The sequence below is a fragment of the Platalea leucorodia genome (assembly GCF_965183815.1).
Source record: "Platalea leucorodia genome assembly, chromosome: 1".
Lineage (NCBI taxonomy): Eukaryota > Metazoa > Chordata > Aves > Pelecaniformes > Threskiornithidae > Platalea > Platalea leucorodia.
Genome location: NC_138823.1, coordinates 121,247,471 through 121,452,805, shown reverse-complemented (window position 1 = coordinate 121,452,805; position 205,335 = coordinate 121,247,471). Strand labels below are relative to the sequence as shown.

At 38.6% G+C, this 205,335-nt stretch overlaps 3 protein-coding genes across 9 annotated transcripts; 2 read left to right on the top strand and 1 right to left on the bottom strand.

The window, feature by feature from the left end:
• Positions 1 to 45,450: 45,450 nt before the first annotated feature.
• ATP2C1 (ATPase secretory pathway Ca2+ transporting 1) lies at positions 45,451 to 98,195 on the top strand. 7 transcript variants are annotated; one of them, XR_014228941.1, is made up of 29 exons: positions 45,451 to 45,647; positions 46,120 to 46,270; positions 62,075 to 62,185; positions 63,114 to 63,230; positions 64,805 to 64,894; positions 67,730 to 67,765; positions 68,678 to 68,739; positions 69,097 to 69,205; positions 72,136 to 72,291; positions 72,946 to 73,014; positions 74,816 to 74,891; positions 75,413 to 75,479; positions 76,584 to 76,708; positions 77,979 to 78,076; positions 79,609 to 79,704; positions 79,811 to 79,900; positions 81,385 to 81,489; positions 83,175 to 83,331; positions 84,765 to 84,935; positions 85,869 to 85,966; positions 87,627 to 87,677; positions 88,497 to 88,663; positions 90,465 to 90,533; positions 92,231 to 92,347; positions 93,021 to 93,168; positions 93,790 to 93,885; positions 94,744 to 94,885; positions 95,749 to 96,560; positions 97,475 to 98,195. XR_014228941.1 is itself a non-coding variant. In XM_082319205.1 (28 exons), exons 2-28 carry the CDS (start codon positions 46,265 to 46,267, stop codon positions 95,883 to 95,885), a joined length of 2,766 nt encoding a protein of 921 aa, XP_082175331.1. In that variant the 5' UTR covers positions 45,451 to 45,647; positions 46,196 to 46,264; the 3' UTR covers positions 95,886 to 96,660. The 7 variants fall into 7 exon arrangements, 6 of the variants coding, with proteins under 6 accessions (XP_082175331.1, XP_082175329.1, XP_082175332.1 ...); XM_082319205.1 differs by lacking the exon at positions 97,475 to 98,195 and having other exon boundaries at positions 46,196 to 46,270; positions 95,749 to 96,660; XM_082319203.1 differs by lacking the exon at positions 97,475 to 98,195 and having other exon boundaries at positions 95,749 to 96,660.
• A 509-nt stretch (positions 98,196 to 98,704) lies between these two features.
• Positions 98,705 to 105,964, bottom strand: ASTE1 (asteroid homolog 1). The gene is made up of 4 exons (XM_082319266.1): positions 104,619 to 105,964; positions 102,413 to 102,623; positions 101,307 to 101,502; positions 98,705 to 101,011 (listed from the first exon to the last, which is right to left on the bottom strand). Exons 1-4 carry the CDS (start codon positions 105,930 to 105,932, stop codon positions 100,717 to 100,719), a joined length of 2,016 nt encoding a protein of 671 aa, XP_082175392.1. The 5' UTR covers positions 105,933 to 105,964; the 3' UTR covers positions 98,705 to 100,716.
• A 4,293-nt stretch (positions 105,965 to 110,257) lies between these two features.
• NEK11 (NIMA related kinase 11) lies at positions 110,258 to 205,059 on the top strand (the record flags this gene model as incomplete). Its single annotated transcript, XM_082309479.1, has 15 exons — positions 110,258 to 110,427; positions 128,637 to 128,802; positions 134,127 to 134,245; positions 140,333 to 140,397; positions 140,904 to 141,030; positions 150,362 to 150,511; positions 150,594 to 150,672; positions 151,189 to 151,274; positions 155,173 to 155,292; positions 157,384 to 157,477; positions 158,341 to 158,479; positions 176,375 to 176,499; positions 182,259 to 182,319; positions 188,016 to 188,112; positions 204,855 to 205,059. 15 exons carry the CDS (start codon positions 110,258 to 110,260, stop codon positions 205,057 to 205,059), a joined length of 1,803 nt encoding a protein of 600 aa, XP_082165605.1.
• Positions 205,060 to 205,335: the final 276 nt, after the last annotated feature.

Sequence of the window (205,335 nt, the reverse complement as noted above, 5' to 3'; positions counted from 1 at the left end):
CCTCTCTGAAATGTTAAGTATTTCTAAGCAAGCAGGTCTGCTGGAATCATATTTTGTATGATGAATAGAATTTGGGAAGGACTAACAGAGCAGCCGGCACATTTTGGAAGTCTGTATAGGCAGATTTTATGGAAAGTGGAGACCTTCCTAAAGCAATTGTAACTCACCATTTCCAGGGCTTTGCCTTCTCATGCCCCACTTTTTCCTGTCTCAGCAGGAAATAATTTTACCAAGAGACAGAGGGGACTGTTCAAGCATCTAGTGACAAAAGGCTGAGTATTATGTTGTAAATGCATGTGCTTGTTAAACTATCCTTTGCTGGACTTTTAGAGGCAAAAAATAGCACGTAACTGGGGTTGAACATAAAATTTCCAAGCAAAGAACAGCAAGCAGGTCCTGGTTGCTGTGAAATCTGGATCAAATTAAAAGTGGTTCCAAATTAAAAGTGGTTCCTTCCTTGCAAGGGAGGTGACGGTACGAGTGTGAGCTCTTTGAGAACAGGTACAGTTTGGAGAAAGCCTACTGAGATAACTCGGTTGTAAGCAGAGTCAGCTCGCCTGGCACACAACTGGCAGGAGAATTGAAATGGCAACATCTGTGGAGGTGACGCAGGGCTGGGAACATCTGGTTGGCCCATGGTGTGAGTTATAGGAATGTCAGGGAAGAGGGCAGTGAAATAGTTATCGCCAGTCCCATAACTGAGTATGACAATTGCCCTCCAGACCCATGTGTGACAGCAACCACTGTGATACTGGGTTTGTCCCCATGAGAGAAGAGCAAGAACAGGCTCGCTGCTCTTCGTGATCTCCTCATGTGGACATACAGTATTAAAAACAGCTGCATCTTGTTCTTCCAATGACAACTTACTGGCAGAGACAGAAGCAGTGATGTTTATACTGTGATACCAAATGGTGCCCTTTCTCCTCCACTCTTACCCTTCCTCACTGAAACACTAAAATATCAAGGAAATCCACTCCTGGAGTCTTCTGTCTTGCTGGAGTCAGCGATTATGTTTAGCTCTAAATCCCAGTCTGAATACAACATCTAATATTGTCAAAGATTTTGGTTATTCAAATTCGGTAGGAAAATGCTTGATTCAGGCCTGTCGTTAGTGAATGATCTATTATCAGATGCCTGGGATAGTTAGACATATCAGATGCATAATTGCGTACATCAGTGCAATATTAGGTTGTTAGTCATTCTTGCTTTATGGCAAAATACAAGGCAGTTTCTGTTTTTGATTAGCATCTCCATTACCTGCTCTCAGTAAACAGATGTCGGCTTTTTTTTTTAATAGAAATTTGCACGCATCTTCACCTTCCACACAGTTTAGTTACCCGGCCTGCTTTAATGTATGCTGCAACTAATAAATGAGCAGCTGCCATGGCTACTGTAGCCATACAAATACAAAGAAAAGCCCTTCAGCTTTTAGGGAGTGGCTGGAGGCAGGTAATTAACCACGGTTTCACTCCGTGCACACAAAGCGTGTGGAAAGAAATGCACCGGGCTTCCCGGTGGGTTTTGCTTTTATGAGCACATACTTCAAGGATTGCAACATCGCTGCCATTTCTGGGTACAGCAAGAGAGTAAGAAAAAGCAAGGCTGAGTGCTACAACGCTCAACAGAATCCTCTCTAGCAAATCCAGTTATAATTAAGCTGGCGATAACAACGGGGTCTTAAAAGTAATAGCAGATACATCTTCGCAGAACTTCCTTCTCCTTCTTCCTTTCACCCATTTTCAGGCTTTTCTCCTTCGCTCTGTTCTCTCCACTGCTTCAAGAAAAGGACCTCTAATGCATCCAGGAGTGGGAGGGTGTTCACCAAAAGATTTTTCAACTTTTCTGAGGTCTTGGCTTTTTTCATATCGATGCATTGTCATTTATACATCTTAATACACTGGTCCTATATTTTTAAAGAATCCCTGATATTACAGAGCTATTAAAAAGTCATTTTTTTAACATGCAGGGTAAATCACATTCTCCTGTGTAGCAGATTATTATTTGTCTGTAAGCTCACAGTAAGAGGTCTGATTTCTGCCCACTGGCTTCACTGGGAAGTTCTCAGTTGCCTATAATGAGGGTAAAATTGTGTCCAAGAGTGTTAAATTATATCTTCAGCATAGAAGAGCATACCCAGGCTTTCAGCCATATCGCTCTATTTGCAAACACCAGTGAAATTCTTTTTTGGTCTCACTGAGCCATGACAACATGATAGTCTCTTAGAGATATAGATTGGATTTCAGGACAGAAATTGCTGCTACCAGTGAGTTTGAATTCTTGTAGAGAGAGGCAAAAATTCAGCCAGAAACTTGCTGCAAACCTGTACGTCCTGGTTGAGCTGTAGGCCAAGAATTGCAGCGTCTTTGTCTCAATAACAAAAAAAACACTTACCAGGAAAGCTATTGGTATTGGTTTATTGGAGGATATTTTCTCTCTGTCTCTCTCTCACGTCCCATTCAGAGCTTACTATTCCTTACTTCACTTGTCTCTGAAATTCAAACCATTAGTGGTTGCTCCTTAAAGGACAACAATAATTTTAAGTTGCTATAAAATTAATCTGAAGCTGAAGTTGCATTTTCATTCATACTTTTACTGTTTGTCTAGTATATTTTAAAGTGTTCGGGGCTTTGGGCCAAACATTGGTATAAATCAGAATAAATACTTGGCTGACTCACTCGGGTATCTTCCTTCAGCAATCTGTTTCTAGCTCACGGGTTGGCCTTCTTTGCAGCTGGGATACCTGTTTCTTTTCCTGCCACCTTTTTTTTTTGTGTGTGTGTTTTTTTTTTTTTCTTTTACGTCTTCTGTCTGAAGCAAAAAAATATCTTGGTTCAGCAGTCTAACATCTTACTTTGTGATTCCTCAACACTCTTTCTAGTCAAGAGTTTTCAAGCTTCTTTGACTTCTGCCCCACAATCCACCCGTTTTAAAAAAATACTGCTTCTTACCTAACCTATGTAGTTCTCTATAATTCATTTTCCTGAGACAACAAATAAGCGTATGGTGATAACTGCTGGCATTGACTCACATTGCTGTTTGCGCCCAGCCTGCCTATGTGTTGTCTTCAGTAAGGCTGCTAATGTAAGGTTTGCAAGCTGCCGCAGGAAAGTATGCACAGCTCCTTCTTATAGAGGCCCTTCTTTTAAAAATCCCTGTGGGTTACAGTTCACCTCTGTTCTCTCCCCACACCTCTCTTTCTGTGGCCTCACTCCTAAGGCGTATTTGAGCCTTGCATAAAGACTAACTGGGGAGGAGGGAAATAGTGATGACGGCCAGCTCCCTCAGCCAGCTGGGGAACCGAGTGCTCGACTTAAGAGAGGGAATCAGCTTTTGTCCTTGGTCTCCACCATCCCCTTCTACGCCAGCATCGACTGTGGGAGCCAGCTCAGTAACTGGTGAGAAACTGCAGCTGACTTGGAGTGACTGGGTGCCTCCAGAGGGGTTCAATTCTAGGTGTCCTCTGGGCTTCTGCAGTCTTTAAAAAGGCTGAGTGGGATGTTTTGTGGTCCTTTTGTTGCTTTTAACTAATTTATGTCTCTTTTAAACTTGGGGACAGTGTTTGCGTAGCAAGTGAAGTGAAATATTCCTCTTAGCATCTTTGGAAAATAATACTTTGAAGAGCAGCAGAGAGCAACCTAGAGGGAAAATATTTCCCGTGGGACTTGCACGTTTTGGGGTGATTGTGTTTGCAGCCCTGGATCGTTTAGAGAATCTCTCAGCATGTGTGCTGCAGACCACCGGAAAAAAAATGCAAAATGGGAAGCTGAACAACTGGATTTTCTGCTGTAGTAGCATCCACTGGCCGACCAATACAGTCACTTTGAAAAACAGCATATCGCAACTCATCCTGGTCAAAATCTGAGTAGTGAAAGAATAGTGAGAGTGAGCTGGGGGGTAGGCATCGCGTCTCCATGGCTCAGTGCTGGCAAACTCGCTCCAGCTATGAGACTGGAAAGAGACTTCAAGCTCCTCTTGGGGCATACTTTTGCTGCGAAGCGAACTGATGGCAAAAATACAGTAGGAAGGACCACTTGGGGAGTTATGGCAGGTAATTATGAAACGTGCCTTTGTAAGGAAATGCCTCCTCTTTGCACCATGGAGCCAGGCATAATTTTTTACTTGTGCTTTCTGAACACAAGGAGAGCTTCTGCCTCGTACAAGAGCAGGGTTGGCCATCTCAAAGTATTTGCAGAGGAGCAAAGCACAGGCAGGGCCCACTCTCCTCCATGTGCTGCAGCTCAGCTGGCACAGCAGCACTGCATGAGGAAAACATAATTTCTTCCTTCAGTAAAAAGCCCATTGCATTAGAAGCAGCAGGATGAGTTCTGCTATGCTTCCATTTTAAACTAATTGTGTATTGGGGTATACACAAGATAATTTTAAAGAAAGATTTTGCATTCCCAGCCTGCAAAAGATTCCAATTTCCAGCTGCTGGAAAACATCATGAGCTGATCCTGTAATGAACTCTCTCATGTAAGAATTGCCTCATTACCATTAAATGTTGCCAGCTCTTAGATTTGTGTTCTGCTTCATAAATTCCAAAAAGCAGCTCAATGTATTTAGGAGCCATTTCCCTATTTTAAAAGGAACCAGAGTCTATTCCAGGACCCAAGCCAGATCCCTTACAGTTTAAATGAAGACAGATTGCCATGAGTTTATTTCAAAAGATGAAGAAAAAGTTTTTGCAGAGCAATTTCTTTTTTTTCTCTCTTTTTTTTTTTTTCTTTTTTTAAGGAACAAGAACCTGTGCTTTTTGTGGTTTTGAAAAACAGTGAATAAGCCCAGCAAAATTACACTATTGTATATGCCCACTAGTCAAGTATTAACTCATTTTTTTCCCTTGGCAGAAGGCAATAAAGGGCCAGAAGCCATTCTCCCTGATTCTACATACCAACTCCACAGGGTTCAATTCTCTCAAAACCAAGGTGGAGCTGCTTTGGAGGGGACTAATGATGAGGACTGGAGGATTTCTCCCTTTAGTTGTTAGTTTGAATATAATACAGGTCAACGTGGACCACTTTAGGTCAGCTCTGGGTTGCCTGACTTCTGTAAAACAATGAAAATCTCTTCTAAATCGTGATGGGTGGTTACTGCAACTTTTCACTTTTATGGGCAGCCTGAAGTACTGAATAGGAAAAAGAGGCAATTTTCTTTTCTTACCTAAAAAGGTATAGGCAGAGCAGCACAACAAATTTGTACTGTTATTCATGTTGCATATGCCCATAAGAAATAGAATGGAATTTGCTATGGGCTGCAAAAGTACTTCACAAAAATAAATTCACCAAAGAGAACACCAGTTCTGAACTGTGTACCTTCAAATATCTGGGAAATCTGCCTGGGCAACACAGTATGTTGAATCTTAGTGGACAGTGTTACCTGCATCTTGGATTTAACTTACAAATCTTTCACAAAGGAGCTGGAGAATGGAAAAAAGCTATAATGCAGTTGGGCATTTGTCATTTTCCATTAAAAACTTGCTGCTTCCAGCATGTCCAGGCAGATTTAGACAGATAAAAGGGTCAACTGAATAATGATTGTAGATGTACATAAATTAAGACTTGAGAGCTTCCAGTAATTTATTTTATCTATTAAAATGCTGCTGTGATTTTGACTTTGAGAAAGGAAGTGCCTTAGAAGGATCAGAAGACAGTATCCCATGGCAAACAACCAAAATTGGATGAGTTCAAAGATGCAAGAGGAGATGTATTGCGTCTGTTCAAGGGGGAACATGCAGCTGTGTCCTAATAAAAAGAAACAATTGAATTTATTTGATCTCCTAGGGTTGTTTCCTTCATAATCTATGCAAGAGAGCATTTTTTTAATGCTGTGACTTCTTTTTTACATAATGTCTTTGAAAACAAGGCCCAGTGTCAAGAACCCCTTCTTTTCCAGTATTAGCCCTGACATTTGGCTATTAGTGTGTTCATTACATAGACTCCCTCCTGCACTGCTCCTGGGGAACTGTAAAGCAGCCAGGACAGCAGACCAGCCTGGAAGGCCATGGCTGGACCTGGACTACAGGTTTCCCATGCGTATTGGGCAGAGGTGTACAGAGAGGGAAAGCGCCAGGTCTGACATGACAGTGCTGGGAGAAGCTTCTAGTCTAGTTAACACTTGTACCAGCAAACCTCTCTACAGGGACTTCTTTTATTATCTGAACCCAAAATGCAATTTTACTTGTCACGTCCTGACCTGAAGTAGTGTACATACAGCACGCTGAAATTCCAAGTGTGGGTATATAAAAAATTTAACCGTTGTACCCTATTCAGCCATCTCTTGGTGCTCCTCTCAGTTGAAAAAAAGTGGGTTTTCTTCCACTTTTTCCTCAGAAAACCTGTTAACAATTATCATTTCTTATTACAAGAAGGTCTGAAAAATTTGGCATCTGAACATCATCACCTTATGGCATGTGGTACCTGAGCAAAAACTTACCCACACACTTCACAAAAGCAGAGTCCATGGAAGGAACAGTTGTAGCACTTTGAAGTGCTATTTATGCTGTCAGTTCTCTTTCCCTGAATGTTTTTCAATCAGGGATTTAAATTAAGCACTCACATGAATCACTCTCAAACTAATCAGTGAATCAATTCCACATCTGACAGCCAGTCAGTGTTGATACAAGATTTGCTGCACGTATACTCCTAAATTTTGTTTGCATGGTATTTTATTGCAAATATAAAAAGGCAAATGCAGTTGTCAATTATGAATGAAATCAAACCAGAATAAACTGAAGAACAAAACTGGTGTATATACCCTCAGCAGCCTGTCAGTATGGACAAAACTACCCATGAGTTGACATCTAGTACTTATTTGCTAGATCTTCTTGTAAATAATAAATCACATTTTCTTTCTGCTAACAACATGAACTGTGTTCATCGTTTGAGATTCTTTATATTATTAACAGCTTGGCAGGGAGTTCAGAAACTCAGCTGAAGAACATATTCAGGAGATCCTATATAGTTTACATTAAGATTCCATGCTGATCTTTTGTACGTATGCCTTCCTATTTCACTAGAAAGTTTCCATAATTTTGTATTAGACACGAAAGTCATGCTTTTCTACTTCTTTGGGGCATCTCCATACTGTAACTATTCTGAAATATGATTTGAGTAATATGAATCATGGAATCACAGCATGGTTTGGGTTGGAAGGGACCTTTAAAGATCATCTGGTCCAGCCCTCCGCCATGGGTACAGACATCTTCCACTAGATCAGGTTGCTCAAAGCTCCATCGAACCTGACCTTGAGCACTTCCAAGGATGGGGCATCCACAGCTTCTCCAGGCAACCTGTTCCAGTGTCTCACCACCCTCATCATAAAAAATGTCTTCCTTATATCCAATCTAAATCTTCCCTCTTTCAGTTTAAAACCGCTGCCCCTTGACCTATCACTACAAGAAGGCTGAATTTTTTTTTTATTCAAGTAATGCATACAGTTTGCTGTGTACTTTAGAACGTAAGAAATTTCTATCAGTGCTGTTTGTTACACTTTTACAGCTTCTGGAGCTGATGTGCCAAGGTGTGAATTTCTTCTCAGGAGCGGTCTGGCTCAACATGGGTCCTAAAAGAAGCCATGGCAAAACAACGGAAGAAAAACGAAAGGCTCAGGTGCGAAGAGCATACCGCCGACTCCTAAGCAACTGGAGAGCTTGAGTACAAAATAATCCTATTCCTCCTCTGAAGACAGTAACACACAGAAATCTGTCTTTGTAGCTAAAGCTGGTTACTTTCTAGCCTTGACATGCTTCAAAAAAATATTTCTATGATGTAGGCAACAATAACAGGCCATTATCTGATGAAGGCAGTGGTACCTTAAGAGCCTTGCAGAGTGATGCAGAGCTGGGCCTGCATGTTTACTCCAACAAATGACAAAAGACAGGATGGCCCTGTGTAGGAAGGAAATTCCATATCCTCACTGGAAGAGTTTAGTGGCCAAAAAGAGGAAAACAAAAAAGGTACCATGAAAGAAGAAAAGAACTCTGAGGTTCAGGAAGCACAAAACAAAGTCTTGATGGTGTACCCCTTTCTCCCAGTCCTTTTCATTTTCTGAAATGTACCATCACAAATTAGAAACTTTGCTAGTAATGACTTTTTTCTGCATAAAAACCCTAGTAACCGGTTCTATGTTGTTACTTGTTGTCCTGGGCTGATCAAGAGTATGCAGGGCAGAGCGTGCAGCACAGCGCCCTGCTTTGAGAACGGAGAAGGGGGGAATACAGAGGATTGCTGAGGCAGGGAGAACAGTCGGCAGGAAAGGGTTTGTGTTCAGGCACAGACCTCATGCCTTTGTCTTGGAGCTGCAGTGAGCATGGGGAGGGTGGGCATGGAAGTGCGGGACAATGACACAGGCAGGGTTTTACTACACTACGTCCACTTCATCTTTGGCCATAGCAGTAGAAACCCTCGTGCCTCAAGCTTTCAGTACAAGAGCCAGGGTCCTGAGCACCCTGGGGCAGATGCAGGTGTTTCAAGAAAGATGAGGACCATCCTGTTCTTGCACACCCTAAAAATCTCCACAGGAGCAGCCAGCTTTGGCTTTAGGTCTTGAAATTACATGTGGGCTGCTGAAAGTAAAGCTATTCATTAACTGTTCATTAATTCCTTTCTAGAAGTAATCTATTCTTCTTCTTCTTTTTTTTTTTTCTTTCTCCAGTAGACATCTCTTCCTCTGTTTTTGTGGAACAAAGATAACCTGCAAGGATAAATGGAAATTGAGTTTGTGCCCTTATTTCTAGAGTGATTTGGATTGGTGGTGTATCGCTGGAAAAAACAGCCATCCTAGCTGCTAGGCAATTTTAACGATGATTTAGACACTTTTCCCTTATTTATTGTGGACTTCTTTTCTTAGTTTCTTATTTTCTTTTTCTTAATCTAAACATCCGGTTTATACATATATAATCATTTAATGTAAACAAAACATAGATTTATTCCAATAGTGATTTGTACCAGTGATATAAAATTTAAAAGGAAGAAAAGCAGTTTGGTACACTAAGGAACATGTAATATCTGCAACATATCTTCTTCATTGCTCTAACCTATACTCTTCAACATATAAGCTTTGTTTTTCTAACTGAAAGACATGCAGGAACACCACACCTGCACATTTGATTAGCTAAAGGTAAACAAATCTGAATGCTAATTCAGTAGAATCCTCTGAACTAGTAGACCACCAACTCAATTAAACAGCTATCCTGATAAGGTGAGACAAAATTGCTTCTGGAAAGGTTTGCCATGACATAAAGTATCCACCAAAGTAAAACTACAGCAACAGGGAGATTATTCACAGCATTTCATTTTTTATTTGGCATTTATTTCCTTGTAATTACTGGAATCTCTGTTTGTGATGGAAGTGAAGTTTGGCATTTCACACTGATTTAAGAGCTTGCTAATACTTAACTCCCTGTGTCACCGAATGAATATATCCCTGTTAAGCAGTTTCACTGTCATTAAGTATAATTGTGCTAAATTAGCATCCATGGAGATGTCCTGGTTAAAAGGTTTTTACTATACCAGCATTGTATACAAATAACATAATCCTGACAGAAAAAAACCTGGAGCAACAGCTAAGAGAAGGAATTTGTAGTTGCAAACAGCAGGCAGGGAAGTGTCTCCACACCAGCATCTCCGGGGCAGGGAAGATGATTGCTTCTCAGCTAAGTCAGCAAAATGGCCATTGTCCCTGGGCATTGCTATTTGATACAGGTGTTTCTCTAAAAGAGATGCATGACCATTGCAGACCGAGGTTTGGCAGAATCCTGATTTTCAGAATGCTCAGCTCTCTTGCCGAGTGGAAATCATCTGCAATGCTGGTGTTTCTCTGGCTTCGTCCGAGCACTGTGCACAAGAACAGTTTGCCGTACAAATTCTTCAAACGATCCTCTTAAGAATTAATGTTGGAAGAAGGCTTTTTCCTTTTTGAGCTGTTATGCTTAACATCTAATTAGCCCATGGTCTCAAGGCTAACATGGTAATTCTGTAGGCCAGACATTTCTCATGAGGAGTAAGGAATAATTTAAAATGGTCATTAGGAGCTGCACCGTCTTGAAAATAGAAATTCTTTTCACTTTATAATTTTAGATAATTGTGCTACAGTTTTCCTTCCAATTTAGTGCTCATTTCTGGCGTTACTAGGTAAAATAACAAGCTGACATCTGTACTGTATCATATGCTTGATTACCTGTATGCAGAAAGTGGCCGAAGTACAATTTCAGATAACGAAGTGATTTGATGCTTGAGGGAATTTTCAATATAATTAATTAGCATCTGGGGACATTAACCTGTTTGCTTAAGAAGGATTTTTGGTTAATTGAGGTTCACAAACCAAGGTTCCATAGAATGCAGAGCAACCTTTAGTTCAGCCTTGAAGCCTTGCACTGAAGGGTGTTTCAGAGGATTATTTGAAAAAATGTTTTCTAATAATTTGCTTCTTAACCATCCTTAATCACTAGCCATTTGATTATCTTTCATCTCATGTCCAGTAAGCTAAACTGACAGAAAATTATCTTCCTTTTTTATATAAAAGGAAGAGTAAGAGTTGGTCCTTACCTACATACAGAGAATCTTTGAGTAACAAATCTTTGCTTCCAGTAGTGCTGAATCATGTTAAAGTATTATTAATTCATATTCATGTGCACACAACAAACAAACATATGTTTTGAAACTATACTGATGTAATCTATCTTTCACAGCCTGCTTCAGTCAAAGCACCAGGACTGTATTAGATGGGAAGGAAGAATGAATTCCAGAAGGAGGAATCTCCCCTGATCATGCCTTTTCCCAGCCTCTAGACATTCAAACCCAGATACCTGCAACCAAAACCTTCACAGGTGATTTTGACAATGAAGCAAAAAGAGTGATGGGCTTTCTCAGGTAACCAGGCAAGATGAGCTGTATTCTCTGGAGAGTAAAGGATTTGGTTTTATAGCACAATATTGCCTCCCAGAGGTGACCATTTATGCTATTTTTACTGCATTGTTGCAGGAATAATATTACCATACAGCAAATTGCTTTTTCACCAGCAGCACCTACCTCCTATGTACCACACCTTCATTTGCACTTCTTGGCAACTCTTGCGCAGCAGCACGCAGATCCCTATGTTGGCCTGGCATACCAGATGGGACGCCTTGGCTTGGGCTTAAGACTAGAAGGCAGGTTTTGTAACATTTTGCTGCACATTTTCCTGTGCTAGTAACAGGAGCACGTGATCCCTAATTCCTGAGGTACAGCATCACTCCTACTCCCATGCCAAGCCTTTTCTGAACAGGCTCGGCCAGCTTTGCAACTGCAACAGTCATTTTTCTCTGATGCCTATAAACAGGGACTAGAATAATACTATCAAACCGCCTTTCAGATCTTGTGAGTAAAGAAGGATCTGCAAATGTGAAAAGCTAGTATCATAATGTCCTCAAATGCCATAGTATCATATAATGCTAGTTCCTGGGTATTTGATTTAACATCCTAGTACTACAACATTTCTATAGACTTTCAGGGCAGTTTTGAGTAAGGTCATTAAAATTGTCTCAGAAGCTAATGACTTTTGATATTTTGTTCTTTTATGTTTAGTTTTTAATTACTCCTTGTTTAATTCTCTCTGAAAATGAGTGCTCTTTTCCAGCAAAGAATGAAAGAACATGGGTTATACATGGGTTTTATATTCTTATTTTCATTTTCTTAAGAAATTGCTGGATGAACAAATCACAGGGGCCACATTTTGACCAACAGATTACTCAGTCAATTCAACCAACCACTAGATTGGTCCATGTGTCACTCATGGAAGCTGTGTAATTTCCATCCCTGAAAGTCTTTGGTTACAGAGCAAACAAATGCTGTGAGGAATAACATACACAAAATTTAGGACAGAGCAATAGTCTATGTCAATGTTTCTCAGCCTTTTTAAGTTGAAGAACAAGCCAAACTTTAAGCAAAGAAAGATATATCGTATTTGGGTTTGTCGTAATTATTTTCTTGTATAAGTAAACAACATGTGGGCTGAAATCATTCATGCTTTGTTTTTTTTACTGTCATTTTTATTCATTTGTTAGCTTATATTTGGCTGTATATTTTGCTAACACTATTGGGTTTTAAATTGTTTGGTAAATGTGCCATCTAAGATCTGATGAGCCAGTGGTGAAAAACCATTGAGAAGCATTCAGCTAGGTAACTTCTACAGGTCCTTTCTATCCATTTGCTTTACAACTCTTTGATACGTAGGTGTTTGCAAGTAGGTGTTCCCTGGCACCCAACTTGCACCATTCACTCCAGAGTAGTACGAGTGAGGATGTGAGATTCCCTTGCATTCCTCTGGTCCTTTTACACACAACGTTAAGCTACCAGGGCAAACAGAAATGTTTACTGCTGCTGCCTGCAGTCCATTCATCCAAATTTCATTCTTTCCATGACCTTTCTTGTAGTAGCTGTGTGTAATGTTTGTAAAAGCAGCAAATTTTGAGGCAAGGGATTTGTCTATAAATTCTCATTTACTTCTACCTGTTTTATTTCTGATGAAAGGCTCTGATTGACAAAACGAAGTGTAATCTGTTTAAAAACCAGCCTAGATAGATACTGCTTTACAGCTAATATTTTATGATGTTTTTGTGAACTCCGAGTCAGTACAAATATCAGCATGGGAAATACATTTAATCTTTCTGCACAGCTGTTTTTATCAACCTTCTCCTCAACCATTAATAAACAGCTGATAAAGCTCTCAGGGGAACGTGCCATGATGCATACTGAAATTGGTTTGTCTAGCCTGTCCCTTCTGTTGCCTAGTGGAAGGTTAATGCTTTAAATTGGTCAGAGAGTTTGAGAAGACTTGGAAAAATTCAGGAGTGATTACACAGGTGGTAAGAGGTCTGAGCTTAGCCCACCATCTCATGTGAAATGAGAAGACAACTCATTTCACTGGAAGCAACAGCACTTTTTTAATGCTGGGCTGAATTTTGTGATTTGCTAATTTATATCAATAGCTCAGCTGCTCCAGATGGAAACTCCAACTCACAACCTGGAGGGCTGCAGGTCAAGTGAGGGCAAAGCACTTCCCACCTGTCTGCAAGCTCCTAAGGGAGGCTGTAAGCTGAGTAACCTGGTAAATGCTATTCTGGACTTATGCTTTAAAAAGACTGGGCTGAAAACCTTCTCTCAGTAATATCGATAAGGGCATTTCCATTATTTTCAGTACAATCAGAATTTCATGCTGAAGAGGGAGGAATGTAATTTCAGAGTGACTTCCCTGACAGTAGAGACCATATGCCTGTGATTTACTTAGAAAGTGATTTTTCTAGTGCCTGGAAATTTCTGTTTTGCATTTCAGTCAAAATGACTCTGTGTTTGTTGACAACATTTATTTATGACACATTGTTCTATAGGATAGTCTTTGTTTGCTGTGTTTACCTGACAATGTAAATGATATTTAGGGTAAAATGTTTGAATTGTCCTTTGGCTGGAAGAGAATGTGAGCATTGCTGATTGTTGTTCATTGTGGCCATTTTAGAACTCAAAAGGTACTGAGGGAGTGCTTCAGTTCTGAAAATACATATACTTTTGAGTGAAAAAAGGATAGTATTGTAAGTGAACTTTTGTATCGGTGTTTTGTGACCTTGAAAATGATATTACAAGAGTGACAAGTGAATTTATGGCCATGTTCATAAATGGCATCCCATAGTATCCCAGTGTAAACCCTTAGAAGCCTGACATGACGTTATTGGAGGTACTCTGGATTTACATCACAGTAAATTCACTGGGAAGTGTCCTCTGATACCTCCAGTTCAAACTTTCATGTTATTTTATAGTTCAATATGGTAGTTATACAAAGGGGTTTTAATGTTGGCTGTAGAAGCTAAAGCCTTTTATTTGCAGCCAAGATGTAACATGTGCGGTGCTCTTGTAAAATGTCTGTTTTGCCTTCTAGTGTCCCTTCAGCTTTTGGTAGAGAGGATCACAGCTGAATCTAAGGATGGAAGTAAGGCTTGGTTTTCATGCTTTTTGCAGAAAATGCATGTGGTAAACACTCCTCTTACAACTGTGCTTCATCTATACTACCTGTATGTATGTGCTCATCACTGGACAAAATACATGAGGTAATTTTGCAGTGTATCCGCTCTCACAAGTGGTTGAAAGATGGAAGCAAGCACATCCTGTAATTTAATACTAGACATTTGGAATGATTTGTTTTAAATGTTTAATAACAGATGTAACTTGCAACTATTTATTAGATCCTTAGAGCACTGCAGGTTTAATATGCCAGCTAGTCAGTGTAACCATTTTGTGGTTACTGAGTGGTTATTTACCGGGAAGATGGGGAGGCAACCAGAAGAATGACAGTCCAGGTAGCAGGTCTGTCAGGCAAATATGTCTGTTCTGTCTGTGTCCTACACCATATGTTGGAAATGCTCAAATAGCTCAGTTACCAAACCTTTAACAGTTAAGAGTTAGAATCTACGCTAGTGGGCAGAAAATATTTATATATATGGCTATTCTATCATCAATATGCAATGAATCCGTGGTGGCAAAATCCACTTTATAGAATACCAATGTTCACTTCATCGTAGTGGCCACAGTGAGACTAACTGGGTACTGGGACTTAAAGAGCCTCTTACCTTTGGGTGAGATTTGGCCTGTATTTCCAGCTGCCTGAGCTTCATGTTTTGAGAGAAGAGGACTTAGAAATGCATCAGGTAAATTATGCACACATACTCTACCTGACACACAAAAATTGATATAAAGACTATTTTCCTTTTCTCCAAAAGTGCTTGTTTCTATCCCCACAGCCTTCTCCTATCTCACACAGTACATTTATTTTATTTCCATTAACGGGCACTCTGTGCACCCATTTAATCAAGGGAATGAAATAACCCCGTACTGTTGAATCAAATTCTGATATAGTAAAAATAAATGCAGATGTTTCCTATATGCAGGCTTCCCAGGTGGTTAACTGACAATTTAAGCAAATGTTATGTTCTTGCATTGTTAATAATTTTTTGTTAAGTGCATCATAATACATTTATTTACAGAATCTATCATTGTATTGACAGCAGGGAGTACAGGGCACTTTTTGTAAAGTCAGTCTGAAGATGATTGTTATTTAAAGCAGAATCAAAGACTTACGAAGAAGATAGGGACTTTGCTCCCATGAGGTGATAAGGGAAATTGCATTGAGACAACAGAGCAGGAGGTTAGCTTCCTGCGCTCTGGAATGGAGAGATATGAGAAGCAAAAGGGAACAGTAGTAAATCATGGGGTAATGGCATCATGTTATTTCATGGGATGCCCTGGAAAAACAAATGGAAGGAGAATAGTGTTATGTCTTACACATGCACTGTAGGCATCTACAGGGTGACTGAGTGCCCCGTGTGCTGCAGATGGGCTTTAAAAAGAAAAATGGGGGGAAGAGAGGGGTGAGATGCCCTGTTAACTCCAGTAGTGACACCACTAACTCCACTAGAAACCCTGTCTTGAAATGATCTCCTGAGAGCATGAAACGTAACTCTTTATTCTTGCACGCCAAAATCATAGCAGCATTCAATAAGTTGATTGTCCTGTGTACGGGAAGCCCTTGAGGTGACTCTTGCAAGGAAAACCCTGAAATGGAGGCATGAGGAAAATGGAGGCTTCCTTTTTCATCACTGTTTTAAAGCCAGCAGAGCACCACTGGCATCAGCTTTCTGCATCAGATGGGGAAGTAGGTATCTTCTCGTACAAGATAAGTTGCTGTTGGAGAGCAGCAACAGCCTGAAGTTGTTTGGAGCAACTCGAGATAGGCTGGAAGTGCACTGTATGTGACGCCTTAGGCTGGGCCCTACGGCATATACACCCAGCTAGCTTTGGCAACGAGCTCTCAAGAGCGCTGTTTGAAAACCACTCCTTCAATTGAATGCATGTAATGCCAAGAAAAAATATTCAGGGATGGAGCAAATTCTCCTGCACTTCAAAAGGCAATGCGACAAAGGTATAACAGTGCAGTATCCTAATCCCCGGTGTGCACGTTGCCATTGCAGAGACATGGGGAAAAGTCCCTGCGTTTGATGCCAGCAGTGGATTATATCATTGTGCTGATGTCCCAGATCTGTCCCAGTTCTGCAACGTTACTTCTCAAATTTTTTCTATAATCCATAGTGTTACCGTGCATTTCCCAGTTATATGCTGCACTGAATAACCCAAATACAGTATTTGCACGGTAATTTTCTTTTCTGACTGACAAATCGTGTACTGTTTCTCTATCACGAAAACTCAATTGCACCTGGAAACAGCATTTCTGCATATTCGGTGTATCACATTGATCATAACGGGGAGAAAGCCAAGAGAAGGCCTTCTCCATAGAAACGCAAGGTTACAGTGGGAACGCCAAGTCTTCTTCTGGTGATAAATGGCACTGACACTGTGATTGCTCTGCTCGTTTAGTCTCTGGAGGTATCTGTGCAATAAAATTTTTATTAACATGCCTGTTATTTTCCCTTTTAATCTGCTCAACATTTTGGTTGCCAGATTTTACAAAAACCAAACACATTGTATCATTTCTTCCCAAGAGTCCTTTTACTAGTATCTCTAAGCCTGAAATTTTATATTTGCATGTGAACACAGTAGTATCAAACCATTCAAAGCAACTGATACTTCCATAGCTATACCAGATCAAGGTCTGTTCTCAGTTACCCGTAAGAATTCAGCAGTAATTTAGCTACACATATATATAGTTTTTTGCTTTTTAGAGCGATTCATAAAGGAATTTGACAGATGGAGGAAAGCTAAGAAGGGGAGCTCATTGCTACAGGGTGCTGTGGGCTCCAGCAGTTTATATGGGCTCTTAGAGGAATTAGACAAATTCACGTGCGAAAAAATCACGTGAGCTGTTACACCTAAAGACACCACTTCTGGTGCAGCAAATCCTTGACCTGCAGATTGCTGGAAGCTGATGAAAGTACCCCAGGGAAGTGACGCTATGTGCCTGCTCTGCTTTTAGTCAGTTCTTTGTGCATCTGCTACAAGCCATCGCAGGAAGCAGGTATCAATGGACACGTACTCTGACTGGGTACGGCTGCTCTTATGAATCACTTAAGGCAAATGGTGGGACCCACAAAGAGAACCCCCAGAACTGTAACTTGTGATACAAGAACATGAGAATACTCCTTTTGTTTGGCAGAAATGGGTGAGGACAGTCTCTCCTCATGTCAGGGCCCTGAGGGCACCCCCCACCCCTTCTAGGGGCTTGGCTGCCTGGGCTCAGGGTTGGTCTGGTGCCCTGTGGTGCAGCTGGTGCTCTTAAGGAGAGAACTGGGAGGACTCAGTGAGGTCCCTCCCCACCTCCTGTTCACCCAGGATCTGGTTTTAAGCTCAGGCTCCGGCTCCTTGGGTCCTAACCAATCTACATTGCAGCCGCATCACAGCCATGCCCATGCTTGGCTGTGGACCCTGCTGATGCACACACTGACCGTGACCCATGAACTAGCTTCCCAGCCTGACCCTGGACCTGCCTTATCACCCATGAACTTGCCTGATGACCAGGGCTCCAAGCTGTGCCTGGCTGCCCCCTTCCAGCCTGCCCTGCTCCCGCCCTGAGGGCAGTGGGATAGGCCCTGGCTGGTGAGGCCATGCCTTCCCAGCCCGCAGATCCCCCATGGCTCACAGCTACCTATCTCTTAGCTTTATATCTCACTCCTTTGCTGTGACGCACCAAAATCTGTAGCCCACTCTGAGGTCTGATATGCCATGACCGGGTTGTTGACCCAATCTGTGATCCATTGACCATTGAACATGGAGTAGGTGATGAAAGGTTGGTGTTTTGTGCATCCATGTCTTTTGTGCACCTTTAGCTGTGGGGCACAGGCACGCACCCCAGCTGTCACCCCCCCATCACATTGCCTGCTTGCCTGTTTGCCATGTGAATCTAGCACATGTGGTGCCACACACTGGAAGAAAAAGTGATAGGTCTGACAGTAATATTATGCTTGATCATGCAGCACCATGGATCTTAAATTCAGTTACATCTTCACAGAGATTCTCTGACAAGAATTTATATGGTTGAAGGTTACCATGCCAAACACAAAGGTTAGGGGTATGTATGGACATGGCTGCTCAATGAACTCCAGCAACGATGGTAAAGTGACTAAGACATGTCTTGCCTGGGGTCTGTAGAAGAAGTTTGCCAGGAGGTTCTTTTGACTTCAAACAGGAGAAGATAATAAAATGACCAGGACTGAAACATGGCTTATGGCACACTTGCAGCCATAAGCTAGGATAATGAAGAAGATCATTCAAGCTACCAACAGGTTATCTATCAACATATACAGTGTTCAGAGTTCAGAGAAGTTAATAACACAGCATACTCTGCATCGGAATCTGCTCATCTAATTTGCCTCATGAAGACAGAAAATCAGCGGCAGGTTTTATCTTCCTGCCTTCCTTCCTTGAGAATTCAGTGTCAAAGGAAGCTAGTGTCAAACAGCCCTGACGAATGATCATTTCTGTGCACAAAACACATAATTCAAGTTTCATCACCCTTTCCTGTCAACAAGTTTCAGTGCTGTTGCGGAAGGATCATTTCTATGTTACCTTCCACCTCTGCTAGAATTGAACCATGTCTAGGCTCAGGATGAGAAAGTACACAGAGCAAATCATTTAGACAAATTGCTTCCCTCAGTAAAGCATCAACTTATATTAACAAAACTTTTAAATGTTTAATATTGCATCTGCTCTGTAATTTGGTTCACCGTAATTTTTGTTTTAATAAAAAATCCATTTATTCATCTCTTCAATATGCCGCAGTTCTGTTTCACCCTCTTTATAACTGTCATGCATTTTCCTCTTCCACTCAAAAATTTGGAGCACTTTTCCTGTCTGCTCATATTTCCACCTTACTGGGCCTAACCTCACAATGTCGCTCTGTTTCTCCCTGGCTGATTAACTGATGTTTCACCCCTTTCCTTTTTCTAAAGAGTAAGTTGGGGTTTTTCCTCATAAGTCATCACAGCTTGATTCATTTGTATTTTTGCTAATACTATTTCTATTTCCTTTTGTGTCTATATCCTCCCCTTGTGTTTTGGGTCAAAAGCATTATAAATAAATTAACAATTCTTTCCCTGTCTGCCAGGATAACTGCTTATAAAAGTCTGGTTTCTAATTCCTTAGAGTTGATGAGGGACTTATGCCCTGAAGCATACAGTTTGATGTCCCAGCCTGTACCCTTTCTACTGAATGTTCCCATTATATGCTTACTTGTTCAATCTCCTTTTGAATCTGAGTAACACTTGACCTCTGAGATGACCTGCAGCAAAAAAATTCCACATTTTCATCACTTCCTATTTTATTCAAAAGAAAATCTAAAAAAAAAGAAGACTTCTTTCCTGCATTTCAGATGTGCTGTGGCTTGGTTCTTCCCCTGTGTAGGGTACAAGCAAATAAGAGCTCAGCCCTTCTTTGCTGTGCCTTGTTCTTCTGTACTGTCTTTTATTTCTCTCTCTGTCTGTCTCCTGCCTGCTCTAAACAGTTTGCATCTTTTCAATCCTTCTTCATGTAAAAGCTTTTGTATGACTGTTCATGACCATTGTCTGTCTCATGTCTTTGCATTTCTGCCGCTGTTTTTTGTGAGATGATGATGTGTCTGGCTGTGGGTGCTCCCAGTTAGACACATCCCTAGTTTCTAAAATAGAAAATAATACTGCCTCATCTCATTCTCTAGGCATACTTTTTTGATCATCCGTTCATAATGTGAGCAATACCTTCTGCTTGATGTCTTTAAAGTGGCTGTATATCCTCTAAACTAGAGATCCAGGCTATCCAAAACTGACAGCTAATTCAATCCTAAAATAATTTTTAGAGTGTGTACAAAGCAGAAAGAACAGATTGACATGCAGCTACTAGGAAGACTGTCCTTTGATATATCAACAGATAAAGTCTAAACCAGACATAATTTTCCAGAATCCATTTTCTGAGTGTCTTTTTACTTTCAAATACCATTCTTCAATCAGGTGTTTGCCAATTTATTAAATGAAATTCAGAGCCTGTTGGCCAAGCTTTTATTCTAAACTATCATGCTGATTCTTCCTTTTAGTTGTATGTAGGTTTCTAACACATTCTTCTTTTTATCTGATCAATAGAGAAATGAACTGGCCTGGGAGGCAGACCTTTTAAAAATGGAGTCTCTTATAAAGTAGGGTATGTTTTTTTCAGTGGATGCTAAGCAGCTGAACTATTAATTGCACCCAGAGTCTCAGGTGCTCAGCACTTGGTCCTTACTCTCCACCAGCTTTCAAATTACATATATGCTTTCAATTAGATCCTTTATACCCTATCACTGGCAGGGTTTGCATTCTCCACTCTAGGATAAGTCACATTTCATGCACTCACAGTATCTTCTCTCCTTGCTTGCTTACTTCACCAGCCTCAAATCTGAGATCTTTGCAAAGACAAGAGGAAAAAGTCTGGAATTACCTAGCAGTACTCTCCTTAACCCATAGGCTAGGCTAGGTCTCTTTAAGTGAGAGGAAGGGGCCCCAAGGTGAGCCCTCATAAAGCCAGTATTGCAATCCCCTTCCTTTCTTCTGTAGTGTACAGCAGTCTTATCAAGGGATATGTTCCTAGGGGAACATTTGGAAGGGCTTCGGAAAAGGAAAAGAAGAATTACAGACCATGAGAAGTTGGGAAAAAAGGTTAGTCATTTTTGGTTCTCAGCTGTTGAATTATCTTGAGAATGGTAGCTATGTTTAGAAAGAAAAAAGTTTTACGTAGGTATAAAGCCATAAGGAAATATAGCAGAGTATATCGTGCAACAAGTTTGAGGAGCAAAGTTGAGTTGCTAGAAGGTGCTATTTCTACTTAATTTCAAGGAGAAAGTTGTATGTGAAATCTGGCAGAATGCATGTTGAATTTCCCTGTTATCTTTCCCTAGTCTTATGTGAGAAATATTTTGAAAAGCTAGTGCTAAGTGTTTAAGGGTGAATTGCTGGAATCAGACTCAGTTTGAGAAAGACCTTCCTCTTGTTTAGGTGTGAAGAAGAGGAAGGTATCTCGAAAGCAAGCAGCACTTCTGGCTCTTACTATAACTCTTCTGATAAGATTTAAAAAAAAAAAAAAAAAAAAAATTAGATTTCTAAAGCCTCTTACGGGGCTCCTAGCAAGAATGAATCTCTTATCCCTAAGTGCATCTGCAGATCTAGTCCTTGATGTCCAGCATGCGATTTCTTAAAGCTTGTATTTAAATAAGAGAGGGTTTTCTCGATAATCTGACCTTGTGTGTCTCTGATTATGTCTTAAATAAGTGGGACCATTAAAGACCAGGACTGTACTGTAAGTGTTCTCCACTTGAGGCAAGCCTCCTGTGAAAGTGCCTTTGCACAGGACTCTTCTGAGTAAGAGATGGAAAACATTCACATGAGTCCTCTTTGGAGCTGGGAGACTTGTGTGTCTGAGAAAAGGAAGGGTAATGAGAAAAGGCTCCCTTCATTGCAATACTTCTCCCCCCCCCAAGCATTTTCTACTGGCTAGGAGCTTAGTGGGTTTTTGGATAGGCTATCCAATTTCCCGTGTTTGAAGGCAAATCTGAGGATAGTTACTGCGTAACAACTCTATAGGAAGATTAACTGTGTTAGGCAGACAGGACTGTGGGGATCTAACATGTTGGACCTTGGATGAGAGAGAGTTAGAGATGAGAAGAAGCTCAGCTGGCTGCCAGGTTCACAAGCAGCAGGCTTCAGCCTGGCCTTTCTAGCCCTGCTGCTCTGTCAAGCACCCTAAAACTAAACCACAGTCCATCAGTACAGTGAGGAAGACGTCTTCATGCTCCTTTGAGACATACGTGAGTAATTAGTTGATCTTTTCTGTTTTGACAAAGTTAATAGTCTGCAGTGTATTATGTGTTTAGTGGACAAATAAAACACGGTGGATTTCTGTTCTCTAACTCTACCATGGCTTCTTGTTGCTATGTGTGGGAAGCTCCTTCAGGAAGAATTCGGTGGGAAAAAAGCCTTTCTCTTCATAATCCTGTAATATGAATACAGAATTGCCTGGGCTACAATGTGAGAATAATTAACAATGAAACACCAGTGGCAAGGGAGCTATCAAATGGGATATCTGTGGATCAGTATTGGGTCTAGTATTAATTAATGAAAACGCTAATTAAGGTTTCTATTAAACAATCGGGAAGATAAAATGAAGCACGCATTGATCAAATTTGTAGAGGCCAGGCTGTAGCTACAGAATGACTGATCAAGACTAAGAGGCAAATTTTAAATAGGGTGAGATTTTAATTTAGATAAATGTTAAACAATGCACTAGAGGGTGACACTTTATAAAATGGAAGGCTGCTGATTAGAGATCAGTAACGCAGAGAAGAACTTAGGAGAGTGGGTAACAAATGGGGCACAAATCCCAATACCATGGAGCTTTAAAAAGACAAATAGCTTTCCTGACTGTACAGAGAGTAAAAGGGAGGTCATTTGTAGGACAGTGGCCATAAGGATATCTGTTCTGTGTTTCTAGTGTGGCAATGCAAGTGTAAAGCTTCAGCCTGTTATCAGTGTGAAATAAACTCTTTAATTGTGACCTCAAGGTTGAATGGTAAAGGAATAAAGTTTCTGAAAGCAATGCAGAGCTGATATGCGCACACAGCCTCTGAGAGGCACGTGAGCACAGTGTGCTCCACTGACAGTCCACCTCTCAGCCATGTGGCACCTAATCAGGCACCCGGCGTATGATCCATTGATGCTAACTTCTGGTGCGTTCCTGTACTTGGCAAAATGCAATGGGAGGGAGCTGCTTTGGTCATGGAAAATGTAGCAGGATGTAAGTGTAGAAGTTTCAGCTTCTGTCTACCACCTTATCAACCTGTTCCTATCAGCTACAAAACTGAATTAACAGTATCTTCTGATCGGTGGGGAGGGCTGGTGAACATGAATAATGTAACCAAGGAAAGAAGTTTTGAGAAATGGGTGCTGCTTTTGAACCTTTTTTTAGAGCTGTGGTCTTTCTTTTCGAAGAGTGACTTCATCTAGATTGAGGCCCTGGCAAAGCAGAGGTACCATTGCAGGCAGTTGCTTCTCATGACTTGATATTCTTGGGAAATGAGATGTCTCTAGGAAGAAAAGGAGGAAGCAAACTGCTTCATACATGTGTGGGAGAGGTAGGAAAAAAAAAATCTCAAAATACTTTGGTGTCTAGGAGGAGTTATACACCAGTTATCTGGTCAAACAGTTCCAAGTAAGCTATTCATAACCAAACTTCTAATATATATAGTTATTTGTGTGTCTGTGTGAATGCCTCGACACAAGACTACTGTATTATGTTTGAGAAGCATTATGAAAACTCAGATAAATTCTTTCTTGCAGTAAAATTAAATATTATATTTTGGCACTGCACCAACAATGAATCTATACATTTGGGAATCAGTTTACCGGTGACGTTTTTTTAACTATATCTTCTTTCTTTAAAAAGCACTTATTCTTACGCAGAATCAATGATACCATTTGCATATGCTGAGGACTTTTTTTTCTAGTAATAGCTTGTAATTTCCCAGAATTGTGGAATAGCTGAGGTTGGAAGGGACTCCTGGAAATCATCTAGTACAATACCCTTGCTCAAAGCAGAGTCAGAAAGAGCAGACTGCTCAGGACTGGTTGTAACATTTTGAATATCTCCGAGGTTGAAGATTCCACAACCTTTCTGAGGAGTGGGTTCCAGTGCTTCATCACTATTACAGTGGTTTAATAAATAAATAATTATATTTAGATGGAACTTCCTGTATTTCAGTTTGTGCCTATTGCCTCCTGTCCTTTCACAGGGCACTGCTGAGAAGTCTGGCTCCTTCATTTCCCCCCCCTCAGGTATTCATGCACATTAAGAAGATCCTCTGAGCCTTCTCTTCTCCAGGCTGAACAGTCCCAGCTCTCTGTCTCTCCTCCCGTGATTGATGCTCCAGTCCCTTAATCATCTTCGTGGCTCTTTGCTGGACTTGCTCCAGTATACCCATGTCTTTCTTGCACTGGCGAGCCCGTAACTGGACATGGAACTAAAAATACGCTGTTTCATTAAAATCTTAGAAAATCTAAATCAGTGATGCATATTGAAGATAGAGTTTGCATGATTCAAAATAAAAAAGGAACTGGATCAAGTTTTAACTAGAATTGAACTAATATATCCTACTCACAAGAACAGGATTAGCTGGAAATCTTATACTAACAGCTATGCTGGAATTATTGTTATTTATCAAAGCAATAAGGTGGAGGAGGAAGAAGCAAATTCTTATTGTGACGGTACACAAACCCAAAATGCAATACTTGCTTTATGCATATAGGATATGCTTAAAGGATCCAACAGCCATGGCTTCATTGGGGTAAAGAAGTCTTGGCCCAAGGAACTTTGAAATGAAATGTTTTGGAAGATGAATGTCTCTGGCTGAGACACCAGGATGACCGGAGAAGATGACAAAACAGCTCATGATGAACAAGAGTTACACCTTGCTACCTGTCCAGCTGCTAGCAGCTTGCAGGGCGTAGTAGGACAAAGTCTGTATTTGTTGATCAGCACCTTATTATATGTGTTTTCAGGGTGGGGGTGTTGTCTATATATGTGTATATGCATCTATATAGCTATACACATATACCTATATAGATGCATATATATCACTCTATTTTTTCACTCAATGAAAAGAGAATTATTTACCTCTTTTACAACAGGATCTGGATGCTGTTTGTGGATTTTGGCTGCTAGTGATATATTTTATTGCTATAATTAAAGATTTTTATAATACGGGGCAGGGGTTGTCTGAGTACTGTGTGGGAGGTGCTAAATTCACCTTGACTGATACCACATGCATTAGTTGAACAAATAGGTTAATGCTATTCTTGTTGATACTGGTTAGTTGCCATGCCAGAGCTAGAGGTTTAGTCTCTGTTGTTTGCTGTTTTCTGAACACATAATGGATCATTACGTTAGTATAAATGGGGTTCATTCCTACGTAAAGCTAAAGTGTTTAAATTTCTTTCTTTTCCTTTTAATTATATTGTAGCATAAGAAGCCAGGGGATTTCTTTAATAAAAACACCGGGCACAACAAGAAGAATCTGTTCTTTCAGGTGTCAGAATGCCCGTTTGGAAATTTTTGTCACTCTATTTTAAACCAGAGAAAAGATAATTTTTCACTAAAACTCTTAAACTAAAACATTCTGACAGCTGATATGGTGTGTTGAAAGCTTGTCTTTGCTTTCCTTGGCTTGTTACTGCCTTTCTTAAAGGGGGGCGGAGGGGGGAGGAGAACATTAGTGATATGTACCACTGACTTACTCTTGTTAGTGCAAATTTTTCTCGTTAAGAAAGCCCATTTAATACTTGACTATTTCATCTGTTTCAATAAGGAATTTAAGGGGCTATTAAAGAAAATGTAGAATTCTGATATTGGCCAAGGCCAAGTTATGTAGCAACGAGATGATGTCCTCCTACACTTTCGAAGCTCCAGCTATCTGGATTACTGCAGATGTTTCCCTTTGTGCTCAGTAAGTACCCATATGCAGCATATAAGAGGTGGGTGTATGTGTGGCTGCTGAAGCATTGATGTTAGGCCAGCCTGAAACAAGCCTCCTGACAAGCGGTCCGTTCCTCTGGAAGAGCTTGGTCATGCACTTCAGAACTTTGCAAAGAAGCACCTTGAGCCTGGTATGATTTTTGTCAGTGAATGGCATAAACCATAACACTGTGATCTTAGATAAAAGTTAGAGGTTATACGAAACAAATAGGTCCTAGTATTTGTCTATTTTAAAGGAACCATTACAGCAATGTGGAGCTCAATGCTTTCAGCTGCTTGAATCTTCTACGTCTGTGGCTTGTGTCTTCGGTTTTAATATCCTTGTCCTTCTGCTTATGGCAATCCTGGCTTTGCAGAGTGTTTGCAATTAAAATTCTCGTGCTGTGATGTGTCACTGGTCTTCATAACATTCCCCTGGCTTCGCAGCAACAAGCGTACTTGGCAATTTGTAGTGCTGACAACTCCAGTTTTCTTCCTCTGCTGCTCAGGTGGTCGGAGCCACACAAGTGCCAACAAATTCGATAAAGCACAAAAGCAGTGTTTCTGACTCAGCAGGGCTTTGTACCAAAGCGAGGGCAGGAGAGGTATTGTGCTGAGTGCCCAAAACTGGCTGGCGTCTCTGGGTGGGAAGTGAAGTGAAACTGGAAAATCACCTTGTAAGCAGGCCTGGTGGCATCCAAACAGATGGGCTGAGGTATAAGCAGCCAAAGAGTCATTTAGGAACACAAAATGGATTTGTTGAAGGCAGGTTTCCAGGCATGAAATGTCAGAATGGTTGCCTGTGTCGAGCCTCCAAACCTGAAGGGAAGGATATGTGCGAGTAGTGTGGGATGAGCTAGCGCTGAAAACAAACATGAAAATCTGTCTTGGATCCTTTCCTGGATCCATTGAAAGATTTTTTTTTTTTTTTTTTTGTCGCTATGAGACCTAGAAGGGATGAGTGGGAGAAGAGTCCTGCAAAGCAGTATTATTTCCCTACCATATGGATCGCTTCCCCCAAACTGTGCTGACAAGGTAAAGAAATCATTCCTTTTGCCTCCCACAGATGTGGATGTGCAGGAGGCCCATAACATTGCTCTGGCTGGTTAGTCTTTGGCAGCTGTATTTAATAGCTTCAGGACAAATTCTGTAGTATTAGCCAAGCTCTAAATAATTTATTATAGACAGAAATACACCTTAGTAAAGACTTAAAAGACTTTGAGTTAATCTCCAATGGCTGTGGAGTTGTAGTGAGGATTGAATTGCCTCACTGTAATAAGAACTCAGCTCCTCTCTGGGACTTTTCTGCTTAGAAGATCAACAACAACAAAGGGAGGAGGAGGGGGGGGGAACAACCCAAACTTGTAACTCTAAAACTCAAGAATTTATGATGATAATTGATGGAAATGTGCTTTGCTGCTTTTCTATCCACTACAAAAGCCAGGCAAACACTTATTACTTGTCTGCTGATCAAAGGTGCAAAGTAGAGAAGGGCTCACAGAAAGAGAAATGTAATGACTTGAAAGGAAATGAGTTTGCAGGTAAGATTGAAGGCAAAGGCTCCAATTGCAAGCTAAGCTTTATCTGAGCTTACATTGTTATGCCCTGTAACTGGTGCCTTGCAGTTCCAGTTTAGAAAGCGGAGAATGAAAGAAAGCATTAATCTGGCTGAAATCCACATAACAAGATTGTGTGCGAAACAAAAGTGAAATCACACAGTGCAGTCGGTGAAATACAGCTTGAGGAGGAGGGGGGAATATGCTAGGAACAGCAGTTTTCTAACCTCTTTACTGCAGCTGAACATACTTTAAGAGGCATTAGGATTTAGTCTTTGTAGCGAGAGGGGTAGGAAAAATCAGGACCTAGTTACTATTATTTGATTTTTGCAGCAGAATATTCTTGCCAGAAGTAGGCCTGTTAGAGCGTGCTGTCAGGGAAATGATTTGCATTTGGTAGAACTGCCTCTCAGTTCTTTCAGCGCCTGCTGCCCTTGTGGCACTTTAACACTGCTCATTTGTTGGACGCTCTGCATTTGATGTTTTGATTTTCACCAGTTGCTCTGCAGAAAAGGATTGTGCAACAGTCGAGGACTACCGATTTTTGGGAAGAGGCAGAAAACATGCATTCAGATCTCAAACTCCATCCTCTTTAATTGTGCGGTAACAGAAATTGCTTAAATTATGGATAATCTGCTGCATAAGTCTGTCTTCTCCTATTTCATAAAGTTTCCTATCCATGCAATTTGGAAACTTGTATCAACAGTGAAAGACAAGAGGATTCAAGAAAAGGTAAAAACAAATTAAAAAAAAAAACACAACACCCTGTGGGTGACCTAGCTGTATCTTAAAGGGAGAGGATCAGAAGTTTAGCTGCACTGTTTGCTAAATATCAGTATCTGGGGGTAATGGCTATGTTTAAGTTTTTGTAAGAGCTTTGTGACTTTGAGAAAATTGGCCCTGAGAACAAATAATTTTTGACTCTGAGGAAATTACTGGACACTTAAAGCAACTGGGGTCTGAGACCAGGAAGCTTTAAGTAGTCATTACCTGTCTGTTGAAGATCACAAAAATCCATATTTCGCTGCTGTCATGCGCTGTTTTCAGTGTAATTCCAGTTCATCTTGAATCACTCATCTCCATCCTAGCTGGCTGAAGAAATTGTTAAACTTACTTCTACTTTTGATAGTCTTGAATCTCCTTGTTACACTAAGGGGAGGTATATTTGAGAAAATGAATTCCTAAATATGTATATAAATTAAACCAGACTTCCCCTCTCAACTCTGCTGTTAGCCATAAACATTATGCTCTGCTGTTCTCTGTGCTGTAAGGGCTTTGTCTTTACTAAGGGATGTTAATTAGTCTGAGATCAGGTGTAGGGACCGGTCAGTATTTGGAATTTCTTTTTTCTCTTTGTCATGTAAATCTGTGTTAAATAAAAGGTTGAATTCTTAGCAGTAGGGCTTGTAACTTAGTTTCTTAAATGTTTTGGTAGATCATGATTTCTTGACTTAAATGCAACATGAATATCCTTAGGAGAACTGAATTGTTATTTGAAGTTGTTGCTGTTTCACAAGGAAATGGAAGCTATTTCGCATGGCGGGGGAGAAGGAGTGACTCTGGAACGGGGCCATCTCCGAGTTACTGTTCTTCTTCATCCAATATGTGCTCAATATTCAGCTATGTGATGAGCGTTCAGAAGCAGCCTATAACAAGAGCTGAAATTCTGCATTCCTTTGAAACAGTTAAACTTCTTTGCTCTTTGTGCACTAAATGATGGTGAATAGCATACTTCTGTAAATGAGAGGTCAGCAGGCAAAGAAAGGCACATTCCTTTGACATGATATATTTTGGAAAAAAATGTACCAGGGCTATAACCAGTGTGGGGGGAAATCTGCTTTTCCTGTTCTGGTACAGTAATGTTCATTATTTTCTTTCTTTCTTTCTCCTAATGTTTTTACAATGGCTAACAGCTCAAGCACTACATGCTTAAAGAAACATCGTATTCATTCTCCGTGGGTTTGTCCGATGTTGGCAGGGCTGATATTCACCAAATACTAACATTGGCTTCTTTGACTCTACAAACACTTACAGGGGTGGGAAGTGCAGTTGAGCTCAGCAGGTTGCCCTGCATGGTGTTGAGAATAAGCTTTTTATTTCTGAGGATCACATTATTTTATCTAGCAGGGTAAGTCCTTGGGATTGTTTGCGTAATACTGTCTCAATGCCTTTTAATAAATATTATCAGTAGATGACTAACTGCTTTTTCTTTGAGGTTTTTTTGTTGTTGTTTTCTCAATATTCACCCATTACTGATCTGGACAGGTATTAAATTAAAGCTCAGGAGGGCTGATGGATCCATGCTAACAGTGCTATTGCTATGTTCCGTTCAGACAGTTTTTGTCTGATGCTCATAGTGCTGCTTGTACAGTCACAGAAGCAAAAATTGAAAGCAGAGGATGTATGCAGGGCTAGTTGGCTAATAACTTTGAGCTGGTCCAGGTTTGTCCTGACAGCTGAACTTCAGAGGATGCATACATCAGTTATAACTTGAACATTAATTGGTAAGATTGAATGGTTTAGAGAGCAACCTGTAACTTGATGCTAAATTAAACCATTCTGTGTGTGTAAGGATGTGAGTATCTTCAGTGCAATATACTTCTGGCACTGCTGCTCCAAACTGCTGGAAGAAATCCACTTAATCAGAACAAGCATTCATGTGGTTATTAGTATGTTAGTCCCAAGACACAAAGCTTTATCAATATAAAATGAACTGAATGCAATTATTCATTCTCTTTACATTGCCTGATACTACGCAGTGAATGTAATGACGGTTGTTGAAGAACTGCTGTTCACTGCGATGTTCCAGAAAAGATATGCATCCTAGGAGACTTGTTCACTGATCAAACATTTTAAATGAAATGCAACATTAAGTGTAATGGTTTCAATCTGACCTCAGCTTTGCATGCTCACTTTAATGAGTTGCATTTTATTCTGGAAACTAGACAACTAGAAATCTTACTTACTGGTTGCTTAGAAACTTTACAGAAACTCATCATCAGTAAAAGCATTAGACATCAAATATTTCACTAAAAACTAAAGCTGTGAAATAAATGCATATTGTTCAGAAATGATAGATTCTGCAAATTACCACAGAATCTTATGAAGGCGAAGAGATAAATAGATTATAAGAAGGACATGTGCGTAGATAAGAACATCCAGACTTATACTAAGAAGGATAAACTTACTTGCTTCAGGTATACAGCACAGTTTAGGAAGACTGTTTCCATACTGGCAGTGTATTCAATGTTTCCTTTCTTCGATCACCTTCTGAAATCATTCCTTATTGAATATACCAGGCCCAGGAGCATAGACTTCATGGAGTATCGGTATGATCCAATAATGGAATTATTTATGATCTTTGAGATTTTTATCTCCTATTTTTAACTCAATCTTGAATGTTTTAAAGCACAAAAATCTGAAAGCTTCTTGACAAGCTTTATACCAATAGTATGAAAATGTGTTTTATGGCTATATGGTAGAGTTTCTTTGAGAGTAAGTGACGTTTTAACAGCATAGTTGAGTTTAGGATGTAATTCTAGTTAAATGAGGCTTTTATGTAGACCTGTATAGCTATTTATAATGGGAATATGTGGGTTTTTTAAGAGTAATTCTTATCTAATTCTATACATTGAATTTTTCCATAAAAAGGATTATGATTAAGTTCTTAGAAGGGATGAGGCATCTAATATTAATTCAGCCTGAGTAAGGAAATGAATGAAACAATGTCCTAGGATGTGGAACTGTCATTGACAGATGAGGTAGAATTTTTTCTTATAACTTAAAAAATAAGCTCCAAATAAAAATTATGATGAAGGAACTTAGAAGATACAGAAAGGAAGACACCAGACAGAAGGTGAAAATATAATGTATGTTTTGATATGGTTACTGCTTCTTTTGGGGGACTGGAAAATCCAAAGCACTGTGAATTTTAGCCTTGGAAGTGACTGCAAGCAATCCTGAAACAGCAGCTGAGTAGCCCTGGAAATAAGTTTTCCTCGGTGACTATGCAATGGGTTTGTGGTTTTAATGACACGGCCGACTAATCTCAGTCAAACCCATTTCTGAGTATATAAATCAGAAAACTTTGCTCCTACTGATAATGCTGTAGTATAGATATAAACATGCCAGCTATTTTCTTGTCAAAGATAAGCGGCCTATTATTTCAAGGTGCTTAAGAGGCCTCTCTGCTTAGATAAAATACAACAGAAAGCATGGCTATATGTGGCTCGTTTACTGGTGTATATGCTGGGAGGGATATCTCCCTCCCTTGAAGTAATTTTTCAATTCATTTGGCAAAGCAAGAAATAAACTTTGCCTTTGTTGCTAGTTTGAGCGTACCTGAACTAGCATTTGAGGAAATGACTTTTCAAGAGTACTGTAAGGTTACCTCTTTCCAAAACATGGCCGTAAAACTTAGACTGCCTGTTGAAAATGCCAGTTGGACCCAGATGAAACTTTTTCCTGAAAGAAACCACAGGATGCTTTTTTCCTTTACAATCAGCTTCCAAAGGACATCTGAACAATGTTAAAAAAAATGAAAGAACCATCGTTTTGTGCTGAGAAACCACCAGCTTTCCTTCTGAATCCTAGCAGTAAATAGTTTCTTACAGCTTCTCCAGCCAATACTTCTTTCGAATTATTTTTGAGCTATGCACCAGCCACAAGATGAATGCTAAAATAATTTCTCTAGCTAACAGTTCATGCATAAGTGTGATACCATCAATGAGCTTCTATACATGAGCACGGTGTTTGATCTTTTACGGAAACCACCAAATGAGCTCTGGGAGTCCAGAACTGAGACAGCACAGAATGATTTGTACGTTGTGCTTGGCATTGAGAATATGTATGTCTTTAGCAAGTAACACAGCTGCTTTGGCAGAACCCTTTTTAGCCTCTTTTCTGAAGGAAGTGAGCTGTATCTGTCCATCTCCCCCAGTAACTGTGGAACTCAAAGATGTGAAACACCCACACACTTAATGAAAATATGACTGGTAAGAGGGGAGGCATCCTGTTAAATCTGCCTTTAAGAGCAGCATTTCATCAAAGAGATCATGCAGGGGAGAACAATCATGAGTACTTCATACACTGGAAAAGCTCCAGTCAGTGTTGTCACCTCTCAGGTATTAAACCCAAACCCTACCCTGGAGAACATATCTGAGAAAATCCTTGACTCAGATACCTGGTAGTGGTTGATTCCCTGCTGCAGCTTAGTCGGTTAACAAGCCAGTCAACCAGAGGACACCAGACTGCTGAAGACCAGACAGGATATTCCCCTAACTGTCATGGGAGGGCTATTCCCTGTAATGAAAACATACTTGTCTTTCTTGAGTTCACAGTTCAGTCGCTGCTTTCTAAATTAATTTGATTAGAGTTGGATAATAGCATCTAAGCTGAGTTGCATCAAGCTGTCTTTCCTTCAAATCACTATCCTAACTGTGACTGGACAGGATTTGTAAGTCACTTTAAGGTCTGAGTAGGAACAGAGTACAGTTCCTCTTGTGAGGATGTTCTCGTAACGGAGGTTATTAGATGTTCACTTGTTGTGCATTGTTCTTTTGCCTTACCTTTTGTTTTCCTCAAGAATGGCAACTCTGCCCAGTTTAACAGTCGAAGTCTTATCTCGCAGAATCCTAGAATGGTTTGGGTTGGAAGGGACCTTAAAGATGATCTGGTTCCAACCCCCCTGCCATGGGCAGAGACACCTTCCACTAGACCAGGTTGCTCAAAGCCCCATCCAACCTGGCCTTGAAAAGTAACTGAAGAAGACAGTGCTCACAAAGGATAGGTCTTTAATCAAGGAAGAAAAAGCTTGCAGGCTGCATGCAAATAGGAAATAAGATACACCCTTCCATCACTATTTAACCTTTGGAATAATTTATCTGTTGTCAGCCCATACTCTGAAATTTTAGTTAAATGTGCTTATAAAAGATTTTATATAGATGAAATAGAGGTTATAGTCTTTGTGCACAGTTTACAGACAGAAGTTCTCTGTTATATACACAGTCAGCCTGGATTACAGAAATAATTCCTCACAGCTTTAATATCTACATTAGTTGACTCAAAATGGCACTGTTGAACTTTGTCTGTAAATGCAGTTGTTATAGGCCGAGCAACATTAGTGTCACTGAATCTGACATATCTTTGACACACAGTTCCTGAAATTATAGGACTACAGGTATTTTAAAGGACACATTTCATGTCCTCAAGTGACAATCTAAGACTTTTGCAAGAATCAGCTCTTCCAAGTGGGAATGATTTCAGACATCTTACTCAGCCTGGAGATGAGATACTGAGGATGCAGCTAAAGGGTCTGAACGGGACACATTACGCAGTAAAAGATCTAGCAGCTTTTGCCAAAATAGCTGGCACTTGATCTCTGCTCTGAGGTTAACAGTACCTCCGATCACACACAAGTTAATCTCTAGCTGGAAATGATGCTGTCTCTTAGTGTGTATAGGAGAGATGAGATCTATTATTGCCAGTGTTGTAACAGTGACAATGCTTGTATTATGGCTGTGGTAGTCCAAGTGCTACTGTTGTGTTAAAAAAAAAAGAAAAAAGAGGGGGCACCTGTAGCCTGGCTTTGTTTTGCTTTTCTAAAGATTTCTGTATCTAGAGATGCATTTGGTGTAGCTGCCTCAAGTTTCCAGTATAAGTGCTCTATGAAATATGCAGGTATTACAAATTACATAGTACTTCTCTGCTAAGACAACTAAGAAATCTATATAGCTATTAATGAAAACTTCATTATAATGGCTTTAGACATGTGAAGTTAAGTTTAATAATAGTGGTATACTTTTTGGTATGTAAAAACTATGCATATGTTATATTTGAGATGCCACGTTAAAAGTGCTGCTTGCTTTGAATGACTAAGGTGCTATGATTTTTGTGGTTAAACAGAGGCTTGACTCATTTCTCTAATGAAACATTTTCCCTAATTTCTGTTCTTCATTGTTCTGAAGCATAGAAACCGCCAACTGATTGCTGTGTATCCCTGCGGTGGTATGTCCCGAATCTGAAATACTTTGTGATTCTCTGGGGCTGATGGGTGTTATGTTGTTTAATATTTTATGCTTAACACTATCATGTCAAAATGATTCTTGTGTCCTAACAGTTCCTTGCAGTTCACAAATTCATTTGGAAAACTCTCTCTTCTAATAGAGTTGGGTAGCTCAGGTATCCTCTTTGTCACATTAGCTTCTTCTAAGCTCATTGGGATCAATATTTGAGAGACTGCACCAGAAGAAGTCCACATTTGCTCTGGTTTGGCTTTATGCTAGTCTTTCTACTGTTGTCACAGAGAAATTCCTGTCAGGATTGTATGAAGTTTTCCAGGGATGTGCAGATTCTTCTTTTTCCCCCCCAAGTAGATTTTCTTCTTGAATTATGATCATTGGTATTGAACCTTGGATGTTTTGCCCCTTCAGATAAGCATCTTTGAATTACCATCTTATGGTTGAAATACAAGCTGCATCTCTACTGCTTTGTCAGACACGACTGGTCAATTTTCAAGTATACACTATGTCTATCTATATACACACATCTTAAGATGAGCAGGTTTTGGTATTGTCATAAGAAAATAGCAACTAATACAAACCACTTGAAGGAAGCACTATGCTAAACAAGGTGTTGACCTTCTGCCTTTTTGACAAAAGCGAAGAGGAGCTGTGGTCCCTTAGCATCTTGAAGAACTTATCTAGCTGCTTATGGACTGTGGCAGCTCTTGACTAATGGTTTATGCTATTCAGATTCTTATTTTAAGACGTTGAAAACTTATTAATCTAAATGGCCAATGCTTATTGATTTTTTTGGAGTCTAAGTTTATGAGATGGTCTGCTGAAGAATTTTTACATTGTTGACATTTAAAATAGGATTATATTACATTTCCTGAAATATTATTTTTCATTTAGGCACTGTTAGTGACAATGATGCCACATCAATCAGATACGGTCAGGTTCTTCACTTAGGCCAGTATCGTGACTGAATGGCTGCTGATGACAACTGTTGCTTGGGGAGGGAGAAGGAGCGGAGTGGGCTGGCTGCTACTCCGAAATCTAGTAAAATGAAAAATCTTAATAGAATAGGCAGTGCAATAGAAAGCTTAAAGGTTAAAGAGAGACTATGCTGGACTTTTACAGCGTTATTTGAATAACTGGTAGAGCAGTGCATGCAAACACAAGTATGTCAAGGACTGAAGGCCAAGAGAAAAGAGTTCAAAACTAAGATATATTCCATTACTGTAGCTTTATTTGTGTACAAATGAAACATTTTTAATTAAAAAATTCTCTCTGTCCCATCCTACTGTTTCCTCCCTTTTTAAACTGTGAATAAGTCTGCCAGATACAGATGGATTAGATTTAATTTACAGGGCCTTCATGTTAGCGTTTCTAATGCCACTGAAAGACAAGAAACCCACCAAAATTTAAGTAGCATTTAACGTTCTGGGACAGTTAAACAAAACAGATGCTTGTGATTCCTGTTTTCTTAATTGAATTTCTTCAGCTGTGCCCTGTCAAACTAGCTTATCACACCATCAGATGTACTGAACATGTGTTACAATTAAGAGGTACTGGGCTCATGTGCACTCAGTAACACATGTATATATATTCACATTCCTCCCCAGGAGATTAGATAGAAATATAACAGCCCTATTTTTTACGATATTTTTAAATGAATTGGAGCAGAAAATGCTCAAGAGGCATTAGAAAAGGCTAGTTGAAAATGCTTCTGAATGCTAGAAATTCCAGGACTGTCAATCCCAACAATTACAAAAATGACTGGGCCTTTCAAATTCTGATTTCCTTTCAGAGAAATTTCATTTGGACTTTCTATTCAAGTTTTGAGGTTCATGCTTTCAAGCTTTTCTATGCGACAGAAAGGATTAGAAACTTTTTTCAGCATAGCAAACATCTTTGATATTATTGCACAGTTCCAGGAACCAGCATGTGATATCAAAGAATATGATATTAAAGCCCAGGAACTGCAAATGCTATTAACACAGCAGTATTATAGGAATCGGGCTTTTGGTTGTAGCCTTTCTCTGATGTTCATGCCATGCCATGCCTCTTTCTTTATGGTATTTGCTTTGGATCTGCAGGAAGTTTGTCATAGGCTACCACAGCCTCAGGCTCCTCCCTTTGTCCTAAGGACTGAATTAGTGATAGCAATCTCTTAATAGTGGTTGCCTTTCATAGTAATGTGTGGTATTTTCAATGAGGGCTAACATAAAAAAAAAAAAAAAAAAAAAACAAAAAAAAAAACCAAACAAAACTTGCAACCATCCTATGTGTAGGGCTCAGAAGTGCTGGCATTGCTGTTAGAAACTTTTAAACCTGAACAAATTTCACGTAGCTGCTCCTTCAGTTACAGTGCTCCAAGAAGCACTGTGTTTGAGCAGGGCTAATTTCACACGGAAGGACAGGATGTCATGCCACAGCTATTTTAAAAGGTTGAATGGAATTACTGTCACAAACGACTAGGCTGGTTCAAAATCATGTAAACGTAACGAAAAGAGTACTGCTTAAAGATAAGTGCTTGTGAAGCTTGTATACCTGCAGTAAACTTGGAACTCATTAGAAAATATTTGCTAAAAAGTTCCTTTTGGTATCAGAAGCCATTGTGTGAAGGGCTGCAGAAATGTATGAAGTCACTTGGTTTTTTTCTTCAAAATGTCTACAAGTGGCCTAGGACTTGGGGGGGTAAAAAATGATGGTTTTCAGTTTGTCACAAACTGCACAAGAAAATGTGATTGTAAAGGTTTAGGCAAGTCTAAAAATGGTCCTCATTTTTTTTTCCTCAGTGATTTTCAGTTTCTCTGTTACAGTTTTGCATTCTTTACACTTCGATCCTAGAAGTAGGATCTTGATTAGACACCATAGGATGTAATAGCTTAATTGCTGCAAAGCTTAATTTATTCAAACCTAGCGCTCTCTTCAGATATTCCAGTGAGACTATGGCTTAGGATATAGCAGACTTTATCAACAGGAAAACCCGAAACACTAAGGTTACCCTATTTAAAATCCTTCGTAATCTGTCCCAGAAAGCGGAAAAACAGCTTCAGACTGTGTACCCATGTTGAAGATGTGAGGCTGTAAACAACTAAAGATCAACTTCTCAAAAAGGGAAAACAATTTGGAGTGAAAATTACGGGAGATATAAAAGATAAATTCTTAAAAGCACCTGGTTTACTGGAATTTATATCTACTGAAGAAAGTTCTCTAGGAGTCCTGTTCTGCAACTTCAAGAGTAGCAGAATCAAGATTTTGGTTCCTACTGCATTACACACATGAGTAACTTCTAAGTAATCCATGTTGCTCCTGCAATGTCAGAGACTTCCAATGATAGTTTTGGTTTGTTTTGGTTTTTTTTTTTCTCCCCTGGATGGATGATTTTCCACAGGTCAATGAGTGATGAATCAGAAATGTTTACAGCTTGATATCTTTCTAGTTCAGCATATTAAATAAGCCATAGATATATGGCTGGATAGATATATGATTAGATATAACCTAATGATAGATAAACTAAACATACAGATTTATGATTAAGTAAATCATGGATATGATAGAAATCATAGAAATATACAATGCAAGGTATATTTGTGAAATGATAAATATGATGTCATAACAATAATATCTTAATATGTTTTATAATCTTTTGTAATATTATAATCTTCTGACCTTAAATATATGAAGTATGTAAGATATAGGATAGAAATCACGTCTCTGATTAGATATAAACAGATTCTGGGCAGTTTTCAAATAGTAGCTAGAATCTTTAGAGTTATAATTTACTCTAAGCTGAACTTCAAATAGGAAAGAAGCTTTTCACTGATCTATCACTGCCAGTTTCCGTAGTCTATAAATAGGGTTGTATCCTCAGAACTCCTCAATGGATCTGGTTTACGTTGGAGGCCCTTAAAGATGGAATGGGAACTGCCTAATATTTTTACTAAAGGAGAAACTTCTTTTTTTCCTTCTGAATAGGCAGTTGGCATGCTGAATTTGTACAGAATGTCCCCATGAGCCAGATGGTGAGGAGGAGGGCATATGGTACAAGTTTCAAGTCTTTTTAAATTAAATCCCCCTCTGGTGCTTCTTGGCTTGTTGCAGATGCACCGAATGCAGCTGATGTTAGTCACTGATTTACTGGAAGGGAGAGAGAGGGGCACCTCAGGGCTTTTTCGATGCTCCCATTGCAACAGGCTGGTGGAATATACTCTCCCAATTCATATGATACAGCCATGGGGTTTGTCCCTCCCATATCCACTCCTGCCAATTTCAGTTGGGAGCGTATCCAACCCTTGGTGATGTATAGACTTGAGTATGCGATCTATTATTTAATGTAAGAGTTAGGCTAAAGATGGTGATGTTGCTGGAAAATATTCTAGCACCTATTTCCAAGGCAGACAGGAGCCTTTTTGTGCTGCCCTGAAATGGCTGTTTGTTTTTTTAATTCCCTTGTGCTGAAGTTTGATATTCATCAGCACTTGCTCCCACCTCCGTTTTGTCCTAGCACAAGCTTGTGTAGCTGGCTAGGGAACCAGGTCAGAATAACCTTGTTAAATTTGGGTATTTTGACTAAGTGTACTTCACTAAGTTTCTAAGTGTTACATAACCTGTGTGTACAGTTTTTAGTCCTCCCCTTGCAGCCTCATTGTTGGGGTCGATTAAAAATGCATCTGAATACAGATTTAGTCTTTCAATTCACCACGTGGGGTTACCTTAAGGTTAGGGGTCTTTTACTCTAGAGCACGTAGTTGCAATAGAAGCATGCTACGTTAATTACTTCTATCAGTAACCTCTACCAGCTTTAAAAATGTGACCTCAGACCACTTTTGTTAAGACATAAGGGAGGGAAAAAATCCTCTGAATACTTGACTTCCATTTACATACCTATAGTAGTAATTCTGAAAATAAAAAGGAAAGCGGAATGTGAGCTCTCCTGTAAAACAAAAGTGTATAATGAATTTCTCCCAACCTGAAAAGCTACCGCATGCTTTTACTTGATAAAATTTTTGGCTCTGAGTCTGAATAAAATTACACAGACCAACACATTACACCTAAGTGTTTTATCAAACAAATTATCTTATTCTTGCCAGGAGTTGAAATCTTATAACTACGTAAACATCTGTTTACTAACTGCCAGCTCCTTACTGAGTATTACCTTCACCCCATTTTACCCCCACCAGTGCCAAGAGACTTGGCAAGATTACTTGTCTATAATATATGCAGCATTCCTGAAATTCCTGGCACATTAGCCTTGAATCAATTCAAACTAAAGTACTTCACTACTGGTGTATTTTTTTTTAACTGTTTATAGTTTCTTTGTTGAAATGTCTTTATTCTCCACCACAGACATCTTACTATCATGTAACTAAAGTATTTTAAAAGTAAATGGGGTGCTCTTCTTTCCCATTTAATGAATTGCAGTAATCCTTCATCCAGACGTAAGCCTTTACTAGGAAGCAGTTTTCTGCCTTCTGCTATACTCAGGCTGTAACAGGACCGTAGCTGCAGCTGACGGTGCAGAGGAGTGGTGCCTTTGTCTGGTAGCAGGCAGCCTAAGGCGGCACGTTGCCTGCCTCAGCCAAGGCTTCCAACAGTAACTTGCTTCACAGCATATTCCAATTATAGAGCACAATCTCCCTGGATTTGTCTCTTGGCTGTCTTTTACAGGCAACGCGGAAACTAGCTCTTTACTTCACAAAATGAGTAGGATCGTCTCTGGGAATGTGAAGCCTCAGTAGATAGGACAGAGGCACTTCTTCTGAGAGCTTCCACTTTAGCAGTGAAGCTTTTACTGGAATAGTCAACTTTAAAAACAATCACTGAAGGTAAAACAGAAACAGCTGAAGAGCTCTGTACACACTAAATGAAGGGAGGGGAAACCTCTATGGAAAATATGCAGTTAGCATTTTTTAACAATTTCAAAATCATGCAGCTGAAGGAAGAGAATGGCAGGTGAGCATGGACTATGTGGGAGAGATGGAAGGTATCGAGAAGAAAGGCATAGAAGATGAAATACAGCTTTGAGACAACAGTTAAGTGCTATGGTCAGAAAAGGAATTAATCTAGTCTTTCCCTGAAGGATAGATTAAACCAGATTTTCTTGAACCCTTTGAGAGTGTCTGTTCACAACAGTTCAAGCTGATTTAAGGTTGGAGCTCCCATAGTCCTGCCACTGCCCCACACTGCCTTCCTGCACCAGTTCTGGGAGTTCAGCAGTAACGCCTTTCTTGAGGTCGGCTTTCTTCTTGGCGGGATTAGCCCCCTGAGTTGGGTCGCCAAGAGATGACAGTGCCAGCAGAGCCAGGGCAGCACAGAGGAAGTGCAGAACTGAGCATCAGCAAAAGGAGAATCACAAAAGCCTGATTTTATGTCAACTTAAACTGCTGTGGTGCTGCACGCCCTCTCTAACGTAGAACATTATTAGGGATGCTACTTAGGGATGGGATGAGAGGGTTAAATTTAATGGTGTTTTAAAAATCAGTGAAATCTAATTTAAGACTGCCATAAACCAAAGTTCCTTAATTAGCATAATTGCATGGTGTCAGGACAGGGCTGAGCTAAGGTAATTTGAAAATGTAGCTATGTTTCTTACATCTTAACATGCTCAGATTTATAAAATGAAATGAGTACTTGTTTCCTCTGGGAAAACTGTATCATTCACCTTCTTTTAAACTTGGTGAACTGATTTTGTGTGTGTGTGTGTGTGTATATATATATGTATGTATGTGTGTATATATATATATATATACATACATAAAACCATTCAAACTTTATGTAGAATTACCATGGATTTTCCTCTGGAGAATTCTATTCAGAGATGAGGTGATTGCTTCTATCAGCTATCAGTTGAACAGCATGGATGGAAAGGATGTGGGGAGGAAATATGCAATACAGGCTTTACAAATGATACGTGCCATCTAAAGTGCGTAAACGAGAAGCTCCAGTGTCATCCCTCCCCTTTCCTGACTCCAGTCATACAAGTACACTGTAGAGAACTGTAAAAGCACTGGTGAATTTTTGACATCAAGATGAAAGACAACAAATAATGAGATTAAATAGAATGAAAGTCCATCTTAGCAGACAGTAATTTTTTCTTCCAGAGAAGCTAATTTGTGCTCAATCTATTGAGGGTGGTTTGAATTATGCCTAAAGCAAAGTAAGCAAATAGTTGAGAAGCCTGTTTTGACAGAAGATCACATATTAACCTGTTCTGCCCCAAACTGAAGCGCTACAGAAAGCTCTGTCCATATTAAAATACTATTGAAGTTATGATTCAGAAAAATGTTTCTCTTATTATATTGCGTAAATAAACTTCTCATGAAATTAACAGAATTTGTAGTAGATTTCATTAGCATTACTCAACACTGACAGAATTTAAACAAATGTATCTTTAATATGATCCTTTAAAAGGATCTGGAAGCTCACTTCAGAGCAACAAGTGTAAGTGCTCTTATGGTCTGAAAAGTGACTTCAACAGAATTCTGTATAATAGATTTCCAATCTGTGAACCATGCAGTTATAGGTATCTTTGTGTGTGTGGTTTGGTTTTGTTTTTTTTATTTTTTTTTTTTTTTTTTATTACTTTGGTAGTGCTGTAGCACAAGGGAGTAGTTGAGGTGAAGTTGGATTGATTGCTATCCTGAAGACTAAACCAAACTTGAAGTTAAGCTTGCATATAAACTTGCTGCAGGTTAAGGCCTATCTGCGTAATGCCATCAGACTGGATTCTCCTTTCTTTCTTTCCATCTGATTGATGGTACTATCTGTAATGTCACGTTTATTACCTTTTAATTTTTCCAAGCCTTCCAGAGGCTCTTAAGTCTTCTGAAGATGTAGAAAGGCAACTAAAAGCAACCTTTTGGGTTGCTTTTAGAAGCTAAGGATGTTTTTTTTACAGCTGACTATTAAAAACAAACAAACAAAATGCAACCAACCAAACCATTTTGTCAAATCACTAGTTTTCAGCCCTGAAGGCTTAGGGGAGCACAGAAAGTACTGAAAGCTGCAGTACCTATTTATGCTCCCCATACCTGTTCTACCCTCTTGGCTGTGCCAGAACAACCACTTCTGATTCAGTTTGAGAAGTCTGTATTTAGCGTTCTGCTGGGTTATTCTGGATGTGAATCAGTTCCCACATAAACTTAGGTGTTGGTCAGTCTAAGGTTGTGGTTCTGAGATAATCTAGTGGTTGCCCGCTCCTGAAGGCCACCTGCAGAAGGAACAGTCCGACTTGGGCATCAACAGGAGGTAAATTAGGAGAATTCTGTGGGGAAAAGGATGGGGAGGGAATGGGGTGGGGAGTGGTGACAGGATGACAGGACCTCTTGTTTTGGTGCTACAGAACACTTAAGCGGTGCGCTGTGGCCTGTAAACCTGGCAACACAGCGAGGGAAGGAGAACGCCTGCGGCTGGGGGCTGCTTAAGTTGGCACTGAACGCTCATGAAACTCTGCTCTCCTAAATGCAAGCATCCTAACAGCAGGTTCACTTGTTTTTAGAAAGTATTTTCAGGTCTGCGAACTAGAAAGAGAAAAATAGTGATCTAACAACCACTTTTTTCCCCCAAAACCTATCAGTATTGCTTATCCTTTCAAGTATTATTTAAAAAAAAAAAAAAAAAAAAAAATGTTAACTGTGAAGTTTGGAGATTGGCCTTTCATATTTGAATTTGTAATTGTTCTTCTAATTTGTATATGTATTTTCACTGGAATTATTCAGTTGTGGCTAGACACATTTACTCATTGGACATTCAGATGAGCATTTTATTCCAAAATTTTTTTGCAAGACTAAAAAAGGTAAAACAAATTATTGTAATTTGTGAGTATGACTGGCTACAACTGGTTACTGTAAGCAAAGCCCTTTTTTAATTTCAGACTATCTCCACAGTCACATTTTAATAATGTTGCTCTGGTTTGCCAAATAATGCCTTTGCCATGTGCTTTTATGAGGCTTCCTGAAGATATTAGGGCTGTCCTAATACTCTTCTGTATCAAGCTCACATTAAGGTCAGGAATTTTTTCAGAAACAATATCCAGCAGCAGATGGAGATAAAACACTTTTGAGCATTGTTTGTTAAACAGCCACTGTCTGTAGGTGTAGAGTATGGCGGAAACAGTAACATAACTTTCAAGGATGGATATAGTCGTGGTACAAGGCAGAAGAGGCGATTCCCAGTTGCCTGGCAGCATCACGGGCATGTATGATTGGCAGATGTACATGAATGTGAAAAAGAGATTAAGCCCCGGAGATGAAGCTTTTTTTAGTTCTCACAATACAGTAGGGCTTGCTTTTGACTTTCTTCTCCTCTTTTAAGACACATGAACAAAGAATGTTTCTTAGTAGGCAGACTTTGCCACTGATGTTTAGATCTCAATAGCTCCAGTTGCGAACGAACTCAGTAATGTTCAAGAATTCCCTTTCCATCTTCTCCCCAAAACTTCTCCTGGCATAGTGTAAAGTAGTCCAAATATGTTGTGGATGTAAACAGTATCCAGACCTACAGGCTTTGGGTTTTTTCCTTCATGAAAATATTTACATAAGTTTTTCATATTTAATGCTAACATCTTATAGAAAGCCACCTGTTTCAAAAAAGTAACTAAACATTTTTCGTAATGAGTTATTGAGCATTGGTTTTGTGTTGAAATTGAGGCATCATAACTAGCGTCACAAGTAGCTCAACATGGTTCTTTGCTTGCCTTACAAACAAGTTAACAGAAGCAGTATCTTGGAGAAGAGTCACTGCTACAATGACGGTGCTACCTACTTGTAGTGGGATACTTCATGGAGTAACCACAGAGATATTCAAGTAACACGGCAACTACATGGGTCTGAAATTATGCATTAGGTATTCTCAAACAATTAACCTGCTTGTTGTCATCTTATTTTCCTGAATGCAAATATCTAGGGCCCATACTTTAAATCAGCGCTTGTAACTCTTCTTTACCTCTCACAATATATCGACAAATTTATATTTTAGCACTCAAACAAATTTATCTTCAAGAGCCTCAAAAGAGGAAAGTATGTTCTTTAACTTCACTTTGTTTAGCTGAGGAATTCAAGAGGCGTGCTATTATGGGCTCGGAGATTTAATTAAAATGTTTAAAATTTAGTTGTGTTTAAATGCTTCTTATGAACTGACAAAGACTGATTTTGGCTTCTGCTGCTCCTTAAGAAAAACAAAGCCGAGGTGACAGGTCGTTAATCATGAGATGTCAATGCAATTGTATTTCTCCGACCATGTTGTCATGCTCCTTTAGAAACGGGGTGCAAAGCCTACAATTAGCGTGTCTCCATTAGATTTTGACCTTGAAAGTCAAAAGGCATTTTGTTCTTACTAGTGCTGTGCATCATACCTTAAATATAAAATTTATTATCTTGGTGGAAATGACTTTTATTTAAAAGCTTCCCCAGCCTTGGAGCTCAGTATTGGAACGGTAGTTTCAAATAATATTCCTTTGGCATCTAGGTAAGCATAGTTGAATTGGTGAAGCATTTTATTTTTTCCACACTACTTAAGTACCAATAAGGGTTGGTGGTTACACGATTGGTAGCTAAAACCAGGTTTTAAAAGCAGTCACTGGAAGTGTTCTAAGATTTTTGTATTGAGTCTTTTTTTTTTTTTTTTTTTTTCCTTCTCTTTTTCCCCTAACATTTGAAAGAACATGATAACTTGTCTGGTGATTTGAAACTAACCGACTGCCAGCCTAGCCTGGGTATACCGTACCCCTAAAACCAGCAGCTACTCCATGTGTGTGACACTCGCTTTCATGGAAGCCCTGCTTCGGAGGCACACAGCACGGAGGGTGGCAAGGACACACTCTGAAGCGAGGGGGTGTTACGGGACTGTGTTTTCCCAGGACCAGCCCAGGGCCCGGGCCCGGAGGGCCGGGTTTGGCGCCCAGTCCTGGCACAGAGGCCGGCGGGGCCCAGGGCACGGCCCGGGCTCCTCCGCTCGGCAGCGGCGGGCCCTCCCGCAGAGCCCGGGCCAGCTCCCCGCTCCCCGGCTGCCCGCGCCGGTCGCTCTTCAGGCCGCTTAACGCTGCTCACGGCTCCATCTTCCTCATGGTAACGTCCTTTTCCTGCCCCGGCAGGGAGGTGAGGAGACCTCGCCGCGGAGGCGGGCGCCGGGGGCACCTCCAGAGCTCCCAGCAGTGGCCGGGGCGTTTAAACGCGTTTATTTCCGTGGCTCGCCGCGCTGTGGCGGGCAGCGCCCGGTGCCAGGACACAACGGCCACCCCGGCGCCCTCCCGCCCTGCGCTGTGGCGGGCAGCGCCCGGTGCCCTCCCGCCCTGCGCTGCCAGCCGGCAGCGGGCGCCCCCGTGCCGGGGCGCAGGCGCCCGTGCTGGGGGGGGGGGGGGGGGGGGTTCGCCCGCCCTTCCGCTGTCGCGCCCCGCCCCGTCCGCCGCCCGCGGAAGTGAGCGGAGCGGGGATGCGGCCGTGCCGCCGCTGCTGCTGCCCCGAGCCGCGGAGGTGAGAGGCGCGGGGAGGCGGCAGGGAGGAGGCGGCGGTGAGGGAGCTGCCGCTTGCGCCTCTCTTCCCCCCCTCCCTCCACAGCACCACCACCACCACCGCCCCCCTGCTTCCCGCGGCGGCCTGCGCTACAGGGTGAGCGGGCGGGGCCGGGGCGGCTGAGGGGGAGCCGGGGCGGGGGTCGCCGCGCGTCAGGGAGCCGCCGCTTTCCCCTCCTCGGCCGGCTCCCCCTGGCGCTGAGGGGACGGGGCGCGGGCAGGGCGGCGGCGGGGGCGGGGGGGTGCTTGGGGTGAGGGTTTATTTTTAGGTGCGGGGCGTTCATTTCGTGCGGAGCCCCTCCCCGGGCGGGACGCGGCTGTTGGCGGCGCTGGTGGCGGGGGGGAAGCGGCGGCGGCGGCGGCGCTGCTCTCTGTTGCTGTAGCTGCTGGGCAACTAATCCTGATCCTCGGTGGCCTCTGACAGCTCTGCGGGCCCCCTCTGTGCCTGTGCCTGCTCCGCGCTGGCGTGAGTGGAAAGGCGGTGGAGACCTATAGGGTTCGGCTGTGTGTGTGTTTTATTATTTTTTTTTATTTTATTTTTCCTCTTCTAGCCCTGGTTTCTCTTGCAGATGTTGCTGCAGGTGGGGGCAGAGGGAGCAGTGTGATTGCGTGGGATCTTGGGGCATCTCTCTCTTCACCTTTCAGCTCCCGCTCCAGTGCTGCTGTTGCTAAAGACTTTTGTAACTATCGACTCAAGTACAATTTCGATGGAAAATGAAGGTAAAGGTCTCATCAGAGTCACTGACTTCATTGGAGCTAAGAGGATTTTTGCATGCAATTTGGTGACAACTCCTACTGGTGCGTGTGTATGTTTTACCATTCCAGGGGTTTGCAGGGTTGCTCTCGTGTGTTAATCTTGTGGTAGGAATTTTGATCTGTATTTTGTAGTTTTAAGAATTGTAGGACCATCCTTTTTCTTTATTTGTACTGCCGCTTGTTGAACTAATCAGACAGATTTTATTCTCTCTTGACAGATACTCAAAGCCTCTATTGAGTGTTTTAGTGCTCCATGTGTTTGGAATAGAAATCTATTGTTTTATTTAGATAGAGGCTTCTGAGCATTAGTTGCTTGGTATTTGCTTAGATTATATGCTTTTGTTAAATTTTATCTTTCAGGGTGAAATTGCAAAGCATTAGTTGCATTTTGGTTGAAATATTTCTGTGCATATTCTGTGTTCTTAAAAATGACTTAATTTTGCTCTCTTGGACAGTATTTAATTAAAAAGTGGCACTGAAGTTTTGAGTTCTACCACTTGAAAGATCTGGTATAAAGTTGTAAACTCTATGTGCAAATAGAAGTTGCTCTATTATGGTTTCTCCTTCTTGTCTAGTTTGGAAATAACTTAATCCAGGGAGTTATTTCAGTTTTTCCATGCTGGGCTTCAGTTTATGCTCTGGGAACCTTGAAAGCCCCTTTGCGTCGGTGATACTGACTGTGAGCTTCACTGATTTTTTCCTATTTGACTCTGGGTGTTGAAAATCTCTGAAATGTATTATTTTTATTATTATATATTTAAGAAAAGAACTGTTGTTTTCCCCCACCCACCTCCCTTATGTCATCGATATTCTTTGAAGGTATTAGATGGATTTTTTTTTTTTTTTTTTTTAGGTGGCTACTGGATTTCCTTTGCTATAGGTTGTTATGTGGGACATAGGAGCTCCTTTTCCTCCCAGTCCATTCTGAAAAGAGAGGTGTTTTTTTAATAGTTTGACTTGAATGAAGAACTAGATTGAGTTTGTGGTGTAGACCAACTAAATTATTTTCTACGGTTGGATATTGTTGTGTTTTGAAATACGGTTGTCTTCCATGACTGGAAAGTTGTAGTAATTGTGAAGTCCAACCTGTGTTGAAAACTATGTGGGTTATTATAATCTGACATTTCAAAAGTCTTTTCTAACTTCAAAATAATGTTAGAATTTTCTTAATTCTATTGATCATGTCTTCCAACTGAATATTTGTAATAAAGAGCATGGAACTTGTCAGGTAGAAGGGATTTTGGAGTGTGGGGAACATCTCTAGAAGATTGATCTTTGTTTTGGGAGGCTAGGTAGCTGACAGAAGTAGTGTCAGTGCCTTTGCATTTCAGTCACTGTGTGGCAAATAAAAGATTTTTGAATGGGGCAGCACTGGGGGCAGGGGAAGCAAAGCAGGTGTAATGCCATTGAATAGAAATACACTGGGGGGGGCAGGAAAGTAGCTGTCTGACATTTGTGTGGCAAAACCAAAATGGCAGGAAGACTTTTAATGCCTTTTAGTTCTATTAACAAATAAATAGTGTATCATAAATGTAGTTTATAATCAAGTTGTGTATGGTAGTATGGCCTATTCTAATTCTTCTGAATGCTGGTAGCACAAAGATGGCACTTAAGTTTCTTATGGAATACATAAATTATGTTTAAAAATCAGTAATATGTGTATGACAGAAGTAACTTTAAAAAAAAAGCTTTATCTAGGGGGAAAAAATAAAAGATTGAGATGCATATTTCAAAGGCAGAAATAAATGCTATGGTTTGTTGAGGGCTTTCAAAATGGAATAGGCTTCTGGGGGTAGGAGGAAAGCTAAACTTCAGTATAAAAGACTGAGTTGGTTCTCTTAACCTTTGAATTACTTCCTCTCCATTCTTTCTACTCTTCCTCCCCCTAATTCTGTCTCCAGACAGGCACATATATTTGCAACTGTCTACTGTCTGTTTTGGTGTTTTTGGTATTCTGAGCTCTTCTTTTTCTATCCATTTGACATTTTGAGACAGCTAGACACTGGGAGCTTTCTTATTGGAACTTTTCAGCACTCTTGAGAGGATCCTTAATGTATTTTCTCCTGGAGACAGTTGAAGAATCTTTGTAATCTTGTAGAACAAAGATTACAGTTAGAATACCTTTAAACTTTTTTTTTTTTTTTTTTTTGGTTTGCAAGTTTGTGTTTGAAAGGTCTCTGGTTTGGATATTGAGTAAGAGATGGCAGATTCACCCCGCGACCCCCTGTATTTGGATGAATATTCAAATTCAAGATTGGGAAGTGATAAGATGGTTTGGAAAACTGATGTTTTCCTGTGTTAGTTCAGTTGTCATAAGCAGTATTTTATGTTTACTCAAAGCTAGTTAATGTTTTGTCCCAAGGCTCTGTGGTTCCTGTCTCTTGTGTTGGGATGACTAAACTTCCGCAAAATTCATGCGTCTCATGGTAATGGGGAAGAGGCAAATTCCCATCATAGAAAGACTTCTGCTTAGTTCAATAAAACTGTGGCTTAGAGGAATGATGTTTGTATTTCTGTTTGGAAAGATAGAATTTTGCGACTTCTTTCCATAAGTGGAACTTTTTCTTAAACTGTAGGCAGTCAAGAGAACTTGCAGCTGTTTAGACAAAACATAACTCTGAGGGCAAACTAGGTTTTGTAATTTTTGTATCTCTCCATTGATGCCTTTGGGACATTTTGAGTAATTTTCTATGATTGTAGTCTAAATTGTTTTTTCTTTCTTTTATCACCATCTTTTAGATTGTGACAGGTTCTTTGTTCTACTGAAGATTGTCTTGTAGAAGACTGCCTTTTAGTAGAAAAATGAAGAATGCAGTTTAGCTTACATCAACTTTAAGCTTGTGTGCTCTGAGGTCAGATTATGATTACAAATACAAACTGTTAAATATGAGTACTGTTTTGTTACCAAAGCCTTCTGTAACATCTGTTTTCACATCGTTAAGTGTCTAACAGAAGAAGTCAGAGTAATGTTTTTCCCACCTGTAAACAAAAAAGACTTTCCCAAAATCATGTAGAAGGTTGGTAGAAAAACTCAGACCAGACTTACTGTAAGTAATAAGAACATCATGTGGTGATTCTGAAATCCTCCTTAATCTTCATTGTTTTGAGTCCTGGTTAAGTGGAGCTAATCTTCAAAGACGACTGTTAATTTCAGTCTATAGTCTGTCAGTAGTAATTTCAGGATAATTTTGATAATTGGATGAATAGTGAGATATAACTCAAGAATTTTTTTTTTTTCTTTGAAAAAGATGCTTCAGTTCTTCACATAATCCTGAGATGACAAATGAATTGGTTTTGCTTGTCATGTGCTTGAAGTGCAGTTGAATTTCCTAATGAGTTTCATGGGTGTTTTTCTTAAATGGTGAAAATGGGCTTAGTTGCTAAACTAACAGATTGAAGACCAGTGAATAGTGTTTGGGGGGCAGTGAGTTAGGACCCTGGACTAGCTCATCATGGATTAGGCAGCTGTAAGTACTGATGAAGGGGTGGAGTGTGTGTACCTGCAACTGAAAACAGAGGGGGAAGGGATGCCTGCTGCAGCAGTGACTTGAAAACAATTTAAATTCTTCCAGAGTGGCATAATCGATTGTTTCATGGAAGTAATATCCAAAATAATAAGAATGAAATTTGTGATGGAAAATGTTAGAAATTCTGAAATGGACGTGGTGTTATCACAGCAGTTCACATTCCTTTTGACATGTAGATGATTTCTTAATAAACTAATAGGTGAAACAAGAATTTTAGTATTCATTGATTACTGTTTCTTACTATCTGCAGCTTGCAGAAAATGAGAACCCCCATACTTCACACTTCTGTTCGCAAAAAAGTCACATCTTTTGTGCTTAACTTGGAGGATAAGGTGAGAGAAGAGATTTGTTTGTTTGTTTGTTTTTTTACTTTTTTAAAAAAGACCAGTTCTAGTAGATACCTTCCTATCGTTTAACAGTGCTTTGGTAACTTGACTGCTAAGTTAACATAGCACTTGTCTTGCATTAGAAACATAGATTTCCTTTTTAATTGAACAGTCAGTGTCATCTTTTAATCTGTTGTTGACTGGTTGATGGAGCATTAGATAGTTTTAGTCTTTCCTTTCCCCTTTTTTCCCCATCCCCATTCAGAAATGTTAATCTATAATAATCTAGAAGTGGTTTAAGATGGAATCTGCTTGAGTTCAGACATTGCAGAATGTATGTTTATTATTTTGCTAGCTTTGTAATCCCTTTACATGGGGAGTCTATGGCATCTTTTCTTAGTGAGTCAGGAAAAACAGTGATGTAAGGAAAATGCAGCCAATTCTTAGGGTAGCTAATTTAACAAAAGAGGAAACAAACATTTTCGTTTGCTTTTTTGGTGAAGAGTTTGACAAGTGTGCGGTGATCTTGGGATGCTCTTCTATAGGACTGAATGAAATGGTCTCATTACTACTGAAAGAAGATCCTACTCTTAGCTGGGTTCCTGCTATATGTGTTGTGCAGGCTGTCATGGTCGCTGAGTTTGTCTGGCTTGCTAGCTTGGCAGAAGGTTAGCCCAGCCCTTCTTTCCCCTTGCCCCCTGTTGGACAGCTTTGTGTTGAACTAGTAAGTTGAATAGGCTCATGAAGTATCTAGTTAATGTCAAAACCAGTGAGGGACAAAGCAGTGGGACCTCCTCCTTTTATCATAAGCAGACTGTTAGCTTGACTCACTTCTTTATGTAGTCATAGCTTCAGTTCAATATACATTCACCCATAGGTCATGGTGGAATTTTGCATGAGTGGAATAAGTTAATAACTAGATTTTAGTTGCGAGACCTGCATTTGAATTGGTGAAAGAGTTCAGGTGATACCTAATTGACACTGGGTGATAAAATTGGCATTTACAATATGGTTTGTAGAAGCTAGAAGGAATGATAAAGTTACAATGTAGAGAAGAGAAGGAAAATAAAATAATCAAGGTATGAATTCGGGACAAGCATCTGCTTCTAGTTACTTATTTTTTAAGCATTCTACTCTAAACAATTAGAAGGGATAAAATGGATAATGGGTTAGCAGATGCAGGCTACAGAATCTTTTTCAAAGGCTTTTAAAACATTTTTAAGTCATAAATTTTCTGCAGCACTTTTTTCAGCATACATAATTCACAAAAAAAAGCGTGGTGAATACAATGTTGCTGCTTTCCTGATACTAATTATAAGAAAGCTTATTACCATAAGTAGAATAATTATGCAGTGAGTTATGTTTGCATTTAAATAGGCACTGACACTAGCTTGGTCCTGAGAACTGTTACAAACAGTAAGTTCAGGATTTTTTTAATTAGAACTTTATTTTGTCACGTTGTGACGTAACTGCATAGCTGTCAAGGATATAATCAATGATTAGGTCTTGGAGCTTCATTCATTATTTTAATTATTTTAAACAAATAAATACTGAGCAAATATTTCTATTGGTGTGTTTGCTTAATACAATTATGTGGCAACTAAAGTCTGCACATGTCATGGATACATTAGTAGTATATCACAGGGTGGTAAAATTCTTTATTAGTGGTTGCTTCATTTTGAGAATCTCAGCACTTCAAAGTGTTATGAGATGGAAGCAGACTATTGGAGACGAGCCATATGATCTTATTTCTAAGCCTAAGTGTTCTCTTCTAGAAAGTTAGCAACTTTCTGGCAAGATACATGACGGATATTTAGACCCAAAGTCTTTTGGCCTTGAACTTCTAAAATGCTTCATATGAATCAGGATTTAAGCAGGGGCGTATGCTATTTGGAGTCAAGTGAGATCTGGCCATCGGTGCTCTCTTCCTTGGGTGATGAGTTTCTGAACTGACCCAGTGCTATTATACGTGAACTTTGCTTTCATCAAGGCATTAGCATTGATTTGATCATTTTAGTGTGTGCTTAGGATTCTGTATCTTTTTGTTCTTCTGATTAATAAGTAATGAAAAATGTATGAAATGTTCAAGCAGACTTTTCCAGTGTTCAAGGAGTTTTTTTGAACAGGAAGAATCAAAGCTGAATATTTTGGCCAATAAAATACAGATTGGTCTGGTGTGTTTGTCAATGCATTCTTGGTAACTCTGATGCTACCTCAAGGCTTTCAGCAACCAGGCTTTAAAGTCATCATAGTACATCCTCTAGAGTATGCAGAAATGCTCTAAATGGTAAATCTTTTGTAGCAGTTGAATACAAAGTTTGAATGTCTGGTGTTCTTCAGTTTCAACTGTATGCTACATAAATGGGCTAAAGGAAAATAAAGTGGTTTGGACAGACATGGTGTTGGGGATTTAGTCTGAATTTTTGTTGCGATTACTCCTACAGTCTACAGCACTGCAGTCTGGTTAAGGTATCATTATTTTTGTGCAGTATTTTCTCTAGCTAGAGAATGGGCATTTGTCATTCACAAGGCTTGCAAGATAACCACATGGAATATACTACGATTACAGAAAATTGCTCAGCTTTACTGTTGTGCTGGTGGCCTCAGTTGAACTAGATGTCCTACTTTCCTTTCTACTTTTTTAAATTAAATAAGACATGGTGAAACATCCTGAAAGAGTAAGACGCATTTCAGGTTGTGGAGATGTGTTTCTCAGAGAAGTGTTTTTGAGAAGATATTTTTAGTACTTAAGTATTTTTAGTACTTGAAAATAGTTCTTGAGTTTTATAGACTACTGTAGAGTTAGTAAGTTGGATGTTAAATGGAGTATTGTAGACTTTATTACATTGCCTGAAGTAGATGGGGTTGGGGATAGGTCTCTCTTAAATATTTTACAACTTTTAAGATTGGGCAAACCTTGAGATTCAAGACGGTTGGTGTCAGTATTCAGATTTCTCTTTCTTAGTTGGTCAGAAATACAGAAGTGTTGTGTACCAAGGAGTACAGTTCTGCATTATGGCTGGTGGTTGGCCATAGTGAAAGTCTTAAGCACTGCTGAAATAGTACTCAAATACAAGGCAGTTGTTTTCAGGCTTACGGGGCAGCTTAGCAGGTTGTTCTCATAATTTGGGTATTTATATTTCTTTAGCTAATGGGTGGTGTCTCTGCCAGGTTGGCTATCGCCGCTTTTCTGTAAAGTCTTAGGAAATAATGCACAATAGCAAGGGGCTGAAACTATGTGACCTCCCAGGATAGAAATTACTCTGCAAGGAGAACTCGTTAATGCAAATTAGCGTTTCTCTTTCCTTCTGGCTTTTTTAGAGACAGAACTTTTCTGTGTGCACTTCCTTTGATGTGGGGACTCCTGGTAAAATGGTTAAACTAAAATACCGTTGAATAGGAACAAATTTCTTTGAATATTAGAATACAGGGCTGCTGCAGCTGTTTCCCCAGAAGTGAAAAATCATCACACTTTTCCAAAGGAGTCCATTCAAATGAAGACAGTAGACAGTAACTTCAAAGCTTTCAAAAAAGTATTTCTTCTCCTGAGCAAACAGTGCCTGGTAGAAAACAAGTGGCTCATTAGTCTGCAGACTTCAACTTTTTGGGGGTGGGAAGGGGCAGCTCTTTGCAGTGGCAAGTAAAATACTCTTCTTGCAAATTGATCGTGGATGTTTGTGTTGAATGAGTGTTGGCACGGTACTTGTTGATCTAAGAAAGCAGCGTTATTTCCCATAAAGGTATTTGTCAGAGTGTAATACTCTGTGACCAGGTTCTTTTGGATAATCCGTGTATGGAGGGTGTAATATTTAATATCAAGTGGGTGTATTTGCAGGTATTTGGTGTTATGTGGGATTTCTGATATAGCAGAATGATGCATTTGTACTATATTTTAAGTATGTTTTGTAAGCTGCACTTAGCAAAATATAGAAATTGCAATACACAGTTCAGTTGCCATACCAATGTGATTCCCATTACCAGTCTCTATAATATGCTCACCATCACGATGCTGGGCATCCCCGGTCGCCGGAAAGGAATGTGGGGGTTGAAACCAGCTCAAGCCTGTTGCTGTCTTTGAAATATTGTTGGTTGTTCAGTGCATGTGTTGGGCTGAGCCACATACATCCCCCCATGCTGGTTGGGCTAACGCAGATATTCACATTCTTTTGATGAAACGGGAGAGGGGAGAAGCATTTACACCACTAGTTGATCCACTCAACTGGCGTAATTATTTATCCAAAGCAAAGGCCACCCTCTGGTCCCCATTGTGTTGAGGTAAAGTTAGCCTCTCTGCAACAGATGTGGTTAGTCACACCCTACATTATTTCCTGAGCTTCACGGGTGCATTGCCCTTGCCCGCCTCCTCTGAGCCTTCTGTTATAAGGGTTTATTGGTCAGTCACGGTATTTGAGTATTTTTCATGTCTAAATTTACAGGGTTTTGAGACTCATTAGAGAAATTGCTAGTTGAGAATACAGGAAGTAATTGGTCTTGGTGATTTAATCACGTATGAGGTACAAACAACTCTGTCAGTGCAGTCTGTATAGATGAAGCCTTCCTGAATATAACTTCCAATTTTCTGCACATCATTAAAAAATTAGTTCAGAAGCCAAGAATAAGACATTAAATAATGGAGTTTACTTAATCAAAGTAAGTTTGTAGCTTGTCTGCATTTATAGCTTGTGAACTTGGTTGCACTGATTTTTATTTATTTTATTAAATCTGTATCCACCACACTCAGCTACTTCTACCTGCTTCTTTTGTTAGCATAACTGGTGAATTTCACTGGAGGTTTAATTCCTGTTAGGACCTGGCAGAATTTCATGGAGGAAGTTGCATCATAGTCACAACCAGGGTGGGTATTGCTTGTTCCAGAATGGTCTGAGTGTTCTTTGCTCTTCTCTGCCCTGCCTCCACTTCTGGAATCCTGCTGTGTATCCAGGGTTTGCTTCTGGATGTGCAGTTGGTCTAGGACTTACTGTAGCTATTGAGCGTGCCTAATGCTTCATATCTGACAGAACTGACAGAAAAGAGGATTACTTCCTTCTGGCTAGAGTATTTTCCTTAAAGGTATCTTTCACAGCCAAGAATCTTTGCCTAGCGGGAACTGTTTCCAGAGTCCACGTGCACACACATGGAGACTCAGGCCTCTATGCCTATTGACATCTAGTTGATCTCTAGCCCTGTGTACTTTCAGGTTGCAGATAGTGCAGAAGAGGTAAGTGCTTGGCATTTTGTTACCGTGTGCAATGATGTCTACAGTAGTTGATCTACCCTTCCACACCTGCCATCCCAGCTCCGAATTGTACAGAACTGGAGAAGAACATGCTTAGTAGGATCTGAGCTTTCTAAACCTTTTAGTATACATCACATATAGTTTGATCATACAGAAAATTCAGGAATTGAGAAGCTTGTAAGTTTCAAGCTGTGTTGTATTCAGTGAAACACCTTTTTATTAGGTTGTTGAACACTATAATTCTTTACAGTGCAGGGAAGATAGATTAAAAAATGGAAGCTAATTCTTGTGGTGGATGAGGAAGTGTTGATTCTTTCGGAATCCCAGTAAGAAAGGCACAAACACTTGCAAGGCAGATCACTATTAATAACTCAGAAAAGATGATAGCAAGGTATAAAATCATATGTCCTTTCTGATGCTGGGAACCCTGAGATGATAGGGCTTTGGATGGATTTCTGGTCAGGGCATGGCACACTGTAGATCTTGTCCACTCTGAGTTTGCAAGTACTCTTACGGGGTTTTGCTCACAGTACAGGTTCATCAATCACAGATAGCATTTGGGTCTGGAATGTGGGCTTTGAAGTGTCCCTTGGACAACATGCTGTAATATCCTTATTTCATTAATAAAGCTGCAGTTCCTGAGCAGGTGCATTTGATATTTCAAGTGGAAAAGACAATGTACAGTACATATACTTAAGATTAAATGCACATTTATTAATTACACATCGATTACATGTACGTTCATTAATTTTACTATTGATTAGACACAGCGTGATTCGGTAGCAGTCGCACGGTATCTGCAATACAGAGGCATCTACCTGGATGTGGGTCACTAACTGCTTGTACAATAATAGTCTTACAGATTGATCGCTACAAACGAGTCAAAAGATCTTTGTAGTACTTGAGTTGGCTTGAAAGGGATTTGGTTTTACAGGGACTGGTGGGGTAGATTCAGACTGACCAAATCAGCTGTTCAGATGGAGGGGAAGATTCAGAAGAAAGTGATAGGTATGGTTAAGAGGCAAATATTGGAAAGCATGTAGAGTCAACGCTTCCAGTCATCTTTTTACATTTCCAGTTGTGCTGCAGTGTTTCCCAAGAACTGGCTCTACTAGCCTGCAGTTTGTCAGTGAGTCTTCTTGTTGGTAGGGTTAACAGTTTTTTCTGAAAGTAGAGTACCCAAACCCAGATGCATTCTTTTCCCTTGGGTTTCTGAAGGAGCTTCTCAAAGAAAGAATCAGCATTTCTCTTTAACTACTTCAACTTCAATGTCATTGTTTTTTAAACCTCTTCCCCCCCCCCCCCCCCCCCCCCCCCCCCCCCGTAGTTTTGTTTTTACACCACCTTTGTATTTTGCACTCATAGGTCAGTTCAGTAACTGCATGTAATATTTACAGGACTTTATATTAGCTAATTAGCTAATATGTTTTGATCACGAGCTTGTCTAAAAATAGATTTTGCTATGAGAATGCTCTAAACTTTTAGACCGCTCTCAGTGAATGTAAGTCCTGCCATTTGCATTCTCTGAGGAAGGAGAGCTAAAATTTCCCCTTAAAAAAAATTGTAAAAGTATCTCAATGTCAGTGAGCCCTGCTGGTTGATAATGGACCGTTGCTGCTAAGCTGAGAAACAGAATGATAGAGGTAGGTTGTTGGTACTTGATATTGGTCACGATCGAACGAGGGTAGGCAGAATTTTGTAGTGTATGAGGAAGAAGAAACAGTAACGCATTACTGTTGACTAGATTTTTCTTTAGAGAAAACAGAAGGGAAGTCTGAATTTATGGTACTGTAAGCCTTCCAGACTAATTTGTATTAATTTTGATAAACATACTTTGGTCTCAGTTCCGTGTTCATGTGATTTATGCATGTTTCTTGGTCTAGAAATGGTGGTGTGTACGTTGGAAGTGGTCCAAGAAAAGTCCTTCCTGAGGCAGCTATTTATTTTTGTTAGTTAGCATCCTGCTTCTTTGTTCCTTGGTAGAGTTAGCTGCAAGTGGGGAATGGGAAGTTGTAGTCATAGCTCCAAAAGCTTCAGTGGTCATGTATGTGCTGCCTATCTGATACTGCAGCATAGGCCAGTATCGTTTCTTAGCCCAATTATCCATATAAAAACTTGGCCTGCAACGAAGTACTGAAGTGTTTTAAGGTATCAGCTGATAGATGCTTGAAAATGAGTTGCAGCATAGGATGGGAAGACATCTTACTATATGTGAGTTGACTCCTTTAATATAGAAAACTGTGGTTTTGGGGGTGGCTTCTGTTGGATATGCTGAAAGGTGTTGCACAAGCCCAGATTGCCAGTGTGCAGATCTGGGCGGCAGTGCAGTGGACTGTAGAGCACTGCTCACAGTATTGAATAAGTAATCTTTCCCTTGCTTTGTGGAAGTAATGCATAGTAAAGGCAAAATTATTTGCTTGAATCTAGTTATTGTGTTCCAGCAGATAGCAAGCACTTTTTCCAACTATTTTTTTGGATCTAAATCTGTTAGTGTAACCCACTTTATATTTTGGAAGGTAGCGATGAAGGGAACAGTGATCAGTTTCTCATTGGCTAAACAATTGAATTTAAATGTTGGCAAAGTGTTAGATATTTGAAACTGTTCTTTTCTGAACTACAAGTGTAGTTTAACCTACACAGATTGTAGAGGTTTTTGAGAAATTAAATGAAGATCCATCCAGAATTGTCTTACAATATGTAATTTTGCTCTAGAGAAAGGAGCTGGCTACAGAAGGACCTTCTGAGCCTTTATTTCTCTAATCCTATACCAGATTGTAGATTTTTTTTCACTGCATACAGTACAGTATTCTTCATAAAAGTGGAAGATTATATGAATGAAACACACATTCAAAATCAATGCCTTCTTGTGTCTGTCACAAAAAGGTTTTCAAAATAGACTTTGTAGCACAATTCTTCTGCGCTAATGAAGATTTATTTGGAAAAGCCTGATCTCTGAGAGTGCTTTAACATTTCTGTTTAAGGATATTTAACTTCTAATAACAAGCTTTTTAAGGTTATTTTACTTTCTGAAGCCCTAACTGATAATATTAGGGAAACGATCAGTTATGTATCCTTTTTTGGAATTGTTATTTGTCTTTAGCAGCCTTGTCAGTTGGTATAGGGAAAAAGATTTTTCTCAGCACTGAAATTTGTAATGGCTGTCAGTTTATTTCTGCCTGCTCTTACTGGGAAAGCTTGGTTGCTCAGCATTTTTGTGAGAATGTGGAGTCATCTTGGTCAAAGTTGTATATTTGTGGGTTTGTTTTGAAACAGCACTTAGGCTTAACAGTTTTCAGCCCTAAACTGGTGTTTGGTAGCTAATACCATAAATGTGGTATCTATTTTCAATAAAAATAAAAAGCTGGTACTTACAATGGGAAATGTTAAAGAAAAGAACATGAGTTAGTAATTTGGTAGGGTGTTTTATCAAAGAGGGGAGATTGTGGCAAAATTCTGGGTGAATGTTTGGTTTAGAAAAATGTATGGTCTAAGAAAACTGAAACAGAAGTCAGGTTAAAAACCAAAGAAAATTAAGTATAACCATTTCAAGTATGAAAAGTCTTCATCTCCAATGGCAATTTCCTGAGAATTGAAGTGATTTAACTTAGTATTGGTTTGTATGTGTAGGCTTAACAGCAGCTGTAACTGGGTGTGTTCTTAATTGCAGAATAGGTGAATTTGAATGAAATATTTCTTCCTAGGGACTGACTCTTGTGAGCATCAAGTGCTTCATGGATGCTGGTAAAAGTGGTGGTACACTTAACCAAAGGCTGTCTGTCTGCATGGAAGACTGAGTGGATATGATGATGCATTGCTTCCCATGATGAAGTTTTAGGGAAATGAACTTGTATATACCAAAGAGTATTTCATAAGGCTTAGGATCACAATGTCTGTATTCTTCCTTACTGAAATACCCGCCATTCTGCTGCTATTGTGGTCAGCTTAAGTTGCTTTAATAATAATTCTGTTTTGTAGAGGGAGTCTTATGATGCTGTGTTCTGCGAGAAGCCTTAAACTGTGGAGCAAATGTTTGTCCCTCTGGTCCAGAGTAGTGTATCCTTGTTGGTGTAAGGGCTTGTGGTTTTATAAAAAGACCCCTTGGTAGGAATGTAATTATACTCATGATTTTGTTTTTCTTCTGATGTTGTAAGTAATCGTTCTTTTAAAATATTTTAAATATGCATATGTTGAGAGAGAAAAAAATGTTATTTTGTTGAACCACGGATGAAATATTTTTGTACTCAATTTCTTGTCTAATTTGAAACATGTAAAGGTATTTGGAAATGATAAGTTGCTGGATAATTTTTGTAAATGTATATAGTGTATAATAATGTGTATTCACCATCATTTTTAAACAAGACTTACATCAATGTATGTACTTATGGTTTCAGTAAGTACCTAAACAATGCTAAACTGTATTTAAGTCACATGTTTTGTAATACTCTAAAAATTTGGCCACAGACTTTGCAATTCTGGTCTTGGCATAAATGCATCATTAAAAGGATAGTAAAGAACAAAACAAAGCTCTTTCAGTGGAATGAAATATGGGAACTGGAGTGGAGGTGTGGCAGAGTGTAGCTGAGCTTCCATTCTTGGCCCTTGCTGAGCTGCCCTCCGGCAGCCCAGCTGCTCAGTCCCACTGGCTTCAGGCTACAGCAAGCTGAGTGGGGTCCAGGGGGTTCCCCCTCTTTTGAGGCCAGTAAGCACATTGTTAAGGTACAGTTCTTTCGTCTGCCACCCCCCCCGTCCAAGAGCTCAAACCCATGCCCCATATCACCCTGTTTCTCATCTCTGTCTCTAGAGCTGCTTTCTTATAATTACAGTGAAGGAGCAAGTCTTGTTGGTTTACTGTTTCACTAGGAACTACATGGCAGGCGTAGAGAGTTTCCAAGGGTTTCTCTTGAAAGCAAAAGCATGTGAGTTCCAACTGTAGCACTTTCACCTTTGTTCACTGTTCCCTTGGGTCCCTGGGATGAAGTCGTTGGGGAGTCCGTTTAGGTAAGCAGCTAGAAGAACAAATATTGAGTTGGTTTATCTCAGCTATTGTATTTGAATACATGACTGTCATGGTTTAACCCCAACTGGCAACTAAGCACCACACAGCCAGTCGCTCACTCCCCCCCAGGTGGGATGGGGAGAGAATCAGAAGAGTAAAAGTGAGAAAACTCATGGGTTGAGATAAAGACAGTTTCGTAGGTAAGGCAAAAGCCGCGCGTGCAAGCAAAGCAAAACAAGGAATTCATTCATTGCTCGCCATCGGCAGGCAGGTGTTCAGCCATCTCCAGGAAAGCAGGGCTCCATCACGCGTAATGGTTACTTGGAAAGACAAGCGCCATCACTCCAAACGTCCCCACCTTCCTCCTTCTTCCCCCAGCTTTATACACTGAGCATGACATCATATGGTGTGGAACAGCCCTTTGGTCAGCTGGGGTCAGCTGTCCCAGCTGTGTCCCCTCCCACCTTCTTGTGCACCCCCAGCCTACTCACTGGTGGGGTGGGAAGCAGAAAAGGCCTTGACTCTGTGTAAGCACTGCTCAGCAGTAGTGAAAATGTCTCTATATTATTGACACTGTTCTCAGCACAAATCCAAAACATAGCCCTGTACTAGCTACTATGAAGAAAATTAGCTCTCTCCCAGCCAAAACCAGCATGATGGCAAACAGCATGCACTATAGGAAATGAAGATTGTCATAAGTTTTTTTTTGTTTTTTTTTTTTTTTAGGGCATAAAAATGTTGTAATCTTTTAATGTATTGTCATCTTGAAGTACTTTATCTTATATTTTAAGTCTCAGCATGCATAGAGGAGACTAAAAAATACTTATTGTCTTGTGTAAAAGCATAAAACTACCTATTCAAATTCTGTGGAGGTGTAATGGGAAAACCATTTCTGTGGTAAGCATGTTTGCATGTCAGGTGTCTTCCAGTTAATGGAGGGGGGATGTGTGTGTGGCAAGATGGATGGCATATTAATTGTGGGTGCAGTAAGATAGTGAGGAGAAAGAAAAGAGTATCACTCCAGCTTCTCATTTAATAAGCAAGAATTTGGAAATGCTAAAGCTTCATTAAATATCAAAGCAGCGCTGAGCTGTGCGATCAATGTTGCTATTGCTCTGTTCTGCAGATCACAAAATTTTAGCTTCCTAAAATTACAGGAAAACATTACTTTTTATAGCATTGTCTTGAAGCATTTGTACTGTAGTCAAGTTTTATGACTTCACTTGCATCTGTGCTCTTGTTTGAGGTTTTCTTAATGTTGTTTCTTCTTTCTTTGTGCACAAGAAAATGTAAATAGGCCTGCTTAGACCACCTTCATTAATGAGTAGAAAGTAGGGGCAGGGAGTGAAATTTATCTGGAGTGATTACTTTCTGACCAGGTATTGATGATAGTGAGCTAAAGGATTATGAATATATTTAACTGTTAGAATCTTTGTCATCACTTAACACATTGTTACAGAAATTAATCTTCTCGGTTGCATGCCCAGTGTTTTCTTTTATTATTCCAGATGGTACTGCATGAAAATAAGCTGAATTGTGGATTTTATTTTTTTCTTTTTAAAGTGCAAATGGTTATCAAAAACTACCTTTTAATGGTATTAATATGGCATTGCTCTGGTATATGTTGTTTGAAGTGAAATGTTAATGCTCCCCTTCACTTCAGGCTTCCGTTTTGTTTCTTAGGTTGCACGTCTTCAAAAAATCCCTGATGGTGACAATGAGACAATGATTCCTGTACTGTCTTCAAAAAAAGCAAGTGAATTGCCAGTTGATGAAGTTGCAAGCATTCTGCAAGTAGGTGATTTTGCATCTCTTAAGAATGCGCTGATGTTTCCAAACAATAAGTTTGATATTTCTTAAGGACAGATCTTGTCATTGAAAGTCTATGCATTATCATGCAATTTGATATTAACTATTGTCTACTTCTAAAAGCATGTTGATCTTTAAATTGTTACTTGAAATGCTCTGATCTCTAACGTTTTCAAAAAAATCAGGTTATTGGAGGGGGGATAAGATTCAACTTGAAAATGATCAGATTTCTGTATGCTTTGAAGATTGCTTTTTGTTAATAAAACTCCTAGATTCAATCTTCCGGTAAAATTCTGTTCTGTTTTTCATAGCTATTGCTTCCATTTCTCTAAGGAATCCCTAATGTCCTTAATTTATTTTGTAGCCTCCATTTCAAGTGGAGGAACAGGATTGAGAAAGCTACCCATTGACAGATTTATGAACCACTGAATCTGGGTTAATTTTCGTGATAGATGGTCTTTTTTCATTTTCTGTATGCTTGACTGCCTGAGGAGTACACCACAGAAAATGTTGGTCACTGACAGCTTAAGACTTTGAAGCTATTGCTGTGTCATTTAGCTGAGTAACTGAACTCCTGAAATAATCCTCAAGAGTCTGAACTATGCCCACAGTTTGGCTTGCTGAAGAGTTTTCTGCGGGGAAGATCAACAATCATTTAGAGATGTGAAACAGCATCTGCTTCTGTAGTTCTTCTGTGAATTTTTTGTTGAAGTACTCTTTAAGTACTGCCAAATTGAGTTTTAAAATAGTGGTTAGTTAGCTTTTATTGTCATACAAATATTTGTACCAAGCTTGTCTTTCTGATCTTGGCCAAATTTTTATAATGTAAGGCTATATATTTTGGTGTTGGAATTTATTTTGAAGTCTAGCTTATCGGTATAATTGCTGTGTTATTCTTTGTATATTTCTATAGGCTAATCTTCAGAATGGCTTAAAAAACTGTGAAGTTTGTCATAGACGGGCATTCCATGGATGGAATGAATTTGATATTAGTGAAGATGAACCACTGTGGAAAAAATATATTTCCCAGGTTAAGATTTTTGTCCTTTCTGCTTTTTGGTTTTAGTACTTGTCAGTAGTTTTGCTCTTTATTACATAGCTTTTGTGTGCATGAACATATTCTTATAAAAGTGGGGAAACTCTAGGAGATTAGGAAATTGCAACTTCTATAATTTATGTCTAATTTACCTATTGAAAAAGCTTTTATTTAGGTACATGCCAGTGTTCTAATTACATGATTTGTTCTTGAATGTGTGTTCATGACTAGCCAAAGGGTACCATTCATAACTAGCCTGAGGGCTGGAGAAGCAGAATAAAGTTCCCTGTAGGCAAAGACTTGAGCATGAATTGCACTAAGTTCAGACACAAATGCGTATGACTGGTAAATATTTAAATGGAACATGGAGTATGAATAACTCGATAGACAAAGGAAATTTTAAAAAGCAAAACCGCTGCCTTTGAACTGAGGACAAGGGTGGGGCCAGCCTTGATTCTGGTGTTAAGCAGAACTGGCAGAAGTCAAGCGTGAATTTTTTCCTATCAGTGCGATTTATTATGTATATATGTGAGCCTGTGCAGCTTCTTGAAGTGTCCCTACTTCCTCCTACCCTCCCCCGCTAGCCAGCTACACAAGCTATTTACAGAAACTTTTCACACCGAAGATTTTTCTAATGAATTTGTAACGTTAAACATTTTGGTCAATGTTTCCTGCACCTTGTCTGAGCAGCAGTGCAGTTAAGTTCTAGAGTAAACCCTGAAGTAATAGATGGTTAATTCTAGAGAAACTGTTTTGCTTGGGAGTGACTACAAAGATACTCAGCGCTCTGCTGATGATAGCAGTGGGAACATCATCACATGCTAGCTGTCCTCTGGCATTAATGCTTTATTTTCCTATGTGTAGTGTCAAATTATTCAGATGCATCAGAATGCTTCTAAAGCATGTTAACCAAGTCTATTTTAGGTAGGATTCATTAAGATACTTGCTTTGAATGAGCTTATGTGTGCTTTTAGAATGCTCTTCACTTTAATTGTAGGAATGTTCTTTTTTGTAACATTTCTTAAAAAAATGAACATTTTAGCGACCAGCTGTCATGTAGAAGCAAGATCCTTTATTATTTAAGCCTTAGAAATCTGAAGACAGCATATGATCTCAAAGGAAAACTTGCATCGTGTAAAACAAGAAATCAATAAATTGAAATTAGGAAATATATTGTTGCCTTGATAGTGATCAGTTGCTGGGAATAGGATCAGCCTGTTACCTCAAAGACATTTTAAATATATTTCAGGCTTCTTTTTGTGTGTTTAAACAAATACAGGAGATTATTCTTTTTGTCTTAAAAATGTGAATCAAGAAATGTAAGAAAAAGTTTTTGCCTGTTATGTATTAAATACACTTCATTCAAGGTCTCTTGATATTTAAAAAAACCCAAAACATCAAGTAAGGTCTGAACTGTAGAGAGTCAGATTTTGTTTGCACTGGTAGGTCAGAAATATTTTAATTATAGAATAATACGTTTCAAAAATAGATCAGATATGCTTTGAGGGATAGATAAAATGGTCTTTCTGTCAAGAGTGTTGCTGAATTACTGTTCTGTTTCATTTCAGTTTAAAAATCCCCTTATTATGCTTCTCCTGGCATCTGCAGTCATCAGTGTTTTAATGCATCAGTTTGATGATGCTGTCAGTATCACTGTGGTAAGGAACTAAGATTTTTATCTTCTTTGAGAGTACTTCAGAATGTGTGACCACATGTACTTTCAACATCACATGAATGCCAATGTGGGATGGGATCACTTGATTCTCATTAATGAGTTTGATTTGTATGCTGTCATAAAATCTCTTGAGTTTGTGACTGGATTTTGTGGTGTGTGTGGCTTTTTTTTTTTTTTTTTTTCCTTGACTGATAGCAGTAATACATAGCAAAATACATCAACGAATAATTATGTGGCTGCATCTTGCATCTTTATTTTTTAATTGGTTGAAATGCCTGTCTTTAGGCATTTGTTCAGAGGAGCAATATTTGATGTCTCCTATGTAATTTTTATCTTACATTATGCTTTAATTTCAAATTGTAACCAACATAAGCCTTCTGTGAATTTACTTGAAAGATGTAATCTTTTAAAACATGAAAAAGAAATGTAACCTGAACTCTCTAGAAATAGCAGAAGATAGAAGCTGAAATAATGGATTTCTGTAGAAGTTTGCAGTTAAATAGGGTGCTAAACTAGTGACCAAATACAGTACTGCTAAACATTTGTCATTGCAAATGACACAGAGGAGAAAATTATAATCCCTTTGACCTTTTTGGAGTGATAGGTGATAATAGAAAATTGGGATTTCTGTATGATCAGAGGCAAGTTCTAGCTGTTTTTTGTCTTGTCTGACCTCTGCACTCTCTATGTTGAGTTTTACTTTTGTAATTAACTCAAGGTAACTGGAGGTTTGCTCCTAACCCCTCTAATTCTGTAGAAGGAATAGCTTTCTTTGGAAGATAAACTACATGGATTCTTTAAGAAAAACCATGCAATTTTGAATTTGAGTATAGTGTTAGTTTGGAATGGTCTCTTGTGTTCATAAGTTGAGGTTAGGTAAATTATTGTATTAGGAAACGTATTTAATTGTTGTGGCTGAAAGTTGAATTATTTCATGTTTTTTTCTTTGGTTAGCGCCCTCAAGTCTATTTCTTAACCCTCTTGAGCAAGGCCATGAGAAAAGAACAGGGCAGTTAGTGTAAGGGAGTATTAATTTCTGCATTCTATGCTACAGCCTGAGAAGGTATCTTTAACAGCCTGGGGGACATTGGTAGAGGTGTCTTAAAAAATGGAGAAAAAGTGTGGTTGTGTTAAAGTTCATCAGTTGTGTTTTTTGTATAACTAACCTACCATTTAGTCTTGTTGTTAACGCCCACTTTTTCACCTAGTGAATATTCATTTTGCTTCATTTTCAGATGATAGTGCAATTTTTCTGTGACTGCATATTTGTGCTCGGAGCCTTAGCAACAAAACTAATTTGCTGCTAAAGATCAATGACATATTTCTTTTGGTGGCAATGCTGGCTTGAGCAGCTTTTGCCATCTCTTTAGCTCTGCTGATACTAACGTAAAGCCTTTTGACCTGGACTGAGAACTGATGAAGATTAAAAAAAAAATTAAAAAATTACATACCTTTTCCCATTTGGAAGATAGTGGCTTCTTGATGCAAGCCATTGCACGTAGACACAAGCTGGCACACTGACGTGAGGCTAGGAATGCAAAGCTGTGTCAGGTAGCAAGAACTGTAGAAGATAATATTGCCTCCAAAAGAAACGTGTAGCTGTGGTGGAAATATTCCGTGGAAAGATGGGGTGTGTGTATATATATATATATATGTGTATATATATATATATATGGCTCAGTTGGTGAGGCTAATGTTAGTATCACAAATAAGGCAGATTTACTGGATTTATCCTTGATTTAGTTAAGAGTTCTTCAAGAAAGTTTTTTCTCTTGCAAAAGGGGAGTATCTTGGCCATTTTTTAGTAGTTACAGTATGTACCTTAAAGGCTTAATTAATGAATGTTGTTTTATGGTTCTGTAAGAAAGTGTAACAACTCAATTTGAGTAACAAATTTACTAAAAAATTTAGTTATTGTAACAAAACTCAATCTGAGAGTGTATCGAAGGGGAAGATGATACTTATTTTACACAAAATTGATCTTTGTTACTTCCTGTAATGGATTTCATTCATTCACTCACTTTCACATCACATGCTTACAAGCCCCGTGATGTTTATGTTGAAGTGTTGTGACTAGAATTGTGTGTCATATGGGGGACTATGAGGGCTTGCTATTGAGGCCTTAGTACTTATCTTGGGTTATTCCTAATGAGCAATTTTTTTAGCTTTTTTTGTTTGTGATCTCGGATCTTGTCTGTTTGGGGTGTACTCGGTGTCCTGTCTCACTCCTTGGGAGTCTTGGGCAGGGTTCCTGAGTCTCATCCTCCTCTTGTTCTCCTTGCTGGGGTATTTTATGGCTCCAGACCTGTTCTTCAGCTTGCTACCTTATCTCTAGTCTTCAGTTTGTTTTTAGTCTTTTTGTTATCTGGTTATTTGAATGAAACTATGTCTGTGATGCTCTGTAGCAGTTAACACGTCATTCCTTCAAGCTTTGTTCTGTTCACAGAGAACACCATTCATACTTCATTCAGACCAGTTTTTCTATTTGTATCATGGATCTCTGTCCACTGCTGTCTCTTGCTCACTCTTCAGAAACACGGAGCAGAGGAAGTTTTTCTTCAAAATCGCTATCTAGTTATTAATCTTATTTTTAGTAAAATTGGGTTATTTTGTTCTTGGACATCACTAGAGCAGATGTAAATAGATAATGGCATCACTTTTATAACAGATCCAAGGGATACTGAGTGATTTTGAGCATGAGAAAGTTTGTTTCCAAATCATGTTGTTAATATGTAGTAACAACTATGGCTGAGCAAAACCAAATATCACTTACTTTCATGGCCATATGGAATTCTATCTTACTTTTGTTTTCTTGCAGGCAATACTCATTGTTGTTACAGTTGCCTTCGTTCAGGTAAGACAGCTGTTGTCCAAATAAGATTATTGCTTTTATGTAAACTCTTCTATTTATAAGACTGAAGTAGTTGTCTTGATGCATTGTGCTGTGAATGGTTAAGACCTCTGTGCTTTCATCCAAGTCTCTTGCCTTTTCTAAAGTGTGTGATTTGTCCTGCTTTATGAGATTCATGCATCTGTATGGGTATTATACTCAGCCATAAAACAGTACTTATAAAGAAGCACTCAGAATAAAAAGTGTTGAAGTACTTTTAAATATTTAACTTCATTAAAATAGATTTTGAAAATGTACCTCTGGCTTCAATTTTGTACAGAAATATTACGAAAAATAATAGTTATCTTTAATTTTCTAAGTTATGAAAAAATTTTCATTCTCTAAATACCCAGCTTTACTCGGTGTGTACCTAAACCAAAATTGCTTTGTGTTTGTCCTCTATATCTTTGTTTGCCTTAAGTCTGTAAATCTGTTTATCGAGTTAGAGATGAGTTGTGGTACTTTAGTTCTCTGGGGGCTAAGAGCACGAACACAGCATTTTTGGTACTAACTTGTTAAACTGTAGAACTTAATCATGTGTCTGATCCCTGAGTTTAGAAGTATTACTGCAAGTATTACAGAGCCCTGGAGATGCTGAAGGAAAATGCAAAGGACCCCTGCTATTCTTTCAGAAGAAATGCATGTAGACAAATTCTTAAATCTGTAAATTTTTCAATGTTTGGACCATATTTGCTTTTTAAAGTATGTAATATAGAATTGTTGAAGGGCATCTTTTATCTGATTGTTTAGAATATTACTTTAATAGAACTTTACTAATAAGATAAATTTCAGTACATGTAGATATATCTTATTGTTGTTTAACTTTTGCCTGTTTTAAAAACATTATCTGCCTTTTTTTTTTTAATTTCTCTGCAGGAGTACAGATCAGAAAAATCTCTTGAAGAGCTTAGTAAACTTGTGCCTCCAGAATGCCATTGGTATGGAGTTGTTCTAAACTAAGTTATGTTAAATCCAATCTGAAATGAGTAAAAGAAAAAGGTTTTGCTGAACTTACTGCCTTTTATACCAAGCTGTTATGCTGACACAGAATGTGCTTTGTTTTTGCTCATTTTAAAGACTGTTGTATGGGCCTAAAAAATTACTCCACGTTGTTGCCCCTTTGATGACTTCAAATGATATGACTGATGTGTAACTTCTAAGAAACAAGCAGCAAAATAGAAACAGTATTTTGCTGAAACCAGTAACACTGCAATGTGTAGTCAACAGTATGAATGCTTTTATTTGACAAAATGCCAGAAAAGATGTTCTTATGCTCTTCATGTTCTTACCTACAGTGTACGAGAAGGTAGAGTGGAACATACACTTGCAAGAGATTTAGTCCCAGGTGATACAGTCTGCCTGTCAGTTGGAGACAGAGTCCCGGCTGATCTACGATTATTTGAGGTATATACCTGATATTGCTTTAATATTTAATAACTTTTTGTTTTTGTGGAACAGAGGGGAAGAGAAGATAGCCACTGAACACTGAAGTGCAATAAGTGCTATTGTTTGGAATTCACAACTATATAGAGAGAAATTTTGAAATAATTCAGTTCCCAAATGTAATTGTGCATTCTTAACAATATATGTAGTTTCTGATTACAGGACATACAAGGAAGGAATTTTCTGATATTATGTAGTAACGCATTCTTGAAAATTTTAGTTGAGTACTTTTCTCAGAAACAAGTTGTAAAATAATTGTTTTCAATCTGAATTATAAGATATTTTGGCAGCTGGTGCAGGTGATTTCAAGTCTTTATTTGCATTAAGCTTTAGGGTATAGGTTCAGTGTTCTGTGATAATGGAATATTAAAAAGAAATGGTGAAATTGTGCCAGGGTAATCTTTTCTTTCTGACACTTTTTTTATCAGTGTGTGTCATTATATCTTCTAGGTTACTAAATATTTGATTCATGGTATTAGCACTGCTGGAAGTGCCTGAGTTGAAGCAATAGCAAAATAATGGTACTTGCAGATTCTCTAAAAATGAATTGGGGTGTATATATATATTCATCTTGCTTTTGATTGTTTTGGCTCAATAGTGTCATGGTACTTTTCTGTCAGATTGGGCATCCTCATGTTGCCCGGTATCTGGGCTATCTATCATGTTAAAGTAATTTCTGGATATGGTGAGCTGTATATCCAGTATATCCATGGTTGATACTGGATTAATCAGTGTTCATTTTATAGTCAAAGCCTGAATGAGCTAGTTTGTGAGAAAATATGTGGCGCTCTCGAGAAATTTGTCTGGATCATCTGTTGTTAGCCCCTGTAGTGTAGTTAATACTTGAGTGGGTTTGGTTTTTGTGACTCCAAACAGTTTTTCCTTCCCTCAGCAATTGTATGGTCTCTGCATCTCTGCATCTTTCTTGCTCATAAGCTTATAGCATGCTATGACCTCTTACAAAGGGAATTAGGAGTTTCTCAGCTGGCTGTAGCCCTACACCAGGTGAAAATTTGTGCCATCTTTATCTCAACTACTCTTGCAGATCATTTGAAAATAAGACCATGTAATCTTGTTTTCATTTTGTCTCTACTGGGCATTGTTACGGGGTGGCGGATTTTAAAACAAATTAAATGGAGATCATCTTTTCGGATAAAGAACTAGATCTCTTCAGCATATTCTGATTAACGCTGTCCTAGAAAATTGTAGAAATAGTAATTACGCATTGTTGACTTTCTGAAGCCTTTCATATACATGAGAAGTTTCTTCGCTGATCTAATCTTATGGGGGCAATCTCGTTTTCTGAAATGTATTTGAAGACCTTTTCTGGCCTAAGTTTTCTGTATGTCAATGAGCGGTCCATCAAGTTTTATGGTACTTTCTCTAAAGCCAGAATATTATATCAAGAACTAACGTACCTATAACAGTGTAGGCTTTGAACACAATTCCTTTTGGTAGTGATGATAAATGTTTCAGAGCTCATGGCTAAATCTGAACAGTAGCAAAGCGGCATCTTCATCCTGTTTTAGCCTGGAGTCTGAGGAACACATCACAAATACAAAATCACTATAGAACTTTCTGGAGTTAATTCTTCATGGCTTTGATTGAAAGATTCATTGCAGTTTTTGACAAGTGTCCCTTTTCCTTTATTGATACAGCATCCATCTTTTAAAAATGGGTACTGCACTGGTAACTATTTGAGAGAATAGCAGGAATTAGAGGGATTTGACTGATCAGAAAGCACTTTAGTAAAGGTACTATCCTCTTTTAACATTGACTAAATTATTTTTGATCTAGTAGCCTGTGTTCGTTTTGTTGTCCAGCTAGCACTGGAGTGCATCACAGTTATCGTGCCACTTAAAAAAACCCAAACCAAAATGCCAGAAAAACCCTAACTTGAACCTTGGAGCGATCTGCTATAGTGTGGTGGTACCACGTGCAATGTAACTGATTCTTATTTACTCTTTGTAAGTGATATCCTTTCAAAGAGTTTTGGCAGTTGAGTTTTATTATACATTCTTTAATACTGTTTTTCTTGAGAAGGTTATCTTGAAGTTTAGTGGTATGGTCACCAATAGTGGTTTTATACTTTTTAATAGTGCAAAATTATTTTACTTAAATTTAATGACTCATGCTTTGACTCTGTTCGAGACTTAAGTCAGTAGATTAATATGTAAGAATTGATGTCAGTTGAGGAAAGACATTTCTCTTCAATTTATATTTTGATGTTATTTTTTTGTTTGGATTATATTTATAGAACACAAATCTTATTTTCTTTATCTGTCAGCTGATTAATACAGAATCATTCATTTTTACCTTTTCCTTGTCTACCTGCCTCCACATGCTACCAAAAAACCACAAAAGTTAAAACCTAAAACAAAAGAAGGCATCTTCTGTTCCTCTAGTCTACTTGACTGTTACCTGAATAGCATTTTCCCTATAGAGACTTTCTGAACAAAAAACACTGTGAAATATGCTTTTTGTTAGTGAGTTCTTAATGGACCATGATAGGAGGAAGTGGACAGAAGAGGAGTCGAGAGGATAATATGTATGTACACTTGCATTCCCAGTTAATTATTGTGTTTGGTGACAGAATGCATCACAGTTGCAACCTCTTGACTGTTTTATAGAAAACCAATCATGAACATAAATTTATGAGTAAACTTTGACTCTTCAAAGTGAGAGCTTGTTGCATTGCTGCAATACTCTGTAGGAGTGCTTGTTGCTTTGTTGATCCTTAAAATATGTTTGATATTGACATGGCTTCTTACCATATGAATAAATTGGATGTATTTTTAATCGTGAAAATTGGGAAACGTCTAATAAAACTTCCAGCTACTTACAAAAGATTGTCGTGCTTTTTACCTAGTCCATGCTTTTTGTTTTCAAAGGCTGTGGACCTTTCTATTGATGAATCCAGTCTCACGGGTGAGACGGCTCCTTGCTCTAAATCTACAGCTCCTCAGCCAGCAGCAACCAATGGAGACCTTACTTCTAGGAGCAATATTGCTTTCATGGGGACATTGGTCAGATGTGGAAAAGCAAAGGTAAAATCATTGTTGATAGGGAAGAATATTTTCAATGTTTCAACTATTTGAAGGCAGCTCTTATTTTTAAAGTTCACCTATCAATTGAGAAATGTAGTTTAATGACTACATATATTTTGAGTTTTCTGAAACAATAGAAATGGAATAGAAATAGAAATTTTTACTGGAAATACGGAAGACTTTACTGTAATCCCCTGCAGAGCTTTTCTGATTGGTGCTTTTTTGAACACCGGTTTAAAAAGAAAACTAATCTAGGGCCAGGAGAGCTCAAATTTATAGGTAGCAGATGATGTGAAACTTTTCTGTCTAGGATGTGGTATTTTGCTTCTAGAACTACATTCACGCATTCGAAAAATCTGTAACTGAAAATACAGTTTTGGCTAGTGTTAGATGTTACCCTATTTGAGTTTTGTTACTGGTAGTTGCTGAATACTTTAGCAGTGCACAGAATAGCAGTTTGTTTCACAGGGGCAAAATGTTTTTTAGCAAAAATATTTCTTACTTGTGCCAAGAATTAATTTTATAAACAAAGCTAATAGAATCGTAGCAGGCTAAGTGGCATTTGCCCACTATTTGAGTCGAAGCTGTCAAGAGCAATCACTAACATTAAAATTAAACTTCAGATTTGAATTGGCTTTATTTTTGTTTTTTTAGGGGATAGTTATTGGAACAGGAGAAAACTCTGAATTTGGGGAGGTTTTCAAAATGATGCAAGCAGAAGAGGTAAGAGTGAATATTTAGAAGCAAAGACATATATTTTGTAAGTATATATTTCATTCATTAAAACTTTGAATTTATTCCATAGGAACCTTAGTTAAACTTAATTACATTGCTTTTAATATTTTTCTTTCCTCTAGTGAAACAAATCTTAGCTCTTGAATGTGAAAGTAGTAATTGAATTCAGTGCAACAAAATATCCATAGCTGACCTAAAAATGTTAACTGTGAAAATAATATTCTGAACCTGTTAAGTGGAACAAATATTGTTGCAATTTGTGGAAGTGTATTTTTTTTTTTTTTTCAAGTGGAACTATGTTTGGGCAAAAGGGATTTGTATGACAGATTTGTGTGCTGCATGGACAGGACTATGTTTTGCCTTGATTAGCAGTGTACTTCTCGGTTATGCATGTGTCTCCTGCTGCTTCACGATCTCCACCTTAGCCTTTTATAACTCCCTTTGACTCTTGTATACCAAAGTCCCACAGTGATTTTTCTTTATTGCAGTACACTGATTCACATGGGAATTCAGACTCTTGAGTGCTTTGTGCATCTAGGGCCTTCTAGCTTCTTCTCTGGCTGCCTGACCAATGTAGGATCATAAGGAGACAGTCCCTCTCCAGCTGTGAGGACATGATCAGGCATAGTATAGGCAGCACTTTTTTCCAGATATATACATTTCTGAAATCTGCCAAAACAGAGCAAGTAAGGGTATTAAATGCGTCAGCAGGAGTGCATCACCAACCTCATGTTTTTAGCTGCAGTGCCTTACTGCACCTTTCAAGGGAATACTGCTGTCCTGTCACCAAAGTGGAATCCACTTTAATACACCTGAGGAAAATACGATAATTTGTTCAATAGTACTTAGTTTGTATTGTAACAAGTGTAAGTATTAATGAAAAAACAAAACAAAACAAAAAGAAAAAACACTCTATGTGAGCATTCTACACCAACAACATTCTGAAATACCAGAGTATTGTGGGGTTATTTTTGATGTTTATATTACAGTAATCTCATTTTAAAAGTAAATTTTGAAGGTAAGAGTGAATCAAACGTGATACCAGCTTTCTGATATAGAATCTACGCACTTTTTTCATAACTTGTTGAACAAAGTTGATTTTACACTGACCCGATCTTCCTTTTTTGCCATGCTTTCTATACTGTAGTCCACCATATTTTACTATTTAAAACCCCAAATTTACTGGGATCCAATGTAAAAAGCCACTTTCCTTTTTTTTTTTTTTTTTTAATTAAAATTTTTGCTTCATGTCCCCTCCTCCTTTCTATACCTTTTTTGGTACTAGATTGTCTAAATATTTCCATAGTTTTCTATTTGGCTAAACTGAATTTTCTGCAGCTGATTAACAAATTTGTCTTGAGACATAATTGGCCTTCCAGGGCTCTAATGCCTCTGTCTTGAAAAGTCAGTTTTATTCTTACCAAGAACTTTTTGGTCTTGGAAGAAGTGCAGTGGCTTTTAGTCAGCATGATTTTTTTTTTTTTTTTTTTTTTAAATAAAATCTCTGATATGACCTTTTCTATTAGATATGCTGTGGACATCACAAAGCTCTGGAATAATATTTCTAATAAATTTTTCATTTCATTGAAGTGTTCTTGAATCTTCTTGAATTCTACCCAAGAATGGAACAGAGTAGTCTGTTTTCACAAAGTAAACATATGGAAACATAGGGTATAACTGCATCTTTCTCACTGACAGTGTCTTGAAATTTGCGTATCTGAAGTGATATGTGATACAGTTCATGCTTTTTAACCTGTGCTTAACTGCTGCTTGTTTACTGTTCATCAAGGCTCCAAAGACACCTCTGCAGAAGAGCATGGATCTCTTGGGAAAACAGCTTTCCTTGTATTCCTTTGGTATAATAGGTAAGAGAATTTATGTAAACGAATTACAGATTATTATGTAACTGAAACTAACATGTAGGCTTGGGGAAACAGAGGGGCTTTATCTCTCTCTTTTTAAATATTTTGACTCCTCATTGTATTGGTAACGTTGAGTTCATGCCACTAATCATATGAAGATTACTAACGCAACATAACTTTCATCATAAGGGTGTTTACTTGCTTCTTCCTGCAAACATACTTTTCTGACTTAGTTTTTGTCCTCTAAATGCTTCCTTTTGAATTGCAATGTCTTGTATTCTGATTCAAGGTGTGCATAAGTGAGTACCTCACTGCTGGTGTGATTAGGCAACTTGACTGGCAGAAGCTTTCTTCACCTTTACCATACTAATGGAATCACGCTTTGACAGTGAAAGAAGTAATAGATTTTTATAGGTAGCACAATGATAAGCTTGGTTTTGGCTATTTGAGTTCTTTTTCTTTTCCCCATGAGGCTACAGTGCATGTTGGTTTTATATTTATCCTGACGACTATTTTTTTTATAGGAGTTATTATGCTGGTTGGCTGGTTGCAAGGAAAGCATATACTTGATATGTTCACAATTGGCGTGAGGTAAGATTTTTGTTTTAAATAGTGTAGACTGTGCATTACATACAGACTCTGCTTTTAAGTTCACATAAGTAATTCAAAATGAAAATGGAGTTTGTGCTGTAAAAAAAGAAAATTCATACTCAATGATACAGTATGTTCTTGTCAGTCTCTTAAACTGTGCATTTGTGTGGTGATTTCTGAGTGCCTTGTAGAACATCTGCAAACAGACAATAGAGTTATACAGTTTGAATTTCTGTCACTGAGTAAATAAAGAAAATGTAATTTTATAAATGGCATCAGGTAAAACTAAGTTACTACAAGCCTTGTGTCACGTAGTTCATTAGCTCATTTTCTAGCATATTATGGAAACTTAATTCCAGGGTGTTGTCTGCTGAGAATAACACTGAATTTAGATGATCTAACTATGCACTCTTAGAAAAGTTGCTGTGTTGCTAATTATGTGGACAGTGCATAAGGCAGAAGTGTTTCTTTAAATGACAGAATCAGACTCTGGAGATTTACCCTTCTGGGAAGGCGGGGTTGGGAAGAAAAGCACCAGGACCTGCATCTTTGAGTTACTGTGATCTTGTTTACACTGTTATAAGGGGTTTTTTGGTTTGGCTTTGGTGGTTTGTTTTTGTTTTTATTTTTCCTCAAATGACCTTCTGTGCCATTCCGGCACTTAGCTTGCTGCCACATCCTGACCTGGAAGTAACAGTTGTGGATCAGCGGTCCCTTGAAGTGGTGGCATTTCCCAGTTCTGTTTAGTGCTGACTGCACTTGCACTTACTCTTCACAATCTGGGCTGCTTCGCACAGTCCTGATTAGTGTTTTGTGTAGGCAAAACAGATGTACAATTGATTTCTCCCTCCCCCCAACTTTTCTTCTTACTTTTTCATAAGTAATGAGTAGAAATGTCTAAGTTATTGCATTTGTTACAGTCTTCAGTGTGTATCTTGTAATGAATGGTATGCAACTAGAATCACGTGGCAGCTGCTTCCTTTCACTTTTAACCTCAGTGAACAGATAGCTACAGATACGATGTTCTGAAGTGTAAATGCATCGTTACTGTGTATTCATATATGATGTTCTAAGACAAGATTTGTATATTTACTTTCATTACAGTTTGGCTGTAGCTGCAATCCCTGAAGGACTCCCAATTGTGGTAACAGTGACGCTGGCCCTTGGTGTGATGAGAATGGTGAAGAAACGCGCTATTGTAAAAAAACTGCCTATTGTTGAAACTTTAGGTATGACTAGACTAACTTAGAGATAGTATTTTGATACAAATGTTAGGAAATCAACACAAATATTGATGACTAATGGTTAAAATAAAGCAGGTATTCTTATTTTGCTAGCAATGTGGTGGTATCTTTAAAACATTTCTAAATTGAATGCATTTTACACAGTTACAATTCAGGTATATGTTTTTGTGGGCCCTCTAACTCCTTTTTTTTATATATTTAACTGAAATAAGCAGTCTGTCATTTAATAGTATGCCACACTAGCAATACTGTAGACTGTGTGAGTGGTTGGATGTGTGGAGTACTCTTTATACTTGCTTGCCGTAAGATGTTCTTGTTAAATAAGACCTGTAAAATGTTTTTTAAACTAGATTTTTGGTGTAAATTTAGGAATGATATTGACAGTTGGAAACAAATCCAAATTTGAATATTAGAAACAGCTTTGTAATCATAATGCACCTTCAGGATGTTATGCTGCTCATATTAAAACTTAAAAAAATTTAAAAACATTAAAGCTTAAAAACATTCTGTACACTGTTTCAGTCATGAAACATGTAAAGCACAGGACATGGAAAAGAAATAAAAATACTAGAGTTAAATAATTCTGCTGCATTTGAATTTCTTTTTGCATTTGAAGATTGGAAATATTTTTTCCAAAGCCTCTAGCAGAGTGTTGCAAGGTTTTTTGTTGCTTTTGTAATTCCTGCTGTCATGTCCAAAAATGTCAAGATAATGCAATACTCTTTCAAAATACTGTTTTCCTGAGCTAAAAAGGTATATACAAATTTCATGTTTCTGTAATCTTTTCAATCTTATTAAAATTTGCAGGTCTAGTGGTAGGTCACACTTGTGTGACAGAAGTGTTGTGGCTAGTGTTAGGCAGATGTTGCACTTTTTGATAAAGAAGAATGACTGCTGTAAAGCAGGCTCTTAGCTTTCCTCCTCACCAGAAGTCACAATTGAGATTTCAGTAATGTAATTTGAGATACAGTGGAATACAATGAAGGAAAGGTAGTGAACGGAAGCATTTCAGATGAGATGTGAATTTGGGATTTTAATTAGTTTTTTTTTCATTTATTGGACAAACTTGTGAAAAACCCTGTACAGCTATTCATTAGTAGTTGAAAATTGGCTGTCTTTGTTAAATCATGTTTTGTTTTTTCACAAAGACAGCTGCAGTATTTCTAGAAATTGGCTTGTCTTGAATACTTTTGCTCTTGTTAGTTACATTGTTCTAAACAAGCATTGTCTTATAAATGTTAATTGGTTATTTCAGGTTGTTGCAACGTAATTTGTTCAGATAAAACTGGAACTCTGACAAAGAATGAAATGACTGTTACTCATATTTTTACTTCAGACGGGCAGCATGCTGAGGTATGTAGTGAGATGGTTAGACTTTATTTTCCTTTTTACTTTGTTGTGTGTATCAGCTGAAACATGCTTGATTATACCGCAGGTAAAGCATCAGTTAAGAAAGTGTAAATTTGTTGCACCAAACTCCTGTTCCTCAACTTCCAGCTAATTCTGTTCAGTTCATCTAGTATTGCAACTTTTGAGCTGTGCTATCCAAGCTTTCTCTGGTTACAGAAGAATTTTTTGTATAGTATGTTAAGTTCTTAAATCTCTTGATGGCTGTAGGTCACAATAGAAGACAGATGCTGAGATACAGTACAAAGACCAGTTGAGAGATTATGTTTTTCTTCAGTACAGAAAGTTGCAGGTGCATAAAAATAAAATTTGCATGTTACAAACATTTAAAAACGGGGATATCCAGCTTTTGGCTAAAAGACAATTTATTGCGTGAACCCTTCATACTGAGTATGTCATTCGTGCTTCTTTGTAACGGATGGAGTTGGAAGTAGAAGCAAGACATGAAACAGTGGTGGTTGAGATTGGGGAGTTGCTGCAAAGACTGAAGTAAATGCACAAAAGAGAAGCAAAAGCAGCAGGAATGGAAAAGCAGCAAGGTGTGGAACTAGATGTGGTTTCATGGGAGTGTTTTAAACAAGTTCTTAAATTCTCAAACTCTTCTTGATCAGGGTTTTTTTTTTTTCCACATTACAGTTAACAGAGGGTCTTGTCATTGACTTTTGTAAGCATAAATACTAGCATTTTTTCTTATTCTTTCCTATTATTTACCTACGTTTACTTGTATGTCCTGGTATTTATTTTTCTACTCTTAGAATTCTGTAGGAATACTGTAATTGCTTTTTCTTTACTACTAGCACAATTTGTTTACATCTGGGTCAAATCAGCTCCTTTTTCCTAATTGAAAGAGAACTTGAAATGGCTGTAAAATATATTGGCTGTTAATGCTGTAGACATGAAGACTTTTTTAGGATCATAGTGGGATGCCTGGTTTTTATGCACTAAAAATACAATTTTACTATTTTTAACACTTCTCTGAGGTCTCAGCTGAGAGGCTGTTCAACTATGTTTTTTTTTTTTTTTTTTTTTTTTCCTCTTCCTTCTTACTGGATGAAAGTAGGACTCTGCTCTGTACTTCCATTCCCCTGCAGGGGGTATGCATTATTAACCAGGATAAAGACAAATAGGAGGAAAAAATTAGAAAGCAAAAGAAAGAAGAAAAAAGAAAGCATGCCTAATACTGTAAGGAAACAATATGCATTGCATTTATTTATGCTAAGGAATAAAATTGCTACTTTTTTTAAAAATTTGTCTCTAATATATTTCACTGAACTCACTTGCCATCAGAGTTTTTATTCGTTAATCTAGTACCTGCTACATTAGAAGCTGAGTAGGAGAATCCATTCACATTAAGTAAAATCAGTCATTATGAATGGCCTTTTTAAAATCTTCTGTAGTTCATAGTTAAAAGCTGAGATTAAAACAGTTTATGAACCTGGTGAACATGACATTGCATACTGCCTTTGGCTGTCTTGCAGGTTACTGGAGTAGGTTATAACAGGTTTGGAGAAGTGATGCTCGATGGTGAAGTTATTCATGGTTATAACAACCCATCCATTAGCAAAATTGTTGAGGTAAGATCTTGGCACAGAGAGGTTTTAATTGATGATGCAGCACAAGAACTTCGTATGGCATTTACTTTGTGTTCTGTTTTCTCCCCTTTCCTTCCTCATCTTTTAGGCTGGTTGTGTGTGCAATGATGCTTTGATTAGAAACAACACATTAATGGGGAAGCCAACAGAAGGGGCTTTAATCGCGCTTGCTATGAAGGTGCGTACTTGATGGTGCTTTTTGGATTCATGGCAAGTGGGAAGTGTGTAGAAATAAGTTGTGGTTTTGTTGTTTTGGGTTTGTTTGTTTGTTTTCCCCCTCATTTTCTTCTCCTTTGAGGCTCCTAGATTTGTGTTGCAACTGCTCATCTCCTATGTTTCTTATCTGTTGGAAATCTTTGGGCATTCTGAAAGATGAGAGAATTATTTAGAACTGAAGTAAAATATTTATTTTCGTCTTTTTGCATTTAGTACTGTCTTTTTACCTGCCACAAGCTAATTTGCCTGTTGAATATGGATTGTGCTGTCTCTTTCCCAGTTCTCATCAGAAGCAGTAAGAAGGTGATAACTGATGTATTGGTGACTGCAGCATTTATAGTGCCCTTTAAGTGTGGGGCACAGGTAGTTCGAATTGTGGACATTGTGATTAAATGTTTTGGTTTTTTTTTTTTTTTATAATGCTGTGACACACCCATTACAGCTACTGAGAAATGTGGCAAGGCATCTTAGCACTTGAATTTTTTTTTTTTTTTTTCCCTGTAATGGTAAATAAACTGAAAAACATTGAAAGATGAATGCTTTACAGTCTTTCTCTCCCTGTGTAACTGAGGCCTGAGATGTATCTATCTTCTTGCTGAGACTCATTCCAAGTCCCCAGTCTTTGACTGGAAAGGACCAGAGTGATGTTATTTTGGCAAGAACCCATAGAAACTGAGAAGAACAGGAGTCTTTCACTTCTGTTGCTGGAAAGGGAAGTAGTGAAGGAGTTGTGAAGCTCTGTAAGTACTAAGAATAGCTTATGGCAGGCTGCTGCTTCTGCATCTTCTTTAATTGGCACTTTCTTTTGGACTTGCTTAAGAGTAGAGCATGGAATGCTGTGAGTTGCATCAAGGGTGGGGAGAACAGCATTTGAAATGAAATGCATTTTGTCTGGAGTCTTCATGGTTAGTTTCAGATTAAATGTTTGGATGATTCTGTTCACGAAAAAAAAAGTCATTTCAGGTTGGGTTACTCAAACTTAAAATCAGTGACTTGCCTTCTCCAGACTTTGCCACAGTCTTGTGTTACAATTTTGTAGGCCCTCCTAACAGAGAAATTACATAGAAGATGATAAAAAATATGCATTGGGGTAATAAATGTATTTTGTCAAACCAAGAGCTACGTTGCTAGCCATTGCAAGACTTGTGTTCGTGGATGGTCGTAATCTACAAAGTATTTCAAGATCCTTGGATCAAAGATAGTATATAGTGGTAAATGCTCTGACTTATGTTGAAGCCTGAGAGAAGCTTCTAGGTTCTTTCAGTGCTAGTTTGTCAGAAGTTTGTCTAAACTTGTAACAGTGTGCTCAAAAGCAACTTTGGAGATGAAACTGGTTTTTAACTAAATAATGATTGTTAACTAAGATGTCCCAACAAGTCAACAAATTGCATAGCTGTTTGAAAAGAAAAGGTCCTGACATTGTGGTGGTACTTCTGTTTTATACAGATGGGTTTAGATGGAGTCCAGGAAGACTACATAAGGAAGGCTGAATATCCCTTCAGCTCAGAACAAAAATGGATGGCTGTTAAATGTGTTCACAGAACACAGCAGGTGAACCTCAATCACTGTTTCCTTGTGCACTGGCTCTGTAGAATGGTTATCTACCTTGTTTAATAGCCTCATTTTTCACTTCAGAAGTTATGGCAGGCTGGTAGTAGTGCACAGTCCTGGGAATATGGTTTGATAATAGATACAGTTTTAGTTTCAAGCTCTGAAGTGGAGATTAAGAATCACAAAAAATTCTTTCCATAAGAGGCATACTGGGAAATTATTTTAAGTATTTTGATATCTGAGACTTTGAATGTATACCTGGCTGGTTTTTTTTCTTCTGTCTCCTACCTCCTCAAACATCTAAAGCAGTTCTGCCAACCTTCTGCTGTTTCAGTGCTACGTAGTTACATAATGAATTAAGAGCCAGAAGATGCTTTGATGTTCAATAGTAAAATTTCTTGTGTTTGAAAACACAGGTTTTCTAGTTTTGATGCAGACAGCATGTTCCCCAGTATTGACAGATTTTATTGATGTCAGCAGTGACCTGGATTATCAATACAAACCATTCTTTAACCTCTTTTTCTATCTTCTGGTGCTTTCACATACATATTTGTGTTCATATTTTGTTTAGACCAATCTGAATGTTTTTGTTACACATATTGACATGGTCACTGCCAGTCTGATAACTGGAACCTTCTAGATAATATGTGCAACAACAGAGCTTATCTTGGATTTATGGAAAACTTCCTAGTACTTGCTGACACTGTTCAAGTGTCATAGTAAAATCTTTGCTTTGGAAACAAAGCATTTGACTGCTTTTCTCTATACGGATAATATGGTTGTATTACCCTTGTCTGTATAGAGAGTAGTGAGCAAGAATTGCTATATGATTTTCATCCATGTAAGGATTTACTGTGTTTGTGTTTTGCTATCAGCGTTTTTAGAAGATTGTTGAAAAATTGGTAACAGTTTTTAAAGGGAGCATAAATTACTTGAAGTCTAAGAAAATGCAGTGGGATTAGAAACTTAGAGCTCTATCAGTTAAGCCTATCAGATGGATTGAGGTAACTTGACTACTGTGCATAAATACCTTCAGAGAGAGAAAACAGATACATTAAAAGAGAGCTTTTTAGCCCAACAGGGAAGAAAAGATGAGAATCAGTGACTGGAAATTGAGCTGAGGCAGCAATGCTTAATGGAAAAGGGGGGAAGGGAAAGGATCAGTTGATTTAGCATTGGAGTTGTGTTCAAGGTAGGTGGTGGATTCTCGTCCCGTGCTATCATCAGGGCTAGCTAGCTATCTGGAAAATATTAGAGTTGTTAGGCACGGTACAAGGGTGCAGGTGATGCTTAATGACCTGCGCAGCTGGTCAGATGATGAGCCAAAGGCCTTTCAGGTCTAATGTTCTGTGTAGGTTTCATTTCTGTCCTTTGCATGGCCTCTTTAGTCTATAAACTGTGACCCAGAGTGTCTGATGTGTATGATGTCTACTGAAATGAGATATTGATTATTAGCTTGGCTCTTTTGACATTACCGCTCTTGAACATACACTGTATAGAAATACTCAAAAGAACAGATTTTTAGGTTTAGAAATGTAACTTTGATTTGCGTTATGTTCTGATTATGTTATGTTCTTCTCTTTAGAGAAGTAAAGACATGCCATTCTTGCATGTGCATGTACTTGCGTGTGTATATATTTATATATGCATACACATGTGCACACAACAATTATTTTTCCTTTTAGGACAAACCTGAAGTTTGTTTTATGAAAGGTGCTTATGAACAAGTCATTAGGTACTGTACATCGTATAACTGTAAGGGGCAGACACTACCTCTTGTTCAGCAACAGCGAGAGCAATACCAGCAAGAGAAGACATCTATGGGCTCTGCAGGACTTAGGGGTAAGACAATTTCAGTGTCTCAAAATAACTTTTTTTTTTTTTTTTTTTTTGTAAATGACACTGCTTATAAAAAGAAAAAAAGAAGCACTAAGACTTTTTTTTGTTCAGTAAGTGCCACTGGGTTGTTTAGTGTTTCTTTAAAATGGAGGAGTGGAAAAACAGGTGCTGTTGCCTAAGGCCTGTATAACATGATTAAATTGCAAAGGGTGAGAAAAGGCACTGCTGGTTCCTGACATTGCTTGCATTTGACCATAACTGAACAGTACATCGATACCTAATAGCTTCCCTATCTCATTACAGAATTTGTGCATTTTTTAAGATGTGAATGTGTTTATTTTTCTGTTACCTTGGGTCCTGACACCTTTGTGAGTTAGACTAGCACAACTGACTGCAGGTCAGAAGATGCCATTAGGGTTACGTTTTATTTTAACAAAGTGTGTAGATTTTTAAATACATCTGAAAGTATTTTTCACAAGATGATTGATAGGTGATTGTGGGCAAGTATTGTACATGGCTGGCTTTCTTTGGCCTTTGTAAGGAGACCTCTAGACTGCTAAGTCCATCCACAGCTTTTCAATGTGAAGGTATGGGTACTGTGGGGCTCAGGAAATTCCCAAGATGCAAATTACTAGAAACTGAGAGGATTTGCCAGGAGTAGCATCCCTTTGTGCTTGTTTTGTTTGGACAGTCATTCTTTGTCTGCTTCAGACCACTGTCAAATAAAAAACATCCAGGGTAGTGTTTTGAAAAAAGTAAATTTGCTTTTCTCTTACAACTCTAATGTCATTTAAATATATTTGAATTACAATTTCTACTGTAAAAGACATTCCAGGAAATATTCAGCATGTACTCAATAAAATTTGCTTCTCTAAAAAAAACAAAAAGCAGAAAATAAAAATACATTAACTGATCCTCCCTTTCATCCTCTTGCATAAAAGATGGTGCATGTACAGAGAAAGCACAGAGCTAGATGCCGTTCTTTCCACACAGTGAAAGTATAAACACTTTAATCTGAGAACAATAGGAAAGTTATCTTTAAAACCTGGAATACATATATTTGGTAAAAAGAATACTCTTTGGGAGACAGGAATATACATAAGTAGGCTATTCTGAATACTCAAGATAAGACATTGCTACCATGGTTTAAAAACAAACAAACAAAAAAAATTGCAGTTCCCGCCCTTTGCTTTATGCTGGCCTACTAGTTCAGTTAGGTCTCATTTCTGAACATCATCTTGGGATTAATTAATTTCAAGTGGAATACTTGGATAAATGAAGCTACTCAAAATGTTTTCAGCACTGAGACCTTTGGTCAATATGCAGACATATAGTTGTATGCCATTAGTTTTCATTTTCACAAACAGATATTACCAGTTGTTTTAAATGCTGATGTAAATGTTAATTTCAAATCTTATTTTTTTGTCTCCTAAAAGTTCTGGCTTTAGCTTCTGGTCCTGAGTTAGGACAACTGACTTTTTTGGGGCTTGTGGGAATAATCGATCCTCCACGGACTGGTGTAAAAGAAGCTGTCACTACGCTTATCACATCAGGAGTTGCAATAAAAATGATTACTGGAGATTCACAGGAGACTGCAGTGGCCATTGGTATGAATAGTCCACTTCCTTTCATTTTTCACTTGTTTTCTCTTTTGGCAATGCCTAGCTAATTGTTATGAAGTGTGGGTATTAAGTCTTTAACACTTGTGACTTCTGTATGTTGAATATGGCACAGTGGAATTAGGAAAAAAAACCCCAACAACCCTAGCCTGAAGTGATACTTTGGTTTTAGCTTAAACTGTAGTTTTTTGAATTTGGTTAATGTGTGACTTTTGCTGTTTGAGACTATGTATTTTCTTACTGTATTTTATTATAAGATATGCTTGATTTCTGATTCTTATACCCCCAACACCACTCTCACTGTCCTCAGCTTTGGATGCCTGTCTTACAGCAACAGGTAGAAACTAAAATAGCTGGTGACAATGAGTATTTAGGATCGATATGGCTCTTTAATACTAGCCAATACAGTTCTGTCCATATAACTAAATTTGCAGTTTGAGTACTATTAATAAATATTTAAACAAATTACTTAACTTTGTATTTTACAATATAATACATTAAAGTACGGGTTCTTTAGCCAGATATTGAATTTTTTACATACAGAATGGTAAAGAAAAAGTTGAATGTGCACATAAAACTAGCAGTACTTTCTCAGAGGGCTTTTTTCCTTGTCTCCCCCATGTCATTTTTCATTGTCTGTCTTGTTATTTTTGAACTGTGAATTCTTTAGAGAGGACTAAGCTTTTGTGTTTATATGCCATCTGACACAATGAGGTACAGACCTCTAGACCTAAAAAGTCTAAAGAAATAAACATCTGATTACAATAGACTTTGTAGCATGTGTTTGTTACTCGAGTTCAGATCTGAAGAGTTTCAAATCTGAAATGCTGCAGAAAATAAGTTTAAAAAATAATAAAACTGAGTACTTAATGTTTTAAAAGGGTAAATTATTAAAATACCTTCTTTATTATTTACTTCCAGCTAGTCGACTAGGATTGTATTCCAAAAATTCACAGGCAATCTCTGGAGAAGAAATAGACGATTTGGATATTCAGCAGCTTTCTCAAATAACACCAAAGGTTTGGTTTTATATACTACTTACTGAAAAGCAGTAAAGGATATATTTTTATATTGAGAAATGCTTTTTTTTTTTTTTTTAACCTGTGGAAAGCTAAAATGTAATTTCTGAGATACAAATAACATGTAGGTGATACAGCAAATTACCAGAGGCTTTTAGTACAGAAATACAGAAGCTGTCCCAGATCAAACAAGTATCTTTCGGTTTGACGTATGACCGTATGAAATTTTTTCTTCCAACTTGCACGGTTGTCTTTTTACTGAGTTGATTACTTTTGTCTCTTTTAACGATTCAATTTGGTTTTTACCTTTCAATGCCTATATTGGAACTTTCATTTTGCCACCTCTCACTTTCAGTGAGCATCATCACCTTTGTATTGTAAGACCATTTTATTTCTTTGAGTAGCTCAGCTCATGTATATAACCTTACAGTTTGCACATTCAGACAGTCCATCCTTTTGTAATTCATAAGCGGAGCTGTCTGTATGTTTAATGATTTTTAATCGATCTGAGGTCACTGGTTGAGAATTTTCAAACGGTCTACTTATTAAGTTACTGCTTAATACTTTTTAGTTATTAAATAACTAAATGTGTTAGCCAATGTCAAAGTTGTAAATGTGAAGGCATAATCAAATGCAATTGAGGTTCAGGCTTGGCTATGTTGCAAAATTTATGCATCAAAATGCTGCTCTGTTTGCAAGACTGCAAAATTAGACTGCAGCATGCTTGAGTCTGATGTAAGCAAGCCAAAAGCCAATATTTACAGTCAAGAAATGTGCATGTCAGCTTTGTGTCTTTCCTTGGTGACTCACAAAAACAAACTTAGAAAAAAAGAATTGTGTGGCAAATAGTAATCTTTGGTTTATTTGGTAATACTTGTTCTTAAGTGCTGTCCACCTTAAATAACTGAAATAGTTACAAATTTACTTTGTGCATATTTGACCTGAGACCCAATTAGTTTTCTAGGTGTTTATTTAAAATCTTAGTAGGAATTAATTAAAATCAACCAATAAGATTGATATCTGTGTACAGTCTAAAGTGGCTGTTGAGAACTTCTTATCTAGCTTCTTAAGAAGGAAAAATAGATGTGAATGCTAACAGTATGGAGTTTATGGAAAACAAAATTCCACGTGCTCAAATTTCAATTCACAGAGAAGACAAGAGGCAAAAAAATGCTGAAAAATAATAATTCCTTCCTAGCTGGAATCTTTATTAATAAGCTTTAAAACTTCAATCTGTTACTAATATGCTACACAAACCTAGTAAAATTGAAATGTCCTGAGTAGCTTGCCGCTACTGCTGACAAGGGAAAAGGACATTATTTATAGAGTCAGCATGGCAATTGCCTCCATGAATTTAGTCAGGAAGGCTACAGCAAGCCATTATAACTCAGTTGCTTCACAATTTCAGAGGGTTTTTAAACTGCATATTCTATCTTGAAATAAGTAGCACCAACTTTGTTTACCAGAACATAGTTCGCGTCTTCGCTAGAATTAATGGTTTCACTCTATTAAAAACACAGCTCACTGGTGCTTCAACTTTATAGCTAACAAGAGTACAGTTGGCCTTAGATAATATTTTTTATCCTCTCATTTTATAGAATCCAGTGCAATTCTTTACATTTCTCAAATTTTCACTACATCTTCATTGTGCTTTTAACAGGTTGCAGTATTTTACAGAGCCAGTCCCCGACATAAATTGAAAATTATAAAGGTATGTCTTACTAGAGGCTCGAATGCTGAACTGTTGCTATGGGTACTGTTTGTGATGCTTTTACTTAAATTATAAAGTGCTACAGTGTGTCAAGACGAAACCAGAAATGCATTTGGTTTGGAACTGAAGTGTATTTGAAAATATTACCTAGAAAAATGCATAGTGCCCACAAGGGATAGGCAGCTGCTGGTAGGCAACATCATGTTTTCTTCTGTGTAGGGAGCTGGGGGTTAATTGAGATTGTGTGTCATGTTGCAGTTGAATTGACTAGGAAATTGAAAGAGCCATATTTCTGATACTTCTCAGAACAGGATAAAAGGGCATGAATATCAAGCTGTGTCTGAGGTAATGCTTCCATTCAGAAGTTAACAAAAGAAGGCAGCAAAGAGGGACATACTCAATGTAACAACTGGAATAATCAGAACAGCAACAATAAGTAAAAGGAAGTAAAACATTGAGACAGTTGGAATATATTGAGAATTATAAGAGGGTGATAATCTTGAAATGTAAATAAAGTATCTTCTTTCTTTCTCTAGAGTTTTTTACTTTCTTTTAAAGGCAGATTTTATATACCCTAGCTTTAAAATTAAGGCTGTCTGAATATATGAACTGAAGTTTAACCTAAAATCTTGTATAAAAATACATTAGAATACAGACAGCTGCATTTTTCTTTTTAGGATTTTACAGTGGAATTAGAAGAAATTGGGGGGGGGGGCATGTTGGGGCAGGGTGATAACGCCAACCTTGTATCTGGAGTAATTTTATAGGATGGGTTATTTCAATCCCTGATTTAAGCTCTTTTCCCTTTCTTTTCTTTAGTCCCTGCAAAATAATGGTGCAGTAGTAGCTATGACAGGAGATGGAGTGAATGACGCTGTTGCTCTGAAGGCTGCAGATATTGGTGTAGCAATGGGACAAACTGGAACAGATGTTTGTAAAGAGGCAGCAGATATGATCCTCGTGGATGATGATTTTCAGACAATAATGTAGGTGGCATTTATGTACATACCTTGTGCTATATAGTTTTAATGAGATGTTGCCTGGGTTAAAACCAAAAGAAATTCCCTGAACTTGTAAGTGTAGCAGCTGTTAACGAGTTCTCAGCTAAGACAGGAGAATCATCTTTATGGTGATTACCTGTATTATACTCTTAAAAAAGAGATGGGAAGATAATAGTACAAGGGGCAACTAAGCATTTCTGTCTTTTTATGTGTGTTAATAATAGCATAAGAATGTATTTACATATTTAGACTTTTGCTACTTTGGTATTGTACATAGGTCAGATGTAAGTAACAAAGGGTGTTGTGCATGTATGTACTATAAAAACTAACCTGTATTTCTGCTTCTCCAGGTAGAATTATGGTAGTAGTATATTTGGAAACATAACAGGTGAAATTCTGAGTCAGTTAGCTGTCAATAGGATTTATCTTCATTTAATTTCTTATTTCAGAAGCATAAATCTTATGTAAAAATTAGGGAGAGCATTCCTCTCAATTTAAAAATTTTACACAGTGCTATGTGTAAAATTTCAACACTTTAAATGTGGTGTTTCAAAAAAGGAAAGGAATATAAGCTATTTAAGTATCACAGGTGAAAGTAAGTTACCAATTTCTGGTAACCAGCTATTTGTTACTTGTTCATTTTCTTCTTTGGTGTACTGCAAAGAGAGCATAGCTAAACTTATCTTATTTTGAATTTAATCCATCTGACTTTTGAAGGTAGTGGTTGTTGGCAGAGCTGGACTGCTGTCTAGTGAGATAGCCTTCATTTTGAAATTATGCATCAATCTCGGAACACTTCAGTTTGTCTGAAAGTATGATGCTTAACCCTCGGGAAGAAATGAAATGTAGAAGTACAATATAAGACAATCTACCTAGGTAGCAGTATGTCAGAGGATGATCTGAGAGTTAAAAGGTTTCCCTACTAATTCAGCCAACAGCAATGTGCTGTTGTGCAAAAACAAAAGAGAGGAGGGAATAATTTTAAAATACTCAGAAGAGTACATAGGAAGGACATCTGTGGTAAGTGCTTAACTTTACTTGGGCTTGATGAGGCTTTTGCTGGAATGCTTTACCCAGTTTTGCTCACTTCATCAGGAAAGCTCTCAATAGGAGAGTGAAAAGAGTGGTGAATACTAAGGGAAAAAAATGTGTGAGCTTCCCATAGTTTTACATCCTTCCCCCAATCCCTTTAATCCTTTTTTCTTAAAAATTACAAAAAGAATGCTGATTAATTGTTGTTCTTGGCTATTGGGGGAATAGAAGAAAGAAATCGGTTTTGTTTGCAGCAGAGTAGACTTGATTTAGGCATTAGAAAACACCGCTGTAATTGTGTTAATGTGATAGCCAAGTTGTGACGTGTGCTAGAGGTTGAGAAGATGGTGTATACGTATTTCATTCTGGTGCAGTAAGAATACTTGGTCTTCTAAAGTCATGCTATATTTCTGTGGTTTTGTAAAAGTGCGTGTGTTTTGGGTTTGGGATTTTTTTTTAGTTATCTAACTTGAATTGGAAGGTCTCATCAAGGATGATGGTGAATCTTGAACAAGGAGGGGATTTTAATATTGACATTTCATTATGAAAGTTAAGCAGCTGGAAAAATAACTGTTGTGATTAATCTCATAGTCAAGTTGAAAAACAATGACTGCCAGAGTTGTAAGAACCTCAACTCCATTTGTTTCTTGACATTTGCATTGCTGCTTAAAGTCATAGTGGTTTTGGTTTGTTATAAGCTTTTTTGGCAGTAGTCTCATTTGTCTAGTGATGTTATATTTGTTTTTAATTGCAGGTCTGCAATTGAAGAGGGTAAAGGAATTTATAATAACATAAAAAATTTTGTTAGATTTCAGCTGAGCACGTAAGTTTGAAAAGCTGACAATATTAGAAGGTTCTAACTACATTGTGAAAGAATTAAAGCATCATGAAGTAGATGCTGCATAAATTCATGTAAACATTGTAAATTTCACATGGGATGCTGATATGCTATGGTTTTGAACTTTCAGTATTTTGTATTTGGTGGCTTGTTTCATTTTTAAAGAACCGGAAAACAGTGCAATAAACAGAGATCTAACTTTGTCACAGTTCTTCCTGTTAAGATGTGAAAAGTCGATAACTGAGAGGATGAAGAGAAACAGCATAGCTACCTTTGGGTCCTTGTTTAAAGGAGAAGTTAGTAGTCATTCCCTCCTTAACCAGAACATGTATATCAAATGGAGGGAAACGGGAGGTTAGTTTCTCTGTAATCCATACACTGGTTTGGGGAATGAGTTAGCTCTGTGAAGCTGACTTCCTTTTCTTGCATATAGGGATCCCTGTGCTGACTGTATCATGTGTACATAAGACAAGAGTTCATTAAGCCTTAGTTTCAAAAATTTTGTGAGTTTATCTTCTTGAATCTGGATTCAGGAGCATGGTTTTCCTCTTCGCCATGTTGTTCATGTACATTTTTGAAGCCTTCATGGCATTTGAGAGTGGCTGAATAAAGTTGCAGAAATTGCAAAAAAAACCACAAATGCCAAATACCCCCCAAAAACCCCAAAAGCAAAAAAAAAAAAAAAAAAACAAAAAAAACAACAACAACAAAAAAAAAAACCAAAAAACACACCAAAAACCCCCAACACAACAAAACCCAGAAAACACCAACCTCTTAAAACTTGCATAAAAATCGTAGGAAGTGTCATATACTTTCGGTCTTGACTAGTGTCCTGCATTAGCAGGAGACTAGAAATCTGCTTCTGAAAAATAACTAAGCATAGCTATTCTAGGAAAGTGCTTGCCTGTTAGCCTTGGGAATGGTAGCCTCAGGTTTTTGATGAATGAGTTACTTCCCTTCCCTCCCCCCCCCGCCCCCCTATTTGCAGGGAGAGCATAATAGGGTTCAGTATAGTGCTAAATTCGGAATTATTATAAGCCTTGCTCTCTTCTCATTGGTTATGAAACCACTTAATCTTGCACTGAAAGCAATTAGTGCATACTTGCTTAGAGAGGTTTCTAATGCCAAGCTTGCAACCAGTTAATCTGTTTTCAGTCTTTTGCTTAGCCTTCTCATCTTGCTAATAATGACGGGTGGTGTAGGTATTTTTAGAGAGCTTGGGTAGTACCTTGCCTTGATGGATTAGTCAAACTAGTGACAGGTACACAGAGCAGTTGTGTTTACATCAAAAGTGTAAAAGCAGTTTGTTTTTCAAAACCATGTTTAGAAGTTCCGCTTCTGGTACAATAAAAGTACAGGACCCAGTTCCCCAGTGAAAAATCAATTAGGTAAAAGTGAGTGATGACTGAAACATTATCTTAAAGTTTGGGAGGTTTTTAAGATGCAAACTTGCTGTCTTTTTATTGCCAAAACAATGCCGTTTTAAATACGGACTGTGTCAAGATGAGTATTCTAAATGAATTCATGCTCTACCTTTAAAGTTAGGCTTATGTCAGTCATGATTCACACTGTCAAAATCTGTATGTACTCTTAAACAGTTAAGTGTTGATCACAAAGCAGTTATCAGTGGATCTTCAGAAATGTGCCATGCTGACAGTTATAAAAATGAATTCTTTCAACAGGAGTATAGCAGCACTGACTTTAATCTCGTTGGCTACATTAATGAACTTTCCTAATCCTCTCAATGCCATGCAGATCTTATGGATCAATATTATTATGGATGGACCTCCAGCTCAAAGGTAAGTAATTACTTTAAATTCTGTTAGAGGTCTGTAGTCCTTTTATTTCAGCAAGGAAAATGGTTACCCATAAAGGAAACTCTGTGAAGTGTTAAACTTCAGTGAAATGTTTCTGAAAGAACAAACTTTTTCTTTGAATTACAGTGTTTGCCGTATAGTTCTATGTTCATTCCTTTTGGTTTGCTTTAGTATCTAACAATAATTATGGGGGCAACATGGATACCTAAAGATCTATGGATATGCCCATGAAACTTGCATGCAGGATTCTGGCTTCCTTCTGGGTTCTTCCTCTGACCCTCTTCACTGCAGATTAGATGGTGGAGGGAGAGGTGGAAAGGAACTACCAGTAAATTCCTTAGCTGGGTTGATCACAGTTACAGAAATAATTAATATAGCAGCTTCCTTTAAAATTAACATCTGGTAATTTTAATACTGTCTGATATCATGTATTTATGGACTCTTAAACTGCAGTGTTAGAAAATTGCCTGTTACTAATACATATAACTCTGTTTTCTGAAAGTGAAAATACCATGTGCTTATTTGAATGAGATGATTCTTAGGCTGTAGAGTGAAGATTAAAATCTTTCTTTCAACTCAAAATCTAGTCCTGAAGTTAGCAGCAGTGAATTATTTTTATGATGATAAAAATCTAAGATGTTCTTTTAATTATAAGTCTTGGGGTGGAGCCTGTGGATAAAGATGTTATTCAGAAGCCTCCAAGAAATTTGAAGGACAGCATTCTGACCAAAAACCTGATTGTTAAAATACTGGTTTCATCAATAATTATCGTGTGTGGAACACTGTTTGTCTTCTGGAGAGAGGTATGACAAAAGTGAAAAACTTAAAGCAGTAACAAACTAATTTAAAAGAAGTCTTTTTTTATACCAGCAGTTGGAATTCAGAATTTGTATGAACTTAGTTGCAAGTTTTGGCCATGCTTATTTAATAATCTATTCAGCTAGCAGATTAGAGAGGAAGATTTTCAAAGTAGTTGTTGAAATGAGGAATACAGTTTTATTCCCCAAGCTCTATTTTAACACAGGCTTTTCCAGGTCCCAAATCTACTTGGGAAGCCTTTGCCCATAGAAAGTAATTGTACAAATCTTCTAGCCAGACTATTACGAAACAGCCATTTGACTTTCTTTTCCCAGTAGAGAAAAATTGTTTGAACTTTTGGTAGCGCATCATAGAATTCTTGGTATTCCATGTGCTTGCATAAATGTTTGTCAAGAGGCTTCATTTAATCACAGCTTGGAATTACAAATTGTTGTAAGTTACAGGTGCATAATTTTTGCTGTATGATTTATTAAATCAGCTTGGGGCAAACAAGGTGCTTTTGCTTTCATTTATTAGCTAGTAGAGCTTGAATTACTGCAGTAACTTTGTTTAGTTGTGGAGGGTTTAAAGCATGCTAAAGCCATTTCATTTTCTTTTCTTGGCAGTTAAGAGACAATGTAATAACGCCTCGAGATACAACCATGACTTTCACCTGTTTTGTATTTTTTGATATGTTCAATGCTTTGAGTTCTAGATCTCAGGTAAGTGATTCATATTGTCCATTTACACAGTATTTACACAATAAGCAGAATTTTCCTTGAGGAAGGATCTTGCTGTGTTTGTTTCAAATGTTTTCCTGCAGATTTACTTCACGTCTGCTATTAAGCTTCAGAGTTTCACTAGGTAGCATTTCTTAAATTACAGATAAGTATTAGCTTCCTTCATTTGTTTACGTGATGTAGAGCTGGTAGTAATGCTTCTGTCCTGACAGGTGCAAGGAAATTTTTATTAAAAGCTGAAGTGTGATGGTCCTTTTTATTGCTGTGTACACTTCACTGGTGTTTTTTTTTTTTTTTTCCCCTGAAAATTCTATCAGTTCAGTGTCCTTGCCAGAACCTGAAATTTCTTGAAGACCTTCACTTCTTTATTTTGTAACCCTAAACCCATAATCCAAGAAAAACTTCTTAAACTGTTCTTTCTGTATGTATTTTTGTTTTAAGGAAACAAGTCTGAAATTTTGTGCTAGTTAGAGACAAGTACGTTGCTAGTATACATTACTACATTTACTCTAATTTGCAGTCTGTTTTCTGATGTGAATTGTCAGGGTCCACAAAAACACTTCCTTCTAGTGTAGAGGGCACCTTCTAATGCACTGTACTTGCAGAAAAGTGAGCTCAATATACAAGTCATTGACTATGAAGACAAGATTTGTACTCATTTACCAGAGAGAAAATGCAATTAGCCTGTTCAAGAACTTGTTCTGGATTATGTAAAAGGACAACAATAATTTTTTACATTTTTCTAAAAGTCTGGATGAAAAGAAATTGTAGTTACGAATTACTTTCTTGTCTAGATAATTAAGATCACGTGTACAGTGTAATGTGTTATTTATTTTACAGGCAAAATCTGTGTTTGAGATTGGACTTTGCAGTAACAAAATGTTCTGCTATGCCGTCCTTGGATCTATAATGGGGCAGTTATTGGTCATTTACTTTCCTCCACTTCAGAAGGTTTTCCAAACAGAGAGCCTGAGTGTCCTGGGTAAGGAAAAGTTCCCTTTTCAAAATCGTACATTAAGGATTAATTTGTAAATGCTTTAGCTGATGGTTCTGTAAGAGCACTCTCTGGTTGTTTGCAGAATACAAAGCCTGCTGACTTCTTTTTTTTTTTTTTTTTTAAATCCTTTTAGATGTTTTGTTGGGAACTATTATTTAAATGCATATGGTACACAACTGATCAGTGCATTCTTAAATTTCTTAGGTGCTTATGTATATTCGGTTACTTAACATAAATTTTGATGCAGGCAAAAATGAAGCATAGAGTTTACTGAAGTTTTTTAAGCACTGTTGATCTTGCTATTTAGCAAGTTTTCTCTCTAAACACTTTCTTTAGAAATCTTAATCCTTTATTAAATCAACTGCATTGTCGTAGGATAAACAGGCATAAGGACTTTAAGAAGCTATAGGTACATAATGCTGTTGGCCTCATTAAGTCTTACATTTATTACTTCTGCGGTTTTCTGGAGTTAAAGATAAAATGATTGTCATGAAATACATGTTTTTACATAATTCTTTTTATTGTAGTGTCATTTCTGATTATACTAATTATTTTTTCAGCATGAAGTTAATTACGTTGCTTAGTGTTCTTTGTTTTCATAGGCATTGTTAAAAATAGGGTTATGAAATATTTTAAAAGTTTGAAATATCATTCCTGTACTTATGATTTGCGCATAAACTATGCATGTTAACCTTCTGGTCCTGCAAAAATTGATTCTTGCTTCATTTCTCCTGAACTTACCCAATGATTGGGAGACAATTTTAAAGTCTTGTTAAGTCTTGTTCTTTCGTAAGTCTGCGCTCAGCCTTAAATAGCAAATTTAAAAAAGGCTAATTATCTCTTTCCAGATTTACTGTTTCTTCTGGGACTCACTTCCTCTGTGTGCATAGTGACTGAGATCATAAAGAAGTTTGAAAGAAGCAAGGAAAAGATCCAGAAACGTGGAAGTTCTTCTTCGTCAACTTCGTCTTTTCTTGATGTATGATGCATATTGCATTCTTTTGTTTGCAAACTTAGGGATTGCTGTCTAAAGATGTAAGAGAAAGCAAAACAATATTTGGAGGATAAAGAAATCCTGAGGGCTTTTGACAAGTCCTTTGTTTCACTGGCTAATGATGAACATTCATGTTTCAAGACTGTTTAGAATTTAACTTCCAGCTGTGGGAGTAACAAATGAAATTATGCAACTTTGGTAACATTTTTCCTCAAACATAAATTTACTTTTGAGATTGAATGGGATTTTGTGTGTGTGTGGGGTTAATTTAAAGAAAGATCTAAGCCCAAGTCCCATTTTCTGCACTTAAAAAGATATAACTGTGTAAAATCCTTCTCTTAGATATAAATATTTTAGTTTGTTTTTATTTAAAACATTGTACTATTTTACTTTTATGGTGGTGGGACTTTGCTACTAATACAAGGATTAAAAAATATTTCGGAGGCATTCCACTGGGTTTAGAGTCTGTCACAAGAGTGCCATATTCTAGCTGCTGTATTTATTTACTTTATCCTGCAATGTGTAAGCGGCTCAAGTACCTTGTGCTACAGGTTTTTTGTATCCCGAGGTTTTTTTGGTTTTTTTTTTGCACAGGATGTGACCGCTGTTGGATCACTGTTTTTCTTTTCTTTTTCTGTGATTGAAAAGCCTATACTGCAATTTGAAGTAAATGTTTGCTTTTCTTAAGTGTGTTGTCTCTTTGTTTTAAAAGAAACTGGCATTTACACCAGATTAGCATGCTTGTTTTGATATAATTTAGATATAAGCTTTGTTTCATGCCTTGTTCCATATTTAGTTTAGCTTATGACTGTTAGATCACTTGAGTGATTACAAGACAGTACTGTTATTGAAATTATTTGTAGTGTGTTGAATTAGAAAATGAATGCACTAATCCTCACTCTAATGGCAAAAACTCACACCCCTCTTTCAAAGAAGCTTTGTTTCCTTCTTCCTTCTTCCTCTTCCTTCTTCCACCCTGATCATAAAAATAAACTTTTTACTGGTAGTGTAACTTAAAATTTTAACCTACAGAATTACTTTTTGTGGCTAGAAAAGCATTATAATAGATCCGTGTATTGATCTGCTAAAAGTATTTTTAATATATGATAATGTCTGAATACTCTTAATATTCACTAATTGGAAACAGTGTTCTTCCTCAAAATAGACTTGCAGCTGTTGTCATCAGTGTCTTCTCATCAGAGTAGGATTCATCATCCCTTGAGGAAATGCAAGGAACAATCACCTAGGGCATCTTGAAAAGAGGATGTCTAAGATCTCTAGGGGGAGTGGGAGGTGTAATGGTGTCTCTTTTGCTTGAAAGCACGCGGATACACATCTTTTCACTCTAGCCTGAAAGTGTAGCATTGGCGTTGGCTCGGGGCCATGCTGTCGCGATGGTCATCCTGTCGGTTAATGAGGAATTGTTGTAAACAGGCACTGGGATATTTCTGCACTTCCCTTGTGGCTTGCCCACATGCCATGCTCAAAATCTGGGGAGTTCAAGGCAGTTTGGAAAGTGCTGTATGAATTTCTCTGCTAAGAGGTTATTTTAATTGTTCTCTTCTTTTTTCCTTCTGGAGACTCCCAGACTTAGTCAGGAAGCGGGGCTGCAGGTGGGACATGAGTGCACCATTGAGTCTGCTTTACACGTGCAATTCATCCATTGCTCTGGCTGACCCTGGGCCTGCTCAATATGCACGTAGTACCTGGACTGCCAATGTCCTGGAGATGTCATTGTGTAAAGGCAAAGACTGCAGCATGCGGCCCTCATCTCTTCCTGCAGGATGTTACGTGAACCACTGAGCTGGTAGGGCCCGACCAAGATGACTTCTTACAGACATGCTCTCTTCTTCAAGCAAGTTTCTTATTTCCAGCAGTTTTTCGGAAGTTGAACAGATTTGTCAGTGTTCCTTCTGGTTGAACTATTACCATCTTTGGCAAGTGGGGCTGTAGTTGGTCAGTATTGTTGTAGTGTGTTCAGTATTTCAATACAATTTCAGAATAATTTTATTAATAAAATCCTTAGTATTCTTCAGTGAAGACAGGTAGTAAAAACTGACAATGCATGCTGATGAGGAATCTCTTGAATGAACTTGGGTTTTGAGAAAGTACAGCAACTATACCTTTCACATAGTAAGTCTTAACTTGTTGATATTCTTCCATGGGATTTGACTGCTTTGTGCTCTGCACTTGGTCTTGGAGTCCCAGAAATCCAGATAAGTACAGAAGTGCAGATGAACGCCAATTTGTCGTCTTAGCTTGGAAGTGTTATTGCCTAGTGTTTAAACAAATTTTATGAAGTACCCCTTTCCCAGCGCAAGTCTCACTTCCTGAATAAGGTATGTCAGTCTCTTAAGAACAATTTTGCCTTCTTGCAGAGTGAACTTAATTGAATGCAATTCACTTTAAATATGCCAAACTAAGTTTTGCTTTGTTTTCCAATGGAAGATGAAACAATAACAAGTAATTCATCTAGCTCAATCTCATTTATAAAAAATGCTTGTGTATTCCATTGCCAATTTTTTGGCTCCACACTTGATCGTTACCACCTAGCAGCAAGTTCGAGAGATTTTTCTCCAGAGCAATTGAATCAATAGTGGGATCTTTCCACAAAAATTAGAGGCATTACATGTGGGGTGAAAATAGACACCAACCAAGGAATTTAGTTGCTCTTACTAACGCATGGAATAAAGAACTTTTCAGTTTTAATAAGTAAAGGCCCTTTATTTTTTTATTTTTCCTACAAAGTAGATTGAAAACCTATAATGACTCAAAAAGGAAAACTGGAACACTTGATTCAAATTCTGTAACCCTAGTAACAGTAATTATTTTCTTCAGCATACAGGATTGGTGCTTGCAAGGAGGGGCATTTCATTTTTATCAGCAACAAAGAACAGCTGCATTCTGCATTGAGAACACATTTCCAGTAGAGTAATTCTTATTCATTGAGTCAGCACTCCCAAAGGTATTCTCAAAATGCCATGTGATCATAGCAGCATTTTTATCCGAAAGTGGAATATTTGAGTTTATCCCAGTCTTCTGACCTATCTAATTGAAGATACTGCTTCTCAGCAAGTCTCCAGAATTTATGTTCTCCAGCAGTTTTCCGATATGGTATTCAGAGTTAATAAATCTCTCTCTTCTCACAGCACTAACAAAGGGGAATCAAACATGCTTGTATTTTTATATTTCAGACTTATTTTAAATGTGACTATTCCTGATGATTAAAAACCGTAAGGAAATAAAAGCGTGGTAAAATGAAATATGCATGATCGTAATGGATCAGAGGATGATTTGGATGATTAAGGATTTTAGTGACTAAAATCAAGAACTTTAAATGTAACCTCTTTCAACTTAAAGTCACCTGATGAAAATGTGACTTTGCAGACTGCTGCAAATTGCAGTCTATTTAGAAATGGGTTGTAAAGTTCTAGTAACTTGTTGTCGAGTTGAGCATAGGTGCCACCTGCTGGTAGTTTAATAAGTAGCAGTTTTGAACTGGAAGACTGTATCTCAAAAATACTCATTAATTTAATAGACATTAAAAATCTATTCTTTTCTCATTGAATATATTATGGCGATATCAAGACTCAGCTGTATGATATCAGAGACCCTTCCTGTAAGTCACAAGATCTAGTGAGTTACTTCCATGTGGATAGCTGTTAGATAGGGGACGTAACCAGGACTGAAAACTGAGCACATGGTGATGCTGGAATCGGGCTTGAATTCTGGTAAGTAATGGGCCAAACTTTAATGATTAAAGGTGGAAATTATTATTTTCCTGAATGTAAGAAAAGGTATATGGATTCTTGAGGAGAAAAACCACAAATGTAGTAATTAGGTTTCACATGGGGATAACACCAGAAAAACTACAGTTCTGCAAGAAAAGCATTTATGTGAATTGACTAATTTTGCTGGAAGGTTAGCTAATACAAAGCACTGAGAAATACTGATGATGCAGGATGTTTTAAAATATAAATTGTTTTTCAGTATTACTGTGTTGATAGTAAGGGTTTGTCAAGTAACTTAGTGTACATTGGGGCAAGTTAAATAGGTCTGTTTGTTTGTTTGTTAATTTTATAGCCATGAGAGAAAGGAGGTTAACTTGAATGACAGCAGTTTCTTAATGGCAGAAGAGCATACAAAATTACTCTGAATTAGCAAACCTGCTAAAATTTGCTACCATGTGATAGCTTTGTGTATGCATGTAAGCATTTAACTCCTACGTATCAAAGGGGGGGAGGGAATAGAAGGTGAAGTTTCTCCCCGAGTATAGTTTAGTACCTATAATACTGCAAGCAGAACTTACTCGGTTATCACCGAGTAAACCTAGCTCTCCCTGACAGTACAAATGCTCTACCTGTGATGACTGATATGACAATATTTTTAAACTTGTCAATTTCCATTTTAATCTGATCTGTAAGACTGCAATCACTGTTCCTCAAACACAAACTTAAAAATGGGATTTTTTGGAAGTTAGAAGTGTTCAGGGAGACGAATAGCCAACTAAAAACGTTCAGGAAAACAGTTCCTCTAAAATAGTCCAGCTCTCCAATAGTCCAGTGCTGAACAACTTTGCTCATTTCCGTAGACTGATATCTTTAAAGAAAAATAAAACACCACAACTTTTATAAAGCACCTCTTTTATAAGAGTGTTAGTTACAAAAAAAGTAAATACAAAAATTCCCTGAAGCAAGAATTGTTGGTAAAGACTGAATCAGGAACTTGTGTGAAAAGAGCTGAGAAAATTCCGATAGTCACATATTTTAACGCAATTTCTTCCATCTGCGTGGCATTAAAAATTATTTCAGGAATAGCACTTTCAGTCATCCACTCCAAGCGATGCAAACCTATTAACGTTGCATAAATACTGAGTTTCTGGTACAGCACGTCTGATGGCCTTTTTTTTCTTACTAGATGCTTTCTTCTTTTTGCAGGACTCAGATTTGGTCTTGGTCATCTCCTGAAAGAAGTCTGGAGATACAGTTGACTCCACCGTATTTAACAAAACCTGATAAAGCTGAGTCATTTTTGGAGATGAACTAAACAGATTTTCCACTGAAGGTGTTGATTTAAGCTCTTGATACAGCCTGTGCACAAGGGTCCCACTGTAAAGCCTGCTCAAAGGAAGGAGAGAGTGTTCGTTTAGCAGGTGCAGGTCATCCTGCACCTCAGCAGGACAGGTACAGAAACATGCTGCTTAGTGAAAAAACAGATCTTAACTACATACAGGATCCAACAGTGGGCTCCTGAGGGATGCCTATGCTACTCAGTATTTTTCTCCTATCTTTAAAGAAGGGAGTTCAAATATAGTAAAATTGGCCAAAGGAGTTTGACACAGAAAATAAAACAACATATGAACACATTTCATCAGGGGCTTGCGTGGAAAGCAGATCTCTGAAACATCCTTACCTAGTCAGGTCTGGCTCAGAGAGAGGAGTGCAAAGTAGCTGGTTGAGATACAATCCCATCTGAAGACAGCACTGCCACTGGCAAAAACTGTGTGCAGCATCTAAATCAAAGCCTGTATTTTCCAATTTGTTTTCCTTCCATTTTAAAAATTCGTTATATGCAGTACTGTCACCTTCAGCACGTACGACTGTGGGATCTAGGTTATAAATAAAAAATGACATGCAAATAAATGTTCCGCTGTGAGCAGTATGAAAGCTATCTGCAATGTATAGTCTTCACACCTCCAGTTCTATTTCAGGAAGCATTAGTAATGTTTTAAAGTGTCTCAAACTGAACTTTAAGACATAAAATTGAGTAAAAATTCAAGTATCAATATCCACGAGGATCTGAAATTGTGAAATCAGGAATTCTATTTGTTAGGTAATTTGCTATGCTGTTCTGTGAGTGGATCAATTCCAAACAAGATTTCCATCTCACTCCCACCCACTTGGGATGCTGGTGGCAACCATGTCAGTCCAGTTTCTATAAACTAGAACCTAAAGAAACTGCATAACCCTGGCATGTGTAATCTTTGCCATCAAATGAAGGACTCCTAGAGGAAATGCCACCATAACTCTGTTTCAGTAATATTTATACCTATTAATTTCTGTGATAATTTAGTACTTTCAAATTCTCTCAATGCACAGTGCCTGTGTAACTCAGGATTTTTAAGTACAGATGATTTTAGAAAATAACACGAGAAAAAAAAAAATCAGAATGCATCAATAGTAGTGATTTTCTTTTGATGCATGAGTATGTTAAGCTTATTTTTTTGTAACTTTTGTATCTAAATTGATCTTTTAATCCTAAAGAAAGCATTTATAAATGCAAATTAATGTTTTACAAGATGGCAAAGCACTGTTTTACATATATAAAATGTTAAACTGATGGCTAGCACTGTTTCTCTGCTCTGTATCAATGCAAAGAATGTGACACCTCAGGATATAGTGTAAATCAATGCTAATTCATCTGAATTTGGATAACTCACCATAAATTAGGAAAATTGAATTATAGTATAGATTTTCATAGTAGCTGAACATCTAAAATTGTATTCTTTGGAGACATACCTGGATCGTTTGTTATCCTGTGCAGTTCTCCAGACACTATCATCAGAAGTAAAGCCTTTAATTGATGCAACTTAACTTTTGGTTCTGAACAACATATCCAGTAACACGTTACAGCAACAGGGAGTTGTAAGTGACTGGGGATGGATTCTAGGAAACTCATTTTCACTCCTAGAGTCTCCAGCAAAAGCATCTGACGGCATGATATGGGCACCTGAAAAGAAATTTAAAAATTGGAGTGGAAAAATAAAGGTAACAGACTTTATTTGCAGTGAGCAATTTCCAAATAAGCTTGTGTTTAAAGTAGCTAGTACTTCATGTTTTCGATAAAAAGTTATTTAAGTTTCATGGATATTCTTAACAGGAACTATTTTTTAAATGCTACTTAAGCTTCAAAAACTACACAGTTAAATGTTAGGTAGAAGGATAAACGTCATTTTTTACAATTGCCTGAGGTTAGATTTTAAGAGGTTTCAGAGTTGTCTTCAAATCAGGTGACTGAATTTGAACTCCTATGTAAAAGTTGGCTTGCTTGGAAAAACCTTGTAACCATAATGGATTAAAATTACTTTGGTATGGCAAATATATATACATATATATATATATATATAAAAAAAACTTTATTTTGTGCTTCTTGGAAGTTAGCCTTGCTTTGTGAGATGTAACGGTGACATCTGGTCTTGATATGTTGAAAACATGCTTACCTGTAATCACAATGAAATATTAAGTGTGAAGTGTGCATTTTTCACCTGTAACGTATTAATTCCTAGCGCATGTTCCTTCTTTGTTGTGCTATTTAACTTCTAAAAAGTGGTGTTATAAACTTTGTCCATAACTTCATGCGTGCAGCAGAATCGCAGCAGGCTCTTCAGTTGTAATTAGAGTGCTTTGTGAACCTTGATTAGGATGTTTTTGCCTATTCTTAGGCAGACACCCCCACAGTAGAAGACAAACTGAAATCAGTTTTGCCTAGAGCACTTTAAGTGCAGAATAACTTTTCTTCTTCTAACCTTCTGTTGAATTGATAATTCCTATATATTTAGTAAGGAGAGTTGTTGTAATAGCAGAAGCTCAAATTCATTAAACAAACAGCATACATACCAAGACCAAATTAAGGTGTCATTAATGTTTCTTAAAATCCCCAAACATGATTTTTCAAACTCTTAAGTGTTTGCATATTGCTCCTGTAAAAGGCCCGTAACAACCACCTGTGTAAAATAACTTGTATGTAGGCCTTTGGATCTATAGCTATCTATCTGTAGCATTTAGTGCTCGTAGTAGTGATAGACTTGGTTCTTACATGAAATAGCCACCAGCAAGTGATAAAAACGTATAGCACAGCCCACATGCAGAGATGTGTTAACAGTTGATCTGAATGCCAGAATGGATAGAGCATGTGGCTTAAATATGCAGCATTAGAAGACACAGATTGTATTTCCGGATGTTTCAGAAACTACTGTGTACAAAACCTCAATTATGCAACTCTGGAAATGGAGATTACTTTCCATTCACAGCAAGAGTTACACTCTTAATCATTAGTATTTAAATATACAGAATTGCTAATGGTGATCAGGACTAACCTAGCACAACTTTCCTTTGATTAAAAGCTGTTTTTCAGGTGCCGTTCTGTCTGGCAAGTAGCAGGGGTCCACGTTAGCAGGACGCATACTTGCGGCAGGTAAAATTGCTGGGCAGCTGCAAGATTCATACATGACATAATGGTGATTTTTAGTAAAAAAGCATGGGTCAGATTTTGTTTCAGAACATTGCTCTGAAACATCTATAGCTTGATGAAATATAAATTTTGTACTGTTAAATTGCACTTTTCTAAACTTCATGAAACTGAGTTCCTTCCTATAGTTACAAAAGCAAGTATTAATGTAACAGAATACATAGGATGAAAGAAGGGCTTAAAATGGAAAATTTAGGCAGTACTACATATACACACAACCAAGTTTTCATATAATTTCTCTTGGTACACTTTGGGGGGTGGGGGGGGTGGAAAGGGAAGAAGATAAAGGCAATTGATGTAGCTTCTCAAGATCACAGGCCAAGCTCAGAGCCCTGTAGGGACCTCTGTATTAAGTACTTACTGAGATGGCTTAGTTCAGGCGCCACATTTAGCAACAGGTGGTCAAACATGAGTCCCAACTATTTTCTGTCACTCGTGAAACACTGTTAACTCTGATCTGTTGTGACAACCATTTACCTTCATTAACTTGTCCAAAGGAAAATGATCATCACAAAAATCTGTGGGTAGGCTTGCTGCTTGAACAAATGTTTTTTTAAGTGTCTTTTGGAGTCTGTCAAATTCGCATACAACTGGTAGTTCGTTGGTCTGCTTCCCTGGAGAAGCAGCTTCAGTATTTTGAGATACTTTCAGAAGCAGTCCATAGATAACTTGTCGAATGGGCAAAGCTGTGCTATGCGCGCTAGGTCTCTGCATGTTCTCCACCTGAACATGGAGGAATGTACTTCTTAGTATCAGGGCATCGCTGATGAACGGGGCCAGCTTACCTTTTGCCAAAGCATCTAGTACCCACTGCGGTAAGTCTGCTTTCCTGGCGGCCTCGCAATCGTACTTTCCATTCTGAAAAAAGTCCTCAAGGTTCACGTCCGACGGAGTATAATCCTCCATCGAAGCGCACAGCAGCTCCCTGATTTCTTCCCTCTGGTGTTTCTTGAGGTATTTCAGCACGTTGTCGACGGCCTCGGTGGGCTCGGCGAACTGCGCCAGCCAGCGCAGGAGCCCCTGGAGGCGGGCGTGCCTCCCCTGCTTCCCCGCCCCGCCGCCCCTCGGCAAGCGCACCTTGCTGAAGAACACCTCGAGAGCCGCCAGGTCGGTATAGTCGTTCCCGTTCATGACGGCGAAGAGAGGGAGCAGGCTTCTGTTCAGGCGGCTGAAGTGCCTGCAGAACTTCTCCACGAAAAAGCAGCGAGCGGGAACGTAGCAGCCCTGCGCCCCCCCCGCCGCGCAGACGCTCTGCCACTGGAAGTGGCTCAGCGGGCAGTAGCCGGCCGCCAGGTCGAAGACGCAGAAATCGCTATCGAGGGAGAGGACGGGGCAGCCCCAGCGGTTGGCCAGGCCGGCGATCTCCCGGTCGGCCTCGGCGAAGCACTGGACGAAGGGCACGCCGAGCCGGCCCAGCGCCTGCACGAAGGCCTCCCGGGTCAGCAGCGGCACCAGGCAGCCGCCGTCGCCGCGGGAGAGGCCGTGGGCCGCCCGCAGCCGCTCGGCGGCGCGGCCCCGCAGCGTGGGCAGCTTCCTGTCGTCGGCGCCGCGCCCGCCGTCCAGCACCACGAAGGGGGCGACGCGGCAGGCCCGCAGGCTGCCGAAAAAGTCGCCCACGGCCGCCGCGAAGGGGCCGTAGTCGCCGCCGCGGCGGAAATCGACGGCGGAGGCGAAGCACAGCCGGTGGTAGAGGCTGCTCCCGTCGATGACCAGCTTGGTGTCCCTCAGCCGCAGCTCGGTGAGGAACGCCCCGCTCTCCTCCACGAAGCCCGTCAGCCCCGGGACGCCCATGGCGGCGGCAGCGGCGGCCTCTCCCGGGAACGGCGCCACGCCGCCGGAAGTGGCGCTAGGAGTGGCAGGCGGAGTCCTCCAATCAGAGCGCCTCTTCCTCTTCCCGCCCACCGGCTCTCAGGACGCGTGCGCGGCGTCTCCTAGCGACGGAGCCGCAAACAGGGGCCCGGGCGGGCGGGCGGCCTCCCCTCCCCGCCCAGCCCGGTTTGGCTCCCGAGCCCGGGCGAGGTAGGAGGCCGTGCCGCTCCCTCTTTTGCCCCGGGCTGGCAGCGCCCTGCTTCAGGCCATCCCGAGGGGAGCCGGAGGACCCTGAGGGACGGTAGTCCCCGCCGTCAGGCGGCCCTGGCGGCCGTACGGGGCCGGGCGCTGGAGGGGCAGAAAGCGGTGGGGCGGTGGCGTCCGGGGGGTCCCGGGGAGCACCGCCTTCCCCGGAGAGGTGAGGGAGGGGCACCGGAGGGAGGCATGCCGCCCTCGCCCCTCTGTGTGAGGGTAGCTGGGCGGGGAAGCGGGGACGCTTCGTACCCGTGTGTCTGCCCCCAGGCCTTCGGAGCGTGAATTTTGGGTCTTACGCGGTCTATTAACAAGGTAATAATATCTCTGAGGTTTTCCTAGGGGGTCTCGGCTTCCTGAATGTGTGTCAGAGATATTAATTAGCCTCTTTGATAGTCGAGTACATTTGACCTTGTTTTACCATCACTGGCAAGCTCCTTTGCTACCGACACTACTAATAAAATCTTTCTTAGTTATCCTTTCTCTGGGAGCAGTAAAAAACTGAGCCAACTGAGATGGTGTTACTTTAGACTTGGCTAGGTTTACAAAGATGTTGCAGAAAATAGCGAGCTGGGGTTGTTTAGTGTGGAGAAGAGGAGGCTGAGGGGAGACCTTATTGCTCTCTACAGCTACCTGAAAGGAGGTTGTAGCGAGGTGGGGGTCGGTCTCTTCTCCCTAGTAACAAGCGATAGGATGAGAGGAAACAGCCTCAAGCTGCGCCAGGGGAAGTTTAGGTTGGATATTAGGAAAAACTTCTTCACCGACAGGGTAGTCAGGCACTGGAACAGGCTGCCCGGGGAAGTGGTTGAGTCCCCATCCCTGGAGGTATTTAAGAGACGGGTAGACGTGGTGCTTGAGGACATGGTTTAGTGGTGGACTTGGCAGTGATAGGTTAACGGTTGGACTCGATGATCTTAAGGGTCTTTTCCAACCTAAATGATTCTATGATTCTATAACAATGGAGCCAGTGTTCAGGAGTTAATTTTTTCTAAATGAAGGAAAAAACAGAAATACCTCCTTTTTTATTTTCAAAAAGTTTAAGGGAGCAAGCCAGTGAAGTCATTGGCAGAAAAAAAATTAAGGTAGTAAATAGTGAGGATATTTGGAGTTTAAATATAAAAACTCTGGAATTTGTACTGCAAGGAGTGGGAGGTGGCAAATGTTGATGTCGCACAGGGGTTCTTAAGGAATAAAAAGAAAACCTGATAGAATTGGAGAATGGCCTTGATTGGCAAAGCAGGGTTTATCTTGGAGGCAGAAAGTGTCAGAGTACATTAGCCATTGCTAAAGAAATCTGAAGGTTATGTAAAGGAAATTAAAAACAGTATCTTACTTACATAAGCAAAGGAAGGTCAGGGGAAGAAATGGAGGTGCTGTGCACTTGGCATGTGTAGGTGGAATTATGAAACCCTAAACAACAACTTCGCTTTAGCTTACAACAAAAAAGAGGAAGGAGATTTAACTCTAGCCAAAGAAGAAGGAAAAATAAAAAAAGTGATCCAGACAATGTAGTTGCATTAGTTTGGCACCAGCAGTCTGCCAGGCTCTGGAATGGGGCTTGGGGGAGCAGGGAGAAAATTAAGAACGTAAACTGTTTACCAGGGTGTTACCAGATAGGGTATACTGGTATTTTTGAGGAAAAGGGGTCTGGAGAGATGATTTCTTTGAGTTATCTCTAGTTGTTCTGAACTTTAATGAAGCAGTTGATGTACTGCTGCTTGGGAGATACCTGGGAGAAGGTGGACACTGGCAAAAAATACAAGGAAGGTTGGGCTGAAGGTTTGAGTGAGGTATTAGAGGCTGCCAGTTCATATACTTCTTGAAGAATCAGTCAGTCTTATGGTTGAGTCAGGCTCTAGAGTCTATTGACTCTTACAGGGTGTTTCTTTCAAATGCAGTGGCTCAGCAATCAATCTCTTCTGTGCTATTAAAATGTGCCTGTGACACCACAACGGCAATCACAGACCCCTGCCTTATAACACTATCAAAGCATTTAATAAATTTCTATGATAGTTATTACTATTATTCTATATAGAGGGAAAATGAAGCATAAAAAGTAGCAGGTGAGAGGCAGGGTTGGAAATAAAGCACAGGAATTAGACTCAATGGGCTACTCGATCTCAAGTGTGATATTGTGGTGTAAAGGATTGTCATATATTCCTAGGGCCCAAGTAAGTACGAAAACTTGAAGGTAAGCAGTGTTAAGTGACTCTTCTCTAGAAGAAAGGAATAGATAGCTTGGCAGTTTTTGTAAGTGTAGTTATTTTTAAAGGTTATGTATTTCAAAGCTATTCTATCTGGAATTTATGAAAGCATCCATAAACTAGCAACAGAATAGTAAATGAAAAATACGTAACCTTTCCAGAACTGACAATGTAGTATTTTATGGAGTTCATCTTCCTGCCCTCCCCTGCCCCACACCTCAACAAGATCCATTTATGCTTCTTCAGACAGATTTGGAGTTACAGGAGAAGTACTTTTCTAGCTGACCTTCTTTGCTTAGCATTTGCATTTCAAATTTTTTTGTCAGTGTTGCTATCTGAAAGAACACAGAAACAGAATCTCAGGAGTGCTTTTGTTTAAAAAACATACAGGATTTGTATCATTGTTAAGATGGCTTGTAGTAACTAAAATTTGGCTGTGTTTCATAATATAGTGACACTGCAATGTCAGGCTCTTTGGTACAGTGTGACAGCAGCTCAGCAGATGGGCATTAAAAAAGGTTCGCGCACGCACTCACACACACTGTTGTTGTAAGATACAAATTTGTAACCTTCATTTAGGCTCTGCCTTTGTTAGGAAATGAAGACAGTGACTTGGGACCCACAGTTATAGAGCTTTTAAAATTAAGCAATTTGCCTTTTCTATTCCAAAACATAAAAAAACCCCAACATTTTGATATGCTGGCATTGATGTTAAAATGCTATGGTGAACAAACCCAGTGTGGGCACATTGTGCTGCAGCTGGCAGCGCTGATAGAAAGCAGTATTAGTTGCACTGATTGTAGGATCTTGCCACATCTTTATTTGTTCCAAAGGATCCTCAAGCACAAATGATGCAGGTAGCCTTATATAAAGGCAAGGTAACGAAAGCAATATTGTTTCATTACATGCAGTGAAACACCTACCCTTTATCATTTAGAATGAGGAAGGCTGAGTAAGCAAAGTTATTCTAAACTCATGTTCAGTTGTTGAAAACTGTAGGAAACACTAGAGGTTTGCCTTTGCAGTCCCTATGTTTGCAGAATTAGGACCCCAATTAGCAAGAAAGGTAGATCAAGAAAGAATTATTACAGCGAAGGGGAAACAAAGAACTTTTGGAAGAACTGGGTTTTATTGAAAGTCTTGTAGACTTGTGGGTAGCCATGAAGCTCTAATTTGCAGAAGATAGTAGTGAATCACACAGAAGGTATGTGCTGTGAGGTCAGCACTGAAACAGATGGTGAAATCTGAGGGGCAAATGAAAGAGCAAAGAAAACAGCTTTGTAGTTATTGATGGGAGTGAACTCAAATTACGGGTGGAGATTATGCTCCAGTATATACAAAAATCATGAAGCTTGTATCCTGAAATGCAGACATTTTTGGTGTCAGGTACCATGGTGGTATAAAGACAGGTGGTGAGGAAGAGTGCCCTATCTAGGGGAACTGTCAGGTGAAATACAGGTGTAGTTGTCCTTGCCAAAAGCACTTGAACTTTTAGAAAATTAATGTATAAGCACCTGCATTTCATTTCCCCCACGTTATCAGTTCAGTGAATTCATTTAAGGTCGATTTAGAGGAAGGCTGACTATGTCACATCTACATTATCTGGACTTTCTTTATCAAGTCTGCTGCCCGCAGCTTAGCAACTAACGATTCCACTTAATTTGTGTTTTGCTGCAAGCTGAGCACTATAAGCACTGCCATAGAACTAAATGAAGATTTTAATAAGAATAATACATTGACAAATCAAATTTTTTTCTGTTTCAAGGGTTTCCTATGAACATCCATGGAAGAGTAAAAGTATTTGAAAGCTACATTCTAGAGAAATTTGTGTAGTTGCTGTTGTACAGAGAAATGCTGAAATTTCAAGAAACTGCTAAGCATGTCTCTGTTGCCAGATTTAATTCTGCTTGCTCAGATGCTATGATTGCAAGAAGATACACTATTCAGAGGAAACTTGGCAATGGAAGCTTTGGAAGTGTATATCTGGTTTCTGACAGAAAAGCAAAACAAGGAGAAGAATTGTAAGTAAACCCCTCACATACTTTAAATAAAAATGTTTGGATCATATTTCTTGCATTGTAGATGTTTTCTTTGTATTTGTGTCTCATCTCTCAGTTTGGTGTTATGTTGCAGCCTTAACTGTTTAACTTTAGTGAGGACATAAGGTAGGAGCAAACTTCATGCTGACTCTGCATTCCAGCTGAATCTGTTTTCGTTTAAAATAGTTTATCTTATTGTGCTTTTATCTAAGTCCTTTTTAATTTACTTGTGCTAGACAGAGTGCAGGTAGATGGAAAAACTCAGACCCTCCTCTCCATAGTGATGTGCACCTCTGAAGCTTTGTAACAAATAATAAAACCAGTAAAAATATATGTAACTTACCTATTGCCCAGTGTCATACCTTGGACAAGTTGCTAATGTAAGATATACGCTGTGGAAAAGACCTTTGTATTTTCTCAACCAAGGTAAATTTTATCATTGTCCTGACAAGAAGCAGGGCAAAGGTATATGCCAGGTTTCACAAACTTGCTCTTCTTCTTTGTAACAAAATTGTTTGTTAAAGACTTAAAGCTTTATAATTTATAAGCTATCTTTTCATAATTATGTCAATATATATGTAATATATGTGTGTATAATATAATTGTATAGTTTATTTTTGAGGTCTTTGCATTTTATAAATAAACTCTGTTCTTGAAGTTCTTTCTTCAGAACACTTACTAAAGTGCTGGGTATTTGCCTTCCATCCCATGCTTATCCATCTTCATGAACATGATGTTTTTGTTTTAAAAAATGTGGAAAAAGAGAATCCTTAGTCTAATCAGGTCCAGCTACTGCAGTGTCTAACTCTATAATGCTTCATTCAGTTACACATGCCCTTTAAAGCATGAAACATTTAAAGTGAGCATGAAAATGTCAGAATTTCTGAATGTATTTTAATGGACTTCCCTCTTAATTTCTGATGATTTCTTATCTATTTACTGTAGCTAAGTTTTTTAATGACACTTAATTGGATGCTTTCAGGAATCGATTCTGTGTCATTGTAAGGATTGTTGGAGGTGTCTCAAAAGAATCTGTACTGTATTGATGTCCTATGTTTTATAATGGAGTTCTCTAAATGAAACCTGAGAAGGAATAGTTACAGAAATTCCAGTAAACACCTTTCCATTTGCTGTATACCTAACTGATAGCACATTTTTTTGAATTGCCAGCAAAAGTTGATTTGTGCCCCCCTCCCCCCCCTCCCCCCCCCGGAATTTAGACAGGTCTCATCAGTTTGGTGATGACCTTTAAGATTCTGAAGCCACAAAGACAAAAGAAAATTTTCAGAGTGTTGACGTTTCTGTATGTGCATTTGAAGTTGGGTGCCTGGGTAATGCATTACTGGCTGGACTTCCTGTTGTGTAGAGCTGTGTTTGTCTATCTTTTTGATAGTTATACCAAGTGAAATTTAAATGTGCATATTTTTTATTTTATCCAATAAAATTTGTGAGGCTTTTTGTTTGAAGTCTGAAACATCTAATCAATGTGCTTTTCAGCCAGAAATACATTCTTCCTTTAAATATGGGGGTCTGTTCATCCTTATTGATGGACACATTAATGAGCAATTATATGGTAAAAGAGCTTTTTCTGATTAATTTGTGCCTCATTTTTGCTGTTTATGACAATGCAGTCTTGGCAATATTGTTTTAATAAATGTGCAGCCAAGACACAATTCTTTCACTTGTTTTCCTTCTATGTCAATTTACAGCTTCTCAGCTCCTTGGATTAGGGTTAGAGGCTACTAAGCTCTTAGCTTTTTCTAGCTAGCTTATAAGACTTCTGGATCTCTTTTAGCCTTAGGTACGGTTTTCTACAAAAATGTTCTTTAATGAAAACTTTCATTAAAAACAATAGAAAATATTTTTCATTTTCTGTTTCTGTTAAAATAATTTATTGTGCAAATAGGGTGACGGGAACTACCTGCGCTTATAAGACCGTTCAGAATTGAGCTATTACTGAACTCATCCTTAGAATATTAACAGTACAGTGAAATGTGTGTCTTCACACATTTGCTGCTATAGCACAAGCTGTCAAACCTCAAAAGCAAGGAACATGTTCTTTGCCTTTAAGTCGTTATTATCTCGATTTTTTTCCTTAAGAATTTTTTTTTGAGAACTTTAGTTCTGAGTGACTGTGTTTTCAACAAGCATTCACTGCCTGCAGCATTTCATGCCTGTGTTTTGTTAGGGATGAGGCTGAGTGTGTCCTCTGCCATCCTCAGGACAGAGGCTGAGTATCAAATGGCATATTCTTTTTTTGTTTTATCAGTCTCTTTTTGTGACTACAACAATATTTAACAAGCCAAGGTGCTAGTGTAATACTGTAGTTCAGCCTTTCATCACTAGGGGGTACTTGCGTATCACCGTTATTCATTCCTTCTGAGCCTCAAATGTAGATCAAAATCAGATTCCCCCAACTTTCTATCACTTATATGCTAATAGATGACAAAAATACTGGCCCAGGTGAACATGACAGCTTAGGTAGCATAATGAGATAGAGTGTAGACTCTCTTCTATTTAAAAATACTGTTTTCTTAAGGTGGTAAAATATACGAGAAGTCACATTCTCAACACTACTTTCAAATCAGAAAATAATCTCTTATGGAACTGTACTGTTTACTGCTTCTGTTATGTTTTCCACTGGGAAGTATGTATATACTTTCGAATGAAAAACTAGGTGGTTATGTTTCTTACTCTTTAAAAAGAATAATCTTAATACAGCTCTGAAAGCACTTTGGCAGAAAAAAAGGAATTGAGATATTTAGGTCCCAAATGACCTCAGCAGAATTAGAAGTCTATGTTTATTGTTTCAGAGATGATCTAGAACATGCCAAGACAAATGTTGTATACAGCGTGAACTCAGCCGCAGATAGTTTCCTGAAAATTGCTATAGTCTAAAGTACTGTGAAAGAGCATAGGAATAAATCATGCGAATATAAATTCCCAAGACGAGTGACATCTTGGATATTGGTACAAAAGCTGGTCAGAGATATCTTTTTCAGTTTTCCATTAGTGCAATGTCTACAGAATGGGTTAATGCGGAGACTAACAATGGTTATCGTGTAATTTCATGTACGCTCAGCAAAGCTTTTGCATGATTTTAGAAATAGTTTTGGGGCATGCCTTGTACTTCATTATCCCTCAAGGACCTTAGCTGTGGGGAGTGAAGTGTTGTGCACAAAGTTGCTTCAGCTGGGAGGGAGAGAGGGTGGATTATTTGGGGCATGCCTCAAGTTACCAGACTTACTTCACATAAAGCTCTCCACGCGTAGCTGCTCAAGCCAGCAATGCCTGCTTCTCAGAACTACATGCCAGCTTCATGCTGTGTACGGATGGGATCAGGATTACTGACTTTCTGAGATCATACTAGATCAGAGACATCCAGTGTGATATGGTTGATTTGCATACTCTATAATAAGGTTATGAAGTACTACAAGTATGGTAGCATATGTAGGTCTCTTACTGTAAGTCCCTCTTAAGTGTTGCATTGTACAACACATTCCTTGCCTGTTGCTTTAACTTCCTAATTTGTATTTTTTGTAAATTGTATTTTCTGGTAATTTTTTATGTTCGTGGTCCTGTGTGATTTCTATAATTTTGCCTTCTTTTTTATTAGATGACTCTGAAAACCTTTTTCTTTTTAATTTTGCATTCCACTGTCTCAACTAGAAAATTATGTACTGCTGTAAACAGCTGTCAGTTATGGGCATAGCTAAACACCTGAATGTCTAAGCCAGGAAAATCCCTAGGCATACAACACATCTTGTGTCGATGAACTGTGTTTTCCTTTAGAAAATAATAGTTGCAAGTCATTGTATATTCTTAAATATGCTTTCATAGGTTCTGCTTACATTTAAGTTTACTGAGCAATAGCTTCTCTGTTTGTATTGCTTGTGTTCTGTGTTTTTCCAAAGTATATTATCCACAGTGGAGAGGGAGAAAACCAAACCAGTGATTAGTATTCTGGAGTGAGATGGTGCCACCATGGGGTTATTTCAAACTGGCTGGTAGACTTAAGGATCACACTTACCTCATTCTGAGATATCTGCTTTGTGCAGACATGTGATGAATTAACTTTTCCAAGTTTCATAATAATTTCAAAAAAAAAACAAAACCAAGTTCTTGATTTTAGATTTATGGCTAATTTCCATAATAATTTCCAAGTTTCATAATAATTTAAAAAAAAAAAAAAAAAGCAAGTTCTTGATTTTAGATTTATGGCTAGGGAAGGTGACTTTTGTTTTCCATGTTTGTGTAGAAAGTTATGCCATCTGCTGTACCTCATCTACAAGAGCTTTTGATCCTGTTGGATGATTCTCACCAAGTATGACAGAGGGTTAAACATCTCAAAGATAGAAGTTCCTGCAACTTATGTGAAAACAGACAGCAGAGGAGAGAACAAAATGAGTGCCATCATAAAGAGAAAGGCCAGAACCTGGGAGACTTTTCACTATGAAAGAAGTTTCTCATGTACTAGACAAGCCACACAGGAGGGAGATCATCAATTTCCCCCAGTTTTGGAAGAAACTATGGTCAGAATTTATGTGATCTTAGACCCTAAAGTCAGTTAAATACAAGAGACATAGTTGTACAAAAGCAAGCTTCTTAGTTCCAGTTTACACAGGTTTGTGTATTATTTGATGTTTTCCCTGTTAGATATTTGCAAATCTTCTTGTTTTGAGCCAGGTACTGTACACCGACTAAAACTGAGATTGAATTGCTTAATGTTGACACTGTCTTTCCATTCTAGTGGTCTCTAAAATGAGCTCTGGCAAATCTTTATTTCAAATTGCAAACTGATTTAGCTAATATGTAACTGGAGTCCAAATACGAATTGGATGCTCCTGCAAATATTTGCTGTGGTTTTTAATCTTTTCCAGGGTTTGAACTGAATTTAGGCACGATAGATGGGGATGCGTATCACTAGTTGTCCATTAGTGGAGTTTCACAAATTTTTAGAGGCTCTGGGTTTGGCTCATTTTTTTAAGAAGAAAAAATGGTAGCTTTAATTTGGCTAAAAAACTACTTAAGTGCTTTTGTTCATTTTCCTCTTTTTCTTTTGTAAAGTCGGACCTAAATGTAATTTTTTTTTTCTTTACATTTATATAATTTAATGTTACCAGCAAAGGACAAACAGTGCTACTCAGTCACTTTTCTAGACCCATGTATGCCCACTGTCTATTAAGAATGGCTCTTTGCATGCATTTAGCACCTTCACCATTCTGGGACCTGACAGCACTTTTCAGAGCTGTGAAGTATTTTTATCCAGTTTGCAAATGGACGATAAACAGGGAGGTTAAACAGTTTGCCGGTGTTCATGTAGCAAGGCTGTGGAAAATCACTGGGCCACTACTTCAGAAGTCATTCTTTGATATCTCAATCTTGCTAAATATTAGCAGAACTTTTAGTTGCACTGTAGATGCTTGATCCTCATCTAGAGCCTAATATCATGGGGGTCAGTTCTGTAGTTTGGAAACAAGCTGTTCTGTGCGTGGCAGGAAGGAAGCCTGGTTTCCTGTAGACTTGCATCCTCTCTTCCCTTAACCTACCACAAGAAGCCCTGCTTTTTCAGCACGCGTGTTACGACAACGTTCCTTTTTCTGGAATGTTCCCGGTTTTCTTTTACTTTCATAAGTAATCGTAGCTCCAGCTTCTCCCTTCCCTCCCGTACCCCTCCAATATTTGTATTTTCCTTCTGTATTCCCTAATTAGTCGTTGCAAGAGAGACAGGTCAAGCCATGGTGGTCCCTGAGCATGTGCACAGGTGAGATGATTGGTATACATACACTGGCCATTTGGCAGCTCGAACAATGTGTAACTTTTGAGATCCAGGGGCCGCTAAGGCTCTTGCACTTCCTACTTAGATCATTAAATAACGTCATCTTAAGATCCGTGAAGTTGCCACCCTCCTGACAGATTTTGTTGAAACTGGACGGGAACTCCCTAAGTTGAGTAGTGATTGCTAGACAGACAATTTTTTCCTTGGTAGACAAGGCTACTAAACTTTGGACAATAGGAAAAATTTGGAAACGCTGGTGGGACAATTACACTATGAATGCTTCCGCAGCTTTCCAGTGTACTTGGTATTTAATATCTACCCTCAGTTCTTTGCTAACATATAATATGTAAATGCTTTGATGCTTATTAGGTCTTGTTTGATAGGAAATTCAAGTCACACCGATGTGTGAATACAATGCCAGTTTTGTTGGCAAAGTATCAGCAGCTCAGTAATTATCAAGCCAGTACTGTGTTATAAAACTCTACCATCTCAACTATCTCCTCAAATGCAATCTGTAATGACAAAGAGAAGGAAGGCATTTCAATATTGTGTTTATATGAATTTTTGTAAATGAAGTGGCAGTATAGCTTTTAATTTACTGGTACATTCAGAGAAAATTTACTTAAATTTATAAATCACCTTCAAAATGCAGGACATCTGCAAGTGTCTGGTGTCCCCGCCCCCAGATTCTTGACTCGCATATGACTTTTGCAAAAGTCTATCTCAATTTTTTGAGGAGTTTGCTTTTGTTTCTGGACCTAGACCTACCCAAAATAATTAGATAACTTGGTTTGTATAAAGAAAGTAGCAGGATTGTACCAGCATTTTTACAGCAAACAGTAATATCCCTGCAGTCACTTCTATACCAGTCCCCCTGAGTAGCTTATCAGCTAATTATAACAGGTAATTATGGTTAAAGACAAAGTCTTTTATAGCAGAGATTTACGTTCAGCGGCAGTTTTGAAGGACAGTGCTATCACTTATAGATAACAAATGTCCCAATCAATTGTGCAAAGTGAAGCTCTGGGATAAGTTTCACTAATTCATAACCATGCGTGGGCAAGCAGCTGAAGTACACAGTAGGCAATAGGGACTTCTAGGTCATAAATATTCACGAGGTATTTATATGTCCCCGTGGTGGAAAGCACACGCGCTGAGAAGCATCAGACTCCCCGGACTGCTCCTGTGTGTGGTAATTGTGGGGTGTCAGCTCAGCTTCTGCGTCCGACTTGCATTATACCATTAATCCAGACTCATGCTATGATTCCTTGGAAACTGTGCACTCAGCTGAATAATTTATCACATGACTTTCAATTATTTATGAATTCTTATAACAAATGAAATAAAATCTAAAGGTGGAAGAGTTTTTTGTAACTTGGGAATATCCAAGCGACAATCAGCAGATTGCTGTATCGTTAAATCCCTGTGTTTGCCGCCTGTTTCCCTCTCTGAAGGTATTCCAAGGGAATGGTCATTTGACACTGGATTGATTAAAACAGTAACAAATGACTCCCTGCCAGCGGCCATGTGCGTGTTCATCTAATCGTGCTGGTTTCCTTTTTCCTTCTCCCTCATTTAATAATAAAAACTAGAATCCATCAGGTCATTTTAGATTTGTGAACAGGTTTTCATGATCTCCTTGGAAACTGAACAAAGGTGCATTTCCTATAGGACCTTCCTGATTGCTGCTTATTTTTAAATAAGCTTTTCTTAGTGAACCATCTTTTGCTTCATTCAGTCAAGTGTGCCTCTGCTGCTTCATGTAAGGCTCAGGCTACCGTCTATCAGCTGAGCTGCCATTGCTGCAAAGGTGTACATTCATTCTTGACCCCAAATAAGAGATAATAAGAACATTGGCACAGAGGTCTTGCTGATTTAGCTAGAGCGGTTTAAGAAGTTAGCCTTCACAAGCTTTCCACTCGAGTGGCTGAGCATGACTTTCATATTCTGTGAACAATGCTATGGGAGTCCAGACCTAGCTAAGTGTTGAAGTCCTTGCTGAAACCTCTGTAACAGTGGCGGATGCTCCTGTGCCTTAGTTTAAGAGTACACCGGCAAATGGAGGTTGCCAGAGAGTGAAACTGTCAATGTTTTGTTTCAGTTTTGGTAAGCAGTTGCAGCTCTGGCCACAGTAGTTTCAGAGCATATCCAGTGCAGGCCAATACTGGTTCAGAGACCAGTTTGATAACCCTGGCCTCATTCAAAGCAGTTCTCAGTGGACACTATGTGGGAAGGTGCTTTATTCCCTAGCTCCTGCACCCCTCTCGGTGCCCAGCTTTTCCTGCAGCTCAGCATGGCACTGTAGGGCTCCTCACCAGCCTTTGGCACACGGAGTTAAGGAGCTGCAGACCTCCCTTGCAGTGGGAGTGTGAGAGTGCCAAAGTACAACACAGGTACAGAAGACAGGAGCTACCATTAGAGCCCGCTACAGCTCTGTGTTCCTCTCTCCAGTAAAGCTGCGCGTACATGCAGCTGCCACAAAGATCTGGAAACAAACACACCCGCGTGCATCTTCGCAGAGGGATGCTCTGCTAAAATTTTTAGAACAACAGAACTGAAGGTTACAACAGGGATCCAAGAAATAGACCATCTCACCCTGGAACAATTTATTTAGAGCTCAGTGTATGAAAGTTTGGAAGGTCTCTGTGCTGGATAAGTCTCTAGTCGGGGCTGCAGGATAGCTTGGCATTGGAGCACGGATGTGAGGTTTTATGCTGCCCATGTTGGTGATGGATTTGGCAATTTAAAGCTACAGCCGTGCTGCAGGCCTTTGCAACTTTTACATCTGCTCAGTCATCTTTTTGAGCTTTGGTGGTATTGTTATTGGTTTTTCTTTTTTCTTTCTTTTTTTTTTTTTTTACCCCTCTCCTTTTAGTATACTTTTCTTTGACTAGGTAGCCTACTTTTTCATTTTCAGTGGGATTTGTCCATTTGACTGGGGTGCATTCTAACTAGGTCTTTCATTTATGTGAGTGGGAGGCAGAGTTCCTTAAAGCACATATTACTTGGATTTACTCTAAATCTCATCCCCCACAGAGCTGAGCTCCTGGGAGTTCAGTGCTGCAGCACCCACCAGGTTGTGATCTTTTGTGCAGGCAGTGAGTGGTGCTGATGGTTAAGTTCATAATTTTTCAAAATGTTTACAAGCATTATTTTCAACATCGAGCAGAGAATTGTGCTTAAGGCATTGTTGGTAAATTACTGGCTCTTTGAGGTGCACGGCAGAGACAGAATCTAATGATTTTGTAATTAAGCAAATGCCTTGAGGTCACTTCTGTCTCATTCATTTTGTTGAAACTGATGTTTAGTTTTTATGCATTTGTAAGCTAGCTTTATTAAGAAAATGGAGAGGTACAGTATTATTACTTTAGGTTGAACTGTGGCTACCTGCCTCAAAGATACAGTATGTTTTTGCAATATTTGACTATGCCTGTCTACTGTATCTTGTTACAGTTCACCCTTGTTGGCAAGGTGTTTTTTCTTAAGTCTGCATGAAGGATGCTGTCATTCCTCCCGTGCAGAACGAGCCTCCGGCTCTTTGTTGCATTGAGTACATTGTAATGAGAAAACTGCTGCAGTGAGTAGAACAAATTCTGAATTTGCTGGACAGACAGTGTATTTTTCCTTCTTTCTTTCTGGTTTTTTTTGGTTTTTTTTTTTTTTTTTGGTTGTGCTTATGTGATATGTTAGCAAACTTAATTCCTAGTTCACTGTTTCTCTTACATGCATGGTGTGCCCTTCGTGTGTTCTAAAATAACTTTTCAGTGTTGCTGGGTAGTTGCTTCATTTTTCAATTGCACGTTTCACTGATTTCTAAGACCACAGTATCATACTCAGGAGGGCTAGAAAGTATTACAAGATTTTTATCTAACAAGAGATGTTATACACAATTAATTTCCTCAGCATTGCTTGATTCCCTTTGCCTTTGATTGTAGACTATTTAGCAATATGCTTTTGTAAAGCTATAAACTGTGCTTTTATCTCTTTCTGCCCCCTGTCCCCCCCCCCCCCCCCCTTTTTTTTACCATAGATAATTCAATGCATATCAGAAATAAACATTGAACGAGATGCCTGCTGGAAAGAGACATAAAGGAAGAGTGAGTTTTCTCATTAAAGTTGCACCAATTAATATTTAAATTACTTATGGGAATTAGTTCCACTGAAAGGACAATACTGTTGACATAAATATCCTTGCAACATTGAAAGGAAACTAATTCTGCTTACAAATATATTTGCATTCAGGAAGGAACCAATTAAATTTTACATGAGGAAATGTTTTAGCTGAATTTCTATGGAATGCATTTTATAGCCATTATTAGTGTGTTTGGTTTCCCTTTGCAGCTTCCTGCTCTTCAAAATTGTCTGTTTTCTGTAAACTGATTCATATAGATCAGGTGATCTGAGGGTCTTTCTTCAAAATTTCTAATTGAAACTCATTTCAAAATTTAAACTAATTCCTATACATGGAAAATTCTTTTTGGCAGATGTTGTAGCCAAAGGCTGCAAGTTGACAAAATGTAACATGGCAATTGTGAGATGTTTAATCATATTATAATGCTTGAAAACAAAATGCTGCATCCAAGCTTTAGTTCTCTGATGGTATCTCCTTTTTCTGAAAGGGAACGCTAATTAGCGGAGAGCAGTTAATAGTGAAATGTATCAAGTATGTGCAATGAAATCGCAAAGGAGACATGCTTGGTTTAGGTGATTTGATGTTTGATGGAATTAAGTCTTCAAAGATACAGAGAATAAACAAATTATTTAGTCCTTGTCTTATTTCTCTCTCAAATTCCATTTAGGTTGGTGGCAGCGTGACATTTAATTACATTCTTAAACAAGACTAGGCTGTAGAAAAAAAGGATGAATGAACAGTAGATGGTGATAATGCAACATGTAGAGATAAGGTATTGCTAAAAACCCCCTACATTCACAGGTATTTAGTCTGTGCCCCATAATAATTTTAAATAATTTTCCTGAGTAGACACAAATTTCTTCAGTTCAATCACAATCTATTAGTATTTCATTTAGAGCTGAAATGTATGAATAGACTATAAATGTAATTACATTTTATTTTTTCATATCTGTCAAGGAAAAAAATTCTAGATTTCACAAACATGGTTTTAGAGGAAAATTCCTCCTTTATTAATCAATGTCCACTTTTATTTTGTAATTTTCAGTCAATGTAGATGACAACCACAAATGTCCCAAAGAATTACTCAAAATAAATACATTAATAGATACTTTTGTGCAGTAGTAATATGGCTTGTTCAGTTCTGTGGAGGATAACACAAGTACTCTGCTTTGCTTTATAATTATTGATTTTTTTTTTCCAACGTTGGCACATATGGTTCACCAAAAATAATTTCAAGTATGCCCCTTTGTATATGTGAGATTTTGCTCAGTGTAGATGAAAATGATACAAGCTGTATTCCTTGAAGCTAATTTATTTCAACAGTGTTCTCTTTCATGATTTTGTCCTAGAAAATATATTCTCATTTCTTTGGGATACTAATTAGGAGCTGTTAATTTTCAAATAACCATAAACTGTTTACATCATGAGCCGAACTGTTCAGTGTTAGTGCATGTGCTAGAGCATTTGAAAATTAGGCATCTCGAAAAATGTTTGTAGGTGCTATAATTGTGACTTGCTGATGGAAATGAAAAGTGAATCATCCATTTCACTTGTAAATTTATGAAATCTCATCAACATTCAAAGATATTTAAGCACTGTTAAATTCTTTAAAGTGCTTATTCAGAAAATGAAATTATATTTAATCCGTCTACGGATATTACAGTGCTCATATAGCAATTTGAATTCTTAGTGGTTAACTCAGAGATTATCATAGAATCCTTTAGGTTGGAAAAGACCCTTAAGATCATCAAGTCCAACTGTTAAGCTAGCAGCACCAAGTCCACCACTACACCATGTCCCTGAGCACCACATCCACATGTCTTTTAAATACCTCCAGGGATGGGGACTCAACCGCTTTCCTGGGCAGCCTGTTCCAGTGCTTGACAACCCTTTCAGTGAAGAAATTCACCTGGCACAACCTGAGGCCGTTTCTTCTTGTCCTGTCACTTGTTACCTGGGAAAACAGACCGACCCCCACCTCACTACAACCTCCTTTCAGGTAGTTGTAGAGAGCAATAAGGTCTCCTCAGCCTGCACTTCTCCAGGCTGAACAACCCCAGCTCCCTCAGCTGATCCTCACAAGACTTGTGCTCTAGACCCTTCACCAGCTTTGTTGCCCTTCTTTGGATGCACTTCTGCACCTCAATGTCTTTCTTGTAGTGAGGGGCCCAAAACTGAGCACAGTATTTGAGGTGCAGCCTCACCAGTGCCAAGTACAGGGGGACGATCACTTCCCTAGTCCTGCTGGCCCCACTATTTCTGATACAAGCCAGGATACTATTGGCCCCCTTGGCCACCTGGGCACACTGCTGGCTCATATGCAGCCGGCTGTCGACCAACACCTCAAGGTCCTTTTCCGCCAGGCAGCTCTCCAGCCACTCTTCCCCAAGCCTGTAGCGTTGCATGGGGTTGTTGTGACCCAAGTGCAGGACCCGGCACTGAGCCTTGTTGAACCTCATACAGCTGGCCTCAGCCCATTGATCCAACCTGTCCAGGTCCCTCTGTAGGGCCTTCCTACATTCAAGCAGATCAGCACTCCGTGCCAACTTGGTGTCGTCTGCAAAAATTAGTTCTCAATGTTTATGAATGTTTGTGAACAGCATGAATAGGCTGTTTTGGAGGATAGCAAAAAACAATCATTGATGATTGTTATGGCTTTACTAATAAATTAATAGTGTTCATGGGAATGGCAAAAGAAGCCCAGCATTTGATTTAAGGAATCGTAGAGCAATACTTAGGTTTGAAATGGGTTTATGGCTTGAGTAATAAATCAGTAACGGCCATGGGAATGATAAAAGGAGCCCAACATTTGATTTAAGAAGTTGTGTAGTAATACTAAGGTTTGAAATGTTTCGGCTAATGAGTAAACATATATATGTAAGTAGGAATAGCAAACAGCACTCATCGTTTGTTTTTCATTGGAAGTGTGGTAATCTTCTTGATTTTCCCACAGAAATCAAGTGCTCTTAATTTACTGTGAGTGTTTCTTTCCTAAACTATAAACCAAGTATTCATTCTAGGTAGGACTGATTTGTGTATGCTGACTTTTTGCATTTCATGGTCTCACCAGCTCCTTCGTTCCCTAACAGATGAATGAATATCTTTAAATTATCTGAGCATGCAGATACTGGTGCTCGGAATAAAATGGATAAAATATAAAGAGTGATCCTTTTAATTCTTGATTCTAAGCTGTAAACTGCAGGAAAGCCAGTCAGTGACACCAGGCAGAGAAATCTGGTAAGATTGTTGGTAACAGGATAGCTGTATGTATGATGGGTAAGGATTAGATGAAAATTACAATGGAACGAAAAGAGCAACCTAAGTGAGGGAAATGGATTCCAGGCAATAGGGTGCCATATAAAATCAGTAAAGTATCTTAATTACGAATAAAAGCTGGATGTGCAAATGTGCAAACGTAGGTCTGAAAGGAAAAGTGAGGAAACTGACGTCTGACAGTGGGCAAGTAACTTTACATGAGGAGTACCTCGTGTGCACAGTGGAATGTCAAATCAAAGGGAATCTATAATATCTGGATGTAGACTGTACAGAAAGGACAGTTAAAGTTGGGGACAGACAGGACTAGATATGAAAAATTAGATTCCAGTAATATATTTTCAGTGTGGAAGCTATCAACAGAAACCTAGAATGATGATTTTAGAACTACGCTGTTGGCTGTAATGTGCAAATCTCATCAATATGAGAATATCACTGTGTGATACTCTAGAAAGCAACTGACTGTGAGAAGCAGTAATGATGGCTGACTTCATCTTGTCTGTGTGCCGATGGTGTCCTTGTTACTGAATTTCCCAAACAAACAGTTTTAGTACGCTGGAAGCTGTTGTGCAGACAGGACTTGTGCATGAGAGTTGTCGCCCGTTCATCATTTTGGTCCCCATTTGTAGTATCATACCTTCTCCATTTACCATTTGATAAATAGAATTTAAGACATTATTAATTAGACAGGCACTCCTTTTATTTTATTGTTTGTGACCAGTTTCAGATCCAATTGCAGACAAGGTGATACATTTTTACAGAGTCGCAGGCGGTCCTTTTACTGAGGAGTTACCGGGGTGAAGAGGTAGTCCTACAAAGGTCAGAGAGGGTAGAAACACAATGCACAGTTATGGGTTATGCCACAACTCTCCATATGGAATTCAGGATGACTTGGAAATATAAGTGATATGGAATGATAAATTCCCAGCTTTGCACACTGACTACCTGCTAGCAGGTCTTGCTAATGTCAGGCTGCAACTAACTAAACGACTGCCTGTGTAAAATGAAGTTTCTATTTAATTAAAGCCTTCAAATTTTGATCATATATTCCTAAAGCACACCCTCTCTGTGGTAGTTTGACCTATTTATTCTTGACATGAAGAGAGTTCTATTTCTTTTACTTCATTATCAGCAAGCAAATGTACCTAGTCAATAACTCATGTTGCAGTTTACTCAATAAAGAGAGTGCGTTTTGAGAAAGGCTGTCTTCTTTTAAGAATTGCATCTGATCCAATAAACCGAATTATATAATAATGAAGTATGTCATCAATGTAAACAAATACCAGATGGGTTGTAAAACATTTAATTTTAGATCAGTGCAAATAGACTGAGATAAACACTGCTGTGGCATATTGTCAGTCACGAGTAAAGCTCAAAAAGGATTCCCACTGGATGTCCGTATCCTGGAGGATTCCACCTTCGTGCTTGTTTTTCTCTTGTTTTAAGTCTTGCTCTATTTATCCCCATTTGCTCCACATTATTCCGCTTTCAGACACAGTGTGCTGGCCTGGCTGCGTTTCAAAGCATGACAATGCAAGCCAGCGCGGTTTTTCCTGATGAAAGCCAGAAGGTGTGCCTGGGGAAGGGCTGTGAGCCTGCCGAAGCGCGGGTGCTGCGGAGGCAAGGCGGCTGCTTTGGGTGCTGTGGGGAGTGGGCTTCTCACTCATATTATTTTCCCACCCTGAGGGGATGGATGCTGTTACCTGTACCAGACCCAGCTTCCTCCAGGATGGATGTAAATAATGACAGCCGGCACTTTTTGCTCTTAAGATGCGAATGCATTCACTACAAGACTCTTTCAGTTGCGGTCAGTTCAAGATCAAGTTTCGAGTGTCTTTGTGCTATTAAATTGCAAGGCTAGTTCCCCCCCCCCCCCCCCCCCCTTAAAATCTTTTGTTCTGTATTTAAGATAACTGGTAGCACTTCTGTAACAAAGTTTTCTAGTTGTGTGTTCACTGACATTTTATCTTACCTTTAGGGACGTGGTTTAGTGGTGGACTTGGCAGTGTTAGGTTTGCAGTTGGACTCGATGATCTTAAAGGTCTTTTCCAGCCTATATGATTCTGTGATTCTGGGATCTGCTTATGTGTCTGTATTCTAAATTAAGTGGAATTTATAATAATAAATAAATTTAAATTAGTACATCTCTTCTAGCATTATACCAAAAGGGGTAGTTTTAAGTATTTTATTTGGAGGGTATCCACATTTTTGTCGTTTTACTTGTTTTTCTGTATGTGCCACATAAATCTATGATTTCTTAGTTCATGCAAATAGTTTGGGACCATTTAAATCCTGTTTAATACTTGAGCCTAAGTGGCAGAAAACATAGGGGCAGGTTTTATGAAAAAACTTGACTTTCAGATGGACCTGCATACTCCAGATGGAGTCTTGACAAAATCTTAGGAGAGTCTATTATTCCCAATATCCATAATAAACATTCATGTCACATGCTTCAAAAGGTTTGTTTAAAATACTTTGTGTTACCTAACTATATGTTTCTAAACTGTTCAATACATGCAGATTTTCAGCAGATGATACACAAGTACAGTGGCTGAATTATGAGCAGTGATAACTTTTTATTATAAGCCGACCTTAAAATGCTTGGTTGGATCATATAAACAGAAACACTTTGTCTCCTTCGAAGTGTAGAGCTGGGTTCTCTTGGTAGACGGGAAATGCAGTCAGGATTGTTTAGCTAAGAAAAGTTTGTTGTTTTCTTATGATTACTAACCTTTTTTTTTTGATGGCCAGAAAGACTGTCGGCTTATGGATCTATCAGCCTTTTTGACATCACCGGAGATGCCAAATTTGAGTTATCTTAGGAGTTCTGTAAATCACAGAAAGCGCCCATTTTACCTGCCTGTTGGGGTAGAAGTTACTTGTGTAAATACTGAAATGGGGTAGAGTAAATTTAAGCGCTCTTTAAGTGCTTTATATATAGAAAAGTATAGTTCATTTACATGGATGAAATTCTGACTGAAGACTTTTAACTAACTTCATCGTTTTTCTTCTAAAGTTATCAGAAAAGAGCCACTTTAGATCTGGAGACTATTCTTCATTTTCTCTGTGAGTCTTCTGAGACCCTGACATAACTTCTTTGTCAATACTTAATCAATGTAGAGTTTTTAAAATTTGTATTTTTAATTTTTAAGCGCATTTACTAAAGCAGATATCAAAAAGCTTTGCAAAAAGTATAAAGTCCGGTTGTCATCTTAAACTCAGTAAAATCAAACCTTATCTCCATACAGAAACAGTACACACATATACCAGTGGCATGCAGATAGGCTTAATCTCGATTGCATCATGAAAGTTTTCTTTTTAGATGCAAATGCCTTCCAGTTCTGGATATGAATTAGCATTGTGTTGCAGAAAACCAATTCCTTATTTACAAAAGTATGTTTTCCTGATTTGTTCTTCTGGGAATGAATTTTAATAAGAAAAACACCTGTCGTCTTGTCTGACAGCTGATGACAGCCTCAAAATCACTGAGTGCCTAAGATGACAAGCTATCCCTACACATCAACACATCAGGCTTTTATTGCTGTCTTGGGTGTACAAGAAACTTGTATTAAGTGGTGTTTAACAAGGACTCATTCTGTTTGTCAGTTCTGTGACATGATCGATATGAAGGAAGGAATAATGTCTCCACGTCAGCTGAGGATGGGAAGATTGCAGGAGGTATTACCTGTCTGTGTAGTATGAAGCTTGTCTGTAGAGATGCAGACAAATCAAATGGCATGTTTTTTTCATCACACTGCCAGATGGGGATTAGGCAAGTTTACGTAAAAATTCATGCATTGTTAGTCAGAAACTGATGGTTGAAATTTAGGAAGAGATTTTCTTATGAAGAAATACAGCTTTTTTTCCTTAGATCAAGTGAATTACTGTGGTTTCATCGCTGTCATGTGTAACTACTGTGATTTTACAACCATGCAGTACTGAATGGGAAACTACTAAAAGACATCCCTTCCGTGTCGAACTTACTTTCCATGTATTCAAAAGTTATTGGAAATTCATCACTTTGTTTCAGTAAAATATCGTGATATTCGCTAATAGTCTCAAACGGCTCCTTCATAGACCAATGATCCATTCTTCAGCAGCTGGTAAAGTCGATGGAAATGACATGCCTTTCTGTGATGTATGCCTTTTTTAAACATTTCATCAGGAAGATCCCAGCAAAATATGCTTCCTCATAGTCCCCTGCACTAAGGGGTTTTTGCCAGGACAAGTTGACAGTAAACTCTCCAACTTCAGGTACCGTATAGAGCTAAGTCTGAACAACAATTTCTCCTATGGCATGTTCACATGTTGAAGTTGAAGAATATGAAAAAATCCCTTTAATTTTTTCAGCTTTAGGGAGTTTAGGGCCTCCCAAAACAAATGTTAAACACTAAAATTGATAATTATCTGAAACAGTAGAATTAGGTTTCGGCAGCTAATCTAGATTTGCACTTTCCACTTAGGTGTTCAGGTGAAGGACAGGCTGATCTTTAGAAAAAAATAGGCTTCCTGATTTTGTCACCAGAAAAACAGTCACAGAAATACTACCTTCTGTGTGATTTTTCTCATGCCTCCGTGGAGAGACTTCAGCAGAAGCAGCAAAACCAGTTTCTTGCTATTCCTTATTTCATGTATGAGTCTTGAGCATATGCTCTGAGTGGGTTTGAAATCACTTAGATTTGATCTTTTATTTATGTTTATTATTATGCACTAATCCATAGCACTGAAAACATGTCACGAAGAAAACAGTGCAGTAGGGAGTTAGTGGGAAAAATACTTCAAAATAGTATTTTTAAATGTTGCTTAATCGCTACGGTGACTAGCATATTTATTTGCATATAATGCATTCCCTTTGTTTACCCATATTTGCCTCATCATTTGATGTTGATAAATACTTGGTTAATGTTATTATTTTGCATTTAAAGACATTATGATGGGTTTTTGAGCATTATGTGATTTTCTATTTTTCTATTTTTATTAATATAAGGATTTCTTGTTTTCCTCTAGAAAGGTTCTAAAGCAAATCTCTGTTGGAGACCTAAAGCCTAATGAAACAGTTGAAGCAAATCTGGAAGCACAGCTACTCTCCAGATTAGACCATCCAGCCATTGTCAAATTTTATGCAAGCTTTGTGGAGCGAGATAGTTTCTGCATTATCACTGAATACTGCGAGGTGAGACTTGTAGATTACTTTGAAGAAATTTGACAGAATGTGTGCATTAAAATAGGGTCTTAAAAGAAACCTAGCCCAGTTTTCTTTAGCATTTTAGTTTGAATTTTACTTTTACTTCTTTCTCGTGGTATCACCTGCTACTTGTTAGGCATATTTCAAATAAGCAATGTTACCTACACGCATGAGACTATGAGCACCAACAAACAAACCAGAGAAGTGGAAATTTTAAACACAAGTTCATTTCATTCGCTATCATCAGTAGTACAAAAAAGACTTAAATGCAGACACTTTGCCAGACCTGTGGGTGAACTCAGAAAGGTGTTACCACATATGTACTACTGATAGGTAAGAGAGAATGAAACTGGGAGTACAGGGGCACGGCATGACGCCTGATGTAAATCAAGAAGGGAGAACTCACTTGTGATTTGGAAGTGATTACAAGAAGCTCAAGCCTGATCATATGGATGATGAGTTTGGTAGCAGCATTGGCTTTATAAAGTAGAGAATAGTGTGAGTCGAAGACCAGAGTTTAGAGGATACAAAAAATATTAAAGCAGGATATACTACAGTATAGCTACTTTTTTTTTTTTTTACGACAGCATTTGGTTTAGAAACATATTGATGAAATCTGTCTTAAGGCTTTGAAATAAAATTTTATACATATTTAAGCCAGCTTTTTAAGAGTTTATATAAAACAAGTGCCTACTTTGTATTAAATATAGATGTGTTGTTTTTAAAAAATATCATCTGTTATACATACAGTGATCTTTTTACGACACTGTGAAGCAGAGTTTTCAGTTATGCTCTGCTAAGCATTTGAAATGCTTTGGACGCTAATGACCTGGGACTACTGGGATACCTGTCCACCAGTCAGACTTGTATTAACTAATCACATTTCTTCAAGCATTCAGCTTTGGTGTGAACAAATTAAAGAAGTACTATTCCTGCCAGTCATTGCTTCCTTAGAAGTTTTCTTTGATGACAGTTAAATGCCTATTTGTTAAAATTAAATCTGAAGTGTTCAATTCTGTTATGCAATCTGTATATTTGTTCACATGTAATTTTAACACCCATGCAGAAGCTCTTTGCATCATTCCCCGAATGTCTGACAGCTGGGGCTTGATGGAAATTTGGTATTGCCAACTCTCGGTGGAAATCCAGAGCTCAGAACTGAAGAATTATTCTAACTGCCCAGATATTCCTGTGCACTAAGATTCATTTTCTCTCTACCAGTGGTAGAAAGTGGCCCAACATCAGATCAGGTAAACCTGTAGGAATAAAGGAGCCTCTTTCAGCAGCATTATAGAGCTTGACTAGTGACTTTGGTCCACTGCTTTTTACTTTTTTTCTTTTTTCTTTTTTTTTTTCTTTTTTCTTTTTTTTTCTTTTTTTCCCTTTTTTTTTTTTTCCTTTTCTTTTCTTTTCTTTTCTTTTCTTTTCTTTTCTTTTCTTTTCTTTTCTTTTCTTTTCTTTTCTTTTCTTTTCTTTTCTTTTCTTTTCTTTTCTTTTCTTTTCTTTTCTTTTCTTTTCTTTTCTTTTCTTTTCTTTTTTTTTTTTTCATCTGGAATAAAGTTATAGGTGAATAAAGAAGAGCATGAGCAATCACCATAGTAATCACAAACTGCTGCAGCACACCTTGGAAGTTTTTTTATTCAGGCAATGTAAACTGCCCTGCATGAAAATGTTTCGGTGTGGAGTTACCCTAGGATCCAGGAGCCATGTACTCAAACACATGAGAATGTATTAGAGCAAGGCAAATGAAGGAGGAGGAAAAGGATGCATTGGCTATGCAGCTGAATCTTTTCAGTTTTGAGCCTGCTAGGTCAGGCCAGAACGACAGTGGGTCCACTAGGATGTGCTTCTGACTCTTTCTGAAAAGGATGTACCATGTAGTATCACATTTAAGCAATTATGATGTATTTAATTGAATGTTCAGACAAGGAAAGTACAAAGCAAGGTTTTGCATAATGCTATAAAGTTTCTTTTCTATTTTAGTGGGAGTATTTCCAGATGGTATACTTTCGCATTTACTTATCTGTAGCCTGCCTTTGTATATGGTTGGATTTGGATCTTTTTACCTAAAAGACGCCTGTTTAAATCACACATAAACTGAGAATGAGAAAAATGTATTGCTACCTGATCCTTGTTTGGAAGTCTAGTACGTTCAGTTTCTCAGGCATAGAATAATTACCAGATTGGCAGTAATTGCTACTCTTGAGCAAACTCAAAATACAGAATACACATTAGGTTGGCATGGAAACTGAACTACCCTCTGAGCCTTATTCTGTTTTCTCCAAAGTACTGTGACTTATTCATTAGCCACAGTACTTTGTTCATTCTTGCATGAGTAGCATAGAGTGAGCCTCCAATGCAGCTGCCCGTGCTATACCTGTCCTGTGAACACAAGAGAACATTAGTCTCCATTGCTCAGCTCAACATCTTTTATTATAACTGAATTTACTGAAAATTATAGAAAAGGAGTATATGTGTTCTGTTTTGATCTTCTTGTTGAGTTTCTTTAGCAGTTTTCCCAAATCAACATCTTACAGGCAATATAAACATTGTCAGATAAGTCAGATTTCAAACAAAAATGCCTTCATGAACCTTGGATTTAATTTTTTAACATAAATTGGACTTCAATAAAATACAATTTTTACAAAGTAGTTGCTTTAAAAGTTGCATCATTTTAATAAATCATAAACCAGAACTAGTTGTACTCTCCCCCAAACAATTATTTCTGTCTCTTCACTGTGGTCTCAGCTGTGATGTGAGTATACATATGCTAAGGAAATCTGAGCCAAAGGAATAACTAAAGCAATCAGTGCCTGTTCACATTATCAGCTCTAGATGCTGAGCTGTTCTAAATAAGTTACTGGTGTATTTGATACTTTCAACATTTAAATAGAAACTGCAGCTTGGAAACTCCCTATGTACTTAATTTTTTAAATTCCTTATGAACTTCATTATACTGACCTTCCAAAATGCAAAATTGGGTTAACAAACTTCTTCAGAGTTTCATGGCAGCAGTATTTCAGCAAATCTTTTATGAAGCACTTTTGTTTTCCTTTTTTAGACACAAAATCAAGGTTAAATTAATTGTAGGACATTGAGACCAGTCTTCTCTGCTTGAAGGTAAAAATCCGTACAGTTACTTGAGGGCACATGTAGTACTTTATTCAACTGCTTTTTTTCTCCTTAGACCTTTTGAAGGAAATGTCCCCCAACTTAAGAGAGTACTCACCAGCCTAACTCTGTAGGTCCTACACTTCTTTTCTTTGCATTTTTCATGGCAATGTGTGATTGTGATAGAGGACACATTGGGACAGGGAGAAATGGTGATTGGAGCCTGCTGCACTTCATTTGTCCTCACCTGGATAGTACATAGTCCCTTGTGGCCAGTAGCCAGCTGACACATGTTTGAACAGCCCCTGACTCTTGGGCTCTTGCTACAGTTGGCTCTGGATGGTTTGGGGCAGCCGTCTGGAATCGGTGAGTCATTATTTTCGAGGTGTGTGAGTAGGCTCAGACAGAGCCCATCTGGTTGCCATGCAGCAGAGTACCCAGCAACACTTTTTCCTTCCTTCCTCTGCTCTGCTGCAAGCAACCAGGGGGAAGCTGTTGAACATTTGGAGTTGCAAAGGGGAAGCAGCTGCTGAGAGCTCCAAGTTCCCAGAAGAGCTTCTCTCTGGGCTGCAGCAGGGAGGCAGATGGAGAGCTGAGGCCATATTCCCTTCCTTAGCGAATGAGATGATTCAGACATTTCAATTAAAAAATTGCAGGACATTGTTGGAGAACACATTTTTCATATATGACAAAACATGTTTTCTTTTTTTTAACACACTCACTCTTAAATCTTGTAAGTTAGAACCTCAGGGACCACAAAAATTACTGTAAGTTCATGTCAAAGTACAGGACAGAAATGTATGGATCTTCAAGGACAGAACCTGCTTATTTTGTAGCAGCAGTATGAAGCACTGTGGTGTTGGGAACAGAAAAACAAGAAATGCTGAAGAGATCATAAAATGTTGAGAGTCAAGAGTGCAGAGAAGGGAAGGGTTGATGATGGGAAATGGTCGTACAGGTACTGTTGTACAGGTTAAACTATTTTCTTGTATATGGCACATAAAACTTCTGATTTTATGCAGAATGTATAACGTAAAAATAATGATTTATGGAGAATAAGCTGTCCTGATGTAAGGTACTTAGTAGAGTACAATGAGACTCAGTCCCTTTGCTCTGGGATTAGTTACATCAACACAGTGCTTGCCACTAATGTGAATTCTTGTAGACAAAATCCATTTGTTTTATAAACTGGATAAACAACCAGCTGACAACCATCTGTCTATTTTTTAGCAAAATGAACAGTTTTCTTATAAGTCTCCTCAAAAACCTCTGTCATCATGCTGTTGTTCAACTGATTTTTTCCAAATGTCTGACTTACAGTTTTCAAGTAGTCTTTTTCTGTATATATTTTCTGGTTTATTTTCACTCCCTACAGTATGTCATATTGCTCCATTTCTAATGTTACTTCAAGATCAATTATAGTTTTAATGAAGTATTTACAATAACACATGCTATAGATTCTTGAAGCTTTAATTCTGCTTTGTTTCTGGCAAAAGTGAGTTTGGAAAAGGGACGAAGTATCATAATTTAAGAGACTGTACTTTAATTCTTAAGAGAACAGCATGGTTTCTTTGATGCTGACATGATTATTTCAGCATAATGAATGAGAGTGTCTCTTGACTGTGCAATGTTTGACTTAAGTGGAAATGCTTTTCTCAAATTTACAAATTTATTTGGACCAATTGGGGCAGATTCATTTTACTTGATTTAGGTGTTGGCATCTTAGCCAGTCAATATAGTAGGCCCTCATCGTAAACCTTTGCAGAGAAACAGCATTTCTACAACATGATCCACCCCTTCCTAAGGTAGACAGCTAGATGGCAGACATAATTGCACTATACAGGTGCCTGTTCTTTTGTGTTAACTATAAAGTGAGTTTGAGGTGACCGGCTCAGATGTGCAGGTCTGAAGTTGGGTGACATGAAGTAAGAACAGTTGAAAACTTTGATGATATCGTGTAACACTAAGAGAAAACTGACCTACTTTCCCTATGCAGCCAAACTGCTTGATCTCATTTTGATCCTCAGTTGTGTAAGCTTTTGGTGATGGGAGAGTTCAGAATTCATGTGCAAGCATTAATTTTACAGACTACGTGGTAGGGAGCCCAAAGGTCTAAGACAGGGAAGTCCTGTACTTTGTTGAAGGAGAAGGCATTTTAAAAACTTACTTTAAATGTACAAATATGTTCTGATATTTTTCAGGGTGGAGATCTAGACTTTAAAATTCAGGAGTACAAAGAATCTGGGAAGATATTCACTCAAAGACAAATAATAGACTGGTTTATACAGTTGTTACTCGGAGTCAGCTATATGCATGAAAGGTACAGTCATTTAATATGAGAGCATTTAGCTTGGGACGGGAATGAGTAGACTTACTAATTGCAGATATTCAAACAGAAACGAAACGGTATGAATTGTCTTGTATTGATATAAAGTACTGTTCACCAAATTGTTGTGGTATATGTCATATGCCTAAGGTGTAATTAATTATCTATCCTGAAAGAACATTGTGAATTATATCTTTTAGCAGTGCACTGGTAGATGTCTTTCAGCATTAGACACACTTTTTCTAAGAGCTAGGTGAAAAATTTAGCACAACAGAAATAGTTCAATATTGTTAGAAGAAAATGGATTAAAAGGCTAAAACAAAGTCAGCGTTTTCAAGGGGAGTCAACAAGGATCTCTTGCAGATATCTAATGTGAGGAATCCAATATATATGCTTGATGTACTCCCACTAAAATCAGTGAAGTTACATACATACATTCTTTGAAAACAGACATTACTTTTAACAGCACATCAAAAATTATTACAAAAAAATTTATAACAAAAAAATTACTGCGGGTCATCCAGACAGTGATGTGTGGAGATCACACTTTGTTTGAACAGGGGTACATACAGGTGAATACCTACCTGGTCACTTCCATGGGTGTAGTTCTTGCCTGCAATGTGGTTTAGGCAGGCTGACTTCAGTGATTTAAACAGTTCCCTCATTGCCAGTGTACTGGACATGTGCATGAGCCCTGTCTGGTCCCCTTCCCGCGTCATCCAGTCCTGTCACCTTTGAGGTAGGTGGGACTATTTAGCATGGTATAAGGGAGAGCGAGTGCTGTGCTGAGCCAGGAGCAGAAGGCCCAGCACACTGCCACCCGCACTGAGAGCTGGAGGAACGGCTGAGCAAATGGGAATACCAGGCTCCTTTCCTAGCAGGTTTTCAGAAACAGTGACCCAGTTGAAGCTAAGCCAGTTTTCAGCATCTTGTCCTTTCCTCTGTCTCCTCCCTATTGCTTTTGCCTATTGGCAGCTCTGAAATGTCAAGTTAATGAACAAGACAATCCTTTCTAAAGAGCATTGTAGCCCAAAAGTCCAAGATTTTTCATTCTGCCAAGATGAACTGTTTGGACTATTACTCCTATTGAACTTTTAGAAACAAGAACATCATGGCTGCAAGGACTGTCTTAGCAGAGGCTAAGGATGTTTGTCTGTAATCACCTGCATGTTTTGGGGAGAAGAGCTAATCTGCCTAAAATAATGGCCTAAATTACTAATACAGCCAGAGGGGGAGAAAATGTTTATGTTTGAAGAGTAGGTTACACCCAGAATCTGGAGATGAGAATTCAGTTTTTTTCAAGCCGAATATAAACTAGAATCCATAGTCTTCTGTCCTGCGTGATTACTCAGAAGAAAGATTATTATGCACTGGGTTGAAGGTGAAAACACCGAATTGATGTAGCTGTTTCAAGCATCTTTCACAGCAGGCCTTGGGCCAAATGTGGTTGCCTGAACTTGAGTTGCAACAGAGCAACAGGTAGAGAGAGTCACCTGTCACCAAGAACAATCAATTCTGAGTTGAGCTGAAGTAAAGTATGTGGGGTACGTTTGACCTAAACGGATAGATGCCTAGTGAGTTTTTGCACCTACAGTGTCAGACTGTAGAGGGAAAAGGGCAGAGTGAATTGCTGTCCAGGATGCAAGAGCGTTTTGGTTGCTAAATGCCAATTTATCTGGGGCTTGTACATGAAGTGCTGCCCCCACAGCCTGCAGTGATGGGAGCACAACGAAGAGAGATCTCTTGGGATGCTGTGCTCTTCAGCATTCACCTCAGGCTGAAAGGACAGAGGGAAATGGAAATAAAAATCCCGACTGTTTAACTAAACTAGCAGTGTGGTTTGTTTCTTTTTTTTCCCCTTCTCGAACACCAATTTAACAATTTATCATTAAAAGTTTTAATAATCTGGGAAGTCCACTTTTGGTGACATCCTTTCTTTAATGTATCTATCTGTTTAGAGGATGCATTGTGCATACTAATGCAGAATAATAATAACATTGCAGTTGGACTAGATAATCACTGTAGGTCCCTTCCAACTGAACTATTCTATTCTGTTGTATAGGTTACTCTTTTTGTCTTTCAATTTCTATATTTCCTCAGGCCTCTTTTATCTCTTGTTTTTCCATATGTCCCTTTTGTCTACTCTTCTCTCTATTTTTCTCATCTTCTACTTGTTCTCAAATAAATCTTAAAAAAAAAAATCTTATAAATAAACTTTCTTTGGTAAATATATATATTACTGGGTTTCCTGAAAAGCAGTTTATTTCTCCAGTGAAAGCAGCAATTTAATTTTCCAAACAGCATTTTATTTTCTCTCTTTGAATCATAGCTATTTAATAGCACCTCTCCAGACACATACAAATGACTTGACAGTTTTATTTTTATTTGCATTTCCTGTATTGTATTATGTGTTATTTGACTGTATGCACATTAGAAAATTTAATCTTTATCTCATTAGTTTAGAGCCAAACAATAGCTTAAATGGAAAAGGTTAGGCTTAAAAGAATTTAAAACTACTTACAGAAATTAATTTGCATAACTGAAACATAATAACAACCCTCTGTTTATGTATAGAGGAGTCATACATGATTTCTTCTCTACTGATATGGAAAAAAAGCTGTAATATATGTTTGAACTATGTTCTAATGCAAAGAAAACTTTTCCTTAGAATTAGAAGCTTGAAGTGTTCATTACCTGTGGGTTGGACTTCCTTGTGCCATTCCTTGGAAAATCCAGCTGCTGTGGATGGGAGTTTTTATTCCAGAGCAGCAAAAATTATTATTTCTGGGTTTAGACATAGACTATTCACTTGGTTGTCACAACTTTTGTTGAACTTCTGCACTTTTTGAAAACTCTTATGCTGGAAACTTGTTTTAAAACAGGACTTTCTTGCTGCCTCAGATTGTTTTTCTTTTCCTGTGATAAGGAAGATTATACAGATTAGACATTCCTGTCTTTTACTTATGCTTCATAAATCCCAAAGGGGGCATGAATATCTCGTGGTCATTATGCTATCTACTGGCTATTTTGCATAATTGGAAGGATTTTTAAATCTTAAGTTTGAAAGCTAATTTATGTAGAATTAAATAGATTCAATCCTCATCTGTCATTGATATAACCAGAGAGAGGAGTAAAGGAGGGGCAATATAGTTCAGTGGTCTTATCTAGATGGAGACAGTTAGCATGAAATCTAGTCTCTCTGGGCATACTTGTAGCCCACCGCACATCAGTGCACAAAATTGATCCCACAGCAATCAGGCAATGAGGCCATTGATTCATTTAACCTCAATTTGAATAAAGCTAGCCATTACGTTATCCATCACTTTGCTAATCTTTATGAACAATATGCCAACACAGAGATTTTTGTAAGGTTTTCGCTTATGCAAACAAATCCGTTGCTTTCAATCTACAGGATAGCAGGCTTTGCCCAAATTCTTTAACTGGATTTCACGTTGTCTCCCCTAGTGCGGGATTCAGACTTACCCAGAACCTCTTACTTCTCTAAATAGTTCTTCAGATAGAGGAAGGAGAAATTAATTGCTGAATATTTCACAGCAGTAAACTACTTGAGCTTCAATCATCTTCACTTACTGGTATGTTGCAGAGGAAGCTTTATTCGAGGAGGCTGCCCACTGCTCAGTGCTTCGTGCTGCTTTTTTATGACTATGGCACAGCAAGTGGGTACTCTATAGAATATAGGTATGGGTATATTTATTGCCCAAATTTGAAACTGTCCTTAGGTGTTAATTTCTACCCAAAACATCAATAACCACTTTGCTGACTGTCAAATTAGATTAAGTTTTGCTGGAGTCCAGTTAATTCATGTTACCTTTATAGGTCTGTCTCTTGCTACAACAAAAAGTCACACTCTTTCTTAAACTAGATGTACAGTGCAGGCTCAATATTTATTTCTTTCTAGAATTACAGTAGTTGTTTCAGTTAAGGTTTCAGCTTGTAACTTGTTTTTCTTCTGACATATCCTGGCAGAATAAGGTGGCTTGCATCGAGACACATCATCATGGGAAATTCCAAAAAATCACCCCAAGTATTTCTTAGCCATGTTAATATATAAAAGCATCTTATAATTCTTGATAATGCAAATAATTTGCATAACGTTTTCATCAATATGTTGCAAGTTTATATTAGCATTCCACTCTAATTCAAACTAATGTGACCCAAGCATCTTCTCTTTATCACCTTTTCAAATAGTATGCTACTGAAAACTTTCTGGGTAGTTTTTATTCATCAAGATATCTGCTGTTCAAATCACAGATATCCAGGAAACTTTTAGGTTCAAAGAGTCCATGGTTATATTTCTACAAAGTAATTAAAAAAAAAAGGTTAAAACCCACCAACACTCAACAACAATATGCAAGAAAAATCTAACTCAGTGAAGTCAAGTCCTTGCAAATACTCTGTGTAATGAATGGTAAAGAAAGACTATGAATCTAAATTAACAGAGCAAGATTTATATAAAACTATGTGTATATATAGGCTTATGAAATAATAACAAATATCACCTTCGCTTAATTTCCTTACTGATGTAATGTATGATGAGTGTACATGTATTGCTCAAGAAAGTTGCCAAATAGAGAACAAATTATTTATAAACATCAGTGGAGGCATACTGAATAAAACTTTCATTTTTCCCAATGTGCAAACTTTTCTCTACAAGCATTACTTTCAGGACAAAAACTGGAAAGCTTGCCATAAGAAGCATAAAGAACTCTTTTCTTTATGCCCTATAAAAATAGAAATGTTTCCTTTTCATGCTCAGTCTATGTGCATACTAAACCATCTCCTAGTAGTTATTATTCACCTTTTTTTCCCATTTGTCAACTGAGTATATTGAATTTAATAATTTTTTTCTCTTCTTGCAAAAATTATTTTCAAATGAGCTGTGGACTAAATTGCTTATTTAAATTGTGCTGTAGAGTATGTATTTTCTAGTCATAATATGGGAACTATTTTGGAAATAATTTCAGTATCTTAATGCGTAAGACTTTAATAAATCAATAAAATTTAGATAATACTTGAGGATTGCTCAAGAACCATTAAAATCTATTACTATATTTGTTTTTCCTGCCCACATCTCAAGAATCTTAGAACCTCTGTTCCTTTCTTTATCTGTTCTAAGTGGATGAACAGCTAGTGTATTTGTATTAGCAAATGCAGTTTCTGTAGCCAGTATGTACCAAATGCTATTCTGGCCTCCTCCTGAGCAGAGCTGATAACCAATGCTGTGTGTTACCTAACTACAAGGAATTCAAAAGTGGATGCGTTCTAGTTTAGTTGAGGTTGTAGGGAACCCTTTTGGAAGAGTTATTAACAAAAATTAATTGAGAACACATTTTGTATGCTGCAGAGATATTTTATTTTCCTAAGGGGATATAGAACTACTGTCACACATTAAGATTTCAAGAAATTGAGAAGATGCTGTTTGTCCCCGCATGGTGTTTAGCTTATGATGTTGCTTCAGTCTTTGACGGAAATATAAGTCTGTAAAAGCTAGTTCTTTTCTTTTCCTTTTGATCTATGTCTTTGTAAAGTTCTTTTACCTTCCACACCCTTACTGTAAAAATTTGAACTACTAGCCTCATCTATGTACATATTTGTCTGTCAGGTAATACATTTTCTCTGAAGGAGAGTTTCCTGAGCTTTGAAAATCTCTTATTGCTGTTTTTCTCATCCCTTATTCTATTGTGAGAAATCTTATTCTTCTGGCAGAAAATAAGATGTAATGCTTTTAAGAAGAGCCGGATGGGAAGACTTGCCTTTCTCCCTTCCTCTGCAGCTGATGTTAAGCCTGTATCTGTATTCTCAAGCTGGGATCCCTGAGTGCATTTTTGTTATCCTGGATGCTTACGCTCTCATCCTGCACGTGGGTGTCTGCGAATGCACCTCTGTGTTTATATGAAGCTCCCTAATGCCATCATCTGTGCATTGTCACTTACAGGGTTAGACTGTAGCAGTGGTGGGCTGGCCTTCCTAACGAGAAATGAAGATAAATACTTGAGGTACTTGATATGTGACTGTGAATGTTTCAAGATGGATGAGGTTGAATTTCCTTTTATATTTCAGGCGAATACTTCACAGAGATTTGAAAGCCAAGAATATATTTTTGAAAAATAATCTTCTTAAAATTGGTAAGATTTCCATACTTTTTAAAGATGTATTTTAGTATGATAGAACAGTCCAGCAGACATTTTGTCAATAAGGAGATTTAAATAAGGTCATGTCTGATATAGCGTTTTGATTTGTGGTCATTTATTTGACAGTCAGACACAGGAATAGCAGCCCGGCGAAGCAATGAAATCTCCAGCCTTGAGGGTGCTCTAAGATTGACTGGACCTGGACCTGAGAAGCCTCATGTAACTTTGAAGTTGGCCTTGCTTTGAGCCAGGGGTTCGAATCAGATGACCTTGTGAGGCCTCTTCAAACCCACATCGTTCTATAGTTCTATGATTTTCTAGTGTTTTTATTTTGAAGAATTACAGAAAATTGTTTTTTCCCATATTTTAAAATTCTGGCAGTTTTTTTTGATGTACAGTCATTGTATCATGTCTAACAATAAACCCAAAGAGTTTGTATGAATAGATACAGATTTATGGAATTTATATGAATAGATTATTGTTTCTGCTGTTATTTTTAGGGGACTTTGGAGTTTCTCGTCTTTTGATGGGTTCCTGTGATCTGGCAACTACGTTTACTGGGACACCATACTACATGAGTCCAGAGGCACTGAAGCACCAGGGATATAACACAAAATCTGACATTTGGTGAGCAGTCAGCATGCTATTTCATTTGGACTAGGCATTTATTTTTTAGGTCAGCATTTGTCTTTATTTAGGAACTACTTTTTTAAAAAAAATGGCTCCCTCAGTAGGGTGCTCACACTTCTCCACTAAAATTATTCCAGGACATTTGTGTCATATGTTGCACTTGGAAGGTTTGCTCTTTGTGTTAAGAAACATGTAGTTTACTGTTATTTTGGGTTATCTGGGGCTTCAGAGTAGAGTAAGATTCAGGTCCAGTCTCTGCCATGACACAGGATGATTGTAGACAAAGTTCAAGTTTTGCTAGGAACGGGGAAATCTTTTTCTTTCTCATATTGAGAAAGATTAATGGAAAGAAGCAACTTTCTGTGAAATTTCCAAGTCGACGAGGAAAGAGTGATTCCTGGCTGAGAGGAAAGCAGAAGGACCTTCTTAGGAACTGAATTGAAAAACATGGGCAAATGCGAAAAGGAAGAAGGTACTTGGAAGGGGAGCTGAAAATGAGAATAACTGGAGTGTTAGGGTAGAAGCAAAAAGACACTCTGTTTTATAAAAGGCTCAAAGGTAGAAAGAAAAGTGTGAGTTCTACACTTGGCACAAATTCTTGAGATCAAGACTTCTGAGCTGATGATTAAAGAATCAAGTTGAAAACCTGAGATCTGTTGAAAGACTTTAGGAAAGCTTTAGATGTTCAGGTATTCTTGGAAGCTAAGATGAAGAATGATTCTTGGAACAGGGAAAATACTGGCCTTGTTTATATGTGCGTCCTAAAATATCTCATGTTTTGACATGATGGTTAAAACTATTGTGTTTTTTAAATTCTGTCATAGTACTTTTTCATAAAATGTGCTTTGTTTCTTCCGTTAAGAGCTATTTGTTTCTGTAGGTACGCTAATCTGAAAGTTCCTTTTTTTATGAATATTTCAAATCAGGAAATTTCCTTCATAAAATATTTGACCACTGGAATGCAGTTTGCTTACTTGGTAATTTACTCTAGCTTCTGCTCAGTTCTGCCTTTTCAAAATGTATTTGTGACTGCAAGGTATAATTCTAAAAGTTGAGAACAATCATCTGTACTTTCAACTCGTAGCAACCATTTTTCACAGTTAGCATGTTCAATCCAGTCAACGGATGTGTCAGGAATCTCATCTCATGGTCTGTGTAGCTGAACTGAGATGGATTTGAAGTCAATGCTCTCTTGTTCATCTGTATCAAAACAAATATCAGTTAATACATGTAGTCAATAAAAATACATTGAGAGGAGATTTCAAAAGATGTCAAAACAGGAAAACTTGCCTTTTGTGCTCTATTACTGTAAAGAATAATTTCTTTTATTGCAGTTGAAATGGAATATAAAATATATATTTAAGTTCTATTCGTTGTTACAAGTGTCAATACATATAAGTCATTGAAGTTGTACAGAGTAAATGAAAGCAGAATTTTGTCCAGTATATTTGTAGATGATGTGTTGATCATCCTTTCAAAATTTAAAAAATAGTAGAAATGTCCCCCCACCCTGCAACAAGTCACTAGCTATTACCTTTCCGCTATACCTCATGCATTTTGTAATCTGGCCAAAGCAGTATCCAGAGCACTCATCCAAGTGTGGAACTGCCTTCGGTAGGAGCTTCTTGGCCCTCACTGTAGGGGCACAAAGGAGGAGGTGTGCCTGCACTCACTAGACCCCCAGCCCACAAAGAACAACTCTTTCTGAGCCAAGAAACTCCCTTTTGATCAGGGCTTGTCAACTACCACGACTCATACATTTGATTGATACATTGGTCATTTCATCTCTTCATTTAATATTTTAATAATGATTCTGTTTGACTTTTTTTTTTTTTTTATTTGCCCCATTTAATGGGGGCTGAAACACAAGAGATGCCTGAGCACCCAGGGGAACCCACCCTGGAGGCCCCAGGTGAGATTAAATCCTTGTGCCGCTTTGCAGGAAGTTCAATCGCTTGTCAAGAAGTTGCCCAAGTCCTTTATGCGTACCCAAAGTGACATTCTCTCTTCAGACTTGTCCTTCTGATCTCTAGCAGGATTCAAAATATTGCACACAAAAATTCAGAATTAGAAGTGTTCCCATATTAAATGTAAGAAAATGTAAAACATCTTCTACAAAAGGCAGTTATTGCTATCTTGCTAAGCTATTATGGTCCTTTCAGTGTTCAGTCCAGTTAATCATTGTTCACTGGAAAGACCTTAATTTACGCTGCATTAATGATGTGCTCTAAAGAGACATTGTGCTTTTCAGGTTCACTGAAATCTTGTGCAACTGACTTTTCAAAACTGGCTTGAATATTCACAGTGTAGCAGCTGGTACAAGAAGTATTGTTCTTTATAACCCAAGGCCAATAGATGGGAAAAAGCCTCATATTTTACAGTTTTTCTGTACAGAAGAAATTCTGCAATTAGGCTCAGAGAAGCTGCAGTGTTTATGTTTGTCTTCAGTTAAAATTTCAGGGCTGGAGTTCTTTCTTTGCTATTCCATGCTTTATGCCAAATCTTAATTCACAGGAGGCAAATGAAAATTGCCATCCCTGTTTTCCTGCCATCTCTGAGCCTGGACTGGCCAGGCAGTGAGTGAAAGCCTTTGCAGACGACACGGTCTGGGGTTTCCTCCTTTCCAGGCAAGGAGCCTCCCTGGGGAGCTGGTCTCAGTTCAGGAGTTCACCAACCCCTCTGCCCGTCGGTGCTTCCCCCTAAGGAGCCGGCAGATGGAGAAGAGTCGGTGCAGCGCCGGCAGCCGAGCTGAGACAGTGACTGGTTCAAGAGGACAGGACGGGTGGAGGATGAGCAAGAGATGTGTGTGCATACGTTTGGCAGTTGGGACTCACTTTTACATGAGCACAGCGTGACCCAGAGGCACTGTGGTGCCAGGGTCCTGGTGACCCTTCCTGGCCTTACGCACCGCGTGGTGGGACCGGCACTGGGGTTGGGGGTTGGCTGGCGTTCCCATGCCACCAGCGCTATGGCACTGCATTCATGTGTCAAGCAAACTGGAGGCTGTATGTGTCATTTTAAGGCATTTCTCAGGGTCAGGAAAGGTGAAGTCATGTAGTAGGACATGGTTGCAATCTGTTTCTCTGGGACAGTGAGTATTTTATAATTTATAGAAAACAGAACGTAGAGGGAGTTGTGTGAAATAGCCAGTAGCCTGGTGGCTAAGATGGTCCTTGGTGGTGTGAGGGACCAAAGTTAGCATTTCTGGTCTGAATCAGACAGAGCAGAGACCTTGGTCTGAACTTTTGATGTCCAGGAGGAGCAGCTGGGTTTCAAACCCTTCCAGGCAAAAGTTTCATCAAACCTCTGTGGCTGACAAAGCCTCCAAACTTCTTGTTTAACCTAAGTTCGTGTTCCAATAAAACAGTCTCTCATTGGAAAATGCCTGAGCATCTCTGTACTTATAGGGACACAGCAGGTATGACACATCCCTTGTGTTAAACCACGTGTGCTAAGTGTATATATTAGATCCTTTGGCCTTAGGCTGATTTAGCTTACTAGTTCTTTTGTTTTACAAGGCATGTATCATTCTTATTTTGTTATTTGGGAGGGTTTTTTTAAAAATATTGTTGGTAGGAAATAGTGGGTCAGAATCTACCCAGATTACGTCGATGTCATCCAACTAAGACTGTTGAAGAATCATGGCAGAACAGGTCTCCCAGCACCAACAAATGCAGATGGAGACCCATCAGCAGTATTATTAAGAAAGCAATCAGAGATCCAGGGGGATTACATGAAAGTCTACCAACAAAGTAAGAGTTTTAATCAGCTTTTATTTCAGTTCATGCAATGACTAAAAATCATTACTCCAGCCCAAATGGACTTGAGCTTCGTGATACTAGGCTGAGAAGCATTGGCATCCTCTAACTCCCAGAACTATTTGAACAAAATGAAAACATTTCTTTCCAGGGAAGAGTAAACTAAAAGCAGGTACTTAGTGCATTCAGGGCAGTTGTGACTACTCACTATTTCATTAGGGGAGCGCTAACTTTTTATCTGAGGTTTTCTGAATGACAGGTATACCTTTGTACTTTCCATTATCTTAATGCAACCTAGAAAGTCCAGAGTTACCAAATAGGTCAATGATAACTCCTGCAAATGGTCCTAAAGCTAAAGGGTGCTGCTGTACCTTCCCCAGAGCTCTCTTTTGTTCCAGAAAACTGGGATTCCCTTGGCACAAGGGCTCCCAACGAGTTTAGGTCCTGACTTTTTCATACAGGGAACTGAGCATCACTCTTGCCCATCCCAGCGGAAACGATCTCCCTGTTCAGCTCCTAACATTACCAAGATTTGCCTGCCACTAGTAGTTAACCTGTATTGCACCTGCATTTTTTTGTGGGTTTTCTAACTGTGGGAGCTTGGCGTTTCTCAGATGAGACTCTGAAATCTGTACTGGCTGGGAGTCTGCCAAGGATCAGTATTGGTCCTCGAGTGTAAATATTGAGTGGCTGTCTGTGCAGTAGCTATTGTAACTATATCATATTTTGTTTCTGAGTGGGTGAGATAAAGTGTATGCAAACAGTTATCGGCAATAACATTTCTCTCTTCTTTTCAAAACTATATGCATATAAGGCAAACTCCATCCAGGAACTTTTCAAAGGATTTTTGCATACTATATATTACAAATTATCTCAAAGGCAGAAATGATAACAGAAATAATTTAGTTGGAAAACAAATGCTTTTTTTTCACTTAGAGGCTTAGCAAATTCTTTACAAGAGAGGTATAAATAACTTCCTTTTTGTCTTCCAGAGACAAAGCAATGTCACAGTCACATTTAAATCCATTTAAATTCCATCAAGTACTGTCAGATTTTGACAGATGGTTTGTCTGTACAGTTTGGGTAAATTGGGCTTCCTATACCACCAGTCCTAGGACTTTCATTTTAATTGTGCTTGCTTGTCTGTGCTTGTCTGTGCTTTTACCCCAATTTGTCTTTTTCTTTAATATTAACAATCCAAAAATGGATTTTTTTTTTAGCTGCCAAATTTTATGTAGAATAGTTACCAAAAATAGCAGTAAAAGCAGTGAAGATCTGAAAAGCAGTGGCTGAGAGAGTTGTGATGGTACACGTGTGCATGTACATATTCCTCATAGACTCTGGAGTCAGCAAATTCTTAAGACCTTCTGGTACAATCAGACTGAGAGATATAAACCACGAAGGGGTATGCATTTAGATTATTTGGCTTTTAGAGTTTAATTTAAAAGCTAACTTGGATCTTGCAGCCTTTGAAGGACTGTAACACACAAAAGATCAGAAGATGTTAAAAAGACAGCAAGGCTTATGTAAACAAGTATCACCAAAAGCCTCAGGGTGGTTTCTGCTGAGAAGGGGCAGTTAGAGGTCTGTCAGTTGACATCGTAGCGGATACACTGAGGCCTGTCCAGGCGCTCCATTTTATGATGTGATTGAGCATAAGTGGCTTTCATGTGAAACGGTCATAGATCGGTTTTGCTGAAATGAAGTGCTGTGTAGGACTTCTGTCAAAGCTGTTCACAAACACAGGGAGCCACCAAACCAAATGCTATGGCTGGATAGCTTAATGACCATTTTAGAATTTTATAACACTGGCAGTTATACAAGCCAAGATTATAAAAGTAATTAATTTATAGGTTTGAGTCATGTGCAGATTGCTTATGGGAATCAGGAAGCAATTTTCTCTTGCTGAATATGCTCCTTGCAGGATGCTTAGACCAGGACTGTAGACACACAAGTGAGAAATGCAGTCTTGAGGCAAAAGCTTGGCGGTAACTCCCTCCGGCAATTGCAGCTCAGCAGCTGTCCTGGGAAGAAATAGCCTTGCTCTGGGACCTAGGGCAGCATTTCTCAGTTTAGGAGACACTTATTCCATTTCAAAAAGAATTGTATCCTGCAGTAAAAATGTTATTCTTTTTCCCTCTTTTTCTTTTATTTTTTTCCTTAATTTTTTTCTTTCATGGGACAGATGGGGTTTTCCCTGGGTAGCCTGTTCACGGCCCTGGCTGTAGCAGAATGCCCTGGGCGTTCTTTTCATCTTCTTCCAAAGCCTCAGGTGTAGTCAGAGTACTAAACTAGATGAATAAATGGGCTTCCCTGATGTGGCAAATCCTGTGCTCCTAATGGCTCATTAAGCAATTTCTAGCTGCCAGAATCAAGCAGTCTCCAAAACAGATTGATTCTGTAAAAAGCAGTTATAGTACAGTCTGTCGGGTTGGGATTTTCTTTCCTTTTTTCTTCCCTCTGGCTGGTTTCCATTTTTGTTTGATGCTTTCAGATGCCATGTGTGCAGGGGTTTTTGTTGTTCTTTTTGTTTTTAAATATTTTCTCATGTAGTAATTATCTTGTTTCAGAGTTTGAACATACATCATAAATATAGATCATCATCTGTGTATTACTGTTTAAATGATTTTGGAAGTCTGAAAGCTGGTTGACAGTTAAATCTTTAAAAAACTGGGCAATTATTTATGTAGCTCGGTCGTTGGTCTTTACGCAGTTGTTAGCAAAAATGTTCTGCTAATTGTTTTCACATACTGCTTTGAAAAGTACCAGTGAGTGAGCCCCCCTATTCTCTCTCCTCTTCCTTATTGGCGTTGTTTGTAGAGCCTGCATTTTAGCTTTAAAATTATTTGCTCTTGTTCTTTTATTGCCACACAGATGGAATCGATTGATCTTCTTTAACCAAGATGAATAATTGAAACTTTATTCATTATTTGCTTTCAAAGATAATGCTTATACCCTTTTCATCAAAGCTGTTCGCCTATACGTACTTCTGCTTATTATCGCTATGCTTTATTTTCATTCTGCTGTAAATTATAAATACTACAATCAAATACTACATTAAGGGTAAAGTTGCTCTGATATTTGAGTTGGTTACTTAGATGAATCTGGTCCTGTAGCTGGCTCTCACCAGCGTTTTCTATGACCTTGATCAAGTCAGTTATCAGTTCCTCAGTTCTCCTGACTGCAAGCTGGAGGTAACGCTTAGCATCGTTCAAAGCCTGGAAAGCTCAACTCCCCTATTTTTTAGAAAACGTTTGTCAGACTGAACTTAGTTGAAGTGCAAAGTGTTGTGAATAGTCATTATATAAATTATTATGAGATTGTTTATGTTAAAATGTTCAACTTGGTGATCTTTGTGATCTCCATTGGGACTGGTGAATAAGAGCCTGGTAAATAAGGTGATGGTAAACCTGAGGCCCATTTAAAATTGTTTGTAATCATTCCTCCTGGTTTTTAATGATTTAAAACTGACCCTGGTTCTTAGCTAGGTCTCCAGACCTACATGTTCAGATTTCTTCTTTTCTTCTCCAAATAAAATTTCGAGGAAATTTAGTTTTACATGTTGCAATATGATGCTGTCAGCTAAAATTTGATATCATAGAATCATACAATGCTTTGGGATGGAAGGGACCTTTAAAGGTCATCTAGTCCATCCCCCCTGCAATTGGCAGGGACATCTACAACTAGATCAGGTTGCTCAGAGCCCCGTCCAACCTGACCTTGAATGTTTCCAAGGATGGGGCATCTACCGCCTCTCTAAGCAACCCATTCCAGTGTTTCACTACCCTCATTGTAAAAAATTTATTCCTTATATCTAGTCTAAATCTACCCCCTTTTAGTTTAAAACCATTACCCCTTGTCCTATCACTATTGGCCCTGCTAAAAAGTCTGTCCCCATCTTTCTTATAAGCCCCCTTTAAGTATTGAAAGGCTGCAATAAGGTCTCCCCGCAGCCTTCTCTTCTCCAGGCTGAACAACCCCAGCTCTTTCAGCCTTTCCTCATAAGAGAGATGCTCCGTCCCTCTGATCATTTTTGTGGCCCTCCTCTGGACCCACTCTAACAGGTCCCCGTCCTTCCTGTGCTGAGGACCCCAGCGCTGGACACAGTACTCCAGCTGGGGTCTCACCAGAGCAGAGCAGAGGGGCAGAATCACCTCCCTCGACCTGCTGGCCACGCTTCTTTTGATGCAGCCCAGGATACGGTTGGCCTTCTGAGCTGCGTGAGCACATTGCTGGCTCATGCCCAGCTCTTCATCCACCAGCACCCCCAAGTCCTTCTCTGCAGGGCTGGTCTCAATCCCTTCATCCCCCGGCCTGTATCAATACTGGGGATTGCCCCTACCCAGGTGCAGGACCTTGCACTTGTCCTTGTTGAACCTTATGAGGTTCACACAGGGCCATTTCTCCAGCCTGTCCAGGTCCCTCTGGATGGCATGCTGTCCCTCAGGCATGTCAACTGCACCACTCAGCTTGGTGTCATCTGCAGACTTGCTGTGGGTGCACACGATCCCGCTGTCTATGTCATTGATGAAGATATTGAACAGCACTGGCCCCAGAACGGACACCACTCGTCACTGTTCTCCATCTGGACATCGAGCCATTGACCGCTACCCTCTGCATGTGACCATCCAGCCAATTCCTTATCCACTGAACAGTCCACCCATCAAACCCATATCCTTCCAATTTAGACAGAAGGATGTTGTGGGGGACCGTGTCAGAGGCCTTACAGAAGTCCAGATAGATGACATCCATAGCTCTTTCCTCGTCCACTGATGTAGTCACTCCATCATAGAAGACCACTAGGTTGGTCAGGCAGGACTTGCCCTTGGTGAAGCCGTGCTGGCTGTCTCATGTCACCTCCCTGTCCTCCATGTGCCTTAGCATAGCTTCTAGGAGGATCTGTTCCATGATCTTCCCAGGCACAGAGTTGAGGTTGACAGGCCAGTGGTTCCCAGGGTCCTCCTTTTTACCCTATATTTCTTTGACTACAAGCTGATTTCATGATATATTTTGAGTATGTGGTCAAATGAGTGAAATCACACCAGAAGAGACTTCTGTTATTTGAAGCTGGCATTATTTAATTTCAACTTGAATTGTAGCCTCAGTTTGTTGTCAGAAATTAATTTGCAAAACCAATTTAAACAAATCTGTCTCCAAACACTACTAAACTATTTTCTCAGTCAGTGACTAATTAAAAAACTTCATTCTTAATTTAATGAGTAACCACTTAAGGTAGTTCATATAATAGGGTTTTACTTTATTTTTACACAGACACAGACACAGACACACAGACACACATATATATATATATGAGAATATGTGTATTTATATGAAGAATTTAAGTTTGTGCCTGCACTTATGGAAATAGAATGATGATTTCTCCTGTTTATAAAGTTACTAATTTGTGATCTGAATAAAAATATTTCAGATGAAAAGGATAACATGATAATGAAATATCCTGTTCCCAGGAGACAAGGGCATACAGTTGTGATTTTACATACTGTAATGTCACTATGCAAGCTACTTTCAAAAATATTGTTTATACTGTTCCTATTATTTTATTCTTCAAGGTCTCTGGGATGCATTTTATATGAGATGTGCTGTATGAACCATGCATTTACTGGACACAATTTTTTGTCTGTTGTGTTAAAAATTGTGGAAGGTGATACACCTTCTCTTCCTGATAGATATCCAAGCAAACTGAACGCTGTGCTGTGCAGGTATGTTATTTTCTTGTTTAGCAGGTTTTTAAGTTAATTTGGAAAATTGTTTAATTATGACTTTTGGTTTTTAATGTTTCAGCATGTTAAATAAGAATCCTTCATTGAGACCAGCAGCAGCAGAGATCCTAAAAATCCCTTATATAGATGAACAACTAAAGGTATATAAGAAAAAGCGATAGCTGTACACTTACTGTTTGAGTATGTATTTTGCAAAAGCAGAATGGAGGCAGAGAAAATGTGTTGAGAAAAATAATTAGATACCAGTTTATGGGAACATTAATCCAGGGGACTTTCAGAGCTAAATTACAAATGTGACTGAGGTAGCGAGGCAGTGAAAAATGAAGCCCTTGTCACTTTACATGCTGAATGTATCCCCTTTTAAGTGTTACGAGCAATAAGGAGAACAGGCATTTATGTGTAACAAGTCCAGATCATTTGGGCCGGGGTACATAAAATCTCTAAACTGTTCTGGTTAGTCATAGTTTCAATGAAAAACAGTGCATCTTGCTCTTTTGGTCCCTGCTTCAGTGTATATATTATTTGGCTTTCTAAGAAGGTGGAGAAGGAGACTGCTCAGTCAGTTTTTACATTAGGACTGTATTGGGTCATAGCTGAAAAGTCTGGATCACTTTAGCCTCAAGTGTTGATACCACTTCTATTTTATTTCCTTGCAGAATATACAGTACAAGTTCACAACCATGACTGTGAAAGACAAGGTACTTAACTGGCAGAAAGAAGCTGCTCCCATTTTTGATGCTGTGTAAGTATTTTAAATGTTTTATGGGCAGCAGTATATGAAATTACAGTGTTGCCAAATAATATCATGTTGTAAACACCTGTGTTAATCTCTTAGTGCTTTATATTTAGAGGGACGTGTTCCCCAGAAATATAAAAGAGCAACCACATTAGTGAGATGCATAATTAAGATTTAGGGGGAAAAAAGGATTTGCAGATCAAATATTTTTATTATATAACTGTGTAAATTGTGCGTGCATGTCTAGTATATGCATATATTAATTTACTACCAATTGGTATGTAAATTATGACCTTTGTCTTTAGATTTGGAAGGTTTAGATCATCATTTTATGTCATGATCATTTATGGTGCTGCTGTTTGTGTACCTACTAATTATTGAATGTGAAAGCTATGTTTCCTAAATGACATCAGACTAAAAGTGTATACGCTTAAACTAATATTCAGCTAATACATCCGTAGAATGCTGTTATATTTGTCTTGTAACTATAGTGAGAAATTAAGGCTAACAATGTTTCTTGGCTCTTACATCAGTAGTGCCTTCGCACATGATCTCTCTTTTAGGCACTGAATATATATTAAATTAATTAATTGCATCAAATTACAATGCTGCAATGATTAAAGCGAATGTCAGCATGGGCAATTTCGTTTTGCCTTTGCAAATTAGCTCTGCAGTTTTGATGGCAGCTGTACGTGGTTTTGCTCTGTTAGGAGCTAGCATGCTCAAAATCAGGAGTTTGTGATCTTGTGCAAATGCAACGGACATCCCTGTTTCTTGTTTCCTCTAAATAACTGTCAGGACTTTAACAGCTATCTGAAATTTCTTTTGAATTATTAGATTACGGCAATAAAGAAGCCCATGCTCCAATCCAGAATTAGCAGTGCCTTTGAGGCAATAGGCCTTTCACCCCCCCTTTTTTTGTGACCTCTGCTCTCGGAGAGGACCCACAGTTTTGCAGCTGTGGTCACTTTGCACATGCTGCCAATTCTGCTGCTTGCAAGCATCCCTTCGGGAGAGGTGACCAGCTTCAGCTTTTCCAAAGAAAGTGCTGTTTAGTATTAGCGGTAGGAAGAAAGCAGAGCAAAGACAGTGGAATTCAACACAGAAAAATCTTCTGTACCTCTTTTTTACCCAGTTTAACTACTGGGACTGTATCTGTAAAGCTTTCATCTCTAGAAATTGTGGTTTGGGTTTTCACCCTGTCACTTCTGTTCTTGCTCTCTTTCATTGACCAAAGTAAGTTCTCTGTTTTGGTATAAATAGGTACCTTTAGTATAAATAGGTCGTTGAACTTCGCAAGCATAGATGTAAAATGCAACAATAAATGATACCTGTATTGTCTAATAACAACTATCTAATAAATAACAGCAAATGGAGCTGGCTGAGACTGCTGTCAAGTTTTTGGCCTTACTATTCTGCATGATTGCTTCTGCTAGAAATAACGCTTTGCTAGTATACTGGAAATACAAGTGTCAGGCAGGTAGATATGCGATAGCCGGGAAATAGTAGATGTATCTTTTGTCTATGGCTGCTGTATTCAAGTTGATTCAGTTAACTTTGAGTCAATTCCTGCCTCTTCAAATTAAATATAGTTAACTGCAGAGATGTTCCTTAGAGATATGCCTTAAATAGTTTTGGGGCACTGAAATCTTGCCCAAATATTATGCCAACTCTATCTGAATTATATTGAGTATTTAATGCTTATTGAAACATAAAGTATGAGAATCTTCAAGAAACTTGTAATCCATGTCTTTATTTTGTGGGTAGAAGATTTCAAATTATCTGTATGCACCAAAAGATTGTAGATGTTTTCAGGAAGCAGTATTTTTACCTGCAAAATATATACCCACACTTCAAATATCTCCATGCTTCTAGAAGAGACTGGTAAAACCACTTTCTATTACTTGTAACATATATTATGTTCCATACGTGATCCATTGTCATTAGTTTGAATATGTTGAGTCTCATCACCTTCCAAATGGACATCATATATTGACAGAACTAGCATATGGGAACACATGAATGTGTATCCCAGAGTCTATAACCATTCTTGTTCAAAAGCAAGTCCGTAGTCTTTAAGAGAAAGAGCAAGTTCTAACTATAAACATGTTCTTATACTTTTGTTAAAAGAAAATAGAAAGTCAGCTGCTGCCGTGCAGAGTTTTAGAGCTCCTAAAAATTGTCAAGCAATGGATAGCAACTCTTCCTGATTGAGCATGGGAATTTACATTGAGGTTTTCAAATTTAGGGCATCAAGTTGAGAAAAAAATCCTAGGAGAAGCTGCACTATAAATTATCTTCAAATGTGCTGCAGTCTGATTCTTTTTGGCTAAATGTTTGGAATATGTTTGGAATGTTTGTAATATTCATTGTGTGTATGAGAATGTTAGCTGTCTGTATTGCTACTGGTAAGCAAAATGCCAAATAATTACTGCAATCCCAGACCTAAAGAGGTAGGTAAAATGAAATAAAAATACCTGAAAAATGGTAGAGAGCAGAAAAGTGGAGGAGAAATGATTTAAACATAGTGAATTTCCCACATCTGCTGTAACATAGCAATACTCCAGTCTGAGTCAGTGTACAAGGAGCTGCTTGTTATGGTGTCCTCCCCAATCATTGCTACTTTATACTTACGATTTTTTTTTCTCAACAGGAATTATTTTTGCCATGTATAGTTGAGTCTAGTTTCTTCTAGTAAAGGCCTCTAATGGCTTACTTTATTCCATTCCCATGAAAGTCATAAATTTTAAATATTTAAGTAAGCATAAAGCTGTACAAGTTCAGTTTCGACTTGGATGAAAAATGGCTTTTTTTCCCAAGAGGTTCTTATAATTTAAATTAGAGTTTTTTACAGGGGACAAGAAATATGTCTACATTATTCATACTTGAAGAGTTAGTTCCATTCTTATGAATAATTGAGCTCTTCTTGTCTTTGTCCTTAGTCTTTCATATTTCACACTAATATTCATACCTTTATACTACTTCCCTCTATAGTCAACATTTGAAAAGCATAATGAAAACTTCTCATTTATTAAAATCCTGATTTCAAAATGATAGTCCAGAAGGAGTGTTGCAATTTGTATGGTTACAAAACTGGGATCTTAGATGATCAGAAGCAAATTTGTCTCATAAGGGCAAAAATAGTAATTTGAAATGAATATTTGATATCATAAATATAAACAACAGAAAAATTTGGTGTAAGTGAAATATGACTGCCAAGGCATTGCAAACTATGGTTTAATTTTTGTAATTACTGTAGGATGTGAGATAAAAATTTGAGATTAATATCCTTTTTCTAATATAGGACTAACATTGTCCTGCATTGATAAATACAGCTGAGATACCTATGTCAATAATTCATGCTCAGCTTTCAGAGATGGTCTATAGAGACCATTTCACCAGTGAATTGTTATTATTGATTAGGACTAGAAATTCAAGAGGACAACATGATAATTATATCTGTCATTAAAGACACATTAATATTCTCTTTCATTCTAGACAGCTTGTAACAATCAATGTAAAATGTATGGGTGATATTGCTTTTGTCTGTGGTTCTCATTTAAAGACTGCCTTTGTACTTGGTATATGCTCAATAATGAAGCCTGACAGGGTAAATATTTCACTGTGCTTCATCAGTTATTCTTTTAAGGAGCTGAGTTTACCTTTTTCCATTCTCACCTGAAATGCCTGAAATGATTCACTTTCTTCATGAATCTAAGTCTGAGTTTAAATATTTCAATTTAAAAGAGGTATTTCCTTTCCAAACTAAAGTCTATTTAGTCTGTTACAGCACTTGTGACTTTCTAATTATTCCATTTGAAATGTCACTGTGTTTCAATATCAAATCAAAATACTGATATTTACATTTTTACATGACGATGGGCTTGCATGCATTCAATTTCAGGCAGAGGAAAGTTCATTTACAAACTCTGCAGGAACTGTCTGAAGTACAGAAAATGACACCGCGGGAACGAATGAGGCTGAGGAAGTTAAATGCTGCAGATGAGAAAGCAAAGAAGTTGAAGTAAGTTGAGCATAACATTAGCCTTGTACCCTAACCATGCAGTTTTCCCCATCCAACAGTCTAACAGGAGAGTTAGAACTGTCAAGGTAAAAATAAAAATATAAAGGGTCTTCAGCTACTCAAAGTGAATGGGGATTTTGGATGAGTTAAATCACAGTAATTATTTATGTAGGGAAAAAAAACATCAGAACATTAGCCCAAAACTGGTATTTTGAGCATTGTGTTTCTGGTTAAATAAATATATGAGAGATTTTCACATGTGTTACAATAAAGGAATTTTTTTTTTAATGACTTGTCATTTTAAGGATTGCACAGTCTGAGGAGCTGGACATTTAGTTACAATCCAGCTTTTGTCAATTGTGGCCTAAGAGATTTGCCAATAGAAGTTAATAGCTCAGAGCATAGTTTTATCAAATGATCAAACGAGAGGAATGGACATGTTATAAATGCTTTATGATTTATGGTTTTTTTATTAAGTCAGTGAGACATAATAAAAGGGGGGATTTGAAGGAGAATAAGTACCATTTCTGAGTGGAATATGAGAAACAGCTGGAAAGCTATGTGTGTATGCATGGATGCCTTTTTTAAATAAAAAAGAATATACTGTTTTGATGACACACTTGAGTTTTTCCCAGTTAAAACTATTTAATGTTTTATTTCGTATGAATGAAAATTGGAAAAGCACCGCATTCATTTCAATTAATTTTTCATGTTTTCTTCAAAAGCGTTTTGCAAAGTGCAATGCAAATTAACAAATGTTTACTCATTTATAGAGGATAATAGAGGGAATAATTATTTTTGATCATGAGAATTGCCATCTTAACTTTATCGTGGCAAAGCAAGTTAGCAATTCAGTAGGGCAATGACATCCTAGTACAGAAAAATACTGCAAGGTGACATGAAGTCTGAATTTATGGCCTCGGAAACTCTGCAGCTATGTATACCTGCAAATCAAGAGCAATTGCAGTTGAGTGAAAATGCTCAGTAAACCATGTCCTAGCATTACTTGTGCCAACTTGTGATGCCCATATCCAAATGCTACAAACAAAAAACTAAAGGCCTTCATCTCCTCTTGGAAAATATGTCTTATCAGCATGTATGTCTGTCTGACGCTTACCAGTGCATTTAATACTGGAGATGGTATGTAAATTTATTCTCATTTAAAAAAAAAATCTCCTTGAATTGAAACCACTGTGTAAATTTAGCACTTCTTCTGCATGGTGTTTTCAATAATATGGTAGGCCAATTTTTGTACTTATATGAAATTTATAAATAGGAAATCTGTCCCTTTCACTTTTTAAAAACGGATGGAGATTAGAATACTAATTGCAGGATAGTTCTAGTTTGCCTTTCATTTTCTTTACTTCCTTGCACTTTAGTGCTTTCTATTTAGATTTTCATGTTTTTTTCCACAGCAACAAAATTAAATAGATTTATTTTGTAATATAAAGGCAATATATTAATCTTCAAATCTTGTTCTCAGTCATGAATCTTTACAATGGATCTATATTCAGCTCTGGCTTATTGCCAGCTCACTCTCGCTGAAAGTATTTGAAACAGTGCAAAACCAGTACCTTCTCAGACTGGAGATCTGCTTTCAGCAGTACAAACCTAGAGATGGATGGGAAGGGAATATAGTAATGGAAACTGGAAGAGCTGCTTAATGTAGCACCTGGTTTAATTAGTCCCGTACAGAAAAACACAGTTACCAACTCCCTCCCAGGTGAAGCGTTCATAGCATGCAAGTGTTGTGTGCCTGTCTTCAGCTGAAAGGTCCCTGGACTACATGGTAGAATAAAGTCCAAAGTATTTGAGATCTTTGGAAGAAACAAAAAAGACTGGGACTAATAGTTTACTATTTCTCAATTATATTATGCAAGTCATGAAAGAAAAATATAATAATGTTTGGAAATAAGGCCTGAAATCTATTTGTGAGTTCACTAAAACTAACCTCACCTTCAGTAGATGCCATGAACGTTTGGCACCATGGGAGTCTAATTACAGAATTTGTTTTTCCACATCTACTTTTAGAAGATCCCTTTGTGCAGTCCCTGCTATCACATCCTAAACACAAGTATTCTGTATTTACAGACAGTTGGCAGAAGAAAAATATCAAGAAAATATCAAAAGAATGCAAGAGTTCAGGTGCCGTAATTTTCAGCAGCTGAATGTCAATGTCCTACATGTAAGTATAGGCTGCTGCTTCGGAGGCCTCATTTATGCACCTTCAGTGTACACCACTCTTCTGTTTTCCACATACTTTCTTTAGCACTAGAGGCACGGTCCTGTTCTAAGACTAATAATTTGGAAGTGCATCAAAGTCTGGACCGCTTAGCTGAACCTGTGGATCTGTGATGAAGGAAAATGTGTTCTGTTATTCAGATATGGTTCAACAAACTCTCTATTCGTTGCACAATTTTCTTTTATTAGGTCACCCTTAAATCTAAATCTGCTCTCTGAAATGTACTTACTGACAGTCTGTGTGACATCAGAGTTCAAAATAGATTCATTTTCAAGATAACTTTAGAATTGTAATCCTTTAAACACACTAATTTGGCATGGCTGTGGGTTCTTTTCATTTGATTAGTTAAGAATATTAACATTTCAACTGGCTTTTTAGTAAGAATGAAGTCTTGGAATGACTCCCAGTGTAAGCGGTCCTTTGCTTGTAAGCTATCTGCAATAGAAGATAGGCCTGCTCAATTCTAGCTCTACCTCTTATCGTAGAGAGAACAGTATCAGTTTGGAAATAGTCAGTGAAAGCATCACAGAAATAATGAGATTTTGGTTAGTGCTTTGTCTTCTACTTTTTCTTTTGCATGCAGTCTAGTTTCTACTTCCCATTGTGTCTGGAGGAAAAAATACGTTAAATCTATCTCTGCTTATGGCCGAGTCACTACTGATCATTTACAAAAAAGTTAGGATTCTTTTCTAGTGTTTGCCTAATACAAGTCCTAGCAGTTGTGTAGATCAGGGCAACCATTGTATTGTAAGCCTCCTGAATGCTCTAACTGTACCTGTTTCTCCATGCTGCTTTGTTCGACTAAGGAATCTGATGAGCAGACTTCAAAACCCCTAATTCATTCTCAGCCAGTCATTACATGCAACTATGTGTCCATAGGACATGATGAACCAAGTGGAAATGAGACATCAAGTCAACTCTGCATGTCTGAACTTACAGACCATGGTAAGAACTCAAAATTTGATGTTGAAATGAAACTTCCTATAAATAAAGCAAGATTTGATTTTGTCCCTTGTAGTTAATTTATGGTGGGGAAACTGCAGGGTAAAAAGTGGACAGATTTGTAAAGTCGTCAAAAAATTACAAAGAGAAGGAAAATAATCTAGGTGGATGTATGCACAGCGGATGTACAGCAAAGTTATGTGGCCGGAGGTCTGTGTTCCCAGAGTTTGAGTGACCTGTGAGCAGCGACAGAGGTGAATGCACCTTTTCCAACTGAGATGCTGAGTTAGAAGGAAATAGCTTTAACTTAGCACATACGAAATGACCGGTGTTAGAAAAGCATTTCCTAAATTATCCCTCCAGTGTGAAAATGAGTACAAGAATTCAGAGCGTTTGCACCTTTGGTACAAATTGCTGCTGTTTTCTTTATCTATAACAATGAGAGAAGCAGATGGAAACTCTTTAAACTGTGCTTATCTATACTGTCCTTAAATACTTAGCTACTGTCTAGAGGGTATGAAGTACTATATAACATGTACTTTTGTGTAGATAGATGAAAAAATAGTCAAGCTTTTAAAAAAAAGTCAGACTGTGGAAATGTTGTGCTTAATGAGTGTCCTGGTTTCAGCTGGGATAGAGTTAATTTTCTTCCTGGTAGCTGGCATAGTGCTGTGTTTTGGATTTAGTATGAGAATAATGTTGACAACACACTGATGTTTTAGCTGTTGCTGAGCGGCACTTACACTAACTCAAGGACTTTTCAGCTTCCCATGCTCTGCCAGGTGCATAAGAAGCTGCGAGGGGGCACAGCCAGGGCAGCTCACCCAAACTGGCCAAAGGGCTATGCCATACCATATGATGTCATGCCCAGTATATAAACTGGGGGGAGCTGGCCAGGGGACAGCGATCGCTGCTCGGAGACGGGCAGCGGGTAGTGAGCAATTGCACTGTGCATCACTTGTTTTGTATATTCTATTATTATTATTATTGTTATTAATCTTTTCTCTTCCTCTGCTGTCCTGTTAAACTGTCTTTATCTCAACCCATGGGTTTTACTTTTTTTTTTCCCCCTGATTCTCTCCCCCATCCCACTGGGGGGGGAGGGTGAGCGAGCAGCTCTGTGGTGCTTAGTTGCCAAATGGGGTTAAACCATGACAATGAGGAAAATATTTTTAAGAGCACATTTATATGTTTTGTTTCTACAATGTTCTGTAATAGTGTCATACTCTTAAATATTTAAGAATCATTGCGTAAGCACTATTGTGGTGTAAGATTTTTAATCGGTTTAGAATCTTGCAAGTATGCATTAATATACTTTTAAGTATGAAAACTACTTTTCTCCAATAGCTCTGCCTTTTAGTGTTGGTTTATGTACGTCTGTGAAGGTATACACCACTGAACTGAAGGCAACAAAATCAGTTTGTTTGTGGTGGAGGTGGGTTTTTTTAATAGCAAATGTTTTTTTTCTTTCAATATAGCCTCATTTATGTCTACATGGTTGGCTTGCTATTTCACAGTGTAAGGAGGGATGACCTGTGTAGGAGAGAAGCCAGCTGCTAGAAATACATCCTAGGGATAGGGTGGGGAAGCTTGCAAATGAAGAACCAAGAGACAGCAGTAAATGTGGGTGGGAGATGTACCGGGGGAAGCAGACAAAGATACCTAAATAGAAACAGAACAACATGCATTGAAAGGAAAGAAACTGATGTTTCTGCCTTTAGAGGTCATTAAGCTGTTAAACTATAATGACAGAAATTAGATGCATTTATATCTGTGATGTAAAAGTTGGGTCAATGCATTGTACAAAGCTGAATGCATGTTTAATTGCTTTTGCCAGAGTCTCTGACATTGAAGTGGTGGTTCATGAGAAAAAGGAGTTATGGATAGGCAAGAGAAATCACATGGTTTCTCTTCTTCACTTTGTGAATACCTTGTTATTCTTGAAGCTGATGTCAAAGCTGTTACTTACTCTATTCAGTATTCATACTCTTCTTTTCTTTAAACATTTCAGTGCAATCATGCATGTCCTACATGTCTAATTATTAAGTTATTAATGGCACCTTCGTATTTGAAAATGTAGAAACAGTTCCAGCTATTGATTTTTCAATAGAATTTGGTTCTGGATCAATGGGCTATACAACAGAAAAACCAAGATGACTAGAAACAAGGCTATAAAATAGTTTTATAAAGTTGTCTTACATGTTAATAAATCTTGCTAAACCATACTAGGTTAGCAGAAGTTAGACTACAAATACCATGCTAACAAGCTCCCTAACTGAAAACAGTTGAGGAAGAGGAGAAAGGCAGGAGATGATAGAGTCTGTTCATGAAAGCCAGGGAGGCTCAGCAGCAGAGTTACTTCAGGGCAGACCTAAAAAATCCTCTCAGGAATGGGAAAAGCCAGTGGGGAACAGCTAGGGATAGTACCCCAATCCTAATAGATAGGGAGGAAAGTTCAAACTATCTTTGGCTCATATCCTGCAGTCCTTAAAAAAAATTTGCAGCATGAACAGAAGAGAAGAGGAGGGCTTGAAGGACTGAAAGACCAGGCTCTTAAAGGGTTGGAGAGGCATAGAGAATAAAACACCTTACACTCTGCTTTCACTGAAAATTATCTAAAGCATTATGAAACACAGTTGTATGTCATTGGGGAAGGCGTCAAATACAAAGCTCAAGGTTTAGCTTTAGTTAGTAGATTTAAAAACCATGGCATTTTGATCCAGTTTTAGCTGTGGTAGCTACATTTACTGAAAGTTGGGAAAAACAAGGCGGTGTAGTTAGATAAACGAAAATCATTATGACAGTTTGGGGTTTTGGACTTCACGGTGGATGAGTTTCAGCAATGTCAAAACCACTTAAATGCTGTAGACTTCCCTGAGAAGGTTAAGCTTCTCTCCATGTTTGTTTTATGTAGTCCGCAATGATCTTCTGAACATTTTTCATTCTAATTAGCACCCCTGTGCACTTGAGGAACATTTAAAAGAGTTGTCTGAAATAAAAAATTGCTGACCAATTTGTTAGTCTTCAGGCAGGTTTTATATTTTTGGAGTATGAAAGAGATCTGAGTGGACCCTGTGCTTTTGATGTTGAGATGAACTCAGTCTGTTACAGAAAATGTTCATCCAGATTGTGGACAGTTGGTACAAGTTCTTCAGAAACTTAAAGGAGTAATCTGATTCTTATTCTTACAGAGAAATGCTGCAGGCAATGTAAATACTATTTTTTAACGATAAAATTCAGTTAGTTCTTCAACATCGTGTTCCTTACTGTGCTATACTTCAGCTATACTACACAGATTTATTCTTTTCTCATAGAGACTGGGAACGCTTCTGAGTTCTGTGGGACTGATTGAGAGGGTGGTTTTTAAATCTGACTCTTTAGATGTCACTTGCTAAGCCAGACCAGCTTGTGATGGCTGATAGACCTTGGCATGCTGTTGCCTTTCTCCCTGTTTGCTTCTGGGATTCTGGGCACATGTTCTGCAGCATCTTCCATGCCTCAGCAGAAAATGAAGAACTTGGGGAGGGGGAGAGATCAAAGAAACATGAGCTTTTGTGGACAGAAATAACTTTGAAAATAATCTCTGCTTGTGTTACTTAAGCTCAAGAAGAAAGGGATCCAGTTTTAACCTGGGAGTGGGCAGCAGTGAAAAATTATGTGAATAGCAAGTTATGCTGTTTTTGTTTTAATGAGCCAAGAGAGTAAGCTGTGCATTAAGCACACATATTCCAGAGCCATTATCTTGCCTCCTGTTGGTGCTCTGCTAGAGAGAAAGTGCTGTCCCCCAATCCCACCACTTTCCAACCATTTGCTTCTGTTCCATGCAGAGTACAAGCTTCAATTTGACCACCAAGTCCAGACTGTGGCTACCATAGGCATCTACTCACACTGGCCCTTTTCTAAAGAATTTGACCTGTTTTATACACTCTGGAATGTTCCCCCTGCTTCTCTGCATAGAAAGTCGTTTCTGGGCCAAAATATTGCAGTGCTTGTGAACCTTTTTTAGTTCTGGCTGTTTCATGCCAACACTTTCAAGATGCATTGCCTTATTGCCTTGCAGCTTAAGTAGTTCTCTTTCTTCCTTTGCTTATTCTCCTCATGTTTTTATAGGTAGCAGTAATATACTTCTGTGCAATACCTCTATTTTAATGCTTAAACTCATGACTCTGTTCTTTGAATTTTCTCCGTTTCCATTATTCTAGTTCTCAGGGTCACCCAGTGTATGTTGTTATAATACCCTGGTCCTGCTTTGTATTGGTGATGCACTCCCGCTTAGCTTCTGGAAAGCAGCGCTGTGCATACTAACTCCAGCAGAGCAGACCTCTCCCCGGCTGGCTGTGCAGCGCTGCTCTCAGTTACCCAGCAGCGTGTTTCTTCTGCGCCCTTCCCGCCCTCTGTGTGGTCAGCACGCTTGCCGCGATGGGAATCGTTTGAAGAGCTGCTCTGCAATGCTGGCTGACCTTGCAGGGAAATCAAGTGTCCTTTCCTAAAACATCAGCCTATATGCTTAGAAGAACTCATAACTACACAAGCATGGGACATCCTCTTGGCATGCAGTGCCAGCAGGATAAGTAGGCAGGCACACTGGGTTATTAAGGAATAGCTATGTAAATCTTCAGGTTCTGGGACTTTGTCTCTCCAGTTCCTTGATTTGGTTGCATTTTGCATGCATGCTAGAGCAAAGGATTCTTCTGGTTTGGCTACTACTTCTCTCCACACTGCAGATCTTCAAAGAGTCGTGGCCGGTGGGTAGGTAACATTCCTTGCAGTAGTGAAGGTTTGAAAATGTGCCTTAAATTTCTATTTCTCTTAAGATACTATAATAAGTTTCTTAACAGTTTTGCATCTTTACTCATACAATCTGGAGTAAAAAATGTTCTCTTTATTTGTAAAAAGACAGGCAACAGAGTTGCTAAGAAAGAGTCAGCTAGAAAAATTACTTTTATAATGATTATTAACCGTATTAAGTAAATGGCTGAAGTGATATGTTGAGTGTATCATTAGAACGGCATATACTCTTACTGTATTGTTTCAGCTAATTAGAGCACTAACGCATTCCTTGGAAACATAAACCTTTGTAAATATAAACCAATGAAAAAATGGCTTTACTCATTTGCAACTACTTTATGTAATAATTTTAAACTGCATTAAATTTTTTAGATTTGTTAATTGGAAACAAAACTTAAAAGAAATTATATTTTGATAATGAAATATTTATGGAAAGATATTTTATAGTTGTCTTTAATATTCATTGAAAAATGTTGAGGTCTCCATCTTATGTGTCCAGGAATTTAGGTAACTGTCATCAAACAATTTAAAACTAGGGTGGATAGACCAGTTAAAAATATATGGTACTACTGGGAACAGTTTTGCTTTACTATAGATAACTTCATGTCTTTTCCATCTCCAGTTTCTCCAAGTACAAGCAAGAGATAAAAGAGCTGAAGTAAGTTTCGTACTGAGATTGTACTCCGAGACACTGAGCCACTGTCAGCGTTAAATACAAATATTTGTGTGTTGAAAATATATATGTGTATCTTTACACTTCATTTAGTTTCAAGTAATAGTGTAAAATTGCTAATGGTTAATAACTAAATTCCCTTTGTATTTTGATTTGGATTTTTTCTTTTCTACTACATTTCTCCAGCTCATTTTATTGATTAATTATTTCTGAATATTAAAAAGTATACTTTGTAAATCACGGCAACGAAGCAGGAATGGGCAATGCAAAACATGTCAGGATAAACCTGTACCTATATTTCCTTTTTTTGCTGGTACTTACCTAGGAAATAAGTCATTCATCCTCTCTGCTTATCATCAGAAAGAAAAGCCACCTTGCAATGAATTGGTTAACATGACTTCCCCCAGCCACCTGTCTCTTGACCCATTTCTTTATAGAAGTTATCTCCATTTGGACTAGGATAGGTATGCCAATGTACATTTTCTGGAGATCACTGTATAATCAGTGCACATACTTAGCTTTCATTAGTGGTTTTGTGAAAATAATGGCGAGGCAAATTATATTGTAGTGCTGGAAACTAGAGGTCAGTTTATCTATTAAAAAAAAAAAGCTGTAAAAAAAATTTGTCCATATTTAACTGCTTATTTCCGTGAATGATATTGGCTGCAGCTGGAATAAAATTATTTATTTTGTAAAACATGAGCAAAAATTATCGTCCAAAAACTAAAAGTATCTATGAGATACACCCAGCCTTGTTGTTATGCCTGAATATGGTCAGTGCCTTCCTATGCCAGCTAGAATGAGACTGTTCCAGCTCAGCAGGTTCATTAGATATTTAGTGTTCCTTCTGATGAAGCCTCCTTCTAAAGAGCTACTGGAACCATCATGTGAGTAATGCATTACTTTCTAGTATAGCGATATAGTTAATCTTCATCTACTGATTAACTTTATTGAGCTCATAGTCTACTTTTCTGATTATACAAAAAAGTAATCAGAAGAGCAGATGTCCGTCTGCCAGAGAACTGGACATTGAGAGAAGTTTCAGATGTTGAGGGTCATCTTTTCCATGGATTTTGTAGTACTGGTAGACCACTGTGGCTTTTCTGTGTGGGCTACCACACACTGGGCTAGGCAGGATGGAAAATTGCAGCTCTGTCACTACATTACATTAATTATTTGAGTGCAGGTCCTTTTGCTTTGGTTACAGTGTCTTCTAAGGAAGCCGGATTTTACAGCATAATTCCTCTCAACTCTGCATACAACTTGATACCTCTTGACTGGCTCAAAGTTTGCAGAGGTATTTAATAAATAAGAAACACTAGTTATGGAGACTTACTTGTAATGAATCGAGAGAAATCTTTATCAGAGCATGCATTGTACTTATCCATGTGGGAAATTAGTGTGGAATATCTAAAGGTTCTTAGTTTACTACATAGAAAATCCTCTAAGTAGAGAAGCTCAGTCCTTGCAGTTGAAAACAGCATGAAGAGCAAGGCATAATCCCGTTATACAACTGTAATAGCTAGATGTTCAAGGTTTCTGATTCAATTTCTACAGTAGAACTTGCCTTGAAATTGGCTACAAAATCATAAACTGTATCTAAACGTGCTTCCAGATAACTCGGTGCAATTACAGATGCAACAAAAACTACCATTTCCTTACCATCATCTTTGGTCCTTCTGATTTGGATCAGTTTTTACAGTTGAAAGATACTGGGTTGAAAGCTATCTCCATTACCAAACCCCCATACTTTTTAGAGGAGCCATAAGGAGCATTAAATTCAACAAGCTACAGTCTAACAGGCATGAAAACTTAAAGCCATGCACTGGCATTCGTGGCTAGAAGTTCCACTTTATATTCCTATCAATTTCACAGCTGATGAGACATGGTAAACGAGAGTGGGGAACATTAATTTTTTTTAAAGCATTCAAGAAATTACATACGCAAATGCATCCATATTTCTAAGGGCTTGTCCTCATTGCAGCACTTAAGTGCGTGGGATGAAAAAGACAATGCAGCAAAACAGCACTGGACGTAAGGGCCACCAATAAAAGATCGTATCTCGCGTTTTTGGATTGCCAGTACGTTACTAGCTGGGACTTCACCTGCATTCACCTCCATTTCTGTAAGAGCTCCAGGTCTGCATAAACTACTACTCTGCACTTGATAGACACGTTTGTGTGTGGGAAAGGGTCAAGTTAAAGGAGCAAAATAGCTTAAGCTAACTACTTGTGGTATTTAAATTCTTTGTACAGAAAAAGAACGTAAAAAAATTAAGGGCATATAAATTAAAGGGACATATTATATGATCTCTCTGATCTGTATTATATTCTTTTTTATTTCTGTATACTGCAAGGATTATAACATGTTAAATTCCTTAGCTTACTATGTTGCAATACATTACATCTGGCAAACCCCTGATTTCATTACAATTCCAAAACAGCTAAATACATTACAGTAATTGTATACATTATTTCTATATTTCCATTGCTAATTGTAAGTTATGGATATACTGCTTTGAATTTCAAGTGGGCAAAATTCAGTTGACTCTCAAATAGGAAATGTTCACTCATAAAATATTGTGCATTTTTTCCTACTCTGTTATTTTTACAAGCTTTGTTGAAGGATTTTCAAGGTACATTTTTAAATCTTGGAAGGTTAAAAGCCTGTAATATTTCTGAGCACATCTTTAAGCATCTCTGCACATGCACATTTTTTTTAGTGCCTGTAAAACAGTACTTATGTATACTGATTGGGTAACTGAGTAACGCTCCAAAATGTGAACATGCAGACAATCATATTGCTCGAAGGCTTTTAGGAAAATCATGTCTTATTTTGTTTTTCAGTCTGGCAATTCAAAATAGAACAGAATAATGTTTATAATAAATGCCATTAAGCAGCTTTCTGCATTATGATTGTTATAGTATCCTTTGTAACCAGAAAGACTTGTCTCTATTAAGAAGATGTTTCAGTGACTTCTACTGTGGGTTACCCATTGGTCTTCTCTTTCATATGGCTGCCCTGCTTCCAGGATCATAAGGCATATTCCCTGACTTGCTACTTGCTGCAGCGATACCATGGGATGCTTGCTGAGAGAAACTTGCCTGTTTAGTTCTGGTATTTACAGTTACCAGTCCTTCAGTTGTCCTTGGCACATGGGGTGACAAAACTCTTGAGAGTCTCGCAGGGTTTGAAGGCGGAGGCACGCTAGGAGTGTACCCCTCTGACCTGCTCATCTGTCTCGTGTTTTCATTGCTCGGTTTCACACTGAGATCCCACCTTGTCCCAGATTCAATTAAAGGAATAGTAAATTTGATTTATTCTAGCAAAAGCAAGGTTTAACAAAGTTTGCAAGTTTTAGCCACAAAGAAGAAAATTAATCAATGCTTGGGTTTTGTTTTGTTTTGTTTTGTTTTATTTTGTGTGTTTTTTTTTTTTTTAATTGACTGAAGTGTTATTCTTCTAGTTTAAGCAATTCTTCCCTAGAAGTATTGCCTTTGGAGAGCTGTTTTCTTGCTTTGGTTATAGCTCCTCATTTAAACCCTTCTTCCATGAGGGCAGCCATAGAATTAGAGAGATAGATATTCTTGTGAATTTTATGACTTTTAGCAGTCTAGTGTTTATGGTAATTTAGAAACCTCTATGTATAGGTTTCTATGCATTGTACATTATCGTCAATTTTTTACTCGAATGTTTTAGCTTATTTGAGGGCCATCAGGAATTGAACTCTACTCATAACCTCCACAGGAAACCTTTTCCAAAGCTCTGTACTGTTCGGTATGCCTAGCTACTTAAAACTTTCCATAGCTTCACAAAAATTCACAGCTTGCTTGTTACAAGAAATCTTGCTCTTACAGCTTCCCAGAGGGCAGCTTGCAGAATGAAGTGTTTACACAGCAGTTATTTGAAAATCCCAAACACTTTGAAAGTATGGGGAAAAGAGCAAATTATGTTACTCTACAGCTCCTACTTTTTTCTGATCTATTTTTCATACTGATTTAGTTTGGCATTGATAAATAGAGCCTACCTCAAAATTCGCCTTCGTCAATGACTACAGTTAAAATTATTCTCGTCAAGTCTTTTTAAAACCTACATGAGAAGTCCCTTCACTCCTTCCAAAGCATTATGTTGAAAAACATTTACAAAACTGCTTGAATTTAGGGAGCAATTAGAAGCAAATGCACAGAGACTGTATATGTACAAAAAATACTATATACTATTCTATAGAAGATATTTTCAGATAATTTCAGTGTTTTAAATCCTCCTTAGAAAGATACTAGTTTTTATTCCAGATTGTTCTACTTACGGGGCAATATAACTTTACACTGCACTTTAGACTCAAGATTAACCTGATGTAAATAACGACGCACCAGGCATTTACTTGCAAACAAAGCATCTGTGAACAGGATGGTGTTGAAAAACACTCAGTAAGGAATCCCAGTCCACCCCCCAGTCGCAGCTTTCTCACTCACTTATCAAACTAAACAGCATTTCTGGGGGGCTGGGCCAAATGATATGTTGACATAAGAAGCTGGAGCCAATTCCAAGCGAGGGCGAATTTGCTCAGGAAGTAGCTGTAAACACTGAATTAGTTTGCAGTTTCTACCAGTTCACCTTTCAGTGCATGTGACTGTCAGACAACTAGCTGGAGGGAATGAGAAGGTGACAGCAATGAAAAAGCTTGGTTTACATTCTCCTGGTATTTTATCTGCTTCCCGGAGCAAAGTGTGCCCCTGCGATCTAGCAAATACGTTGACTTTCACAAGTTAATTTCACCTAGGTGTTTAAGGTCTCAATACTTTTTTCCTAGATTTGTTTGGTTGCAATAATTTACTTGGTTTTGTATTTGTCCAACATATAACTTATATTACAGCTTATATCCAAATGAAATGTATTTTACATCTTTGCTACATCCAGACTCTCATGCGCACAGCTGCTTACACCAAGTTTGGATCTGAACTGTTCCCATTTGTTTTCTGCTCCTTCAGTAAGTTCTGGTTGTGAAAACATGGCCAATTTATGTCTTAAAAATGGCATTCTTGAACTGAATCTCAGGGAGAAGGAAGTGACTGTCTTGAGGGGCAGCTTTTTGTATTAACCCATGGACTCTTTCCTTCCCAATGCTGTCATCAGATTGAAAGAGAAAGTATCAGGCCATCTCTCCCAGATTCAGCAGGAAAAATGAGTTTTTATTTGAAAGTATGCTTTGACTGATCAAAAAAGTTTAAAATAACTCAAGGACTAAGGTAGTTTTAAATTGATGTCGTAAGGTAGCTTCATGGTCATTTTTCCTTTAATTTACAGCTTTTGCTCTGTTCCTGCTGGAAACTGTGCAAATAATAGGGCAACCTTTACAATAATAGGGACTCTTTGTGCATAAAGGAAATGGCTTCCAAGACTCACTAAGTGCTCCCTGTTATTGACTACATTGCTATATTGTTCTTTCTCTTCATTTATCCATCAGTACTAAAAGGATTTCTGAATATTTGGAAAATTTTTAGGTTTGCTGAACTTTAAACTGTGCTTGAAAGGCAACATGGCATCATCTTCATTGTCACTGCCTACCAGAGCTCCTATTTCTGTATACACGACAATTAGAAAATCAGAAGGAAAAAAAAAACCAAAACACTCAGAAAATTAGGGGAAAAAATGTGGTGAAAGTGTTCTTTCTTGATGTTCATTTTTCTTAACAAGTCCTTTTAGCAATTCCTTTTTTCCTCTCATGCTTTGCTTGTGTACATACTGATAAAATACTGGGAGGTGGAAGGTTTGGGGAAAAGAACTATATGTCCTTCAAATAAAACATTTTTCTTGGAAATTTCATTTGGGTTTAAAAAGAAAAAGTAATTTTTCCTTGGAAAAACATTTTGAACTAACTACTTCATCTCTAACATCAGGTAGTAGAAGATCCCCATAAGGCTACTCTGATCTACATCCTCTTTATCTCTGTTTTTCCTAGACATTTCACAATAGGTAAATCATCACTCAGTGAAGCCCACAAGTGAATTGAAGCTTTTTTCCTTTTTAAAATGCTAAAAGGAGAATTATAAAATATTAATGTTTAACTTTGGTTGTATTTCTAGTTCTCATTTAAAGCAACCTATTTTCCTTTACGTCTGTGCTGTACACGCCCACATCAGAAGGTAATTCTTTTAATGACTTCATAGTCCTTTTGTGCTTAGCCAAAAGGATCATACAAGACTTTCATGGGCACAAAAGTCCTGTTACATCCCTTAGTTCATTTCTTAAACAACACGTTTCCTGAGAGTCTTTTTCAGCCTAATTTAGAAGAGCCAGACAAAAGCTTCCACTGACTTTCTGAACAATGAAGCTTCAGAGCTTAATAATGCATATCTCATCTGCAGCTGACCAAAGGATGGCGATTCTCTTTGATGAAAACTTGTGAGGTTGAAGTTTTTTTGTCTTGCATTGGGAAAAAAAAAAAAAACAAACCAAACAATATGAGTGAGCTTAAATTATAATAATGGAGTTATCTTATTTTTTCTAATCATATGAGTATTGACCTGAACTGCAGAAGGGCGCAGAGCCCTTGCTCTCCTTTGCGGTAGAATTTCTCATTCAGCATTATGTAGCTCAGGGAAACATATCTCTATGTTTCAAACCTCTCTCCTAGTGACAATGCTTCAACTTTCTGTTTTCTCCCTTGAAGAGAGAAATCCCTTTCTGGTTTCTCCCTCTGTGATAGCTGATGCACTGTTCTGAAGAGTCCTGGCCAGCCCTGTTCACCATCTCCTTTTGCCTGTGATTTGTGAGAAGGTATACACATTGCAGGGGCATATAGAAACAGGCACGTTTCTGCTTAGCTTGTGAGTGTGTATGTTAAATATGTGCATACACACAAATAGATCTGGTGTAATTCTAAACAGTTTGTTTGTGGAGCATCGTGTAACCACAGAATCATAAAATAATTTCGGTCGGAAGGGACCTCTGGCAGTCTATAGTCCAATTCCCTGCTCAAAGCAGGTCTGATCAGATCAGGTTGCTCAGGGCTGTGTCTGGTCAAGTCTTGAACACCTCCAAGGATTGAGCTCCCGCAGCTTCTTTAAGCCCTATTCCAGTATTCGATCACTCTCATTGTAAAAGTTTTTTTTCCTAATGTCAAATCGGAATTTATGATGTTCTAGCTGGTGTTCATTGCCTCTTGTCCTATTACCGTGCACCTCTGAGAAGAATCTGGCTCCATCTTCCTTTTATTCTCTGAGCAGATAGTTGTAGACAGCAATAAGGTTTCCCCTTTACCTTCCCTTCTTAGGGCTGAATGGACCCCAGTCTCCCAGCCCCTCCTTTCACCCAGGTGCTCCAGCTTGGGGGCTACTGTGGCATTGGCTCCAGTAGGTAACGCCTGCTCAGATGGGATCAAACTGGAGTTTGCTGATGAGTTTTCACAGAAAGGAAAGGACCAGGGGCACCTCTACATTACTGGCGCGGTCCTGCCGGTGGGCTGTCTGGCAGCCCAGTGCAATGCAGAAGCAGAAGGCGGAGGAATGCTTTTCTCTGCTCTTGCCTCAGTCCCCAGCGAGGCTCACGTACAAAGCCTTGCAAGGTGGGCAGTGCAAGTGTCCATGTCCTGGCTCCCCTTCTTAATTTTTCAAGCTCTCTGGCAGCATGTGGTAGCAGAGATATTGGTAGCCCATAACAGCTGCCATATAGCACCGCTTTTCAGTGTGTTGGTTCATGTCACTGTAACATATAACTGTAACAATGCACTCTTAGTGCATTATATCTCATGACAGTACATGTTTGTCAGAGCAGTCTAATGCTTTGCTCCTCACTTTGCTGTCTGTAGGACTCCACAGGCCAAGGAGCGTAGCTACGTGAAACTGTAACAACTTTTTTCCTTAAGATGGGAAAGTGACAGCTGAGAAAACCTGCTTTTTCCCAGAGATGCAGTGAAACCTTGGGATTAAAAAAGTACAATGGTCCTTAAGAGCCAAGTGTGACTTTGTTACTGTGAATACAAGTGGTGAAAATGATCATATGTTATACCATTCTGTTTTCTTTTTTCTTCTCCTTTTTTTTAAATAAAAGAGGCCTTACTTATTGTGTTCTGCATGCACTGGAATGTGAGAATGCTGCGTCGATGCACCAATTGTAAGCGTGACTTCAAGGCAAGAGAAAATTAAAGATATTTATCAAAGTATTTTCATCTCTTTGGAGAAAACTGTTGTTGTTGCCAAGTTACCATGCTACCTGGAACAAGCTCTTGGTGGATTTAAGCAAAATATTACAAGTATCGCATTCCTTTGTTTTCTGCATAACTTGTCTTCTTGGGAAATAACTGTGCTTTTATGATTTTTTTAGATAATGGGTTTTTACCATTCCTTCTGCTATTAGCGTCTTGGTAATATATAGAAAGAAATCTAAAGAGAATGTTATTATTCAGAGCTCGTTTTCTTTTGAATATCTAATAGCAACTATCAAGTGTCTCAATGCTATACCTAAGCTGCCTAGCAATACATAAGCAATAGCTGAGTTTGTTGTGAATGAAGTGCTTTGTAAGCAAATAAAAGGTACCGTGACTGGCCTTAGTGCAATATGCATAGCTAGATAAAATGTAATGTATTTTCAGAAATCAGCTGACAGATTGGGGGGCATTAGAGGGCAGAAGCAGCCATAGAGACCTTCCTTTTTGCTCCATATGGAGCATATAAGTATGCTGTATCAGAGGGAGAACAGGCATCTGAGGGACAACTATATTACAGCAGTGTCACAGCCATCAGGTTGCATCTTTTACCAGCTGGCACAGTATTAGAAACCTTTATATCGGGTGTTACCATCACCTTTCTTTTACTAGGGTCTGCAAGGAAAGCAAAGTCCCTGTCTACCATGTCTATGCTGCACAGGGTGACTTTTGTCGTATACAAGGAAGGGGGTGATTTGGACTTGCTGTGCTCGGGCAGGTCAGGAGTGCTGTGTGAGCAAGGGGGCCCAATGGGCTGCAGACGGTGTCAGAACCTTCTTAAATATGATGCCGTTCTTCTCCCCGTCCAGCTGTTGAAATGAAGAGGCAGGGTACCCTGGGTTCTGCAGCAGCAGTTTCGATTCTTCTTTCAATATGGTAGACTTTATGTTCACCTCACTAGCACCACTTTTTTACCCAAGTACCTTCCAGGCACAAATAGGCTTAATTTCTGTTTTATGTCAGAACAAAGGACAGGGTCAAAGTCTTGGCCTTGGAGTTTATGCTAGGCTCTGCAAAGGTGTGTAAACAAAAGTCAAACAGAGCTAGCCCAAAGGTCAACATTTTTATTAAAACTACTCTTCTGAAAGCATAAACCAAGGAGTTTTCTTCTGTGCTGCATTGCTGAGGTGTGCAACTGCATCAGTAATGTTCAGGGATGGTGGCAGTAACCAACCTTTTGCTACCTGGTTAGTGGAAATTGGAGGTGTGTGTGAAATATCCAGGATCATGGGAAAACTCAGGTAGCAAATATTCTGGAGGGTAGAGTTCAAACATGGAAATGGAAGCATATGGGACCCAACCTCCCCTGACAGTGCCTGCCCTGAGCTAAAAATACCAGCTTACTCAAGTTATCTGCACTTACATTTTACTAGGCCAGCACGGGTACAGGTTGCTACGTTGATTTGTGGTATCTAAAGCCAGCTTATGTGTTCTTGAAATTCGGCTGATCCTGGGTAAATAAGCTGTTCTGTACTCAGATTAATTCAGCAGAGAACCAGAGATGTGTGTCTGCATCATGCATATGGATGACTGGGAGTTGGCTCTACTTAGTAAGACTCAAGGAACTGTTACATGCAATCATATAGTCTAAATGAATGTGTTGATGTTTTGAAGGTGCCTTCTTTGAAGATGCTTGTCATAAAACCAAGAAGTTTTAAAGACTTGTATTAGCTAAATCCCAAGTTCCCATCCACTGAACATGCTGTCTTCTTTCAGAAATGTCACTTGGAATAGTTTCTGAATCAGGGCCAGTAAACTTGTGTACCCTGGAACATCTCTAGTGTCTGAACTAGCATTTAAAATTGTATTACTGAGCTCGGATTAACTGGCTGTACATGAACAGCTGTCAAAACAATTTCACAAATGGTAAAGTGAGCAATTCTGACAAGGATTAAAAAGCTGGCATGGAAGTGGGATACAGGCAGTGCCAGCCCTGTCACATAGTTCAGAGGCTTCAGCAGTTTTGGCTGGTCATGGGCTACTCACAAGTTATAGAGCTTTACTGTAGCCAGAGCAGACATTTTGAAGTTACTTTTATGAGTAAAAAGACTGATTTTGATACTGTGTTTGGTTGGGAAGGGGAGTATTGTGGTTTTTAGTACAACAGTAAACAAATACATAATGTGGGAGGAGAAGACGACTCAGAAAACACTAGCATAGTCCAATGTTTGCATTACAGCATAATAAATAGGCTGATTCATATGTACTTGAATGCAGATATACACATAGGTAGAATGCAGATGAACCTCATAAAATTATACTAATCACAGGAATGACAGCCTTTCTGCAAGAAAGAAAAATTAATGTTCACTCCGTCTGGAAAAGGAGATGTATCTTCATTTAGTAGTGTTCTTCCCAGGCTAAAAAGGAATGATGTTTAAGGGTTTTTTTTTTTTAGATTAAGTGTTCAGCTTTTCTGACAAATGGCACTTCGTAGAACTCAAACAATTAAAAGCAATAATAAATTATTTTGCAGGAAGAAGTTTTTGGGTTGGGGAGGTTCTTCTCCTGGAAGCCCATGTATTGATCCTCTTTTATTTTAAACTGAGAAAAGTGAAAAATAGAAGAAGAAAGGATTAGAAATTGTGGCAGTGGAGCATGGTGCTGTTATGCAGCTTCCATGAATATCTTAAAACAGAGAAACCTGAGTGAAAATGTGTCAGCATTTTGGAGGTAAATCAAGTTTATAAAAAAGGAAGTATTTTTTAAAATGCTCCGGAGACAGTAGGTAGTAGAGATAATATCTCACCATGAGAGCTTCAGCCACTTAGTGCTGCAGGTAAATACATTTTCACTTTTTTCCTGAGTTCTCTTTCTTATGCCTTAAAGATTAGAATTATTCCTCCTGCCCAAACTCCAATGTCTTTTAATGGATTTTAATTGTATTCCCTTGTTTAAATACTTTTGGGTTTTTTATCCATGTGAAGCAAGTAAATAAAAAATCTATTAAGCATTTTTAATGGCATATTATTGGAATTGTGTAATATTTATGATAAGTTAGTTTATATTTCTTTAAAGTGGTAGACTTAATTGGGGGGAAGAGTGGAAATCAGCATTAACTAAAGTTAGGACTATGGTGATTTATGACAGCTGAATATTAAGCTGTTTTTGTCTTCAACTAACATTTCTTGTAATAATACCAGGCAAAGACGGATACCAAACATTTTCTGTTCGAAAACTGTTAGCATAAAAATATTGTTCCTGGGCTTGGTGTAACTTACCTTGATAAATCAATAAGGGACTGCCTACAATCAAAGCATGGGGGGTAGCTCTCCTGGAGTATTTGTCTCCATATATGCTTAGGGCTACTGATGGGATGGCTGGCAAGCTGGGCTCCCAGAATCCCTGGGGATTCTGCTTTTTATTCAAATAGTCACCACAGCCCAGCCTCTGCTTAAAATTCAACATATGCTTAGGTGCTTCTGCTGAGAAAGGACAGCTCGCTGAAGCAGGTGCAATCAGGCCTCGAGCCGTTTACTGACTCCTTAATTACCGAGCCTGGGATGCTAAAGAATTTCACCCAGAGCGGAGTGGTTGGGGTGTCTTTCATGCTGTGATGAATGTATTGAGTTTTAATAACAATTATTGTACTTCATAGGCTCATTGGCTATGTGAATATTGCACTCACTGCTATTACTAAAACTTGTGATAGTAACAAATTGAGAGAGCATGACGCCCAAGTATGCATAGCTTGACTTTACACCAATTTCTTTTATTTTGTTGTGCTTTTGCTTCAGGGAAGTTTGGAAAAAGATACAGATTTTATTTCTTTTATCTTTTAAACATGTGCCTGGTATATATTATTTTCCATTTCAGCTTAGTAGTTGTATTCACCACGGGTTATGTGTGTTAGAGAAAACTGAACTGGGGCATAACTTCAGCTCATGAAAGCTGGATTCAGTTCAGTGCTGACTCTGCTTTGACTAGATGATCCCATGAGGTCCCTTCCAGCCTGATTTATTCTATGGTTCAGTGATTTCAGGCCAAAATCAATATAGAAGCTTTGAGGTCATTAATTTACGTATGATGAAGATCTGACCTTTTGCCAGAGACAGCTTTAGCGCTGCTTATCATGTCATCAGATATCAACATTTTAATCTGAGAACCTATCCCTTGATTTCAGTTACAGAATGCATTGCTAGTGACATAACACGGGTGGTATAAAATCCATTTTATCTTTTTAACATCAGGCATATTGTCTGTCTATATATTTTAAACTCATAATTGCCTTTAGAGATCCCTGAAGACCCAGCAATTGCAGAAGAATATTATAATGATGAGTTTGAATCCTGTTCAGAAGGCAGTGAAGAGGAGGAGGATGTGGAAGCATCACAGACAGTCTCTAAGACAAATCACCAGGTATATGTGACCTTTGGGAAAACAGTATACGCTTGATGCTCATGGGAAAATTAAGCTCCTTCCAAGATTTTGTCCTACTGACATTACTGAAATTTGGTTTTGTTAGGAATGTGTGTGTATATCAATATCATGAATTAATTATATGTGTATGCATATGTAATTCTTGCATTCCTTCAAGATTAAGGATAGCGCTCCCATGAATGCCATAAGGCGGATTGTTGTCAGTAAACTTACTTGTGACTGGGAAACACTTAGAGTGGGGTTCTCACACATCTTAGCTATGGGTAAATTAAGTTAAAGCTGAAAGTATACTTCAAGCATAAGATCTAAGTTCCAGCTCTAATTCCTGGGGACAGATAGGCACTTTTAGTTGCCACTTCTTCCTGCCTATGTTAAACATATTTTCTAGGACAGTGTGATGAACTGTGAGCCTAAACAGCTGCAAAACTTGAGCAGCAAACCTGTAGACTTTCCCGAGAATCTCAGAAAGTGTCAGTGAAGAGAAAACTTATTATTGAAAGGTTTAAAAGTAGCTTTATCAGGTGAGGCTGCCACAAGAAAGTCTTAGGGATTGCAGTGTGGAGAAGGTTGAAGATTATTGGAAAAGGCACCTAATTTAGATTTGATCAGAATGAGCTGAGATGAATCTTGTCTCCAGTGATCAAGTTTCATTGAAATCAATGAACTTAAATGCCCAAGTCAGTTCTGAAAATGGATCTTCCTAAGATATTCAGGAACAATTCATTTCTCCCCTGGGCCACCAGCTTAAAGCATTGCGTACAGTGCCTCTGAACAGTACTGTCTGATTCTGCTTAGGATGATATAAGCTATCCTGAGTTCATGTGCCAATTTGGCAGAACAGAGTGTGATGTCTCTCGTGTTTTAGGGAACCAGCCATGTATGCTAATACTCTTCACTAAATTATAAATAACTTGTACTGATTTTTGAAAATTTTGAACTAATAGCTTCTTTAAGATGTAGCTTTTAAGGCAAAAATAAAATGTTTGTGTGAGAAATCAGAACTCTACTTCTACCATGGTAGTTGGGAGACCTGAAATTCTCTCACCAGTTAAACTTGAAGTTCACTCAGAAACAGCTTCATTTGATCTAGAAATGCCCTCCTAGCTTTCAAACTAAACACACAGGATGTTTGAAAATTCAGGATCAGTTTATACAGTACTGGTCTAAAGAAATTATTAGTCAATTGTAAATGGAATATCTAAGACAATGGAATATCTAAGACAATGCTTTTTTTCAGTTTGCTGGGTCTGTGTTTACCCACAACACATAGACACGCAAACACTCTGTTGCCCAGAAAGTCTACCACAAGATACTCTTGAAAATAAATTATTGCTCACTTTCATCAGACTCTGAGATAATTTAGAACGCCTTTTAAAATTTTCCTTCAACTTTCATTGACGGTATCATTAAGTGTCAATCAATAGTGTTTTTGAACATGCAGACTGCTGCTTCGAATTAATGAAGGGCAGAAGATAAAAATAGATTTCTCAATAATGCAGAATAAATTAGGTGTTGGCAGTCAGATCTGAGCAGCGACATTCCCTCATTTTGCAGTGATTCAGAATTCAGCAATGACAAGAACCATCACCGTGGGCTGGAAGAGCTGTCCCACTGGCACCTCTTGTCTGAATCCAGCCCCGAAGGCCCTGAGGCTTCCTTTAGCATCAGTCTGTGTGCACACAGAGCATTAACCCTCTGTGAACTGGCCTGCACAGACTGACTGGGAAGCACCCCCTGTGACCATTTGCCTTTTAGGACTTCCTCTATCAAAGAAACTAATTGTCTGTCTTTGTTTTTTTCTCATGTTGACCCCAGTACCTTAGATAGAGCAGAATTGTGTTCCTGGGTATTGACACAATCACCTTTTCTTTTTCTTGAAAAGTGAGCATAATTTTCAATTTTCCCTTCCTCAAGTGAAAAATTCTGCAGTAAGTGTGAGGTCAAAGCAGACTGAACATAGCTGTGCAAATCTCCACACCTATGTCTGAACTAAGAGAATGGAGAGTCTATCCGGTAAGGGGAAGTAAGCAAGCATTTTTAGGGAATAATGTTATCTTGGTGTAAACATCTAATGTAGGTTAGATGGAATATGCTGAGAGGTCCCTCTTTCTCTCTGGTGATTATAAAGGGTTCTACAGTTATTAGCATGCATGGGACATCTTCATTCTGGATGTCAACAGTTATGTGAGATGAATCCCACTCAAAGGTAGGTGGGATCATGCTCAGTATTAATAATAAGCTCCAAATCCTACCAGAATAGATTTGATCTTGCTAGTATATAGCAGGGGTTTGCTTCTGCAGTCATTTACTTAATACCAAAACTCCTACTGCTATTCCTATGATGGGATTCATACTCTTAAACCCTTTCTTCAAAAATACCTTCATAAATTAAGCTTTTGGAGGTGTGCGCTAATAAGGAAGTCATTGCACTGCAGCACAGGATAAAGACTTGTAAGATATTTACCTTCCTAATCTGTGCAAATCTCTCAATTTTCCAGTGCCAAAATTGCTTTACTAGTTACTTCTGTGCAGAGAGTGCAGAAATGCTGCATCTGGTAGTGCTCCCTGGTGACCCCATTACTTCAAACAATGATTAAAAAAAGTTCTGATGTTCATGCAGTAGCATGGAGTCAGAAAAGTCATCTAATTGAACAACACATTAGGGTGCATGATGTAGAAAGAGATCTGAGCTATTTATTGAAACTATATTAGGCTCCCACAGATGTCAAGACAGACTGAGAAGTAGTGGCCTTACGTGGGATGCAACACCTCCTCAGTTAAGAACGTAGAGTTAGGCACTGGAACTGTATAATTTTAAAGGTTTAGGATGGGAGCTGAGACAGCTATTTTTCCCATGTTGATATCTTTCAATGCAGCCTGTGTGTTTTCAGCTACATTGTCCAGTTGCAGATGTGGAGTTACCACAGATTTCAGACCCTAAGCACATCTGGACCTCTCTTGGTTGTAGCATTGGAGTTTAGTGTCCTTTGTCCCTCTCTTTTGAAGCAGAAACGCAGATTGCACAATTTCAAGCAGCAATTTGCCAATTACTTTTCCAGACCTCTACCTCTTCAAGCCAATGGCTCTTTTCCACATGTTTTTTTTCTAGGAACACTGGTTTCTAATTAGGGGAAAAACATGAAAGAGAATGAGAAACTGTTTCTAAAAAAATTAAAAATTATGAAGCTTAGGAGAGGTTTCATCTTGAAAAGTTAGTGCACAGTGAAGCTTTCATTGGCTTTGATTTAGCTGAGATGCTAATGGATGCTTTTTACTGCAGTTTATCACCTTGTTCTTTGTGTTTTCCCATAGTGGCAATAATAGCAAATTTGCCCTCTTCATTATGACAAAGTCTACTAATGGTACATTAGCTTCCTATTTTTAATTTCCAGGTTGCTTCTGAGATGGTCAAACCAGATAATCATCTGGCATAAATTATCCTATCTCCAGTGGCTGTGGGTGGTCTGTGTGCTGTCACCCAAAAAATTCTCCCCTGGATTCCTAACCTGCACCTTGGCATGGCCTCTTGCTGTTAGAAAGGGGTTCGCTTGTTCTGAATTTGAAATGTGCAAGCATTCATCCACGCTGGCTCTTACCTGTAGGAGTGCCTCTCTTCTGCACATCTGTCAGAGTCCCTTGCCTATTCTGTAGGGCTTTGCTTTCTCTGCAAAAAAGAGAATCATTAAAGAAATACATTAAATAGATAAGCATATTAAATAAAACAGCTAAAATCTCTTGGATTGCTAACCCAAGTGGAGAAAAGGCACAGATAGTTTCTACCTCAGTGTAAGTTGATTAGCCATTTATTCAACTATTTACCACTGTGGGAAAACCACATTCTCTTCCTCATTGAAATTTTATTTCAAGATAGCCAAGTTAAGCCAGCTAGTTTCTTTGAAAACCAGTGGTGATGAAAGTGGTGAAAGTATATCTTTTGCCTTACAGTGTAATGAGAAAAAATCAGCTCTGTTGTGATATTTGGAGTAAATATGATGTCCTGTTGTGAGAAGTCAAAGGTTTGGGAATTACAATCTTTATCCCATTAAAAAAGAAAAAAAGGTTTTATTAAAGAAATTGTATTAATACCCTGTGTGGCCATTTACTATGTTTTTGTCTGTGTGTCTATAGATTTGCAGTTAACTGTTAGCGATAATGAAAATAAAAATAATTACAAATTTATATTGGCAGAAAATGAATATAAAATTTTAGTTTTGAATGAAAAATATTTAATAACTTTTTAATGAAGTCCTAAAGGTTCATTTAATTTTTGTTTTCTTTACAAATACAGAGAAATTATATCTGTAATATTAAGTCTGCCTTAATTCAATATTCAACATATATTGTATATGTAAATGTAATGCATTCTGTAGCATTTCCTGGGCACTTTACTGCTAACTGGGAAAAGCCCCAGTTAAGCAAGTTCAGATTAGTTTGGTCATCTGAGGTAACTCAGGCACTTTGGATGGGCTGCAGAACTGGAAACCTTGGTGCTGTCTTTATCCAGCCAGGACCCCACAGGCTGCTCCAAAAGAGCAAAGAGGCTCCTTCAGACCTATGAGCCTTTGGGTTATATCTGTTGAAATGGCCAACCAAGAAGCTGAGTCCCGTCTTGCAAGCCTCAGCTAAAATAGCAGAGCCTGTTTCAAATATAAGCCCATGAAACAACTTAGGGTGATAAGAAGTTAGATCATGCTCATCCATAACAGCTCTCACTTGCACCAAAAGGTCAGTAACCAGCTAACAGTCATTGCCAACAATTATTGTTATCCTGTTAAGGTATACTGGCAGTTCCTCAGTTTGAGAAACTTAGAATGAGCATTTTGAGTAAGATCACAGAGAAATATAAAGCAGATTGTCTATTGTAGAAGCTGAGGTCAATATTGTTTCTTTTTAGTTCAGTGTTTTAGATTTTAAAACCATAGGCTTCTCAATATTTTTTAAAATACAGATTTTTAGCAGATTTTTCAGCAAGGTCATGATTTTGACTTTCAGTTTTAAATAGTCAAGAAATGGCATATTGTCAAATGTCATACAGCAGCAGCTTCTAGAAACTCAGAGTCCAAGTTTCTCTTGGCCTTTAATAAAATTGTGATCTACTTCCTGGAGCACAATCATTGCTCAATGGCCAGATCTTTAAATTTCATCTGCGTACACAAACAACATTTCACAGGAAGGGCATCATGGCAAAACTTAATCATTTGTCTGGTAACAGAATACTTGAAATAGAAAAGTGCTAAAATGTCTTCTTAATTAATTTTTTTCAATTAGTTGTTCTTACTAGGTATGTAAGTAGATGCAATTACATGAAACGTATTAATTTGCAATGGGCAGCTATCATAAGCATAAGAAATTTTGGCATAGTTAAGAAGTACATACTTGCCTTTTTCAATGTAATATTGGTTTAGATATTCTGGGACTAACTGATGATAAAAGCATACCACCCTCCATAGTAAAGATATCTTCTTTAAACTCCATGCACAGTTGCTCTCACACTTGTGTTCTGCAAGGAATCTGACATAAATAATTGTTTATATATGACATCGTTCCCAAGCCTTGTGTTTTAGGAGAAGAAGACACAGAAAAAGTCCTGAGTATTGTAAACTCTTTGTAGTCTAGTGTTGACACTCACTGGTGTAAGTGATATCCTTTACATTTGTGGGATCATACCTCTGGTACTTAGTGTTTATATTTAAGTTTGTGCTCACACTAATGCTACTCCTTATTTCATTTATCCACAGGACAGTGATATCGAGGCAATGGTCAAGTATTTGGAGAATGTCCTGAATAATAGCTCATTGGGTAAGATGATGTCTCTTCTTTAAATGCAATAGAAGCAGTTATTAGCAGTCTGTATTCATCACAGTCCAATTATTTCCATTTTGCAACAAAATAACTCAAAAAATGTGATCTTCTTGAAAATTGTTTCCTTAATCTACTGCAGAGAAGTATAAATATGCCAAAAGAAAAGGCATACACAGTTAAGTGCTTTTGTTGAAAATAATAGAGCCATAAAGCATGATGGTCAGAAGTGTGGAATATTATAACAAAAGCTTTTAAAAACTTGGCTTCTGCTGTCTTTTCTCCAGAGGAAAATATTTAAGGATATGTAGGTTGTTTTATAGTTTCTAGTACTGGTAAAAATAAGAGAAAATGAATTAAAATCTTTATAAATTTTTTTTAAAATGATGATCCAGGTTTGGGTAATATTTATTTTATTTTAGTGTCTCTCATTACAAGCACAGAAAAATCACTGAGAATTTAAGTTTGAATTTTAATCCTAAAATTTCCTGCAAGTTCTCTCTATAAATTTAGAGTTTGAAACCCTGGTTTCTCGTGTTCTACTTAAAAGCTAAAAAGAAAACTTAAATGAAAAAAGGCTATTTACTGAGGCTGGTGTAGTCACTGTCCTTGAAGACCACCAGGTTGAACTGTGCCAGCAGCAGCCTGCGTGTGGGTTGCATGAAAGCCCAGCTGAGTTCCCAAAGGCTCCCGTGGGAACTGCAGTCTTGTTTAGCTGCCTCATTTACACTCACTCAGTCGGGACAAACCTGAATCAGTATTATCTTGTGGCTCTGACACGAGAATGTAGGGGAAGCCTGGGAAACCCTCCTTGTAGATGTTCCTCCAGTGCTGAGCTCTGTTTCACCCCTGCTCATGAGCATGGACTGATGGGAAGAGAAAACCAAAGAAGAAAAAGGATGAAAGGGAGTAATCAAAGCTGTGGCAGAAGTGGAAATAGGGACAAAATTTAGCTCTATGCTTCAATATTTTGTTATTTTAATGAAAGAGAGGAATTGCCTTGAGGGCTTCTGGGAATAAGCCAGAGTATAAGCCACAGACAGACAGTGGTATTTAAAAAAATCTTAGTATTAAATAGGATCTTGTCTTCCTCTTTTTCTTTAAGTATTAAGAACAAGAAGATGCCTTTCTAAATTATTATATTAAAGAATTAAATTGTGCTTTAATCATTAAAAAAAAATCTCTGACCAGTGTGTGCTGAAACTTTGCAGTGGGGATCATTTTTATGCATTTGCTAACATTCATTTATACCTTGCTTTTTCTTCACTGGGTTGCAAATTCATGTTACATCAAAATTTTCTGTATATGGTGCATTTTACATAGGTTAGATACTTGTTCTCTTTGTTGCCCCTAAACCTAGTTATGTCCACTTCATGTCTGCATTTTTTTAACTGATCACTAGCAAGTTGGTTATAGCCATAGGATTGCCAGTGCCAGCCTGTGCTTCACCTCTCGTCATCCCATGCCCTTAGTCCTTTAGACCTCATTCTTTGTCCCCACTTTTCAAGGCATCTGCTGTTGTACCAGGCCTGTATTTCTCTATGTTAATTTAATTTAGTTAGTTATAAATATGTCATTGTACACAGAATACTACTATCCATCTAAAAATATGGGTGGTACAATACAAAAATAAGTGGAAATAAAACAAAATAGCCACAACTACCAGGTCATTAGAAGAACTGCTGTTACAGCTTAAGCAATTAAATCAAAGTTCCTGGCAGGTCAAGACAAGTTCAGACAAAGCCTGAAGCCTTGCAAACTCAGGTCCAGGCATGTGGCCTGGTACTAGCCGTGGTAACACTATATTACTGAGCTACAGAGCTACAACATCATTATCACAGCTACTCCTGAAAACAGTATGGTTTTCATGGCAATAATAGGGCAGATGCACAAATCAGGCCTGGCCAGAATTTCTTGTAGTGTCTTTCATTGTTAAAGGTATTGTGAAAAAGCTATGTGCCATTTCAAGCAGATGTTAGAGAACATCTGAGTAGAATAAAACTAGAACTTTTTTTGTATCAGCAAGGGCTGTGATAAAGAGGATGCAATAAATATACAGTGTTTTTCCACAGGTGGAGTTTCTTTAGTATAAACCTCAGTTTATACTGAAGTGAAAGGGTACTTACTGAAGGGTAAAAGGACTTTTGAAGTAACTGAGTTTTCTCCTCAAGATTTCCCACTGAGTCACTGTGAATACCAGTGCTTTAGTGTGGTACAAGGTTCATTTTGGGTTGGCTCTTCAGCTCCATATGGAGTATATTTGAAATAAGATAGTCCATGCTGATAAAGTTTGAAAAATTGGGAAGATCCCAGAAAAGAATTGAAAAATGAAAGAAAGTTTGAAAAACAGGTTTTACAATCTACTACATCTGCTTAGCTTAAAGAAGGAGAAGGTTAGAGGCAGTTGGGTCACTTTGTATTGTGTGTAAACTCAGGAAAATACATCTGATTCTGAGGAGCTTTTTAATCTTGTAGAAAAAGGCATTGTAGGATTTCATATGTAGCAGTCAAAGCTGAAGAAAAATCCAAAATTCTGTGATTCAGTGGAGATAATAGCTTCACAACACATAATGGCTTACCAAGAGATGCCGTAGTTGTCTATCACCAATTATTGGGTTGTTAGCAGAAATGTTGGTAGGAATGCCTTTGGACCATAATGTATGAAAAGTCTCACCAGATAATCATAATCACCCATTTGAAATGTAAGTACCTGTGAATAAATGTCAACCAGAGGATTTGTTTCTCTACAGATCCTTTTCATCTTCCCTTCAACAGAATAGGAAGGATGCAGTGAGAGCCCCAAACTGGTGCTCCATGACCTGAGAGAACAAAGATCTTTTTCCCTTTTTCCCTTTTGTTCTCTGCAGTACTGGGCTAGATGCTGGGAGAGTATTCGTCTTTGAAATACATTTAGAAAGCCACAATAACTGGTTTTGAAAAGTCAGTGCTCTTGTTGTTTCGTTTAATTTTGTTTAATGAATCCAGAATGATATATTGCATAAAAAATGCAGTTATCTGGCCACTTTTTGAAGAAGGATAGTTCCTTGTTCTGTGTTGATGTATGGTTAGGCAAACTGCTGAAAGCAGGGTGCAAAAGATATTATTAATCAAGTAACTGCTTCTAAGAAAATACCTCTGATATAGAAGTTGGTGTGGGTTATGAATCACCCCAGGAAAAATTTTTGAGGCTTGTAGCAACAATGTGAAAAGCTCTTACCAGTTTTCTTTGAGAACTCATTTTTTTTATGACTAACCACACCTTTGCAGCATCCTACAATCTGTAGTCCTTGCAGCTGCCTCATAGTACCCAGAAAATCATATTTAATGGAGATGAATATAGATACTAGTTTGCATGTAGAGAATAAGTTTTGCTTGGCCAACTGCCAATGTGGAGAGTAGACAAAGTACAAATTATTTAGCTTGAAATCCCAGAAAAAAACAAGAAGGATGTCTTTAATAATGAAATGTTGGAGGAGGAGATATTGTAGCAATAAATAGATTGAACCCACTAAGCAGAAAGAGTATGCTGAGCTCTTACTATAGTGATAGATCCTGTAATATTAGTAATACCAGAATTTAGCTGAGGTCCGTGGTTAAATGTACTCTTTCTTAAGAGAACACAAAGATTATATTTCCCTTAGACCACTGGTGCTCAGGGCATCCATTTTTTATTGCTTTCAAAGCCCAAAGCCCCACATCTGGACCTTAATTCTACACCAACTCAAAGAGGAGTGTGCCACCTAGTAAGTCATGAGCATTGCTTTGCACAGTGCTTGGGGTTTCCTCAGGGCCACCCTGAATTTTCCAATGCTACTAAAGTAATTGAATGCTTACAGACCTCATGTAAAAAATGTATGCATATGCATGTGTAGTGTTACAGTAAATGATCAGGAAATGTTTTTTTGCATCGATGGGTGAAGTTATTGGTTGCTAGTAAGAACTGAGCTTGTAATTTTTCATCTTTTAAACGATGTTAACTATACCTCAGTTGTAATACTTAGGTACCAGACAACTGTTAGCCATTAAGTGTAAAGAGAAGTTAGGAAAATGTTTTAAAAAGTCAAATAATTTGTCCATAGCCAGATAACAGTCAGGAATCCATTTCTTCTGTGGTCTCTCTCCATTCCTGTTTCCTATCTTCTGAATCCAGCAAAGCTCTGAATCCAGCGGACACTTACTGTGAGTGATTCAGTGGGATCCCTCATGACAGAATTTTTAATCTCAGTATTCAACCTTATGGGATCAGGATCTAGAATCATGTAAGACATAGGAGCTTAACTCCTGGGAAAGCCGTGATTATGCATTCCAGGGAAGCGGTCAGTACTCTCCGAGGGTGTCTATACTGCTCATAGCAGGAAGGTAGCTGCAAGCTCCCTCTGGCTGTATGTGATCAATGTTAATGCAATCCAATCTAAACCCCAGCTGAGTCCAAGCTAAAAACCCCTGCTAGGAGGGGAGAGCATGTTCATTTAGACAAGGCATTGTGTTAACGTGTTTGTGTGACTTTTGGCTTGTACATGTCCTATGAAGAGCCCTCCCGTGTCCTTCCAGAACCTGGGTGCTGTGTGCCACAGCCCACACATTTATGCAGGATGTAGTTCCACCATGATATATGTTCTCCTCTTTTGAGAAGTGAAATCCTAATGCCAAATATTTTGCAAGAAAATAAAGCAGCTGCTTTGTTTGGCTTAGCAAATTGAAAGCTGACGTAGGTTCTTTTTTTTTTTTTTTTCCAATTATAAGCAAATGAAAGGAATACGCAAAAGGAAAGGGAAGAACGGAGTAAGCCCAAGGAAAGGACTGGCACAGGAGAAAAATGAGCAGGAACTGGCCAATAAAGATGTTTTTTGGGGAAATTAGGAGAGATTTTAGCCACCAGCTCACAGTGAGGCTCTGGAATTGCCTTGCAATGGGAGCAGTAGGGCAATAAATAAGTAAATTCCTTAGATTAAGCAGGGACTTGTGTAATGGAATGGCAACGTGAAATTGCAGGATATTTGAGCTGACAACCCTGACAGGCCTCTGTGATTCAGCACTTCAGTGTTCCTGTGGATGAGTACCAGGGAGGTCTTTGAGTATTAGGTCCTTAAATATTGCAACAGACCACGAGGCCTGTAAACAGAAAGAGTGTGCATGCATATGTATATTTCTTACATATATATATATACGTATTTACATATACGGATATGGTTTTTTATATATATATACACGTACATTTTAAAAGTACCTTCATCTGAAGGGAAAAGTGGTGTCATAAGTTAAATACTTTCTGTTTACAGTAATGATCAAGCTAAAGGAGAGACTTGCCTGTTAGAAAGAAGGTTCTTGCTCTTATAAATAAGTGCAAGAACAATGGAGGAAAATATGTACTGTCTAAACAAATTTCATTTTGTTGAATATTTATCTGTCCCGGCACTTCCTGAAGTGACTGTTCTTTCTGTTGTAATGTGATTCCCGTATGCTACACAGAAGGAAAATTGTTGTTACAATTCTGGTGCCTTTAAGCTATAAAACTACTTGTCCCTCAGAAAGGAGTTGCCCTTAATGCGCATTTAATAATCTAATTCATCTTTAATTAATGTGGCACTACCTTGTGAGAAACAGGAATAGTCTTCCTTCTTCTGACTGCCCTTGACTCTGCAACAGAGCTTAGGGGATGAAGGTGAATAAGGTTATGTGTCTGCATTGATTTGTAGGCTCGGGGACTGTCACCGGAGTGTCTCCAGGGGTGCCCCAGGGATTCAGAGCTCTCAACAGCACTATGGCTGAGACCAAACTGAAACGCATGAGGGAGTAAGTAGCATATTTATGTCTTACCAATATTCAGACAAAGAGGATGGATTTGAAAAACTGCAGAACATAGCAAAGAAAGCCTTGTGTTGTTTCCCCACCCCAAAAAATCCCTTCAGCAAAAAGAAGTGGATGGTAAGGTATTCTTTACAGACTGGATGCCTACTTGCCTCCACAGATGATGAAGACTGACTGTCACTTCTGATTGTTTTCTCTTAATCTGCACAATCACTGTCATCCTTCCAGGATCTAGTTTGCCGTCACCGCTGTCGGTGTCGTTCTGAACTTTGCTTTTGTTATTAGCTCAGCACATACCCATAAATCACCTGCAGATATCCATGTTCCCACCATGTTTGCTCCTCACCCACACTTCATTCTTGCCTGGAATGAAAGACTAATGGATTTGTTTCCCATGATGATATGATGATTTAAACCAAACATGATCGCTGCTGTTGGCTGGGATTTTCAAATGAGACAGAGGAATTTACATGTGCAGCTCCCTTTGAAACTCATTGACTAATTGCTTTCAGCATCATTGAAACCCCAGCTTTATTAATAAAGATTTCAGTGTCTTAATAAAACAAAGACCTGTGCTTCCTTTCGAGAATGTACTGGTTAATGTATCTTGAGCTTTTATCTTGATTCAGTAATTTCTGTCCTTCCAAGATTTATTGTACTGATCTGATAATCATAATGCTATGTATTATTTCTGAAATCAAATTTTCTTTGCAGCATTGCAACATTCAACTGATTGAAAACTCTTTAAAAAAGGGCAGTTTTCTCTTGTGTGGGTGGACAGTGCCAACAATATGGTGGATGTTACCAGAATACAAATAAGTTCAAACAGTTAATACTAGTAGTTATTTAAGTGAATCCCCTAAAGAAAATTAATGTAACCACAGCAGTGTTGATGCCAATCATTGTTTAAAACAAACTACAGTGCCAAATGCACTGTATATTCAAGGGAAATACCAATCAGATTTACTCATGGAAAGTACTTATAAAAATTAAAAAATGCATCATGTTGTGCTAACTAATTGCAAGGTGAGGTTGTTTAGTCAAAATGCCCACTAGTCTCACAGGCTTCACCTTGTGTTCTCACGGTTACAGGATAAACCTTAACTATTTGAACTTCATGGTGATTGCCTTTAGGGCTGAGGTACGATTAAATCACTTGGTTCTTTCTGTTTCTCCAGTGCTGTTTCATGGTTTTCACAGTTTGTTGGTTCTGATAGGATAAGCACGTAGTGGTGGTGAAATGCTGAAAAATTTGGAAGAGCTGTTATATGATCCTTTGAAAATGTCACATTTCAGAATAGTTTATAAACTAGCCATATGCTAATGAAAAGCCTGATTAACTGCAGTAATTCACATTTAATGCATTAGGCTTCCTGGTTTTGGAACACTTTCCTAGTCATTTCATTCCTGAATGAGAAGGGTCAGCTGGGTCTGTAGGCCAAAAGACCCACCCAACCGGCATCTTCAGAGCTTCCAGCCGACCATACCCATGAATGATTTTCAAGTTACATTCATTAAGAGAACAAATTAAGGGGGGAGTATGTTTTGTGTTTATTTGGGGGTGTTTTGGTAAATAAAGCACAGATCTCCTTTTGTGCACTATAATAGCTACTTTAAAGAAGTCTATCAAAATATTTACTCGGGTTATTGCCCTTTCTCCTAAGCATACTATGACCTTGTCATTTTCTGAATATGTAAAGCTGAGTGATTATGTTAATTCCTTGGAAGTTAGAGTGTTAAGAGACAAGTGAGTGAGCGCAGTACCCAGCACACACATACACAAGGAGATCCTTGCAGTGTCTTACACATGGCCAATCTGCCCACTGAGCACAGTGGGGGAATGTTCAGTGGCAAGAAGGAGGTACATCTGGCTGCAGAATGATCCATGAAGCCTCAGCTGCTCTGCTCATCCCTTAGCAAACTTCACGTGATGTGTTGTACTTCACCCACACAGCAGTGCCACTTAGGCAAGGCTAATATGATTTAAACTTTTGCTATTCCGTTTTACTCGGGAAACCACAGACTTACGGTGGGGTCTTCTAGTTGACAGCTTCTAATGAAAGAGCGAATGTGGGGGTTTTGTCTTAAAGAAACTGAGTAGCTGGAGTTCTTATGAGGAAACAGAAAGGAAGAGCAGTGGAGACAATGTGGAAGTGCAGTGAAATCTGTCTAGGTGGCAAGTCACTATAGAAACAGAAGTATAAAGGTTTGGGATCATGCCATTTTCAGACACTAACAGCAATAAATTCTGATGAGGGAGACTCTTTTGTGTCACGAATGGCTCAGAAAGTAAGCATTTTGCCTGCACATTACAAGTAACATTAATGAAGGAAACTCTTTCATTAGTTCTGAAAAAATGGTAGATTCATGTAAAATAACACGGAGTCTAACAGCAAAAAGACCTTTTAGCCATTTTTAATTGACACACATGAATGATATGGGCTTGCAAACAACTGCAGCAGGACAGTCACTTGACAAGATGTGATGTGCTCATTGCTTGAGTCATCGCAGTGTGCTGCACTGAATGTGCTCTTTGACAGTAGAGAGACTTGCTGTTTGTCAGAGTGACGATTTAGATAGCTTCTACTGTATTCTTGTGCAGGGCTTTATACCTATATTCATGTGAGAGGGAAGTTGTGCTAAAAGTCCTTACAGGAATGTAGAAGGAAGCCAGGGTTGTTCTTGAATACGGTAGGTAGGAGTCCTTTGTCTTCTCCTATTTTAAGTAAAAAAAAAAAGCTGAGGGCTTAACCTATAGACAGCCTGATAGTGTTTATGATTCAGTCACCAGCTTCCTTCACTACAGTCCCTGAATATTTTCCTTGGCATCTTTTTTCCAATTCCCATTGCACTCTGTTCCAGCATTTTGAGTTGCTGGCCTCTCAGTAAAAGTCATGATAAAATCACCTGCGACAACAATTTGTGGTTTGTTATAGTTGGTATCAGTATTCATCATAAAGTTTATAGCAGCAGAGATTTAACTTTACCTTTCAAGTGGAGTTCATTCTCTCTGCAAAAATTTCTGCTTCAGTGCTAAGCATGTTGGTGGGATCTTCTGCAGCATTGGTAAGAAATCTCTGTTTCTTGAACTAGCTCCCTCAAAGGTTATCTGAGCTTTTTCTCATTATGTTCCTTCCCAGCCTTGCATGTTAACAGTGGGAAGTCAAGCAAATATATAAATCAGAGTTGTGTGACTCATATTCCTCATATTAGGATTTTAGGCCGAGGAATCATGTTAGATGCAGGAAACAGGAGGAGCCGTTTCTTGGTATTTTCTGTCCTGGCCACCATCTCATTCTCATGGTGATTCTCGTCCATGGTACTGGGTAACTCGGTGCATGCCTCAGCGTGAGAAGCTGTACTCTCACATGCTATCCAGACCCAAATTATCTTTACCAGAGAGATCCATAAGGAAAACCTAATGTTCAGCTCCACCGATGCTCCCCTATAGCGAGTTTCCAACTATGCATCTCGGAAGAGAACCAAGCTGTTCTTCAAGAACAACTCCTCAAGCCAAAGCTTTTTTTTCACCATCAGATCAAGTTGTTATACCACCTATTCTTTTTTTTTTCCCCTGAGGTCCATATGGCTTGTCAAAGTCTTCTTTACAAGATGTCAGAAACTTTGGCAGTATGCATTGCCTGAAAGATTGGCTTTGTCCCTAAGGAAAGGCTTTAGAAGAGTCGTTGTAGCAAACACTACCTTGTTTTCTGCCAGATTCAGAAAAACTTGGTAGACGAACCCAAAGCTTTCTTCAGGCTTGGACTAACAGCACTGATAGCTTGTAAGAGGCTGAGGACGTCAAAATCTACATTAAAAGGGAGTTGGGTCTCCAACTTGCTTAGATCTCTAGCTGAAAAAGTTTTTCTGCTTCTTTTCAGCTTACTCTGTCCTATTCTGAGGCCTTTCTTTCCAAGTTTTTGACCACCTCAGCCACAATTTGACCACAATTAAGGGCCTGACAGAAGCACAGAAGCCTGTGGAAAGTCTTATGATGCATGCTTGACATCTCAAGTCTGTGCAGGGTTTCATGATCTAAAATGGAAGCGAAGGTGGGAAGTAAGAAAAGTATGTGCAAAAATTTGTGGACAAGAACAAGCCTTATTAGGGGTTTTGGTGCAGTTGGCTATATTCACAATTGCACCTCCCTATATTATGTAGTATTCGTATCCCAGGTGCCCAGTGAGTGGAGACTTCCCCTTGAAGCTTCTTCAGCACTGTAGTCAAAATTCATTTCTTGGGCTTTGTAAAATCAGGATTTGTGTTTTACAGAGTAAAGCTAGTTTTTGTATAATGGAATAGCTATGGAATAGAATGTATTTCTTGTTCTCTCTTTCTAGAAAATATAAAGAGAAATAAAAACGTAGGAAATGAAGGAAAAAAACTTAGTACAGAGCGTTTTGTGCTCCTTTGTGGAGGTATCCATGAATATATACGATGAGTCATTTTAATAGCCGTGAACTTTAATATGCAGTTTAGAATTCAATAAAATGTATGTCAGTAAAAGGAAAAGGCTTTTATGCCCCAAATTTTAAGTAAATTAAAATCCTTTAGCACAGCAGTAAGCACCTCTTAGTCAGTCCCTGAAGTCTTACACACAGCAGCATACCATGATCAGGCAAAAGACTTCATCATCACCTGCTGAGTGTAAGTAAAGCCGTCTTTCAGAAGTCATGGTGAAAAGGCATTTGGTGATATTTTTATTCTGTTCCTGTGAATGCTCATAACACTATTGGTTTAGACTCATGAGCAGTATGCATATATGCTTCTTGTGCTTGTGACGCTGGCATCAAATGCATCGTTTATCTTAAAAATTCAGAAAGAAAGGTCATGCTGAAGTCATTGAATAGGCACTGGATATTCTTTAAGATAAGTAGTCCTAAAAATGCCTAAAGTATAGAAGACTTCTTGTGCATTTATTTCTGCACATTTTTGAACTATTGGAGTAAAGAATCTGATTATTTGATTTAGTGTTTTATTAGATATGGGGTGGACCTTCCTAAGGGCCAGCTCTGAGCCTACTGAAATTGGTTTTGTTACTAACATCACTGAGGGCAACTTTAGGTGAAGGCAAAAGCAACAAATATAGAAAAACTAATTGGGTTTTTAGACTTCCATAAAAAAAAATTTTCAGTGACATTTTAATTGCCATTGACTGTCATGTTGAAGGTGTCATGTTATAAACATGCATGAGGAATAAGATGTCTTCTCACAGGCAAAAGACAGAATTGGTAAGGAAGTTTATTGACATTGCCTGAGCTATGACTGTTTTTTGCAGACGAATAGAAGACAGTATCCTTGAAGGTATTGATCGTGAAATGTTTTTGAGCATGAAATTTCCTCTTACACACAACACAGTTGTTCTGTTCAACACTCCATTTTCTGGTGATAGTTTCTGTCTGGTTATCCCAAGATATCTTACAGCATAACTATAGCTTTTTGCTTCTCATGAGCTAAGCCAAAATATTACTTACATATCCATCCTCCTTGTTACAGTCTTTCTCACGCCTCATTTTTAAAGGCCAGTCTCCAGCTCTTAATTGTTTAGGGCTAAATGAGCTCACTACAGAAACACATTAAACATCTTAGCCCGTGAGTTTCTCTTTCTTTTACTGTTAATCCGTTTCAAGATAATTGCACAGTTACCTTCCAGACCCAGATTGGAAGGTCTGAAGTATTTTGGTTTTGCTGTTTGCTTTACAAGCAAGTGAAGTGAGAATACAGTAAAACTAACTGGGAACACTAGGAGAGTTGAACCCGCTTTGATGTGACCAAGCTGGGAACTTGGTTCTTGGCTCCTGTCAGGGAGAAGTGAGTGAATGCTCCCAGCTTCTGCATCTTTGCTGTCCCAAGGCAACAACTGAGAGAGAAAGCGGGAATGGGTGCATCCTGGGCTCCTCCTGCCTAGAAATGAAGGTGAGCGAGGCAGTGCCTACTGCCCAGAAGCGTAGGAGTCCTCTGCAGCAGAAGCAGTAGTCCCCCCTCAAGGCTGAAGCTGAAGCTGATGGTCTAGTTCCCCAGGCATTTTCCATGGGTCTTCATTCAACTTCTTCCCATTGTCCGTGCCCTTCCCCATTTCTACAGAAAAATGGGCTGCCTCTCTTGCTGTCTTGGCCCTCTGTCTCTTATACTGCTCCTCTCCATCCTGCATCTGGGAATGGGAAGAGCATGTCACCTGCCAATGCCATAATTTCAGCAGTTCTTAGCAGCTTTACATTTGTTGTGATGCACTTTGAAATGAATATAGAGGACAAACTCGGTAGGTAGAGTGAGTGAGTCTATAAGGGCACGATTAAACTTTTATGTATTTTCTTGGGATGCTCATCCTGGTGCTCATTTTGCACATTACTTGAACCTCATGTCCCCCTTAAAATAAAGTGTAAGATTTTGTGAATTTACGTAGATATGTAAAGAAAACTCAAACTTTTTCAGCTTCTCTGCTGAGCTGCATGGCATAGATCCATGAGCCATTCTGTTATCCTGAATTTTTTGGTTTTTTTAAGTGGACAGAAATGTCATAATTGCTTTAGCACTAGAGAGAGTTTTTATCCAGTTTGAAAATTACATTCCAGTAGCAAAACACATAAAATTATAAGTATAGACTCACTCATTTTAAAATGTCAGGTAGCCCCAAACACTCAAAACATTAGGAGAGTTAGACTAATACATCTTTTTGTTTTGCACAAAAAGCATGATTTCCCTCGTTTCTCGTGCTGTGCATACATAATGCATAGATTGAGCTGTTCAGTTTTCTAGCGCCTTGATTTTGTCAATAGTTTGCAAATGTGAGAATGCTTTCATGCGGCATTAATTATATAGTCTATTTTCAATACGGAACCACTTGAAGAATCTTGACAGTGTTTACTAGATGCAGCGTTGCGACCTTGGGAGGTTTACAGAGGCACTTGGGAGAAATATAGGTAGGGAATATGCAAAGGGCATTCACCAAATCCTTGACGGGACTGCTGATATTTACTGTTTCCCATACTGCTTCTGTCATCATCTGCTTGCTACTCTAATACTGTGCTTGTCTGTAAGAAAAATCCATCCTTTTCCTTCTTTTCTTTACCACATTTTTCCTCAATCACCACATAGTGATTTCTTTCTTTTGTATATGTAAGTCATTAAAGTATACACCTCATATTCCCCATGTGGAAGGAGGTGAGCAATGCAGAGTTGGTATCATAAAAAATAGCCCCTGGGGTAACACACCAGCAACTGGGCAACATGCAAACTGTCTTGTGTGAAGGAGAGGTTAGCAGACACAAAACACCGCATTTGCCATCACTCCAAAAGGAGCAGCCGCCACTTCTGAGGGTGCAGCAGCATCAGGGGTGGCTCTGTCACAGGTCTGTCTCCTTCTGCAATGAAACTCCTTGCTGAGCAGCTTGTTTGCATGAGATGTTGGTCCTCAGAGTTTGGAGATACCAAACCAACTGTACTACATTTACAGTAGTACATGTATGTTTACGTTAGCCAGACATGGCCAAAGATTGTGACAAAACCAGAGGATACTAGTACATGTAAGGCCTAACCTTTCTCTTGGTTTTAAGGCAACACATTGGACATTAACATTTTTCTGCAGGAAAATAAAAGGACCCGAGAACTGGAAAAATACACTTTAGCTTAATAGCAATTTTTCTGTTTCAGTCATGTTTCAGAGCGATCTTGGGTTTTAGATTTGTGAATCTACTAGCTGAAACAAATTATTTAGATAGTACATTATGATTATTATGTTTCTGTAAATGTTAATAGAAATCTTCATTACTCTCTTATATGCCATATTTTCAGGCATCTGGATGTCCAATTATTTGATTTTCCAAGAGATTTGAGACAGAGGAATGACAGGGTCCTATTTTGAAAAGTGTTCAGGTATTAAATGTTTACTTTTGGGGGAAAAAATAAAAGGACTAGACCTGTATCTGCCTCTTTAAATGCCTAAATAGCTCTGTGAAGCTTGTCTTGTTTTAATGAAGAGCTAGAAGAAACTGAATGCATAAACCTTTCTAGGCCTTTCTGAAAATCATAGATCTACTGTCCCTTGTTGGTAATGGCTTTTCTTGCTTTATAGCATGGTGTAGTCATGGAATTGTATGGCTCTGCCAAAACATGAATTGGCCTTAGTCCTGTTTTGTGCTATGAACTTTTTCCAGGGCTACAGATGTGGAAAGGGACCTGAAAGAAGTTGTGGACTTAATCCACCTACCTTCAGGCCACTTCGAGTGGATATAGATGTGAACTAAGCCCAAATGGTTGGTGTACAAAACCTTTACACTGAGAGTTATTTGTGTGTATGTGTTAGTATCTATTTTTATGTGTACATATATACTTGTCATAACTGGGCATCTCAGGATCCACAGCAGTTGTGGTTTTTTAAACTTTTAAAATGTCTTTTTGATTGGATTACTTAAAAGTATTATTACTTTTATGATAGCCTTGTATGGTTGTTTAGCATAGTTCAGTGCCTGAGTGCTGCTTCATCGCTCTCTGTTGCTGTACAGTACACAAGCCCAGCTGAAGGTTTAGTTAGTTAATTACTATGGGGCTTGTGATGTTTCTATCAAGAATTGTCCAGCTCCATACCAGCTGACTACGTTGATCTCTCCATTGATGCACTTGATGTGTTGACAGCTTTTTAATGAGACTGGTTTATTGGTAATGCAGGAATACATTGTTTTACATCCAATAGTAACATTTAATACAATATGGCTAAAGGCAATGCTTGGATTGAGCAAAAATATATGTAGTAATATTTCATATTATGATTGTTTCATTGAAATGCGTAAGTCTGTATCTTTTCCTTTCTCTGATGGGCAAATTGTTAGCTTTATAACTGTCATTTTGGTGTAAAAGACCCTAAATCAGGAGAGAGCCCCCCCAAAATTCAAGCCATATAAAAGGAAATCAGCATTAACTCTGAATTACCACACAGCTGAATAAAAGAGATTGCAGTTATATTCTTAAACTCTTATGAGAACTCTATATAATTATTGACTTTTCAGAGACAGCTACTGTATCCTTGCACGCCCACATTCAAAAAGTAGCTATATATTGTGCTGCTCTTCAGACACATCCGTCTAAAATAAATGCATCGATAAACAAAGCAAATGGCAACACGTATGTGTTAAATGTGCCTTGATTTTTTGCTTGATCTTGATCAGTGATGCTGAATGAGTTAAACTGATGACTTTTCAAAGGGTCTCTGTATGCCACGACACTGTTAAAAACCAGGATGTTGTTTAAAATAATTTTGGCAGGACTAGGAAATCTCAGAATGTGTATAAAGAAACTGCAGCCCAGGGAAGTGTGTTTCAGGTAATTCTTCATGGACACTAAATAGTATCATTTGCACCTGTCTTACCTCCTGAAGAATAGCTCTATGTAAGCAAACTTGTTTCCTCTCTCATTTTTAGTACTGGCAGTAAATTTGTTAATATAGAAAGACTTTAAAATTGCAATATTCAGGTTTGATTTAAATGACCATGTTTTGTTGTGATTTGTTTTTTGTTTGTTTTTTTTTTTCCTGTGGGGCAAAACTAAAAAGAAATTCCTCTTATGACAAACTATATTCTAAAATAGTAGTAGATAGAATTCAACTAGCAGCTCTAAATTCTAATCCACGCTTCTTCCAAGAGCAGATGTCAGCTTCAATTCCTATTTTACAAATTCATTTATCTCAGAAAATGAAATGCATGGAAAATATTATTGTTGATATTTCTTCAGCTGTGTGTCTGCAGCTTTTAATAATATGATCCTTCTTAGCTCATGGGAAAACATGTCCTAAATATGCTGTATATTTCGCAGGTCTTTGAAGTAGGACATCAGAGAGATTTGTTTGCAATCAAATTAAGCTGCTTTAATTCAGGAATTATGAAGTAATTAAGGATGAATTATGAAAATTATCATTGTGTCTTCAAGTGAAGACATTTTCATTCAGCAATAATATGATGAAAGTCAAAGTCCATTGCAGCTTGAAGGTGAAGGTAGGGGCTAATATTAGCAATTCAGATTTTCTTTTACTAGCTTTTATATAATAATTATTTCAATTTCTTTTCTTTTTTTTTTTTTTTTTTTTTTTTAAATAAGCCCTTTTCTTAGACTTTGCCGTACTTTTCACATTCCCAGTGTTGAACAGCTGGTATTGCCCTACCTTTAGAAATAAGTTCCTAAAAACTAAATCATGGAACTTATAATGTGCTTCTCCTAGCAGATCTCCAAGGGTCTTTATAGAGCAAGAGACAAGCTTTGCTGCAAATGCAGTTTTGAACCCAGAACAGTTTCAAGTTTCAGGGAAGTTTTAATCATTCATAGTCGGTAATGCCAACATACCGAATGACAGGAAGATAACTTGAGAGGAAAGGGACCTTTTGTGTTGTAACTGAGATAAACCTGTTTGTTTACTGAACCATGGGATGCTGTAGCAGATATCCTAAGATTTTCTGGTACAGTGAGAAAACAATATTTTGTATGAGATCAAAGATATGTAATTTCCTGATTCTTTTGCAGAGTCATTTCAGGAGATAAATGTAACAATCTTTTCCACCAAGATTCATGTTACTACTGATTAGCTGCAAAGTGGCATGATTGTACTGTTTTAAAGAGAAATATAAGGTTAATTAATGCTTAGAAATAGCATGTTCAGGGACACATCAGAATTGGATTTATTGATGGGAATCCTAAGTAAAACTGCTGGACTCCACGGGGATACCCTTGAGTTAGGGAGAACAGAATTTAGTGACATCTGCTGAAATTATTCTTTCAAAGATCCTTGCACTTGCTTTTATGCCTCCTGAGCCCTAATCGTAACAGATTTGCCCCCTACTTTACAATATGCTTGTTGGTGTAGGATGCAGGCAGCCTGGCTGCATCCAAAAGGATAAATAAATGCCCACTGGAACGGATATTCCATGTCCAGAAAGCTTCTTTTTTAAGGTTTACATTGAGGTAGCTGTGAGTTACAATAGTATTTTGAAATAACTGAATTTTCTGTGGTTGGCTTAGGAGCCGTGTGATTGTTGCCTGCTATGGCAGAGGTGAGAAGTTATTGCTGATGCCTGATCCAGAGGGACTTTCACGGTGTTATTCTGGTGTGCTCAGTAGCGACTTGTGCGGAGCGCGGGGATTCGGCAGCTGCAGAGCCTCTCCTTGCTCCGGAGCACGGACCACACCGCAGCTCCCCAGAGGCACTAGTGACAACTCGCTGTCTGCGAGCAAAAAGCGCTGCTTCCCTTTTGGGGGTGGATGAGGGAGAGCAGAATGGTTTTAAATGATAGTCGCTATCATGCCGAATGACATTTGAAAGTGAGAAGCTGAAAACCCCCTTAGCTGCTGATTTGTGTCATAGTTATCCTTCAAGGCAGGCAATGACAAGCTGTTGAGAGATATTAACCCAGCTGCTAATGCCCACGGAGGAGCACAAACTTAAGCATTAATCTTGTTTTGTGGCTTTTGTCAGTGTTGCATGAAGGTAGGTGTATTGTAATTGATCTCCAGACCAGAAAGGAAATGTTAATATGTAGCTAGTAGCAGAACAGTCAAAATAAAGACCTGCGGGATAATAGAAAATTCTTTGTTCACCCAGGGAAAGATTTACAACTTCCTCAGCCAGTTGAGAACACAACATTATTATATTGTCAAATTTTAGTAATTTTGCAATGATGCGTAGGAAATCAGCTGCAAATCACCAGATAGCCTGATAAATTCATTTGGGCCCAGATCCACTAAACGACTTGGAACATTTTTAGACACCCTGAGTATAAAATTGCTGTTCTCAAGGCTCCTATTTAGCTCCCCTCTAGCGCTGGCAGTGAGTCAAAGCAGTAAGTGCCTATGATTTTGCTGATATTCATACTGCTTCTCACATGCTTAGAAGCACCTTACCCTTGATAGAACGAAGACCCCATCTCATGCCCAAACCCCATCATTATCCACAAATCAGATATCTGTCTGTCTCTATGGCCTTTGGGTCTTGTTCCAGTTAATTTTCTCTAGGCGTGGATTGTGTGCTGCACAAAAGCTGGCAGCAAGAGGCATTTTGTTTCATACCACAGCTTCCATGGATGACTGGCAATATCTGCTGTCCAGCCAATATGGTGGTGGTCGCAGCATGCCTCCAGGCTATGGATGTCGCCAGCCCTGTGCCTTCTCTGCCTGGAACATTGGGACTGCTCTCTGCAGCCAGGAGGAGTGAGGGAAGTTGGGCTCACTGTTGAATCTCTTGCAGTTTGCAGTGGGAAAACACACTTTCTGGGCACTCACACATGACAACCTGTATTTCAGTCCCACGGACTGAAGGACTCCAAGGACTGCTCATACTATTTTGTTCAGGGACTGTTTCATGCAAATAACATTTGCACATACCTCCAGTGTTATCCTTGGTCCCCAATCTATCCAGTGTTATCCTCCATCATTGCTCATTCTCTTCTGGCCCAATACATCTGCTTTCATACAAATCAGAATGAAAGCGAAGGAGAGTCCTTCATCCCCCAGTCTGACTGGTAATTATGGTACTGCTTTGGGAGGTGGGGGTTTTAATCTCCTTCTACCCCCAGGTTTCCAGCTCTCTGGGTGAATGCTCTAACCATGGACCCTGGGATAAAAGGGGACAACTGGGTACCTGTGTGGTCATGTTGAATTGCTGCAAGTCCTGGGTGGACAGAGGTGATTCCCAACTTTACTAAAGCCAGGCAGGTGCCAGATTTAAGATATGCCTTTCTTCAGTTGTGGTGGGCTGTTGTTTTGGGTGGATGCCTTTCTGGGGTGCCTGCGTTATACAGGGAGCTTAGGGTTCAACCACAGAGCTGTGAATTTCATTGCATGAATGAGATGCTTAAAGGTTAGGAAACACAGTGCTCAAATGCCAGCAATGAATCCCTCCGTATATCTAAGCCTTTGTAACAGAGTGAAACAAAAGAAAGAACGATCTGAGATATGACATTTAAGCACATCAGTGTATATCATCCTGGGTCAGACCCTTGGATGGTAGAGCTTGATGTAACTCCTTTGATTTCAGTGTAGTGAAAAACAATTTAGGGAGGTGTGGGATGGGGTTCTGGCCCACAAAGCTTGTCAGAGTAATGAAATCCCAGATGTCAGATATCCCCTTTGCTTGTGTAGTCTTGGCTGAGAAAGAGATGATGGCTCATTTCTGGGGGAAAATAGTAAGTTTGTAGGTGAGTGAGCTATAAGATGGCACAAAGACAGTAAATGCCAGTAAATTAGAAAACATGGCCAAATGGGAATGTAAATGGGCACTCGGTGCTTGTTTGGTGGTAAGCCTTTTAACCATTTCAACACTGTAAATGCAGGTGCCCTATATTTCATATGAAATAGAAGTAACTATAAACAGAAAGGCAGTGCAAAATCCATAATTGCGCCTCTGTAGGACTTCACAGGGATGGAAAAATATCCCCTAGTGCAGGATCGGGGCCATAATGTGCAAAGCTCGCTTTCCAGGAAGCCACTTCCCCCCTCCCTCCATCAGGATGATAGATTGACTCAGTAACGTCTGTTTGACATTTACTGTCTTAGATCCCACACTTCTGCCTCTGTGACAGAAAATGCATGATCTGGTAGCAGACTCACATTAATGCAGCTCTCAAGGCCAAACAGAGCCTGATGTCTTCTTTTGTAAAAGCAGGTTATAATTTTTGTTACCTACCCCTTAATTTTCAACCTATGAACATTTTTCCCCTAATTCTATTGTATCAGCCATTATACAGATCAGCTGATTTGCATGCTCTGCCAAGCTTAACTGAAAAGATTCAAGTCTTCAGGTCACATTTATTAGCAGAAGCAATACTCCCGAGGTATGTGTTTGCTTAATTTTTCATCTTTAAATAGACAGGACTGCCAAAAAATTAAACATACTTGTCTAAGAGGGAGAGAGGAGTCAGTTAAGGCATTGGTGAAGTAGCAGTGGTTTCAAAATAGCTTGTCGTATATTGATTTTTAACTGTTGGAGAGAAACACTGATATTTCTAATGAAGTTTTGTGAAGAAATGTACGTTATTTGCCAAGCAAATTCCTACTTAGCTTTCTGCAGTAATCTGATCCCCAGATTTCCAGTGTCTGAGAATTAATTACTTCCAACAGTTTCAGTTTTCCTCTAAACAGCACTGTTGGTAGAAATAAAAGGGCAGTTTCTAGTTACAAGAAGCAGGACTGAGTCAGGTCTGGACGCGCAGAGATTCCAGCTTGGCCCTGTGGCTTCTGATCCTGGGTCTTGGCTTTCTCTGCCCCAAGTTCCCGATCCGCCTCTGTGTCAGGAACCAGGAGGAGCGGTAATGTGTAGCCAAAGGGGGATCACAGCTGGGTATGACTGAGCTGCGGAAAAGCAGTGAGAGCAGGGGGGATGTGTTTCCTCCTTGTGAGATAGAGCAGTCATCTAGGATATCCTTCAGGCAAAGATACCATATTAGATGTATCGTCCATTTTTACCAGCAGTAGGTCCTACTATATATAAACAACAGGATTTTTCTTATATGCTAATAAAATTGTTCTGTATTACTGAGGAAACTGCACGCTTTCATATGAAATGGAGTTTGAGAAAAATTCTTCACAACAGTTTTCTAAGAATGGAGGAATTTACATAAGGTGGAAATTTTACTGGCTGCAATCTCACTATAACGATGTCATTCCTCAGCAATAACAGGATGACCACAGCTGAAAAGCAGCTACCCCTTTAGGTGAATTATGCTATCAGGTTAGAACAGTTGGCCTTGCCCTGGTGTTAGATGCATAGCAAAATCAGCACAAAATCAGAAAAAAAAGCACAACTGGAGTATGTGATGTTGTTGGGGGGCAGTGTGCAGGTTTAACCATTTAAATTGCTTTTGGGAAGTTTTGTGAGCGCTGCCTCTGAACCCACGTGCAGAGTATGAGAGTGCTAAGCCTTAATGCTGGCACCAGGAGACAACTCTGATTCCTTTCTCTACTCCTGTACAGCTCAGAAAGGGCGATCCCTGGCATGGTCACAAGCCAAGCATGTCCCAGCTCCCTGCTGCCGTTTGCCCTCGGCGCTGGCCGTGGAGCCTGCTGCAGGCAGCCTGAGCCCAGGGCCACGGGCAGCTCCCCGCGGGCAGCGGGCACTGCCCTGCAGGCAGCAGCATGTGCTCTGCTCACGCCTGAAGACGTGCTCTGCTCATGCCTGAGGCCGGGCCGGCAAGCGCGCTGTGTGCAGAAGTGGGGAGCAGCTCAAAGCCCCCATCAGAGACAGTACAGACTGTAAATACTGTAAAGGCATGCTAATCATTTATAAATAATAGGCAGCTCACTGCTGGGGTGATAAATGAGGCCGTTCCTGTCCTGGGACAACCCTGGGGGCCATCCTCTCAGTTTTCCATAGTCTAAGATTGTAGAAAGCAGTGTGTGACAGAGACTCAGTGGAAAGGGAACATGAGCACAGCTATTCAGGCTGAAATTTTGGAATACTATACAGTTCACTTCCTAGTACCTCCTTTTTGTCACCAAGCAAAGTGTTAAGGCATCCAATGTTTTAACATGCTAGAGACACAATATGTGTAATGCTTGAGAAATATGTGAGAGCATTAGAATCTCAGATACCATTAGTTTATTTTACTATGGAAGAAAAAATTGTCAGAGAAACCATGTTCAGATATGCTGAGAAGCTGTATTGAAGAGGTCTTCATGCCATGATGGATTTCCTGAAAAAGGAATGGTCGTCCCACCTAAATACACTTGAAATCCTAGCAAAACACTAGTGGGAGGAAGGGCTGCTTACCACAACTTTACCTAACCAAAATAAGACATTTTTTAGTGCAAATTGCAGATGTCCCTGAAAGGTGATCCCAATCAGTCCAGCTCACATCTAACTAAGTGAAGGGCATCATCACCCCTAAAATGTGCAAGTCTGACATTAAAAGACAATCAAATCTCAACTGCTCCAACATATAAAAATTTAGTGAAAGAAACCAACACAAATCCTGTGGCAGATGTGTGCAGAGCAGGCAGATAGTGATATGCTGAAGGAAAATTACTCCCATATTTTCATCAAAATATTATGAACTCATCACTGAGTGGAAAATTTTATGTTATCTGTGGCTTGTGATACATGAATTTAAAGATGTTTGCTTTTAGAAAAAGAAGTGCTGTTCATTGTCATGGATCTTCTTTATAAATCAACATTAAGATCCTGTGAGTCTATTCTTTGTCACTGAATTACAGATCTATCTTCTGATAAAAGGACAGTGCTGTAGGAAAAAAAAAAGTGTCAGTTAGCTCATGCTGGGCTTGTACAATGGTTTCCTTGTTATTTGATAAAAGCTAAAATAAAGCAATGAATCCTGAAATGTGTTTGTTCACATAAAATGCCACTGGCGTACTGCTGACTGGGGTTGTTCCTTCTGGTTTTCATGAAATGCAGAGGCAATAATACATGTGTGTATACCGGGCTTGCTGTAGATAAAACGGTATGTCAGATTCAGCATGGAAAGGAAGCTTGGTTTGTAACGCCGACGATGGCCATGCTTCACCATGACTTTATGGCCAGGTTTTTACTCCTGGGCTCTTTGTATAACAAACAATCATAGAGAAATTCCCCAGGAAACTTTAGGTCCTTGTACTGACAGACAAATAAGGTGCATCGTTATATAATTTTAATCAAAGGTAGCTACAACATTTAGAAAAAATCAGTACTGGTTATTGCTTGTATTAATATATAATGTGAATTAACTTTTACTTGACCTTTATGTAATATTTGTCCCCAGATCTGCCATTGGGAAGCTGGGAGCAGAGGTGTTTGAGGCCGTGTACAGCTATCTCAAGCAAGCCAGACAGCAGAATGCCAGCGAGGAAGAGATCAGGAGACGCCTGGAGAAACTGGTTTCTAGAGCAAGCGATTGCTTTGAAGTGGATCAGCTTCTCTACTTTGAGGAGCAGCTACAGGCTTCAGAAGCACGTCTTCAGCTGTAAAATGTGTGTCAGTGACAGCACTGGAAATGGCAAGGAGGAGTGAAAGTGATGAGCTGCCTTCTTTAGGCCAGCAAGCAAGTACGGGAGGTATTTAGAGGAAAATGATGAAGGTAGCGCAGTCCATAAGCATGTGGGTAAACTCCATTTGAGAGTGCAGACCGCAGTGAGAAGTGGGTAAATACAGTATAGATTACAGGGGCAGGCAGAAGAACAAATGTTTGTGGCAGTGGAGGGGAGGATTCACCATTACCAGAGTCCCCTTTTTCTCCACTTAGG

Excerpts from the sequence above, each read along its gene's own strand:
- ATP2C1 (XM_082319205.1), top strand. Across the intron at positions 68,740-69,096 it reads GTGCCTCCAGAATGCCATTG|TGTACGAGAAGGTAGAGTGG; the intron begins GTATGGAGTTGT and ends TCTTACCTACAG. Across the intron at positions 73,015-74,815 it reads AAATGATGCAAGCAGAAGAG|GCTCCAAAGACACCTCTGCA; the intron begins GTAAGAGTGAAT and ends CTGTTCATCAAG.
- ASTE1 (XM_082319266.1), bottom strand. The coding sequence starts at position 105,932 with ATGGGCGTCCCGGGGCTGACGGGCTTCGTGGAGGAGAGCGGGGCGTTC. Across the intron at positions 101,503-102,412 it reads CAGGATAACAAACGATCCAG|ATCCCACAGTCGTACGTGCT; the intron begins GTATGTCTCCAA and ends TTTATAACCTAG. Across the intron at positions 101,012-101,306 it reads TCTGAGCCAGACCTGACTAG|GCTTTACAGTGGGACCCTTG; the intron begins GTAAGGATGTTT and ends TCCTTTGAGCAG.